General features: G+C 39.4%; 4 protein-coding genes across 16 annotated transcripts; 3 read left to right on the top strand and 1 right to left on the bottom strand.

The window, feature by feature from the left end:
• The first annotated feature begins 28,428 nt into the window (after nucleotides 1–28,428).
• COL4A3 (collagen type IV alpha 3 chain) lies at nucleotides 28,429–169,861 on the top strand. The gene is made up of 52 exons (XM_057746912.1): nucleotides 28,429–28,515; nucleotides 93,203–93,259; nucleotides 94,969–95,058; nucleotides 98,218–98,262; nucleotides 98,874–98,918; nucleotides 99,608–99,670; nucleotides 101,306–101,359; nucleotides 102,549–102,575; nucleotides 103,114–103,191; nucleotides 105,050–105,112; nucleotides 108,101–108,136; nucleotides 109,938–109,979; nucleotides 110,188–110,265; nucleotides 112,433–112,495; nucleotides 112,880–112,939; nucleotides 113,893–113,937; nucleotides 114,187–114,240; nucleotides 115,152–115,193; nucleotides 117,289–117,373; nucleotides 118,813–118,848; nucleotides 120,578–120,742; nucleotides 124,391–124,483; nucleotides 124,971–125,066; nucleotides 130,420–130,490; nucleotides 131,388–131,570; nucleotides 133,528–133,696; nucleotides 135,800–135,892; nucleotides 136,504–136,605; nucleotides 138,479–138,576; nucleotides 139,159–139,309; nucleotides 139,654–139,767; nucleotides 140,762–140,929; nucleotides 142,215–142,304; nucleotides 142,671–142,805; nucleotides 148,201–148,299; nucleotides 149,037–149,126; nucleotides 149,812–149,951; nucleotides 151,951–152,077; nucleotides 153,373–153,453; nucleotides 153,823–153,921; nucleotides 154,280–154,327; nucleotides 156,687–156,872; nucleotides 157,370–157,500; nucleotides 159,960–160,032; nucleotides 162,574–162,645; nucleotides 162,733–162,858; nucleotides 163,717–163,815; nucleotides 165,036–165,248; nucleotides 166,427–166,604; nucleotides 166,732–166,846; nucleotides 168,091–168,263; nucleotides 168,902–169,861. The coding sequence occupies exons 1-52, from the start codon at nucleotides 28,429–28,431 to the stop codon at nucleotides 168,984–168,986; spliced, it is 5,013 nt and encodes a 1,670-aa protein (XP_057602895.1). The 3' UTR covers nucleotides 168,987–169,861.
• Nucleotides 28,670–35,844, top strand: LOC130858360 (coiled-coil domain-containing protein 12-like). Its single transcript, XM_057744679.1, has 2 exons — nucleotides 28,670–28,769; nucleotides 34,979–35,844. Exons 1-2 carry the CDS (start codon nucleotides 28,670–28,672, stop codon nucleotides 35,539–35,541), a joined length of 663 nt encoding a protein of 220 aa, XP_057600662.1. The 3' UTR covers nucleotides 35,542–35,844.
• A 6,909-nt stretch (nucleotides 169,862–176,770) lies between the features above and the next one.
• MFF (mitochondrial fission factor) lies at nucleotides 176,771–212,848 on the top strand. Of its 13 annotated transcripts, none has more exons than XM_057744192.1 (13): nucleotides 176,797–176,971; nucleotides 180,115–180,226; nucleotides 180,990–181,167; nucleotides 182,089–182,309; nucleotides 183,298–183,467; nucleotides 192,556–192,644; nucleotides 195,162–195,236; nucleotides 199,457–199,615; nucleotides 203,263–203,295; nucleotides 204,840–204,899; nucleotides 207,834–207,918; nucleotides 208,724–208,857; nucleotides 212,714–212,848. In XM_057744192.1, the coding sequence occupies exons 3-12, from the start codon at nucleotides 181,130–181,132 to the stop codon at nucleotides 208,853–208,855; spliced, it is 1,062 nt and encodes a 353-aa protein (XP_057600175.1). In that variant the 5' UTR covers nucleotides 176,797–176,971; nucleotides 180,115–180,226; nucleotides 180,990–181,129; the 3' UTR covers nucleotides 208,856–208,857; nucleotides 212,714–212,848. The 13 variants fall into 13 exon arrangements, with proteins under 13 accessions (XP_057600184.1, XP_057600175.1, XP_057600174.1 ...); XM_057744191.1 differs by having other exon boundaries at nucleotides 212,582–212,721; XM_057744197.1 differs by lacking the exon at nucleotides 212,714–212,848 and having other exon boundaries at nucleotides 182,089–182,174; nucleotides 208,724–209,032.
• TM4SF20 (transmembrane 4 L six family member 20) lies at nucleotides 212,339–221,438 on the bottom strand. Its single transcript, XM_057744204.1, has 4 exons — nucleotides 221,208–221,438; nucleotides 216,305–216,370; nucleotides 214,744–214,895; nucleotides 212,339–212,847 (listed from the first exon to the last, which is right to left on the bottom strand). The coding sequence occupies exons 1-4, from the start codon at nucleotides 221,388–221,390 to the stop codon at nucleotides 212,556–212,558; spliced, it is 693 nt and encodes a 230-aa protein (XP_057600187.1). The 5' UTR covers nucleotides 221,391–221,438; the 3' UTR covers nucleotides 212,339–212,555.
• Nucleotides 221,439–270,690: the final 49,252 nt, after the last annotated feature.

Below are 270,690 nucleotides of genomic sequence, written 5' to 3'. Positions count from 1 at the left end.
TATTAGAGAAATGCAAATCAAACTACAATGAGGTATCACCTCACACAGGTTAGAATGGGCATCATCAGAAAATCTACAAACAGTAAATGCTGGCGAGGGTGTGGAGAAAAGGGAACGCTCTGGCATTGCTGGTGGGAATGTAAATTGATACAGCCACTATGGAAAACAGTATGGAGGTTCCTTGCAAAACTAAAAATAGAACTACCATATGACCCAGCAATCCCACTACTGGGAATATACCCAGAGAACACCATATTTCAAAAAGACACATGCACTCCAATGTTCATTGCAGCACTATTTACAATAGCCAGGACGTGGAAGCAACCTAAATGTCCATCAACAGATGAATGGATAAAGAAGATGTGGTACATACATACAATGAAATATTACTCAGCTGTAAAAAGCCATGAAACTGGGACATTTGTAGAGACATGGATGGACCTAGAGACTGTCATACAGAGTGAAGTGAGTCAGAAAGAGAAAAACAAATATTGTATATTAACACATATATGTGGACTATAGGAAAATGGTACAAATCAACCGGTTTGCAAGGCAGAAATAGAGACACAGATGTAGAGAACAAACACATGGACACCAAGTGGGGAAAGCAGGGAGGGTTGGTGGGGGGAATGAATTGGGAGATTGGGATACCAAATTGTACATTCTAAATATATGCAGTTTATTGTAAAAAATAAAAAAATAAAAATAAATTATAAAAAAGATATAGACACATATATACAAACACTTATGTACATCATTATACATGAATATAATGTGTATATATGGAATACATAAATGTATACATACAAATGTATATGTATATGAGATGGGAAGGAAAGGAGTCTATATTAGTAGCATATATTTTTCTTTCCAATTGTACAACTAAGACCTCTTTTTTCTTGAAAAATATGCTCAGACACAATAAAAATCTTTAAGCATTAATAAAAAAAGACATCTTTATAAACATAACACTTATGGATCACTAAAATGTATAAAAATTTGAACATTGACAAGAGCCAAGTGATTAGATAATTTAAGTTAAAAAATATATTTGAAGTTTCAGAAACGTATGCCTCTCAAGTTTTGAGTAACTCTGTTATCTATAAATGCAGAAAAATTAAGTTCAAAACCCTGATAAGGTAAAAAAAAAAAAAAAAATTAAATACTCAGGGCCAGGTCAGGACAGCATGAAAGCACTTAAAATAACTAGTCTGAACACTTGGGTTCATTTTAGGTTGGGATTCATTATTATGTGTTCAGTGAAATATCAAAACAACCTGACAAAAAAGGAGGTCAGTTGATTAGATGGCTTGATAATAAAGGCAAGTTTGTTATTTTTTTAACTTAATTGTGCCAAGCATCTTTGAGAGGTTTGGAGCAAAGTTACATTTCAGAGACGAATCAGTTTAAAGTAGATAAGCAAAATTCTAATAAAGGAACACATATAAAGCTTCGACTTGGACCAATAAAAGAAAAAAGCAAGAGGTGATTTTAGTCCCTAAAAAGTTCTTCTACATCAGACACATCCCAACAAACATCACTTTAAAGGGGGGAGGCTTTTATAGAGGAAGAAGCTGCACCTCAGAAACAGATTGTATAATCCCATTAAAAGAGATAAAGACAATATCTCAGACTCAACATTCAAAATACAAACCACATTCATTGGGAGTACAGTGGCATCAAAAACCAATGTTATTCTTCTTCAAAGAGAAAAAGAGAAAAGTCACTATCTGTTTTATCTCAGATATTTTTAAACAAATATTTGTTGCATTAAAAGTTAAAGAAAATGTTTTCCTAATTTCCAGATTAATAAACTGTCCTGCATTTTTACTTGTATTGGGTTTTTTTTTTTTTTTGACAAAACAACATATGCACACGACAATTCAAACAGTACAAACAGCATAATGGAAAAAGACATTTTCTCTTCCAACTCTGGGCCCCAGTTCCCTCCCCTAAAGGTAATCTCTCTCCTCAAATCTCTATCTGGGCGTTTATGAGGATATCAACACAGAGATCACACACACACACACACTTTTTGTGATTTTGTCCTTGTTTTATTTTTGCCCAAATGGTATATTTCTTTGTACCTTGCTTTTCTCACATAATCACTCTGAATTAATACATATGATTATCCATCAAACAAAGTACTTTAACTTGTTTAATCAGTGCTTGCTGATGGACATTTCATTATCTCCCTTTTCTGCTACCGAACACTACCTTTAAACTAATATTCTTGTGCATACACCTTTATGCATGTCAGAATAAATATGAATGATAAATTCCAAAAAGGGAAATTGCTATGTCAGTAGGCATGTGCATTTAAAATCCTGATAGATAATGTCAAATTGCATTCCATAGAGATTGCATCAATTTATATCTCTACCTTTAAAGCCCACCTACAGTACATCCACTCCCTGTGTGAAATCTCTAGACTCTGCATACCAGAAGCTGGTAGGGAGGTCCAGAATAGAATAATCTTTGGTTCAGGAGTTATATGCACTCATATGTAACACAAGAAAGGAAGTAAAATTTAGTGCTCTGTAGACTTTTATAATAGGAAAAAAGAATATAATACAAAAGAAACAGAAAAGTTAGGTAAGAGAAAAAATAATTCACACAAATATTTCAGTGTGTTTCTGTTCATTATTTGAGGTGATATTCTGAAATGTCTTTGAACTAAGTTGGGCAAGCTTTATCATGCCCACTTCCCATAGGAGAAAACTGAGTCTTGAGGGCATCCTATTCTTTAATGCATGTGTTTTTGTTCCTGACTAAAGGGAAAGGAGAATGGATGGCAACTTTCTATTTTGATTCACTTTGAAAAGATCTATGATAATTTGAAGTTGGATTGGGTGGATCCAAGCTATAGGATGCATAGACAGAGATGTGTTCACTAGCGTGATTTAAACCGGTCTGGCTGTCTCAAGATCAACCTGACTACAGCTGCCTCTATTAGGATTTCCTAGAAATGTCTGAAGTTGGGTTTAATAACTTAGATTCTCTAGTAAGGAAGCAGAAGAAAGAGGGCTTATTATGGAAATTTCTAGGCTTATGCTTCTCCAGAGTTAAAATGTTCAAATATAATCTTATACTTCTTGATTTAATCTTGAAATGGCCCAGCTGCTTCCTGTCCCACTATGAAAAAAGTTCTGAAGAAAAGGTTATGTTATAAAACAAAGAAATCTCTAATACCTACACAATTTGGTAACTAGTCTTGACTGTAGAATCTAAAAGAAACCTTAGAGTTCATCTAATTCAACCCTTCATTTTTACAGATGAGAAAATAGTCCCAGAGAGTGAATTGCTTAAAAATATAACAACAAAAAAAAAAAAAAAATAGAAAAAGAAACAAAACCCAAAGGTAGTAGAAAGAAGGAAATCATAAAGATCAGAGCAGAAATAAATGAAATAGAGACAAGAAAACAATAGAAAAGATCAATAAGACTAAAAGCTCGTACTCTGTAAAGGTAAACAAAATTGATAAACCAGACTCATCAAGAAAAAAAGGGAGAGGACTCAAATCAGTAAAATCAGAAATGAAAAAGAAGTTACAACTGACACTACAGAAATACAAAGGATCGTAAGAGACAACTACAAGCAACTATACACCAATAAAATGGACAACCTATAGAAATGAACAAATTCTTAGAAAGGTACAATCTCCCTAGACTGAACCAGGAAGCAATAGAAAATATCAACAGATCAATTACAAGTACTGAAATTGAATCTATGACTTCAAAACTCCCAACAGACTTCCTAGGTGGCGCAGTGGTTAAGAATCTGCCTGCCAATGTAGGGGACATGGGTTCGATCCCTGACCCAGGAGGATACCACATGCCGCAGTGTGACTAGGCCCATGCACCACAGCTGTTCAGCCTGTGCTCTAGAGCCCGTGAGCCACAACTATTGAGCCTGTGTGCCACAACTACTGAAGCCCATGCACCTAGAGCCCGTTCTCCACAAAAGAGAAGCCACCACAATAAGGAAACTTCGCACCACAATGAAGAGTAGTCCCCACTCACCACAGCTAGAGAAAGCCCGTGTGCAGCAATGAAGACCCAACACAGCCAATAAATAAATAAATAAATAAAGTTTTTACAATAATAATAAAAAAAAAAAAACTCCCAACAAACAAAGGTCCAGGACCAGATGGTCACAGGCAAATTCTACCAAACATTTAGACATGAGTCAACATTTATCCTTCTGAAACTATTTCCAAAAATTGCAGAGGATGGAACACTTCCAAACTCATTCTGTAAGGCCACCATCACCCTGATAGCAAAACTAGACAAAAATATCACAAAAAAAGAAAATTATGTGCCAATATCACTGATGAACATAGATGCAAAATCCTTAACAAAATACCAGCAAACCAACTCCAACCATACATTAAAAGAATCATACACCATGATCAAGTGGGATTTATCCCAGGGATGCAAGGATTTTTCAATATCTGCAAATCAATCAATGTGATACACCACATTTACAAATTGAAGAATAAAAACTGTATGATCATCTCAATAGATGCAGGAAAAGCTTTTGATAAATTCAACATCCATTTATGATAAAAAAAAAAAAACTCTACAGAAAGTGGGAATAGAGGGGACAAACCTCAACATAATAAAGTCCTTAAATGACAAACCCACAGCTAACATCATACTCAATGGTGAAAACCTGAAAGCATTTCCTCTTAAATCAGAAAGAAGACAAGGATGTCCACTTATACTCAACATAGTTTTGAAAGTCCTAATCACAGCAATCAGAGAAGAAAAAGAAATAAAAGGAATCCAAATTGGAAAAGAAGTAAAACTGTCACTATTTGTGGACGACTTGATACTATACATAGAAAATCCTAAAGATGCTACCAGAAAACTACTAGAGCTCATCAATGAGTCTGGTAAAGTTGAAGGATACAAAATTAACACACAGAAATCTCTTGGATTCCTATACACTAACAACGAAATTTCAGAAAGAGAAATTAAAGAAATAACCTCACTTACCATCACATCAAAAAGAATAAGACACCTAGAAATATACCAGCCTAAGGAGGCAAAAGATCTGTACTCTGAAAATTATGACACTGTTGAAAGAAATCAAAGATGACACAAACAAATGGAAAGATATACCGTGTTCTTGGATTAGAAGAATCAATATCATTAAAATGACCATATTAGCCAAGGCTATCTACAGATTCAATGCAATCTCTATCAAATTACCAATGGCATTTGTCACAGAACTAGACCAAAATTTTTTTTAATTTGTATGGAAACAAAAAAGACCCCAAATAGCCAAAACAATCTTGAGAAGAACAGAGCTGGAGGAATCATGCTCCCCAAATTCAGGTTATATGACAAAGTTACAGTAACCAAAACAGTATTTTACTGGCACAAAAACAGACATACAAATCAATGGAACAGGATAGAAAGCCTAGAAATAAAACCATGAACTTATAGTCAATTAATCTATAACAAAGGAGGCAAGAATATACAATAGAGAAAATATAATCTCTTCAATAACTGGTGCTGAGAAAGCTGAACAGTTACATGTAAAAGAATGAAATTAGAACATTCTCTAACACCATATACAAAAATAAACTCAAAGTGGATTAATGACCTAAATGTAAGACAAGATACTATAAAACTCCTAGAGGAAAACACAGGCAGAACTCTCTTTGACATCAATTGCAGCAATATTTTTTTGGATCTGTATCTTAGAGTAATGGAAATAAAAACAAAAATAAACAAATGGGACCTAATTAAACAAAATCTTTTGCATAGCAAAAAAAAAATAAAGAAAAAAAATAAAGAAAAAAAATCTTTTGCACAGCAAAGGAAACCATAAACAAAATGAAAACCTATGGACTGGGAGAAAATATTTGCAAAAGATGCTACTGATAAGGGATTAATTTCCAAAATACACAAACACCTCATCAAATAAACCCAAACAACCAAATAAAAAAATGGGTAGAAGACCTAAACGGACATTTCTCCAAAGAAGACATACAGATGGCCAACAGGCACATGAAAAGATGCTCAATATCACTAATTATTAGAGAAATGCAAATCAAAACTTCAATGAGGTATCACCTCACACCAGTCAGAAATGGTCATCATCAAAATATCTACAAATAATAAATGCTGGAGAGAGTGTGGAGAAAAGGGAACCCTCCTACACTATTGGTGGGAATGTATGGTGAAGGCACTATGAAGAACAGTATAGAGGTCCCTTAAAAAACTAAAAATAGTTACCATGTGATCCTGCAACCCTTCTCCTGGGCATATACCCAGAGAAAATTCTAATTCGAAAAGATACGTGCACCCCAGTGTTCACAGCAGCACTATTTACAACAACCAAGACATAGAAGCAACCTAAATGTCCACCAAAAGATAAATGGATAAAGAATATGTGATGTGTGTGTGTGTGTAATACTACTCAGCCATAAAAAAGAATGAAATAATGCCATTTGCATCAGCATGGATGGTCCTAGAGATTATCATACTAAATGAAGTAAGTCAGACAAAGACAAATACCATATGCTATCATTTACATGTGGAATCTAAAAAAATGACACAAATGAACTTATTTACAAAAAGAAATACACTCATGAACATAAAAAACAGACTTATAGTTACTGAAGGTGGGAGGGAGATAAATTAGGAGTTTGGGATTAACAGATACACACTACTATGTATAAAATAAACAACAAGGTTCTACTGTATAGCACAGGGAACTATAGTCAATCTCTTGTAACAATCTATGATGGAAAAGAATAAAGATTAGATAGATAGATAGATAGATAGATAGATAGATAGATAGATAGATAGATAGATAGATAGGTAGGTAGGTAGATAGATAGGTAGATAGATAGATAGATGATAGATAGATAGATAGATATAGATATATAACTAAATCACTTTTCTGTACACCTGAAACTAACACAACATTGTAAATTAACTATACTTCAATTTTAAAAAATGGTTTAAAAAAGTATAACAAAAGTAATGCATTCAATAAAGTGAATTTTCAACATGCAATCAGAGCTCATTAATGGACTTACCCCGTACACATGTTGTACAGAAAAGAAAATAAGGATGAGTGACCTACGAAAAAGCAAACATGCAGATTAATTTAAACTGTTGGTTTTCATGCAAAACAAACTAAAAAGAAAAAGAACACAGGAATTAACTCCAGAAAGTTTTCTTTCTTTTTCTTTTTCTTTTTTTTGGTTTCTAATAAGCTACTGTCACCAGTTGACTATCATCAATGACAAGATAAATGTTACCGTCTCTGGACGTCATCACTACATTTCCTCTTTTTTTTTTTTCATTTTATTTATTTATTTATTTATTATATTTTTGGGGGGTACACCAAGTTCAATCATCTGTTTTTATACACATATCCCCATATACCCTCGCTCCCTCGACTGCCCCCACCCTCCCCGTCCCAGTCCTCTAAGGCCTCATCCATCTTTTAATCAGCCAGGAAGTACTCACACCCTTTGGTGTGGTCCTCACTGCGCTAGGTACCGTGGGAACACTTGGAAGGTGAGACCTGGATGGAGGGATGAGTGAAGGGAGACTCTCAGAATGAAAACCAGAGGAGAGCGGGGAGGAGGCAGCTTTGTCCAGGGATTACTGCAAAGACTAGTGTATCCCAGAAGGAGGGAGGATGGAGGAAGCCTAACTGCACTGCGGAGATGGTTTGGGAAACAATACAAGCAAGACAGAGGAGAGTTAGGTAGTTCAGGGTCTTATAAGTGAGGCAGAAATCCAACTGGGGTAACGTCATTATTATAGACAAATTTTAACAGGAAAGATGCAACCAAAAAAGACAATGTGTGTGTCCTCCCCCAATTCACATGTTGAAATCCTAACCCCCATGTGATAGTAACAGGAGGTGGGGCCTTTGGGAGAAACTAGGTCATGAGGGGGACTCCTAGCGAATGGGATTATTCCCCTGATAAAAGGGACCGAGAGAGCTCTTTCACCCTCTTTCTATCTCCTTCTGGCCGTCCTTCTACCACGTGAGGATACGATGAGAAGCTGGCAGTCTACAACCCAGAAGAGGGTTCTCACAGAAATATGCCCATGCTGATACCCGGATCTCAGGCTGTCAGCCTCCAGAACTGTTAGAAATAAATTTCCTTGCTCATAAGCCAGCCAGTTGATGGTGTCTGTCACAGTAGCCTACAGTGACTAAGACAACCATTCAATATGGCATACGTTTGCCCTGGGCTTATGATTGTCCAAGAGCTTCCACGTCCATCATCTCATTGAATTGCTGAAACAGAGCTTGGATGGGAGGAGAAATGGGCCCAGACTCAGCTGTGATTTCTCTGCCACCCTTGTCCCTAGTTGCATGTAAAGCCTTCTCCTTTCTGAAACCTCCTGTCTGAAGCAGCCTTCTTTCTCCACTCTCTGCTCCTTCCTCTTGTGCTGAGATGCCGATAAGCGTTACAGAAATCTACAGAGCCGTGCCACTGGGGGAGACCCGGACTAGGAGATGGGAGGCTGGGGTGCGTCCAGCCCACACTAACTGGCCTCCACGATGAAGGGCTCCTTCTCCCCGACCCTTCTGCTGTAATTCATGACAATTCCAGTAAAGGCCAGGTTGGCATTTCAGTGTAGTAATGGAGGATATTAGAAAATAAAAAAGGAAAAGAGGTGTTAAATACAGGGAATAAACTGTTTTAAATCAAAGTATTTACAACTACTGTTGGTTAGTCAGGTCCTTATCACTTTGGACATTTCTAAACAAGGACAAGTTATATTTCATAGCAATTCTGGTCTCCATATACATAGTCTCATTAACATTGTAGGCAGGGTAGGTTTTTCTACATTTTACACCAGAGCAAACTGATTCAGAAATGTTGGATAATGTGCCGAAAAGGCTGCAGACAGCGTGGCTCCGAGGGGGCCGGCTCAGGACAGATCTCAATGCCCATGACTGTTCCTTCTCTGCCTCCCACCCCACTTGTTCCTCCTGCTGCTGAATATATTTAAAAATAAGGCAATTCTTTTTTTATTTTATTTTTTTTAATGAAAGTGTAGCTGATTTACAATGTTGTGCTAGTTTTAGGTGAATATCAAAGTGATTCATATATATATATATATATATATATTCTTTTTCAGGTTCTTTTCCATTATACATTACAAGATACTGAATATAGTTCCCTGTGCTATATAGTAAGTCCTTGCTGACTATCTATTTTGTATACAGTAGTGTGTATCTGTTAATCCCAAACTCCTAATTTATCCTTCCCCTCTCTTCTTTGGTAACCATAAGTTTGTTTTCTATGTCTGTGAGTCTGTCTCTGTTTTGTAAATAGTTCATTTGTATCATTTTTTTAGATTCCACATATGTGATATCACATGATATTTGTCTTTGTCTGACTTCACTTAGTATGATAATTTCTAGTTGCATTCATGTTGCTGCAAAAGGGATTATTTCATTCTTTTTTGTGCATAAGTAAAATTCCATTGTATGTATATACACTGTATCTTCTTTGTATATTCATCTGTCGATGGACACTTAGGTTGCTTCTATGTCTTGGGTATTGTAAATAGTGCTGCTATGAACATAGGGCTGTGTGTATCTTTTCAAATTAGAGTTTTCTTCGTCTTTTCCAGATATACCCTTAGGAGTAGAATTCCTTTTTTTTTTCTTTAAAGGACAATTCAGAATTAAGATTACTTTGCAGTTTCCTTCACATTAGCGCCAAAGAAGAAAGACTTGGCTGCATTTCTATTTTTTTTTTAAATAAATTTATTTATTTATTGCCTGCATTGCGTCTTCATTGCTGTGAGCAGGCTTTCTCTAGTTGCAGTGAGCAAGGGCTACTCTTCCTTGTGGTGCACGGGCTTCCCATTGTGGTGGCTTCTCTTGTTGCGGAGCATAGGCTCTAGGTGCATGGGCTTCAGTAGTAGTGGCACGTGGGCTCAGTAGTTGTGGCTCGCGGGCTCTAGAGCACAGGCTCAGTAGCTGTGGCACATGGGCTTAGCTGCTCCACTGCATGTGGGATCTTCCCAGCCCAGGGATCGAACTCATGTCCCCTACATTGGCAGATGGATTCTTAACCACTGCACCACCAGGGAAGTCTGCATTTCTGAAATACATGTGTTCTCCTTCCCATCAACCTCTCTCCCTTCACTGCCCATCAATAATGTTCATCAACTCCAAACTTCTCATATTTTTCACTCTTTAACATTTCCCTGTCATAACACTCAGTTTTTTGGTCACCTCGAACAATTTCATATGTTTCCTACTGCTGCTGTCACACATGACCACAAACTCAGTGGCTTAAAACTTATTCTGTTATGGTTCTGGAGGTCAGAAGTCTAAAATGGGTCTCGATGGCAAAAAATCAAGATGTTGGCAGGGCTGTGTTCCTTCTGGAGACTCTAAGGGAAACTCAATGTCCTTGCTTTTTCTGGATTCTAGAGGCTGCCTGCGTTCCCTGCCTCCATGGTCCCTTCCACCTTCAGAGCCAGCGGGGACCAGTCGAGTCTCTCTCTTGCTGCATCCTCCTGATCTCTGCTTCCATCATCACATCTCCTTCTTGACTCTCACTCTCCTGCCTCCCTCTTTCATTTCTAGGGGCCCATGCGATTATAGTAGCCCACCCAGATAGTCCACAATAATCTCCCCATTGCAAGGTCAGCTGATTAGCCATCTTAATTTCATCTACAACCATAATTCCCCCTTGCCACGTAACAGAACACATTCAGAGGCTCCAGGGATTAGGTTGTGGACATCGCTGGGGGTCATTATTCTGCCTGCCACACTCATGAAGTGCATTGTCCTAACTCTCCTAGTTATAGGGACCCTGCTGCCCTGGACATATGAGAAGGTTTTTGCTATTCAAACCCAGTGAGTAGGAGAGCAAGAATCTGTGGCCTTGTGCGTCCTCCCATTGGGTGATCATGTGGGCACAACTTGGGGAGAGTAGAGAGGATTGCTGTTTAGCAGTGAAATAGAATCACAGAATGGCAGCAGGCATAATTCATAGATTTCTGGAATAATTTGGCTTTTGTGACACGTGAAGCATTCAGATAATTTACACCTATAGAACCAACACTTAGGAGAAATTATTAAATAAAGGCCAGTGATCATACTTGAGGACACTCACCAGGAATCTGTGGCCAAGGGCTTGATCCACCTGAAAGAACGCCTTACTAATGCCATGTGCACCAATTACTTCATAGTCAAATCTTGGTACTTAAAAAAAATTCCGCCACTCTTCTCTTCCAGAAGACTCTCATCTACAAGTGAGGTTCTATGTCTCAGGTTTAAAGTCTGTATGTGTTAAATATAAATATATGTCTTAAAACACAGAATGCATTATAATGTTGAAAATAATTACTTTCATTATTCAGAGTTAGTGATGGAAATGTTTTCTAAAGGGGAACTTCAACAGTGTTTTGACATAACAATCTTTCCTTAGTGATGGGTAAACTGAATACATACCAATTTTTAATTCTTAGAAGTAAAAATATTCTCAAATTCTTTGTCATAAATATATTTTTGAGAAGTAAAAACATATATGTATGTAATGCTTGTACAGAAATAACTGCTTCATTTTGCTAAGTGGAATTTTCTTCTATTTAATCTTTTTTCTTAAAAATCCAAGCTAAAATTCATTCAAATGCTTTTTTTAAATTTTTTGAAACTAAAAAGGAATCCCCTAATGTAGAAATACACATTTTGTCTACATACAGCAAATACATATAAACATGTTTTTGTGTAAAATGGTACAACATTTTGTCAGTTCCTCAAAAAGTTAAACGTAGAGTTACCATATGACCCAGCAATTTTATTGCTAGGTATATACCCGAGAGAACTGACAACATATGTTCACATATAAACTTGTACATGAGTATTTACAGCAGAATTATTTGTAACAGCCAAAAAACATGAACAACTCACTTCAACTGATGAATAACTAAGCAAAACCTGCTATATCCATACAATGGAATACTATTCGACCTTAAAAAGAAATGAAGTACCAATCCCATGGATGAATCTTGAAAACATTATACCAAGTAAAAAAAAAAATCACATACTGTATAATTCCATGCATATGAAATGTCCAGGATAGGCAAATCCACAGAGACATAAAATAGATTAGTAATTACCAGGAGTTGGAGTAAGGGAGAATTGGAGGTACAGGGTTTCTTTTTGGGGTGATGGAAATGTTCTGGAATTAGATAGTGGTGATGGTTGCACAACATTATAAGTACACTAAAAACCACTGAATTATAAACTTTAAAAGAGTGAAAATGGTGTGTTTTATTTTGTGAACTTTATCTCAATTTTAAAAACTAAAAAATATTTTGACTCAAAGAACCGTATACTTTGATAAAAGATCTCGTCTAAAAGAATTGAAATGTCTCATCTTTAAAACTTTGGCTTCTCTGAAGAGCTGTACCTGTAAGAACTGGGTAGAGAGAAGGAAACTGGGAGTGTGCAATGTTACAAACTATTTTTAAATTTCTGGATAAAATCTGGATAAACTTACTCAATGGTGTATTTATGAGACTAGTTTTCCAAGTAAGTGGTAGAGCAACATTCCATGATAGTTTCAAAACCAAGAAGAAACAGAATCACTTTGAGCACCTAGATCTTTTCTCATCCCTAAATCCATCATTTTAAATATTTTTTACTTGCATTCCAGAAGGAAGTCTCAATAAAAAAAATGATTGTTTTAGTAGGAATATAAAAATTGGTTTGAATCACTCAAAATGTACTCAATATTTTAAACAAATAGGAAACAGTCAAAAATTAAAGAGCCAGTTATTTGAATTGTAACCAAAAAATAGACATATCACGCAATTAGTATCCACACATATTGTGATAAAGTATGCATCAAGGGGATTTTGTTAAAATAGAACATTGCTGTGATCACCTTAAAGAGGAAGAATGTCTGATGGTGGCCCTACCACCAAGAAGTGTCTCGGTACATTTTAATTGAATGGCTGGCTGGCTGGATGAATGCACAGCTAAACCAACCTGCAGAAATTTAACTGGTTTCCCATTAATTGGTGGGACTGTCCAGTGTGAAAGGACACTGTTATGCTGGGGGTAGCCAATGTCTTCCGATTACCATGCACTTAGTTACCCTATAAGCTCTATGACAATAGGGATTTCATCTTTTTTTATTCACAGGTTTATCCCCAGTGCTACAATAGTCCCTGAAATATAATAAGTGCTCAGTATATATTTGTTGTATGAATGGACTTATAGAAGATACTCCGGGACCTTTCAAATGTGAACCAAATGTATTTAATAGGGGATATAAGATGAGGCTAATTTTGAATATACAAGTGGATAGAAGAGGGAGAATGGAGGAGATGGAGAGAAAAATTCTAATGGCATTGGAGGAAGTAATGAGAAACTGATGCTTACTGATTATACGTAGGACCCTCTGCCAAGAGCGTTGCCCACATCACGTCCCCTCTTTTCACCACAGTTTAATAAGGAAAGTATTATTTTCACTGTGTAAGAAAAGCAAACTGGGGAATTCCCTGGCAGTCCAGGTGTTAGGACTCGGTGCTCTCACTGCCAAGGGCCCAGGTTCGGTCCCTGGTCGGGGAACTAAACTCCTACAAGCCCCACTGCGCAACCAAAATAAAAAATATAAAAAAAAAAAAAGCAAACCAGATCAGTCTAAGTAACATGTGCAAAGTTGCAGAGCTAATAAATGGCAGAATCTGGGTTTCTGGACTCCAATGTACGTCCCTTCTCCCAACTGACACCCCAGCTTGGCAGCCTTTAGACTTTCCTGCTCTCAAACGCCCATAAGAATTTTGAAAAATCTATGCAAACCCCTCATTCTTTTTTTTTTTTAGGTTAACATAAAAACTTGATTCTTCTTTTCATTGCAAAGAGTATAACTGGGAACACTGTAAATGGTTACCCATAAAATAAAACTGTTGCAGCACTATTTTAGCTGTAGCCGATACATCACAATGCCAGGCAACCTGATCTTCACCATCATCAGTGTACAATTATGCACACAGTCTTTAACACTCTTCTTCTTCTTGAATTTGTATTTACATTCCACTCCCCCACATAGATCCTGGCACAATATAATTTTATACTTGAAAATCATATTGATCACCCCACTCTACTTCTCTGCAACAAAAATATATACAAACTCGATATTTTTTATTTCTTATGATCACATATCTCTGAGTCTTAAAATGTTTTTCTCCTGGATTGACTTAGCATGATGGTTATCAGCAGTACATAATTCATCAACAACATAAATAAATTTAAATCTTGATAAACAATTACTAAACATTACAAGTGAAATTATATTAGAAACGTCATTGGCAATGAAAGAAGTGGGCTTTTCAATGAGTTTATTTCTCAATTAGTTTGTTTAGCCCTAGGTTAATAATACTTCTTACCGGAATACAACAGTTGCAGCACCAATGCTACTTCCATTTTAATTTTTAAAGCTGTAAAGCCTAATAAACCTTATTCACAAAATTCAGGAGTTGTGAATGGAAGGAATTTGTAACACAAATGTCACTCAATTCTGAGAACTTCTCTTGAGTTGTATATCAAAAGCAATATAGAATTTATCATCAAGTAGCATAGACATATTTACACTACCAACTGTAAAATAAATAGCTAGTGGGAAGTTGCTATATAACAAAAGGAGATCAACTTGATGATGGGAGATGCCTTAGAGGGTCAGGACAGGGAGAGGGGGCAGGGAGTTGCAGGAGGGAGGGGATATGGGGATATATGTATAAATACAGCTGATTCACTTTGGTGTACCTCAAAAACTGGTACAAGAGTGTAAAGCAAATATATTCCAAAAAAGAGTTTTAAAAAAAAAAAAAGAAACATTTTGAAAGATCTACCAGTTGACAGAGTCTTCCTTCAATCATGATAAAAACAGAAAGTGGGAAACCAACTGGCCCAGGAGATGTGAAGCCCAGAAAGTAGAAGCTTTATGTTTTCAACACCTGCACTTACACCCCCCTTCATCTGGCCCCACAAACAGTCTCGACAAAGCAGGCTGGTAACATTTGGGATGGATGGGGCAGAGGGATGGGGTGGAGGTAAGCCTTTCTTTTGAAAAGTAGAAGGACAGTTGTGAAAGGGGTGGTGAGAACCTGGACCAAAGGCCCATTTTCATATGGAACAATCCTAAGAAAGAATATCTATAGCAGTTGAGAATCTAGAAATTAATTCCTTTAGTTATCTTTCCAAGCTGCTTGCATAACTCCTAAGAATCTTTTGGTCTCCCAAGGGTACGTGTACCTTAGTTTGGGTCTCTTGCTTTAGATGAGCAGCCAGAGGTAAGACTGCTGCCTGTTCACAGCCTTACCTGGAGCAAGCCTCAGATGACTACATGCTCATCCCACACATCTGTCTAGCCTGAAAACAAAGGAGTTGCAAGACTGTAGGACTGTTCTGCCTAGGGTGCAGCTCCTAGGTCACAGCTAAGCAAAGGCTCGCAAAGGCTCATCTGGCTGTCAGCTGGACACCGTGAACAACAGTGTGTACAACAGTCTACGAGGATTTCCTTTGCTGCAACTGCCTGTGTTAAGAGCAAAAAACCTTTTGTCTCAACCATGCCTTTGACAGCACCAAATAAAAATACCCCATCACTCAGAACAGCATCCCTCTAACCTATCTTCTCATAAATAAAAGGTTGTCATCGCATGGGAGTGGCCAAGGTAGTGTGTTTCTATTGGAGTCTATCAATAACAACAACAAGCCTAAACAACCCAAATGCTATGCCACTACAACACATGCAAGCAACAGCTTTCTTAGGAAGATTGCCGACCTAGGAAACTTTTGCAAAAGTCCTGTACCTTTCAAAAGGTATGCTTTATGCTGCCAACTGTTATTCTCAAGAAGGGAGTGTTGAGTGCTATGCAGTACTGTATCAAAGCCCCCTAAGACCCCACCTTTGGCACTTAATTGAGGGGATGACCAGGTTTTCATCACCTGATTCCACCTCTCCAGGCACAGGTAAAGTTTGGGAATAACCACCTTTCCCAGCCCAGAGCTTGGCTTAGTACCACAGAATGCTGGGCTGGAGGATGGTACAAAAACATCTTCTGAACCAGCCCTCTTGGAGAGCTGAAATTAGGACACTGAGAGAAGAAAGGGAGATGAGGGCGGAAGGATGCATCCAGTACATCCTGAAGTACAGCTGGGCGTTAGAAAACTGGGACAAGTCAAGGCCAAGTGCAAGCCTGAGTCTAGAGCAAACAGATAAGCTGAATAATCAGAAAAAGCTGTTTCCAAGAGAGAAAAATGCAAAAGGAGAAAGACAGATGGTCTCATGAGAGGATGAAAGACCAGATCATTCCCGAGAGTGCCCACCCCCACCCCCAACTTCTGACGCAGTCTTATAGTCAACTCCCTTTTCTTGAGCAAATTGACCTGGGAAGCTGAGTCTGATAAAAAGCACTGTCCTCATCACAGCTGGTCCCAAGGCTGTGACACACCTCAGAGAGTTCATTCGGAGCCACCCACCCCAACAGGGAAGTTGAACGTGCGTACCCTGGGCCTCTGACATCCATCTCCTTCACTGACCAAGTCCATAGGCTCTTGTCTAGCAGTGTATTTATATCAGTAATGTCTACCATGCATATTCAGCAGATATCATTGTGTTCTCTTCCTCCAAGTCCCTGGGATTATTTTTTTCTTCACTCCTTTATGAAAATTCCTGGACTCCAATTCCCCTGGGACTCCTTATGAGTCTCTGCCCAATGTTTTCCAAAGTCTAGGTCTGGGAACAGGATCTGAGATCTTCCAAATCATTCTCTGTACCATGGGGAATTTGTTTTCTCTGCAACCCAATCTTGAATAGACATACACTCTGCTGGAGTTCTCATCGATTGGGGGATGGGCAGGGGGCAATGGTCAAGAGTGGAGGACCAGATAAACAGGAGACTGAGGAGTGGAATCTTCCAGTCACAAAAGGTAAGAGAAATACAACGTCTTTTCTTTTCCCAAGTAGCATTAAGTCTCTGAGCTCTTTTTAACAATATTTGTTCTTTCAGGGAAATCATTTCCTATTAACTCAATGACTACATGGTCTTTCCTTTGACTTTCTGACACTGAGCTATTTGAAGATTCTCTTCCAAGGCTAAATTTTTGACGGTCTGAACACATATTTGTACACATCTTTATCTTTCCAAAGTAGAATTTCTAAAGTCTCAGCCTTTGCAAAGAAAGAAGCAAGGGGCCTCAGGGGTTAGAAAAATGCTCCCAGAAAAAGAATGGCATGCCTGGTGGCTGGATATCTCCTTTGAGGCTTACACTTTCCCTGTTAAGATATCACCTGATCCTTTCCCAACATCCACGTTGGTTACTTTCTAAAATCCCATGTCTTTGGGTTGACTTTACCTGCAGACTTTCAAAGCCTTCAGGTTGATTTCAGCTTTTTTAGAGAAAACAGTCAATCCCATCAAACATCACAAGGTTTTCAAAGCAAATCATGAATCTGTGTGGTCCATGGACCACTGGAATGTGGCTAGAGCATCACGTTCTCTGAGAAGGAACTGGGAAAATCTTGGCAACTACTCAAGTAAATTCTTGAGAATATCTCTAAGTTCCAACTTGTCCAGAATGCTGCTAAATTGTGGCCAAGCCCGCCTCCACCTTGCCTTCCCTCTAGGTTCAGTTGAATTGTTTGAGAGTGCTGCACTGTCCTCAGTTGACCTTGGAGTTGAGTTTGCTAGTCCAGGGCCAAACGGACCATATCTCAGCTAATCTACCATTGTGCCAATATAGGCTTTTCTTATCATTTTTCTCCATAAGGTCTCCTCCCCAAACCAACAGAACACGTGACAACAATTATAATATTGTCACCATATGGGAAACACATGGAGGTGATATATGTCCCACAAACACACAGTTGATTTTCAAAACTGGATGCACCCTTTACCTCCAAGTTAAGAACGACATTCTTGACTCAGAATGCTGGGTGTCTCTTGCCAAAAACACTACTCCCCCAGGTTTCTTCTGGTCTGTGATTTTCCCTGCAGGGCAGGGATGGAGACACTCTGGATTCCCTAGATCTTTCAGACCTCTGAGAGCTACCTTTGGGGTAAGCTCTGGCAGTAACACCCCCTGATCTCACTGGGAAGTGCCCACCCCCAACCAACATACCGAAAGGCTGGCCTTTGCCTTTGATGATTTATTCCCTCCTCACTAGAGATTGGCTGCCTTCTTCTCCTGGTGCCTTATGGTCTCATGGTAAGGGACTGAAAGCAGAACTCTGGTGTTAGAAAGACTTGTGTTCAGATCCTGATAACTTACCAGTATAACCCTGAGCAAGTCTGTACCCACTCTGAGCTGATTTCTCAGTATGTAAAATGAATGCCTGAGAGAATTATGTGAGTCAAAATCTGTGCCTAGCACAGTCTCTGGCATGTGGCAGCAGTTTAATAAATGTTTATTTCCATTCCTCCTAATTTGCCATGCAGGCAAAACGAGCTCCCAGTCAATTAGAGAAGGGTTAGAAAACTGGGAACTGGGGAAAGCCTGGCAGACCTCAGGATGCAGGGTAACACTTAATCTGGGAAGGAAGGAAGATCTGGGGAAATGAGAAGGAGAAATAAGCTGCGACAGTCTTTCCAAAAGTACCTTTTAAACATCAGGAGAAGTTATTGAGAGGGATGACTCTTCAGTTAATGTAGACGAAGGTATTAGGAGGGTGAGTATAGTCAGAATCAGAGTTAATCGGACTCTGAGAGGACACTTAGGAAAAGGTCAGCCTTTGGTTTTATCCGTCAGAGAGCTGTCTCCCTCTGCTGCCACCACAACCGCTGCTGCTGCTACCCCCTCCCCGTGCCCTTCTCCTCCTCCTCTTCTCCACCGTCACCATCATCTGCCCCACCATAAGAACTTACAGTAAGCAACATTTTCAGCAGGCTACTCAAATGCGAAGCCCTGTGCTAAAGGTTTAACACAGATCTTCAATCTTCACAATAACCCTTATTAGGTAAGTAATATGATTATGTCCTTTCACAACTAATTACAGTTAATGAGAGACATTTCCAGGGTTCAAATGCTAAAGCTTTCCTTATTAACCACCGCACTACATGGCTTCAGAATTCATGAAAATTCATGGGTGAGTTTCAGGGAATTCATCTCCACAAAGAACAACTTCAGCCTTCAATATAGTAGTAGCAGGGGAAGTCACTTATTAATGCAGCAGTGCACTATGATACATAGACATTCTGTTTCCTGTGAATCCCAGAAAACCAGAGTTCTCCTGTGAAGGTCTTTATGTTTGGAATTTCGACTCTAGAAACTGCTATAGGACAGTTGGAGATCTTAAAGGCACCATTTCTAACTAGACTATGGGAAAGTTAAAACATTTCAGGCAGCTGTGTAAGCCAGAGGGGGAGAGAGAGAAAGAAAGAGAGAGAGAGGGAGAGAGATTTCACAAAAGTGTCTAAATAAACTTTTAAAGTTAAACAGAAATAGTGAGGCAGGTGTGCAGTAGGTTCTAAGATAGGAGGAAAGCTTTCTCTTGGTGGGGAAGGAGCACTGTATTCGTGTGAGTCTTGGGCCCTTTCTCAGGAGAGCTTAACCACCTGCTTTTCCTCAAATCCGCATCCTGTCTTCTCCCCATCCCTGTCTGCCTTGCTTCCAGCAGCAGCTGGTTCTAGAGACTGAGTCTCCTAGTAGGTTCTTCCATGTAGGACAAGACCTGAACCAGACTCCTCTAGGAATGCTTCTGCCACTCTGGAACTAATAAAAGATTCAAGGGCATCCCTCAAACCTGGGCTTCCGAGCTATGCCATCCCATAGTCTGCTACAGACCATAAAACACAGTCAATGTCTCAGTGTCAACATCAGAAAATAACTGAGCAAAGCCAAGAGAACGTGCTGTGTATTGGATGCGGATGTCGAGGAGGCAGAATGGCCAAGACAATAAGCGGTTGAAGTTTCACAAAACCATAAAGAATTCCATCATTAAAGTAAGATTACTTCCCCACTAAAATTTGAAAATGAGATTTTCTTTTGAAACTTCGGAAATTAAGGATAAGAAGAGGTCTATATTAAATTTATATGACTAAAATTTTAAGCATATGGGATCAAAATAAAATAATACATAGAACCTTGGCTACCTAAGAAAATTACAGGATGTGTAAATTCAAATCCACTAAATATGTAATAACATTTAAAATTTAAAGTGATTGTCTATTAACTAGCCTGGCATTAATCAAAAAAAGTTTTTTTTACAATCATCTTCATATATCTTTGATACAACATAAAATCACCTATGATTCTTATTCATTCAAGAAATTTCTCTCAATATCTGTCAATCTCCCTTTTTGTACCAAATGCCATGCTAGGCACTGTGGATACAAAAGTGAGTTTAATTTACCTGAACTCGATACTCAGTAAATCGAATTTCCAATTTACCAAATATTGAATTCCATTTGAATTCAACAGAATTCAAAAATTCAATATTGCTTTTAAGTAGGTTGGGGAAAGTTAAAGGTGCATATTATAATCACTACAGTAACCACTAACAGTAATGCAGAGAGATATAACTAGGAGTCAAAAAAATTTAAATGGAATACTAAAAAATATTTGATTAACACAAAAGAATGCTAGGAAGAAGAAAAGGAGCAAAAAACAGATGAGATAGATTAAAAAGTAAATGGAGAGATGGCAGACCTAAAAATAACTACAGCAACTGTGTGAAAATGTACTAAAAACTCCTATTTAAAGGCAAGACATTGAATTTAAAACGAAAAAAAGAAAAATCCAAGTATATGCTGCCTACAAGATACACACTTTAAATAAAAAGACAGATAGATTGAAAGTAAAAGGCTGAAAAAAGATATACTACACAAACAGTAAGCATAAGGAAAGCAGACTGGCTATATGAATAGCACATAAAATAGACTTCAAGATGGAAAGTGACAATAATGATCAAAAAGTTAAAATATCAGACATCTATAAATATTACAAATATATGGGCTTAAGAGCAGAATTTCAAAATGCATGAAGCAAAAACTGAAAAAACTAAAGAGAGAAATAGATAAATTCTCAACCATAGTTGGAGACTAACCTTTTTTTTTTTTTGGTAACTAATATAACAAAGTAGAAAATATCAGTCAAGACACAGAGGATCTGAACAACGCTATCAACTACCTTGCCCTAATTTACTTATATATAGCACTACACCCAACAACCGCAGAATATATATCCTTTTCAAGTGGATATGGTATGTTCACCAAGATAAACTAATTATCTAGTAGAACATAAAACAAGTCTCAATAGATTTCAAAAGACTAAAACCTTGCAGAGAATTAAATAAGAACTCAACAATAAACCATATAGGAAAGTTCCAAATACATGGAAATTAACACATCCCAAATAACCAATGGGTCAAAGAAGAAAATATTTTGAACTAAATAATGAAAACAACATATCAAAATTTATGGGATACAACCTATCCAGTGCAGAGAAAGAAACTATATCTATAAGTGTGTACATTAGGAAAAGAGAAAAGTCTAAAATCAATTATAAGTTCCTATCTTAGGAAACTAAGAGAAGAAGAGCAAATTAAACCTAAATTAAAAGGTAGGAAATAATAAAAATAGAAGAGGAAATCAATAAAAGAGAAAGCACTCAAGGAATAGAGAGAAATCAATAAAACCCAAAGTGGCTCTTGGTTTTTTTTTGAAAAGGTAAATAACTTGACAAACTTACCAATGTCATAAATGACAAAGAGGAAACCACTATGGATATATAGATAAATAAATCTGGCAATGTAAAAGAAATGAACATGGCTCATGAAAGATGCTAATGATAAAAACTGGCACAAGAAGCAATAGAAAATCTGAATATCCCCATAACAATTAAATTCATAATTAATTAAATTTGTAGTTAAAAACCTTCCCCAAGGAAAACTCCAGGGGCAGTTGGCTTCACTGGTGAATTCTTTCAAGTATTTAAGATAGGAATAATACCAATTTGTCTTCAGAAAATGGAAGAGAGAACGTTGGTCAACTTATTTTATGAGCTTAGTATTACTCAGGTACCAAAACAGACAAGGATATTACAAGAAAACTACAGACCAATATCTTTAATGGACATAGATACAACTCTCCTTAACACAATATTAGCAAGTCAAATTCCATATTTATGTAAATACAAATGACCTAGGATAGCATAAGCTATTTTTAAAAAGAGCAGTGAAGTTGGAGGACTTGTTACCGAGTCCAAGATCTGCTATAAAGCTATAGTGATAAGAACAGTGTGGCATTGGTGAAAAAAGAGACGTAGATCAATAGAACAAAAAGACCCAAACATAATGATCAAATGATTTTCCATGAAGGTGCCAAAGTCAATTTAATGGAGAAAGAAAAGTCTTTAACAAATAGTGTTGGAACAACCCGATATCAATACAGAAAAAAATGTTAAAAAATAGATTCTTACCTCACACCATATTCCCAAATTAACTCAAAATGGATCATGGATCTAAACATAAAAATACTACAGAAGAAAACATAGGAGAAATCTTTGCAATGTTAGCATAGGCAAAGATTTCTCAGCTAATAGGAAAAGCACAAACCATAAGGAAAAGGCTGATAAATCCGGCTTCATCAAAATAAAATCATTTGCTCTTCAAAAGACACCAATAAGGAAATGAAAAGAAAAGCCACAGAATGGGAGAAAATACTCAAAATAAATACATCTGGCAAGGATCTTGTATCCCGAATATATAAGTAGCTAATTATAACTCAACAGCAAGAGCAACAATCAATTTTTTAAATAGGGAAAAGATTTGAGTAGACACTTAGCAAAAGTTCTCTGAATGGTTAGTAAGTATGTGAAAAGATGTTCAACATCATTAGTTACTAGAGAAATCAAAAGCACCTTAACTGCCACCATGTAACCATTTGAATAGCTAAAATTTAAAAAGCTGGCAATACCAAAAGAAGGCACACACACAAAAAATGGAAGAACTAGAACTCTTATACATTGCTGATGAGAATGAAGATACAGCTACTTTGGAAAACTCTTTCTTTCATAATTAAATAAATATACATCTACTCTATGGTCCAGCCATTTCACTCCTATGTATTTATTCAAGAGAAACGGAAACACACGTCCACACAAAACCTTGTGCAAAAATAGTCATAGTAGCTGTATTTATAGTAGCCCCAAACTGGAAACAATTCAAATGTCCAACAGGTAAAAGGATCTTTTAAAAAGTAATGTCCATACAATGGCATTTTACTGAGCTATAGAACGGAACAAACTGCTGATACACATAACGTGGATCAATCTCAGTGTTGTTCTGTTGAGTCAAAGAATCCAGACACCAAAGGGTACATACTGTGTGACTCCATTTACATAAAATTATGGAAAATGCCAACCAACCTACAGTGACAGAAAGTAGATCAGTGGTCGCCTAGGAATGGAAGGGGAGAGATAGACTGAAGAGAGACAGGAGGAAACTGGGGAGTGATTGAAAAGCTCTGTATTAGGATCATGCTGTTGATTTCACAGGTTGTAAGCATCTGTGAAACTCTGTGAATTGTGTACTTTAAATAGGTACAGATTTTGGTATATAAATTACATCTCAATAAATTTATTTTTAAATGCCGCAGTTACTATATTAAAAAAAATTAATCTCTGTACCTGTCCTCAAAGGGCTTACAGTGCAAAAAAGTAAAATACATGACACTGTTTCTGTGCTCTATAATAAAGGTCTGGACAAAGGTCTTCACAGAGACCATGACCTTTCACCTTTGACCTAGATCTCAAAATGCAAAGGCTGCACCAGACAAATCCAAGAGGAGATCCCTGAAGGTGGACGGAATGGCAAGTCGTGAGTTAAAGAAGGGCGGGCTTACAGTGAACTTGAGAAGTATGGGGTGACAGAGGAGATTCAAAAGTTGATTTTGGACCACTCTGTTCCATCCTAAGAAGTATGAAATAAGCTGTAAAGAAAAAGAGGAGCTTCTAGAAGCTTTAAAATAAGCAAGTTACATGATGTACGTGATGAACGTTACTAATATTCACCAAATATTTCCAGTGCTCTTTCAGGCATGTGGTAGATTATTTCCCCATCACTTTCAAAGTGAAGTGTGACCACTTTGGTCAATGAGATGTGAAGTAGATTTAGCAAGTATCACATCCAGGTGGCAGCTATTAGAGCAGTGTTTGATTTGCCACACTCTCTTCCCTTTTGGAGGAGATCAGAGAAAATTACCAGGAGTGGGAATTTCCAGCAGGTCTCTGAGTGGCTATGATAAGCAGAGCCCCCTCCCCCCTTTCTCACCTCCCTCCCCTCACCCTGTGATGAATATGTAGTGTGAATGGAGAAGAAAGATCTTGTTCCTGTAAGCCTCTGAAATTTGGGGGTTGTTTGTAACTGCCCTCAAAGTAACCTGTTCTTTCTGATACAATGTGCACTTTTCTTCTGACAATAACACAGAAGGTGGATTTCAGAAGAGAGAATCTGCAGGGGACTGGCTAGAAGGCTATCTTAATCCACAGATGATAAGTGCAGGAGCTGGTTCAGGGGCCATGATCTTAGAAGAACAGGGAAAGAATCTGGAGATATAATGGCGAGACAGACATGAGTGGAAAATGACTCAGATTATAAAAGAACCTGAGTCTAATTATTTTAGAGGTGTTGAAAAGAGAAGGTTCTTGAAAGAAGAGAGATGACTAAATGGGGAGATGAAGTGAAAGAAAGATTAATTTAAAATTTAATTAAGATTAAATTTAATTTTTTAGAAAGATTAAAGGGGGAGCTACAGACAGCCTGGCAAAGCACATCACATCAAAAGCCGAGGCACATCCCTATCCAGGGAAGGCTACAGAAAGACCATAAACTTTGGAAGAAATCAGACCTGGGTGTGAATCCTGAGTGAATTTGTCGTCATCCAACTTCATCCATTCAGCAAATAGTAAACAACTTCATTCATTCATTCAACAACGTTAAAGAACACCAAAAAGGCCACTGTCCTATTAGAGTTGACCTTCAAAAGTAGGGAAGCAAACACTACACATTCAAGCACTGTGCAGAAAACAGACATGATATTGTGATTATGAAAAGGGAGCAAAAACAAGAATACAGGGCTTGTCAAAGGCCATTACCGTTTCACTTTGTTCAAAACCCTCATCTGGCACCAAATCAAAAGCAGAGATCTCTGCGTCCTTTGTACTTACAAAAAGAACCATCCTCACTTTCCTTTTGTTTTCTCACATTTCAAGAACTAACTGGGAAACTTTGACTCCAACACTATGTTTGAAAAATCAAAAATTCTGGCTAATTAACATCTAGTGAGCATACCAACAATGTACTAAAGCAGAGTGTATGTATATGGGGAGGTGAGGAATGGGTTTGGTTAAATCTGGCTCACAGACAAGCCACTTCTCAAAGTTTAACATGTGGATGAATCACCTGGAGACCTTGGTGAACGCAGGCTCTGATTCAGGGGGTCTGGGGTGCTGCCTGAGATTCCTTCCGCATTTCTAACCGGCTCCCCAGGATGCCAAAGCTGCTGCTCCCAGGGACGCCAAGTAGCAAGGTTCCAGATGCCTTAGGAGTCTGTTGACCTCAAGGGAGCTGGCTAGGTATGCTTGACGTTTGCCCCTTTACTGCCGAGCTGAGCAAAAAGTACCTCTACCCTGCACCATTATTTCTCATCAGCTTCCCTTGTTTTCCTTTACAAAGCTGGAGAATCTGATTCCAATATGTGACTGTTTTATGAAGACCCTGGACAAAGGACTTCTAATGGATTATTGAATTAGAATCCCACAGTTCTTTGAGGTGTGTACCCTGATCATGCCCATTTTATAGAAGAGAAGACCCTGAGCCACACTAGTAAGTGTGGAAAGGATTCAAAATCTAGAGTCTGCTCCAGAGACCATACTCCTAAGCACTGCTTCCTCCTTGCTGCAGTTACATCACAAGTTTCTTTCCTGCTCATTTGCAGCGTTAGAAGTGACTTGCAGTTGACTACTGCCTCCCCTTCTGAAGCTGATAAAGCCAAGTCTGGACTTCTGTCAAAATGACTTGGTTTCAGGAAAAGGCAATTGAAATTCAAATTTAAAAATCTGGAATTCAGCAAAAAGAAGGAACATTTAACTCTAGCATTGATGGTTGTTTTTTTTTTTTCCCTCAGGAAGTAATGTCAATTCATGCAAGACTATCATACGCCTCTCAGAATCCTTGGACAGTGTTATTTTATCAACAGAGCACCTGATGTCCTATCTAACAAGGATGGCAGGAGAAGGTTTCATAAAAACCTCCTTATCAATGGAGAAGGCACTACATACCATACAACAACATCTGTGGTCTGGACACTTACAAGTTTTAATAAAGAGTTTATTATAAATATGTCCTTTTTATTATTCTACTCAGAATAAGCCCTGATTCAATGCAACTAACTGAATTATGCATGTGAAACAGTGGCTCTCAAACTTGGTTGCACGTGGGAATCTCCAGAGGGCTTTAAATACAGATACCTGAGTCCCACTGCTGGGGAGTCCCGTGTAACTGGCTTGGGATGTTTCAGGATTTTTAGAGGCTCCTTAGGAGATTCTAATACACAGCTAGAGTTGACAGTCACTGGCACAAAAAAACAGAAGGAAGTTTATAATATTCATTCTACAACCAAATATGGGGGTGTGCATCTCCATTCATTCACTGTCAGGGTTTCACTTGCCTACATAGCTACATAGGTCTAATATACTAAGAGACCTCATTCTAATTGCAAGCAAGTGGTTCTCCACAATCAGTGACCAAACCACATATTTCACACTTGGTGTTTGATGACCAACTACTGCAGAAGTCAGCAACACTGATCCAAAGTAGGGGCTCTTAACCTGGAGATGGAATTCAGGTGGTCTGTGAACTTGGATGGGAACAAATATTACATCTCTATTTTCACTAAACTTTTCTGAAAGTTCAGCATTTCCTTCAGTTATGAATACAACTAACAAACCACAATAGTATTGGTAGTTCTTGAGAGTTTGCACCCACTGGTATTTTCACATCACATGTCAGTTTTGCAGTCATCAGTACTTTAAGATTGCAGTTGTTTAATAGATCTTCTGTTAGATCTAGGTATTTAATGCAATAATTATGATACACTTCTGTTACTATATCATGACTTTAATACTTTGATAATTTATTCCAGTAAAACTGATTCTAATTGCATTATTCTAAGAAGGATCTAAATGCTTCACCAGAGCCAGTATGGTCAGTGACACAAGAAAAGGGCACGCACCCTGCTCTGAGGACGATGCCCTAACAAGCCAGATACTGCACATTTGCATCCAAGGCCACCTCCGAGAAGGGCCCTCTCAGGAGGGAGACACCCCGATAAAGCTGGCTCTTGGCTTTCTCTGCATTTCCGCTGATAAGATTTAACGTGAAAAGCTAGTTCAACGGCACAGAATAGGATGAGCTTTCTGTTTTCCCTCAGCTGCCTCTTGGCTCTTGGCATTTCGGAGTGCCCAGACTGCCAGGCTGGTAACTCGAGCCTCCAAATTAATCAAAACACACAGCACCCAGTTCAAGCCCAGGCAGACAAGCCGGGAGCCAGACAAGCTCTCCTCTGGTGACCCCCGGGCCCAACTCCCCAGCCCCGCCCGCCAGCCCGCGCGCCCCACCCTGGGATGCCACGCTCTCTCCCTCCACCGCCCGCGCTCCCAGGCGAGTGGCGCGAGCCCTGGGACCGTGATCACCCACACTGGGTCGCGGGCGCCTTACCTCATGGGGACGCCCTCCGCCCCGGGAGCCGCCTTGGCACCCGCCCGCTCCGCGCGCGCCTCCCGCCGCGCCTAATTCCACGGGCGACTGCGCTGCCTCTTCACCGCGCTCTCACCGCCGGGGCCGACGGCTGCCGGCTGGAGACGGGCTGAGAAGGGGGAAAGAGGAGAGGTGGCACCGTCCGGGAGCCGGAGAGAGTGGGACCGCCCGAGTGCGACGCCCGGCGCGCCTCCTGCTTAATCTGAGCAGGGCCGCTGGCCACTCCCTCCACGGCGCTCAGCCGCCTCCCCATCGCACACCCCCCCAAATTCCCCACCTCCGACTCGCACCCCCTTACTCCTCCTAGGCCCCTGAACCTTGGGAGCATCGTCTCCTCAACCCCTTACCCTGACCCCGCGCCCACCTGCCCCACAGGCGCGCGGCCCTTCTAGCCTCCTGGGCGCGCTGCGCGGGTCGGAGGGACATGGCCCGGTGAGTTGGCGGGGAGGGGGAACGAGGGCGGGACCGGAGCCACTTCTTCCCTCCCTTGAAGCCTGTGTGGGGAGGCTGAGCCCTACAAAACCCGCCCCGGGCGGGCTGGCCAGGCGAGCCTCACAGCCCGGCTCTCCAACCCGCACCGCGCAGGGGACGCGGTGGCTCGAGGGCCTGCGGGTCCCTGGACACGCCGGGGCTCCCGGCGGACGCTCACTATGAGGCCTGGGACGGCGCCGAGGCCGCCGGCGCTGCTGCTCCTGCTCCTGCTGGTGCTCCTGGTGGCGGCGCGCGCGGCCGGCAAGGTGAGTACGAGGCGGCGTGGCCCCCACCCCGCTTCCCGCGACACGCCGGCCCCGCCCGCCGGGGCGCTGTCCTTGAACCTCTCCAGGTGGGTGCGGTTACTGCGGGCTCCAGGCAGACCCGTGGGTGGGCACGTGGGGACGGGAGCAAGCGGGGATGCCCGGAACAGGTGGAATGCGCGGGGCTGGAGGAAGAAGAGAGGAGGAGGTTTGTATGGGTCCCTTAGGGGTCGGGGATCCGAGAAAGCTCTCCAAAGGTAGATAGATTAGATAAACAGATAGATAGATGATGATAGATAGATAGATAGATAGATAGATAGATAGATAATAGATAGATATAAATAGATATAGATAGATATGCAGGCAGATATATAGAGAGACTTGGATACCTAGATATTTGCCAGGGATGAGCCCTTGAGAACCCCGGATATAGAGACACGCGATGTCACACTGGTGAATCAGAGCAGGCAGCATGGCCTGGCAGAGAGGACAGAGAGCTGGAGTCCCAACCCTGCCACTTCCTAGATGTCAGCTCACACTGAACTCTGACCACTCTGGGGCTCTTTATCCTCCTTGTCAATACTGACCCTCCAGTGTTCATCCGTTTTGGTGAGAAAAGCAAATGCCATCACTGAAACGTTAATAGCACCTTAGAAATAGAACTCATGTTAGGATAAATTAAATTATCTGACTCTGTGATTTCTATTCAAAATTTGAGAGAGCCTAGATTCATTTAAACCTGCCTGTATATTTCTTATGCTTTGCCACAATAAATCGGTGTCCTCAAAGCTATGACTCCTAGAGTTGACCTAGTTGATTTTAACTGGTGAAAGTGCAATTTAACTTTTCAGATGCCTTCTGTGACTTCTATGATTAAAAACTTAATTTAGGATGACATCGCAGTGTGTTTCATTTCCCAGGATGATCAGATGTTTTTCAAATTTCATGACTAAGATTGTGATTGGAAATTAATAGTTACATAACTATGTGTTACTTGAAAAGACTTTTCAAACCCAGTCACAAGTAATCCAAGTATTTTCCATTTAAAGTAAATTTTAAATTATGACATTACAGGGGAAGCTAAAATCCCCTTTGATCACCTCCATACTTTCCCCCATCCCTTTCTAAAGAAATGTATCGACTCACCATTTTGTGTTTCTTGTCAGACATGTTTCTAGGTATTTACATATGCATATATGGACCCACAAACAATATGTGTTTTTGTTTTTTAACATAATCGATACCATATACCTATGCTGTATATATGCTTTTGTATCCTACAGATCTGTCCATGTCAGTATTTAAGATAGATCTACCTCTTTTTCTTTTTGCCTTGTTGCATAGCTTTCCACAATATGAGTATGCCAAAGTTAATTGAGCCATTTCCCTATCAATTTACATTTAGGCTATTTAGTGTTTTATATTCTCAAGGAATTTGTAATCCATGTAATCTCTTCATGTAATTGGTTCTAACAAAAATGTGCTTTTCATAGACTAAGAATGCCCAACCCAGGTAGCTCAGTACTTCTGAGCGTGATGGACAGAACTCATCTAAGTCAGTATAGAATGTCTGTCAGCATTAATCCAGGAACAAATCCAACAGGTAAAAAAAACTAAAGGAAGCGTATGTGTGTTATGGGAAGGGCTGGCGAAGAGTTTGCACATTCTCCTAGAATCCAAAGAAGAGGGGAGATTAGGGACAGGTGGGGAAGGAGGGGAGAATTACACACGGGTAAAGATCAGCCTGAAAAAGTGATGCTCTCTGATCTGCAACCTCTAATCATACCAATTTTCAATTATACTGTCATATTGCCTTATTATTTTTTACATAAGAAATTTTCTGTCTTGAGTTTGGCCAAATCTTGGAGGCTTCCTGCTGATACTACAATTAATCCATTCGTATTATTTTCATTGTTGCTTGAAGCAAGTCTCTGTTAAAAGTTTGCTGAGTTAAACAGACAATGTCATTAGAAATCATGAAATGTGCCCTCATCATGTAGAAAAAAGGAATCACAGCAAATTAACTGATAACTGGTTGGCAGGGTGCCAGCATGGCTTCCTTCACAGGGTAACTGACCTCAGGCAAAGCTCTTGACCTCTCTGAGCCTCAGTCTTCTCATCTGTAAAATAAGGGAGTTGAAACTCCTCATGGGGCCAGCAGGTGACGTTAATTGAGTGAGACTTTGGGGTAGGGGGCAGTCTTCAGGGACAACTAATTGTTAGCATTCTAGAATTCAGACTCAGTAATACCAGAATCCAGCTTTTTCAGAACAGAAGTTGAGAATCTAGTTTCCATGAGAAATCTGTCAAATTCTAAATGTTAGCAAAAAAAAAAAAAAAAAAAAATTAAAACTTTACAGAGGGAACAAACTCTGTATAAGTGAAAGCTAAATGTAGCCTTCAGGCCATCACATTTATCATCTCTGTGCTGCATAGTTAAGGACATATTTTGCTCTAAATTCCTGTGATTTTGTGTTAGCACTTCTCAAAACAAAGAAATAGTAGTGCTGTTCACCCCCTATTCTGAGTTCAGGCAGGGTGGAACTGTCCACCCACACAGTTTGTTCTGAAGAGCCCTGAGTAAAATCCCTCTGCTGCTTGGCTGCAGGCATCCAGTTCCAGGCCTGGCTGTTCAGCACGTCCCCAGGTTTTATAGCTGTTCCCAGGCCCAGCACATCAACTTGAAACTGGGAGGCACTCTGCTATTGCCTCAGGCAACAAGTTTGGGAGAAGAGCAAGAGAGCGAGAGAAAGAGAGCTCCTTCTCTGATATCTAGAGAAGCTGAGGTTCATAGTTTGACATATGGTAATTTATCCTTCCTCTTTTTGCCTTAGAATTTCAGACAGGGCAGAAATATGGCAAACAAATATTAGGAGCTGAATAACAGCTGCATTTAGCAAGGAGGCTTCTCAACTGATTTGGTTTTTAAAATTAAAAAAAATTAAGTTGAATTAAGAAACATTTCGAACAAACAAAAAGTAATGTAACAGACTCGCATTTATCCATCCCTGAGATTAAGCAAGTATTAATAAGTTTTGACCTGTTTCTTCTCACATCTTTCTCTTTAGGAACATAATATGTAATTACAGAAAGTCTTACACACATTCTTTGCCTCCTCTTCCATGCATGGTTTTATATTTATACTCCATGGATGTGTGTGTGTGTGTGTGTGTGTGTGTGTGTGTGTGTGTTAGTCACCATAAAAAAATAAATATTATTGTTTTGTGGTCCTTCAAAAGTAATAAATGGTTTCACATGATACGTACCTATTGGAGCTTGCTTGTATCAGTCAGTATGATGTTTTTGGATTTTATCCATGTTGATACATAGAGATGTGATTTGTTTATATACATGTAGATGTGATAGCTGCCACATAATATCTAGTTACATAAAATAAGCACAGTTTATTTTTGCATCCACCGAAATACAGTGAGTTTCTTTCCATGCTTTCATCTTACAAAGTTGGAATTTATATCTTTGTATATGTATCATTGTGACAACTAGATTTTGAATTCCCAGGTGGAATTCAAAGAGAATTATAAGAGAAAGCATATTTTACATTTTATTAGGAATTGTCAAATGAACTCCAAAAGGATTGTACCAACATCATGCCAGAGTACCTGTTTCCCTTTTCCTCCGCAAAACTTGGTGTGCTTAGATGTTAATGGGTGTGAAATAGAATCTTGTTTTGACTAGCAAGTTTAGGAATCTTAGTGTATTTTGATTGATAGTCTATAATTCTCTCTGAGTGAATTGCATAAACAAGTCTTTGCCTAGTTATCTTTTTTGGTCTTTGACTTTTTGTTGCTAATTAATTAGAAGTTATTTATATATTTGGGTACTGAAATTTTGCTATTTAAATGTGCAGCAGATATTTCATTCCAATCTTCGGTTTATCATTTCATTTAGTTATTGGTGCCTTAATATATACTTTTTTTTTCACTATAATCTCAAACTTATTCATCTTTTCCTTGATTTCTTTGATTTTGTGTTATGCATCTTGTTGAAGAGATCCTTTCCTTCCCTTATAAAGAACATTATAAAAATGTTCTCCTATGTTTAAAAACAATAATCACAGTTTAATAAGACTCTTAATCCTGGAATTGTTTTCTATACCTGGGATTATAATTTTCTTTTTTCATATAGAAAAACATCATTTATTGAATAGTCTGTTCTTTCCCTCACTGTTTTGCAGTGTTACACCTGCAAACATGTGTACCAAGCACTCATTCATATATGCTCTGTTTGTATTCTTACATGAGTGTTTATTTCGGGTTTTAATTTCTCACAATGTTTTAGAGTTTTCTGGTTTTTTTTTTTTATTTCTAAGTGTTTAACATTTTCAGTGCTATTATAAATGGTATATACTTTTAAAATTTTATAGTCTAACTGGTAAAGATATAGCAAAACATAGTTGAATTTTATATTTTGACTTTGATCAAGCAACTTTGAATAGTTCAAATGTATTCAAGGCTAAAAGTTTCCCCCAAAATACTGGATTAGCTGCATCATACAAGTTTTAATATCATTAAGTTCAAAATCTTTTCTAATTTTTTCTTTGTCTTAGCGGTTATTTAAATGTTTATTTAAATAATTTCCAAACATACAGAAGTTTTAAGATTTGGAAGTCTGTCTTGTTTCTTTAGTCTGTTGACTCACCCCTGGGGAGACTATGTAAATGAGAGATTTGGGGAAAATAAGCTTCCCCTGTCATCAGAGCCTGCACCCCCACCCCCCAGCTCCATTTCACCTCATTGCTCCCAGGTTGGAGCGGTCCTGCCTGGGAGAAAAAAAGAGCAGCGTAGTTCTGAGACTTCCGGGGGACTTTCCGCATCAGGATAGACTTATGTAGTAATGGTTTGGGGGGAGGGGTACACCAAACATGTTTCCTTTCTTGTCCTCAGGGTCACCCTCCTCCAGTCCCCTCCTACCGCTCATTTCCTCCAAACATGCTAGATTCATATTTGATGCGGTGGGGCAGGGTCAAGGCCACACAGCAAAGCTGCCGGCTTTGTCTCTCTGACCAAACTAAGGGTCTTCCACCTTGAGTGTTTCTCTGGGGTTTCAGACCTTGATGTGTTTTCAGGCACCGTCCATGGAAAAACTGTGAATTAAATGCAGTTTCTCTTCGTCTTTCCTTTATCACTGTTGCCATGTTACCCAGAACACAGGAATAACTGCCTAGTGTTACCTATGACTAAGGTTAACTATGTGAAATATTGCAATTGATTAAGACCCTCAAACCTATAAGCGTATGAGTCTGACACCAGGGCTGTCTGGTGTGCACAGGCCCTGTGGTCCTTCATCCGTGTGCAGTTAACCACACTCACGCTGTGGCCTTCAGCCAAGAAGCAGCCATCCACCACAGAGGCAAAAATTTTTCAAGATCAGTAAAAACACATGCTGCTCAGAGCATTTTTGTCTACAAAGTTTATATCCGGCCTCAGCCTAAACTTTTTAATCATAACAGACTTACACTGTAGGTCATTTATTTCACCTCTGTTTTCAGTTTGAGAAAATAAGGAAACCAAAGTTATATCAACTTCTTAACAAAATAGACATTCCGTATCAGCCCTACCACCATGGCCTTGAACTTAGCCTCTCTGAGTTGTCTTCATTTCTAAAAATCTGATAAGAAAGCATCTTACTCCAAGTTCTACTCCATCTCACAAGATCTAATCATCTGGCTCTTGCCTTCTCTAAACACCCATGTCAGTCTTCCTAGTCCTCCTGGGGTTCTTCCTGTAACTGCCAATTAAGACCTGTGGCTTCAGGTACATTTTCTAGCCAAGACTGAATTAAATTATATCAGCTTTATAATTTTCCACTTAACTTGCTTTCATAAATTCAGATAAACAAACATCTATGTCCATGTCATCCAACAGAAATATACTGTGAGGCATAATTAGGAGCCACATATGTAATTTTAAGTTTTCCAGTAGCCACATTAAAAAAGGAAAAGCAACAGGTGAAATTAACTTTAATAGATTTTACTTATTCTAATACATCCAAACAGTATCATTGCAATGTGTAATCACTATTAAAAACATTAATAGATTTTTACAATCCTTTTTTCATATTAATTTTTCAAAATCTGGTGTCTGTTTTGCACTTGAACCCTTCAATCCAACTAACCACATTTCAAGTGTCTATAGCCACATGGGGCCGCTGTTCTGGACAGCGAAGATCTAGGTAAATGGCATCCAGATGTGAGAGAGGGTTACAGTCCATAAGGAATATCACTGGATAGAACACATTTTGTTCGTTTGCCATAAGAGATAAACATGTGGCAAAATGATAAACTTTAATTAAAGACAGTAAGTCAACATGGGTTGTGCCTACATAGCCATGCAACTCTTTCTCCGGAAAATTAAAATAGTTGGCCTTGGCTACAATGCTTAAAGCTGTACAAATTACCATCCGTACTAATTTAATTATATTGATCCATTATCAAAATATGAGTCAGGGAGGCGGCCATGGCCCGGCCCGGCTCCGACTCTGCTGCACGCCACCTGCCGCCGCCGCCGCCGCCGCCTCCTCCGCGCCGCCCGCCGGTTGCCCTCGGCCAGGCCCATGGGCGGAGGGCGTCACTCCAGGGCGGAGCGGCGCGGTACTACTGGGGACAAGGAAGACGGGGAGCCAAAGACCAAGCAGCTCAGAGAAGGGGAAGAGGAAGGGGAGAAGCACAGGGAACTCAGGCTGCGGAACTATGTCCCAGAGGATGAGGACCTGAAGAAGAGGAGGGTGCCCCAGGCCAAGCCAGTCGCAGTGGAAGAGAAGGTGAAGGAGCAGCTGGAGGCCGCTAAGCCAGAGCCCGTCATTGAGGAAGTGGACCTGGCCAACCTCGCACCCCGGAAGCCTGATTGGGACCTCAAGAGAGATGTAGCCAAGAAGCTGGAGAAGCTAGAAAAGCGGACCCAGAGGGCCATCGCCGAGCTGATCCGTGAGAGGCTGAAGGGCCAGGAGGACAACCTGGCCTCTGCAGTGGCCAACACCACCCCCGAACAAGAGGCCGATGACTCCGACTGAGGCATGCCCTGTCCCTTCACCTGCCTGTCGGGCCTGTCCTATAGGAGGATGGTCTTGGGCAAGGGTGGGGGCTGGGCTTGCCATCACCTCCCGTTTGGCTTCAGAACAGTGACTCCCTGCTTATTGGTCTGAGCCCCACCCCTCCCCAAGGGGTGAGTCAGCTCCTTGTCTCCTGAGTGGTCCCCTCCATGCTCAGTGGGGGCAGGGCCAGCAACAACTCTGTAGACTTGCTGTATCTGCACGTATATATGTATTTTGAACTTTCTTTTATATCTGGAAATAGAAACAAGCAGACCCGTGGCAGAAAAAAAAAAAAAAAAATATGAGTCAGTTATGTACATAAAGAATTGAAGAAACATCACAAAAATAGCAAACGCTTGGCAAAATAAATAGAGAAAATGAGAAATATATTGAAAATTAACATGCCACACCTTGCCTTTCATCTTAAACTCAATAAGTTATCACTAGAGTTGAGCCAGATAACAGGGTGAGTGTTACCCTGAACAAGTTGCTTCCAAAAGGATCTCTAGTTTACCTGTCTGAAATGATGGTACTATATCTATTACAGGTAAAGTGCTCAATACAGTCCTTGGTACAAAATAAGCACCCAGCTTTTATATTCTAGCTACAGTTAATTTATTATTGTTAATAAAAGCAGGAAGGAGAGAATAAGACAGAGACATAGGCACACGGCGAGGTGCTGGGGATTCATTGATAAACCAAATAGCCTGAATCCCTGGCCATGATGGGATTCTACCAGAGTAGGAGAGAGAAACAAAAGCTCAGTAAACAAGTGTGCAGCTACGGATTTTGGTACCTGCTGGGAGAGAATGGGATGTGGTGATGGAGAAGAAGAGATTCTACCTTAGCTAGTGGTGATCGGGGCCTGCCTTTCTGAGGAAGCAGCATACAGGCTAAAGCCTAAGGAACCAGCATGGAGAGAGCCTTGGAAAACACTGAGGAATATGGTCCAGGACCTCTAGACGGTGGGGGGAGATGAGACACTTCCAATTTGATGTCCTGGGTTGTCAAAGAATAAAACCAAGACCAACAGAACCTTTGGGTTTTTTTGTTTTTTGTCTTTTTTTTCTTAGGGAGGAGAAAAGGCTCAGTTTATTTACTCACCACCAAGGGAACACATGTCCCTGAGGGAATATGCTGAGTAGTATTTTGTTAGACGTGGGACAAGGGATGGGAAGCAGGGAATCAGGGGTCCCAGAGAGGACCGGCTCATGGTGGTCCTGCTAATTAAGGATGGAAAATTGCTCACTGAGTAGGGTGGGATAAGTCCACAGGCCTGTATGTAGCTGATCATGGTAAGATGTTAATGTCTGCACTTAACAAGCTAGTATTTTAACAACAAAGACACAGTGCATGTGTTTACACTATTCACAAGACAGTTGTCACATTCGTAATAGATGAGTAACGAATTCACACCATGGCTTGGTGATGGGCCCACATGTAAAGTGGTGATGAAAAACCTTCTTTTGCTCCTGTCTCTTCATCTTTTCACCCTCCCTGGGAAGGGTCTAAATTTGCCGAATGTGGCTGTGAGGAGATGAAGCTGAGCCAAAGAGCCCTTGTCTCAGCTGACATAGGCCCAAGCCAGGGAAGGCTCTAAGCCAGGGAAGGATGAAACCCAGTTAAGGACCTGGAGGTCTCCTCACTGAAAGGACCAGTAACACCAGCCTCCCCTAGGTGTGGGTTAGGAAGACAGAATGTCATGTTGGGCTCCACCCCAGACCTCACCCGACTGGAATCCGCATTTTAACCAATCCAAAGGATTCCTGGGCATATCATTGTCTGAGAACTGTACGGGCCTTGATAAGGACATTGAAGGGTCCTTCAAACTGTGATGTGATTGGCCCTGGAGTGTTTCAGAAGGATGGTGACATGTTTTGAAGCTCCCAGTTTTGAAGATCTGTATGGCTGACCCCTGGAGAATGTGACTGTTCTCTCCTTGGGAACACAGCCTACGTAAAGGAGAAGTAACCAAGCAGGAAACAAGTCTTGTTGGTGCTTTCTTTTTGGATTCTGGTGCCTTAGAATTAAGAAAGAAAGGAAGGGAGGAGAACCAGTCTAGACCAGTACTGTAGTTGTTCAGTCTGTCCCTGTTAATTGATTCAGTGCAGTTAATTTGATAACTATTTATTTACAAAGACGGGAAGGTTAAAAATCCAGTTCATGAAAAAAATCCAGTCCATGGTGTGATGCTCTGTACATACAAGATCAGACTATTAACAAATATTTCCACATATCATGGCAGGTATTGTATATGTCTGTGTGTGTGTGTACATATAAATATACACACAAATATATTTAAAGAGTAGTTTATATGAATTTTTATGGTAATTGCTGTAGGGAGATAATGTCCTCAAAGTATAATTTCCAGAGCTATTTAAAATGTAACCATATAACACCAAGGGGGGAAAGGAGGGGTGGGGGTTGGGGTGGGATGAATTGGGAGATTGGGATTGACATATATACATCACTAATGAGAAAAAGTATCAGATTGTATACTTTAAATATATGCAGTTTATTGTATGTCAATTATATCTCAATGAAAGTTCTAAAAAGGAGAAAATAAATGTAACCATATAAAAATCCTTTTTTTTCTGACAGTCGTTTTGAGGTAAGTTAGGAATTGTCCATTTTTAATCTTTAAGATTAATGTTTGCTAATTAGATTGCCTCTACAAATTGGTTTCTTAGAGAAGTGATCCCACTGTTTAAAAATAAGTTCGAGTGTATTTAAAAACCTTGGGAAGTTTGTCATTATGCAGACAAAACAGTCAGGTCATTGGATTTTTTTCCCACCAGGATATTTTGTTGTTACATGGACTTTTTAAAGAAAAAGTTCTACAAGTGGAAAGTTGAGAAATCTGCAATATTATCCCTTTGAATCAAATGACAAAGTATGTCTGGGAAGAGACAACAAGGCTAATATTCATTTTCTTTGTTTAACCAGATGATAGGATAATTTTATGCTGTTTATTTATGTATGAAATTGGGAAAGCTGAAGAGTTCACATGCTGGCTTTAAAAACAAAAAGTGTATGTGTTGTACAAAATTTGGAAAATGTTTAAAAGTACAAAGAGAAATATAAAAATAAAAATTATCCATAATCATATTACCCATAGATAACTACTGTTAACATTTTGGTCTATTTCTTTCCAGACTTTTTTTTTCATTCTACTATTTTTCACCTAAGAATAGATTGGAAATATTTTTCTGAGTCATTAATTATTCCAAATATCATTTTTAAATGTCTACAGAGTACTTCATTATAGGTGGTACCATAACTTATTTAAGTAATGCCCTTATGAATATTTTGGTTATTTCCAATTGTTTAGAAATAATGCTACAATGGAACTCCTTGAAGAGAAACATTCACTGAAATTATATTTTAAATAATTTTGTATGTAGATCCTTTCTTATCAAATGTCTGATTTTGTGCCTTTCTGAGAATTTGATAGCAGGATGATATCATTCCTGATTTACAGATGAGGGTCTAAGAAGGGGGAGGGAGTGGATTTAGAATTGGGAATTCTGCTTACTAGGGCTCCTCAGTAGGGCTTTTCCTACCAGAAACATCACAGATAATGGAAAAAGAACATCAGATGCCACTTTATCCATCATTTAAATAACTAAGTACATTTGAGATGATTGATTTTTATTTTTTATTATTTATTTATTAACTATTTTTTTGGCTGCGCTGCACTGCACGCGGGGTTCCCCAACCAGAGATCAAACCTGAGCCCCTGGTATTGGGAGCGCAGAGTCTTAACCACTGGACTGCCAGGGAAGTCCCAAGATGGAATTTTTAAATGCTTCAGATATCAAGAATGAATGATTCCTGACACTGCTTTCCTTTTACAATCAAAACAGTAGCGAAATACCTTTCTTTACTGAAGTATTATTTATCTTGACAACCTAGAAAGGATTTAACCTCTTTCCATGTTGCTTCCCCTACTGGACTCCTTGAAGATGGGTGTTTATGTCTTACTCATCTCTGTGATTCCAGCTCTTGACATCACACTTGATATTACTGGTCCTCAATGAAAGTTTATAGAATTGGACCTACATTTTATTAAACAGTAAAACAAAAACGTCAATAAAAATGAACAGATCCTTTAATCTTTCAGCATAAGAATAAAAATGAAACATTATTTTTCAGATGAAATATTTTTAAAGATTATATTCCATTTATAGATATTATAACATACTGGCTGTATTCCCTTGCTGTACAATATATCCTTGTAGCTTATTTATTTTATACACAGCAGTTTTTACTTCTCAATCCCCTCCCCCTAACATGCCCTTCTCCCCTGCCCTCTCCCCACTGGTAACCACTAGTTTGTTCTCGATATCTGTGAGTCTGCTTCTTTTTTGTTTTATTCTCTAGTTTGTTGTATTTTTTTAGATTCTACATACAAGTGATATCATACCATATTTGTCTTACTCTGGCTTATTTCACTTAGCATAATGGCCTCTAGGTCCATCCATGTTGTTACAAATGGCAAAATTTCATTCTTTTTTATGGCTGAGTAGTATTCCATTGTGTACATATACCACATCTTCTTTATTAATTCATATGTTGATGGACACTCAGGTTGCTTCCATAGCTTGACTATTGTAAATAATGCTTCTATGAACATTGGGATGCATGTATCTTTTCCAATTAATGTTTTCATTTTCTTCGGCTACATACCCAGGAGTGGAATTGCTGGATCATATGGTGGTTCTGTTTTCGTTTTTTGAGGAGCCAGCATACTGTTTTCCACAGTGGCTGCACCAGTTGACATCCCACCAAGACGTACAAGGGTTCCCTTTCTCCACATCCTCGTGAACACTTATTTGTGGTTCAGATGAAATATTGAATGCTTCATTCATCAGTTCAGCTAGATGATGGGAACAAAGATAAAACTAATATGGCCCCTCCTCCCTTTATGAAATATGCTACCAAGTGAGGGGTTTAGATTAGTATACAGACAATAGCAGTAAAATTATACATGCTGTATGTAACAGGGCAAATATGCAAATGTGAAATCTGAGTGGAGTTGGAAAGGAAGAATAAAGACCCGTAAATGCACAGAACATGTAGGCTGTGTATTAAGCAGGTGTGTGATGGCAACAGAGCCAAAAAGTAGGAAGATTTTGGTGGCAAAAACTTAGCTTTCAGATAGCTTATCCTCAAAGTGGAGTACTAAAAAATGGTTGGAATGAGTGCAGAAAGCAGCACATGGAGTTACTGGTGGTATTTTCACCTTCTTCTAGCTTCTGCCTCAGCTGGAGCTCTTGTTAGCGTTCGGCAGCAGTGTCTCCAAGGTTTACACATGTGGACTGGATTCTCTTTATTTTGCTTGCTTAGGCAAAAGCAGATTCCGCAATCCCTTCCAAAAAGTGATAAAAACTAAGAACTAGGACTTCCCTGGTGGCCCAGTGCTTGAGACTTTGCCTTCCAGTGCAGGGGGTGTGGGTTCGATCCCTGGTGGGGGAGCTAAGATCCCACATGCCTTGTGGCCAAAAACAAAACAAAACAAAACATAAAACAAGTAATATTGTAACAAATTCAATAAAGACTTTAAAAATGGTCCACATCAAAGAAAAAATCTAAAAAAATAACTAAGAACAGTACTATATCTGAAATCTCATGAGATAAGGATCCTAGTGATTGGAAGCGAGACCACGTGCCCCTGAAGATACCAATGCTCTCTAATTGCAGCAGATAAGGCTGAAGAAAGCCGAGGGATTGATTTATCCAGTCCTGCATGTTCCTGAGGCTGTACCCAAAGAACTAGTCAGAGTTTCTGCTCACTGAGACCTGCTCAGACCTCTTAGAGATGAAGCAGTCAGAGCCCATGGGACCAGAACCAGCAGCGTTTCCAGACCCTAGAAGGGCAGTCTTGCAGGCAAGGACATCTGAGGCTTCCTGCCAACCAATGAAGCAAAGCTGGGCAGCAGTAAGAGCCCTTCATCCCATGCCAGCAGGAAGACACCGTGGTGACAGTTTGGGGCAAATCACTCGAATTCCAAGACTCTTCATTTCCTCAATCATAAAATGTGGTAAGAAAACCTCTCTCTCCTATCTCTAGAAATAATATGATTGAACATGTTTTTTTTTATTATTATTATTTTTTGGGGGGTACACCAGGTTCAATCATCTGTTTTTTGATTGAACATGTTTTGCACACAGTAAAGCATGTTACAAATGCCAAGTAGTCTTGAGACAGGAATGAGTTTCAATATCAGGAAAGCAGTAGTCCAAATATGTTTCTTATACTCATTTAATTCTCCTATTATTTTGTGACCTAGTATCAACTTCCTGGAATGTATTAAGGAGTTTCTTATTTTCAAAAATATTATTCAGTGCATTCTTTGCTGCTGGTATTTTCTAATAACATTATTTGGAAACATCAGCAGAAATGGTATCCTCCCTTAGCACTGTCCCCATCAAAAAATGAACAGTTTATTGACTTTAAACCATCCCATGTAAATACTGATGCTAAAACTCAGCCAATGATTTCATCGCTTTGATGATGACTTTCCAAATACCTCAACAGAAATACCTGTTAATTATAGAGATGATCCTGGATAGCATTTAATATTAATAATTTGTTCCTTTCTTATCTTTAAAATACAGGCTTTGGGGCCTGTATTTGAAAGAGAAGCCATGTAACCAGCTTTGACACACAGCCTCCCTCCAGTTCTGTTAGTGTGTAATCAGCTGCACCAGGGTAGAAAGTGTAAATTCATTCTGTGCACATTCACTGAGCACCTTAGATGCAATGTATTGTGCTAAGGAAAATCTTAGAATATCTTTCAAACAGAGGATTGATCCTTGAGGAGTTTTAAGATAAAGTTGCTAGAACCAATTATCAGACCTGGCAAAAATATTTTTTCTATGTTGTTTTTTTTTCCTAACAGTAAAAGTAGTGTATGCCCATTTGTGAACATTCAGGATATATAGATAAGTATAAAAACAAAGCAAAACAAAAAGTACTCCTAACATAAAAAGCTAGAGGTGGCCAGTGTTAATGTTTTGATATATTTGTATAAAAATAAGGTCATACAAAATATGGCATTTTATATCCTGCTTTTTTGACATTATATTATATTGCTAGTATTTTCTCCCATCAATAAACACAGTATCTTTTAAAAATGAATGCATACCATTTCATTGTGTTTATATACCATAATTTGGCCTAAATTTTTGATATTATTAACAAAGCTATGAAGAATTCTTACCTGTTTATAATTTTTTATAATAGGCTCATATAGAATTATTAATTAGACCAACTGGCATATATTTTTTCTTTTTTTATACCACAAGTTCTACTTGTCAAATAATGGACATAGTTTAAATACTAAGCAAAAAGAAAACAAAACTATGCCAAATCCTATCATGTAAATATAACTAGAGTTAACATTTTGATATAAATTCTATCTTCTTTTTTAATTCAATCCAAAATGTAAATTGGTGTATGATATGAACAGAAGATATTAATTTTTAAAACTTCCCCAAAGTAGCCAATTTTCCCAGCATCATTTCTACAACAATCTACCCACCCCCACTGACTTCTAGTGATCTCAGTTCTGCCCCCAAATGAATATCTTGATTAGAGTGATGATTTTCTTAGAACACAGACCTGAGAATGAGATACACAGCTAATGGCCACAAATTAAATATGGGGTTTACCAGTTATTCTCCTTATTACAGACCTGGAGTCAGCCTAGCGTTAGGAAGATTTAAAGATTCTCACCTCTGTCACCCCACCATTTCTCAGTGTCCCCCACCCTCACCCTCAGCTGTAAATCTGGAATGAGGTAGACTCAAAGATCTCCATTAGCCCTCACCATAGGACATCCCATATTTTCAGATCATTCCAAACATTTGGAGAGAATGAGCTATTTCCAATCAATGTGCCTAAATTTCAATCAGTGACATTTTTTTACCTCTCAATTTCATTCTGCCTGCCCTAATTCCTCATGCCACTCTCATGCATTTTTATGACCTCCCAGCAGGTGACATTTGGGCCTAGAATCTATTAGATTTTTTTTTAAGTGTCTTGAAGGCCAATCTGGTTTAAACCATGCATCTAAATTAGAACTAAGTTGATTTCCTTATATCAGTTTGAGTAGTAACCTGATAAGCATGGCAGTGCATGAAAATCCCAGGAGTAGATTATATAATGATTGCATTATAATCTCATGTGCAAAGAATAGTGCTGAGAAAAACAAAATTGAAACAAAGAAAACACCTGAAAACTCATGATCTTGTAAAGGAGGAAAATGTTGGAAGTTTTGACCAGCACCTACCGAAACACAGTATCAGTGTCTCCTCTTGAATCATCACACATAGGATTCCAGAACTTTTCTTTAAGCAAGTTAACATGAATGCAGTATGTTTAGCATTTTCTGATGTAAAACTGGAAGACTAATACCAATTACTCTCCACATCTACCCACTAACATACCGTAAATGATTTACTTGGGAGTCTATTTCAATGAAGTTCACCTTCAGAAAGTAGCAGCAGTCAGAAAAACTTCGCTAAAGCCAGACTTGTTTTCACATGTGAAAATGCTGTGCTTTCTCATTTGAATAAATCACTGAATTGGTCTAAATAGAGTGGGTTCTTTGTTGTTGTTATTATAAGCTTTTCTGGGCCTAGAATTTTCCTGTTTATTCACTGTGAAGAAGGACCGTGCTTTTTGTTTCTAAAATTGGAGAGGTAGTTCTAGCTATAAGCAAATTGAAGATGATCAGGTTCATCAAAACCACCGCAGTGAACCACGACCCCAAGAGATGATCTCCAGCAGTCCATCTGTGGGGCTTTGTAGAGAAGTGCAAGTGTCCATAGCTATGCATTTGAATACAATTAAGAGATTGTTAATTCCAATCATAGTTTCTCCCTGAACACTGAATCCATCATTTTCTAATAGGAGGCCCCTTCTCTCATGTAAAGCTTTTTCACAGACCCAAACTTGTTTGAGATGATAGTTAGAAACTCAGTCATTGTATAACTCGGTCCTAGCCTTGGCTAACGTGTTGAGCTTTATTTTCCTTATCTGTAAAATGGGGATGACAATATGAACCTATAGGTTCCTATATTTGACAATGATTAAATACGACAGTGTCTATAAATATTTAGCACTGTGTCTGGCATGTTGGGAGCTCAGTAAGTGTTCATGGCAGTGGGTGGTGGCATTTGGCAGTATTTGACCAAATCAGCATCTGATTTTTCTTACTAGAACCCAGCAGTCAATCTCCTTTCGTTAATTTTACAATTTCTTGTTGCATACTGAGAGAGCCGTTGAGCTGCTCATTTTTAAAAAAGAGATCCTGGTTGTATCACAAGTTTTCATTTTTAAATTTCAATTACCAAGAGGGATAAATGCAAATTAAATGAGAATTGTTCCTAATCACACTGTATTCACAGGCATTGGATTTATGAAAGACTTGACTTTCAAACATATGTGAAGTAATTTCTAAGTAGGTAGATTCTCAAGGGCTATGCATTTCCAAAGGGAGGAGAGTGATTCTGTTTGCTTGCTTGTTTTGCCATTTTTAAAAAATTTTGGAATTGTATAGATAAACATCTTGAATCTTTCTCCTTAAAATAAGCGTTTGGGGCAAAAGAGCCCAGAGTAATGGTGACCAGCATAAGGACAGGGTCAATCTGGGGAATTTCTCAGAAAGCAGAGCCCAGAAACATCTGAATGTTCCAACAAGAGACCAGAGCAAAGAAGCGTGTGGGAACGAGGGAGACAAAAATCAGAGGGCTCTTTAATTGTATTTGACTTCAGACCTTGGGTTAAACCAGGTAGAAGATTGACTCACACTAGGTGGTTATCAAATTTGGCCAGAAGGACCCAAACTAAGAGGAGGCAGCATATCCAAGGCCAACAGACAGACAGATGGAAACCAGGCAACACCCAAAAACAGAGTGCAGTGCACATCTGCTGTTTTTTCCTAACCACTCTCCTTTCGTCCTTCTGGCATTGGCACGTTGCTTTTACTTTAGGGAACTATCCTCCCCTCGTTGCTTGTCAGTCCCCGAGCGCACAGTTGGCACATGACCTAAGCTGAGCCAGTCAAGTGCCCTCTCCCAGGAATTTGAATCTTCAACTGAAAGTGCAAGGAGCTTATTCATCCTGACAGCAGTGCCCCAAAAACCTTTCCGTTCGTTTTTGTACCTTGATCCTCCCCACAGCCCTGAGGCTGGTCTTTTCTGAGGCCTGTTTATTTAACTTTTCTTCAACTTCTGTGTGCTGCCCCATGTCATTCCAGCAAATTCCTCTTTTATCATTGAGTTAGCCTAAATAATTTCTGTTGCTTGCCACCAAAGAACCCTGGCAAGGATTCAGGAATCCAGACAACAGTCTGGCCAGCAGAACTGGTGGGTCAGCAACCTTCTACCCCCGTCAAGGAGCCTCTTAAATTAACATGTGAGGAGAGCGTTACCCTCAGAAGCAACAAATTCAGGCCAGCAAGTGCACATGGGTGAACTTTTGCTAGGAAACTGATCTGGCAGTTACCCAGGATGGACTGGGGAATGTGAGAGTGGAGTTACTGATTAATCATTGCTTATCACCAAATTATGAAGCACAGTCTGTTTTGTAGGCATGTAGTATGAGAGCTGGCCCAGGTAAAATCAAGATTGACTCAATCAATCGATAAAGGAAACGGTAACTATTGAAATATTCTCTCTTCCCCAGAGATATAACTTGGAATAGCTACTTGACTTAGCACTTTCATTGAGGTAACCTTGTTTGCCAGCTTGGTTTCAGCCCTCAAGAAGTTATGGTCCATGGGACTTCCCTGGTGGTGCAGTGGTTAAGACTGTGCCTTCCAATGCAGGGGATTGGTTTCAGTCCCTAGTTGGGGAGCTAAGATTCCACATGCCTCCCGGCCAAAAAAACCCAAAACATAAAACAGAAGCAGTGTTGTAACAATTCAATAAAGACTTTTAAAATGGTCCACATCAAAATAATCTTTTTTTTTTTTTTTTTTTGCTTTGGTGTCATTTATTTTTTAAGTTCTTTATTGGAATATAATTGCCTTACACTGTTGTGCCAATTTTCGAGGTACATCAAAGTGAATCAGCTGTATTTATACATATATCCCCATATCCCCACCCTCCCACGACTCCCTCCCACCCTCCCTATTCTGGCCCTCTGAGTCATCACCCATCATCGAGTTTATCTCCTTGTGTCATGCAGCAGCTTCCTATGAGCTATTTTACATTAGGTGGTGTATAAATGTCAATGCTACTCTCTCACTTTGTCCCAGCCTCCCCTTTGCTGCCCCTACCACCCTGTGTCCTCAAATCCATTCTCTACATCTGCATCTTTACTCTTGCCCTGTCACTGGGTTCATCACATCAAAATAATCTTTAAAAAAAAAAAAAAAAGAGGAAGAAGTTATGGTCTTTGACTTTTGTAGCAAGAAGGACCTGGTCAAAATTTTTGCTGCACTTCTATATTTTGGTATTTATTTCAAAGTCTGTTCTCATTAAATATATTCTTTTCACTTTGTAAGCCCTGCCTTTTCTTCTCCACCAGCAGTAATTTTTTAACTGCTTTAAAAAACTTAATTTGAACGTGTTTAAAGTTCGTACCCAGAACCAAACAAACCGAATAGAGCATTTTAACTATATAAAAGGTCTAATCTTTTTTTTATTATGCACATTTTAGAAAAATTCTCTCTAAACTTGTGTACACATTCTTGACCCTTACTTTGCAGAGCTGACTTGTTTGACTCTTGACATTAGGTTGATTTTTTAAAGAAGTGGATTCAGTCAACCAAGTTGTAAAAAAATAAAAAGCTTCTGGCCAAGTGTAAGATTTAGTTGATGATTGATGAAATGAAGCTTGGGTGGCTTGAGGTGATTTGCCACAAGGCTCTCAGCAACGACCTCAGGTAGATAGTGCAGGGTGCTGCTAGTCAGGACACCAAGAACAGATAAAAATCTCCAGATGGACTGGTTAACTTTTAGCCGTCTGAGAAAAAGAACAACCTGACAGGCTGTTCTTGCTCTTGACTATCAGGCAAAGCTGTCATTACTACTAGAAAAGCAATGCAAAATGTAGGTTTAAGGTTCATCTTCAAATTTTAAAAAAATATGCATTTCAGTTAATTTGTTATACAGTGTACCGATTTTCCTTCTCTCCCATGTTGCTGTTTTAATCTTTTCTAAATATTTGGTCCCATCGAGACCAGAGAGTGAGGGCCCTGTTGAGACCCATGGGTAACTGCGGTCCCTACAGAAAAGGGAGCAGATTCCTTGGGAAGAAGTAAAAAGGGAAAGGTAGTAAAGAAGGAAAGAAGTAAAAAGGAAACTGAAATTCAGAAGGAAAGCCTTAGACCAATAGTTCTCAGACTTCAGTCTGCAGACAAATCCTTGGGGGAGCTTAAAGTATGGATTTCCTGGCAAAATCCTCACGGCTGGTGACCTGGGAACCTGCACTTGTCACATCCCAGTTGAATCTGGTGCACGCGGTCCTTGGAGCTTGCTTGTAGAAACACTGCCACAGGCTGATGGAGGAGAGGGGACATCTGCCTCTCTCTGAGCCTCACCCTCCTGGGCCTGGAATTCTAGACCTGGGGCCAGTGGAAAAGGTCCCGGGTATTAAAGGAGTCAGCCTCTCCTACCGGGCAGGGAGGGCTCCAGCAAAACAGGAGTGGACTATATGTGGTAAACCACAAGTCTGGTTGTACGTCAGTTATTCCTTGTTTCTAACTCTTTAGTAAAGACTTTTTTTGTGTGTGGGGGGGTGGGCAGGAGGGAATTATTTGATATGGTTTTTAGTATATAGCTAAGCCTCTACTGTACCTTCATCATAGTGCTGTTGTGAGAATTGACTGAGATAAGGCACATTACAGAGTAGAAGTCAAACAACATTAGCTCTTTTGATGGTAAGCTTGGTTGATGATGACTGTCCAGAAATGATGATTATGTTGACACTATTGTCTTGGCTGCCCCACTAGAAATTAAGGGGAAAATGTGGTGTCAATCCCTCTCTCCCCAGTGTGTTGTTTTGCTTTATAAATGTATTTATTTATTTATTTATTTATTGGCTGTGTTGGGTCTTCATTGCTACCTGTGGGCTTCCTCTAGTTGCAGAGAGTGGGGGCTACTCTAAGTTGTGGTGCGCGGGCTTCTCATTGCAGTGGCTTCTCTTGCTGTGGAGCACTGGCTCTAGGTGCACGGGCTTCAGTAATTGTGACACATGGGCTCAATAGTTGTGGCTCATGGGCTTAGTTATCTGCGGCATGTGGGATCTTCCCAGACCAGGGATCGAACCCATGTCCCCTGCATTTGTGGGGGATTCTTAACCATGGTGTCACCAGGGAAGTCCCTCTCCCCAGTGTTAATGGTGGCACTAGTGGTTCTGCTGTCCTAAAGTCAGGCTGACACAGGGTAGCAGCTAATAGTAAGAGATCTCTGAAGGGGAATATAAATTTGGTGAACCTCAAATCAAAGCCACAAAGTCCAACCACTTCTCACAAGGAGGTTCTTCCTCTGTGCCAACATGGGAAGATGTTGATTTGGGTTTTATTAAGGTGGCAAGCAGGCTCCCCTATTTTTAACAGGATTGGCATGCAATGGGAGAGAGTGTAGACCATCTATTTTTGAGGGGTATTCTATAAGATGTGTCATTATTTCAGGACACAAGTGAAGAATATGAAAGATTCCCTTCCTAATTCTCCTTCAAAAATCAGCTTGTGAGAATCTTATTAGTACTTACCTTATAGAGTTACTTAGCCACATATTTATGTTATTATTCAGTTTTGTTTTGGACAATGTGAAAATATATGAATCTATGTAACAATAAGTCATGTAATAATAAGACTTCATTGTGTGAGCATTAAAGAAAAATGCAGTTCATTTAGTTGGGCACAAAAACTAGTGTTTGGTCATCAGTATAAACATAATTCATTATATACAAGAGATGCATCGAAGAACAAGCTCCAAAAATCAAACTATATTGTGAAATTAACTTATATCTTTAAAAGAAATTTTGAACCTACCAAGGAATAAGCATTTAAGAAACATCTGTATATTTAAGTATTTACTGTTTTTATAACACACATAGCAGGAAAATTAAATAACACATTAATACTAGCAATACAGAGCCAAAATGTAGAGAAAATAAAGAAAATTTAGTTCATGACAGTGTCATAAACTTAAGTGCTTCTCAAGGGAACAGAAAATTTTACCCGGCACAATTAGTTAGAAACTACTTGGACCAACTCCTCTCATTGGTGGTCCCCTCACTTACTAAGCATTTTTCCAGTTTTTTTCACTACACATGGTGAAATTGCAGGTGCATAACAGTGCATTTCTTCTGTCCTTGTAATCAAGTGACATATTGTCTTTAAAAGTTAGAGCACCTGACTCAGGATAGTAGAGTAATTTTCCATCTTCTTCAGGAAACAAGGATCCCAGCAACCTTCCAGAAATTGACTTACCAAGTTGCTGAATAGGTTCTTCTGCCAACTGAGAAATTAGAAGTAGGGTGCAAATGAGGATGGGGGGAATGATGGTGACCACACTCCTCTAATTGGGATGAGACTCATACATCTGGCAATGCTGTTGCAAAAATGGGCTTTGAATGGTGTGGCCGTTCCAAGAGAAGAGTGTGGCAGAAGAGAAGCACCCTGTACCACCCAAATGAGTCTTCATGCTGCTTTGGATGGATGGATAGATAGATACATAGACAGATAGATTCATAGATAGATTCATAGATAGATAGATGATAGATGATAGATAGATGATAGACAGACAGATAGATAGATAGATAGATAGATAGATAGATAGATAGATAGATGATAGATAAATATAGATATATATGCGTACATATATGTATGGATGATGCTTTTTTGATGGGGAACAGAAATTCTCAGAGTATCTCAAGAAACTGTTTTCTGTAAGTGTATACACTGAACAATAAGAAAAACAGGAATGTAAATCTTTTTTTTTAGGGGGGTAGAACTTTCTTTTTATTTATTTATTTATTTATTTAATCAGAGTGTAGTTGTTTTATAATGCTGTGTTGGTTTCTACCATACAGCAAAGTGAATCAGCTATATGTAGACATATATCCCCTCTTTTTTGGATTTCCTTCCCATTTAGGTCACCACAGAGAGGAATCTAAATCTTGAGGCAGGTCTCATGGATAGTGGAATTTATTTTAGAAATGTGCGTGTTTAGTGACCAAGTCACTGCATTGTCCCTTGAACAGTAGGAATTATAGCAACCCCATAGAAGTATCTGCTTCTGTTGTTCCTGCCCCAGCTAACTAAGCACCTCACCCTCTTCCCTGTGTGTGTTCCAGCTCCTGGTTTCTGCTTACTTAGCTTCTACCTCATGGTTTCTGCTCATTCACATCTTTCCTGCTAGAGTTTTTCCCTTCTGCCTTCTGTGTGTTGGCCTGGGCTTCTATTCCCAACACCGAGCACCTAATTCCCCACTCCAAGGAGAATTGGTACAGCCAATCATTTCATCTTTGCCTTGATATAGCTTTTGGGTCAGGACAGATCACAGGACAATGAATTCACTGACCTTGGACCAACCAGCTGTGTCCAAGGACGTGGTTCATAATAAACTCTCAAACAATAATCCTTATTATTTTGCTTTTATGGGGTCTTATGAGAACAGTATCTCAAAATTACTCCCTTTTAAAAATTAAAGTAAGTGTTAGTAACACAGGATAACACAGGATTTATGTGATTGTTCTGCTCCAATAAGAAGTATTTTAAGCCCAAATCTAGCAACCCTTCTTTATAGGTATCCTGGCTTCTTTCTAACTAAGTTGTTAAAGGACTTCCTTCTTTTAAAGTCACTTTTAGTATTAACATTGGATTTTTTTTTTAAGTATCTGGAGTTAAAAAGTGATAACTATTTGGACATTGTACCCTTTCTCTAGGAGATTTTTAGTCTGATTCTGTTGATAAGCAGATATTTAACACTGAAAAAAGGATCCCAAATAGCCTTTTCAAAGCTCAGCGATCCATTGTGAGACATTGGCTTAACACAAAATACTTTTACATAACCCAAGCCACCAAGAGGGATATCCGGTCAGCTATTTTTAAAGCCTTCTCCCCGACACCATCTCACGTAACAGTTACAGCAGTTTGCTTAGAAAATTGGCACAGGTTCTGTGATTCATGAAATGAAAACCCAAATGAAATGTTTTTCACTTGTTTAAAGCTGGAACCATTTTCATTTCAATGTGCTACAATACCAGAGAAGTAACTTTCTGGATTAGACACAGATATATGTACACAGAATGTAGTTTTTTGTGTTGCTAGATACATATGGTATTATGTACTGGGTTTACCCGATGGATAATTTTCTAATTAATTAACTCATTCAAGAAGTATTTCTAAAGCACTTACACGTGCCAGGTGCTGTGTTACGGCTAGGGGCACAAGAGTGAGAAACGTGGGCCTGCCTTCACAGAGCTTCCGGTCCAGTAAGAGTTAAGCAATCACAGTGTCATATGATAGTTCTGCAATGTAGTGGTAGAGGATGCCCGCACACAGAGGAGCGTCCAAGAAGTCTTCTCAAAGAAAGTGATATCCACACTGAGACCTGAAAGATGAAAAGCCAGCCAGGAAGGATGAGAGGGAAGAAGCTTCCAGGAGAGAGCAGTCCATGCTGGACTAGGGCTTCCTGTTTGAGTGCCAGAGAGAAGATTAAAGTGCCTGGATGTAGAGAGGTAGTGGGGGAAGGAAGGAGGCTGGAGAGGTGGGCAGGGGGTCCATCATACAAGGTCATGTAAAGGAGTTTGAACTTGATGGTAAGAGTATTGGGGAGCACAGAAACCAGAGATATGATCAGATTTATGCTTTGGAAAGAGCACCCTGACCGTGGTGTGGAAAATGAATTGGAGGCATGAGAAACTGAGGCATGGTGGTGATCCAGGTGAGAGATGGAGGTGGTCCGAGGGAGGATAAGATCAAGAGTGTGGAGAGAAGCAGGCAGATTTATGAGTTTTTAAGATCTAATCAATAGAACTTGATGAGGACAGATGGATGGCGCCATATCTACCCCAAGTCATCATTAAAGCACTGTCCTCAACTAAGGACCTGTGCTACATTCATTTTACAAATTAGTGTAGGTGAAGAGTTTGTCTACTATACTTTATCAGTATGTGTTCCTTTTATCAAGTAGAATTAAATAACCCAGAGTTCCAGTTAGCAGCCTTGTAATTGTAAGTAACCTAAGACTCTATTCAAAATGATGTAAACAAGTAAAAGAATTTTTCTTTTGTTCCTGTAACTTAAAAATCCAGCGTCAGGAGGGTTTCAGGTGAGGCCAGATCGGTGTTTCAATGATATCATGAAAGACCTGGTTTCTTGGGCCCCTGCTTTTTGTATGATGTCTGCTTCATCCTAAGGTTGCTTTCCGTCATGGTCTCAACAATGTACTTGATAAGAGATTTTATATACTATCTAGAAATATACATAGTTTTTTATTTCAGCTTCAAACATATTATGGGTGAGGGACTTTGTGTATTCTCTGTATTGAGGCTGAGATGTATAATTATTAATTAAAAACAAAAAGTATTGATTATTTTCTGTTATAAAAGTAATGTATGCTAATGAAAGAAAATGGGCAAAATTCTGAAGATTTAAAAAGAAAAGTCAATCATAATTTTACTACTTAAAAGCAATATCATTAATGTTTTTAGTATTTTCCTCTAGCATTTTTATCACATGTAGAATTTTTTAAATGTAGATATAAAGATATTGTGTAGACAATTCCATGGCCCTTTTTCTCTTACAAAAATAGACTTTATAAATAATATTTACATGGTGTTGAAAACATTTTTTTAACCTTCATGCTTTCTCTACTACTTCTCTTTTAGTGGGCATTTAGACCCTTTCACATTTTTTTGTCCTTTCTATATGCTACTATAATCATACTTGTATATAAAACTCTGCTTCAGATTTTAGATCGTAGTCTCAGTATAAATTCCCAGAAATGGAATTCCTGCCTGAAAGGATGTGAAAGTTTAAGATTCTGGATGTATACAAAAGACCCATTTTTTGATTTTGGACTTTACTCCAAAAAAAGGGGGGGGGATGGGATGAGAAAGCAGGAAATATAATCAGCTTTAGAAAAGCGTTTTGAAAAGCAGTCCACAAAATCACTCTGCATCAGCAGTATAAAGATGTCCAATGGCTCCATCTAAGAAGCATTTACGGAGCACCCCTGGTGGCCAGGCCCCCATCAAGGATGCCAAGGGGCTGCAGTAGACTATTGCAGTGACTCAGCAAAACAGAGCTATCAGATTTCAAAGTCAGCCTAATAACTCATCTTGGAGGCAGATGTGGCTAAAATTTTACACTATTGCCTTCAACTTCAAGAAATTTCAGTGTAATTCTAATTGAAATAGATTGTAAACTTCTAATGGAAACCAGTTTCTTTAGTCATTGAAAAGACCAAAAATAAAGATTCTTTTCATAATTCATTCTGAGACACTAATAATAGTGAGAACTTAGGAGTATTACAAATGCTCTTATAAAGCACAAACTTTTCAAATAAATTTGATAATTTCTTCATATGCAGTGCCCTTATCAAAACAAGCTAACCATAGTCATGAAAAGTAAACAAAAAGAAAAACAAAAAAAAACCCCAATGATTAAAGGAAAAAAGAAATTTATATTCGCTTACATTTACCTAACTGTGAATGTATCACCCGTAATTTCTTCATTCTCTAAAGCACACTTTTTAGAAGAAAGAATTTGTTTGCTCTCAAGTATTCATTTTTGTCATTTTGGTTATAGGCTGAAAAGCAAGACATGCTTTTAGCACAGAGTATTAATGTTAAGTTACATTATACCATTCAGATGCAAAATGTATTAAAAACGGATGGTTAATTTATCCCAAGCACGGGTGACTCCAGATGCTGACATCCTATTTCATCTTGACTGTCTTGTCCAAACCTAGTTATAGGGTCATAAAGAAGGCTAGGTTTGTGTCTGGTTGTTACCTTTCCCCTATCATTTTATTTAATTTCTCTCTGTGTGCAAAATGCTTTGAAACGTTAGATGTCATTTAGCATACACGATCTCATTTGACTTGCTCACTTCATTTTCTCCAGAACCCAGCTAAGGGGTAATAAAGTCAAAAGAGCAAGATACACACCAACACAACCCCTAGGCTTCAGTGTTCTCACCCACTCTTATTACATCTCAGCTCACTGTGGGGGTCAAATGGTGGCCTACGTATCAACATGATCCTCTTGTCCTAGGAGTGGTGATGGGGTGTGGAGGCCCCAAATCCTCATCGCTGAATGTGTCCCTTTTTCTGGAACTCTGCTGTTTGTGTGGTTGTGTGTGTGTGGTGTGTGGTGTGTGTGGTGTGTGTGTGTCTGTGTGTGTCTGTGTGTGGTGTGTGTGTGTCTGTGTGTGTGTGGTGTGTATGTGTCTGTGTGTGGTGTGTGTGGGTGTGTTTGTGGTGTGTGTGTGTGGTGTGTGGTGTGTGTGGGGGTGTGGTGTGTGTGTGGTGTGTGTGTGTCTGTGTGGTGTGTGGGGTGTGTTTGTGGTGTGTGTGTGTGGTGTGTGGTGTGTGTGGGGGTGTGGTGTGTGTGTGTCTGTGTGTGTGTGGTGTGTGTGTGTCTGTGTGTGGTGTGTGTGGGTGTGTTTGTGGTGTGTGTGTGTGTGTGGTGTGTGGTGTGTGTGGGGGTGTGGTGTGTGTGTGTCTGTGTGTGTGTGGTGTGTGTGTGTCTGTGTGTGGTGTGTGGTGTGTGGGTGTGTCTGTGTGTGATGTGTGTGTGTCTGTGTGTGGTGTGTGTCTGTGTCTGTGTGGTGTGTGGTGTGTGTGTGGGGGCGTGTGGTGTGTGTCTGTGTCTGTGTGTGTGGTGTGTGTGGTGTGTGTGTCTGTGTGTGGTGTGTGTGTGTATGTGTGTCTGTGTGTGTGGTGTGTGGTGTGTGTGGGGGTGTGTTTGTGGTGTGTGTGTGGTGTGTGGTGTGTGTGGGGGTGTGGTGTGTGTGTGTCTGTGTGTGGTGTGTGGTGTGTGTGGGGGGGGTGTGGTGTGTGTGGGGGTGTGGTGTGTGTGTCTGTGTGTGTGTGGTGTGTGTGTGTCTGTGTGTGATGTGTGGGGTGTGGGGGGGGTGTGGTGTGTGTGTGTCTGTGTGTGTGTGGTGTGTGTGTCTGTGTGTGGTGTGTGTGTGTCTGTGTGTGGTGTGTGTGGGTGTGTTTGTGGTGTGTGTGTGTGTGTGGTGTGTGGTGTGTGTGGGGGTGTGGTGTGTGTGTGTCTGTGTGTGTGGTGTGTGGTGTGTGTGGGGGTGTGTTTGTGGTGTGTGTGTGGTGTGTGGTGTGTGTGGGGGTGTGGTGTGTGTGTGTCTGTGTGTGGTGTGTGGTGTGTGTGTGGGGGGGGTGTGGTGTGTGTGGGGGTGTGGTGTGTGTGTGTATGTGTGTCTGTGTGTGTGGTGTGTGGTGTGTGTGGGGGTGTGTTTGTGGTGTGTGTGTGGTGTGTGGTGTGTGTGGGGGTGTGGTGTGTGTGTGTCTGTGTGTGGTGTGTGGTGTGTGTGTGGGGGGGTGTGGTGTGTGTGGGGGTGTGGTGTGTGTGTCTGTGTGTGTGTGGTGTGTGTGTGTCTGTGTGTGATGTGTGGGGTGTGGGGGGGTGTGGTGTGTGGTGTGTGTGGGGGTGTGGTGTGTGTGTGTCTGTGTGTGTGTGGTGTGTGTGTCTGTGTGTGGTGTGTGTGTGTCTGTGTGTGGTGTGTGTGGGTGTGTTTGTGGTGTGTGTGTGTGTGTGGTGTGTGGTGTGTGTGGGGGTGTGGTGTGTGTGTGTCTGTGTGTGTGTGCTGTGTGTGTGTCTGTGTGTGGTGTGTGTGGGTGTGTTTGTGGTGTGTGTGGGGGTGTGGTGTGTGTGTGTCTGTGTGTGTGTGCTGTGTGTGTGTCTGTGTGTGGTGTGTGGGGTGTGGGGGGGGTGTGGTGTGTGGGGGGGGGTGTGTGGGGGGAAGGTGTGTGTATGGTGGAGAGCTGAGTGGGCTAGAAGTGGCCTGGAAGGCAGAGAGGTATGATGTATCTTCTGTGTGGTGAGTGAAGAGTGAATAAAGATCCTTGATCAATCAATTTGACCCAAGTAAGTAAAAGTTTAGAGCAATTTTCTCAAACTTTCTGTGGCGAAAGAACAGTTTTGTTTTAGCTTTTATTTTCCATTCTATCATAGACCAATACTCGTGTAAAATTTAATGAATGTGAATTATAATAAAGTAGAATAAAGAAGATATAAAATATAAGCCCAAATATTTTATTTTAGGTTCAGCCAGCATAAAATTGCTCTGTCAGGTTGCCCTAGAGTTTCTAAATGCTTACTCTTAAGGTCTGAAATTATTTTGTCATGTCCAGGTAAGAAACTAGGACCCATGCTTTGAATTGCACTGTATTAAAGAAAATGAATAATGTAATTAGTAATTAACCTGATATGTCAAACTCTATCTCCTGCAGCCAAGTGCTCATAGAATATTTATAAAAATCAAACATAATTTGATCACAAAGAAAAACTGAAAGAATTCCACAAATTTCACAAAGAATCAAAATCTGTTTACAATGCAATAAATTTACACATAAAATTAGAAATAAACAACAATGAAAAGCTTACCTATATAATTTAAATCTTCCTTCCAAATGACTCTTAGCTTAAGGAGGATGTCAAGATCACAACGGCAGGGTATTTAAATAAATGTTGATAATAAGATGAGGACTGAAATTATAAAGGATGTGTCCATAGCATCCTCCAAAGAAAATGCATAGCCTTTGTGTCAGTCAGGGTCCCAACAAGAAACAAGTGACACATTCAAAATCAGATACTTTGAAGAAGAAAAAATTGGGTACTTTGAGCAGAGTTTATTTATGGAGACACTGTTTACAAGGATGAGATCCAGGGAAACTGTCAGAGATAGTACAGCAGGCAAACTGATTCCAGTTCTGTCGGCTTCCTTTCCCAGGACCCTAAAATACGGTGGTACCAAGCTGACCACTGTCTTGAGGGGTTCCAGGGTCATAGGTAGAGAGACCCAGGAGTTCAAGGCAGCCCAGCAGAAACTGGTACGCGTGTAAAGCAATTATATCCCAATAAAGAGCTTAAAAAAATAAAAGACCCCGATTTCATCTGCTCCCTTCCCCCTCCCTCCCCTCTGCTTTCTTCCATCTTTGGCCAGAAGCCTGGCAGCTCAGCAGCCCCTCATTGTGTGAGCCCCTCGTTGTGGACCTCACGGTCAGCCCCCCAGGACAGAGGGCAGGCCTGGAGAAGGACTGGAAATTATCTGCCACCACTGTGAGCCGCATTCTTGACAAAATAAAGAAGATAGATACATACAGGAAGCAAATCAGCTCAAAAAGTTTCTTAATAAATGCAAATAGAGAAAATTATATCAGAAGGAGAAAATTCAGTAAACATTGCAGAAAATAGTTAAGCTTTGGGCTATTAAACAGTGCTATGCATAGAGAAACATAGTGTCCTGATTTTTTGTTTTCATTTTTGTTATTTCACAAATCATCATAAATCAGTTGCAAACTTGAGCAAAATAGCACAGGAAGATAAAATCATAGTATCATGTAAGTGTTCTGATGAAAAAGTCTAGAATAAAACATCAGCAAAACAAAATAAAATGAAAATATAGTATATTATCACCAAGTATCATTCCAGAAATGCAAAGTTGTTTAATACGTTTATGTATAAAATTGACCATGTTTATAAGTAAAAAGAAAAAAACATAACCATGTCCCTTTAGGTACTACAAAGCATTTGAAAATTTTCCAGTCATTTCTCATGATACACACACACACACACACACACACACACACACACACACAACATGGAAAAGAAGCAGTAGTTGGGTAATTATAGCAGCTAATACTTACTGAGCCCACCTACTGTGGGCCAGCATGCCAGCATGGTGGTAAGCTTTTCATAGGTATTAATTAGAATGTCCCAGTACTCCCATGAGATAGGTTACAATTATTACCCCATTTGACTAATGAGGAAATGACAGCATGAGGTATCCCATTTGACTAATGAGGTAAATGTGCAGGGTCACAAGCTTGATGAGCAGTGGAGCTGGGATGTTCGCCCGGCAGCCGGGCTCTCCAATCCTGCGTGTCATCACTCCAGTTTATTGCCTTTCCCACATTCTTTGTGAATTGCAGAAATCATATTTATGCCCAGGTGAAGAAAAGGCAACATGCCAAACCTCTTAGAAGTAGCCCCTCTTTGACTCTTACCTGAGCCACTGGCCCAGCTTGCTGGCTTGTTGTTCTAGGGATTTTGCATTTTTCTCTTGGTCAGAATAGATTTAATTCAGTTCTTAGCTATCTATGTGGATCATCTTCTGTAAGTGATAGCGGGGCAGTTATCTTCATTTCGTAACCACTCATGGCACTGAAACCAAAGTCTGGAAGTGAGATGTCTGTTTCCTGCATCCAGGTCTTATCAAGCAAACTTGGATTTATGAATAACCATCATAGTCTGATTAGAAGTAGGTTCTTAACTTCAAACTTTGATTTTTTAAATTATTGCAATGCTTGTTTAAAATTTCAAATATACTGTATCATATATTAAGAACATAAACTATTATGTCAATCAAGTATTAAACTTATGCTTCAAATGAACTAAGTAAAATTTAAGACATTGTTACAAATATATTATCAGTATTATTACTTCAGATGAAGCACATAAGATGTATACATCATTTTTTGAGATAATTTTTTCATTCATTTATTTTTTAAAATGTATTCATTTAACAAACACTCGAGGCTGTGTGCTCAGAATATGAAAATGAATGAGGAAAAAAAATCCTGACCTCAAGGAATTCCCATCTTTGCCATAAATGGAAAAGTTTACAAACTAATTGTGAAACTATTATAATGACATAAGTATTAAAGACAGGAGAGAAGAGCCTCTACCAGCCTCGGCTGGAGGTCAGAGTTCTTGTACAGAAATGGAGGGAGAGGGTGAAAGAGAAAGAAAGGGGAGAGGAAGAGGGAGAGGGAGAAATACTCTATATTTATAAAAACCCCTCCTCTTTTTTTCCAGTGTAAAAGCATTTCAATTTTATATTGAAGGCAATGTAGGGTTTTAGCAGGGAATCAACATAGATTTACATTTCAAGACAGTGTGAAGGTATGAAGGATGGCTGGAAAGAGAATTGAATGACTTGGAAATAGCAGGAACTAGGGTGGTCTTTCTGAATCCAAGAAATCAAAGCAAGGAGCCGGGGACTTATACCCCATCCCATCCTACCACACCACTGTCATGTGCAGTCTGGCCTACAGAGGGGGTGTAACTTTAGACAAGGGACGCCCCTTTCTAAAAGTTTAGGAATGTCCACAGAAGATCCAAAATAGTGCTCACAAAAATGTTGGGGGAGTGGGAGGTACTTACTATTGGGTGTAAGATAGGCTCAAGGATGTATTATACAACACCGGGGGAGGGAATACGGGGATATGTGTATAAAAACAGATGATTGAACTTGGTGTACCCCCCAAAAAAAAAAAAAAAAAAAAAAAAAAAAAAACACTGGGCATGTAGCCAACATTTTGTAATAACTGTAAGTGGAGTGTAACCTTTAAAAATTGTATAAAAACAAGATAGTGCTCACAATACTTGAAAATAAGAGGATGAAACCGATGGACTACCTTAATATTTTCCACATATCTAAAATTTTTCCTCTGTTTGTTTAACACCGGAGAGTACCAGGTGTAGTCTTAACTAAGGACACCATAGAGAAAAATGAGTAAAGAAATGAAAAATTCTGGAAGGCACAGAGAAGCACATTACCAGTAAGTGAAGACTGGTAAGCATAGCAATGGGGCATCTCAAAATAAACATCTTGAGATGTTTATCACAAGAAAAATTCCATGTGCCTCTGGAGGATTTACCTGGGTAATTGCAAACTCTGTAGTTTTGTAGCAGAGTTACTTACCAATTTCCTTGTCTTCCTCCCCCTCCCCCACCCCCACCCCCTGGGTTGTTTCTGTCATTGATGCTATTTGGACATTTTTGCCTCTGGAAGTTTCTGCCCTGGCACACCATCATTCTAGAAAAGAAGTATTTTAGAGAATTAAATATAACCAGGTAATCAATGCCCCCTTTGTAGTTCATTTTGGCTCAGCCTACAACCATGACTGGATCAAAACAGATCTAAGGGATTTATCTCTAATCTGAAGCATTCCAAAGAGATTGATTTGAAACTTTCCTAAAGTCCCTGAAAGTACTCAGCTGGAGAAATGACTCAGGGTCAGGCTGAATCCTCTGCTTCAGCGTCCCTGGACAACAACTGCGGCATCGGAATCACCTGCGGGAACTTCTTAAACATACAAATTCGCAGACAAGCTGAATCAGAATGAGGACTGGCTATAGGAAACAGAAGTTCAGAAGGGCTTGTGCTTTTACAAAGTGCCCTGGGTAATTCTTGTACACATAGAAATGTTAGAAAACTAGTATGAAGAATCGTCATGCCTTCGATGATTTTTAAGAGAATTGGAAGGTTGAAGAAAGTGCTTATCTTTATATTTTATATTTTGTATGTTAACTCATAAGTTATTCTGCATGTTTACTCACAGCCTTGAAGGTACCACATTCCATAGGTGTGAGCATAGTTTGACCTCATCATAGCATGCTCGAAGTAGAAGGAGCCAGAGAGGTGGCTTTGACCAATCTAAGGAAGCTGAGCATCAGAAAGACTGAAGCCTTTAACGTGTGCACATAGCTACCTGCTGGCAGAGCCAGACTGTGGGCTGGGCCTGGTCTATCACCTTACCATCTTCAGACATTTCTTTTTGTGATCTGGGTAGTCATTGGAAGAAAAAGACCAGAAACAAATTTTGTGTCAGTACATAGTGTATATGTGTATATCTAGTTCTAAGCAAGGGCTTTTTTTTTTTTTTTTTTTTTAATCTAAAGCTACTCTCCATTAGAATATTGGATTCAAATGTTCACAAAGGCCTTCCTGGATACCAGCAGCCCAAGGCACCCTACTTTTCTCCATTATCTCAAATAATACTGGTTACAGACAGGGTTTCAACCCTTGTTTGTTCTCTTACTGGTTCTCATCCTCTTCTCGTCTACATCCTTGACTACTTTAGGGCTGGCCCATCGTGGAGTTTTTTTCATAGTTCCAAACACAGCTACAGCACATAGTTGGTGCTTAAAGGATGCATGTAGATTTAAAAGTTGCCCAAGTTTAGAAAACAAGAAGAATGATGGTGGATGTTTCTAGTATACACTGCAGCCAGGACTCAGAACTGCTCAGACTCACAAAACCACCCATAGCAGACCTTTGGCAGTGTAAGACAGGAAAATCTTTTCCTCTACCCTCTTATGTTCGTACCCGAGGCTCCTGGATTAAACTGACATAAACCAGATTAACAGAAGAAAAGCATACAACATTTATTTGATGTTAATATTTTTACATGCATGAGGGCTTCACAGAAAAGAAGTGAAAAACGGAGAAGTGGTTAGACTTGGGGGCTTATAAGCTATTTTAACAAAGGGCAATAACTTGTGAAGTGACTAAGAAAAAGGGGTTTGGGGTTTCTACAAGTAGTAAATATTTGGGGGAAACTAATGGTAGATAAAGGTTACTTGTTAAGGTTTGTTTATGCAGACTCATCTTGGTGCTTTGTCTCTGGTGATAAGGGCTGTTCTCTTTTTCCTGGAATGGGGGAGGGGAGAACACCTTCTCAAGGGAAATACAGGCCCTGCTTTTAGGCAAATGGAGGAGGGCAGAGGGCACTTCCTATATCTATTCCCATTTGCCTTCAGCTCAAAATAATCCTTACACCAAAGCAGAGCTTTTTGAGGTGACATATTCTGATCCCCTTCAGCAGCACAAACAGAGCTAAAATATTTCGGGTGTAGATTCTAGAAACCTATGTACACATTCCCAAAGCAGGGTTTGCTAAAAGAACATCTTAGTTCCTGTGCTTTGTATTTGTAAACTTGTCTCTTTAATCAGTTACATAATGTTAATTACAATTAAGTTTATGATTTCAATGTTCAACTGCAAAAGTCAAATCTGTTTTTTGTTTGGTTTTTTGTATTTTTTCTAAAATTTTATTATGGAAATTTTTAAGTATTCAGAAAATTTGAAAGACTTTTTCCCTTTAACATACTGAAATTTTAGATTAGAAATTGGGGTTTTTTTTACATTTAATTTTAATGCAAAAATCATAAAATGTCTCAAATGTTTTTAAAAATAGTTTTGTTTGAACAAATATATTTATTTTATTTAGACTGAGTTGTTACCCTGATGAATCTCTGTTCTAGTGGCAATCGGCCCCAAGAAAGAACCAAGAAAGTAAAAGTTGAACAATATTGACTTAGCATCTGTGTAAAGAGCAAGGGAATATTTTCTATATATCAAAAATTCTCCTATTTACAACTTCATGAGTAGTTTTAAGACATGAAACTTTTCCATGGAGGAGGAGAAAAACTTCCCCTGTTGGTAAAATTTTAAAAGTAGTTTAATAGGAGGGACATAGTTAAGCGGGTTCAAAAAGCAAAATCCAAAATAAGAAAATAAAAGAAAGAAAGAAAATCCAACATATTTTTTTGTTGGAAAAGTAAACTTGTCACATTCCAGGCTCATGTTGTATTTGGGGGCTGTCCTCTCAGTCAGTGGTTTTAGTTGAACTCTGAAGGCAAAAAGAAGAATGGAAGCAGAGGATTAGTTCCCAGTTGACCTTGATTTCAACAGACTGTGAAATCCAAGGTGTGGGGTCATCTGTTTAAAGAAACAAATAGTTCATTCTAAATACTGAGAAATACCCGATGTTACTACTGACAGCAGTCAAAAGCAGCTGTGAAATAGAAAGCATTGTGGGGGCTTCCCTGGTAGCATAGTGGTTAAGAATCTGCTTGCCAGGGCAGGGGACAGGGGTTCAATCCCTGGTGCGGAGCAACTAAGCCTGTGGGCCACAACTACTGAGCCCATGTGCCACAACTACTGAAGCCCACGTGCCTAGAGCCTATGCTCTGCAACAAGAGAAGCCACTGCAGTGAGAAGCCTGTGCATCGCATCAAAGAGTAGCCCCTGCTCTCCACAACTACAGAAAGCCCGCGTGCAGCAACGAAGACACAATGCAGCCAATAAAATAAAAAGTTAATTAATTAATTAAAAAAACAAGGATTGTGAATGGAACAAGAGATTTAAAACCATCTATGGGACTCAAGCCTTCCAATTATATGTATTGATATTTCTCCTATTAAAATTAATGACTCCTGTCTATTGGAAGCGGATAACCAGATTCATTTTGTCCTAAGCACCCCCTAATCCCAAATAAGGTATTGGTCTAGTTTGCCATTGCTTGTTTTGACAGATTTTTCAGACACCAAGGGATGATGTATTATTAACTAAAGTACTAAAAGGAAACTATAATATACTCTAAAGACCAACCCTTAACCATTAACCAGAATGCTGGTTAAAAAAAGAAAAAGACTTCAAGATTTGCCAGTACACTAAGCCCTATATAATAGTTTGATTTCAAGGCTGGTTAGCAGCACGAAAATCCATGTGCAAAATTTCTTTCCAGAATTATTGTATTACTCTGTTCTATTACAGGTTCATTGAATTTGATGTTTGAATGCAGCATGTATTCAACATGATGCAGCATTGTAGGGTGTCAATATCAAGGCATCTGAAGTTCTAGCTTGCCTGCAGTATGTAATTCACCTGTGTTCAGACTGCTGTGTAATTTTTACTAGTCTGCATCTGTGACTATTCCCATGTATTTATTTCATGTTCAGTTGTCCTTCCTCTCAGATGTTGCCATTTTTACTATGTGTATTTCTTGAAGCTCTAATTTCTATAACTATGGCTGTCTTTCTTTGGCACCCCAAGTTTTGCTGTCTGTTTTGGACTGATGATACTGGTTTGCTGGTGTTTAAAAAAGCAGCCATACATCACAGGAGCAAAGTCCGTTTTTATCTCCTAGTTCATTTTATTTTCAGCAATAATATTCTACAAAAAAATATTTACAAATATTTTTAAAATGATCAAGCACATTTCCTTAGAACATAAGCCTCTTGAGGGTGGGATGTTCACGGCTGGGTCGCCAGCACCGAGACCGTTGCCAGGCACACAGTGAGGGGTTAATAACTACTCATTGACTCATAGTCTTAAATAGAACCTGGGAATACAGTAGTGAAACGTGGTAAGATCTTGACAGTGTGGGGCTTACATTCTTCATGAGAAGGGCAATTTGCTGCATGAATATCATTGGGTGGCATCTTAATAGCACACAGTGGATCTAGACTGTCTGAATTAAAATCCAGGTTTCATTATTTACTAACTGGGTGACTTTGGGAAAATTACTTCATCTCTTTGTACCTCAGGTTTTTTAATCTGTAATATGTTATAAGCATTAAATGAATTAATAGAAATAGCATACTTAGAATAATTCCCAAGACAGAAATAGACTCACGTGGAAAACAAACTTATGGTTACCAAAAGGGAAAGGATGGGAGGGAGGGAAAAATTAGGAGTTTGGGACTAACATATACACACGACTATGTATAAAACAGATAACCAACAAGGACCTACTGTATAGCACAGGGAACTATAGTCCATATCTTAACCTACAATAGAAAAGAATCTGAAAAAGTATATATATAGGAATCACTTTTCTGTATACCTGATACTAACACAACATTGTAATCAACTATGCTTCAATTAAAAAAAAAAAATGATGCCTGGCACAGTATATCTAAGCTTTTACTTTTAGATATAACTCGATACTATCTTTACTTGGTCTTTTCTTTCTTTGCCCCTATCTCTTTCTCTCTCTCCTTTCCGTCCACCTCGCTTACTTTTTCTTCTCTCCTTACGCTTCCCCCTTCTCCGTCTCCTTTATTATCATCCTGGCAGGGACTCACAAACATTACTAAATCTACCATACATGAAGGGGCCTATGGAAGTGCTGGCTCCGAAATATAGAATTTTTTAGTTTCCAGAGATGAGCTAACAGAATTCCTTGTTGGTCTTTTCTTTATGAAGGCCTCTTTCTTAGCAACAGTTGCCTAGATGAACACAAGTTCAAGAATCCAGGGATTTTCATGTTTTATTCCCAGACTTACCTCAACCGCACTTTGTCTCTTCAGTTGTTTATGTGTGGCTTCCCTATTTAATGAGGGGGCCTAAAAATGTTCCCTCACTGTGTGTCTGGATCCTCGGAACAAGAACTTGTGATGTTTAGCATGTTTGTGAATGTGTGCAGACATAAATGTAAATCTTAAAAATCGAGCCAGTTTTGAATGTTTCTGTGTACTTGACTAATGGCTGGTCGTATGCATGGGTGTGCAGTGCGTGGAGCTGTATATAGACGCAACAGCAGTGATGAAAAACCGGATTCACGTGGCATCTCTGTTCACCTTAAATATGTAAATGAAAATTACAGAAATATTCAATCACACTGCAAATAAGAAACAGAAGTTTCCTTAGAAATAATTGGTTACTTTACAAAAATTATATAACACTTCCTCACGTTATCTTGAAATTTAGAGGTCTGATACATCTTCTATTTCGCAATTTTAAACAATCTTATCTATATGTTAAAGCTAGAACCCAATAATAAATTCTTTTGTTCTAGATCAGCAATCTGCAATAACACAAGTGTTATGATATTCCTTTATAACATGAGAGAATTTGTTTTCAGTGCCTCAGCACATATGATGTTTGTATCATACCCTATAGTTACAGAATTTATATTTCATATTGGAAATCATTGTTATAGTTGTAAATAATCCCAAAGATGTGTACATTTTCTTGTGAATATTAATTTGTAGCTGGACTTATCATAGACTAAAATTTAAAATAACATGGAAGCAGATAAATTACTTTATCAACGATAGTACTATATGCTGTTTCATAATGATTGAAACTCATGCTACTATACAACTCAATACAATAAATATTTTTTTGAAACTTTACCAATTTCAAAATGCTCTCTTAAGAGTTTAATGATTTTTAAATATTATTAAGACACAGTGTCCACTTTCAAGGAACTTTCACTTGATTAGGTTGAATATGACGAGGACCACATAACTAAATCAAACAGCAAGATGTCAAGTGTCATAAGAGAAGTGACTTGGCGAGTCAACTGTACATCTGGGGACATCGGGAGCCACTCAGCTGAGGCTGTGGAGCAGGGGCTCTAGCCTGTGTCTCACCAATGAAAATCATTGGGCAACTTTCAAAAATACCGGTGCCTGAGTTCAGCCTCCGGGGCTCTGATTCACTAGGTCTGGGGTGTAGGCGGGACTCTGGAGGGTTTTAAGAGTTCCCCAGGTGATTCTAATTTGCCACCGATCAGTATGGTTCTGAAGAATGGATAAGATTTTGATAGATTGGGGTGGAAACTAGGGCAAGGGCAGGAAGAAAAGGAGGAGAGCCAGGAGGGCAACAAAAGTGAGTTATTTGGGGAACAACAGAAGGAGTAGAAGGAATAGGCTGAATCCTTCTGCTCAAAGTGTGGCCCATGGACTCACACCCTGGGTTTCACCTGGGAATTTGTGAAGAAATGCAGACCCCCACCCCAGGCTTACTGCATCAGAATCTGCATTTTCTGAAGACCCCTAGGTGATTTATACGAGAATCACAGGTTAGATCACAGGACAACAATGATGACAGTCACTGATATTTATACACTGGTGTGTGCAATGTGACATGCCGTCTCGCTGAGCCTGTCAACCCGTAAGGAAGTATGCTTTATCACTGTCCATTTTTGAAATGACAAAACTGAAACTAGTTTTGGTAGTTTGCTCAGCTAGAAAGTAGTGGAGCAGGGATTTGAACCCAAGACTCCTAACCCCAAAGCTCTCGCCCCGTATTCATGTAACAACTTCCGTTGTCTGAAGGGGGTCTATGGGACACCTTGGAGGATGAGGGCTTTAAGATACCCCCAAGTGGAAGTCTAAGCCCCGCACTAGGAAGAACAGGCTTGAGAAAGGGACAGGACCGCCACCCCCACCCCCTTGCCAGAGCCCCAGGAGGGCAACCTCAGAGGACTTGCTTTCTGCACACCTGAGCCTTTCTACTCTTGTCACCCCTGGCCTTTCACTCCAGGTTACTAAACTAAAAGAACTTCTTGGTGCCTTAGAGGAAAAGTTCTAGGAAAATGACAACAAAAGATAATACCCCCATGCAAACGGAATGCCTAGTCACTCAGACTTAAAATAAAAATCAAACACACACTAAAAGGACATAAAAATAAATATCTCTTCCAAACATTTCTCTCTCTTCACCTCTTATTTACTTTCCTATCTCTTCCCTCCTCTCTCTGACACACAGACTTGCACATATAGAAGTTACCTCGACACAATTCTAGAAAGAGGAGAAAGATGTAAAATAAACAAAAACATAAAAGAATAAAAAAGAAATAGGGGACATGCAGAAAGTAAAAGAACCTGTGCTATATCAAATATTTCTAATATATTAAAATTGTTTTACCTAAAGTGTTCATGAAATCATTTTTACTTAAAACAAAAATGATTCAGAAAGGAAGGAAAGGGAAGAGGATAAAAGTTGAAGAATTCCCAAAGGAAAGCAGAAGGGGAGGAGGGCATTAAAAGCAAACTTAAAAAATAACCTAAGTTTTGGCCTAAGCCAGCTATTTTTGAACAATGCAAAATATGGCTTGAGAAAAAGCAGTTCTGCCAGCCATGGTCATATGTCACCAACGTGGTACAAGTCAGCAGCACAATGCTAGGTCCTGTTACACGCTGGGGTACTTGGGAGGTTATCTGAGGATAATCCTGGGAGGTTCCCCAGGAATGCATGGTCCAGGCTGAATCCAACTGTGTCAGGATGCTTGATCCCGATGTCAGTTGCCTGGAAGTCTAACCTGCTTTTTCAGTGGACCGTCTAGCCCTTTCCTTCCTGCTCTCCTCACTCTAGCCGGTGGAGCCCAATAGCATGAAAGTCCTCAATATACCTTGCACTTTTTCATCTCTAGCCCTTGCCTGCTATTCTTCCTTCCTGATCTATCTTCCCCAATAGATCCCTTCTTTTGAATACTACAGTCTTTATAACCCAGCTCTAGCCCCATCTCTTCTGCAGTGCTTCTGTAACCCCAATCTTGAGTGATCGTCACTTCCTATGAATTAGGACAAGTAGATGAGACTCTTACCTACTCTGGCCCCTTCATCATCCTTTTATTTTTTATTTTTTACTTTTTATTAACGTATAGTTGATTTACAATATTGTGTTTGTTTCAGGTGTACAGCAAAGTGAATCAGTTATATGTATACATATAGCCACTCTTTTTTAGATTCTTTTCCTATATAGGCCATTACAGAGTATCAAGTAGAGTTTCCTGTGCTATACAGTAGGTCCTTATTAGTTATCTAATTTATATATAGTAGTATGTATATGTCAGTCCCAAATCTCCCAGTTTATCTCCCTCCCACCTTACCCTCTGGTAACCATAAGTTTGTTTTCTACTTCTGTAACTCTATTTCTGTTTTGTAGATAAGTTCATTTGTGCCCTTTTTTTAGATTCCACATATAAATGGATATGTCCTGACCAACCCTCAAATGCTTGATGGGTTGAAGCTGGGTAACTGGGATGTTAAGCAAATTATTTAATGTCATCTGCCTCAGTTTTCTTGTCTGTAAATTGGGAATAATAATACTAAATTCTCAAAAGGTTATTATAAGAATCTAATGAGTTACTGTAGGTAAAGTGCTTAATTCATTGCGAGGCATCTAGTAAAAGCTGTGTAAGCGTTATCCATGAGTCTGACTACCTTTGCTGAAACAAACCCAAACTCATGTTAGCTATTGCTGCAGAATTGGAACAAAGGCTCCAAAGTATCCTTGAAATTCTATAACAAGCACTGCATTACCAAGCACAACATATATAAAAGAATGTACATATTGCATATGTACAGTGTAAAAGTACACAATAAACACCTAGGCAAGTGCGTGCACACACACACATGCACCTTAAGATACAGAACATCACCTGTGCATTTGAAAGTCCAATGTGATAGACTATGAGTCTGTTCCCTTCCTAGTCTCCCCATCACCAAATGCAATTCAGAATTTATGTTTATTATTTCCTTATTTTTCTCTATAGCTTTGTTCTACATAGTTATTTCTAAACAAGCAAATGTATGTGTGTATATATAAACATTTATACATATATTAGTTTTGTCTATTTTTGAACTCTGTAAATGGAATCTTACTGTATGCATTTGCTGTGACTTGCTTTTTTTCACTCTACATGAGTTTTTTCAAGTCATCCTTATTCATTGTAAAGCTGTAGTCTCTTCATTTCCATTAATATATAATATCTCATCCTATGAATGTAATAAAATTTATTTTTTCATCCTTCCTTGAAGTATATGTGAGGATTTTCAATTTTTACTATCCGAAACAGTACTGCTGCGAACATGTTTGTACATTTGTCCTGGTGCACGTGTGTCAGGGTCTCTCTAGGGAGTATCCTAGGTGTGGAATTGCCATGGGGTAGGGTGCACACATGTTTATCTTGATAAGGAAATGCTAATATTTCCAAAGTTCATGTTGGAAAACAGTTTACTTTCTATCCAACTAGGTATGAGAGTGGATTTCTCCTCATCTTCACCAACATTTGATGCTGCTGGACTTAATTTTTTGCTGGTCTGGGAACCATTTTTAATGTTGCCAAAATGGTGCATGTGAAGTCATACCTGAATTTGGGTTAAATGTGCAGTGTTTCTGATTACTAATGGTGTTGGGCATGTCTGTGCATGTTTATGGACTGTTTGTATTCTCTCTTCTGTGAAATGACTGGTCATATCTGGTGTCTATTCTTTTGCCTTTGTCTTTTTGATTCTCAGGGTAGTAATTCTCTGTCGGTTTTATGTGTTGCACATATCATATTACAGTTTATGACTTATGTCCTCATTCTCTTTATGGTATCTTTGGGAAAGAGAAATCTTTTCATTTGAATATGGCAGAATTTATCAACTTTTTCATGTATAATCTGTGCTTTTGCATCTTGTTTAAGATAACCTTCCCATTAAGTACACTCTTAAATTTTCTCCTAAAAGTTTAAAAATTTTGTCTTGTCCCTTTGAGTCCTTAGTGTGTTTGGCATTGATCCTTTGTAAGGTATGAGATGGAGAAATTTTGCATTGTTTTCTATAAGGATGACCAATTGACTCAGCACCATTGATTGAATCAGGGATCTGCAATGCTGGCTCTGTCATATACAAGGTGTCCACGAGTACAGGTCTATTCTAGGTTCTCTGTTGTTCCATCAGTCTGTTGTCCATCTCTACAACAACATCACAGTGCTTCATTGCTATAGCTTTATGTAATACATCTTGAAATCTACACCAGCACGTTCCTCCCTGGGGCTTTCATTCAGATCTGTTTTGGCTATTGTGGGCCTGTTACACGTCCATGTACATTTTAAAATGGTACTTCTCACTTGCTGTGGTTCTTAGTCATCCTTAGTGGGTACTGCTCCTGTCTTACTACTGAAAACATATTCTCAGCTCTCCCTCCCAGGCCCCAGATGTCAGACCATAGTGTGGGGTGAACATCCCTGATTTGCAGGGTCCTGATGAAAGTCGTTGAGAGGTTTCAAAGTCAAGACACAGCGTTGCCCCTATTGTCTATTTGAAGACTATAAAACCTGTTTAAAGTAAAACTCAAGACCTGTGCACTAGAGATGGTTCTTGACTCAATCGGTGTAGCCTTCGCCATTTATAAACAAACCTGTTTTGGTCAAACTTTTTGGCTTGACATTTAGAAACTTGTAAACACCATAATTGCTTCCTTTCATCCTGACCCAGCTTGGCTTCCTCCAAAGCAAATACAGGTCACAGTGCTATTCTCTAGGTGCTGTGCAAATTAGATTTGTTAGAATTTCTTAAATAGCTACAGTGTGGCCTGAACCACAAACTAGAGTTAAAAGAGACCCTATGTTATAGGAGTATGGAAACCCAGACAAGGTCCTTAATCAGCCCCAAATCACACAGTCTGAAAAATCACTTGAGTCTTTTTGCTCTCTGTTTAGTTCCAATTCTTTCTACTTTATACCAGGGGCCAACAAACTCTTTTTGGAGAGGCGGAAAGTAAATATTTTAAGCAACTGCTCTCCTGGAAAGACTGATAATGTTTTTACATCTTTAGATTCTTAGCTCAAGGGCCATACAAAAAGAGGTGGCAGACCTGGTTTGCCCTGCAGGCTGTATTTCCACCCCTGCTCTAAACCACACCTATGAGATAATTCTTGTTTTGGTCTTTTCGGTGGTAAGAGGCATATGAAAATAAAGTTAGAGCCCCAGTGGAACAAAGAGTCTGATTGCGTTTTACAAGCAACCACAGATGAAACTATGTTCCTGGAAAGAAACTAACTCTATATTATTTGAGAATCAGTTCTGTAAATTGGATTCTGGTTCACTTTACCTTCCACATATTGAGAAATCTGTATGACCTGGGGACTCTTAGGTACCAAACCACGAAATCAAGAATGGTAATTTTTGTGAAAATTCTTGATCACCTAGTAAAACACAATGTCTTAGTATTATAATCCCTTAAACATGCACACCAGGAAAGCATATCAGACATGCCATTAATATTTCCAATGTTGTGTTAGAGAAGACTTCTTTGATGGGGATTTTGTGGTTCGCATTCTCTCTGGTTTAGATGTGTGTTGTTTGTCTCATACATTTTAAAGGAAGTTGCATTTTCACGACAGCTTAGCATCTAAACCTTTTTTCTCTGTTTCTTACTCTAAATCCAGGTGACTGTAGAGTGTGTTCAGAGTTGTGCCTTTTTTCAGTTTTTATTCTGTAAGTCAGAGCTATGAAAACACGTCACAATCCTAAAGCTATCTCCTGGTGTACAACTGGCTTTCCATCCTGTTCATTATGAACTATAGGCACTGGCTGTGTAAACTGAAAAACATGGCAAAGATCTGTGTGTGGAGAACTTGAGACTCATTGCTGAGTCCTTTGAGATGTGGTCACGGGCATCATTAGCTTCCTTCTTGTGTATGAAGTGCCCCATATTCTGAAGAGCTTTCTTGTAAACTCACAGAGCTCTGCAGTCTGGGCGTCTGCCTTAAGAACCTCTTATCACATCATTAACCAAGGGCACTATTTACCAACTCCACAAAAATGAAAAGCGTGCCCCAAAATATTTGTTTTCAGACTGACTCATTCTCGAATGTATGAAACTTGTATTAGAATTTTGAGGTCTTTTGTTGTTGTTGTTAATTGCCTTAGAATGTAGGACTGAAATGAGAAATTAACATAAACTAAACCTAAAACATGGGCATTTCTCAGCAATGAATTTTTTTTATATTTGTGGATAAGTCAACAGCCTACCATTCCCGCATCATTATCATCATTTTCTTTTTAAAGGCTAACTTTTATTATTGTTTCTTTTCCTGATTTTTAAATCATGTACATGCAAATGTTTTAAAACAATTCAAGAAAGTAAAAAAAACACAAAAGGCTCCTTAATCCAACCCCCAGAGATAATTATTTTTAACCATTTCATGTGTATACTTCCGGAATTCCTGCACATATACATATATGTTTTATACGATAATGTGAAATATGACCATGCTGTTTAGCAATTTATTTTCTTTACTTAATGTCATATCTTCTCTCCAACATAATACATATGGATCTGCCTAGTATTTTTTTCAGTTGTTTTATTTATTTTTTAATTAACTAATTAATTTATTATTTATTTTTGGCTGTGTCGAGTCTTAGTTGCAGCATGCAGGATCTTTCGTTGGGGCGCGCAGGCTTCTCTCTGGTTGTGTCAAGTGGACTCAGTAGTTGGAGGGCACGGGCTTAGTTGCCCTGTGGCATGTGGGATCTTAGTTCTCTGACCAGGGATCGAACCCATGTCCCCTGCATCGGAAGGTGGATTCTTAACCATTGGACCACCAGGAAAGTCCCTGCTTCATCTTTCTATGTGTCTCCATAATACTCCACTATATTGATATGCTGTAATGTATGCAACCAACCCCTTTGGAAATCTTGTTTCTTTTATGGGAAGATTTATACTCTCCCAGTTTTCCTAGCTTCATATAGGCAGGTATGCATTTCATGACCTTGGCTTTCAATGGTAGGTGTTTGCACTACTCTTTTGATATTAAAAATTTAATCATGATAAAACAAATAAGAGAATGTTTACATGTTACAACATGGATCAACCTTGAGAACATTATGCTAAGTGAAATAAGTCAGTCACAAAAAGACAAGTCATTTGTGCATCCGCTTATGTGGGGTTCCTAGAGTTGTCAGATTCATAGTAACAGAAAGAATGATGGCTATCAGGGGGTGGGCGGGGGGGCGGGGAGCTGTCGTATGATGGGTATAGCATTCCAGTCTTGCAAGATGTGAAGAATTCTGGAGGTTGACTGAACTGATGCTTAAAAATGGTTAAAATGGTAAATTTTATGTTATGTATATTGTACCACAACCATTTTTAGAAATGAGGATATGTAAAATATGACTGTATATATAGTATTTTATTTAACAAAAATGTGATATTTACTTATTAGTTATATAAACTCTACCATTTACCTAGAAATTTCAATTATTTAAAAGATAGGAAAAAACCTGGACAAGGCTACAAATCTCCTGAACTTTGTTTACAACTGAGGCCTTCAGACCTTACCCCAAGTCTCTTTACTCTGAATTTATAAGCAATTCTACCAAACTTTAGTTACCTGATTTCTTAATCAATAGCACATATAAAACAATTAGAAATGCGGCAAAAAGTACAGGCACCTACAGGCAGCAAACCAACAGTAGAAAGAAGGAAAGGCAGAATGCCAATACCACAAAAAAAGATCCTTCCTCATTAAAAAAGCATATTTAACAATCTAAACCATATACTATCTTGTAGTCAAATGATATAGATGCAAATCTCTCTATACATGTAATACCATCAGTCGACAAATATTTCTTAATTATCAGTGATGTGCCAAGAATCCATTAGGACGTGAAAGTGTTGAGTCACAGCAATAGTGTCTAGAGAAGGAAGATTATGTCACTTAAAATCTATATACAAAGGCAGAGGAGCGGGTAGTACAATAACAGATGATCAAAATTTGGGCACTTTGAGGCATAAACTCCAGTTATCTAGAAATTAGACTTAGAATATTTCATGTTTCCCAACAACCCTGGGTCCAAATGAGACTGTCTTTAATCATCATGTATGGATTAGTGACTTTACTTTGACTTCAACCACTTTGCTAAGTAATTCGTAAGCATGGTCCACACCAAGCAGCAGGTGTGCAGGTTATGAAGGCATGGTTGCTGGTTTTAAACATCTGCAACAGGGTGTCTTGATTTTAACCACATTGTTTTCTTGGCTATAGCTCTGTTTTATTTGGGTATTTGTGCCAGGAATCACAGTTTATGAATTTGGGCTGTAGAAAAAGCTGATATCAGACAAAAAATAATAATACTTGTACACTACATCACTACATGATGGTGAATTCTGGGGTCTTCCTCCCTCTTTCCCGGGAAGCTATAAATTGCGAAAATTATCAATATGTCGTCTAGCAGTGTATTTACCATGTGAAGATTCAGGAATGAAATTTGTGGTTTCAGCAACTGAATTCAATAGTAGAGATCATTGTTCAAGAAAAATGTGCTCGTAAAGAAGACTTGATCAGTACAGACTCTAATGGGACCTCAATATTTTTCTTTGGAGATGAAATATTAAAACTTGGAGGACTTCAAGTTAAACATTATTTTGGACATTACTGGCTTTGCTTGTTCCGTTGTGCAGTGTGTTTCTGTAAACAAGACTGTGCTTGCTAGAGGACAGGAGATGCTCTCAGCACTGCTGTAATATCCACATTCATCCATTAAAATACACATTCAAATTCCCAGAGTAAATGACTTTTGAAAAACCTGAATGTGACTGAATATCAACATCATATAATGACAATAGCACAGCCCAGGATACTGCTGCTCTCATGAGCCCTGACTGCCAATGTCCTCTTAAAGGTCAGCCCCACCATTTTACTGGTCTGTATGTGTGTGTACATATATATCTATATATATATATATGAAAGAGAGAGAGTATTAAGTTGGCCAAAAAGTTCATTCAGTTTTTCTGTAAAATGTTATGAAAAACCCAAACGAACTATTTTTGGTCAATCCAATATGTATATGTATAGTATGTATATATTTTTATATATACAGTGTGTGTGTATAGAAATAGTATATATATAAACATTGTGTATACATTCTATGTATATATACATACACATTATATATATAATTATTTTGAATTTTCCAGAATAACTAAACCCCTTTTAGGGTTTTCTAAATGCAACCACACACTTGAAAAGATGTCATGTAAAAACACTGCATTTTTCACTAGTATGTGATACTGATTATATCTCTGTCTTAAGAAAACTAATTTAAATACCCTTTTGTTGTTCTTTCTGTAGTCTTCCTTCCAAAACTAACAGTGAGGCAAGCTATCTAGATGCCTGCTCTGAACAATCAAACTCTATTTCAGCAACAACACAAAGATATTTTTAATAGTAAGAGAAAAGCAAAGCAAACATTAGGAATTCCTAGGGTGCACGTAGAATCATCTCAGAGAGCTCCAAAACATATCTCATGCTTAACATTTAGAAATTTAGTGATCCGAATTTCAATTGCTTTGCATTCTAAATTATGTTATTTTTGCCTACTTGCATTTTTGATTCTAAAATACAGAATTAATTAAAAAATCCATTTATCATATCCTTCTGTATTCTGCCAAAACAGATATCAGCATTACGCAGAATTTCTCATCTTGCAATCTAAAATGAAATATCATAGAATAAAATTTCTATCCTTTGACCCAGTCGTTCTCTCATCTGTGCCTTTTCCACTCACTCTGCTTTCCAGCGTATGCATTTATTCTTCTCTTAGTGCTCTTCCTCTTTACTACACTCTGCCAGCTAATGGATTTTTTTCCCCCAGTGCTAATCCCAAGGACTCTGATTAATTCTCCCATGGCTTTCTCATTCATCTGCTCTGAAGATTTTATTTACTTGGCATTAGTCATGTGGATGAGAAGAAAAATTCAGTCAATCATCAAAATGTCTAAAATATCACCATGTTTGTTTTTCCAGAGACATAGCTTACACTTTCGTATTTGTTTTTGTAGGATGTCTCACTCTAGCTGTCATCCTTACATTCACATGCTTCTCTCTGCATGGTCTGTTTTCAGTGCTGTGAAACATTGTATCACTCTTTGCCCAGTTTCATTTTTAAAGTTCGTCACTGTAACTATAGTTATATATTTCATATAGTTATATAGATTACACCTACCACTAATTTTATGTACCATCTCTATGTATTTAGCAGCCTGTAACTTTCATCTAGTCAACATTTATTGAGTACCTACTGTTTGCAATTGTAGCCCCAATGCTATCTAGGAGTACCCTATCCTTTGAGGTTTAAAACTACTTGACATTTTTTGAACGCCATCTCAAATCTATGGGAAGTCCAAGTTCTGCCCAAGACTTCTGCAGATTCCCTGGGGTCTGCATTTTCTTGGTAGCTTCTTCTGATTTCCGGTGCTTGCTAAAGACTGACCCTCCCAAGCATCTCAGTTTCCACTGATCTCCTTCCATTCATGGATCAGAGCAGAACAGAGAGCTGCTTGTTCAATTTCCCAAGAGTAAGACAGCTTTATAGAACAAACTTAAGTGAGGATTCAGAGACAGCAAAGTGGACTCCAACTGTATTTGTAATATGCTATTTCTTACCCTGGGTGGTAGGCGAAGGGGTGTTTGTTACATCACTCTTTTTACCTTTCCATACATATGAACCCCCACTCCCACCATTTTGGTGTGTCTAGAAGGCCTTGTTTTATAAGCAAAGGAGCCCATTATGTCATGTGTCACAGTTAAGGAGACAGTTTCTCCCCAGGAGAACTGCTCCTCCTCCCAGACCTGCCCCGGAAACTGTCTCCACTGCCAGAAACACGGAGGTGAGTGAAGTGTGGCTTCCTATGAGAAGGCTTGTCAGGTGGTGGAGGAGGGCAAGTAGACAAATACTCACAATGCAATTAGACGTGTTTTATAAGAGCGGTTATGCACAATACAGAGGAGAGAGCCGCGAACTACCTAGAGGATGTAGAGAAGTCGTCTTCCAGAAAGAAGTAGCTTTTGAATTGCTCCCAAATGAGCAAAACTTCGCCGAGCAGGGTAAGTAAGGGTGGTGAGGGGTGGGCATGAAGGACCACGTGGGGAAGCACAGGAATGAGAGCGAGAGCCAGGGTGAGCAGTGGCCTCTGAGGCTGGGGAAATGGAGGGACCAGAATGCAAAGAGCCTCCTGCCTCCTGCTGACGACTGTCATGCTGAGAAGCAAACAACTTTAATCAGGGAAGTGATGTAATGCAATCTGGGGCATTTATTGAGTGTTGGTAATTAATCCCGACTATCCTCTCTTTTTTTAAAAAAATAAATGCTGCTTTCATCATTTCATAAATAGCACAACAGTTAGTATAATAGTTTTCCAGGTGCGTCTTAGTTCCTGCTTCCTGCTTGATATACTGAGGAGATTCTCAAAGTGTGGTCTGGGGAAGCCCGACAACCCAATCTTCTGGGCTGCTTGTTTCAAAGGCAGATTCCAGGCCCTCAGATCGACTCTGCGAGGAAGGGATCCCGGAAAAAGCGTGACTACCAAGAGCTCCCGGTAATTTATAGATACGAAAAGTTGAGAGCTCTTATCCTAAATTTTAGCTGTAGTACCATGAAACAAAAGAGAGAGATTTTTCTGAATCACAGTTAGATCTGAACTGGTGGTATCAAAGAAGGATGCTACTCATAGCAAATGCAACAAAACTTCCCAAACGTTTATATTACACATCTTCAAGAGCAACTTCAGGGTATCAGATTCTCTTCTTATGCTTTATAGAGAGTTACAGTCATGATTTATTGGCTTATGGCCAACACTAATCAAAACGTTAATTGGACAGCATCTACTATCCACTGTGAAGGGGGAGATATTTTCATAGGGGTGACCAGCCTAAGCCAGGAATTGTGCCCGAGCCCAATTCAGCCATAAAGAGTTATCCTGCTCTATGGTGAGCTTGCAGGTTTGTGGGCAGGAGAGCTTGTGTGCAGCACCGCCTCTGTTCATGAAGTTTGCAGTCTCTCCAAAATGCAGTCAGCTCCTCTATCCAAGGGAAATTAGAAGTTCCAGGCTGCAGACAAAATCTGGACCATCCTCAGAATCAGTATGAGATGGATGACCCTAAGGCCTCTTGCAGTCTTAATGTTCTGTGATTTACAAGGGAGAACGTAGGTCTCTACTACCAGCAACTGAGTACTTAGGCAACCTCCAGATTTCCCTTTGTCTGCAGAGAATTGTCAGCTTAAGATTTCTTCATCATGTCTGAATCATTTTTCTTTAAAATTTTCCTATGTTTATTCTGACTGTATTTTTTTCCCACCGGGAAGTCACAAATAAATTGGTAGTTTTCCAAACTGGAGGAAAACATCACTTAAGATGAACTTAGAATGCTTCTTCATTTGAGAAGACAATAAATTCTAGAACTTTAAATGTAAAGGAACAGGAAATTTTCTGTTTTTAAGATGAACTTTCTTTTTTATTGCTCTGGGCGAACCTTATTTTTTACTATTATTTTTTAGCAAAGTAAAATATGCATATAGTACAAAAATAATAGTGATAATAAAAATACTTGTAATGTTTAAAGACGGAACAAAAACAAAGTCCCTCTTCTGGTTACCCTCTCCCAAGTTCCCCTCCACAGAGGCAACCACCTCCTCTTTTTTTTTTTTTAATAAATTGATTGGCTTATTGATTGATTGATTGATTGGCTAAATTGGGTCTTCGTTGCTGTACACGGGCTTTCTCTAGCTACAGCAAGCAGGGTGGGGGCTATTCTTCATTGTGGTGCTCAGGCTCCTTATTGAGGTGGTTTCTCTTGTTGCAGAGCATGGGCTCTAGGTGCATGGGCTTCAGTAGTTGTGGCACACAGGCTCAGTAGTTGTGGCACACAGGCTAAGTTGCTCCGTGGTATGTGGGATCTTCCTGGAGCAGGTATAGAACCCTTGTCCTCTGCATTAGAAGGAGGATTCTTAACCACTGCACCACCTAGCAATTCCAAGGCAACCACTTTCAATTCTTGTAGCTATTTCTTCCATTTATTTACCTCCATAGTTCTGAAAAACAGGCTTATAGGGTTATTCCTCAATTTGCCAACTTTGACATTATCTGTTGACTTACAACTTGGTAGGTGAGGACTCTCCCATGACCCACATCCCTGTTTTTCCTCAAATCTCCCCAACATGCTTGTATCATAACTTTTGGTTAAATCAGTAGTGTAAGATTTTGGAAATTCACTGTTGAGCCTCTGCTTTGCATGTTTGTAGACTTTCTGGAACAAACTTACATTTTTCCTGAAGTTTTAAAATTTTCTACTCTCTGACTCATCAGACAATTTTCTTGTTTCCCTGGTGTCCCCTCAGGGCCCCAACCTTCTGGCTCCAATCTGGGTCAGGGGTACCATTGTCATCTGAGACAGTCATTCTGAGTTAGGTCTCTCTTTCCTGGATCCCACATCTTTCCCTTTCCTGACCTAATTCTCTTTTTTTGGTGGAGCACATCTTCCTGAAGTTTACTCTGAAAGTGTGCCTGGAAGGTAATATTTTTTGGTTCATTACACATCTGAAAATATCTGTCTCCTCAAACTTACGTATCATTTGGTATAAAGTGTGGTCGAAAATCAATTTCCCAGGAACTTCCCTGGTGGTGCAGTGATTAAGAATTCTCCTGCCAATGCAGGCGACACAGGTTCAATCCCTGCTCCAGGAAGATCCCACATGCCTTGGAGCAGCTAAGCCTGTGTGCCACAACTGCTCAGCTTGTGCTCTAGAGCCCATGAGCCACAACTATTGAGCCTGTGTGCCACAACTACTGGAGGCTGCACCTAGCGCCTGTGCTCCACAGCAACAGAAGCCACCACAATGAGAAGCCCACGCACCGCAGTGAAGAGTAGCCCCCATTCTCTGCAACTAGAGAAAGCCCATGTGCAGCAACGAAGACCCAATGCAGCCAATAAATAAACAAATAAATGAAATTTTAACAAAGAAAACCAATTTCCCTCAGAATTCTGAAGGCCTCAAGCCAAATCTCCCTCGTGGTCTTGCTGTTGACACATCCAGTATCATTTCGACTCCACAATCTTTGTATGTGCCTCTCTCTTATTGTTGCCTGTTTATGCCTAGGATCTCAGCTCCCAGTGCTCTGGAATGTTATGATGATGTGCCTCAGATGTGTGTTTGTGAAAGTAAGACATCTAGTAGGCCCTATCAATTTGAAAATTTTTTTTCACTTGATAAAATTGTTCCTTGTATTTTTTTATAATTTCCTCCTCTCTAGCTTCTCTTTTTTGTCTTTCTGAAACTCCTATTGGGCAAACACTGGACATCCCAGATTGATCTTCAAACCTTAGCCTTTTTCTTATCATTCACTTCTCTTCCTTTTGTCTTATTTTCTGGGAAGATTTCCTGAATTTCTCCTTCATCATTTCCATCAAACTTTCAATTTTAGTTGGGTCCCTGTATTATTTATTACTGTCTAACAAGTCATCCTACAGTTTTGCACTTGAAAGCAACAAACACTGGTTACCTCATACATTTTCTGAGGGTCAGGGATCTGAAAGCAGCTTAGCTGGTGGTGCTGACTCCAAGTCTCCCATGGAGCTGCCGTCAAGCTATAGACTGGGGCAGTAGTCATCTAAGGCTTGACAGAGTTGGAAGAGAAGCTTGAAAATAGGTCATTCACAGGATTGTTCCTCAATATATGGGCCTCTTTCTAAGGCTCCTTGACTTGACACGGCAGCTGGCTTCCCAAGGCAAGTAATCCGAGAGAAAGCAGATGTCACAATGTCTTTTTATGTTGTATTCTCAGAAGGGATGTAACATCACGTCTGCCTTATTCTACTTGGTTATACAGACCAACCTTGATTCCATGTGGGAGGGGACCACATAAGGGCATAGACACCAGAATAGGTATCACTGGGGCCATCTTGGAGGCTGGCTACCACAGCTCTGTGTTTCAGCTTTTGTTATTTCTTTTCTCTTTCTCCTCTCTGTGTGCCTCTCCTGGGAATCGTCAAGGACCCCAATCCAAACAGTGTTAAAATGGTGTTTCTTGGTTCACGCTCCCTGTTCTGTGCAGGAGCCAATCTCCCAGGTACCACAGTCGGCTTCAGACTCAGTTCAGCCACCTAAGGCATCAGCTCCTCCCACTGCTGTGTTGCCATGGCATTTTGCTCCCTGGAAACATGCATCTTGTTTTTTGAGTTTGTCTGTTTTGTTTCTGTTTTTATACCATCTTTTACTGGAATAGAGACCATGTGCCAGTGTACTCATAAATGTTATCATCCCACTTGACCACTCACCTCCATCTTCTAAAAATTAATTGACACTTTTAATCTGGTTTGTCTTCCCACCTATTTTACTTGTCTTGTGAGTTGATACTTTTTTATTCTTTGTCCATTATCTTATTCTGGTTTTCAAAAGGAGAGGACACATACAAAGTTATTTAATCTTTCTGGATTGACTCTCATATACGTGAGCCTGTTTTTCCCGCTTTTGTTCAGAATAGTACTGCTACTGAAGCAGTGTCCATATTTCCAGATGAGGGAAGAATCTTCCCTAGAGTCCAAAGAAGCCTTCCTTTTTGGAAAAGTGGCCTTGTCTTATGGGTGATGCTCAGCTTCTTCTTTCTTGCATACTTTTAGGTTCACATATGAATTTTTCCTTAAAATGTCTTACTTTTCCATGATTAAGTACCAGGTTTCTAAAAACTCCTAGCAACCCTCCCAGAACCAAAGCTGAAAAATATAAAACTTTTAAATTCACTTTAGACTCACCATTGATGATTGGTGCAGTGAGCCAAGTAACAGCTTGTGGAAGTGGTGAAAGGCATGTGGTCATTCTCCACACACACAAGCCCTAAGAGCAGTCTCTTCGGGGAGATAGTTCCCATCTGCAGCAGCACATTCTGGAGAGATCAACCAGAACCCTGAAGTGCCTGCTTCAATTGTCAGTTAACAGGTTACATCCTATGAAGTGCTTATTCACTGATTATCAAACGAAAAGGGGAGAGCTGAGTTTTGTATACGAGCTACATTTTATTTTTTAAAACAGTATTATCAAAGATATTTTCTGAAAGACCTGGTCCTATGCACAGGCAGATCAGGCATGCAAACTAAGGGGTCCCTTCCCCCAAGATGTGTCACCATTTGTGGGTCTGAAATTGGAATTTTCTACCATTTGTGGCAGTGTGTATATGTATGTGTGTGTGTATCTGTGTGTGTGTGTTAAAAGGCATTGATTCTTGAAAGATGTGTCAGATCTTTAAAAATTAATTCATTAGCATGCCTTATAGTATTCGATTAATTCACTGTCACCTCTCAAACAGAAAACCATGCTGCAATATGTCACTAAGCAAACAGTGGCCAGCCAGAGGGGATGGCGGCAGAGAGGGGGCAGTCATGCCTAGTTTAGCGCTTCACAAAGTCATATCTGTGTAAACTTTCATCAGATTAAGGCAAATGAGAAAAATAAGAACAGCATAGAGCTTTTTTATGAAGAAAACATTGTTTTCATTTTAAAGGAGCATTGTGTCCTCTGTGAGCATTTACTTGCTTTCTCTATAGTTTTTTAAATTAATTCACTTATTTTTACAGAATGATGACAGTGGTAGATGACAGATTGGTGAGTGAGAGGGTAGATTTGTCCATTTGTGGTTGTAGTTGGTCACTGCCCTTACAGAGCAAATTATAAATAGGACAGTCCCAAGTTGGTGTCCATTTAAAATATTGTTTTATTTTACATCTCTGTAAATTCCAAAGCACTAGGAACTTTTGGATTAGATGATCTGCAGGGTTCTTCCAATCCCCAGATTGTATTACCTTGGGATTAAATGTGATGGGGAAGAAAAGAGGCAAATGTGGGAGGGATGGGAGGAAAAGAGAGAAATTCCTGTCTGACATTTGGAGGCAGAAAACCATCTCTCACTGGAGCTCAGAGCTGATAAATTCCTTAGTTTCTCTTTTAACGTTTTTATGTAAATTTTTTACCGCCACAAAAAATATAATCAAGATAATTTACACCAGGGGTTAACAGGCTTTTCCCATAAAGGGTCCAGAGGCAAAATCAAGGGTATTATGTAGATACCTACATAACAAGACAGAAAACAAATACCCACAACTATTTTAGTGATGAAACAGCAAACTTTATTTACAGACACTGAAATTTGAAGTTCACATAATTTTCATGATACAAACTATTATTTTTCTTTTGATTTTTTTTCAGTTATTTGAACATATAAAAACCATTCTTAGCTCACAGGCTGCACAAAAACAGAGGGCAGACTGGATTTGACCTGTATTGACTGTGCCAACCCAGCTGATTTTATAAACAGCCATGTTGTGCTTATTGCTGGGATTTTATTACATCATTGCAGCGCAGTGATGGGGTGAGGGCAGGAGATGTGTATTCTCTCTCCCGCCTGCCCTGATGTCTCAGTAGCCCATAGAGCCTGTCAATAACGAAACAGGGCATAGGGTTGAGAATATGGCATGGGTCCAAAACCCATGGGTTCAGATTCCCCAGCTCTGTTCCTTACCACCTGTGGCTTCTTCATCTCCCAGTTGTCTTTATACAGAAGAAGGGGCTAATAATAGCACCTGCCTCATAGCCTGTTGTCTGATGTCAGTCAGATCGTGCACTAGGCAGAGCGCCCTGAGCAGTTCTTCCAAAATGTTGCCTGCTGGAGTCATTGACGTCCTGATCGAAGTTCATTTCCTCCACAGCATCCTTTACATAGAATCGTATAGAGACTATTAATCTTACCTGAATGGCAAAGGCCTGATAGTCTTACTGAACTCAAAACCTTTTAGGGCAAGAAAAAAAAAAAAAAAAAAAACCTGGAAGTTAATGATTATAGCTATAAATACCACTCACTGCTTTTTTTCTTTTTAAATCTTTTTATTGAATTTTGTTACAATATTGCTTCTGTTTTTATGTTTTGGTTTTTTGGCCACAAGGCATGGGGGATCTTAGTTCCCCAACCAGGGATCAAACCCTCAACCCCTGCACTGGAAAGTGAAGTCTTAACCACTGGACCACCAGGGAAGTCCCCCAGTCACTGCTTTAAGTGAGTTTATTCCCCAGTATACCAGAGACATCTGATTGCCACCTTCTTTGTCAGAGCCAATAATCTGTACCCTTGCTGTGGTCCAGAAAATCAAAAACGGGTGGCTGGTTTAGATGTCTAGACTAGTGATGTCTCTCTGGACGGAAGGATAGGAAGTGACAGTCGCAGTGAGATTCCTGTAACTTCCAAGTGCAGGGACAGTGGCTTCTGGGCGGGGAAGAAGGGGCCACTGCAGAAAGCAACGAATGGATGTCCACCTCGGTCACTGGAGGGCACGCTGCCAAGGCTCACGGTTGGATGCTTAAGGCAGACGCGGATGGAGGAACCCTCCAAAGAACAGCTCGTGGAGTCTGTCTGGCATGGCCATCCCGCACTCTGTCAGCTCTTTTCACACACAGAAACTTTGTCCTCAGGCTATTGGCTAAGCAGTGAGTCAATAATCATAATGCAAAAGCAACAGAGCTGCTCAGTAGAGTGTTAACCAGCTTTGAACGCTGCAATTTCCCCTTCTGCTAAACCAGGCTGGGCTGGGCGTGGGGGAGGGGAGCCAGGAGGGAAGGCTGGGAAGGCCCCTTCTGTTTCACAGGGATGCATGGAAACTGGGCCTGTGGTGCTCTGCGAGTAGAAAGACAAAGCATCCAAGCTCATTTTGAAGTTGTTTCCTGGCCTATTCACGAATAGTTTAAAAAATGTGTGTGCATAATTAGATCCTTTATTAGCTTTAAGAGTAAAAATTAGATAACTTTTTTACTGCCTGCCAACGCTGAAGGGATGTAAAGATTGTGAGACACAGTTCCTACTTGCAGACTAGTAAACATAATGAGCTCTCAACTCATGGGCATTTAAATAGCAAAATTAAGTTAATAAATTAGTAACAGTCCACCTTATTGATAGCCCTCTGGAACAGCTGTAGGGGAGGGAAAAGGTTTCCTAAATGCTCTTAGAGTCTTTAGCTGGGTCTGAAAATTAAACTCACAAAAACAGATTAACAGGGCTTCCCTGGTGGCACAGTGTAAGAATCCGCCTGCCAACGCAGGGGACATGGGTTCAAGCCCTGGTCCGGGAAGATCCCACATGCCGTGGAGCAGATAAGCCCATGCACCACAACTACTGAGCCTGTGCTTTAGAGCCCACAAGCCACAACTATTGAGCCCACGTGCCACAACTACTGAAGCCTGCACACCTAGAGCCTGTGCCCCGCACCAAGAGAACTCACCACAAGGAGAAGCCTGCGCACCACAACACAGAGTAGCCCCTGCTCACCGCAACTAGAGAAAATCCACACACAGCAATGAAGACCCAACACAGCCAATAAAGTAAATAAATAAATAAATAAATAAATTTATTTTTAAAAAAACAGATTAACAGGAGAAAAGCATACAGATTTTTAAAAAATTTTTTGCATGTGCGTGGGAGCCTTTGCAAGGGAATGAAGACGGAAAAAAGTGACCAGAGGAGGAAGCGTTTAGACCATTCAAACAAAGAAACAGTAAATTTGTGAAGAATTATCAGGCAAAGAGGTTTGGACTAGAGGTAGTAAATGGTGAAAAAGTAACTAGAAGATAAGGGCTATTTTAATTAGGTTCATATGCAGATTCCTCTAGTGCAATTTCTGGGCTGATACGATTCTGTCTTTATTAAAAGGAAAATTTATTTCCTGAATTTAGGCACAAAAGGGGGAGCTTTTTCTGCATTTAACACTTCTTAATTGCCTGCAACTCAAAATCATTTGTATATCAAAGGGGCAAATTTTGGGGGTGACACATTCTGGTTTCCTTCACAGCCCTCAGTAGGCATGCTATGCACTCTTGTAAGTGATTTACCAGTGTTAACCCATTTGACCCCATTTTACAGATGTGGAAACTGAGGCACCAGGGATCCCCTAAAGTCACACAGGTGGCTTGGCAGAGCTGGGATTTAGACCCAGGAAGTCTGCCCTGGAGCCGGTGCCCTTCGCCCCTCTGCCACACTGCCCCCAAACAGAAGGCAGTGCACAGGCGATACATGAGCAGTACCTGATCACAGTGGGAGCTGAAACAGAAAAGTGTGAGAGCTCATTGATTAGCATTCCTGCAAGTGCTTGCTAGCTTTTGTAATATATTTGATTTGCCACCTTTCAATTATAAGCATCAACTACCATTCGTGTTTCAAACCCCAATGGTTACATTATTTAAACAAATTGTTTCTGTGCTCGTGCACGAATCATATTTGGTTAATCAACTAATATATTCAGTAAACTCTAAGAGGACTACTAACAAATACTACTTAATTCATTTGCAATTTAACAAAAATGCTTTTTAGTCTTTCTGACAAAATTACTCAGGACGCATTCTTTGGCATTGGACAAACGACTTCAGAAGGAAATGTCTGGGAAGGTGGTGGCTAGTTTGGAAAAAAAAAATCAGACATGGGCATGTATGTCCTTTGGCACAGGAGAGTGCAGCCAAAAAGGAGAGTGGCAGCCCTCGATGACTGAGTCTGCTACTGAATGCAGGGCACTCTGCAGGCACCCCGTTGACAGATAGATCTTAACATTTGGTTGGCCGAAAAGTTCGTTCGGATTTTTCTGTGACATGGTACAGAAAAATCCGTACCAGGTGAGGATAACTTGGAAGGATTAAATAATTTGTCCAGAGCTCCACAAAGCCGTTGGCAAATCTGGAAACAGATGCCATACAGATCTGGCAGAAAGCCTGTGATTTCTGGACTTCTTGTGCTTTTAATATCCTCTATTACTAAAGTTTATTTTGCATCCTAAGTGAGGTCATAAAAAATGAATATGACTATTAAATGAATGGGTCTCACAAGTTTAACTATTTAATATGCAATGGTGTTAAAACATCATATAATCTTGGATCACTTCCTGATGTGTTAATGGTTAGCAGAGAGAGAAAAGGCATAAAATCATTCTTAAGAGCTTTCTGCTCATGAGAAATGATTTCTTACTTTATTAAGGTACATGGAAACTAAGAGGTACTTTATTGTTGGAAGAGGGAAAACCATTAAAATGTTGCTGAAGAAATACTCGTCGTTATGCTTTCTTAATAGTTCATAGCATTTGGCCATACTGGTGTTTAAGTGATTTAACATTTGAATAGTAATTAATGGGTTATATTCCATTAATATAATTGTAGTGTTTCAAAAGTGAGTCCAAAAAAAGTGGATCAAACTCAACAAAAATGAAAATATGGCCACTGCTATCTTCTAGTCAAATAATCTATCTGAATTATTGAATTATTAAAACACATTTGCAAAGTTAAAAATTTATTTCAAGAAAAGCAGCACAAGTGAGAGAAATGGCTCTCTTGAGTCTGGGACTACTGTCACCACCAACCAGACATAGTGCAGTGCCTTGTTTCACACGGGCCTGTGCTCAGCTCTCTGCAGCTCTTGCTTCTAGACAAGCCGCTGAGCATCTGCCCGCGAGCTGCCCGGACTGTAATTTGGAGTGTATTCAATCAGGTGCAGCATCCACATGTCAGCAAGATTGTCACCTCCTGTGAAGTCCTAGTCAGTTCTATTGTGCAAATATATCGGCAGGCCACACCTTGCCAGTTTCACTAAAAATTCAAGCCGGAACCATTTTGGAGCAGTTCTGCTTACCTGGGCACAGAAACACAGCCCTAGACCTGGCACTGGAGGCTTGCCAACAGGCCAGAACATCTATACCTGACACGTTAGATGAATAGATAGTACAGTAGACCCTCTCTCAATGACTCTCCCCCTAACTGTCAGCAGCTGACCAGAGCTCTCCGTAACTTCTCTACAACAGGCCAATTGATGCCCACGGCCTGCTGCCCCCTGGACCCCCGTGGGCTTCCCTAGCACACGGACATACGCCTGCTCCACGGTGGAGCTCTGTGATTGCCAAGAGTTAGCTGCTTCTGCCAGTTGTACTTATTATTATGACAAAGTCGTCTAACTAAACAAGAAATAACAACTTTGTTACGTACAAATGCATAAAAAGACGTTTCTCTCGAACTTATGGTTACCAGTGGGGAAGGGTGGGAGGGAGGGACAGACTGGGAGTTTGGGATTGACATGTACACGCTGTTATATTTTTTAAATAAATTAATAAATATTAATAATTTTTTAAAAAGACGTTTCTGTGAAAACTAGCTTGTAAGATTTGATAAGATATAATTGATAGAAAACTGCTATTCAATTAAGTGTGGCTGAGAAAACATTTAAAAAGTTAGAGGGAAACATGGATGCATATCTAGAAGGACTCTGTACTCAGATTGCTCTGCAAGCATCTTTAAGCAATTGGCCTACTTCAGAGAAACCCAAACTGGAATTGTCGGTGATGCATTATGGGTGTGACTTAGCAAGAATGATGCTGTACACCTCTAAACAGCAGACCCATTCCCAAAGAAAAGACCTGGGCTCTATTTCACAAGATTGAAGAATTGGTGTGCATTTATATGTTTTAGGTTAAAAGGAAATGCCTAAAGTGTTCACATATCTTTAGTTTGTTTGGTTTTGATTCCTCGCTTTCACTAACTTTTTCAACTAACCAACCAGCTGACTCTAAACCATCACATATGGCTTCTACCCTTGTGTGAAAACAATGAAACCAAACACAAACAAAAGCTAAATATGTCACCCCTAAAAGCTCAAGACCCAAACTCAAGAACAATAACGTAAAAAATCAGGTACCATGGTTTTGATGACAAAGAAACAGGAATCAAAGTTGCTGTGGGTGGTGATGGGAGACCAGTCCCCAAGCAGGTGAGAATTCAAGGGAAAAGTGCTCACTTGCAGAGTCTCACATCCAATCTCCGGGTGCAGCTGTTTGAACTCTAAAGCTCCTTGGGTCTGAAAGACAGTCACTTGTTAAGATCAAACCTCATGTATTGATTACAGGTGAAATCATTGACTGAGACCAAATCTCTGGTATGAAATAAAAGATTTGTTAAAAATTAAACAGCTTTTCATTTTCTAATAGTCATCAAGGGCCTTATAAAGCTGAAGATCTTGTTTAAAACTAGTCACTCAAAGTTATGTCATCAATGTTGCTTTCTTAAGTTTGGAAAAAATGTTGTAATTGGATAAGAACATACTCTTGTTTTGAGGAGATGCACGCAGAATTATTAGGGGTGAGGTGTCATGGTGTCTACAGGCTACTTTTTTTCAAAATTATTTATTTATTTATTTTTAATTTATTGGCTGCATTGGGTCTTCGTTGCTGCGCCCTGGCTTTCTCTAGTTGTGGTGAGCGGGGGCTACTCTTCATTGCAGTGCTTGGGCTTCTCATTGCGATGGCTTCTCTTGTTGCAGAGCACTGGCTCTAGGTGCATGAGTTTCAGTAGTTATGGTGTGTGGGCTCAGTAGTTGTGGCTCGCAGGCTTAGTTGCTCTGCAGCATGTGGAATCTTCCCAGACCAGGGCTCAAACCCATGTCCCCTGCATTGGCAGGCGGATTCTTAACCACTGTGCCACCAGGGAAGCCCGACAGGCTAGCTTTCAATTGTCTGGCAAGAAAATGTGTGTGTTGGGGTGGGGGGCCGGGGCGGGGGAGAGACAGAGAAAGTGAGAGCTAGAATGGCTAAGAAAGCATACTAACAGTTAGGAAACCTAGATGAGAAGGTATACAGATGTTCATTGTACAAATTTTTCAGTCTTCTGAGGGTTTAAAATGTTTCCCCCTCAAAATTTTTATATCCAAGCAACTAACAACTAATTAGTCTTGTGTTAATTTTAACATGTGTTAAAATAGCCAAAGCTTCTAGTTTCATTCTCTTCCACTTCAACCATAGTTGTTCAGAATTCCTGTATATAGAATCTATTCCACTTATATAGAAAATGTCTTAGTCATGGCAGCCCGACAATAGCCATATAGACGTCACATGCATTGAAATTCCAGGACCAAACTGGATATAAACAAATTACCAGCTCTCCATCCACTCATTGATCCATTCAGTCAATCCACAAGAATTTGTTCAGGACATAGTATATGCCAAGGTTGCCAGTGTGAACAAGACTGGACAATTCCTTCTCTCCTGGGGCTTAGGGTCATCAAGGAAAAGATACATTAAACATATAACTGTGAGTGGTTCATGGGAGCATATAAGAAGGGGGACCTGACCTAGTTTGGGGGAGTTCAGCAAACATTTATTTGCTTGAGCTGAGATTGAACAATTCCCAATAGTATATGGTGACTATGACTTACCCCAAGAAATAAAATTAAGATGGCCGCTATGCATCTTCTTAGCAGTTAGAGAACTGCCAATTTGCCTCTTCCTACATGTGATCCAGAGATGCTCAGAATCCAGGTGTTGTGTGGTGTCTGGGAGGCAGAGAAGTCAGAGATGCTCATGGTCTATGTAAAACAGTGGCCACCACTGCTATGTAAGCTTGGGCCCCAGGTCCTTGCCCAGGTTGAACTTCCTTGCCCCAGTATCTGGTCCCCTTGGATGTAGTACTCAGCCTTTCCTTTCTGAGGCCCTGCTGCCTCCTCCAGACACTGTGTGGGAGCATCGTGCTGGCCCTTCCACTCTTGGGGCCAACTGCCAATAGATTCCTACACTCCAGAAACAGAAGCCAGAAGAAATCTAATCTTCAAATACTTCTGCCCCTAAAATGAGGGGCATACAAGCCTGGATACTTTCTTGGAATGAGAGGAAAAATGGCATCACAAACAAAAAGCAGATGTGCAAACTAGTGTCTCAAATGGCCTAGTGTTCAGAAATCTTTAGAGAATTAGCTCTACCCTACAGACTGGGATTTTAGATATTGGTTTAGATTGGCAGTATCAGAGTCACCCAGGGGGCCTATTATAGATTACTGAGACCAACACTAGGGTTATTGATTCAGTGCATCTGGGGTGGGGCCAAGAATTTGCATTTCTGAAAAGTGTCCAGATAATTCTGATGCTGCTGGTCTGAAGATCCACACTTTGAGAACTACTGCTTTAGTAGATATTAGCATGCTAGTATACTAAATTAGTATACTAGATTTAGTATATATTTAGTATACTTAAATATGTAATTGAAATGAACACTTAAGTGTAAAAACCTAGAAAGACAAGATTAAAATAATTAAGCTAGATATGACTTAATGACCCTAAGCATCTGGGAAGAAAAGTGGAAAAATTTAGTCTTCTAAAAAAATACCAAATAGCCAACCCCTGGGGAAAATATAGACTTTCCTTTTCAATTAATTACTTTCCATTCATAAAAATTGTGATGCATGTCAATATGGTGAGGATTAATGATGAGTGTATGAAAATTACTATGGACTCCCCTTTCTTGAATAATAGCATAGCCTACTGCCCTCAGCTCAGAAAATAGATTCAATTAAAGATATTTTTGTTCGTGTATTTTTTAAAAATATTTATTTATTTATTTGGCTGCGCCAGGTCTTAGTTGTGGCATGTGGGGGCTTTAGTTGTGTCATGTGGGGTCTTTAGTTGTGGCATGAGATCTCTTAGTTGTAGCATGCAGGATCTAGTTCCCTGACCAGGGATCGTACCCAGCCCCCCTGCATTGGGAGCTTGGAGTCCCAGCCACTGGAACACCAGGGAAGTCCCCTGTATTTTCATTCTGATTGCACAAACAGGGTCCTCACTTTGGGAATATTTGAGGCAATCTCTTTTTATTTTTCCTACCAGCCAGCACATCTCCTAGCTTTGCCCTGCCTCTGCTGTCAATTAATATTTTTTCCTGGGGAAAATAAACTAATTTTCAGTTAATATTAACACCCCCCTCAAAAGATACATATGTAACCATAGAATGTGTGTCAAAAATTTTTTTCTAATCCACTATTTAAAACTATTTCTCTCTTTGTTCCTCTGCTGGCAGAGAGGAATTTAAAAATTGACCTTCATTAGAGTTGGTGTGTGCAGAGGTGTGAAAGCTGGGGCTGTGTGTCAAAGTGACTAGTTAGATAGGTAAGATTTCCCAAGTTCACAGCTAATTTTTTGGTTTTGTTTTTTAAATAAGAAAGAGCATTTTGATATTAGCATCAGTGATTTAATTTGCTCTTTAAAATACGTGATGGGTACTGATCATCTTTTCCCAGTATTGAACATTATTTCAGGAAAAGAAAATCTTAGAATTACCTATAGAACATATCAGCAATTAATATACACAAACATATATGTTCATTTTGTTGAAACTAAGACATTTGCAAACAGTAGACCACTGTCTACCTACAAAATGGCAAATTTCATAACGGTTCAACTATATATTGTTCTGAAAAAAAGGAAAGCTGACTTGATCTTTTCCATAAATAAATTACTTGAAATTCCTAAATAAGATAAAAAAATGATGTACACTCATCTGACAGTTCTATATACATCTCACTTTTCTACTCTATTTCTATTGAAGTAAATTGCTAGAGTATCACAGGGCTCCTGCTAAATAGTGTTTGATGCTCAAAGAACAGAAAAACGTTTGCTTTTGTTCTGTCGGTTGGGCTTTATTAAACCGTTTTTAAACAAAACCCTTTCTCTTTCCCCCTTCCTAGGGCTGTGTCTGTAAAGACAAAGGCCAGTGCTTCTGTGATGGGGCCAAAGGGAAGAAGGTAAACACACAAACTTCATTCTGCTTCTTTTCTCCATAGAGCTCATTAAGGAATTCACACTCTTCGTTCATTCTCAGCAGAAAGATCAGCTGTCTGATATTCCATTCCCAATCCCACTTTAGAATAACTGTATATAAACATTAACTTGGGATGATGCAAAAAGGCCTTGGAGGGAAGCTTCAGATAACTTGTATAAATACTGGCAGTTACTGTAACTCTCTTGATCTGTAAAGAAAAAGTAGTAAGTTAAAGAACAAGAAAGTTTGTGGGTGCCTCTATATGTATACCCTACTTACATTGTTGCTAAACACGAGAGAACAATTGAAAACAACTTGATTCCCCCACTTTTGACATAAACATTGAAACCCGCAGATTTTGTCCTGTAGCACTGGTGTGAGCGCGCCCCCTGGTGGAAGAATCTTGTAGCAGCACTCTAGCGGAGACAAATCAGTGAAGGAAAGTAGCTCCATTGCAGAATGGGAGTAAAAAATGAGTGCCGTGAAATCTCATTAATTCGCTCCATTAACTTTCAATTTGTGATAATTAAGACACAGGCAGAACTAAAGTTTTTCCTTTGTTTACAAAACCCTTTTCTCAGATACACTAATGAATTGCTTAACAATATTGAAAAATGACAGCTTAAAAATATTTTTAAAGGAACATATTTTAAGCTTTAGACAAAATAATTTACATGCTAATTACAATAAAAATTATCATATTTATTTTAAAGTATCCTATAATTCATGTGTAGTTTGATTTAGGGTTTTCCCTGAAGCTATGAAAGTAGTATATAAAGATCCATGTTGGAAAGCTATGATTCATTCCCACATTCCAGAGGCATTTATTGAATCCCTACACTGGGTGAGATGCTGTTCAAGGTGTGTGAAGGTAATGGAGTATGGAGAGGGGTCTAGCAAATTCCTTTATTGCTCTTTTTATTAGGAGTGTGTGTGCACACACAGTGTGAAATCACTGACTTGATCGCTTGGTTTACAAAATCTAAGTTGCCAATTATGTAACTAGATTAACTGAATCAACCAGTGGCTTTTACTGTTAAAGCATAATCCCAGGATCCAGGTCCAAGGGGAGATTATTTGTTGGCAGAACCACATCCCTCATTGGACCTAAATTGCTAAATTACTCACTTATCCCATAATACAGTCTCTTAACTATTTAGCTCACACTTTTCGTTTTGCCACTCTTGACATCTCTCCTGCACCTCCTCCTCAAATAGCAGATTGAATTACTAATTCCTGTGTCATCAAGAAAGGACTAAAACTCATAGACCGCGTGTTGTTCTTTCAAGCCACATAGCGATTATTCATACTCCCAAGACATTCTTGTGCCTGATTTTCATTCTCTCTCCATCCACCCAAAAAACACACTCTACCAACCTCCATCTTTCTAACTGGGCTTTCCCCTCAATTCCCGGTCCCTTAATCTCTGCTCTATGTAGCTCTACCATTTGGGTAAAAGAGTTTCCAGGAGACCAAAGACAAATGCCTTCACGCCTACAGACAAATACTAACAGCTGAAACTTTAGAGTTACTGTTGTACTTAGTTCTGAGTGCTATTTTTTTCAATTCAAGGAAAAAAATATGCAAAATATTATCATTACATCATAAAGAAAAGAAAATGATGGTTATGGGTGTGTTTATTCCTGGGCATTGCTATTCTGTGTGTTTATTGTCTTGTTTTGGTTTTAACAGGGGGAGAAAGGCTTTCCAGGACCTCCTGGGCCTCCCGGCCAGAAGGGATTCCCAGGTCCTGAAGGCCTGCCTGGACCACAGGGACCAAAGGTAGGTCAGCCTGTGAGTTCAAAAAATCCCCAGTCCATGTAACCTTCTTTATGCTGCCCCCAGGGCTGCTGTAGAGAACTCCACATTGCAGCCAGCTGATGTACGTCATGGCAAATTCCTGCTCCAGCCTTAGCTGGGCGCTCTGAACTGCATCTTATTCCAAGTTGACTCAAATGGTTATCATAACCTTCAAGCTCCCTGCCCCACCTCCTCCCCCTCCCTGATCTACACAGTCTCCACACCTGCATCTGCCCCTGCCTTCTTTCGTCCCATATGAAAGGATGAGTTCTTTTTGCCTTCCATGCAGGACCTATCCCTCTACTGGTATCCTAGTCACTGGGATTCCTATTAGCACTGTGTTCCAATGGTGTGTCCTCTTTCTCAGACATTTCAACTTTCCTTTTGATGTTGGCTTTTCTCTTTCCACCCTTTAAGCATACAAATATAAAACCGATACCAATATAAAACTTCCTCTAGATCTTTCAGGTCCTGTGCCTGAAGGATTGCCATTCTTTCCCTGTCTTTCCTATCTCAGTCAAGCTTCTTTTAAAAAAAAAAATAACCAACTACACTGGCTGTGGTTCATCTCCTATTCACTCCTCAGCCAGCGGCAATTTGCCTTCCGCCCCCCTCCCCTGAAAACCCATGACCTCCAGATCACACATGACTTCCAAAGGGCCAATGCAGAAGAATACGCTGTGTCTTTATCTGACCTAGACCCCTCTGCTTTGTTTCCAGTTGTGTGGATCCCTCTCTTCTCCTTGAAACACATCTTTGTTTCTGGAATCCTCCGCTCCTTGTTTCCCTTCTTTGCCTCCCACCCTCCCTTTCTTTCACGGGTTTCTCTTTCTCCGCTGGTCCCTTAAACATCAGGCATCCTGAGGTTCCTACCAGAGCCTACTGCCCTTCACACCCATCACACATTTTTATCCTAAAGTCTGTGATACAACAAAGGGCTTTGTTGAAATCAATGCCCTAGAGGATTTGCTAAATAACTGCATAACCACTAGATTTGCTGACGGCTCTTTCCTGCTGTGAACCTAAGCCTGGGCTCTCACGCACCCACTGGGTCACTCCCCAGCTGCTGGCTTCCAGGAAGCTGTGAACTAACTAATAAGGTATGAAAGGTGATTGTAATTGATCCCCACAAAGTCTTTTTAAATTTCATATGTATAGAATATTTAGGCAACATTTATTCCGAGTCATTTATTCTTTTTTTAAAAAAAATATTTATTTTTATTTATTTTCTGGCTGTGTCCGGTCTTAGTTGTGGCATTCGGGTTTTCTCTTCTCTAGTTGTGGCACACAGGCTTCAGGGCTTGTGGGCTCTATAGTTGTGGCGCCCTGGCTTAGTTGCCCCACAGCATATGGGATCTTAGTTCCCTGATCAGGGATCGAATCCACATCCCCTGCACTGGAAGGCGGATACTTTACCATTGTGGACCACCAGGGAAGTCCTGGGACATTTATTCTTCACTATATCTCATTTACTTCTCACATTGATCCCATCAGTCATGACTGCATCTTAGGGATGAGGAAACTGACACTCAGAGTCCTTGACTAATTTGCCCTGGGTTACATAGCTAATAGGTGGCAAAACCACAGTTCAAATCCAGTATTATATGATGCTAGAATCAAACTCCTACAGCCAGAGAAAGTAAACCCACACCTACGGTTTCCAAGTAAGACTGCAAAGCTTATTGTTTTCCAGAATTCTACTTTATTGTATTCGTGTAAGACTTCTGTTTCTTCATTTCTCCTTTCTCTGATCCTAATTTTGAAAAAGTCATTCAGATTCTGGACATTTAGTGTCTGATTACAGGCATGCCTAATGTCTGAACATTCTGCTGCATTTTTACAGGGCATGGCCTGAGATTTCCCTCCATTTCCCTGGTAGAATGAGTTTGTCACTTCAACCCTAGACTTAAGATCAGCCTAATACCAACCCCTTCCTTTTTGTTTTGTTCCCTACTCTCCACTCAGCTGGCTTCTTAGCATTTCTTTAGAGAAGCCAGCAATTACTTAAAATTATAATTGTAAATACATGGTGCTTGGTATGGGTTACATGATGTGCAGGTACTTCATAAAGTTCATCCAGAAAATCTGTGCCATGTTGTCATGAGTTCATATATTAAAGTACAGCTTAGAGCTGTAGCCACAAATGATAATTTGATCAAAGGCAGACGATCAGAGAATATTAAAACCTGACCAAAAATGTTTTCCAGGTTTATAAATGTCTTAATTATAAATATTTTCTATATGGAAAATTTGTAATGGGAAGTGAAACCTGCAAGTCACACTTCTGCCTTCTGCAAATTACAAACAGCATCCTGCAGAGAGGAGGGGCATGGTCACACACCCAGGAGTTCCACCTCCAGCAGGAAAGACTGACTTTGACCTTGACAGTCCAGTCTCAGAAGGCTCTGTAACAGCCCTTTCCTCAAATAATCAGAAATACCAAAACATACTGAAACTCTCAGGAATGATGAAAAACTTTTGGACAATGGAACTTTCACACCAAGTGGCCTCGTTAAAACAGTTTTGTTTGAGGTTATTCTCTAAGAAACAGGACCTCCAAATGTATTCATTGTGTGCTCAAAGCAAGTTTATCTCTGGTTCAGGCAGTCCTTCGTTTGCTATTTATTTATTTGTGCCTGCCAGGCACATTTTGTTAGTAAAGTATTTCTCATGCACAGAAATATCGGCGGCCACTCTTGTCCATCGTTGTATTTGTGTCATGCATCCCTATCAGCCCTCCGCGGCTGTCTGGCTAATGTGGGGCTTTTCCAGCAGCACTTCTCAGACACTAATGTGAACAAGAATCATCATCAAATCTTGTTGAAATGCAAATTCTGAATCAATAGGTCTGGGAGGTAGGGGAGACCCGCGATGCTGCATTTCTAACAAGCTCCCAGATGATGCTACTGTTGGACCCCCCACCTTGAGTAGCAAGGGTATGAATGGATTTTTGTTTGTCCTTTTGGATAAATACCATAGCGCCAATGAAACAAGCAAGCAATTGAACCGTGTTAACAATGAAATAATCGCAAGAGCAAAACTGCTTGGCATGTGAATAAAACTGGGACCTTTCATTTATGGGCTTATTAGTGCCCAATAATTGTTACAGTGCTTACCTTTTGTTTTTTCATTTGGATCTAGGGCTCTCCAGGACCTCCAGGACTCACTGGTCCCAAAGGCATGAGGGTTAGTAGTCCAACCAGTCTAGCCTGATTGTTTGATGATTTTTTTTTTTTTAAAAAAAGAACCCTGAAATGTAAAAGTTATACAGATGTCACAAAGAAGTGCGTTGTGTGTGATACACTTCTATAGATGAAGTTCAAGAACAGGTAAAACCAGTCTATAAAGGTGGAAGTCAGAACAGTGGTTACTCTGCTGAAGGTAGGTATTAACTGACTGGGAAAAGGCGTGAGGGAACCATCTGGGGTGGTGGAGAGGTTCTGTGTCTGGATGGGGTGGCAGTACCACCAATACGTGCATATGCACATGTGTAAACATTCCTCAATCTGCTTTTGGAAGATTGGAGCACTTTACTGTATTCAAACTACACCTTAAATATCTACCCCCAAAAAGCCAAAAAATGATATTGATCATCTCTTCTTAAAATTTACTTAAGTGTAAGATGTACAAAAGTTTGTCAAGCCTTTTTTTCTGTTTGTTTTTCAAATAATTTTTAGCCATTCTCAACAACAGTTGCAGGATGGGGTTATGGGAATGGTAAATCATTTTTTCTTTATAGGTTGAACACTTTTAAAGAGTTTTTTTCTTGCCACCCTTCCCCTTTTCTGTGTCCTTAGGGAATAACTGGATTACCAGGATTTTCAGGTCCTCCTGGACTTCCAGTAAGTAATGAGAAAAATGTGTAAATGAAATAAGAAATAAGCCCATTTTAATAAAGATGTTAAAGCAGTAGCACAAGAGGAAGAGTACTGATACATTTGCTACATGATGAAAATGTCCAAATTACATAGTGTATTAAAGTGTGGATTTATAGAACATACAAGGCAAATTGTATTTCCTGAGATATAAGCAGAAAAGAATGGAATAGATTGGGATGGGACAGGGATGGGAAGGGATGGGAAGGGACGGGAAGGGATAGAATAGAATAGAATAGAACAGAAGACTAGACTAGACTAGACTAGACTAGACTAGACTAGAACTCTGCTTAATAATAGCACACGGTAAAAAATAACAAAATAGGTGCCTCTGTGCACACTTCCCTCTTCTTTCCTTTGCTTTCCCCCAGCTTAACACAGGATCTTAACGTACTCATTTATAGAGAAAAACCTTTTATTTTATCTAAAATATCTATATCTCACTTGATAATTTTTGGTTTTATCCATTTTGTTTACTATGATTTTTATTTAAATTATTATCTAACATAACCAATTTACTAATTAACTATTTAGATAACCGTTTATACTTAAATAACTAAATTAGCTCATCTTTTCCCACCGTGGGTTCCGCACTGGTTCCACCTGGACCTGGGGCCTGATTATCTCTCCTTTTTGAGACTTGCTCTATTGTTTAGGGCATCCCAGGCCATCCTGGACCTTATGGACCTGCCGGTTTGCCAGGATGCAATGGTTCTAAGGTATGTACATCTCACATGGGAGATGGTTAGTTAATGTTTTGCTAAATGAATAAATCAAGGTAAAGTAGTAATGAGACAGGCTAGGCTTTCCTTGAAACATTCTTTTAGCCAGAACCAATGGTATGTGTCTTCCAGACAGAAGTATGATGCTTTTCTTTCTTCTTATGCCTTTTTCTTTACTTTCTTCCAGTTTTATTGAGATATAATTGACACACAGAGATACCCAAGTTCAAGGTGTACAGCATAATGATTTGACTTACATATGCCATGAAATGATTATCACAAGTTTAGTGAACCCACCATCTCTTATAGATACATAATTAAAGAAGGAAAAAGTTTTCTGTGTGTGATGAGAGTTCTTAGGATTTACGCTCTTGACAACTTTTATATATGAGGGTGAGTCAAATATTAGCCACGCTCTGGTTATATTAAAACTTCTTTTGGCCACACTGTCTTATCAGTGCTTTCCATTTAAGGCTACTGTCTGCCCAGTCACTACTGTGCAGGTGTGAACATGTTACATTAGTTCATTTGTAACTGCAGTGCAAGCAAAAATGGATGCTCCACTTGTGATTTGCACAGAAGAAGAGCAGCGTGTAGTGATTTGTTTTTTGTGGTCTGAGGGTGTACCTGGTGCCATTATTTATCAAAGACTTTGTGCGCAGTATGGAGAAAATGTTTTGTCGTGAAGAAGTGTGTATGAACGGATAGAGAACTACTCCATAGGACTTTTGCCTGTTGGTTCCCTGAAAGCAGCCCTACGAGGGCGAAGATTCACTTCTAATGAAGAACTGAAGACAGTGGTGCATTCGTGGCTCACAGCTCAGCCTAAAATATTTTTTAATGAGGGAATACGAAAGCTTGTTGACAGATGGACAAAGTGTATTGGAAAGCAAGGAGGTTATGTTGAAAAATGATATATTTGTCTTATCTAAAAGTTAATTAAACCATATTCTACAGCCAGAGTGCGGATGATTCTTGACTCACCCTTGTGTAACATACCGCAGCGTTGATCATATTTACCATGTTGTGCATTCCCTGGCTAGTACTTATTTATCTTATAACCGGGAGTGCAGAGTACCATTTGACTGCCTGCATCCAATTCCCCCTCTCCCCACCCATCTCCCTTTCTGATTGTGTTTTAAGGTAGTTCTCTCATGTCCTCCCACGGAAAGATGACTGAGGGCTCAAATGGTTATTTGCATCTGAGGTTGTGACTGAATATAAATCAGAAATGAAAGCTTGGAATGCAAAACTGGTCTTTGGAAAAGAACGACTGAACTTTTCCATGTTCACTCATCCCCGTTGTTTCCCGACTACATTCTCCTTTTCCCCAGAATGGTGGCTGTGAAAGGACTAATTACTAAAGTTTCAAGGAAGCAGCAATTAAGAAGTTCTTGGCACAATTAGCCTTTTGCCATTTATGCACAATTTGAGAAACAGTAGATTCTAATCCTGTTTTCAATTAAGATAATGATTTCCTAGCCTTCATCTTCATGACCCAGTAGCCGTAAGGAATTTGGGTGACTTTGTCTAGATTTATCACTGCAGGGTTGGAAGCAAGAAACAGGGAAGTATCTCAATAGGCTGTTCTAGAACAACTAAGGAGACGGACAAGCTCTGTATGTCTTCCAGGGTGAGCAAGGGTTTCCAGGACTTCGGGGGACACCAGGCTACCCAGGCATCCCGGTAGGTTTATGTTTCTAACTCCCCATCCAAGACATAAAGTACAATTACACAGAGTTTCTTTTGGAATGACCCTATACAGAAATCTGTCATGACCTTGGAGAAGTCTCGGGCAGCCAACAGTAGACATTCAACTAATAGTTGGGAAATGAATGAATAAATGTACTCAGGTGTGCACTTTGAGACTTTGTTTTGTTTTGAGATACTGAAGTGGAGATGTGGACTAGCCAGTGGCAGAGACCTGGATGGTGGTGACTTAGGGATGGAAGAGAGGAGAAAAGGGCCTTGGAACTGGGGCTTAGAGAGCTTCAGCATGTGATGTGAGGTCAAGGACAATGAGCCTATAAAGGAGGAAGGGCCCTTGGGGCAGAAGAAAACCAGGAGGAGTGTATTCTGGAGGCCCAAGAAAGATATTGGTAAATAACAAAAATTCATTTGTGTAAATCTGACCATCTAATTGGCCTTATTGGATAACTAATGAATGCAGCAGTATCCCATCTAGCAAGGAGAGAGTTGCTGCATCCAACCATAGACAGGAAAGGTTTGTAAAGCCAGAGAGGGAATGGAAATAATGACATTATTAGCAAAGAATGTATCATTTTATTAACAAAGAAACCATTGTCTTAGGCAAGGTTGCCTTCGAAGGGGAACGGAAGGAGCTGGAGTATCTTATTAGTGCTGACCAGGAAGTTCCAGGTTGGCTGGTCAAAGATCACATTCCTGGGGAAGGTTAAAACTGTAGTCAGGGTAGGTATGAAGTCCTGGTTTACTGCTGAGGGCCTAACAGGAGTGACTCCATTTTGGACTCATCTCCTTTTTAACAATTTCCAGTAAAGGGGATTGACAGGCAGCTGCCTAGAGCTGTTGAGAAGTCCACTTAGATGAGAACTAATGTTTTGTCGTTGGTTTCAGTAACATCAAAGTCATTGCAGACTTTAGCGAGGGATACTTCCGTGACGGAGGTAGGCAGATGTGAGCCTGAGGAATATGTGACAGAGGAACAGAGTGGGAAGTTCGCAGGTGACAAGGCATTAATGGTGGGAGTGGACTTAGAGGGGAGACTTTGTTTAAATGAGAAAGACTTGAACATGTGTAGAAGCCAGCAGGAGGTATACAGCAGGGAGAGAAACAAAGCAGGGATGTTGTGTATTTGATTTGCCTCTGGTTGTTAATATGCCACTCCTTTTCCCAGGGTGCTGTTGGTTTGAAAGGAGAAAAGGTAAGTTATCTGTGGCTAATATTGTTGGAAAATCTCTAATTGTACATATGAAAGGGATGTCTATTAAATCATAAGGTATAAGTAATTCCAAATCAGATCTCATGACTAATTCAGAAATTATAATAATTAGGACATGATATTTATTCCTGTTGAACAACTTCTACTTCGCGTCATAAATATGTCTTCAGAAATACAAGTTTTGTGTTATTCTTTAGGAAACTAGGGTCTGGGAAAAAAGAACTGACCTTATGCTCAGGGCCCCAGATTCTAGGTCAGGAATTGCCACTCACTTTGGTATCTTGGGAAAAGGTTTGTTATTCTTGTGTCTTTCTTCCCTCCAAAGTAAGTAGTCAATTTTAGAAAATATGAAAATGCTTTGAATTCTTCAAAATGGAATAACTCATTAATCTTAAGGCATTTCTCTAAGCATATATCCTAGAAAGCACTTTTATCCTTAAAGCAGTATGACCTTGAATAACCATTTAAAGGAGTTTTGAAGATATAACATTCCTTATGTTTGATGAACTTCATTTTCAAGGGCGCTCCTGCTGAAGGAATAGGTGTAGACCTTGATGGGAAAGGTGACCCTGGGTTACCAGGAGCTCCAGGATTCCAGGTACGCACTTCAGAGAAGGTCCCTATCATTCTCCATCTCTCCCTCCGTCTCTCTCTCCATCTCTTTTTCTTCTTCTATCTCCTCTTCTCCCTATATCTCTCTTAAAGATATTTTTCGTAAACATTCATATTTCTTCAGTTTACATATTTACCTCATTTTCTTCTAAAACATTCACTCATTCTAAGAAACTGCATTAAGCTCATATAAAAAGATGATTTTGTACATATGTCTTTTAGTCTCCTCTTAAGTTTAAATCAGCCAAGCTTTGCTAAATCTAAGGAGTCTTCAAGGAATGGTTATGTTCCACTTACTTTGGGTTTGTTGAAATCCAGGGTAGGTTTATATGCCACACTGAATACAGTTTAAAACTGTAATATTAAATAAGTCTTATTGTAAAGTTTGCATGGTGGTAATATTTTACTTAAATGCATCTTTCTCCTGTTGAATAGTGTGCTTTCTCAGCTCTATGTATGTAGCCAGAGGGTGATCCAGAAGAGATACAAAGAAACAGCTGTTTGGGGGTTATGTGTGCTTTACTTTGTGATTCAAAAGGACCTTTTGATAATAAATTATTTGATTGGTATATGTTTTGGAAGCCCCTTAAAAAGCTTTATTGGTGTAAAGAAGTAGGAAAAAATAAATACATCTTAGACAGACCAAAAAAAGAAAAAAAGGAGGGGGGATCTTTGGATACTAACTTTCAGGTTAATCTATCAGAAATATTTTAACTTCATTCAGAAGTATATGTGGAAATTCCTGGGCAGAGATTGGTATTTGCCAGAGTAAGTCGAAGAGTTAAGGCTGTTGAACATCTGTATAGTGAGCCGTGCCAGCTGATGAGGGGCTGCAAACCTGAACAATGATGCCATTAGGAACCATGATAGGCTTCTGAGAAAAGATACAGGATTTGGTGGCTCTTGGTTTTTTGTCTTAGGAAGCCTTTAAGGGGCCAGGTGCTGAGGGCAGGGCATCTAGTAAAAGGAGATGGTAACAATCTGGGACACAGATGTATCCCTTCAATATGTATTGAGTGTTGACCATGTACCACATTGTGCTTCTGCTGAAGGTATAGCAGTGGGACCTTCAGTCATACAAGCAACCTTTATTATATGCCAACTAGGGGCTGTTTAGGCTCTGGGGATACCATAGTGCACAAGTGCACAAAATAGTTTAACAAAAATTCTTGCCCTCATGGTGCTTACATTCTACAAGGAGAAAATATTTTAAAATGTAAATTACTAAGTATATGTTGTATTAGATAGTAATAAATGCCAAGGAGAAAAATAATGCAGGGTCGGGGGATAAGAAGTGTCTAGGTTAGAAAGAGGGTTGTGGCTTTAGATGGGATGGGCAGGAAGGCCCTATGGAAAGGATAACGTTTGAGTAAAGATAGGAAAAGGGAGAGGAAGTGAGTCATAGAGATATCTGGGGAAAGAGGATTCTAGGCAGATGGAGAGCTGGTGGAAGCGCCCAGGGGTGGGAGCACGCTTGGCAAGAGAGAGAGAGGAAGAGAGAGAGAGAGGCAGAGTGAGAGAGAGAGAGAGAGAGGCAGAGTGAGAGAGAGAGAGGAAGAGAGAGCGAGAGAGAAGAAACGTTTCTAAAAATTGTAAATCTCTTCTAAAGTAAAGCAATTTCTGTGGTCATTTTCATGGAAATGGTACTGTCAGCATGGTCCTGGTAGCCTGTTATACATGGCAACACCTGTTACCCATGGCCTTTACTGAAATTAATTGCAGCCATAAGAGGGAAACATTATGCTCTGATTTTACTAAAATAGTTTAACGCTTTTAACTAAAGGACATTGTTCTTCAGTGAGAGGTAAATTTAAACTTACTCTAATTCGTCTCTTAATTTAAAGGGTTTGCCAGGCCTTCCAGGTTTTCCTGGACCTCTTGGCCCACCAGGCCCTCCAGGATTCTTTGTGAGTATGAAGCCACCATTGCTCTAGACATCGTAACTAATAAAAAAAATTATAGCTACAAATTTTAAGTAGAGTTTTAGACTTGGTGCATTACCTGCTGTAATTTTTTTTTAATTTAATTTATTTATTTATTATTTTTTGGGGGGGTACACCAAGTTCAATCATCTGTTTTTATACACATATCCCCGTATTCACTCCCTCCCTCGACTCCCCCCCCACCCTCCCTCGAGTCCCCCCCACCCTCCCCGTCCCAGTCCTCTAAGGCATCTTCCATCCTCGAGTTGGACTCCCTTTGTTATACAACAACTTCCCACTGGCTATCTATTTTACAGTTGGTAGTATATATATGTCTGTGCTACTCTCTCGCTTTGTCTCAGCTTCCCCTTCACCCCCCACCCCCTCCCAAACCTCGAGTTCTCCAGTCCATTCTCTGCATCTGCGTCCTTGTTCTTGTCACTGAGTTCATCAGTACCATTTTTAGATTCCGTATATGTGAGTTAGCATACAATATTTGTCTTTCTCTTTCTGACTTACTTCACTCTGTATGACAGACTCTAGGTCTATCCACCTCATTACATATAGCTCCATCTCATCCCTTTTTATAGCTGAGTAATATTCCATTGTATATATATGCCACATCTTCTTTATCCATTCATTTGTTGATGGGCATTTCAGTTGCTTCCATGTCCTGGCTATTGTAAATAGTGCTGCAATAAACATTATGGTACATGTTTCTTTTGGGATTATGGTTTTCTTTGGGTATATGCCCAGGAGTGGGATTACTGGATTATATGGTAGTTCTATTTGCAGTTTTTTAAGGAACCTCCAAATTGTTTTCCATAGTGGCTATACCAACTTACATTCCCACCAACAGTGCAGGAGAGTTCCCTTTTCTCCACACCCTCTCCAACATTTGTTGTTTCCAGATTTTGTGATGATGGCCATTCTGATTGGTGTGAGGTGATACCTCATTGTGGCTTTGACTTGCATTTCTCTGATGATGAGTGATGTTGAGCATCTTTTCATGTGTTTGTTGGCCATCTGTATGTCTTCTTTGGAGAAGTGTCTATTTAGGTCTTCCGCCCATTTGTGGATTGGGTTATTTGCTTTTTTGGTATTAAGCTGCATGAGCTGCTTGTATATTTTGGAGGTTAATCCTTTGTCCGTTGTTTCATAGGCAACTATTTTTTCCCATTCTGAGGATTGTCTTTTAGTCTTGTTTATGGTTTCTTTCGCTGTGCAAAAGCTTTTAAGTTTCATGAGGTCCCATTTGTTTATTCTTGATTTTATTTCCATGATTCTAGGAGGTGGGTCAAAGAGGATCTTGCTTTGATGGATGTCATAGAGTGTTCTGCCTATGTTTTCCTCTAGGGGTTTTATAGTGTCTGGCCTTACATGTAGGTCTTTAATCCATTTGGAGTTTATTTTTGTGTATGGTGTTAGGAAGTGTTCGAATTTCATTCTTTTACATGTAGCTGTCCAATTTTCCCAGCACCACTTATTGAAGAGGCTGTCTTTTTTCCATTGTATATTCGTGCCTCCTTTGTCAAAGATAAGGTGCCCATATGTGTTTGGGCTTACTTCTGAGTTCTCTATTCTATTCCATTGATCTTCCTTTCTCTTTTTGTGCCAGTACCATACTGTCTTGATCACTATGGCCTTGTAGTATAGTTTGAAGTCAGGAAGCCGGATTCCACCAACTCCATTTTTCCTTCTCAAGATTGCTTTGGCTATTTGGGGTCCTTTGCGTTTCCATACAAATCGTAAGATTTCTTGCTCTAGTTCTGTGAAAAATGCCATTGGTAATTTGATCGGGATTGCATTGAATCTGTAAATTGCTTTGGGTAGTACAGTCATTTTCATGATGTTGATTCTTCCAGTCCAGGAACATGGTATGTCCCTCCATCTGTTTGTGTCATCTTTGATTTCTTTCATCAATGTCTTAAAGTTTTCTGCATACAGATCTTTTGCCTCCTTAGGCAGGTTTATTCCTAGGTATTTTATTCTTTTTGTTGCAATGGTGAATGGGAGAGTTTCCTTAATTTCTCTTTCTGCTCTTCCGTTGTTAGTGTATAGGAATGCGAGAGATTTCTGTGCATTAATTTTGTATCCTGCTACTTTACTAAACTCATCAATGAGTGCTAGCAGTTTTCTGGTAGAGTCTATAGGGTTTTCTATATATAATATCATGTCATCTGCAAAGAGTGACAGTTTTACTTCTTCTTTTCCAATTTGGATTCCTTTGATTTCTTTTTCTTCTCTGATTGCTGTGGCTAAAACTTCCAAAACTATGTTGAATAATAATGGTGAGAGTGGGCACCCTTATCTTGTTCCTGTTCTTAGAGGGAATTCTTGCAGTTTTTCCCCATTTAGAATGATGTTGGCTTCTGGTTTCTCATATATGGCTTTCATTATGTTGAGGTAATTTCCTTCTATGCCCATTTTCTGGAGAGTTTTTATCATAAATGGATGTTGAACTTTGTCAAAAGCTTTTCCTGCATCTGTTGAGATGATCATATGGTTTTTATCCTTCAATTTGTTGATATGATGTATCATGTTGATTGATTTGCGTATATTGAAGAATCCTTGCATCCCAGGGATAAACCCCACTTGATCATGGTGTATGATTTTTTTAATGTGCTGTTGGATTCTGTTAGCTAGTATTTTGTTGAGGATTTTTGCATCTATATTCATCAGTGATATTGGTCTGTAATTTTCTTTTTTTGTGACATCTTTGCCCGGTTTTGATATCAGGGTGATGGTGGCCTCGTAGAATGAATTTGGGAGTGTTCCGCCTTCTGCAATATTTTGGAAGAGTTTGAGAAGTATAGGTGCTAGCTCTTCTCTAAATGTTTGATAGAATTTGCCCGTGAATCCATCTCGCCCTGGGATTTTGTGTGTTGGGAGATTTTTAATCACTGCCTCAATTTCCGTACTTGTGATTGGTCTGTTCTACCTGCTGTAATTTTAACGGATGGATTTTTCTAGGGCTTTCCAGGAACCATGGGACCTCTCGGACCTAAGGTAAATTACAGTTTATGTGTTGTATCAGCCAGAACATCCTAACCAATTTAAAAGCCAAACTCAGTCTGATCCCACATGTGGGTCACAAGAATGCCCAGCAGGGAAGTGAGCATGGCTGGTAGCTCTGCACCTCTTACCTCTTTCCCCTGCACTTCAGTAACTTGATCTCTGATACAGAGTTTTAATTCAGTTATAAAGAGCTCCTTATCTGGAAAAGGGTGAGGATTCCTAGTCCATAGTTTTCCCATTTCTATAATCCTACTGATTGCCCAGTACTTTATCTTATACATTTTTGTAGAGGACTGCTTCCCCAAACCAACCTGTTTTTATATTAATAAATAAAATATGACTATTCATGTACTCATTAAGCAGAGTCCTGTATGTCTTTCTAGTACAAAGGCCAACTGTTAGTACTCAGGAGGAAAAAACTTTTTCTTCTATCTTCTTAGGTTTAGTGACTGGGTTAACAGCGGGGGAAAAAAGGTTTATTCTCTATCCATGTGGAGGCCTCACAGAAGTGAAATGAAAATCCCAAAGAAGCAATCAGACCCAGAGGCTTGTATACCATTTTAACAAAGGGTGATAAATTTGCTGAGGAGTATCAAGACATAGGAAAACGGTTTTGAGCTTTTAGGGGCAGTGAATTGTGGGAAGGTCAAAATATGGGGGAAACTAACGGGAAATAAAGGTTATGTCAGTAAAGTTTGCTTATGCAGATTTAAGTTGGTGTTGTCTCCAGTGATCAGTTGTCTTCTCTTCCTGGTGCAGGAGATGGGAGGGGTGACACCTTCATGGAGGGAAATTTATTCCCTGTCTTGAGGCAGATGGGCGAGAGGAGAGAACGTTTTCTGCATTTGCTGTTTCTCAGTTGCCTTCAGCTCAAAATAATTCTTCTGCCAAAGTGGTATATGTGGGGGTGGCATATTCTGATTGCTGTCATTAGCTTAAGTAAGGAAATGTTGAGCAAGGCTGAGCCCCACCAGGAAATTAGTACTAAACACAATATCTCTTACTTACTATCAGGTAGCCTTTGTGTGCAAGGTACTTCCCAAGGTGTTTTCACATTTATTGCTCCATTGATGTGTCTGTACACACACATACACACACACATGCATACACACCCTATGAAATGAGTAGGTTCAGGTTAAGTGAATCATTAAATAGTAATTGACAGAGCTGAAGTTCAAAGCCTTTTGACTCCTCATCTTGAGCTTTTCTCTACAGCTTGTCCTAATGGGGGGAAAATTCTGCAAACTCAAGAGCAAAAAAGCAAAGAGACATTGGTGGAAATGATAGATTAGTGAAGAGAGATGATTCACATTAGACTTAGCTCATGTCACTAACTTGCTCGAGAAGTCAGGTTGCTTGAATCCTATTCTTAGTTCTCTATTAAGTTTTGAATTTCAGAATCCTGAAGTTCAGCTCCGCATCCCTCTTATTTTTAAGACGGGATAGCTAGGGCATCAGGAAGTTATGCAACAAACCAGCGGAATCAAACCTAGCTGGTGACTAAGCCAGAAAACCATCCTCCCAGCTGGGTTCCTTCCCCCAGCCCACACCGTCTCATGCCATCACTTGCCATATTAGGTAAATCCCTTCAGCTTTCTGCACTTCACAATCTCTACTTTTAAAAGAAACATGTTGCCACTCCACTCCAAGAAATAGCTAAAATAACTTTTATAATAGTAACATCACAACTAAAATATAATTGTTCAGTTACAAGCATTTGAACCTTAAGGGGTTTAGACTATACATTCATGTTCATTTAAAAAAAATAATTTGATTTTGTCTTTTCTTACAGGGTCACATGGGCGACAACATGATAGGACAAAAAGGAGAGCAGGTAATTTAAATACTATGGTTTATTTGTGGGCAAGATATTTTAAGTTCCTTAGCAATCAACTTACATATTTTATTCACTAAGTCACACTGAAACCAAAGTATTTGCTGTGTCTCAAGTTTCATTTGCTTTATCTTCTTAGGTAAGAACTAAAGAGGAAACGTAGATCTCTCAAGCTTAGTTTTTTATTCCTGAGTGTGTTTGTCTTTAGGGTGTGAAAGGATTAACAGGACCACCTGGGCCACCAGGAACAGTTATCGTGACACTAACCAGCCCGGATAACAGAACGGTAACTCTCCAATTTTATTCCTAGTGTTGCGCCTTCCCTTTTCAGGGGGGAGGTCCTTGTGAAGATCCCTTCCCTCTTGTGTAAGCTCTGTCACCCAAGCCCAGCTCAGCCAACCTGAGTCTCTGGATTTTATTCCTTCCCCATCTTTTACTCGAGAACTAGAAGACATGATAATGGGAAGATCCGAGGCAAGCCACTTCCAAGATTCTTGGAGGAAGAGCCTAGTTCTAGTTTTGCTCACCCCTTATCCCCCTCCCTCTCTTTGCTCCTAACATAGGGTGGGTATTCAGTGAGTATTTTTGAATAAATGGTAATAAAATGAGTGTGTGACTCGGATCCACTTGGATCCTAAAGATAAGGGTAGAGTGTTGTCATAATCAAATGAGACATTTTTTACCTTGCCATCATAACCCCAAGACAATGTGGCCCCCATTCCTCTCCAAGGACACCATGTCTCGTATTTTGACGTTATCATGTGCTTTTTGCTCCCACATTGAGGTAGCTAGAAGGACCAGGGGATGGAATTGAATTGAATGCTCAGAAAAAGTGCATAACGACATAATACACCAATATTAGGTTGATCCTGGAATGTCTGGGAGTGGGGATGGGGAGTGAGGGTCAGCTAACAATTTTCTTATGCATTAACTAAGAAATAAACATAAATCATCTTTCTCTTTTTTTTTTTTTTTTTTATTTTTTTATTTTTTGGCACACGGGCTTAGTTGCTCCGTGGCATGTGGGATCTTCCTGGAGCTGGGATCGAACCCATGACCTCTGCATTGGCAGGCGGATTCTTAACCACTGCGCCACCTAGGAAGCCCTCATCTTTCTCTTTTAAACTTATGATTAATTGTTTTTAATAATAGCTTGATTGCAATATAATTTACATACCATAATTCTCACCACTTTAAAGAAATAAACTCATGGGTTTTAGTTATAATTTTTAACTGCATTATAGAGGTATAATTCACATGCCATAAAATTCACGTATTTAGTGTACAATTCAATGGCTTTTAGTATATTCATAGAGTTATGCATCTATTACCACATGCACTTTTAGAATGTTTTTACCACCAACCCCCCCAAAAAACCCTTAGCCATCACTCTCCAATATAATTAATTCAAATGGTAGAAATTATCAAAACAAAACTAACAAGAATTAAAACAAAACATGATGAAATTTGACATGACCAGAATATTAACTCTCATTGAAGACTGGGGAAAAAATTGATCTGAGGAAAGTAACTGAACTTTTCAGAATTAATCAATAAAAGTAAATTTAATAAAATCTAAAGCTTTATTGGCTGAGAATTGACTGAAAAAAAAAAAAAAAAAGAACCATGCCCTCAAGAGAATACTCACATTGGGAAAAAATTGTTTTTGAAAATTATATTTTCATAATATATGAATAAGATATGATAAGGGTAAAACAAACCCGATTAATGAATCAAATCCTCACTGTAACCTTTATTCAGAAAATAATTTATCTCAGTGAAAATAATTTCAGCATATTAAAAATGAAAGTAAAATACATTAGAAATGATCTAATTGTGCTTAGAGAAAACTGATTCAAGAATTAAATTAGATGGAAGATGCCTTAGAGGACTGGGATGGGGAAGGTGGGGGGGACTCAAGGGAGGGTGGGGGGGGAGTCGAGGGAGGGGGGAATACGGAGATATGTGTATAAAAACAGATGATTGAACTTGGTGTACCCCCCAAAAATAATAAATAAATAAATAAAATTTTAAAAAAAGAATTAAATTAGTACAATGTAGTTTGATATAAAAGATACTTTCTTTTTCAAAAAAAGGTGGTAAAAAGGATATATTGTACAGGGAATATAGCCATTATTTTATAATAACTATAAAAGGAGTATAATCTATAAAAATCTTGAATCACTACATTGTACACCCGAAACTAATATAATACTGTAAATCAACTATAACTCAATTTAAAAAACAAAGTATAGCACACAAAAATTTGTGTATTGTTTCTGGGGGTTCACAGGTATAAAATCCAAAATGTGAAAAATGATAATGTATTGTGTTAACAGGAGGTATATAAGTAGCTTGAAAATACAATTCATTGAGTAGAGAACTTTTCCAAGTATAGTCAATAATACCTTGTCTGATCTGTTTATAATGACCTTAACTTGTTTTTGTGACAGGACCTCAAGGGGGAGAAGGGAGACTGGGGAGCCATGGGCCAGTCGGGACCCCCTGGACCCTCAGTAGGTCACTTAAAATTATGTCGTTCCCTTGAAACAAAAAGTAGAAACTTAGAGCATATTTTGACATATGATCTACCCTTAAATGTTAATACTGGCTAAAGTACAGTAGTATTTTACTGCAGAGGTCATAAATACCAGAATTATTTTATGGCCACTTCTAGCTAAAATCCCTACACTGTCTTACATGCACCCAATGGCATCTTACGATTTACCTTCAGTGTCTGGTTTTTAGCATTTGTTTTTAAATTAATATTTATAAATAAGATGTCCCTCTTAGATAACTCATCATTTCAAAAATTTTAACAGAAGGGAAAAGTTAATAAAAATCAATGTAAGTCAAAAATCAATAATTTACAAAACTTGACCTAACTCTCATTAATACAGGGGCTGCCTGGAGAATCTTATGGATCAGAAAAAGGTGCTCCGGGAGAACCAGGCCCACTGGTGAGTTTGGAAATTCAGTGTCATGTGCAGCCTAAATTAGTGAGTACTCAGGACTCTTTAGGTGTGAATATAAGATGCTTAACTCAAACTAGCTTAGATTTTTTTTTAATTTTTAAAAAAAATTTCGGAGGTAGAATTTATTTGTTCAAGTATCTTAGAAGTTCAAGGCTAAAACAAGCTTCAAGGACTTCAGAGCCTGAAATGAAACGAGCAGGACTCTGTCCAATTCATTTCTGCTCCTCTCTGTGTATCAGCCTCATCCTCTTCTTTGACAAACAGTCTTCATCCATGTAGTGGGCGATGGGGTAAAAACAGAGGAGGATGTAGAAGCAACAGAGGCTCACTCGCCCACCCAGCTCTATTTTGCAAAGACTTAAACACCTATATTGCTTAAAAACTCGAAAAATTATACACTGGGAAAAGTATATTTCTAAGAAAAAATATCCAACTAATATGATTTTTAATTTTCTCATGGAGGGTAAGTATAATAGCTAATCTCAAAAGCCCTGTCTGTTTTATACATATATTTAAATATAGGCACATCTGGAGTTCAGGAAATTATCAACATTGCAAATAAATAAATAAACTGTGAACTCCTCCCTCTTTCTGGATTTTCCTATTCACTTCTCTGCTCAGTGCTTCCTTGATTTTCCTTCCAAGCTTGGGTGGGCAGTGTTAGCTCCAGTTTAAGCTTAGCTCTTAATTTCCTCTCGTTTTTTCCAGTGCCCCTCCCTAATTTCCCATCCTGACTGCCTTCTGCCTTCCCTGCCAAGAGAAGTCATCACCTGTTCTGTGATTAATAGTTTTTCCTTCTAATAACTGGGGGAAACCTCAGTCAGGCTTTCCTGCCTGAGATCAAGAGATGATCATATCGTTTAAGTTTTTCATGTTTATTGAAATTATCCGTATTTACTAAGTTTTGTGTTTTTGTTTTGCTTTTGTTTTTGTTTTAGGGAAAGCCTGGAAAAGATGGTGCCCCCGGTTTCCCTGGCACTGAGGTAAGGATGTGACTTGGCCCATTGATGTAGTGAAAGTGTCAGTCCTAATAGACAAAGAAGGGTTTTTGAGAGCTGCTAAGCAGTTTTAAGCTAACAAAAATCACATAGCTTTTAAAAATTGCATTTGAGAATCGTAGTTAGAGAGGTCACCTGAGAACATTTTCCAAAAAGGTGTTTAAAGCGTTTTGCTTCCTACAGAAGAAATTATCAGTGTGTCTTCTGACCTATGCACTTTGCTCTTTTCTTTAGGGAGCCAAAGGCAATAAGGGTTTCCCTGGGTTAAGGGGTGAAGATGGCATTAAGGTAATTCCCTTCCTAACATCTATCTTCAGCTTTTTTAATTGGTTGGGTTTGGTCACCCTTTTCCCCCCACACCCTGAAACTTGGTGCAAGGAATTGCAATCAGAGTTCACTAAAATACCTTAACATATTTGCTAAGAAGAAACAAGAGATATGGCAGCTTTATTTAAACACTTGAAGGGGAAAGATGTTAAACCTGTTCTGTGTAGCAGAAGCTGGCTGACTTAGGGCCAGTGAGAGTTCAGCTCCCATGAGGAAGGAGCTGGAAAGCGCCTGTGATTAGAGGAAGTTTCAGGTCATCAGAGGTCAAGGGCAGGCTTGTCCTGGTGAGTCTCAACCTGGGTCATGAGGTCCTGAAAGGTCATCATCAGGTAACTATGGACTGCATTCCACATTGTTTGTTTCTGACAACACGTTACAGACATTTTCAAATAATTTTCATGTGTAGAAATATGTACAGATTCAAGATTTTTATCCTATAAGAATATCACTTCCAGTAGAATTCTGGAAGACCCTCTTGAGTAGGTAAGAAAGAAGGTTGATTATAGTTGGGGCACTAGGAATTGCCTACAACCCATGGCCTGGTTTCCCTATGCCTCTAGTCTGGGTGGGAACAGGGGAGCATGCAGTGACGTGAACATCCTTTGAAGGGAGTGATGTGGAAGAAACTTGGAGAACAACAGCCACTTCTTCCGTACCCTATAGATAAGATTCTTGACTCAGATATGGCCCTCCAGGAAAACATAATCGAAAGTCAATATCCCTTTCATGTTAACTTGGTTTGTACATTTCATAGAAATAACACCAATTTTAGCATAGATTTGTTTAACTGTGCATTTTTATTTCTAAGTATACCTAACATGTAAATACTTTTGATTAATGTGCTCATAATTTGTAACTGTCTTTCAACATAGGGGTGGAAAGGAGACATGGGCCCTCCAGGATTTCGTGGTCCAGTAAGTGTAATTGAAGACCATATTAATGTCATGTTTGATCAAGTCTTTCAAAGTGTCAAGGAAATTTTAAATCAGTGTCTCTTATTAACTGCTATGATAGAGATTATAGTATTCACCTTTTTATCTAACCAGGGCAAAAAAAAAAAATAGCTGTTGTCATTATTTGTCCATTTGATAGTGGACAAATATTTTTGTGTGGTCCTATTTGGTCCCTGAAATGCCATCCTGGGCTGTAGAGAAGAAAACCTTTATCTAATCAGGCCTGGCCCAAGGTACTCCTGCACCCTTAAGTAGAGTAGGAGGGCAGCAGTGGAGGACAGCTCAGGCACCAGGGTGGCCTTCTCCAGCTGGGGCCTGTTTAGACAGCCCTGTACCATGAGGCAGTAGAAGCTCAGCCATGGGTTTAACACAAGACCAGCAAAAACCAGTGACCCCAGCCCAAGCTCCTTAGTGGCAGGCAGTTTCCCCTCCCTGGTGTGGACATGGATTTTATGTCGGTCGGCTCCAGACTGCAGGGTGGCCACATTCTCTATAGTGACTCTGTAGCTTAAGGACATGAGTGAAAAGGACCCAGGCTCTGAGTTCTGGTACCTTCCTCTCCTGCCTCAAAAGACAGTGGTTCTTGGGCTTCCCTTGTGCAGTTGTTAAGAATCCACCTGCTAATGCAGGGGACACAGGTTCGAGCCCTGGTCCGGGAAGATCCCACATGCTGCAGAGCAACTAAGCCCGTGCGCCACAACTACTGACCCTTAGTGCCACAACTACTGAAGCCCGCACACCTAGAGCCTGGGCTCCGCAACAAGGCAAGCCACTGCAATAAGAAGTCTGTGCACCGCAATAAAGAGTAGCCCCAACTCTTCGCAACTACAGGAAGCCGGCGCATAGCAACAAAGACCCAATGCAGCCAAGACCCAATAAAAAGACTGGTTCTCACATTCAGTGTGCTGAGCAGAGCTGCCATTTATGACTGTGCAGGTGTGACAGAAAGGTCCATGGTGGCAAAGGAGTTGTAGGGGGAGTGTGTGTGTGTCCTATTACAAATGCAGTTCTCAGACCCTTCAGGCTAAGTTAACTCAGTAACTGGAGGAGGGTCTCAGAAGTCAGCTTCTTTACACTATAAGCAAATGATTCACATGACAACTAATCCCAAGATACTTTTAAGGGGTTGCTGGGAAGATGAAAAAGGCTATTTTGTGAAAGTGCTTAGCCAGCACTTGGCAGGTACACACATGTCTTTATGGATGTTTTGGAGGAGATTATTACATTATTATTACTATTATTATTATTAATTCTTTTTTTTTGTGATTTTACACATACTGTTTAACCACAAAGCTCTTGTTACCTATTCTTCAAACAAGTCGATGAACTAATTGGCCCTATGCAACATCTGAAAAACTAAGTTTTTAAAAAACTTTTATATTTCCATCTTCTTTTCTTATACTCAAATTCCACATATCTCTGCAGCTTCTGCTAACTTCAGAGGAAGTTCTGCTTTGGAAGTAGATGGTTAAGGAGACCAGCAGTAGGTCCACTGATCACTTCAGAAATACATAATAGTCCTTAGTCCTTGGACGGAGGAAACCTTTGTTTGAAGGTCAATGGTGTCCTGAAATTTAAAGAAAGAATCAGTAAAATATTTTTTGATGTATAAGTCCCAACATATTTTGAAGTAAATCTAGTCCACAGGACAAGCATTTTTAAAAAGTGAAATAGAATAGAATAAAAAATATGAGAGTTGATCACATATTCTAAGAAATCACTATTTTATGGAACTTTAATTTCTGTATGCATATTCACACATATATAGAAATGTATATGCTTAAATGTGTGTATGTGATTTGGGCCCCATCATAAAATGTATTTCTAATTGAAAGCCCATGAAATATGTGATATCATGATACCAGACTAACTTTTATTTAAAGTTACCCATCCCACACACCTAACTGCCATATCCTTCTAACACATAAACCTATGAATTCAGGAAAATAAGGAAAGTATCATTTTAGCCAAAAAAGAAGAAATTGAAGTAATTGCATTTGGCAAGCTGTCCATAGATAGCTATCTTTTTTCTTTATTAATTTCTTCTTCCTTTAAGACAGAATATTATGATGTATACCAGGAAAAAGGAGATGAAGGAATTCCAGGCCCACCAGGGCCCAAGGGAGCTCGTGGCCTACAGGGTGAGAGTACATTTCTTCCTAAAGCGTTTGCTAATCATTCCATGTCTTTCTTTCAAGGCAAAATGTACAGCACGTGTTTATAGACCTGGAATTTGCAAGAGGAGAGGGGAGGTCTTCTCGTGTTCATAGGTGGAGATATTTTTTGAGGTTTCCTAATTTTCATATTTTCATAAGAAAATTGCATAGGTCGTATATAGAAGGTACCTGAATTATCTTTATGTAGGAAAGTGTACTTTTCAAATCTGGTAGGAAGACACTAACATGGCTGGAGGGCAGGAGGAGGGAGTGTCCGAAACCAGCAATCTCAGTGGGATGCAAAAGAGAAAAAGGAGCCCCTGAAGAGTTCTAATTTGAGCAAATCCACATAAACAGTGGCAAGAGGAACAGAAGCCCTGGTCTCCTGACCCTCGGCACCATGAATTACAGTCACATTTACTTATATTCTATCCCTTTTGATAGATTGCAAAGATCTTCACTAATAGCTCTTATCTCTCACTACACATTAAAATCCCCAGGAACTGCTAAATAAGAACTATGTCCAGGTCCCATCCCTGTGATTCTGACTGACTTGCCTGAAGGAGGGCCCTGGATACTGGCAGATTGTAAAAGCTGGCCAGATTAATCCCAGTGTGCAGCAGGATTAAGGACTACTGATCTAGGAAAATTACTGATATAGGTAAGATTTCAAAGGAGAACTTTACTGAGAAGACTAAAAATTCCCAAGGTATTTAAACAAGTGGACAGAGAAGTATCAGACATAGATTTTTAAAAATCAGATATGCTTGCTATAAATCACTCGTATATGTCAAAGAATAGAACCTTACACAGGGTTAACGGCTATAAGCAGTCTGAGGTGGATCCAGGCCAAACTTCAGATTCTTTACAATTCCAGCTATTTCATTTTCTGGCATCTGAATCATCCCAGCAAAGTGCCAAACACAGAGCAGGCTCTTAGGGGGTGTCTTGTTGAATTATTTGAAGATGATAAAGTAGCATGATTTACGTTTTTAAAAACATTGAAGTATAGTTGATTTACAATATTATATTGCTTTCAGGTGCACAGCATAGCGATTCAATATTTTTGTAGATTACACTCCATGTAAAGTATTACAAAATAATGGCTGTATTTCTCTGTGTTGTGCAATATATTCTTGTTGCTTATTTATTTTATACATAGTAGTTCATGTCTCTTAATCTCCTACCCCTGTCTCTCTCCCTTCCCCCCTTTGGAGTGTTAGACATCTATGATGAACTTAGTTTCTCCCTTGCAGTTTGTCTAAATGAGTGACGTTTTCTCACATTTACCTGTGTGAGAGTGGAGAAAAAATGTGAAAAATGTATTATTGTATTATTATTATATTGTCATCCAAGATTTCAATAATGGGAGGAGGGGATATTTATATCTTTGTAAACAATTAATTACTGTTATGTATTCACAGGTCCCAGTGGTCCCCCCGGAGCCCCTGGAAGTCCTGGTATGTACATGTTTCTCAGGATACCAATACCAATGCTATTAAAAGGAAAATACCCTTGGGTAATACTATTAAATGCTAGTTAATTTCCTAGTTTTGAAAATTGTACTTTGGTGATATTTGGGGACAGTAATAAAAGGTATATGGAAATTTTTTTTAAAAAAAGGGAAATAAGCTGCTCTCTAATGAGTTTGCATTATTTACATAAGACAAATGTTTCATTAATTGATACACAAGTGTTTCCAACTTCCAAATGGTTACCTCTGTGACCTGCAGGGGAAAAGGGAGTGGAAACTGACACAAAGTGATAGAGAAATGCTGTTTTTTACTTCTCAGTAGTTTTAACTAACTATAAGACAGCAACTTCAGTGTAGGAGCAGAAGGCTTGAAACTCAGAAGGGGTTCAGAGATAGGAAAACAATAATTTTATGGCAATTGGTTTGGTTAAAATGATAGTTTTCATAATGTATCACAAGTTACCTATGGACACACAGATTACAGTTTTAATGTAAAGTTTTGAATTTTAAAATATATTGTTTGTGGCACATAGACAATTCTGTGAAGTAGAAAAATATCCATGAGTCATGAGAGTGGCTGCCTCTCAAAAGAGGAAGAAGAATAGGATCAAGGATGGTTAATTAAGGATTAACCACAGTAGCCTTAGTTATACCCGTCATACTGTAATGCATCACTTTGTAAAGGAAACAAAACCAAGAACAAAATAGTAAAGATGTGATAAGCCCTGCCATTGATTATGTTTTTCTCTATACTGTGCTGTATATTTAAACTACATATTTCATAATTTTGAAAATGAGTTAAAATTAAACAGATTGAAGAACTATATGTATATTATAACCCTATTGTAAAAGAAAAAGATAAATGAATAAATATTATGTGTACTTGCATATGCGTGGAAAAATATATACCAGACTCTTAACAGCACGTATTTCTTGAAGTTGAAATGATGCAAAAGGAGATTTTAAAGGTTGGACAAAATATTAAGGAAGACATCCTTCCAAGTGATGAATAGGATGGTTTAAAAAGCCAGCAAGTGAAAGTTACAAAGCTCTAAAATAGACATCGGTCAGAAGGATTATTAGCCTTTAAGCCGAAATCTTTATGCTCAATCATCAGAAATAATCAGATATTACCCCCACTGGTTTCTCAGCAGAGATTCTTAACTGTGAGGCAGAGATTTGAATCTGCCCTTCTCGCGTCTGCATCATGTTAGGAGGGATAGAGGAAGTGGGTTTTGTACCACCTGGGATGGCTTCCTCCCAGGAGATGCCTGCCTACCCAGCACACCCTTTGATATAAGACAGATGGCAGGAATAAAGTCCAATTACAATTTTCTCTCTTTCTCATTTGAGACACTGAAAGATGGGCGTCTTCTAGTCTCTAAAAAAAAGTTACAAAATAGCATGTATTGAAAAATTTCTCCTGAAGTCCTTTTGAATCAAGAGACTACAGTGTATCCCAACCTCTGTTTCAGCCCCTTGTAATCAGTCACAGATTACCTTGTGGGAATGGAATGTTCTGAGCTCTGCTATACTGTGATCATTTAACAAGATCACAGATAAAGGACAGTAGATTATTCACTTTTGTTTTATATGCTCTATATACTTTCAATTGTACAACTTTTATAAGAATGTATCACTTTTTGCAATTGAAAAACAAGCATATACTAATCAGGGAAACATTTTAAATATAATAAATGATTATTTTCTCCAAGGGTCATCAAGGCCTGGCCTCCAAGGAGCCCCTGGAGTACCAGGCTTAAAAGGAAGTAAAGGGGAGCGAGGACCCCTGGGAAAGAATGCAACGGGGCCTCCCGGAGCCCCTGGCTATCCTGGTTCGCCAGGCCCTACAGGGTTGCCGGGACCTCCAGGACCACCAGGTAAAGATGCCCTTTTGCGTACATTGCCCAATGACGGAATTGTGCCCATCAGGGGCAATGAACCTTACGTGCAGCTTGGCCAGCAGTGTGGAAAGTAGGAGAAATCTTTTCACTTGACATTTCATTTTCTGAGCTCTCTGTGAAAGCAGCTATGGTGGCAGGACTACTTTGCAAGTGCAGCCCAGCATGAGCCTGAGTTCCCATGGAGGGCAGAGCAGGAGGCAGGGACGAGGGGAGGGAAGCAGGAAAGGAGTGGCTGCTATCAGGTGACTGCTAGGACAAGTGCAACTGCTTGTTCAGTCCCTGAAGATTATCTTCCAAGAAGCTGTGTAACTTTGTCGCAGGATAATCTGTCCCAGGGGACAAAGAGGCAAGAATTTCCCCACCAGCCCCTATTTCTCATGGGTCAAAGTTGTGCCCCACAGGACAGGACTAACCCCCCACCCCCACATACACACACACACACACACACACACACACGCACACTTCCAGGCTGTGTTTGCATGGCTCCTGCGGCATCCCGGACCTTGTCATCAGCAGGGAAACCCCAGGGCAGGAGGCTAGAGGTGAGCAGCATGGACTGAGGCAAGATACTGCCAGGAAAAGTGGGTCAGAAACCACAGAGCTGCAGCCCAGAGGATATGAAGTGGTACCCGGAGGTTCTGATGAAGTTACCCTTTTCTCTCCATCCCCTGACAGAACCACTTAGCACTGTGTCAGCTGATAGGCATATAGAACCTCATGAACATACAGGTCACTCTATGTATTTTAATATGCCTTTCCTGGCAGGTGCATGGGAGGTCTTGTGTTTTATACCCAGCCCTCCTACTAGCCTTAAAAATCCTATGCATTAGAAATCTTTTTAAGAAAGGAACAAACATTATTAATATAGACAATATGATTATAAACATAGAAAATTAAAAAGAATAATCTGGAAAAGTTTAGTATTAACAGAATAATTCAGTTAAGCATCTAGTTATATGAGCAATAATAAAAAAATAAATAAAGGGAGTTCCCTGGTGGTCTAGTGGTTAGGATTTGGCACTTTCACTGCTGTGGCCCAGGTTCAATCCCTGGTCGGGGAACTAAGATCCCACAAGCAGCATGTCACGGCCTAAATAAATATAAAGTAAATAAATAAAAGTCTTTAGGCTAACAACAATCTAAGAAATTATCCTATTAATAGAAGACAATGTCTAAGAACAAGCTGTTAAGCTATGGAGTGGATCTACGTGGAAAACTAAGTAAAACGAACCTCAACAAAAATACTTTACTATATATCAGGGATTTTAACAACTTCTAGCCCCCCAAGTCTATTTCCAGATGTAGGTGTTGTGTCCTCATTTTATCGAGGACAAGCCTGATGTGCACAGCCCGCGAAGCTCAGGAATGTTCAGGTCTGGATCTGGCCCTCAGGGCACCCGCGATAGAACAGCTCTGTCCCCAAAGACACCATGCTCCCTCCCACTCAGAGACTGTTCTTGTTTCCTACCTTTTCTTCTCTAAGCAACACCTATCTGTCCTTCCTGTTGGAGTTTCAAAGTCAAGTCCTGCAGAAAGTTTTCACTGAGTCTGCCTACCTCCTATAACACTCAAGTTTACCCTGATCATGGAAGTTTCCACATTGCCCTGTCTTTGTCAATTCCTCCTACAAGACTCAAAGCTCTTGGAGGTCAGGGAGTGTCTCATTTACTCATTGAAACCCAGCATATAGCATGGGGGCTAGAACATTGTAGGTCCTCAAATATTTGTTGAATTAAGTATGAAATGAATGTAAAAATGTGTAAGTATCCACAAATGTATAAATGTAAAAGTATAGATGAGTCTACATTAAGTATAAAAGTGCCATAATATTTTACTGTTTTTTTCGATTTTTTTAATTCAGTTTGTTTTATGGAAGTATAATTGATGTACAACATTATATTAGTTTCAGGTGTACGACACATTGATTCAATATTTATACGTATTGTGAAATGATCAGCACGATATCTAGTTGATGTCTGTCACCATGCATAGCTAAAAATTTTTTTCTTGTGTTGAGAACTTCTGAGATCTATTCTCTTAGCAACTTTCAAATACTCAATACAGTATTATTAACTATAGTTACCACGCTGTGCATTTTATCCCTATGACTTATTTGCTTTATAACTGGGAGTATTCTTCTGTTCAGACATAACTACCCATTCAACTTAAAGAGGCAGAGACCTGAATCACAAAATAAGTGTTCTTTTCATAATGGAGCAGACATAACACACACACATTCCACCTAAATTAAATGTTTCCACTGTTACCTGTTGCTCTGAAATTTGAGGAAGCTGTTAAGTACTGTTTGTAAATATTTAGTTTCATAAGCATTGCCTTCAACCCATATAGGAAATGGCAAGATCAAAAATTAGATCATAGAACACAACAGTTTGAGAGAATTAGCTATTCGCAGTAACATTATAATAGTAGATGTATGTGGAAGCCTGGGAACAGCTTTCTTGAAAAGCCGCTTTAAGAATGACAAACCCTGCCATATGATTCAGTAATCCCACTCCTGGGCATACATCCAGAAAAGATGAAAACTCTAATTTGAAAAGATACCTGCCCCTCAGTGTTCATAGCAGCCCTATTGACAATAGCCAAGACATGGAAGCAGCCTAAGTGTCCGTCGACAGATGAATGGATAGAGAAGATGTGGTGTGTGTATTTTATACACACACACACACACACACACACACACACAATGGAATATTACTCAGTCATAAAAAAGAATTAAGTAATGCCATTGCAGTAATACAAAATTATCACATAAGTGAAGTAAGTCAGACAGAGAAAGACAAGTATCTTCTGATATCCCTTATATGTGGAATCTAAAAAATGATACAAATGAACTTCTTTGCAAAACAGAAATAGACTCACAGACGTAAAAAACAAATTTACCGTTACCAAAGGGGAAAGGAGGGAGGTGAAGGATGAATTGGGAATTTGGAATTAACAGATACACATATATAAAACAGATAAACAACAAGGACCTACTGTATAGCACAGGGAACTGTATTTGGTATCTTGTAATAACTTATAATGAAAAAGAATTTAAAAAAGAATATATATATATGTGTATAACTGAATCACTTTGCTGTACACCTGAAATGTAAATTACCTACACTTCAATAAAAATTTTTTTTAAGAATGACAAACTCTATTGATATGAACAAGCAATGAAGAGAAAACAGATGACACCCAAGTCAGAATCCATTTTTGCACTCAGTATGGATTAAACATCTACAATCTGTCAGGAAAATACAATGTATCTGAGAAACACAGAATAATGAGATCTGACCTTTTGCCTAAAGATGCTAAAAGGATGGTCTTGGAATAATTGAAAACAACTGAATAAGATGACATGGGGTGACCATGTGCCAATAAATACCATCTAATGAACTTTCAAAGAACCACTGCTTCCTTATTAAAAAAACATCATATGTGTAAGGTGGAAGGAAAAGCTGGTCAGTCTTTTCAGTTGCAGACAAGCTTCACAAGACTCAGCTTCCAAAGCAGAGATGGGGAAACTCATATAAAAGAAAAGACATTACTAAAACACTTGCTAATTGAAAACAATACTTAAAGAAATAAAAAACTAGCTTTGGTGTTGTCTCTTTGTAGGTGGTATTGTTTTTCGCAAAGGTCTACCTGGAGACAGTGGACTTCCAGGCCACATAGGGTCTCCAGGAATCCCAGGAGCCGACGGGCCCAAAGGTTGGTTCAGTCATTGATGTTGTTTATTAGAATAAGTCATTCTCATCATCTTAATCATCACTTATTTTATACTTCTTGGAGACAAACAGCAGACAGTCAGAGATGGATTTTTTTCCAAACGGATTACATAAAAGTATTCATTCATCTGGAAATCAGTTATTTATTTAGTACCTGTGCAATAAATCATTGGCTATCCCTAGAATGTGAGTTTTATCCTGCGCTCAAGGAGAGAAACTCTGAAATAGTAGATGTTTTATACTAGGCACGTGGGATTTCCTCTCTCAGAATGCCAAGAAGCTCAAATAGATAAACTAAGCAGATATAATAGATGAATGATTTTTTTATTAATATGTACAATGTCCTAGGTGATTTTCACTACATGAAAAAAATTTTAGATGTAATAAATAATTGTGTGGTTGGAAGATATCTGTCCTTTCTGAGAACTTGGCGTGGATTTGTGAGTGATGCAAGTGTGTTCTCATTGCAGGGGAGCCAGGCCTCTTGTGCACAGAGTGTCCTTATGTCCCGGGGCTTTCGGGCACGCCAGGATTGCCGGGGTTAGATGGCATAAAAGGATTCCCAGGTACAGACAATTTGCCCACAAGTGTCTTTTCAAGTACCAAAAGGGTTGACTCATTGGACAGGGAAAAAAAGGCATCAGACTGCTCGATGTCAGGATGTGGTTTATATGAATTTTAAGGTAGACTTTCAAAAACACACTCTGTTAACATAAAGTAAGCCAAAATCCCATAAAGGTTGACATTTCCCCCATTCCATTCTAGTTGCTGAACTCTAGCAAACCACTGTGTCATTCAGGAATTGTAAACTCAGATTTCTACAGGGGACCAGAAGGTAACTCAGAGAAGTGAAGCAGCCATACCAAACACACACCATTTTTTTCTTCCATAAAGAAATAAACTCTCGGGACTTCCCCTGTGGTCCAAGACTGGTTAAGACCCAGCACTTCCACTGCAGGGGGCACAGGTTCGATCCCTGGTCAGGGAACTAAGATCCCACATGCTGTGTGATGCAGCCAGAAATTTTAAAAAAAGAAGAAGAAAAGAAATAAACTCTCTGCCACTCTTTTTTGCAAGAGACACGACCCTTCTCAGTCTACTTTTTCATGAACCCCCTTTCGATATCATCATGGGCATATGCACTAATTGACACTCTTCTTAACCATACAAGTGCAATAACCAAGTCCACCGGTGGCCCCAATGCTGGAGACGATAGGGAGTGGTGAGGACTGCAGTAAACTCGAGGGGCCATGTGATAAATGGGAAGGGGCCATCAGGCACTCAAATCCAGCCTGGTGTTACCTGGCAGCCTTTTAGGCTCTGTGCCGATAAGTCTTCCAATTTTTCATGAGAAGAGTAAAATTGGGATTTTTTTATCTGAAATCTCACATTTAAAAAAAACATTAGCCATCAACTTTTGAAGGAAAAAACATTTTATAGGCCAATATCCTGAGGGCTAAATAAAGCATATGTTGCTTCCCTTGTCGACCTCTGTGCCAGACCAGGACTCTCCACCCCAGCACTGTTGCTCCAGGCTGTCTCTACCTCTGCTGTCCTACCTTCCCATTCCCCGGTCACAGAACTGACCATGGACAAAACCTTGAAATAGAAAAAGTCTCTATTTTATTAGTTGGGTTCCTCTGCCCCTTGTGCCACTCTGCTGACTACCCAGGGCCTTCACGTGGTATCACACACCATCTAGGTTCTGCCATTAGCACCTTGGTCTATAGACACCATCATCAAATGATTTCTCATTAACCAATAAGAGCTCAAGTTACAGAGCCCTAGCTGAGCGTGCTAGGCACGGATCTAGATGTCTTCTGTGCCTCCACCCCTTATTGCTCATGTCAGCCCTACGGCTAAGTGTTGTCATTAACCCCATTCAACAGATGAGGAAGCTGAGGCATCAGTGATGTATCTCATAAGTGGTAGAACCTGGACTCCAGTCCAGACACTCTCCTCTGGAGACATGCTCCCGCCTTCCACACTGGCATCCCTTAATTGCTGCACCAGGGGCTGATCTTTGAGCCAAGTTAATCCAAAGCTCTACCTGGCAACATAGATAAAGGCATATTTGCATGTTACCACCATCCAGTAGACATTTGCATTGGCACAGGGTCTTCAGGTAAGCTGGGTCTCAGTCTAAAGAAGAAAGGCTCGTGGTGGCAGCTGCAGGGACTGTATAGAGGACATGTATTAGGGCAGGGATCCTTTGTCACCCTCAGATCCTACCCACTTCTTCATAAAGGCCTTAGTTACTATGCAATCGCTGTCCCCTGACTCCCTGAGACAGGCTTGAGAAGGTAAAATAAGGCATAGAACGGGGGGTGGGGGGGGGGTACTGTTTTTCATGAAGCTCCTATTCAGTCCCCAAGTCTCTGGGGGAAATGTTAAAAACTAAAAGTAAAAGAGCCAAAGAACAAAAGGAAAGCCATCATAATTTCCTACATTCCCAGAATGACCTCTGGCCCAAGGCTAAGGATGTAGGTGGGCAGCTCACTGCTGCTGACCAACTAGTCACATTGTTGTATTTTCCTTGGTTTCCCTACATTTGAGGTACTACAGATATAGCTCAAAGAAGATACATAAGAAGTAAAACTGTTTGGACTACTATAAAAAAATTTTCCTGGCTCAAATCTTGCAAAAGTTAAAATATGAATAAACATTTGTTAATAAACTGACCTGAGCTCCATCCAAAAGATCCTCTAAAGGGATCCTCTTTACAAAGATATTTAATTACCTAGAAGAAATATAAAAGTCCACAGTAAAGAGCAATTTGGTAACAGATATCCAAAGCCTCAGAAAGGTTTGTACCTGTTTAGACATACAGTTGCACTTTAGGAATTTACTGTAAAGGATATAATCTGGATAAATTTACAGAACTAAATATCCAGAGATATTTATCATAGCATTGTTTACAATAGCTAAAGTTGAATAAAACAATCTAAATGTCTAAAAATAGCTGTTATAAAAATAGCTGAATAAATGATGGTTTACCCATACAATAGGCTACCATGCAGCCATTTAAAGTGAAGCTATAAACCCATATTTATTGACATATGTATAGTATGATTCCAAAGAAGTGTATTATGAGTCCCATGCATTTATGGTTATAAAATTTTGTGAGTAGTACACATGAAAATTTTAGCAAATATTGTCTTCTGGTGGTAGATTTATGCATGATTTTTATTCTCTTCCTTCTGTATATATATATATTTTTTACAATGAACCTCCATTACTTTTATCATTAGAATAAATAAATGTATCTCCTTAAAATTATAAAGACAAGAATTTTAGGAAGCTAAAATTTAAGAGTTCTTGTTTTTCTCAATAGATGCAGAAAAAGCTTTTGACAAAATTCAACATCCATTTATGATAAAAAAAACTCTCCAGAAAATGGGCATAGAAGGAAATAACGTCAACATGATAAAAGCCATGTATGACAAACCAACAGCCAACATCGTTCTAAATGGGGAAAAACTGAAAGCATTCCCTCTAAGAACAGGAACAAGACAAGGGTGCCCACTCTCACCACTATTATTCAACATAGTTTTGGAATTTTTACCCATAGCAATCAGAGAAGAAAATTAAATAAAAGGAATCCAAATTGGAAAAGAAGAAATAAAATTGTCACTCTTCGCAGATGACATGATATTATACATGGAAAACCCTAAAGATTCTACCAGAAAACTGCTAGCACTAATTGATGAATTTAGTAAAGTAGCAGGATACAAAATTAATGCACAGAAGTCTCTTGTAATCTTATACACTAACAATGAAAGAGTGGAAAGAGAAATTAAGGAAACAATCCCATTCACCATTGCAACAAAAAGAATAGAATACCTAGGAATAAACCTGCCTAAGGAGGCAAAAGACCTGTATGCAGAAAACTATAAGACACTGATGAAAGAAATCAAAGACGATACAAACAGATGGAGGGACATACCATGTTCTTGGATTGGAATAATCAATGTTGTGAAAATGACTGTACTACCCAAAGCAATTTACAGATTCAACACAATCCCTATCAAATTACCAAAGGCATTTTTCACAGAACTAGAACAAGAAATTTTACGATTTGTATGGAAACACAAGAGACCCTGAATAGCCAAAGCAATCTTGAGAAGGAAAGACAGAGCTGGTGGAATCAGGCTCCCTGACTTCAAACTATACTACAAGGGTACAGTGATCAAGACAGTATGGTATTGGCACAAAAACAGAAATATAGGTCAATGGAACAGAATAGAGAGTCCAGAGATAAACCCATGCACATATGGGCACCTTATCTTTGACAAAGGAGGCAAGAATTATACAATAGAGAAAAGACACCCTCTTCAGTAAGTGGTGCTGGGAAGATTGGACAGCTACATTTGAAAGAATGAAATTAGAACACTGCTTAACACCATGCACAAAAGTAAGCTCAAAATGGATTAAAGATCTAAATGTTAGGCCAGACACTATAAAACTCTTAGAGAAAAACATAGGCAGAACCCTCTATGACATACATCAAAGCAAGATCCTCTATGACCCACCTCCTAGAATAATGGAAATAAAAACAAAAGTAAAAAATGGGACCTAATGCAACTTAAAAGGTTTTGCACAGCAAAAGAAACCATAAACAAGACAAGAAGAAAACTTTCATAATGGGAGAAAATATTTGCCAACAAAGCAACTGGCAAAGGATTAATCTCCAAAATATACAAACAGCTCATGCAGTTTAATACCAAAAAAACAAATAATCCAATCCAAAAATGGGCGGAAGACCTAAATAGACATTTCTGCAAAGAAGACATGCAGATGGCTAACAAACACATGAAAAGATATTCAACATCACTAGTCATTAGAGAAATGCAAGTCAAAGCCAAAATGAGGTATCACCTCACTCCGGTCAGAATGGCCATCATCAAAAAATCTAGAAACAATAAATGCTGGAGAGGGTGTGGAGAAAGGGGAACCCTCATGCACTGTTGATGGGAATGTAAATTGGTACAGCCTCTATGGAGAACAGTCTGGAGGTTCCTTAAAAAGCTAAAAATGGGACTACCATATGATCCAGTAATCCCACTCCTGGGCATATACCCAGAGAAAACCATAACCCAAAAAGAAACATGTACCATAACGTTCATTGCAGCACTGTTTACAATAGCCGGGACATGGAAGCAACCTAAATGCCCATCAACAGATGAATGGATAAAGACGATGTGGCACATGTATACAATGGACTATTATTCAGCCATAAAAAGGAATGAAATTGAGTTATTTGTTGTGAGGTGGATGGACCTAGAGGCTGTCATACAGAGTGAAGTAAGCCAGAAAGAGGAAAAGAAATACTGTATACTAACTCATGTATATGGAATCTAAAAAAAATGGTACTGATGAACCCAGTGGCAGGGCAAGAATAAAGATGCAGATGTAGAGAATGGACTGGAGGACACAGGGGCGGGGAGGGGGGTGGCAAAGGGGAAGCTGGGACGAAGTGAGAGAGTAGCATAGACATATATACACTACCAAATGTAAAATAGATAGCTGGGGGAAGCTGCTGCATAACATAGGGAGGTAAACTCGATGATGAGTGATGACTTAGAGGGCCAGGACAGGGAGGGAGGGCTGGAGTCGCAGGGGGAGGGGATATGGGGATATATGTATAAATACAGCTGATTCACTTTGGTGTACAGCAAAAACTGGCACAACAATGTAAAGCAATTATATTCCGATAAAGAGCTTTAAAAAAAAAAAGAGTTCTTGTTTTGAACATTATCTCTTATTCCTGTTATTTACTCCCATGCTTACCCTGTACTGTGTGTTTTAATATAGAAATTTTCTTTCTTCAGAAGAAAACATCCTATTCTCTTCACACACAGCATTACTCTGGCTACTAGTTTGTGTTCAATGAATACTGAATAATTTACTGCTTTGCAGGAGAACAAGGGGCAGCTGGCATTAAAGGAAGCCCAGGGTCCCCAGGAAGTGCTGGTCTTCCAGGATTTCCGGTAAGATTTCATGCTTTTAAAGCTTTATTTAGTTTCAGTTTGGAAAATGGAGCACAATGAAAGTATGGTTGCGCTCCATACAGGTTGTCAGTTTGGCGCCTGGCAAAGAGCACTTAATAGTAAAGCATTTAGTTGATAAGAGGGTGAGTCAAAAATTATCCACACTCCAGTTATATTAAAACTTCTATAAATTCTACAGCTGGAGTGTGGATAATTTTTGACTCAGCACATAATTGTTGATTGAATGAATAAATGAATGAGGTGTGAATGAATAAGGGAATGAATTAATGAATTTATAATCATTTCAAATGGTAGCAGAGACAGAAAGCAGATCAGTGGTTGCCTAGGGCTGAGGTGGGGAACAGGGATGAACTGTGAATAGATTTGAGGGAATTTGGAGGAGTAGCAGGAAACGTTTTAACACTGGATTATGGTGATTGTGGCATGAATGTGTAAATTTACTAAAAATCATTGAATTGTATTCTTATGAAGGATTCACTTTATGATATGTAAATTATACCTCAATAAAGTTGTTAAAAATTAAAATCAGAAAGTTATATTTGGATAAATATATTTAAATCAAATTATCCATAGATGCATATTGAAATTTACCAATATTCTAACATAATCTGAATTATATGATGAAGGCTGTATCATATTGAATTATATTATTGTATATATTGCACTGAATTATACTAACTGAATTTTTTTATAGTTTTGGAAGAAAAAATAAAGCCAAAAAGCCAAAAGCCTTGAAATTATGTTTGTGGGCCAAAGAAAGTGTCTGGAAAAAAATTCATGTTCATTAAAATTGCAAAGTTCTTGTTGCCACTTTTTAAATATTGACAAGAGAACTGTACCCAAATGCAATGCAGACTCATTTCTGTACCACCCCAGGGATTCCCAGGTGCTCAGGGTCTCCCAGGACTTAAAGGAGAAAAAGGTGAAGCCTCTCAGCCAGAGGGCCAAGTGGGTGCCCCGGGGGATCCAGGGCTCCGAGGACAGCCTGGAAGAAAGGGCTTGGATGGAATTCCTGGAACTCCGGGAGTAAAAGGATTATCAGGACCTAAAGGAGAACCGGTCGGTATCTAGCAACTTTTTTCAAATTACCCTCCCTCTGAATGAAGGGCTCTAAAGTTAAGATATCAGATGATTTCCTTTCAAAAAATTGTTGGTCATTCAGCACAGTTCATCCCTCTAACTGCAGAATGAAGCATCTTCAAATGAGCTGTAATAACCCGAACAAATATTTATAGTATTTTGACAAAATAAACAGGTAGTACTCCATGGTTTTTTTAGCCCATAGGAAATTCTACATTGATAATGACCTTGTCTCATACACAAATTACAGTTCCACATTTGTATCAAATGAGTTTATCAGGAAATTCAGAAAATGATTAATAATGGGAAGTTTTGGTCAATATTTTGGGGACAATGTGCATTCTTTTAGGTAAAAAATAAATGCATAAGAGGACAGGATATTTAGAGTAGTCAAATAAGGAAATCAAATGTTTTGTCATTTACCATATTTAAGTTTATATAATTCTGTCTCTTTTCATGGAATGGAATCTCTCACATGTTCAAATGAGAGGCTCCTACCAGAATCTATTTTTAAATGTCATAGAGGCAGAAGCTGAGAACCTATCACATGTATCTGAGAAGTTTGCAAGGCATGCTACCCAGCCTGTTTTATGAAATACCAATTTCTCCCAGGGTTAATCAGTGTCACCCAATAAAAAGGGTTCCACCTCAAACAGGGAAATTTGGCAGAAAATTTAAAGATTTATTCACAGGCCCTTTAGTATGAGAATATGACCTGACTGCCCAAATGTAAATATGATCTGCAGTCTTTCCTAAACCTTTTTGCCTAGAAAACACTTTTCGGCTGGGAGCAGCTATCAGGGCCAATGTTTCAGACACTGCTTTGGCAAACTGCCAGCTGCCCCTGGGTGGTAGTTATTCTTAAAGAGGGCTAAAGCCTGGAATTATTTTGGTCTAGTGTCAGTAAGGTTCATATGATGCTCCCATTTGCATCTCCCTAATTTTTTTTTATTAGTTCTGGTGAAAAGTTCCCAGAAAGTGAGAGAAAAATCAAGGAGCTGATTTGAGCCTTGAACCCTGCTGTTATAAAAAAAGGACTACTTAGCCACCTGTTGACATTGAACAATGAAAGTCCAATTAAATTTATTACTGGGGCCAAGTTGGAGAGGAAGGGAAACTTCGATTATTTTGTCGAATTCAACTTTAAAATATACAACTCATTTTCAAAGCTACAGACAATAAAATTAACAAAAAAAGATAAAAGAAAAAATTAATATGGATAGAATACTTTTTGTAATGAAGATGCCTGATGAAAACCAAACAAATAAAGGTTTACTGTACTGGGTTTATTTTAGAAATGTGGCCTTAACATGAATGTCACCTCCAATGCCATTTGAATTGTCGGCCTATTTGAGCTAAATTTTCAGGGCTATTATCATATGCGTGGCATCCCACTGTAGGACATCTCAAGTGGGAGAGTTAAGGAAATGTAGCTGGATTCCTTTAACATTTGTTGCAAAGCTGGTCTGGTGGTGCTGAATTCTCAGAGCTTTTGCTTGTCTGTAAAGCTTTTGATTTCTCCATCGAATCTAAATGAGAGCCTTGCTGGGTAGAATATTCTTGGTTGTAACTTCTTCCCTTTCATCACTTTAAATATATTGTGCTACTCCCTTCTGGCCTGTAGAGCTTCTGCTGAAAAATCAGCTGATAACCTTTTGGGAGTTCCCTTGTATGTTATTTGTTGCTTTTCCCTTGTGGCTTTTGGTATTTTCTCTGTCTTTAATTTTTGTCAGTTTGATTACTATGTGTCTCAGTGTTGCTGGATTCCAAGGGCAGAAACCATACAGTGTTCTTATTTTAGTAACAATGCCATTCAAATAACAACTTCTTTTTATTTCAAGATCTTCTCCAACTGGTATTTATATTCACGGTGAGATTAACCTGTGTAAGGAGATACTGGATGAATCACTATCCAAACATATTCCTATTGATACAGGCCCTGAGTGGTGAGAAGGGAGACCAGGGTCTTCCAGGGGATCCTGGCACCCCTGGGTACCCAGGACCCACAGGACCAGCTGGACCATCAGACTATGGACCACGGGGAGAGCCTGGTCCAAAGGGCACCCAAGGACTTCCTGGAGCCCCTGGACTGCCTGGAGAAGCCGGTTGGTTAGTTTTCTTTCCAGTCCTGTTTTCCTGTGGAGTGGGTTGATGGTTCCATTAGTGAAACTCCTTTGAGACTAAAGAATGTATGGAAACTTGCTTCTAGTAAGTAGACTATGTCAACTGGTAGACACTGGGAAATAACATATAGGATATGGTAGAGAAAATCCTTTTTTTCCCTGTTGCTGAGCAGTGCAGCTGAAATTTCCTAGGAATAGTCTACATCCATTACTGATATAAATACATGGAATGAATAGATCCTAAGAGATGAGTGGAAGTCAGTTATGATATACAAAGGAGAGGCAAAGGCCTATAGGATTGATCTTGAGAAGCCCAGGGCCCACTCGTGTTATTGCAAACTTGGGGGTTTTTTGATCCATAGCCTCATAAACGGTTTATAAATAAAACTTCAAAATATCTAAGACAAATTAAGAAAAATTGTCTTGATGATAGTCTTAAAATCCCATTAAATTTGGGGATCCACGTGTGCTGAACATAGTTGTGGGATTCAGGCGGGATCTGATCCTCAATGTTTATCAGTGGTGGAGAAAATAGCTCAAGATGAGAATTTCATGTTACGGACAGTGTTAAACAAATAATGCTTTTTTTTTTTTTAACTTCTAAAATCACTTTCGAGACCCAAGAAACCACTGGTCTCCAAATCTTTTTATAGTATCCCTCACCAGGAATAAAATTTTGAATGCAGTATCCCCAGTAGTATTCACATACAGCTGACCCTCAAATAACACGGGAGTTAGGGTCACAACCCTCTATGTGTATAACAGAGTCAGCCCTCCTATGTGTGGTTCCTCCACATCTGTAGTTCAACCTACGCCATCGTGTAGTACTCTAGCATTTACTATTGAAAAAGTCTGTGAGTGAGTGGACCCTCGTGATTCAAACCCGTGTTGTTTAATGGTCAACTGTATATTATAAACTGTATGCATGCATTTCTGTCCACACACATATGTAGAGCTTATTTTATGGTTATACACATATGTATTTTTTCTGCACCTTACCTTTGAGGCTGCTGTTCTAATCCAGAGATTGGCAAACTATGGCAGACCACAGTCTATATCCAGCCCACCACGTATTTACATACAGTCCCCAAGCTAAGAGTGGTTTTTATATTTTTAAATGTTTAAAAGAAAAAACTTTTGAATAATATTTTGTAACATGTGAAAATTATATAAAATTCAAGTTTCAGTGTCTCTAGTTTTACTGGCACACAGCTATGCTCATTTATTTACAGATTGTTCCTGGCTACTGTCACACTAGGATAGCAGAGCTGAGTAATGGCAAAAGAGACCCATCTGGACCATAAAGTCTAAATTATTTACCATCTGGCCCTTTACTGAAAAAGTTTACTCAACCCTCTTCTCATCCGTCTTCGAAACCTCTCCTGTTCTTTCTAAATGTGGATTTTTAGTGAAGGACTCCACTGTCATAAAATATATTATTATCAAATTTTTCCCATTCCGTTACTGTAAACTTATTTTTTCTATAAATATATGAATATATGGACAATACTAATCACTAACATATTTTTAATATTGGCCACTGTGGTCAGGACAGTATCTCAAATCTTTACCAGTGAGGCAGGCATTATTTCCTCGACACATGAGGAACTTGGGTTAAAAAGCATGTCCAAGCTCACTGACCTTACGAAGAGCAGAGCCAGGATTCAAGCCCAGATCAACTTGTCAGGCCTCACTTCGTGTTTTACTCAATAAACCATACTGCCTTCCTGTGAAAACTAGTCACCCAATAAATACATATCCCACTAGTATTCACCAACAGTTAGGCTGAATTCCATATTATCAATATTTTTTTAGAATAGGCTCTCTTTCAATAGACCAGCATGTTGGGCTATTAATTAAAACACGGCTTAGACAATACTAGATGATTATATATATTTGACAATTGAATAAGGAAGTTTCTATGAGCTGGTCATCTCTAAGCCAGTTTTGAAGCCTACAGAAGCAGAGATTATTTTTTATATTTCTTAAGGTATGTCTGTGAACCCCTTATAATTATGTTTTTCCCTTCTGAAGAAAGAAAATCTTCAATATGCACACCAGTCTTACGATGCAAATTTTCTTAAGGTCCTAAGGGAGACATCGGTGTTTTGACACCAGTTCCAGGGCCCCCAGGACCTCCTGGGCCCCCAGGCCATGCTGGCCCCCAAGGTCCACCCGGTGAGTATCCTCTTTGCCACATGAGATACGTGGCATCAGATGGCACCCTGACTCTCCCAGTTATAACTCTCCCATATAAGGAAAACATATATTCATTGTCTCCGAAAAAAGAGTGCAGGCCAGAAGGGACAAGCCTACAGACAGCTGACTTGCTGTTGTCCTTTAAGTTTATCCAGATTATTCTTGTTAGTACTTTGGATTCCAAAACAGAATCGATACAGTTACTTAAGAGGAATTGGAATGCGGAACAATCTTCATAGATTTTTGGTGGAGGAGCAAGGCATGTGGGCTGGTGGTTAATCAGGACAGTTCCCACAGCTTCTTCATTTGAAAACCTAATTTCTTTGCCAACATCATCTAAAACTTAACTTTGCATTAATGGAGGGAGACATATACTTTAAGATATTTAAGAATATTTCTTTTCAGGAGTTAACTTATATTTTCAAAATTATTTGCACCTCCTAATGATTAGCCCATTGAATAGAAATGGGGAGGAAGATGGGGTTATTATTTCTTAATTTCCAAAAAGATCTGGGATGACAGAAACAAAGAATTTGTTTTAAGGCAAGATAAAGGGAAAGTGCTGATGTGGATGGATGTGTGTTTTTAAGGCATCCCTGGATCCACAGGAAAATGTGATCTGGGTTTTCCTGGGCCTGATGGTGAACCAGGAATTTCAGGAATCGGATTCCCTGGGCCTCCTGGACCTAAGGGTAAATTTTAAAAACTTTTTAAGCATGTGGTTCATTGTGGATATTTATAAAATATAAATACATAAATAAACATAGGAAATATTCATTAAATCCTTTAAAATGATGTTTTCCACCAGTCTTAAACCTGGAAAAAAATCTTATAATAATTTTAGGCAAAAAGGAAGAATTCACATTGATTTATGCAATGTCATCTCAGCCATATTTTTTAAAGTACACAGAAAAACCTGGAAGGAAATTCAGAAAAATGATAATAGTGATTCTTCCTGATTGTGGGATTATGAGGAATTTTTTCTTCTTAATAGTTACCTGTACTTGGTACATTTACACATTTCTTCACTTTATACATTTCTTTTATAATAAAAAAAACTATTAAATCACATATAGCTGATTTCCCTATATACTCCAAAATAAATTATGGAAGTTGTTTTCCTTTAGGGAGAAATGCCTTTTCTCATCAAAGGGGGAAAACACTCCAAAGAAACCCAGATGCTGAGAACTCAAACAATAACCAGAGGCTCCCTGCTGACAAATACATCAAAGTCCTGTCCAGGATAACATACGAGTAATCTCAGTCCCTGGGATGTCCCGTAGAACTTCAGATTTTATAATAATTTCATGTTTGTTTCAATATTACTTTAAGTGTTTATCCAAATATAATCGATTTTTTTGGCGCTTCAACTCATATTAATATGTCATCAATGTTTATCACACATCGGTTCTGCCCAAATATAGGAATATTGACCTCAATTTATGAGTATTTGAAATAGAAAACATAATCACATTTCTCACATGGTCCCAAGAATGGCTCTGACTCCAATTTCTTAGACTTCTTCCCAGTGATCCTGAAGTAATGCAACCTGGCCCATGTTTTAGCCTAGTGCTTCTTGGACCCTGTATTGAGAAATTGCATCCTAGCTTGTAACCCTATGGATTTGTCTACTTGAAGGAGACTGTAAACTATGGGAACCAGAGATGGCATAAGGGCTTCTTGAAAGTGGAGATTCAGAATTTCCCAATTGAACCTAATGAATCCCATGAAATAACTGAATTTAAAGTTGGTCAAATTAGGGGCTTCCCAGGTGGTCCAGTGGTGTGTGCTCCCAACTCAGGGGACCCAGGTTCGACCACTGGTCAGGGAACTAGATCCTGCATGCATGCCACATCCAAGAGTTTGCATGCCGCAACTAAGAAGCCCACATGCCGCAACTATGAGCCCGAATGCCACAATGAAGATCCCACGTGCTGCAACCAAGATCCAGCGCAGCCAAAATAAATAAATAAATAAATAAATAAAGTTGGTCAAATTAGGAGCATGAAGGAACTCTCTGAACGCAGCCTTGCTCCACCAGGCTTTCCTCTTTTGACCACAGACCAGAGAAAACTTTGTGTTACTCCTTTCTCAATTCTCATGTTATAAATGCACAAGAGAGACGTTAATATTCAGTGGCTGTTATAGGGCATTAGGAAGTAATTCTCTTGAGCAACCCATATTAAAAAAGGCTACCTGGATGCTGGAAATGCTTTACATCTTGATCTGGGTCATGCTTGCATAGATATATAGACACATGTAAAAATTGATTTGGCTGTACATGGTATGTAAAATATACATTTTAAAAAAGGCAGCCAAATGATCAATCAGTATCAGTGGTTTAAAGAATTGCTTAATCAAACTTTACTGGTGCTAAACAACAAAAATGGAGAAGGTAATTTTTTAAACTTGGAACCAATGTAATCTGATTTGGAATTGACTTTTTTAAAGTACTAACTTAGCAGTTGGCATTCTCATCATTCAAACTTTCATCAAAACATTTAAGAGCTGTAGCTCAGAATCTTTTAAGACCCATCTTACAACCCTTATATTTTTTCTCTGTAGGAGACCAAGGTTTTCCAGGAACAAAAGGATCACCAGGCTGTCCTGGAGAAATGGGGAAGTCAGGGTTACCTGGAAAGCCAGGCCTCCCAGGAGTCAAGGTCTTCAAGAATTAAAATTCAGACTGATGCGGGGGAGGGGAAGCGGGGAGGGGCAATTACAGTCAGCCAGTTAGGATGCTCCTGCCAATCAGGATGCCGTGTGTGTAGAAATTGTCAATATATTTGTAGATGATGATGTCGATTTTTTTTTAAGTTTCTCTGAACCATCCCTCCCTTTTAGAAAAGAGAATAGAAGGTGTAAGGAGATCAACTTGCCTCTCTATTTCTTCCTTAATCTAAAGAAACATTCAGAGTACTAGAGTGTACTAGTACTAGAAACAAACGGGCATAGCTATGAGAAAAACTATCAAAAGGAGAGACATCTAGACTGTTTACAGAAAATTCCACAGTCTTCTTAAAAATGGAGGCTATGAAGAATTACTAAGCACAGTTTTGTTTAAAAATTCAACAACTACATTTGAAAAAGGAAAGTGGATGGAATGGTGGTGACTGTGCAAAAGGGACATAGAACCTCCATCACGGAGGCAACATTTTCAAGTAAATAGCCCTAAAGACCAGTCAATAGTCAATAAGGATTTGAAAGCATGATACAGTAAAACTAACATAATTTCTGTGCTGTAGGGAGAACCAGGACTAGCCATGCCTGGAGAACCAGGAGCACCGGGTTTTCCAGGAGAAAGAGGCAACTCTGGGGAAAATGGAGAAATTGGACTCCCTGGACTTCCGGGTCTCCCTGGAATTCCAGGAACTGGAGGGCTTGATGGATCACAAGGTACAATAGCAAGTGTGATTACTTTTCTTGGCTGTGAACTCTGCTAAAATGCTGCACGTTGAATTTGTGGGTTCTCTAGGGGTGAAGAATTCTCAAACTTCTAGCTCAATAAATTGAATGTGCGAGGCTTAATTATTTTTCCATTCAACTTTCCATTCCATTGCTGCCCTACCTTTGTTCCTTCTTTCTTCTTTCCTTTTTAATGTGTGTCCTCTATATAAGACATAGCAATGGTATTAAATATAGGTTCGATTCAGGGGGAAAGTTATAGGAGAATGACTGGGATAGCAATACTAAGACCTTGGGTTTTGGCACCTGATGTATTCTTGGACTCTATTTTGCAGGGGATCCAGGGCAGCCTGGACCACCTGGAGAAAGAGGTCCCCCAGGAAGGTGCACAGAAGGCCCCAGGGGAGTTCAAGGACTTCCAGGCTTAAATGGATTGAAAGGGCAACAAGGTAGGAGGAGGCCCTTGAAACCTGTCACCAGGAGGACAGGAGACATGGGACTCCTGCTCTGAGCTTTGATGCTTAACATGACAACTGTCCAGTAACAAGTCCTGACCACTGTTGAATGGGAAAAGTGATTTCAGAAAGAAAAACCTGTTGTCATGGGTTTGTTGCAATGAGTACCACCTATAGAGTAAGACACCTGAAGTTACTACAGTAAAATTAGTTTGTGTCTTGTATGCAAGAAAATATGAACAATGAAGATATATACATATGCATGTTTACATATACACATATAAACTCTCAAAAAAGTTTTATCTGTAATACTTTCATAGGTATATTAAAGTGGTAAATGTATTCTTATTATTGAAACAGAGTGAATGTATGCAAATATATATGTTTACAAGTTACAAACCAGAATACATAGTTGGTTGCTTTACAAGCAACATAATAGAAAGGGTATGAAAGTAAACCTAAATTATGAAGCCTAGGCATTCAGCAGAAACTTATTATCTTTTTGTTTCCTCTCAACCAGATCTGTGAACTATCTCTGGGAAAAAAATCCCTTAGAACTCAGCTATCATACTTCTAATATGTTCACTAACAAAACTTTGGCCAGGATGTTAATTGTTGTAGTGAAGCTATTATTTTTTCCAGAAGCATCTGGTGGCTTGCCAGAGGAGTGGCTTGGTATGAATTCTGCAGGTTAAAGACTGAGCCATGATCAGAAAGTGCATTCCCAAGATGTGCCTGCAGGACTAGAAAATAAATCTATATTCTACACTATCATTACTTCATGAATCACTGAAACACAAAATGTTAAAAAGAGGGATCTTAGAACTTTACAAAAGGGGACCTAAATCAACCAATTAGAAAAGTGTGTGGTTTGCCCCAAATCACAGAGTTAAATATTTGCAGCCATGAAATATATTTGGAGTTGGTGCGGAAAGCAATTGTGTGTTCACTCATTCATTCATTCATTCATTCATTCATTCATATATAGGCAGAAGAGGCGAAACAGGGCCAAAGGGAGATCCGGGCATTCCAGGCTTGGATAGGTCAGGATTTCCCGGAGAACCTGGACCACAAGGAATACCAGGTCATCAAGGGGAGATGGGACCACCTGGTCCAAAAGGATACCCAGGAAATCCAGGATTTTTAGGGCCACCAGGTACCCTTTTTTGGTGCTTTTATTTTCCTTCTTGCCTCTTCTTCCACATTTTCCTTTTAAGGTGGCTATGTAAACTAGAGATAGGCATAGACTTTTGACTCTAGACTTCTCTTTCATTTAGGACAAGTTTTTCTTCTGAATTGCTTGCAAGGGGCCAGAGGGTGGGGAACTGGTAGTGGTGGGATGATCACATTTCACAAGTACCCACAATATGACTATTTTTTGCTACATAATCTTTTTCATATATTACTACTAAAGTATATTTGCTAGTATTTTGTTGAGAGTTTTTGCATCCATATTTATAAGGGATACTTACTGGTCTGTTTTCTTATGAAACAGACGAAACTTCCTTTGTCTGGTTTTGGGATCAGGGTAATGCTGGCCTTATAGAACAAGATGGGAAGTGTTTCTTCCTCTTATATTTTCTAGAAGAGTTTGTGAAGAATTGATATTCTTTAATCATTTGGAGTTCACCAGTGAAGTCATCTGGGTCTGGGCTTTTCTTTGAGGGAAGTTTTTAAATTACTAATTCAATCTCTTCACTTCTTATAGATCTATTCAGATTTTCTATTTCTTCCTGAGTCAATTTTGGTAATCTGTGCCTCTCTAAGATTATGTCCATTTTGTCTAAGTTGTCTAATTTTCTGGTATATCATTATCCATAGTATTCCCTTATAATTCTTTTTATTTCATCACTTTTTATGGTTTATATGTTTGGGGGAGAATATTTCAATAGTCTTCTCATGGTATAAGGACTTCACAGATCTCTTCTCCAGAGAAGAGCCCAGAATAAGAACTTAATCTGGTAATTAACCTTTCATTTATATTACTGAGCTGCTATCATATGCCATCACTGTTCCAGGCCCTAGAGACCCATTGGTGGTAAGACTCCAACCTCTGACAACGGGGAACACAATAGCAAATACAGTGTAGAACTAAGTGTATCTAGAGACAGATGGTATGAAGAAAGTAAAATAAGGGAATATAACAGAAAGTTATTGATCAAGGGTTGCGAGGAGAGAATGCTCCAAAACTTCAACATATTCTCTCCTCATCCACAAACGTGATTTGCTACCAACGACTTCCACATCCATGATGTAAAAAAAAAGACCATTTACTGACCCATCTCCTAGACAAATACGATTATCTTCCTATTTACAGAAACCATTTTTTCAACTCTCCTTCTCTCTTTCTAATACAGAAATAAATATAATTTGTTTTATTTTATGGAGTGTTTCTCTTTTCTCATTCTTTACAACATGCTGCTGTGTGTTTGTTTTTGTAGGTGAAAAAGGAATGATTGGGATGATGGGGACTCCCGGAAACATTGGCCCTCCGGGGCCTCCTGGGAACCCAGGCACCCCGGGACAGAGGGGTAAGTGATAGAGTATCTTTCCAGCTACCAGGAGGTATGAACAATGTTCATTGAATTATCAGCAAAATAAATTGTATTTTATTCTTTGAGGAGAAAGTTGTTCTGAGAAAATCTTATTTTTGATTTTGCAATTTTCTGTATACCTTTTTCCCGTTTGAATAGATTCATTTTTTTCTCCCTACAGGCTTAGACTACTGCCCTCCTGTGGCTGCCTGTTTTGGGGCAACTATTTATCAAGTTCTTAGCTCTGTTACTTTTTTTTGGTTTATGTGTCTTGTTTTGTTTTATGGTAAGCACTGTTAACTTCTGAACTCTCATGAACTATTAAAGAATTAAAGAACTGATGTTGTTACTCCTCTCTTTTAGGGAGCTTTGGAATTCCAGGAGTAAAGGGCGAGAAAGGACCCCCAGGAGCCAAAGGGGCCCAAGGAGATAAAGGAACTCCTGGGTCTCCTGGACTATTCTGCTCAGTAGGGGACAAAGGGGAACCAGGAACCAAAGGTACTGTCATCCTTACATTTAGAACTAGAACATCAGAGCTGATTCTGGGACTAAGAAATTATCCAAGAAAATCCCTTTAGTTGACATATGAGGACAGTGAGGACCAGGGTTCAATCTTCCGCCCAAGCTCACAAAGCCAGTTGGTGGCTGAGCTGGACTAGAACTGGGTTGTGTGTGCCTTGAACAGTAATATGTTGCCTCTTTAAAGCGTAACTTTTTATTTCTAAGTTAATTCTGCGTTTTGGCCTATCGTCTTTAAATTGTCATTAGTCAATTTTTAAATTCTAAGCCTCAAAGTCCTCTTTTTGCCAAATACAATGAAAATTAAACCTTTAGAAAATTCCGCATAAAAAACTTCCCTGGCTGGAACAGAAACCTCCACCCCAGCTTCTACTCTATTCTGTGAACTGCCAGGATGCATTTTTTTGACTGCATCTAAAAACTGCTTCTTGTTCTCAGAATCCTTTGAAGAATAATTACTAAAGAGAAAATATGTTTTGATTAAAAATCAATCCCTTCAAAATGCTGTTAATTTTTGGCTATAGCTGTTAAGTTTAAATTCAAACCCATTCTAATTATTTCAAATTATTTAAGCACTTTGTATGACAGGTTTTGTTATATGATCAAAGACAACCAATATTAAATAAAATTTTAAGAAAGTCTGCCTTGTAGTCTTCCTGATCAAATTTAACCCTGAGTAACTTTAGTAAAACAGAGAATTGCTGAGTAAAATTAAATGTTTTCAGATCAAACTTATATAGCAGGGAAGAATAAAAGAAAAATGTGTTTGTGGTTGCAAAACTGTATTAAGTTTTGAGTAATTTGTAGTTAATTTTGAGAAGTTAGATTATATTCAACAAATATTTATGTTTGGCACATGAGGATTTACAGTCCAAGTAAAGATTTGATTTAAAAATTCTGTATAGGAACTTCCCTAGTGGTCCAGTGATAAAGAATCTGCCCTGCAATGCAGGGGACGCGGGTTCAATTCCTGGTCGGGGAACTAAGATCCCTTATTCAGTGGGGCTACTGAGTACAATTTCCTCAACTAGAAAGCCTCAGCTAAAGAGACCATGTGCTGCAAACTACTGAGCCCGTGTGCCCTGGAGCCTGAGTGCCACAACTAGAAAGAGAAAACCCACATGCCACAGCTTAGAGAGAAGTCCACGCCCTGCAACGAAAGATCCTGCATGCCGTAGTGAAGATCCCGAGTGCTGCAACTAAGACCCAAAATTTTAAATTTTAAAATTTTTTTTAATTAAATTTTTTAATTTAAAAAGCCAAAATTTTTTTTTAATTAAAAAAAAAAATATGTATAGAATTCTGTCGACCAAGCTGGCAAGACTGAATAGCTGTCTCTCCTAGAGTTAGGAAGGACTCCTCAGAAGTGACTTGTGACCAGGGTTCTGGAGAGTGACCTAATCCAACTAATTTGCCAACTTAAAAACTGGGTAGTCATTGGGGAAAAAAAAATTCAGATTTTTTTCTGTTAAAGAAAATTAGCAAGTAAAGGCCTTTTGTGCAGTGCCCCTTAAATCTGCTATCAAGGAGATAGTTTAGTTCTAGGTGAAAACAGAAGACTGCATTACTTTTTTAGCAATGAAATAGAAACTAATATGAATTTTACAAAGCTCTCTAGAACTGGTCTAAGCCAAGATGTAAAAAAAAAAAAAAAAACTTATAAACTGTCAGACAGCACTTCGTTGGCTTATTCTAGATAACTTCGGCAGTGTTGCAAACATTTTGAAAAACATATGAATAGCATATCTGTGCCCACATAAGCTAAAATTTGGCTCTAACATCATGAATGCGCAATGGCTACTAATGTACAATTAAAGGATTGTTTTCTGTAAAGTATAGAAGGACACATACTATTTCTATGCATCTAGCAAAGTACAATATACATGGACGCCGTCCTCTGTGTTTCCTTTTGGCTTTTCAAACACATAACCAAGGGGCAGAGGCTGAACAGCAACAACCTAAGGTCATACTATATAGGCCTCTCTAATTTCAATACGATCCATTTTTTTAATCTGAATTTCTGACTTAAAGACATCCACTGCAAATGTGGAAGAGATGTTTAGGGTACAGAAAGCACAGTCATCCTCTCCTCAAGGAGTCTGCATGGGACATTTAGGCATAGGTACAAAAAGATAATGTATAATACTAAAGAACTGTTATGCAATTTTATCAAAGACCTATGAAGCCCTTCACATATGCAGGTACTGTTCTAAGTTTTACAAATATTGACTCAAATGTTTAATCCTCCAAACAAACCTAGGACTAGGTTATTGCTATCATCCCATTTTACAGTTGGGGGATGGAAAGTTCAAATTACTCAGTGTCACCCTGATAGGAGGTGCAGAGATGGACCTCACACTAATGTGGTTGGTTCCAAAGTCCATCCTCACCCTCGTCACTGTGCTGCCAGCTGGGTACCCCTGACAACGAGCCTTGTGGGAGATGAGCAGAGCAGAAAACACCTCGACCAACGCAGTCAAAATCTACACTGTGAGTAGGTTTCAGATGAGCAAGGAATACTCTTTGCTGTAAGCTTTCCAAGTCTCCCCTTTTTATAAGAATTCAAATTTCTTTGACTGGCATCCAATTTTATTTATCAATTGCCCTTTGCCTACCTCTCCAGGTTTACTTACTCAACAATTATTTTTTAGTACCTATTGACTAGGCATTTTACTATGTCCTGAAGACACAGAGGTAAACAAAGCAGAGGTAGTATCCTGGTCATGAGGAACGTTACAGCTAGTGGGGGAAAGAGACGCTAATGGCTTTGTAAATAATTTATATCTGGGGCCAGGTAGTAAATATCTTATGCTTTGTGGACCACATATGACCCCTGTTGCATATACTTGCTTACAACCCATTAAAAATAGGAAAAGCATCCTTAGCTCTCCAGCCATATAACATCAAGCCAAATTTGGCCTACAGGCAATTCTTTGACACCCCTTGAAAAACAAAGCGAGGGCTTCCCTGGTGACCTGCCAATGCGGGGGACATGGGTTCGATCCCTGGGCAGGGAAGATCCCACATGCCGTGGAGCAACTAAGCCTGTGTGCCACAACTACTGAGCCTGCATTCTAGAGCCCATGAGCTCAGCCTGTGTGCTGCAACTACTGAAGCCCGTGCGCCTAGAGCCCGTGCTCCACAACAAGAGAAGCCACTGCAATAAGAAGCCCACGCACTGCAACAAAGAGTAGCCCCTGATCTCTACAACTGGAGAAAGCCCATGTACAGCAATGAAGACCCAACGCAGCCAATAAATAAATAAATATTAAAAACAAAGCAAAACAACAACAACAACAACAAAAGCAAATGAATAAACTAAATAATATATATTTTTAGGTTATGGTAAAGGACATAAATGAAAAAAACAAAGGTTACAGAAGAAAAGATTCTAACTCCCTGCTACTCACCACTCCTTTGCACTTGTTATTTTCTTGCCTAGGAATTCTGTCCCATTCCAAGCTTTCTCCATTCAACTAGCTCCCACTTGGTCTTCACGGCTGAGCTTAAAAATATCCCGTCTTTTTAAGGAACCTCCAGACTGTTCTCCACAGTAGCTGTATCAATTTACATTCCCACAGACAGAACAAAAGAGTTCCCTTTTCTCCTCACCCTCTCCAGAATTTATTGTTTGTAGATTTTTTTGGTGATGGCCCTTCTGACTGGTGTGAGGTGGTACCTCATTGGAGTTTTGATTTGCATTTCTCTAACAGTTAGGCATGGAGGAATAGAAATGCAGATATAGAGGACAGACGTGTAGACACAAGGTGGGAAGGGGAGGGTGGGATGGATTGGGAGATTAGGTTTGACATAAATACACTGCCATGTGTAAAATAGATAGCTAGTGGGAAGCTGCTATATAGCACAGGGAGCTCATCTTGGTGCTCTGTGAGGACCTAGATGTGTGGGATGGGGGGAAGGGAGGTCTGAGAGGGAGGGGATATGTGTATATGTATAGCTGATTCACCTCACTGTACAGCAGAAACTAACACAACATTGTAATACTTTAAAAAGTATCCCCTCTTCCCAAAATTATTCCCTGCAGCATATTGTACCCAACTCTGTTACAGAAAGTATCACACTGGGTGGTAATGTTTTACTTGGCTCTCTTCCCAATTAAACACTAAAAACTTGGAGAAAGGGAACATGGTTTATTTATGTCTCCAGCACTCAGAACAAGACTTGTCTATTAATTAGTACACAATCCATATGTGAATGAATGAATATGTAAGCAGGGAAACAGCCAAGGGAAGTGAATCTGCTTGAGAAAAGGCACAAGCCAGGCCATGGACACATTGTAGAATGCTTCAAGAGCCAGTGAAAGGAGTTTGTCATTTATTCTGCATGCAATAGAGATTCAATGAATATTTATGAGCAGGAGAATACTGTGATCAAAGCCATGTTTTAGGGAAGGTAGTATGGTGTTGTGGGAGAGTTATTAGACTTCTAGCCTGAAGAACTGGGTTCAAATCCCAGCATTACCACTCATTGATGGTGTGACTCTAGATCAGTCCACTGACTTCTTAAAGAATGTCGGTTTTCTCATCTCTACACTCAGTCTGGAAAGGCTCAAGAATACACTGAGTTTGCCTGAAGATTAAACAAGACAAATAAAAGAAAATAATGTCTTCCATAAACCAGTTACTTAATAAATGATACCTGTAATAAATGGATTAATAATGAAATAATCCAGATAAGAATAGTGTAGTGGAGGATCTTCTGTCATTAATTAAAAAAAAAAAGAATGAGCTGTATTTAGGCCACTAATTTTTTTTTATAAATTTATTTATTTATTTTATTGGCTGTGTTGGGTCTTTTTTGCTGTGCATGGGCTTTCTTTTTAGTTGTGGTGAGTGGGGGCTATTTTTGTTGTGGTGCACAGGCTCCTCATTGCCATGGCTTCTCTTGTTGCGGAGCATGGGCTCTAGGCGCGTGGGCTTCAATAGTTGTGGCTCACGGGCTCTAAAGCGCAGGCTCAATAGTTGTGGTACATGGGCTTAGTTGCTCCGTGGCATGTGGGATCTTCCTGGAGCAGGAATCGAACCCGTGTCCCCTGCACTGGCAGGCGAATTCTCAACCACTGGGCCACCTAGGAAGCCCAGACCACTAATTCTTAACACGTCGGTTCAAAGTGTAAATGTTATGATAATTTCTAGTGTTCTTTAAGAACTAACTCATGCCGGGCACTGTGCTAATGCTTTTCACGTATTATGTCATCTAATCTTCTTTTTAAATAAAATATGAGCCTAAATTTGCCCATGCTCTTAACAAATATGCTATGTTGTATTTCAATAATAGCTCATAAATTTTAATCAGGATATGGATAAATCTGGTAAACTGCTAACCTGTATTTTAATATGTGTTTTAACTTTAGGACTTGCAGGGAAGCCTGGTGAGAAAGGAAACAGAGGCATTCCAGGGTTACCAGGTTTCAAAGGACTCCAAGGGCTACTTGGACCACCAGGACCACCAGGTATAGATGATTCTGTAATAGAAATATCAGATGTTAAATTTTCCTAGATCTAAATGTAACAAAAATGTATTTCTAGAATATGAATTCTGCCCCAACAGTGTTCCAACAGAAATTTGCTTCTTATAATTTAACCAAATTATAGTCAGCCTGTTTTAACTAAAAAATATTAACCTACATGAAGTTCTATTTTGCACTCAAAATTTTATTTTGAAATTCTGATATGTATTATAAACTACAATTTATTACAACATTACAAATCCTGAAGAAAGTAAGGTAATGTTTAGAGGTTTTCAAATTTGCCTCTTTCTATTTTAAACAAGCTATTGAGTTTGCAAAGTAATTTTTTAAACAAATAAAGTATTCCCCTATCTGCCTCCCCACTGTGACCACATCAGTGATGAAATTTATTGCATGGTAATAAAATCTCCATATTGCATTTGGAAATTTATTACTATATGGTCACAGGACCCCCCTCTTTCCTACTGGCTTTAGTCCTAGGATGATTTTGATGTTTGAAATCCAGGCCTGCCGACAAGAATCTAACTTTCTCTAATTTTACATTTTCTGACTCGCCAGTCCCTTCCTTATTAGAAGGCATGAAGGCAGCTAAACAAGTACCTAAAGCAGCGGGTCTGGCTGCTCTGGATTCATTCATTTGTGCAAGCAACAAGTGTTTATTGAGCGTCTACTATGTCTAGGAACCACTCAGAGCGTATGACCATTTATTTGTTCTCAAGGCCCCAGAGGAGATCCGGGCAGCATTGGGAACCCTGGTGAGCCAGGATCACATGGTGTACCGGGAAGCATGGGAAACTTAGGGGTGCCAGGTAATGCATAAGGTCCTGTTATGAGCTTATAAGCTCATGATGGGTCATAATTCTAGATTATCTGTGTTATCATTTTGGTTTTCCACTTGGTAGAAAGTTGATGTAAAACAGCTAGATTTGCTTTGAGACAAATGTACTGTATACAACCAGAACATAAGTGAGAATGAAATAAATATTTATATTGTGTAAAAATCATCCATTAAGACTACCTGTTTTTAGTTTTTTAAGGAACCTCTATACTGTTCTCCAAAGTGGCTGTTTCAATTTACATTCCCACCAACAGTGCAAGAAGGTTCCCTTTTCTCCTCACCCACTCCAGCATTTATTGTTTGTAGATTTCTTTGATGATGGCTATTCTGACCAGTGTGAAGTGATACCTCATTGTAGTTTTGATTTGCATTTCTCTAATAAGTGGGTTGGGGGGGAGGGGGGTAGGAGGGAGGTCCAAGAGGGAGGAGACATATGTATACATATAGCTGATTCATTTTGTTGTACAACAGAAACTGACACAACATTGTAAAGCAACTATATTCCAATTTAAAAAAATAAAAAAGACTACCTGATGCATTAGTGCTTCTGAAAAACCAGCTTCTTGGGAGAAAGGTGGTTTGTGCAAAGGTGATAAGAAGAATGCTTCAAGATCTCTGCATTTACCTATTTAACCTCATTTCTTTCCTAATTTCAGGTACTAAAGGAATGGAGGGAACTATGGGATTCCCAGGTCTAGCTGGAAGACCAGGCCTCCCAGGTATTCATGGTCTGCAAGGAGATAAGGGAGAGCCAGGTTATTCAGAAGGTACAAGGCCAGGACCACCGGGAACAAAGGTACATAAGCCACTGAAGTATTTATGTTTTGGTGGTGGAATGAGTCCCTCTAAATATCAACAAGTATCTGGATTCATTGTGGGCAAAGAAAATTGAAAATATTACTGTATTTTCAGGCAGTTATTTGTGTTTTTTTCTTCTCTCAGTAACTAAGGATGCCTATCACACAGCTTCAATTTCTGAGTTTATTACCTCCAGTTTCAACTCCCAAGGAATTTCTCATAACTGACACTGCAATTTAAGTGTGCTACCAGAAGGAGGCAGTGATCACAAACCGATACAAGCTGCCAGGGCAGTGTTTGTTTTTCTTATGATACAAACTAGCCAGTCTCTGCTATGGACTCATCTCACACAGACTTACAGAAACAAATTTCTCAACTTTGTAATAAAAACACTTGTCTTATTAAACATAATAAAAGATGTAAAATAAAATAAATTTAGAGCATTATTAAAAAAGCAAAAACAAAAAAATTCCTAAGATACATACATTTATCTTTCCTAATTGTTTTAGAACTTTATTTTCATTTCATTACACAGATTTTTTTTTTTTAAATCTTGTCACAGTGTTCTCAGTGTTTGTGCTCTGTCAGCTAGAGATTGGATGTTAAAGCCCTCCCTTGTATGTTGTATCAAGCAGCCACCAAATGTGTCAGTGGGACTCGGTTGTTCTTTTAGGTTTATCTTCTTTCAACCTTTCTACATATAGCAGTTACACTAAGAGCCAGAGCTAGATTGATAGAGGATAATTAATAGAAATTCCCACAAGCAAGGGACTTTAACATGGGATTCTATAGACCCCCTGGGGAAGCCTATTGGATCCAAAGAATCCTGCTAATCTCCCAAAATCAAATACAAACTGTTTGGATACAGGTTTTTGTTGTTGTTGTTTGTTTTTTATTTTAGGAGAAGTCTGTTATTTTTCATCAGACTTTCGAGAGTACATAACTACAAAAAATATAAAAATCGTTACTTAGGAGACTTTCTCCCTGACTCTCTTTTGAGCCAATAAAATACCACCTTTCCTAAGGATTTCCTCCAGCTGTAAAACAACAAGAAAGAAAATTGTTAGAAACCACAAAGACCCGAGAAAGTAACCCTTTACTACTTGGAGTTCAAACAAATTTCCTTTGTGCTTTATTTTAAACTAGGTCCTCAGAAAACCGGAAAGGGATTCTTTCCACTGAGATATTTCCTCAGTGAGGAATTGTATTTGACTTAATTCACATTCAATTAATTGTTTCATTTAGATTTAAAGTTTTCATAGGTCACCACAGAAGAAATTTTTTAAACTATGCATTGAACACAAAATGTGCTGGTTTTATCGTGCTGGCAAATCTTAGTAACAGAGTAGTGAATTTTAGTCAGCTACCATCGAGATTTTGTAAGTCACTATCAAATCCATATGTTCTAGCTTACCATAAAAGTGAAGAACAGACTTAATAAATATTAAACCATGGAAAGTTTGTTTTTTTACATGTGGTTGACATACATTTATCTGCATGCAGGGTATTTGAAGAACACGCATTCGTTTGTTCTGTTTCTTTCTTACCCCTGAGTTAATCATCACGATTTGAAATTATACATGTGTGTGATTATTTAATATCTATCTCCCACCGGTCTCTAAAGCTTCATGAAGGCAGGGACTGTATCACCTATTTGTACACGGTTACCATTATATTCCTGGCTTCCTGGGCATAGGACTTGTGTAGCCATAGAGGTCCGGTGCAGATGAGGACTCCATGCTTGGTGTGATGCTGTGCCATTTCTGTCTTCAATTACTTTTTTAAAGTTCTTTTAAAAAGAGCTGCATTTTCATTTTGCAGTACACCCCACAGATTACGTAGCCATCGTTTCCCAGCAGCTATCAGGGTGCTAGCACAGAGCAGACACTTATCATGAATTGCTATATAAATAAACACAGACAAACATAGTTTATACTTAATTCTGATCACATATCCTGCTTATATGAGAATTTTAAAGGTGTCTGACTGAATTTAAGGGCGATCCAGGATTGCCAGGTGACATGGGAAAGAAAGGAGAAAGAGGGCCACCTGGTGCACCTGGACGTTTGGGGCCCGCTGGACTGGAGGGAGTTCCTGGGAGTCCTGGAAGCCCTGGCCACCCAGGTGAGCCCTGGCTTTGCAACCTGAAAGCTGGAAGCCTGATGCGTGGTATGGCCTTTGCCTCCTAGAATAGTAAATAGAAATCTGTTTAGGCTTCTGTACTACAATTGATTTTGTTCAACTTTGATCTTCAAATTCTAAGACATTAAGAAACAGCAAATGAATCGCAAGGAGCCCATTTCGGTTCAGTTTGGTAACCTGAAATCTAAAAACCTCCTCCTGTAAACAAAACTTCAGGAGTGCGACCTCAACAAATTCAGCCTAAAGACATGAAATGTTAGCTTGTTGTCCAGTCTTATATTTGGATTAGTTTTCTAGGGCTTCCAAAGCAAATACCACAGACTGGGTGACTTAAACAGAAATTAATTTTCTCACAGTTCTGGAGGCTGGGGGTCTGAGACCCAGATGTCGACAGGGTTGATTTCTTCTGAGGCCTCTCTCCTTGGCTTGTAGGTGGCCACCTGCTCCAGGTGTCTTTCCTGTGTGCGTCTTTGTCCCAATCTCCTTTTCTTATAAGGACATCAGTCATATTGGGTTAGGGGCTGCCTTAGTGACCTCATTTTAACTTAATTGCTTCTTCAAAGACCCTATCTGGGAATTCCCTGGTAGTCCAGCGATTAAGACTCCTCCGGGAGCCCGGGTTCAATCCCTGGTCTGGGAACTAAGATCCCACAAGCCATGAGGCAGGGCCAAAAAAAAAAAAAAAAATAGACCATAAAGACCTACCTCCAAATACAGTGATATTCTGAAGTACTAGGGGGTTAGGACTTCTGCAAATGCATTTGGGAGCAGCACAATTTAACCCATGACACTGTTGTTCTGAGGGGGTTTTGTTGTTGTTGTTGTTGTTTTTCTGACATGTTTCCAGTTTGAACATTGGCTTGCTTTCTTATTTGCTTGTTATTTGAGTTGAAGTTTTCACTTTGTTTGATCAAAAACAGTTGCTAAGTCACTGGGTTGCAGCTTCAGGTCTTACCTAAAGATAGTATTGAAACTATCTTTTCAAACACAGAAAGATTTAGTGGATTTGCTGCAAACTCCCAATTAAAGTAATCAATCAGATATTGAGCGGTCTCTGTGGCTGGGGTATGCACCGTTGAAAATGATTGGACACATCTCTGCTGTGCTTCTCTGGGGAAATAACATCCAGGACAAAAGCCTGGGGTGACTGGTAGCAGGAGCGCCCCCTGAAGGGCAGCTTGAGCATGGTTGACTGTAAGAAATGACCGTTTCAGCCATGGTTGGAATCATTTATCTTTAGGTTTTCTTTTTTCCTTCCCCTCTCTCTTCATTTATAGGAAAGACCGGTCCTGATGGTGATTTGGGGTCTAAAGGAGTCAAAGGTTTCCCTGGCTCTCCAGGAATAAGAGGCCTTCCAGGTTCCATTTTTGTACTTTTTCTAGTTCTCTTTTCTGAGGGAAGCGTTTTTTTCTCCTGAGGTTGGAATCTCTACCTGTACCTCTGACCCACGACTGCTTCTTAGAAAGTAGTTGCCAGTTACCCAGTCCCCAGACAACAATGCAGAAAAGCAGGGTTCGGTGTTTATACCAAACTAATTCAAAGGTCAGCTGACCCACATGTTCCAAAGTAAAATCCTCATGATAGCGCTAACCTGTCCATGGTTTTCACTGTGAATTTAGCTCCACATAACTACAGTTCTGAAAAATGAACGCCTTTCACACATTTGGGGTTCACACCAGGCCACTGATAGAAAGTAAGTCCTCTCTTTGAATAACCTTTTTTTTCAGGCCCTCCAGGATTCCCAGGAAATCCTGGACCAGTGGGTGAGAGAGGTAATCAAGGACGTGATGGAATTCCTGGTCCCCTGGGAGAAAAAGGAGAAACAGGTACAGCTTGCCCATCATCTTGGATACACTAGTTTTACTTTTCATAGAATAATTAGTGACACTATAATCCTTCACAGCTCTAGAAAGTCTTCCCTGACAGAACTAATGACCTTTAAGGTGTTCTGGGTATGTGATAATTCTTTATGTTACCAAAGTGAAATTGACCAAGTGGAATAAATTTTATATATATATATATTGGTCAATTTCACTTTATATATATATATATATATATATACACACACACACACACACACAGTTTCATAATTTATATATATAAATGCATATAAATTAATTTATAATATATAGAAAAACCAACTCTGTATGTAAAATATTAAAATGCCAAAATTTTCTCTTTCAGGTTTGCTGGGGGCACTTCCAGGCCCAAGAGGGAAACCTGGTCCTCATGGTGAGTGGTTCTTCCTTCCTAAACCTGGTGATATACATTTTCAAGGATGGAATCTAGTTTAATATGCCTGATAGATAAAATTAACTCAGCATATTGAACTAAAGAAGTCCCGGTGGTAATATAAAATATTTATATTCTTAGTGTTCAAGTAAAAATGTTTCATTTTGACCATCATAACAAAATGAACTAACTAGACACTGTGATCCACTTTTGGAATGTCCTTCTATAAAAGTCTTTAAACATAAAAAAGACCTCTTACGTATTTACTTCGATGTTGTTGTTAGCATGGTTTAAATGTATCACCTCCTAAAAAGTTGGAGGTGGAATTGATAGCTTCTCAAGGAGCGTCTTCTCCCTACTGTCCTGAGATGCAGTAGTAACACTAATCCTTTCCCACTTTGTTGTCTTCATAGGTCTGATTTCCACCCCCCAGAGCCAGCCTGTGGCTCAGGCTACTGTTTATGAAGGGCTTCCCCGTAACTCTCTCGCCATCTCACACATGGCCGTTTACTGAACATGTCCATTTAAAGCACATACCGTTTTTTTTTTGACAGACTGCCAGTCTGGATTTCTCATGCCAGTGTTCTATAAGATAAGCAGCTTCTTTTAACTTTTTCCATTTTTGTATGCAAATTTGCCAGAAGAAATACTAGATCATTTGTACCTTTTATTGTCCCTTCTCAGCTGTGGGTCCTGTGGGTAGGAGTATTTTATTAGTAAAGAGGCCTAAACCCAATGATGGCCTCTGGTTATTGATTCTCAAAAGAACCAGCAAAGAGTAGCCTGATGCTACTGGGAAACTCCATAGGGCAGGAGCTGCGCTGACCTACCAGCTTGACTGTGAAAGTAGACAAGAGCCCTTCTTTCCTGTTTCTGGATGATGTGATAGTCCTTTTGGTTGAGCTCAACATTCTTATGTCTCCCAGACCCCTCCCTCCCTTCGTCAGCATAAAGGCTTTTGACAGCCTAGTTTTAGAATTATGGTCCAAGGGGGAGTTTCTGTTCATTTTCCTAGACTAACCTTATGGTTTAACCATTTGGAATGAGAACACTTTAGCATTTACTTGGAAATAAAATTTCATACAAAATGATAAAATCTTAAAAAACCTTAAAAATAGCAAAGTTTAATTATGTGAGTAAAAGATTATGCACCTCAGTCTCTCTAGGGCAACTAAATATGGAGACAAGTTTATTGAGACTTGAGAGGTATGAATTCTTTTAATTAGTTTTAATTCTCCCAAATCCTAAAAAGAAATCATATTGTAAACAAGGGAGCATCTTCGTGGACATGGAATGTACAACCCAAGATAGCATCTTGGTGCCTCAGACCATTGCCAGACCCTGTCGTACAAATACAGCATTTCAGAGCTTGAAGAGGGCTGAAATCATCCAAATACTTTCTCTCAAAAGCATAAATTAGAGACATGAAGAAGCTAAAAAACATGATAAAGGGCTAGATATTCAATAGTCATCAATTTTACTTTCATCACCCTAAGCCTTCCCTGCATAAGAACTTCCCAAGCCCTTTCCTGTGCCATCAGCCTCATCTTCATTTTTCTTTTTTCCTTCCATCTGTCTCCCATTTTCATGCCATTTACTATTTCTAAAATAACACAAGAGAAGAGAAGAGAAGAGAGAAAGAGAAGGGGAGAGAGCAGGGAGAGATTGTTTTCAATTCATATAACATCTTCCATTCATGAATATCAAAGCACAATTTCTTGAAGAGTCTCTGAGATGAAAAATACTAGTATTAAGTTGTGACCTTCTGGGGGGTGGTTTGCTTTGGTAAATCCAAACCTCCTACCGCATTTATCCCTTCCAGAGGGGTGTTTGTATTATGGATGAGAAGTAACAAGAGGACAGAACAGGGATTGCAACTTTGTTGTTCCTTTGCCTGGGTTTGGCTGGGCAGCACTTTAAATGCACAAACCAGAAGTGAAGTTTACCTTTTTAATGCTCTATTGAAATATCACTGATTTAATAATGTCATCGCAATTAAAGTTCACCAGCTAATAATGATTATAGCTTTCACAAACAGAACACTTTAGAGCTTACACCATGCTTTTCCATCTATATATTCTCTCACTTGATATTTAAAGAACTGAGTTGTCAGGTATTACCTTCATTTTAAAATAAGAAAACTGAGACTTGTAACAGTGAAGTGACTTTACCAAACAGTTAATTGGAAGCAGAACTGAGTCTAGACACAGTCCTTGTGGACCTATATTTCTTTTGCCAGCCTCTTTAAAAAATATATTACATTGTGAATCTTAACGCCTTTAAGCAGTTGTCTACATTATTAGGGATGACACCAAATATAGGGGCATTACAGAAACTCATCAGACTGTTTTCTTTTCAGGAGCCAAAGGAGACAGGGGAGCCCCAGGCTTGCCCGGCCTCCCTGGCAGGGAAGGGCCAGTGGGAGATGCTGGGCCCCAAGGGCCCATTGGCATGACAGGACCTCAAGGGCCACCAGGCTTTCCTGGTTCACTCATCCCCGGCCGAAAAGGAGATCGAGGTCCACCTGGCTCAAGAGGAAACCCAGGTAGAGGGTCTACTTCTATATAAGATGAAAGAATGAAAATAAAATTTGATGTCAGAAGCTTTCAATCTTCTCATGTAACCATCTTGCATCTTTTTCCCTCTGGTCATCTCTGTCTTCCCACACCCACCCGTCCTCACATGGGGTGCAGTAAGTCTGTTGGTGTTGAGGAAGAGGGACCTGTTTGAAAAATTAGTAAATACCAAATGAACGAGCCTGGAAAACAGGGATGTAGCCATTCACCAATATTTATTGAGCGCCTACTCTGTGTACGGTACTGGGTTGGGCACAGATCCTGCTCTAACAGACCGTCATCAGGGAGAAACAGTTCCTGCCTTGTGCCAGGTGCTTATCTCACTTACAATCCCGTCACACTCCACAAGGTAAAGGATGTTTGGTGTGACGATAGGTGCAGAGTTTGCTCTTCATTTAGGAGGGTCACTGACAGAACCTGTGAAGCCCCCTGAGTGGCGATACTGACAGGCTTTTTGTGAATTCAGGTGAGCCTGGCCCCCCCGGACCTCCAGGGAGTCCCGTAGAAGGCATAAAAGGAGACAAGGGATTTATGGGCCAGCCTGGCCCAGGAGGTCCACCTGGAACTGTAGGAGACATGGGGCCACTGGGTCATCCGGTAAGTGTGGAAAATTATCTTGACGTCTTAGATTCTTCTAAATCGATTGCCAGGATCAGATGTAACTGGAGGCAACAAAACTTTCCCACGTGTAATGCTTCTGTGCAATGCACCCAAAGAAAGACGGGGTCCGGAAGATTCAAAGAACCGAAGAATCTTAAGAGGTGGACAGATTTGGTCTCTAAGAGGCCTCTGAGAGTTTGGTCTATATGGGACCCTTCTCTATGTCATTCCCGACCTCTTCTTGTTCAGACTCTGAACAGTTCCACCTAGAAGCTTGGGATGACTCTAGATGACAACATAATTTTTCTCTATTAATATGTTTTCAAAATTATCTTCACCATCCCCTAAATGCCTATTTATTTTCTCCCCACGAAATACTTTCCAGTATTTGTGAATAGCTGCCGTTTCCTTCTGACTACTTTCTCTCCCAATAAATACCTGTTTGTTTGTTTTTTTCCCCTCAAATTCAGTGTAACATTTCATCAGCTCTGCCTCTATTCTGAATACATCCTAGTTTGTCAATACCTTAAAAATGCAGTCCCTGGGACGAACACCTTCCAGGAGTAAGAACTCAGCACCCCATGGATTTACTAGAGGATTTAAGAGTCTCACTATCCTGAACATCTCTTTTATAATCCAACCTAGAATTCCACTTGGGCCATTTGGCCTCCTCGTCTCCACATTATCATCACACAGTGAGCTTATGATCAACGAAAGCCCTTGTGCCTTTTTCTCATGAACTGCTACTAAGTTTTCTCCATTACTTTTTGTCTTGTCTATTTGTGTACTTGTGATTTAAGCGCAGAACTTCCACATCTCTTTCTTAGATAGCATCTTGTTCCTTTAAGCTCATTCTCCCAGCCTATTAAGATCTCTCAGTTCACAGCATCTCATTCAGCACCACAGCCACCTTCTCTAGCTTTCTCTTACCTGTATATTTGAAAAGCTTGATCCCTCTGTTTACATCAAATTCTTGGAAACTAATGAGGAAATCAGAGTTATGTCATAGATGTTCTGTGTTCTCTTGTGATAGGTAACGAGATTCTTTGTCATCGCTTATTGTCAGGAAACGTGTTAAAGTCTCTTAATCTCTCTTGGTATTTGGTTTCCAGAATCTACCCTTTTACAACTTTTCTTTTTTTTAATGAGCTATTTGCCCATCTCCAGTCTTAGGTATTTCTCATGTTCTTCATGATTCTTTGAAAGTGGCAAACACTGATCCTATGATCACATTGAAAGTCTTTCCAAGGACACTGGGATGTGGAAAGTCTGGTTTGGAAATTTGATCTCTGTTAAATCCTCTGTGCTTCCAAGGTCAGTCTAGGTTTCTGCATTTGCACTTGAAAGATAATTCTTCTTAATGGATGTCTAGACTGACTCCTTGCCCTTAACAGCTCTTTCCTGCAGGAAACAGCTTCCTCTCCACCCTAGGGCTGGGCCTGGTACCAGAGCTTCCTCCCTGGTTACCTTGAGCTCTGGAGAACAGGCCAGACTTCAGAAGCCTGAGAATCCTTGATCACATGGTTCTGTTTCCTCTCTCTCTCCTTTTTTAATCTCACACCACCTTATCTAAGAAACAGGACTGTTCCTTCTTTGGTCTTCTAGCTCCAAAGACAGATGGCTCAAAGACCAGTTTTGTTATTCTTGGCATTTTTCATGACCTTCAGTTCATTGTTTTCAAGTAATAGCATTCTGTCTCATTTCATATGAACATAGATTATTCTAACTCATAAGAGTAGATGCAACATACATTCGGACATACAGCTCTTTTCAGAAGCCTTGTTCCCTCCCCCCTCCTGCTATGGCTTTGCTTGAGTATCTCATGGCCACAAGAGCAATGAGTATGAGCATCATAAGAAGAGAGCATCTCTGCCTGGTCAAGATCACTGCATCCTTGCCGAAATGTCAAAACTCCCCTGACCATCCCTTCATGCTCCCAGGCCTGGAACCTTTACTTCTACCACTCTGACCAGAGTAATTTCTAACTCTGATGGCTTAGTTAGAATGATGGTGGGTGCTGCAATTCAACAGCAACTCTGTTGTCTTTGCAGGAATTACAAATACGAATTATAATTTTCATTCTGGCAGTCTGGTGCCTGTTCTTCCTGAAAGATCTCCAAATACTGGGCAGGTCAGTTTAGAATACAGAATATCCAATTGTATCTAATACTCATACCAACATACATTAACGTCAGAAGTTATGTTGGCTCTTGGGCTTAAGGGTAGTTTTTACTTCCTTTGTATTGAAAATGATAGTCCTAAGGTGAGGTCTACATGACACAGGAATTATAGAGGTGAAATACTGGATTGGAATGTAAAAATGATATCTATCAACTTTAGCTCATTCTGACCCAACATAATAATGTATCCTATATGCTTTAAAAAAAAAAATTGTAGTGAGTATAGTGATTTTAAAAATTTGTCTGTGGTTCTGCTCTTTCTTATTTGAAATACAGGGAGCACCAGGTGCCCAAGGTCTGCCAGGGGTCAGAGGTGATCCTGGATTCTATGGATTTCCAGGCATGAAAGGTACTGTTTTGGTGCACTACTCTTTGTATAAATTTATTTACTTATTGGCTTCATTGGCTCTTCGTTACTGCACATGGGCTTTCTCTAGCTGCATCGAGTGGGGGCTGCTCTTCATTGAGGTGCACAGGCTTCTCATTGCGGTGGCTTCTCTTGTTGTGGAGCACAGGCTTCTAGGTGTGAGGGCTTCAGTAGTTGTGGCACATGGGCTCAGTAGTTGTGGTGCACAGGCTTAGTTGCTCCTCAGCATGTGGCATCCTCCCAGACCAAGGCTCAAACCCATGCCCCCTGCATTGGCAGGTGGATTCTTAACCATTGTGCCATCAGGGAGGTCCCTGTGCACTACTCTTTGGATGCAAAGACCATGACCATCATTCATATTTTAGGGCACACAAATGTTTACTGAGTCCCTACAGTCACCACAGTCGGGTTACAAATAGGACCTCAGTATGAATGAAGAAGGAAGACTCCACCAGCATCCAACCCCAGGGGCCTTAAAAATTAAACCATACCTTAAGGATGGAAACTATAGAGAAACTCAAAACAGAAGCAGTTTAAAGTGGTGACCTTTGAGAGCACTGATCTGTGTTGGGCTGGGGGATGGGGAACTACATCAGTAGCAACAGTATTGCTTTGAATGGTTTATTTTACTTTGTGCATGTGTGATAATTTAAAAAAGCTGCAGATCTAAAAGAATATTCACCAAACTGATAGTGGGTGAGGGTAAGTAACTTTTTATATGCAGAGTTAAGCATTTTTTTTTTTACAGGGCACATGCATTATGTTTTTAATTAGAGAAGACATATAATTTGGAGATTTTAAGTTTAAAATGTTCATACACATAAGCTTAAATTTCATGTTTCAGATGATAATTCTTAAATCTTCCATAAGGGTGCTATGACCTCAAATGACATTTTGAATATTGGATGTGTTGTCTTAGCTGCTTAAATCCACTGGTATGGTTTTGTGTATGCAGGGAATCTATTACCATAGACTAAATAGATGCTAAACAAGAAGTATAACCAAAGTGAACAAAACCACATTTCTGTGACAGACAAACTTTTCCAAGTACAAGGGAGGACAAGGTGGAGTTCAAAGAGAGCCTTTTCAATGCTTTCAGTCACTGACTCTTGGGACCTCCCTATCGGTCCAGTGGTTAAAACTTCACGCTTCCACTGCAGGAGGCATGGGTTTGATCCCTGGTCTGGGAACTAAGATCCCACACACGGCCAAGGAAAAAACAAAACAAAACACTGGCCCATCAAGGAACAAAATAGCAAAGAAGAAATCAAAGCAAGTGATTCTGAGGAGCTCACTAAACATTGGGTGGATGAATACTGGCAGGCAGCCTGGGGAAAACGTGGACCATCTGTCACTCCCCCATGTCTTAGAACAGAAATAGCTAAGACTTGAAAAATTATAGAAAGGCCCTACTAAAGAGAGAATATTCTGGCGAAATATTTAGATGTATATAGAGGGAAGATTTGTAAAATCAGTTATTTTGAAATATGTTCCATGAAACACATTCATTTACTCTCTTAGATTTCAGAATAAGACTCTCCATCATCTGGCACTACCGATGAGTTTGCACTTCTTTATTTGGAAAATTTTAATCCCCAAAGGGAAAAATACTTAGGCCTCTTCTGCTAGATATAAGCAAATGTTAACAGCACCCTCAAGTTCTGATATCTAGTGGATAATTTATAGTGTAGTTACCATTTAACTTTTGGTAATGTGATTGTTTTATTTCTGCTATGAATATCGTATTTAGTATTTTCTTTCTAAGTAATCAGATATAATGTCTACATTATGTCAAGATTTTTTAAAAGAGACTATTTCTCCAAATCGATGGTTCTTGGTAAACTTTTATTCATGTCAAAGACCGTTTGAGAGAGAAATCTTACCATTTTGATAGTTTACATCAAGGCAGATAGTCTATATGAGCTCATGAGAGTTCCTAACATAACTAACTTTGGGCTACTAGTAAAGCTAGAGTAGTAAGCTGAGAAAGTAAATAACTATGTGACAAATGAAATAATTCACTAGGAAGTGATAAAATAGGTTTTAAGGTCACTTCATATTTTACCTTAAGTATTAAATTGAATTGGTTTCTGAACTTAAAAAGTGAACTCTTAGGTTTCTGAACTTCCTTGGAGGACCAGTGGTTAGGACTCCACAGTTTCACTGCCGAGGGTCTGGATTTGATCCCTGGTCGCGGAACTAAGATCCCACAAGCTGTGTGGTGGAGCCAAAAAAAAAAAAGTGAACTCTTAGCAACTCTTCCTCTTCAATGCTAAAATACTAGTTCTTATTGCCTATTTCTAGAATATATTTTTAATAGACATTAAGCATGACCAATTGGGTCCAAATGAAATGCCAAAATCCACATGAATATAATTAAGTTGCAGCCATTGTCACAGAGCTCATAACCTCTATTCATAACTCCCAGTATCTCCCCTTAGAGTCAATCATCAACCTGAAGAGCTAGGAAATCCATTGTTCTATGTGGAATGACACTGCCTTTTTTTTCTTTTTTTTTTTAAGGGGAGAAGGGTAATTCAGGATTTCTGGGACCAAGTGGACCTCCAGGGCAAACTGGACCAAAAGGACCACCTGGTAAATATTATTTCCTTAGTATGGCTCTCCATGAAGAAAGAGTAACTGATCAGGAAAGCCATCATCTTTTTATGTTCATGTCAATAGGTGTACGTGGAGACCCTGGCACAGTGAAGATCATCTCCCTTCCAGGAAGCCCAGGCCCACCTGGCCCAGCTGGAGAACCAGGGATGCAAGGAGAACCTGGGCCCCTGGGGCCACCGGGAAACCCAGGTATCAGATCACTAGGAAGTAGCTAAACCAAACTTCCTGTAAAGAGGTTTGGAAACAAACAATACAACTTCACAGAAAAGGTTACACATTATAGTGTTTTGAATAATCAGCTTTGGGGATTGAGCTCATTTTACTCTTGACCAGCAAATAAAAGACCTTTTGACTTTATTTACTCTATCAAAAACTGTTGTGTGTAGTATAAACTTGAGCACATACACTTTGGGGCACTCAGGATTTTTTTTTTATTAAGGTAAAAGTATTAAGTCTATCATCTCTTACAACTGTCAGACCTAGGGCTCTATTTCTAAATGATTGCCTGAATAAACCTGAGTTCCATGTATTTATACTTTTCTAACACTTTGTACAGCACTTGGAAGAGTAGCAAATGCAAATGTGCACTTAATATTATGAAATCTTTTCAAAATATTGGTGCATGGAAATTGAACTAACCCCTTTATATAGGCTTAGTATATTGCAATAGACCTCTGAATAGAATTGTTGTGTTCTAGGTTTGCCTGAATCACCTAGGAAATAAGAGAGATATTATGTATTACATTGATCAATACAAGGGCATAGTGAATTCTGGAGCAACATAAATCAAAATAGTAGCACAGCTTTAAACTGCTGTATTTCGTATACTCTTAGTTCATTTTTTAGGGTGGTTTTTTTTTCCCCTGGGAAGTAGGGTGTGACATGTTGGATGACCAGCTGTCCCACTTTGCCACGGGGTGAGGGTCTCTTTTGTTTGCAGGACTTTCATTGCTGAAACTGGGGAAGTCTTGGGTAAACTGGGATGGTTGGCCTCCCTGCCTTTTATTGTATATAAACCATTCAATACAATGTTGGTTTTTTGCCTAGGACCCTGTGGGCCAAGAGGTAAACCAGGCAAGGATGGACTACCAGGAACTCCTGGACCAGTTGGAGAAAAAGGCAACAAAGGTTGTAAAGGAGAGCAAGGTAAACAAACAGCTGGCTGTGCTCCTTCACTGAAGGAGAGCTATTATCTGCATATATACAGAGACAGGAGCCTTGTTTGAATTTGTGACTACAAGAGTCCTCTGGATCTTTCAGTTTGTGTTGTGCAGATAAGACTAAGCTAGGGGCAAAACGTTCTTTTGGAGGAAAATAAAAACTCGAGTTACTGGAATACACCATTCTTCCTGTCTCTTAACTGGGCAAATGTGCTCCAGATTTTTAACGTGAGGGCAAATAGACCTAATGAAACACCAATTCTATTTTCAGAAAATCTGATACTGTGTACTTAGTTAATAATATCTACCTATAAGAGTGGCACCTAAGTACATAGTTGGAAAAATATTACCTTGATATGACTAGAAGAGCAACTTAGTATCCTTTTTTAGGAAAGCCATCTTTTAACCCTGCCATTCTTGACTATAACTCAAGGACTCACTTGTGTGTCCCCAAAAGGGGCCTCTTTAAGTACTTTAGTCTGAACAGAAGCTTATATGTGTCAACTTGATATGCCTGAATCAAAATCCATCTTCTGCAGAAGTTTCAAAAGCACCCTTCTAGAAAACACTTAGATGTCCAAATCTTATTTTTCAGGATTGCTGACTTTGTTAAAGTAAGAAAAAATTCTAAACATGATTTCCCAATTCACTGACATATGCCTAGATCTACTGTAATACAACTGTAAAGACTAGATGTGTCTTTAAATATAATGTTAATTATAATACTAATCACATATCACTCGTGATTTAGTATTGTCCTGAGTGCACTTTAAAACACTGTTAATCATTCAACTTTCCTCGAAATGGTAAAAAACAAAACCTTTATTAAAATTATATAAATATAAAACCTTTACTAACCAAGCCTGAGTTACAGAATGGGGCCACAGCAAGAGCAAGGGTACTACAACACAAACTGTGTTGAGATTTATTCACAAGTAGATGGGATTCATCTGGATGCCAGGCACCACAGGGCAATACAAAGATGAAAACCTGATCTCAAAAATCTCATCATCGGATATACACAAATATCTGTAATAAGGCATTTGCAAGAAAATAGTCAACATCTGGCCATTTTATAAACCATTATTCTTTAGGACTCCTTTCTGTATTTGAGGCTTAATAAATATATACACATATTTAAATTAGTATTTTGGAAAAACAAGTGTGAGGTTTTGTGTTGCAACATGTCTAGTGTGTTTGTTAAAGGACCACCTGGATCTGACGGCCTGCCAGGCCTGAAGGGGAAACCTGGAGACACGGGACCACCGGCAAGGGGAGCAATGATGAGGGGCTTTGTCTTCACTCGGCACAGCCAGACCACGGCAATTCCCTCCTGTCCAGAAGGGACAGAGCCCCTCTACAGCGGGTTCTCTCTTCTCTTTGTGCAAGGAAACGAACAATCCCATGGACAGGACCTGGGTAATGGCCGCATTCTTGTCTCTAGCCACTGTGTTCCACATACAGACTATACATTTATATGGCCTGGGGTACTTCCCTCTGAAGTTAAGTGTAAACAACCTGAGTATCTTACAGCACTTTTTAAAGACAGACATCGGCCTGTCTAATATGCATCCTGGAAGGTAAGCTGTAGAACAGCGGTCCCCAACTTTTTTGGCACCAGGGACTGGTTTTGTGGAAGACAGTTTTTCCATGGGGGTGGGGGGATGGTTTCCGGATGACTCAAGTATATTATGTTTATTGTGTACTTTATTTCTATTAGTATTACATTGTGATATATAATGTAAATAATTACACAACTCACCATAATGCAGAATCAGTGGGAGCCCTGAGCTTGTTTTCCTGCAACTAGATGGTCCCATCTGGGTGTGATGGGACCCTGTCAGCTCCACCTCAGATCATCAGGCATTAGATTCTCATAAGGAAAACGCAACCTAGATCCCTTGCACGCGCAGCTCACAGTAGGGTTCTCACTCCTAGGAGAATCTAATGCCACTGCTGATCTGACAGGAGGCAGAACTCAGGCAGTAATAGGAGCAATGGGGAGTGATGTGGAGCGGCTGTAAATACAGATGAAGCTTTGCTCACTCAACCAACACTCACCTCCTGCTGTGTGGCCTGGTTCCTAGCAGGCCATGGACAGGTACCTGTCCGTGGCCTGGGGGTTGGGGGCCCCTGCTGTAGAAGGAGCCTGGCTCGTGAATGCCAATCTAGTTTGTCCTATGCAATGCAAACAGTTTTAACTTAAGTAATCTGTCTGCTGTTTAATCTTCAAAGTAACATCTCTTCTAAAGCTTTGTCTGGTTATGGGCTATCATATACATATGAAGAGCTGGGAATACGTTGAAGCAAAGACATTTTTCGAACTGACCTCCACTAGTCCTCAAGTTCTAGACTGATTAGAAAGGGCCACAGGAACTGTTGAGGGTGGAAGGAGGAAGGAGGATTTGTTTCCCTTTTGGATCTTTGATTTCTATCAGTATTAAAACTTTTCAATCACACATTTTGCAAATAACTCATTTGCATTGTCTTGCTCCAGTTTTTGCCATAGGTCATGTTTTAATTAGCCTCTATTGAGTAATGATAATCAAAATAATTTGAACTTATTGAAAGTGACACCCAGTCTGATGCTTTATTAGGAACTCTCGGCAGCTGCCTGCAGAGATTTACCACAATGCCATTCTTGTTCTGCAATATCAACAATGTATGTAATTTTGCATCTCGAAATGATTATTCATACTGGCTGTCAACACCAGCTCTGATGCCAATGGACATGGCTCCAATTACTGGCAGGGCCCTGGAGCCTTACATTAGCAGGTAAAATCCCAATCCCGTAGTTTCACGATGGGAGCAGGTGAATCACTTCGTTTGTAATGGAATGTAAGGGAGCACATTGTGGTGCAGAAAGTGGCGACGCCACCATATTCTTTGTTTCCTGTTACAGATGCATGGTCTGTGAAGGTCCTGCGATGGCCATAGCTGTGCATAGCCAAACCACGGATATTCCCTCTTGTCCCCCAAGCTGGATTTCTCTCTGGAAAGGATTTTCTTTCATCATGGTAAGGAGGAAAGGGACAGTAAATTCGTAGTGAAGATCCTCCGTGGAATCTTACATTGGGCTGGAGGAGATGTGGCCCCCAGGAATGATATTGCTTGACCTCAGTATGCACAGTCTGCTGTGGATATTTGCTTGAAAATCTGCAAATGTGCTTTTTTTTTTTTTTTTTTTTTTTACTTCAAGTAAGTTGTTTTTTGGTAAATAATGGAGTGTTTTCAAAAATAGACTTCTCAGGAAGAGATGACCCACAAATTCTAAGTAAGACATTTAGGTGAATAGTAGCTACCATATTGGTAACAGAATGCCTTTTTTTTTTTTAATGTGGCTGTTGTTTTATATATCCTCCAAAATCCTTCTAAAAACTGGGCATGGTAGTTTCTATCATCTATAGTTTTACAAATAAGAATGAATTCCCCAGGGTCTCACAACTAGTAAGTGGTAAACCTGGGATTCGAATCTGGGTCTGCCTACTCCAAAATCTTTGTGCCTTCTACTGTGACCCTTTGAAGCGCCTGTGAAGATGGGAACTAAGAGAAACAGCCTTTTAAAGAAAAATTCCCCAGATATAAGTACTAACTGTGCTAAGGATTGACATTTGTGATTCTGATACCTGCGCAAAGATGGTGAGTGGTTATTCATATTCTGTGTAGCATTGTTTATGAAATACATTATTCCCCCTTCTTTACTCACAGACGTCCATTCATTCAATCATTAACTCACCAAATATTTATGGAACACCTACTATGTGCCATGACCATTCTAGGTACTAAGGATACGAGCAGTGAACCAAAGGTGCTGCTCTCATGGAGCATATATCCTAGTGACAGACATATAAGCAAGAAGATAAAATAAGAGTAGCAGGAATGAGTTCAGATGGTGAGCAGTCCTATGAAGGAAATAAGGCAAGATAACGGGAGAGACTGATAGGGGCGAAGTCAAGGAAAGCTTTTTGGCGGTTATATTTAAGCAGATCCCTGAATGACAAGAAAGAACTGGCCAGACCTGGGGCAAAGCAGCATTCCAGGCAAAATAAACAGCCTTTACTTTATTTTTGACGTCTGTCCTTCAACTTGGAAGGTAGCTGGAGTGTTAGGAAATGTGGGTAAAGAAGCACAAGAGGCTTAATTCATCCTTTCCGGATTTTTTTTTTCTCACTGTCTTCCATTACAAAAAAGAAAATTTAAGAGCACTGGAAATGTGAGCACCATGCAGAGAATTCTTATTTGGAATCTTTTACTATGACAGTTCACAAGCGCAGGTTCGGAGGGCACGGGGCAAGCACTGGCATCCCCCGGCTCCTGCTTAGAAGAATTCCGGGCCAGCCCATTTATAGAATGCCATGGAAGAGGGACGTGCAACTACTATTCAAATTCCTACAGTTTCTGGCTGGCTTCATTAGACCCCCAAAGAATGTTCAGGTAACTCTTCAAAGTCAAGTTTAATCCAATGACTCAACTGCATAACTAGTCAAAGGTTGTTGCCTATGGTAGATTTTCATTCCCTGTGTGCTGATGTCCTCACATCTGAAAAACTCTCTCCATGCCAATAAAACCCTGTTTGGCCTGTGTAGCCAATAAAATCCAGTTCACAAGTGGTCTGGAGTCAACAAGCAGTCATGGTTTGTGCTACTGTACCAGTGAAGTCCAAAACAATGTGATTTTTGTCATCGCTAAATATATTTAATATTTATAGGTGAATTTATAGACTACTGAATAAAACTATCAATACTAAATGATCTGCCAATCTTAATTTACTGTATTGGAAGACTTGTGAGTAATACAGAGTATTAAAAGGATAGGAGTAGTTTTTATTTCAGAAAAAATGATCTATAAGTTTCCACCTGCAAGTGGTGGCTAAATACAGCTAACATGATAAAATGTTGACATATATACCTTTTCAGAAATAACCCTCCCTATAATAAAGTTTAGATGAGCTACAATATTCATGAATAAAACTCAAACCCAGGAAGTATTTCCCTTTTATCTGTAAATTGATGAGACTTTTTTGTGCGTTTTTTTTTTTTTAAATATAGTTTTGTTTTTGTTTTTTATTTCAGAAAACCTATTCCATCAACTGTGAAAGCTGGGGAGTTAGAAAGGATAATAAGTCGCTGTCAGGTGTGCATGAAGAGGAGACAATGAAGAAATAAAGAGAAAATAGAACTGTGACTTTTCATCCTAAATAATCAAGCAATGATGAAGAACAAGCATTTATTTAAATATTTTTCTCTAACTGAATAATATCGCCCTATGATGGCTTAGTACAAAGTTTCTATTTGTTTCCCCACACAACAAAGAATTCTTTTAAGTTAGTTCTGTGATACTGGTCTCTAAATCTGTACTGTGTCAAAGTTTGCCTTATACTAAGACTTTTTTTGCTCTAAAAATACCCTGCTCTCTTAAATGTACTATAATGGCATAGAGCTAGCTGCTCTCCACAAACCCTGTGTAGGTCAGCAATTCTCAAAATGTGGTCCCTGGACCAGCAGCATCAGCAGCATCTGGGTACTTGTCATAAATGCAAATTCTAGCGCTCACCCTAGACTTTTAGAATCAGAAACTCTGGGGGTAAGGCCCAGAAATCTGTATTTTAACAAGTCCTCCAGATGATTTCTGATTGAGAAGAACTGCTCTAGGCACCCAAGAAACAATTCTACAGACAGTTACTGGGTACAATGGCTACTACTGCTCCCTCCATACCTCTCTTTAAAAGTCCAAAATCACAGACGACCTTAAGGTCATCTAATTTTGCTAATAAGTAAAAGTCCTATATTGGTGCTAATGCCAAATGACTGGCCTGTGCTTGTCCCCAAGCCTCCATCTTTTCTTGCCCTCTTATCAGTGTTTAACTTCTGAGGAAGACAAGTGATGCTAAAGCCTTAAATTCCAATGAAGCCATATTAACAGTTGCTCAGTTCCGCTTCTAAAACTGAACATTAAAACGTAGTTCATATGCATTACTTTCCAGATACCTATCAGTAGTTTATAAGGTTGTGAAGATTTAACTTTGTAGATAAAATATAAACAACTTGTTTCTCTTAAATCTGGGGCTTCAATTTTGGAATTTCACAGTGTGCTGAAAAAATGAATTTCTCAAGGTCTTTTTGCAAGATAAACATTATTAAGTAACTTATTTATAAAAGTATTACAATAATTCTAAATTTGAATTTATTGCTAATTTAACTTACAAAGATTTTTCTATGCACCCAATGTAACTTACTGCTACTAAACTTAATTTAATATTTACTCTATAACCAGATGAAATATATTTAAAATATATTGAATATTTTATATTATTATATCTTGACAAAATTACAATGTTGTAATGTACTAATATTTCTGTAATTACAGCTTAAATATTATTTTATTGTATTGTCTAAGAATAAAATTGAAAAATTATATCTGGTCTTATTTCTTTCAAAATGTAAACAAATTTATTTTTTTGTACTGTAAAAATAGTATTGGTTCACTGTAAAAACAACAGCAATTATGAAGACGAATATAAAAATTGCCATCATCTATCTAACCCCTCACCCCGACCCAAGAAAATTAAGGTAATATCCTTTCAGACTTTTTTCTTGTAAATATATTTTTAAACAAAAATGGAATAAAAAGCATGCTGTTTTGAAACTAAATTTTTTTTATTAAACTTAATACACTGTGGACATATTTTCACATCAATAGATAAGAACTAATCATTATTTATGTGGGTTTCCTACATAAATCAATGAATTGATGGACATTTAGTTTAGTTTTATTGTGGACAAATTATACACATTTTATTTTACATTTGTCCAATTATTTCCTCAGGATAAACTTCTAGGAGGAAAACTGCAGAATCAAAGGACTTGCAATCTTAGGCCTTTGAGATAGATGTATATCATATCTTTACTAATTTCCCATTAAGGTATTTAAGGAGTTTTTACAAATCAATAGGAAAACATATAGATTACAGAAGTTATGGGTCATATATTTTGATAAATGTTTCCCATTTATAATGCAAATACTCCTTATTCAAGGAAAAACATTCATAAAATTTCAAAGAGAGAACTGGTAAAGATGAATGCCTTTAACATACAAACTCTGAATTCTAATATGTAAGGAATTTTGGGACTGTGTTAAATGACAATAAAAATATAATCAAAGGAAAACACAGAATGAATGGATAGTGTGCTGGGTAATAATTCTAAGAAAACCATGAAAATTGTTGCCTAAATAAATATTTAGAAACAGTCTCATAACTGGGCAAAAAAATTCTAATTTGAAAACATTTTGAGTAGAGATTGACTAATCCATTTTAATGAACTTATTTTTACTGCTGACAAGTAGAAGAATGAATGCTGTGTTTAAGTTCATTCTCTCTACTTATAAGTCTGTTTAGAAAGAAAAATCTTGATCAGTTTCTAAGGGATTCTTTGCAAGGTATTAACAGGGCACTTTTGAAGCAGGAAGAGTGCCTAATTCACCTCACCCTAATCCCAGCTCTGTTTACTGGAAACTAAGAGACAACCAAACACGAGAGGAAGAGTAACTGAATTTGAATAATCAGGCTCAACTTAAACACTCAGATAAATATGACCCTCTCTAGGTTTTTGGAGGCTCTATGGTGTTTCTAAAAATGCTAACACTGCTCAAAAGCTTTTTGGAAGTATTGCTTTGGAATTATCTTTAATTCCAATTTATCAGTCAAATAAGGAAATAGATCTCATTACTTTATACCCAAGACCTATAACATGCTCAATATGGTTGCTCTATGAAGATAGAGGAATGAGATGAAGACCTTGGTTTCAAACATGGAACTTATCATCTGGTAGGGAAAATAAGGCAAATACATAGATAATTATAATACTGAACAGAATGTTACAAGTATTGTAAGAGTCAACAAAAAGTGGTTCAAAAGTTGGAACTCTCAGCAAATCATAAGACAGGGGACATTTTAGGTGGTCCTTTACGGGCAGTTAGGATTTCAAGAAACAGAAGGTGATCAGAGGCAGGATGGCATTCTAGGTGGCAGAAATAGCATAGATAAAGGTAGGTAGGTAGTTAGGGAAGCATGAAGAAATCTCAGAGAACAATTAATGGTCAAGAATATATGGAATATCTCTCTCTCTCTCTCTCTCTCTCTCTCACACACACACACACACACACACACACAGAGTGGTAACTAAAGTGGCATAGCAGGAGGTGAGGGCCATGTTAGGGTTTAGAACACCAAGGTGAACTGGTACATCATTGGTTGGTATTAGAAACCCACTGAAGATTTTAGGCAAAGAGTAGAATGATCATACAAATGGTAACATGAAAGAGCCAATATTTAATATACTGCCCTTCCAGGCTATTCCAGTTTTAAGCGTTTTTAAAAGTTATTGTATTGCTGTATGGACATCTGAATTTGTGGGGAACTATAAGTCATCAATTTCTTTTTGTATTTGGGGCTTCAAATTTGGGATGTCTTTGTCACAAACTGTAAAAATAGATTCTTTGTGAATCCAATATCTAGGAATAATTAGAGAAAGAAAAATATTGGAAATGGGGAGGCCAGTTAAAAGGGTAACAGTCCAGGGACTTCCCTGGTGGATCAGTGGTTAAGAATCCACCTACCAATACAGGGGACACAGGTTCGAGCCCTGGTCCAGGAAGATCCCACATGCCGCGGAGCAACTAAGCCCATGTGCCAGAATTACTGAAACCCACGTGCCTAGACCCTGTGCTCCTCAACAAGAGAAGCCACCACACTGAGAAGCCCACACACCACAATGAAGAACAGCCCCTGTTCACTGCAACTAGAGAAAGCCCACATGCAGCAACAAAGACCTAATGCAGCCAATAAATAAATTATTTAATTAATTTAAAAAAGAGGGTATGCTGATGAAAGAAATCAAAGATGATACAAACAGATGGAGAGATATACCATGTTCTTGGATTGGAAGAATCAACATTGTGGAAATGACTATACTACCCAAAGCAATCTACAGATTCAATGCAATCCCTATTAAATTACCAATGGCATTTTTCACAGTATTAGAACAAGATATTTTACAATTTGTATGGAAATACAAAAGACCCTGTGTGGGAAAACATTCAGGAGCCTTTCTGAAACCTTGAAAATGTTACTAAAAGTAATTAAAGTATGTGGGCCGAGCAACTGGATGCAGGATGTCCTGCTTGAGCAGCGGAGGAACTAACGGTGCTGGGCGTGGAGACCATGGGGGCATAGGCTACCATGGAAACAGAAAATTGACCCTCTCTGGGGGCACAGCCCCTTTCTCACTTGCACACCTCATATCACCCTGTTTGGCCCTGGAGGATGGCTGGTTAGCCAGAGACGGGTAAGATTTCTCAAGGGAGGAACAACCTAAGACAGGCACAGTCACAGAGGGGTGGAGCACAGATCCTTAATCCCTTTGAGAGAGCTCTCCTGCCCCCAGAGCTGCTTTGCTCTCCACGCCCAGCTCAAATCCATGCCCAGCTCAAATCGGACCCAGGAGGCAAACAAAGATCACTGCCCCCAGTCATGTGAGGCCTTTGTTTGTTTACTTCAAAGATAACCTTGTTTGTGGGACTAAACTGGGAGTGTTAGACCCTTAGGCTATGCCAAGAACTCAATAAAAGCAACCTGGGATCAATCAGCAAGGCTCTTGATCCTAGAGGTCTTGAGTCCCCAGGTCCCATCTTTCTCTTAAATCTGTGTCTGTGTTTTCTTTAAGCTTGTGGCACCCATCACTCGCCTTGAGTCGCCAAGCTGGTCTTGGCAACCCTGAATAGCCAAAGCAATGTTGAGAAGGAAAGACAGAGTTGGAGGAATCAGACTCCCTGACTTAAGACTATATTACAAGGGTACAGAGATCAAGACAGTATGGTACTGGCACAAAAACAGAAATATAGGTCAATGGAACAGGATAGAGAGCCCAGAGATAAACCCACCCACATATGGTCACCTTATCTTTGACAAAGGAGGCAAGAAGATACAATGGAGAAAAGACAACCTCTTTAATAAGTGGTGCTGGGAAAACTGGACAGCTACATGTAAAAGAATGAAATTAGAACACTTCCTAACAACATACACAAAAATAAACTCAAAATGGATTAAAGACCTAAATGTAAGGACGGACACTATAAAACTCTTAGAGGAAATCATAGGCAGAACACTCTTTGACATAAATCACAGCAAGATCCTCTATGACCCACCTCCTAGAATAATGGAAATAAAAACAAAAATAAAAAATGGGACCTAATGCAACTTAAAGGTTTTGCACAGCAAAAGAAACCATAAACAAGACAAGAAGAAAACCCTCAGAATGGGAGAAAATATTCACCAATGAAGCAATTTACAAAAGGATTAATCTTCAAAATATACAAACAGTTCATGCAGCTCAATATCAAAAAAAACAAATAATCCAATCCAAAAATGGGCGGAAGACCTAAATGGACATTTCTCCAAAGAAGACATATAGATGGTCAACAAACACATGAAAAGATGCTCAACATCACTAATCATTAGAGAAATTCAAATCAAAGTCACGAGGTATCACCTCACACCAGTCAGAATGGCCATCACTAAAAAATATATAAACAATAAATGCTGGAGAGGGTGTGGAGAAAAGGGAACCCTCCTGCACTGTTGATGGGAATGTAAGTTGGTACAGCCACTATGGAAAACAGTATGGAGGTTCCTTAAAAAACTAAAAATGGTACTACCATATGACCCAGCAATCCCACTCCTGGGCATATACCCTGAGAAAACCATAATCCAAAAACATACATGTACCACAATGTTAATTGCAGCACTATGCACAATAGCCAGGACATGGAAGCAACCTAAATGTCCATCAACAGATGAATGGATAAAGAAGATGTGGCACATATACATAATGGAATATTACTCAGCCATAAAAAGGAAAGAAGTTGAGTTATTTGTAGTGAGGTGGATGGACCTAGAGACTGTCATACAGAGTGAAGTAATCCAGAAAAAGAAAAACAAATACCATATGCTAACACATATATAGGGAATCTAAAAAAATGGTACTGATGAACCCAGTGGCAGGGCAAGAATGAAGATGCAGATGTAGAGAACAGACTTGAGGACATGGCGGGGGGGGGGGGGGGGGGGCGGGGGTGGTGCTGGGACCAAGTGAGAGAGTAGCATTGACATATATACACTACCAAATGTAAAATAGCTAGTAGGAAGCTGCTGTATAACACAGGGAGAGCAAGTTGATGATTAGCGATGACATAATGGGGTGGGATAGGGAGGGAGGGAGGCTTAAGAGGGAGGGGATAAGCGGATATATGTATCAATACAGCTGATTCAGTTTGTTGTACAGCAGAAACAGTGTAAGGCAATTATACTCCAATAAAGATATGAAAAAAAAACTATACTTCAATTCTTAAAGAAATCTAAATAAACACTTAAATTATGTATCAAAAAAAAGAAGGGTAACAGTCCAGATGATGGCTAATGGTCTTGCAGTGGGAACAGGACCAACAAAGTGGACAGTTAGCCTTGAGATGGGAGAATATAAAGTCTGGGGGACTTGGGAAGCAGTGAAAGGTGATTTCAGAATTTTGAACCTTGTGGTTGGAAAGAAAGATCTTGCCATCAACTGAATGAGGAAATTCAGAAGTTATCTGGCTTGGGAAGAGGGAGAAAATTTGAGTTGGAAACTCTGTTGGGAACAAATCTCTGGTGGGACACTTAGGAAGAAATGGCTAGAAGTAGTCTAACAGGATGAGACAAAATGAGTGTGTTAATCTATTTAGATTTAAATACCACCTTTCCCCACAAAAGACTTGAAGCAACTATGGGTGAAAAGACAGTCAGTGATGGATTGAATCATCAACAGGAATGTCCACATTAATGATGGAAGAGACAGAAGACCCAGATTGAAGCATTATTACAAAAAAACAAGGGAGCCGAGTTTCCAAGTAAGGGAGAGAAAGTGACTTTTCTTTTTCTTTCTGAGAACCAGACTGTCAGGTGCTTTCATGTACCACACTCTTGTCTCGTTTAATATAACAGAATCAAATGATGCAAGAAAATTAAGGGTGATCAGGATTAAGGGAGAAGACTTTGGATTTGGTAACTGGATCACAATCTTCATTTGAAAGTTATTTCAATTTCCCTGTTGGGGAAGGGACAGGAGTAAAAACCACAATGAAAGTAATTAAGAAGTGGAAAGATACTAGTGGAGCAGGAAGACCCTCACTTCTAAAGGTTTTGGTCGTAGACGGCTTATCCAGCTCAGTCTCTAAATTACCCTAAAAGGTTGGCTTGGAATGGCTGATCATTCCTAAAATCGAGAAGAACCAAATTCTCAGAGGACTTCCTAAAGTGTGTTAAAGAATGGTAACATCTCTGGAATAGCTTTAGGCTAGATATGTACACACGCAGGCGTATGTGTTAACACTGGCTGTTGGTTAACATCGAAGCATATAAAGTATTCCGTGAATTGGCTTCAGTCCCTCCCAATGCTGATGAGCAAGGTATTGACTTTCCCCCGGAAAGTTAGTCCTTAGATGGTTAGAGGCAGACAGTTCTTAAAGCTAAACAAGGCTGCTAACTCCTGTGAAACCTAACTTCTTTTCTGCGAGTCTCACCTTGAAGGATTAGCGGAGCTAGTAGTCAGGGCAGAGGTCACTGTTAGGGAAGTCACTGAAAAGTCGTCAAAATTGGAGTACAGTGTTTAAGAATCACTTGCAGAACTGGCGAAATATGCAGACTCCTAGGCCTCATCCCAGTCCTGATTTTAATGCAGACAGTCCTGAACACTAGTTATTTAACTAGCTACTGAAGGTTTACTTTGTAGACAGGAGATGTGGTTGCCGCAACTTGCCCACAACAAAGATGTCGCCATATAGACGTCGTACTGCCCCCGCTCTTATGCATGGGCCTTACGTCCGCCCTTCCCCGTGTCACATGACCACGAACCTGCCTCAACTACGGCTCCTGGAAGGGGCCAGTCCCGGACGTTCTCGCGTCTCTCCCCGCCCGCTGCGGGCCTCTACGGCCGGTGATTTGCCCGTGCGCCTCGGTGCGCTCCGCCAACGGCCTCTGAGAGCGCTCACCCGAGCGCCCCGGGAGACGGCGGGCGGCGGCCCTCGCCGGGGACCCTCCAGCGGGCCCAGGGGTGAGTGCTGACGTCTGCCTGAGCCGGCCCGAGCCGGCCGCCGGGCCTAGCGATTACGGCCCTGATCCTCCAGCGATGGAGGGACTCCCGGGTCTCTCGCCTTAAACCCTGGCCTTTCCTCCTTCTCAGGGCGTTGCACCCCCTTCAGATTCTGTGGAAAGCAAGGGAGAGCAGCGCACTCTGCTGCAAATGTTTTTGGGGGTAACCTTTTCACCCTGCCTGGGCTCGTTTTGTTGATAAATTTATAGAGTTTTCCAGGTAGAAAATGGTTTCTGGGTTGGGAAACACTAAGGGCGTCCCGAGAGCTTCAAGCGAGGTTTGACCGGTAGTAGTCTTCTCTCATCTTTCCCAGCCAAGGTCCTGGTACCTTTCAGTAAGACCTTGAATCCGACTCACGCCTTCTTTAAAAGTAGCTTTTGGTTTGTTTTTGTTTTTATCTTGTGGAAGAGAACGTGTTCGAAGAGAAAGGCCTCGTTGGAAGCCCAGGCACCCATGAGAGGCCCCTGGTCGGGCCTGTGTGTAAGCATCCTTGCTCTCAGGTGTGGATGCCGGGAGATGCTCCTAGATTTACTTCTAGGAGCTGGGAGGTTGAGGCAAGCTCGGATTCCCGTTCCGCCGAGCCTCTGACCTTCGTCTGCAGGATGGGTTCCCCTTATATGGTATTTAGAAGAAAACCCCAGGCTGCAACGTCCTACAACGTTAGAACCCGGGGCATTCTCGAGGGAGGAGAACCCTTTCAAAAGTGGTGGCGTCTTTTAGTTGCAGAAGATAAAAGCCTTAGGGCCCTTGTTCCCAAATATAGAACCAGTTGTATACCGGCCTCTCACCCCACTGAGAGACTTCAACAGAAGGATCTTAAATGTTTTCTCTCCCTAGATGAAAAACATTTGTTTCAGTGTCAATTTCACTGGCTAATGAGATCCCAAAGGAAAAACCCTTAGGAAAGTAGATTCACAAAGAATTAGAACGATTTAGTTGTGCCCAGTAGTCTCTTCTCCTGTAATTAAATTGTGTGTGGGACCTGCTGTCTGTTTGGTTTCAAGCACTTGTGAGTTGGTTTTGCTGTTTTTTTTTCCCAGAAGGAAATTGTGTTTTCTGTCCCTTCCTGCCAGATAGGGCTGCCTCATTTTAAGATTACAAAGTTCAGCTGTTACTGTCCTCCCTTGTTGTGTTGTTTCTGTGGATTGATAACCTTATTTTAAAATTTGTTAATTTTATATTTTTCCAAGCTTTCAGTGACTTTTCTTTAAAAATTAAAATTAATTCTGGATTACTACACCATGATTTTCTGATACACCCTATTCTTCAACTATAGTTGCTTGAAGAGAGAACTGAAACAGGGTGACCCGTATAAAAGCCTTGAACTAGATCCACACAATAAGTGACAAACAACCCAACATTTTTTTGGTAATTGGCAAATTATAGAAATCTTTGCAACCGCAATCAATTTGACCAAAGTTGTTTCTGTGACTTCCCGGGCTATTTCTTTGGATTCTAGTGTTCTAATATAGAACATGAGAAAGTCAAGCTTGAATCTTTGTGTCCCCAAATTGAGACACTTTCCACGAGTGGAATGTGACTTGACTCTAGGTGGTTTGCGGATAAGAGTTTTTTGTAAGAGTTACGTCTTTGTTACATGTCTTTATATATGTACATTAAGTCCATGGTTTAAAATAGTAATGTAAGGGAATTCCCCAGGGTCCAAAAGCCTGGAGCCTGGATTCAATCCCTGGTGGGGGAATTAAGATCCCGTAAGCCACAGGCCAAGACCAAAAAATAAATAAAATAAAATAGTAATGTAAATTTTTCTTTTAAACACACTTAAGATTTTTAAAAGTTGAGTTAAAGACTAAGTGTAGCTAAGAGTAAATGTACTGTGTGAATACGGAAAAAAACGTGAAGCTGGTAAGTTACTGATGGTTGTGAACCAGTGGGCTTAGGAAGTAGAGATACAAGAGCATCTATGATTCTGGGAGGCATCCTGGCTCCTTAGTTATATCACAGAGACTCATATACTGGTTGTAAGGGACAAAACTGAAATTAGCACCTTAACTCCAAATGAGAAGTTTATTTTCTTTATTGCCAAAAATATTACCAAAAATGTCATAGTCTAATGAGGGAGAAAAAAAGTTAGATTTTAATCTGTTTTACTTAAGCAGAAAAGCCAGTAATTGGAACAGTACAGTGTTAAATCTCAGTAGAAAAGTTCCATTTACTTTGTAAGTAGCTCAGATTGGCTACAGGAGAATTTGGCTTTTTCCAGAAGTTGTCTCTTCAGTATCCACCTTTGTGATTTAAGTCTTATAAGAGAAGCTGTTGCTGTAGAATTAAATGGTATGTACTAGTGGAAAGTTAATAAAGCTGAAATGTAGTAAATGGAGTGTGGAGAATAGCACATTTCAGGTAGATAATGTTCTAGCAATTTGAGTCCCTTGTTTATAATGATAAAATTTCAATTTATAATGTCCCAAGGCTATACTCCTTTGAGGTATTTCTTTTCAGTGTTATTTCTAAATATAAGCTTTTACTGTGCTTCAGATACATGCACACAAATATAAGAAAAGTATCTCATTTAGAGTGAAGCACAGAAATTGATGAGAGGTTGCCTGTGGGGATCTCGGTGGTTACAGGATAGAATCTGGTGGGACGCTTCATTTTCTCTGTGTGTACTTTGTACCTTGTGCATGTGTTACTGGTTCAAATTAAAAACTGAATTAAAGTTATGAATGAAATTAAATAAATATGAAATTAAATACTGAATGAAAATAGCTCGATGAAAATTGAGCCAATGCATTTGTTCTTCCTTAATATGTGTGTGTGTGTATACACTTATATATACACAGAAGTCTTAAGATTCTTTTAAACACATATTTTTCATCAGCTACGTTTTTCTAAATTCAAGTCAGAAACGATGATAGTCTTTTATCTTGCATTAACTAGTGAATAGTTATAGGGCTTTGTCTAGGACTAAAATTGGTGGTAAGCTTTTTCATTTTTTATTTATTTTACTTTTTTTTTTTTTTTTTTTGAATGTAAGGTTGTACATCTTTAGTGACTTTCATCATTTGGAGGATTTCCAGCAATGAATCCCTAATGTTAGTATCATCTAGTTTTTCAGTTAGCTCCTGTCTTTTCTCCCCCAGGGACAAAAGTGGCTCTAAATCCAGCACATGCATATTGAAGCAAGTTAAAGGATTTAATATGAAGCACAGAAGCAGATAATGCCAAAAAGCAAGCAGTAGTTGGTACACATTTGTAAGTAAAAATTTTCTATTTTGGTTCTATTTTCTTAGTCTTTAAACTGCCAAGACCTTAAAATTCACATATTTTGGTAAAGAGTAAAAGGTGCAAGTTAGCAGTCATAATTAACCAGTTGTCGGGGCTTAGCCCCTTAAGCAACCTCTAAGAACTCTCCAAAGCATGTCAGTGAGGTGGAGTTTAGGGTGTGTGATATATCTCTGACATGGGGTTTAAGAAATGTCCCAGCTATGGCTTACATTTATACTGTCTTTAATTTTTTATTGACCTGGGTTTATATATAATATCTTTCTCTGAAAACTTAGTATACTTTGGTTTTTGAAGTTATTTCCTTTTAAAGAAACCATTACTTATACATCAAATATTAAGCTACCTCAAATACATTTTTCTACCCTTTACATTATCTTTATGATTTCTACATTTGTACTTAGTCTAAAAAACAAAAAGTTTTTTTTTTCATTCTTCGGAATATAATAATTAGAGGAGTTTTATGGCAAAATGTTTTCTTCTAATCTGACTTCACATTTGTATATACATTTGATTAGCTTTTCTTTGTCCTGTTTGCAGAATCATAATGCAGTGACTGTGCTTAAAACGGTCTTTATGTTTTTTGAGGTATCGAATAACTTTTTAAGAGAGATTTGAAAATTGGTTTTGGTTGAAATCCAAAAATAATTTTAAGTAGATATTTACTTTTATTCATAGTTTTCTTATGAAATGAATTGTTGAAATACTGATTTTTATTCTTTCTTTTTTACAGCTGGAAAAGCAGTGTCCGTGTTGTTATGTACACCTCCAAAAAAGTTCAGATCTGTAGGGGAATTGTTGTGTAAAGTAAACTGAACTACAGGGTAGCAGTATTTTAATAGCTATTATAGACGTGTATTTACGGTATTACAAATGAGTAAAAGAACAAGCAATGACACATCACTAGGAAGGTCAGTGACATTTTATTCAGTTGAGCTGGTGTTATAGGCTTGAGACAAAGTGGCTTAAAGCTGATTGCCCGTAGGCTAATTATGTTCTTTTACGCTTTTATCAGCATTTTGTATCTTGGGGCAACTTCCTTTCTACTGCATTTCTCTGGAGTATGGATCTTCTCTAATTTAGAAAGTTTCTCATTGCCTTTGTTCTGTCTTTCCCTTTAAAGGCATGTCATGTTTTTTTTTAAATATGCGTGTAAATATGATATTAAGTGCAAATTAATAGTGTGAAACTTTCACACTATAGTCCCTCAACGTGAATGCATACATTAAAGATTTATTAATATATATTCTATATTTGGTATTCATTTCATCTCAGTCATCAGATATACATTCAGTAAGAGAAGTTTTCATTTGTATTTGTGAAATTCCGGGGGTTGCTTCTTTTTTAATAGATTTAGAATTAACATTATTTACCTTATGAATCTGATTTTCATCAGTAAAAGGTTTTGTTTTTGCAATGCATGACAGCAATTTCTAATTTCAAAGTCCTAGCAGCTTCCCCTGAAATAATTCATTAGGAAATTTCTATTGAAGTTTTATTTTAGACATTTTTGTGTTATAAGCAGCATGCATATTTGTTTATGCAGAGAGGAAGAGAGCATACGTGTGTGCACATTTTGTTATGGTTATACAATTTAAAAAATTTGCTCCTAAGCAGTATCCTCAAGGTGCAGTTTCAACTAAGTGAGAAGGTAATTGTGTTGAAGAAAACATTTTCTTCAGTCTTTTATTTTTCCTTTGTATGTATTCAGTACTCACAAATGAGAAGTCTCCTTTTGCTCTTTCTGAAAGGTATTGTCTTCTAACTTCACTACATAGAAAAGATTGACATTGGAACACTCAGTCACCCATCTTTAAATTTTTTGCCCACAGAGTGAGTGGGGCAGCATTTCCTTCTCCCACTGCTGCTGAGATGGCGGAAATTAGTCGAATTCAGTATGAAATGGAGTACACCGAAGGTATTAGTCAGCGAATGAGGGTCCCAGAAAAATTAAAGGTAGCACCACAAAATGCTGACCTGGAACAAGGATTCCAAGAAGGAGTTTCAAATGCTAGTGTGATTATGCAGGTTCCAGAAAGAATTGTTGTAGCAGGTATTTTACATTTGTTTATAAAGTTGCCTGATAAACCTTTATTTTATATATTTTTATGAGAACTTTTGGGATTTTTCAAAATATTAATTAGAAAAGGGGTTGGGAAATGCAACTTTACATTTTCTTGACGGCTTTCTTGAGGGCAAAGCATGAGCGGGCCTGTGCTCTCCTGTGCTCAGGGCTAATTACAATAGTGTGAAATTTCAAATAGTATTTTTTAATAATTCAGCTAATTATTGAGGTATAATTTACATACATAAAATGTGTGTAATTTTAAAGTGTACAGCCTGATGAGTTTTGACAAATGTACACGCCTATAGAACCTCTGCCACAGTCCAGATGTAGAACATTTTCATTACCCCCCAAAAGGTTTTTTCATTTAGTTCCTACCCCTCGATTCCAGGCAAGCATAATCTTTTCATAACCAGAGATCAGATTTGTCTTTCCAGAGTTTTGTGTGAATGGACTGATACACTGTCTACTCTTGGGTCTGGCTTCTTTTGCTTAGTGTAATGTTTTTGAGATTCTTCCATATTGTTGCTTATATCAATTGTTCATTCCATTTTATTTCTAATATTCCACTATGTGGATACACCACAGTTTGTTTATACATTCACCTGTTGGTAGACATTTGGGTCATTTCCTTTCTGGTACTATTAGGAATAAAGCTGCTATGAAGACATGTGTTTTCATATCTCTTAGGAGTAGAATTGCTAGATCATATTATAAGTTATGGCGTTTAACTTTATGAAAAGTTGTGAAGCTATTTTTGAAATTATACCATGTTACGTTGCCTTCAGTGACATATGAGAGTTTGATTTGTTCTGCATCCTTGCCAATACTTCATATTATTAGTCTTTTTAATTTTAGCTATTCCTGTGGGTGTGTAGTGGCAAATACTTTTTAATAAAACCAATATCTTTTAAAAACTTACCTACTTTCCTTCTTTCAAAAATTTTTTTAATTTAATTTTTTTTTTCACTCTTAGGAAATAATGAAGACATTCCATTTTCGAGACCAGCAGATCTTGACCTTATACAGTCAACTCCCTTTAAACCTCTGGCACTAAAAACACCACCTCGTGTGCTTACGTTAAGTGAAAGACCACTAGATTTCCTGGATTTGGAAAGACCTCCTCCAACTCCTCAAAATGAAGAAGTAAGTAAAAGAGTTTTAACATCACCTGAATTTGAAATAACATAAACAAAAGTAAAAGTTAAAGAGTTAAGAGGCCATAAATCATATCATTAGCAATACATAATGAAATCCTTTTGCATGGACCACTGATTACTATAGATTCTGGTTTATATATACCCCAAATAAGATACTATGCTATTGGCTTTTTTTACTTTAAATATTATATTTCAGGAAAATGACGATTTTGTGGAAATTACTAATATTTATGCGGTCCTGAAGGAAGAGCTTTTATGGCTAGGAGTTACACTTTGAGCAATACAGAAAAATTTGGCAAGTTTAGCATGGGAAGAAATTAATGCATCACTTTGTTAAAGCTGTTTTTACCTCTTAACACTGCCTGTTCTCCCTGATTGCTGAAAAGTTTCTACTGAATTAATTATCATATCATGTAACATTAATAGCCCTGTTGACCTAAATATGGCAGCATGTGGAATAAGAAGGTGTTAGTAGCAAAGTTCAGATCTTGCCTATACTATTAATTTAGGACCAATTTTATAAAAATCCTTTACTGTGATTTCTGTAGTTGCAACTTTTTCATTATAACTTCTGAATTCCTGTGTTGTCTTGATGCTAGTATAAGACAGTGTGCAAAGATATGTTTTTACTGATAGTGGAACTACCTTTGTCTTTCATTTTTCGTATAGTCCTTTCCTAAGAGGGTAGATCACCAATATAACCTACGGGAGTGCAGTTTCCTAGTACTAGATGTGGCCTTTTCTTAGGTTGGAAGTTTCTGTTGAGGTGACGCAGATAATACACTCATAGGTGCCAGTTTAGACATTCTTAGATATTTAATTGGTGAAAAGTATTAAATTTGAGTATTAACATGATGAAAAAGCACTAAGGTACTTGTGAATTGTATTAATTTTTTTTTAATTTTTTCATCTTTATTGGAGTATAATTGCTTTACAGTATTGTATTAGTTTCTGCTATACAACAAAGTGAATCAGCTATATATATACATATATCTGCACATCCCTTCCCTCCCACCCTCCCTATCCCACCCCTTTAGGTCTTCACAAAGTATGGAGCTGATCTCCCTCTGCTCTGTAGCAGCTTCCCACTAGCTATCTATGTTACATTTGGTAGTGTATATATGTTAATACTACCCTCTCACTACATTCCAGCTTCCCCTCCCCACCCCAATGTCCTCAAGTCCGTTCTCTACGTCTGCCTCTCTGTTCCTGCCCTGACACTAGGTTCATCAGTACCATTTTTCTTCCTCCCAGAATAATGAGAATTGTATTTATTTAACAGGCATTTTTTCTTGAGCTTTTGTTGTAAGACTCTGTGTATTGAGACATGGTTCCTTCATAGTGGTCTGAGTGAGGGTAAGACCGTTATGACTGTGAATAGTATTGTCTTGGAATGCAGATTCTGCCAGGAGAGAAACCCTGCCTTTGATAGTCTTCAAGTTTTGTTTGTCTTCTAATCTTTATGTTCCCATTATTTTAGACACTTGTGCCTACTCGGTATGAATAACCAACTGAAAGCAAGCGAAGTACAGTCCCTCAGGAGACTTAGGTTTTAAGCCTATTTGGAGTTTACCCCTGCAGTAATTGTGATATTTAGTTAAACGTGATAAATGTCCAAAGTGTATAATACTGGAGTGAAAAGCTGAGGCTGAGAATCAGTCCAGTTTTGAAGGCTTACTTTGCTACTTACTAACCACATAATTTTGGGCAAGTTATTTAACAATTCCAAGGCTCATCTCTAAAAAAGGTAAGAATAATGCCAAATGCATAAGATTATTGAGAGAATTAAGTATAATAATACGTGTATGTAATATGTTTGGCACACATTCTAATTGATGTTAAAATCTCAATAGGTACAAATATCATTTTTATGAAAGTTAACATCCTGTGGCAGAAGATATGGAAACAACTTAAGTGTCTATCAGCAGATGAATGGACAAAGATGTCTCTCTCTTTCTCTCTCTCTCTCTCAACACACACACACACACACACACACACACACACACACAATGGAATACTACTCAGCCATAAAAAAGAATGAAATTTTGCCATTTGCAACAACATGGATGAACTTAGAGGTTATTATGCTAAGTGAAATAAGTCACAGAAAGACAAATACTGTATGATATCACTTATATGTAGAATCTAAAAAATACAGCACACTAGTGAGTGTAACAAAAAAGAAACAGACTCACAGATATAAAGAACAAATTAGTGGTTACCAGTGGAGAGAGGGAAGCAGGGAGGGGCAATAATAGGGGTAGGGAATTAAGAGGTACAAATTACTATGTATAAAATAAGCTACAAGGATGTAGTGTACAACATAGGGATTATAGCCAGTATTTTATAATGGAGTATAACCTTAAAAAATTGTGAATCATGATGTTTTACACCTTTAACTTATATAATATTGTATATCAACTATACTTCAATTAAAAAAAATCCTGTGGCAGAAGCCAAATCCTGAGATATAAGAGAGGAGTTTCCGAAATTAGTACTAGCTGCCTATTAAAAGGAAAGCAGGACTTCCTTGGCGGTGCAGTGGTTAAGAATCCACCTGCCAATCCAGGGGACACAGGTTTGATCCCTGCTCCAGGAAGATCCCACATGCCATGGAGCAGCTAAGCCCATGCGCCACAACTGTTGAGCCTGTGCTGTAGAGCCTGTGAGCCACAACTGTTGAGCTCATGTGCCCCAACTACTGAAGCCCACACACCATACCTACTGAAGACCGCGTGCCTAGAGCCCATGCTCTGCAACAAGAGAAGCCACCACAATGAGGAACCCACACACCACAATGAAGAATAGTCCCCACTCACTGCAGCAATGAAGACCCAATGCAACCAATAAATAAATGAATGCAAAGGTGATGATCTGTGCTTTAGTCCATAGAAGGGTCAGGTGGCCCTTAAGAGGCAATCAACTAATGAGCAGAAGAGAAAAGGGAAGGAACCAGAGTTCTGGTAGCTTCTAGAAAATGGATTGAAATGGAGGGGTAATAAGGCCCTGAGTGCTAATAACATTGATGATTCATTCGGATGCTACTTAGAATATATCAAGTGAGATCCCCTAAATCATTTATTCTGTAATAATCATTTTACAGCAATATGGCAAAGTTTCCCAACCTCAGTACTGTGACATTTTAGACAGATAATTCTTTTTTGAGGTGAGGGCTGTCCTTTTGCACTATAAAACATTTAACAGCATTCTTTTTTTTTATCTTTTATTTTTAATAATGTTCATTTTCTTAAATAGTAATATTCATATAATTCAAAAATAAAGGTAATTAAGAAAATATACTTTGAGATTTATTCCTCCCACCCCATCTTTGTCCATTCCATTTCCACCTATTTCTTTTTTTTTAAATCAATTTATTTATTTATTTAATTTGTTTATTGGCTATGTTGGGTCTTTGTTGCTACACATGGGCTTTCTCTAGTTGTGGTAAGTGGGGGCCACTCTTCATTGTGGTGCACGGCTCGTCATTGCAGTGGCCTCTCCTGTTGTGGCCCACGGGCTTAGTTGCTCCGTGGCATGTGGGATCTTCCCAGAGCAGGGCTCAAACCCATGTCCCCTGCATTGGCAGGCGGATTCTTAACCACTGCGCCACCTAGGAAGTCCCCTTATCTCTCTTTTTTAATTAATTTTTATTGGAGTATAGTTGCTTTACAAAGTTGTGTTAGTTTCTGCTGTACAGCAAAGTGAATCAGCTATACATATGAATCAGTATGCATATATCCCTTTTTTTCCCCGATTTTTTTCCCATTTAGGTCACCATACAGCATTGAGTAGAGTTCCCTGTGCTATACAGTAGGTTCTCATTAGTTATCTGTTTTACACGTAGTAGTGTATATATGTCAATCCCAGTCTCCCAGTTTATCCCATCCCTCTTCCCCCCTTGGTATCCATATGTTTGTTATCTATGTCTGTGTCTCTATTTCTGCTTTGCAAATAAGTTCATCTGTTTCATTTTTCTAGATTCCACATATAAGCAATATTATATGATGTTTGTTTTTCTCTTTCTGACTTCACTCTGCATGACAGTCTCTAGGTCTATCCATATCTCTGCAAATGGCACAATTTCGTTCCTTTTTATGGCTGAGTAATATTCCATTGTATATATGTACCATATCTTCTTTATGCATTCCTCTGTTGATGGGCGTTTAGGTTGCTTCCATGTCCTGGCTATTGTAAATAGTGCTGCAGTGAACACTGGGATGCATGTATCTTTTTGCATGATAGTTTTCTCTGGGTATATGCCCAGGAATAGAATTGCTGGGTCATATGGTAATTCTGTTTTTAGTTTTTTAAGGAACCTCCATACTGGTCTCCATAGTGGCTGTATCAATTTACGTTCCCACCAACAGTTTAAGAGGGTTCCTTTTCTCCACACCCTCTCCAGCATTTATTGTTTGTAGGTTTTTTTGATGATGGCCATTCTGACCAGTGTGAGGTGATACCTCATTGAGATTTTTTTTTGTTTCTTTTATTTATTTATTTTATTGGCTGTGTCGAGTCTTTTTTTTGCTGTGCGCGGGCTTTCTTTAGTTGCGGTGAGTGGGGGCTACTCTTCGTTGTGGTGCACGGGCTCCTCATTGCCGTGGCTTCACTTGTTGTGGAGCACAGGCTCTATGTGCGTGGGCTTCAGTAGTTGCAGCACATGGCCTCAATAGTTGTGGCTCATAGGCTCTAAAGCGCAGGCTCAATAGTTGTGTCGCACGGGCTTAGTTGCTCCATGGCATGTGGTATCTTCCTGGAGCAGGGATCGAACTTGTGTCCCCTGCATTGGCAGGCAGATTCTTAACCACTGCACCACCTAGGAAGCCCCCTCATTGAGTTTTGATTTGCATTTCTCTAATAGTTAATGATGTTGAGCAGCTTTTCATTTGCCTTTTGGCCATCTGTATGTCTTCTTTGGAGAAATGTCTATTTAGGTCTTTGGCCATTTTGGGATTGGGTTGGTTGTTTTTTTGATATTGAGCTGCATGAGCTGTTTGTATATTTTGGAGATTAATGCCTGTCAGTTGCTTCATTTGCAAATATTTTTTCCCATTCTGAGGCTTGTCTTTTCATCTTGTTTATAGTTTCCTTTGCTGTGTTAAAAGCTTTTAGGTTTAATTAGGTCCCATTCATTTATTTTTGTTTTTATTTTTATTACTCTAGGAGGTTGGTCAAAAAAATCTTGCTGTGATTTATGTCAAAGAGTGTTCTTCCTATGTTTTTCTCTAAGAGTTTTGTAGTGTCTGGCCTTACAGTTAGGTCTTTAATCCATTTTGAGTTTACTTTTGTGTATGATGTTACAGTGTTCTAATTTCATTCTTTTACTTGTAGCTGTCCAGTTTTCCCAGCACACTTATTGAAGAGACTGTCTTTTCTCTGTTAATTCTTGCCTCCTTTGTCATAGATTAGGTGACCATAGATGCATGGGTTTATCTCTGGGCTAACAGCATTCTTGAGCTCTATCTAAAAGATGCCAGTAGCATCCTTCAAGTCATGAAAATCAAAAATGTCTCAAATAGCCAAGAGGTGCTATATTCACACAGTGGAGTATTATTCAGCTGTAATAAGGAATAAAGTGTTTATACATGCTACAGCATGGATCAACCTTGAAAACATGCTAAGTCAAAGAAGCCAGACAGAAAAGGCCATATATTATATGATTGCCTTTACATGAAGTATCCAAAATAGTGGTTGCCAGGGGTTTGGGGGAGAGGGTGATTGGGAGTGACTGCTTAATCATGGGGTTTCCTTTAGGGGTGATGAAAATGTTCTGAAACTAGATAGTGGTAATGGTTGCACAACACTGTGAATATTCTGAATACCACTGAATTATGTATGTACTTTAAAATGGTTAAAATGGTAAATTTTATGTTATGTTTATTTTATCACAATAAAAAGACAGAAAAGATTATTTGCATACATTGCCAAATGTCCCCTGGAGGGCAAAGATCATACCCGTTGAGAACCACTGCCCTATGGCAGGAAAGGGGGATACCTGAAGGCAACTCATGAGGAACGGTATACAATTTTTGTTTAAAAGCATTGATATATATACATTACCATGTGTAAAATAGATAGCTAATGGGAAACTGCTGTATAACACAGGGAGCTCAGCTCTGTAATCCGTGATGACCTAGATTGGGGAGAGGGGGGAGGCTCAACCGGGAGGGGATATATGTATACATATAGCTGATTCACTTTGTTGTACAGCAAAAACTAACACAACATTGTAAAGCAATTATACTCCAATTTAAAAAAAAAAAAAAACCTGACTGATGCAAGGAATAAATTTGCAGAAAAGAACGTACTTGAATTCTTAAATTGGCTTGAAGAATCCAAGTGAACCTATGAAGAAGGCTTAAAACATGAAGCAGATAATCCCCCTAGCTTGGAGAACGTTTATGAAATCTGGAGGTAGAAGAAATTGATGAACATTTCAATATGCCTAATCTCTACTAATGTTTGGAAAGCAACTCTAGGACGAGACCATTGCTTGGTGATTCTACCTCTAGGGAACTAATAAAGCAGCTATGCAGTAAACCATTTGATCTGGGCATGAACTGCAAAATAACCAAATCATGACTGCTTTCAGTGTTCTTAAGAGTAGTAACTAGGTAAGGCCATGTGAATGAGGAGGAAGAGGCTGTGACCATGACACTACCTCCAGGTGGCAGCAGTGAGAGAAGATCTTCCAGAGAACGAAAAGGAAGAACTGTAAAGAAAAACAGTTGGAAAATAAGACTTGACACAGCCTTGACGCAGCGTGACCCAGTCAAAGATTTGGACTCCATCAATATATCCTATCACTCAAACAGCAGTTTTCTTTGAAAAAATCAATTATGGTAAATGGCCAAGAGCTTTGTGAGAAGACCACTGAAGTGGGAAAAGAAAACAAATGGACTGAAAAGAGATTATAAGAGCTTCTGCCTGAATTGGCAACTCCTACTTCAAAGAAGAGAAGAATGAGAATGCCATCCATTTTCGCAATAAATCTGGAAGAGCACAGAACCCCAAATGTACCCAAGAATTGGGAAGATTGGGAAGGAGCAAATCAGTTGGTGTATATTCACCCTGACCTGGTTTTGGAAGAGAACAAAGACAATGAATGTTTTCAGAAAAGGAAATGTATCCAGGCCGTGCAAGCTTTACACAGAGGCATCCATAGGATGCCAGATCCTATAGCAGCCATGCACAGAGTGTCCAGCTCAAGGGCTACAAGTATATCCAGCTAGAACTGACTGTATGTTGTTTTTTTCTCCAATATGGCAGTAATATCGAGCTTAATGTTCCTGTTAAGATATCATTTAAATCAGGTCTCAAATGGCGATAACAGTAGATCCTCTACTTTCTCAGGCTGTGTTGGAGTTATAGATTTATTCGTGTTCTCCTGTCCCTTCCTATGTGCTTAATCTTAATTCTTACCACATAGCAGCAGGAACAGTTCTAATATAGTAGAAAATTCATCTGATCCCTACAATGTGGAAAAATCATTCTCTAAGGAAAGCAAGCACAACTGTGCAGTAGGTAGGAAGGCAATCAGTGGGATTCTCACAGACCAACCCAGTACTGCTCGCAATGAGTAAAGTGTACTTGATTGTGGAGGTGTTAGTTTTTATATATAAATGTCTTCAAGTAATTTTGATTTTTGGTTTAAGTGTAAAGAACTCTTGCAGTAGGCTCCAAACCGACTCCTTTTCTGTTATTAGGTTATTTTTTCTTTTATTTGGATAGGTAAATGGTTTATAACCATAACCAAATCTTAACCAGGCTCTGAAATTATGTGCTGCATGGTAGTTTTAAGTTTTGTTGGCATGAAATACAGGATTTATTCTGCTTTGGTGGTGCTTATAACCTGATGATCTATTCCCAGGTCTTTTAAAGAGCATTAATAGATACTGGGTTTGCATTTTTGAAAATCTTAATTTTCAAGTCCATTGGTTCACACACCAGTTGTCCTTTACAGTAAAGTTCCAATTATTCTTTAACCATTAAGTTGCCGTGGGTGTTTCTAGTAAAAAAAAAAAAAAAAAACACAAAAATCTAAAAAAGCAGCAAAGTTAATGATTACCATTGTTCTAGTTGTCTGTTGCCAGCAAATAAACTGCCCTTAATTTATTGGCTTGAAACAAGAACATAATTTTGCTGATGGATCCCGTGGATGGGGTATTTACATCAGGCATGATGGGGAAAGCTTGTTTCTGTTGTATATTGTCTGGGCCTAGGCTAGGAAGTCTGAAAGGCTTGGGTTGGCTCACATGTCAGTTGATACTAGCTGCTATGTGGACCTCAGCCAGGATTATTGGCTGGTGCACGTGGCCTTTCGTGTGGCTGCTTGGGCTTCCTCATGTCATGGTGTCATTGTTCAAAACTTGAACAGCCTCCTGGGGAAGGAGAAAAAGGCAGAAGCTTTATTGTTGTTTATGACCTAATCTCAGAAGTCACATTATATCATCTCTGCTGTAGTCACTAGCCCACTCAATTTCAAGAGAAGGGAACATAGATTCCGTTCCTTAATGGAAAGAGGTCAAGGATAACATTTTGTAAGAAGAGCATGTGAGGTGGAAGATTGTGGCTGTTTCTAGAATGCTAAAATCTTTAAGCTAGTAAAACTTTGTCTAGTTTTCAAATATCCAACCAAATCTGAATTTGTTTTAACCCCAGAAGCCAGGAATACTTATTTGAATACAAATATATCTCATTTCTTATAGTGTATGTGCCTTTAAAAACTGTTGTAAATTGTTCTTAAATCATGTGAGTACATTGTATAAATTATAATAAATAAAAATATTAATAATTGTACCAAGTAAGATTGATACTTAAAAAGAAACTAGAAGTAACTTTTTTGTATAGAAGATAAGCATTGCTAAGTTTATCTGCATTATAATAAGTAGGGTGTTTTTGTATGTGTGTGTTTTTAACATGCCTACATATAATACACATATCTGCTAGCAGTTCTTGGTTATGTTCTTTGTAAATTTTGCGGCTAACCTTTGATTAAGGTCCTTTTGATGCTAAGCAGGTACTAGGCTACTAAGAATATTTTCTATTTATTTCCCTTTCTTTGTGTCTAAAAGATCCGTGCAGTTGGCAGGCTAAAAAGAGAGCGCTCTATGAGTGAAAATGCTGTTCGCCAAAATGGACAGCTGGTCAGGACTGACTCCATGTGAGTAGAACCACTAAGCATTGTATCTCCTTCATTAAGTTTTCTCCATATACTGTCTGTCCCATCCTTTTCTAAATGATTTATTTCCTTTTTTAAGCTCTCAAATATTAAAAAAGAGGAGGAAGTGTATGTTTTATGCCTAAGAACCTGGAGAAAAAAATAATTCGAATAGTGTTTGAAATCTGTTATACATTTACATCAATTTTATATTTTTGCAATGCTCTTTATAGCCTTAAAATCTGACCATTTTGTTAGCTGTGAGTATTTTTCAATATTGTTTTCTTCTTCTGTGTGTATGAAAGTCTCCTGTAAGTATGATTTTCTTATTTTGGGAATCTCCTATAAAGTATACTTAAGAAAAATTGATAAATGTTAAGTGCTCAGTTCTATGTAGCCTTCGAAAATGCTTATCTAGCATGTAGGTTGGGGGAAAAAACACAAAGTAAAAGGAAAACACTTTATTAAGGAAGTATCTTTATTTTCAAGTTTGTCATAAGTTGGTCAAAGGACTAGTCCTTTCCAGCTGTGCTTCAGGTGAGCCATGGTAAACAATGTAGCATAAGCAAGTCAAATTTTTTTTACTTTTCAGGATTATTTTTTAGCTCTCTTCCTATTGAGTCATTGAATTCTTGGGTCCCTTTCATTTTCCAAAGATTTAAATACATTGTTTAAAAGATTATTTCTGTAAACCTTTCTTTCTCATTTGGTTATATTGTACCCTGGTCTTAAAGCTACCCCACTATAAACTTTTAAATTGGGCAGGTGCTTGTTGTTTTATTAAAATTAATGGGTTTTAAAAAATAAAATATCCCTTTAAAAACTGGTCAAAATTTTAAGTCTCAAAGCCATTGATGATTTAGATTGTTTATGTAAATTAATGTTTCTTCCTCATTAAATTTTTAGTGAGTTTTCATAAGCTCATTCATCATGAACTGTATTTGATATGAAGCATCATATTAGCTTCTCTGGGAACTGCCAGAGAATCAGGAGATGACATGTCTCTCACAGATCTTGCAAATCTAGCTAAAAGCAAAACATTTAAATTTACATACAAAATAACTAGAGCACAATGCAATTATACTATTTCTGTTAAACCACATCAGGTTCTAATTTGGACTTGACTAAAGAGTATAGGGATGCAGAAGGGATTTTGATGGGGGTAGGGTCTCTCTTTTTTTGTGTTAGGTGCAAAGGAGAGCTATAACTGTTCTCATTTCTTGGGGAATCTTGAAATGTCTGCTAAGTAGTTATAGTTATTCTGAATGGTTATATAGGAAGATAGTAAATTTAAAAGAATATGTGTCTCTTTCAGGGAAGGCTTATCTGAAAGGTTCAACCATTATTAATATGAAATTTTTATAATAATTGTATGTTTCCCTGAAGGTACCTAACTGACAGTGATGTCAACCAGTCCATGACTGACTATACATTTTTCTAGAATATATTCGATTGTTACACAGATGGTGAAGATAGCTTCTTGATGAATAGTACCCTCTCAGAATGATTAAACATACACCTGAGGGCTTTTGTTATTTTTTATTTGTAATATTTTTAAGGCACCAAAAGTTTCTAATAAACTTCCCTATTATGTAAAGATATGGCTCATTCTTTTGGTCCATAATTACTTTGAAACTTCCCATTAGTGAAATAAAATCAGGACTATTTTATGATAGCATTACTTTTGGTTTTTTCCCTCACAAGTATATATTATTGATAGCTGAGTTCAGTTGAAGAGAAAGGAAACAGCTCTATTATGTATAAAAACCAGCCTAGTGAAGTATGATTTAGAGTAAATGATTAGTTCATAGATACTTTTGCAGTTGCCAATCATGTAAGTTCCTCATAACAGAAAGGGTTAACAAAGTTAACTAATATTTGAATTCTTTGTTTCTTTAAGTTGCCTTAATGGCATTTTTTAGATATTTAATAAAGCAGAATCTCATGCTTTAGTTTTTGGTAGTAAAAATAACATGAATATTTAACTATAATTTTCACAACGAAATGCCTACATTACTCCACCATCTTTTTGTTAATGTAACCTTGCCCTTCTACCATTATTAATTTTATAATTTATAATTGTCTTCATCTTTAAGAATCTACATTTAATGAACTTTAAAGTTTTTATATAATGAGAAAATTATGTACTTAATGTTGGTAATGTGGTAAAGAAGAAACTATTAATATAATACAACTGTATTTTACCTCTACCGAAGTAAATATTAGACTCTTCGTGTCTTTACCTACTTCAGTCTTTTCTTTGTAACGTGAGATTATTTATATGTTATTGTGCATGAACCTTTGCCTGCCTCCACTTTATTTTATTCCTTGGCTTTAAGAATAGAAGTCCATATGGGTATAAGCAGAAGCACTGGCCTTTGTTTTCTTACTTACCTTCATGAGACAATAGGATTGATTATTGTCAGCTATTGACACAAAAATGACCAATAGAATCGTATTTAGCTTTTTCTTTGTGTTATAAAAGCTGAATATGTAAAAGAAGCATAATTATTATTTAAGGTGGCACAGATCAGATTCTGCCCCAAGAAATAAAATTTCAAGGTTCCAGGCACCGATTTCTGCACCGGAGTACACGTAAGATTTTATCTGCTCTGCTTTTCACAGATAGGAGTTGTTTTAATTTTGCAGGCTTTTTGTTATACTAATATTTCACCAGGTAATTGGCATGTAATGCCCTAATTCTCTTACTGTTTGGCTTTTAGTACCTCTGTTTCAGGATTTCTCAAGCTGTCATCATATACCATTGAGAAAAAAATAACTAGACCAAGGAAGTTATGTATGATTTGGGGTATAAGGTGAAAGTAAAATGGAATAATTTACATCAAGCGTCCTTTTACATTTTCTTTATTTTGCTTTGGTTGGCATATTAGTCCTCTATAGATTCAATTGAACCAGGTTCAGTGATCCCAATCTTTTTAAAAATTTTAGCATACTATCTTTTCTTATTCCCAGAAGAACAAAGAGTCTAAGTGTAATTTGTTATTTATTTTTTTAATTCCATAGCTTAAAATTATGCTTTTGAAGAATATTTTGAGATCTTTAAACCCACTCTTTCTGTACGTGTGATAAAACGAGGTGTGGGAGTGACTGGCCTCTCAAGGGAAGGGGCACCTTGGCATGCAGTATAAGATTTAACAGCTGATGTAGTTCTTAAGTAGCAGAAGCCGCTCTTGGCAACCAATGATTTTTTCTCCTGTTCTGATTCTCTTCTTATGCTTCTAAGAACTAGTCAGTTACCTTAGTGGCAACAAAGTAAAGGTTTCTCTCTATTTAAAATTTCAAAAGAAATTGTACAGAATTTTGTTTCAGTGAAAATTTTTTCTCCCCTTTTTTACTGTTTTACCTTTACTGTATTTTTGAAAGAGGCTGGACCCTCACCAAAGAGATTGTCTTCACAGTTTGAGAAACACTATTCCTGTGACAACCCACAGGGAAAGAGGTGTTTGACGTTGGACTTACCTTATAATAATGAGGTAGTTATGCCAAGTAAATTTTCTTTTAACTTTGAATTCTGACATTGGCTGGTGTTGTTCACTCAACACTGATGTAGTAAGATTTCATGTAAGCATGAGAGAGAGCTATTACTAATGAAATAACATGGTAAACATAAGTGCTTTCTTCAAAATTGCCTTATCTTTTATAAAAGAAAGAGATAAAACAGATTCTGCTGTTTTGTAACATTACTGGGATCAATTTATCATCGATATGTATTTTTATTAAATTACTAATATTATAACATCTGCTTAAATAATCTCAGTGCCTTTGCAAGGTTACTTTTTAATTTTTCACAATACTTCATGTATCAAAACAAACAAAAAAACCAAAAGTCACTCCACTTTGGTTGGGTGGATGAGTGGACAGAGATCAAAGTCAACTCTGAAAGCACTGTTTCCTGCCACAGTTAATGCCAGTGCTGGACATCCCAGCTAGCAGCAGACCAGTTGCTAAAATGGGGCTTATTCTTTTTTGTTCTTAAATTTTTTTATTTGTAAAGAGACTTGCAAGACTGCTTAAAGCTTTCAAAAAGGAAGACTTGCTAGACTATTTCTTCTAATTAGGGTATCTTTGGTTATCTTATGGTTACTTACGATTTAATGGTTATCTTATGGTTTATCTTATGATTTAATCATTCAGTTCATCTGTAGATAGAAATAAATATTAACAATTGAAGGTATTTAATCTATACGTACACTGTCCAAAGTGCTGTATAAAGTACTTCCTACTCTGTTTTTGCTGTTTATGAAAGATTGCCATATAAATTAATGAAAAGTTAAATTTCTTACTAATCTTTGAAACATTAGTTTCTTTTGAGAAACAACCTGAAATCCAAATATGTTTTTTTATGTTAGTCTTTGATGAAATATCTTTACTAGTATTGATGAAGACTAAATTTAACTTTTATCTTGCTTCATAACCATGTTTCCTTATTAAGTTACAATTAAGGGCCATGTAGGAATTTTTTTTTTCCATTTAATACCATATTCCAATTTTATATGATCATAGTGTCTTAGAATTGAAAGTGATCTTATAGACTGTTTTTAAAACCCAGTCTTCTTTGCATTCCATGTTAAGAATTCTTTGCAATTAATCTGAAAATCATTTATGCTTGACAACCTGATTTCCTGTGTATGGACAGGAAAAACTTGTACTTTTAGAACTTAAATTAATAATTCCTATTGCTTATTTCTGACAAAACGAGTTCTATCAAAGGAAGCCTTGTTTCCTTTTAAATTTTAATGAGCAGAAATCCATCAAACTTTTTTCATGGATTTGGATTCAGTTGTTGACATTTTTGCTCTAAGATTGTAATTTGAAATAATGATCATTATAGACTTTAATATGTATGTAGCTAATTTATTTATTAGTATAAAATGATATTTGAAATGTCCAATTTAGCCCCAAAATATGAAGACAAAAGCTTTAATTATATCAATAGATATTGTACTGATTAGTCTTTTAAAACTTGCTTAAGTATAAATTTATCCAGGTATGTTGGTACCGCTATCAAGAAGAGTGTAAGATGAATTGCTTGTTTATGTTGACACAGAACTGGCCACTTTATTCCTGTGTCTGGTGACATTGTTCTAACATGAATTCAGTCTGGTTTCTCACAAAGAGCAGGAGTTTCAGGTTTTCACCATGCTGCTTAAAGAGAATTCTAAGTGCAAGTCTAGTACCTAGACTTTGAGTCCCAGATATACTGATTCTTTTACTCTTATTGGATACCCAGTGTGGGTTTTACCAAGTACCATCGGTCAGTTGATAAGCTATATATATATATATAGTTGTAGGTTATATATATTTCAAAAGATTCCTAGTCTGTGGACAGACATTTAAGGTAACCATCATGAGCCTGAATCTGAAAATTTGCATTTATCTTGACACCATTAGGCCTAATTCCTATGGTGAATCAGCCCTGACAAATTAATTTCTCAGTATGCCAAGATTTGGCTTAAATCTTTCTCTTTTAAGTAGTCTTTGGAAAACATGGTTTTCATGTTTAATATACTTCTCGCTTTGAATCATCAAGACATTGAAAATTTTTCACAAAATTGTGGAGAAGACTGTTTTTAATTTAATGGGACTCTGGGGATAATATTAGATGACAGTTATCCTTTCAGAAATTACCCCACTTATTTTGTGGTTCCCAAACAAATACATGTTAAGTTAGAAAAGATTTACACAAATCAAAGTAAAATCTTTTATCTTTTCAATGGTTCACACTGTCTGCTCCACTTTCACCCTTTCGTTCGTAATACACAAGGATGAGGTTTAGTATAAGGCATTCTTGCCCTGTCATTGAGAAAAAATATTGAGCCCACATCCGGTAGTCTTTTTATTGTAACAAAACCTCGTACTGTAACAAACCAGATGCCAAGTCCATGTATCAGTTAAATACTTCATGTGGCTGATCATGCTCTAACAGTAGACAGGCCTCTGAAAAATAAGAGTTCAGGTTAGAATTGTAAAATTCTTTCATTCAAATGTGCTCAGCTTTTGGGAGGTGCTGTCAGTGGAGCATCTCAACTCACATGTGAAAGAATGATTAAGATTGCTGTCAGTGAGAAACCCAAACTGTTTTAACATCCACCTGAATAATTTAAGTATTCTTGCTTTTTCATTGAATTCACAGAATTGTGAGTAGTTTTATGTTTTAGTCATTTAGCTAGGGAACATATGCCTTCATGTAATTAAGTAATCAAGACGCTTTTGTTAGCTTTCTGAAACTTTAATTCATCCTTAAATTTACTCGTCATAAACTCAGATTGCTTCGTTGTCTTTGTGAAGTATTTGAAATGGCATTTTCATGGAATCACTTTTGATTCATGCGTGTAAACTCTGTCTGACACCCATAGACCAGAATTCTCTATCTTACTCTTCTGCTCATCCATAAGTTGCAGTGCGGTGTTGTTTGTTAGAGGTTTGGTTTACTGAATTGGAATATACACACTAAGTAAAGAAAGCGCTTCTCCAAAGCTGGGCGTTGAATATACTCTTTGCCGTAGTTCTCTTCCCTCTTAAAGTTGTTTTTTCATATTCAATTTGTTTAATTTGATATTTGAAGCTACACAGTTACAGATGCTGCATGGTAGCTGGTTTTTTTAAACAGTTTAATATGTTTATTAACTTCTTTGGCTTGACTCTTTTGGGGGAAAATGAAGGGTGGGAAAAATGGGCAAGAAAACTAAGATAATTCTTAAAATAATGAGTGTTTGGGGAAACTGCTGAGCTGGAGTTTTATAAAAAGTTGACTTGAGTGTTTTTCTCTTCATTTGCTGTGCTTGTGTAAACAGTGTGACACCGTCGCCACAACAGGTTCGGGTTTGTCCTCCCCGTATGTTACCTGAAGATGGAGCTAATCTGTCCTCTGCTCGTGGCATTTTGTCGCTTATCCAGTCTTCCACTCGTAGGGCTTACCAGCAGATCTTGGATGTGCTGGATGAAAATCGCAGGTGATTGGCCATCAGTGACTCTTGCCAACTTTACTCTATATTTTTTGGCTCCTTATTAGTGGACTGTGATGTCTTCCTTTTATGTTTGCACCTTTGTCTCTTTCTCAGATGCAGTGGTTTAAAACAGCTTGCTTTACTTTCTTTTAATTTGAAATTATTGTCCAAAATTCACATTTCACAAGATTCTGTTAGTTTCTCTTGAGTCAGGGAGGAAATTAAGTTAACAACTGACTATACATGGGAAGTATAATGATTTTTTTCCCAAGACTTTGTTGGCCTGTTTGAAGTACTTGATTCCATTTTGGGATATGCTGAGGGATACTTTTGGATTGAGTGTGGGACATTGGATTGAATTGTACTCATTTTCTTTAGTAAGTTTTTTGATTTAATCATTTTATGTGGTTGGATTAGTAAGCAAATCTGAAATGATGTCAGTGTAGCTACCAGGACATTTTTTTTTTTCTTTCTTCTTAGCTAGGGATTTCCAGGCCTGTACTGAAAATCCCAGGTGCTGTTGTCTTTTTAATGCTGATTTTTTTCAGTATGGATAGCATTTCTCACTTTTGAACATCTCCAGGTAAAATCATTAGTGTGTATTTAGACTTGTTCACTCAAGAAATTTTATTTGCCATTATTTCAAATACTGTTTTCTCCTTCATTACTAGTAGTGTTTTAAAAAGATGAAACTTGGGGGCTTTTTTGGCCTAGTGTGAGGAAGGTACAGTTAGTTGCACTTCAGCTCTAAACATTTTATGTAGTAACTCTGTGAATCAGTTTGAATTTTCATGATCATTTTATTAAACTGTTAATTTTGCATTTTGAAGAATTCCCAATAAATTAAGCTGGCCCTTCCAGCAAACTTTGTTTCTTACCTTAGGAACTCATATGTCTTATTACTTGCTCTGAACAAACTTTTTCTTGTTAAGTGCTTTTGATCCTCACCCAAGCCCCAGCTGTTTCACCTCCTGCTGCTCGACTCGTGTTTCTGACCCTTCCTGGAGTTTCCATACATGTGGGCCCAAGGACTTAAAGCTGTACCAGGAAGAGTATAAAAGAGAAAGCTCATGGCAGGGGGAAAATTATATATACATCTATGTATACATGTATTCATATATGGGGGGGGTGTGTGTGTGTGTATCCCCCTCCCCAAGGGTTTAGAGTCCGTCCTGTGCTCTTTGAAGGTTCAAGGACTGTCTTAGAATATTTGGAGCTTGTAAGAAGCACCATGATTCAGAACAAAAAACATGTATTGAAGGGGTCAGATTTAATCTTGATCCACCCCACTGAATGGCTAGCTACATGATGGCCTTGGATAAATTGTATAGCTTCTCTGGGCCTCATTTTGTTCATCTATTTAAAAAAAAAGGGTAATACTAATATTAACCTAGTTTGCTGGATTCTTATGAGGAATCTTCCCTCCTCTGCTGTCTTTAAGATATAGGGCGAATGGCCTCAAATTCTTCATTTAGTTCATGGGAAATCCTTAAAAAGATGTTAAATACAAAGTACCTGGCACTTGACTAGTACTTCCAAAGGCCTGTTTTCTCCTCCCTCCTTAACATAGATTTATTCTTCACCAGGTATCCTCTTTAACTTTTTAATTATAATAGGTCCTTAGAAGAGACTGGATTGTTAGGTCAAATTATATCATATCAAATGCTATTACTGTGAAAATATCTGAATGAGAAAGATGTTTATAAATCCTATATAGAACAAATAATAGCTAGATAACGAAGCCCCAATACGTTAAAATGATTTGTCCCATCCCCCCTACATATACACAGTTCAATGCAGTATATGAAAAAATAGTTGGATTTTTTTTTTACTCCATAATTGAAAAATTTTGTCTCAAGCTCAAAAGTACAAAATGAGAAGTCTTAACAAATTATAAAGTTTATTTTGTCTTCTTTTATTTATGAAAAACTATTTTGAGCTTTAAATGATTTTTTTTTAATTGTATTAAATTGGTAACTTTAAAATTCCCTTTTCTGGGAAGGAAGTATCTTTTCTTATTCACTTAAATGAGATTTCTAAAATTCATAAAGTAGTTGTATTAATAATTCTTTGCTCCTGGATACATACCTTGAACCCTGGAGGATTAGATTCTCATTAGTATTATTGGGTGCTTTCAATTTTGAAAGTTTTTTTTTCCCCTTTGCATTTAAATCTCTTATGATCAGATGTTCAGCAAGATTTAACCAGAGTTGTGCCAAATCAAATTTTATTTCTACTACAAGAACTGTCTAGCATGACTTATCAGACATAAGAAATAGGAATGTGAAATTTGGATAATGTTCTATTTGCATGACTATAAAATAATACTGCTTATAAAGTTTTAAGTGCTTTAATGTTCCTTGCTCTGTACGTCATTTTTTTCCTTTCTGTTTTTTATTCCTGGCTGTTATGGTAATGCAATATCTTATCTTTGGTCTTAAGCCATCACATTAGGTATAGTTAAGTTAGAACTATTCAGCAGAAAGAAGGAAAAATTTTTTCTGCCTGTTTTATTATCATCAAATAAAGCATTTTCACAGTTGCTTGGCATAAGAACTATTTTTAGTTTATACTTTGAGGGACACTGTTGAACGGTTTGTGTATTATATTTTTATTTTCTCATCTTGAGAACTTATGTGATCTAAAACCAAGTTCAACATGAAAACAAAGTTAAATCTTAGGTATACATTAGAAAAGTTTATTTACATAGGTGCATTTTGAAAACTGAGGTGTCAAAAATTTACCAAAACACCTGGGACAAGCACCAGGTTTGTTTTTTGAATTTAAAATGCTGTTTAGTCCTTGCTAGCTATGAAATGCTCATGTCTTCTGACACCTACTAGAGCTCTGTATCTCACTTGCCAATGCAAAATACTAACATTTTGAAAAAGAAGCTTAGTTCCTATGAAAGAGCATTATTTATTTAAGTATTGACAGATTAGTCATGTTCAGCATGCTTAAGTTTTACTTTTAGAAGGAGTTTGAGGGACTTCCCTGGTGGTCCAGTGGTTAAGACTCAGTGCTTCCATTGCAGGGAACGTGGGTTCAGTCCCTGGTTGGGGAACTATGATCCCGCATGTCGCGTGGCGTGGCCCAAAAAAAAAAAGGGAGGGGGTGCTTGATTATGTCTTTAACAGATTATACTAGCTTTGAATGAATAGAATAAGAAACCAGTGTGTAAATAATTTATATTTTTTGCAAGTATCCATATAAATAAATTACTTGGAAAACCTAGAAATGCAAAGTTGCAGTTAAAACAGTGTTTGTTATTTATAAATTTCTCTTTTTAAAAAATACATATAATTCCTAGTACATCCAAACTGTTTATTTACTGTAGTGGTTTCCATTTTTATAGCAAAGAAACATATTCTACTAAGTCAGACCATTTATTTACTCAAAAATGTCAATATGCAAGTTAGCGCTGGAACTTGTAGAGCCTTGGATCTCATTCCCTTTTGCCACTTTAATTACAAAACATATTTTCAAACTTAAAAAAAGATTTTTTAATGTATTAAATCATACTTATTTTCAAACTTCAAAAGATTTTTTAATGTATTGTCATATTTACAGTAGAAAGTGGTACTTGAATGAAGTTTCTAACTTTGCCAAATACCTGTCTAATTTACTTTTATATTATATGTGTCAATTGCCAGTGTGAGAAGACAAAATGAAATACGTTGTGAAAGGTAACTGTATTATTTTCTGGCTCTGCATTGTAAAAGGGAAATCTCTGTGGTGGAATATGTTGGATATGGCAGGTCCTTTTGAACATATGTATGAATTTTTTTTAAAAAAAGCTTTAGGTAGCACACAGTGGTGGCTTCATTTTTAACCTTTCTCATGTTAGTATGATGTAGGGTTGTAGTTAAGTAAGTTTTCCTTAATGTCACAGAATAAATTAATTAGTAGGTTGGGATGAGTTCAAAACCTGTCTCAAGCATATGTAATTTCTCACTGTTCTTTAGCCAACAAAATAGAAGTCTAACATCTGACCCCAAAGTCTCTTATCCTCTAGGCTCTGGAAATTTCTTTAAGCACCAGTAGTGCCTTTAGGAAACATACAAGCTAAACGTTAAAATTTTCTTGTATAAATTGATTTGACATAAAACAGTGATTTGTATTGTAACCAAAGTTCTGTAGCTGTGTCAACTTACAGAAAAAACATAGTGCATTTGGTATTAAATGTTTAGTAAGAATTCTCTCAGTACTTAAATTCAGGCAAAAGCTGATCAGTCTGTAGAGAAGGAGACAAAGTAGAATGTAATAATTCTTCAAATCCTTATATGGGTTCTATACCCCAAGCTCCTTTCTCTGGTTGTAAATATTGCGGATTACTTTTTGGGGAATTGACCAGGGACCACACAGAGCTTTTGTTTTCTGATTTAAAAAATAAAGTAAAACTTACTGGAAAGGTTCCTTCTTACCTAGGTAGAGAACTAATTGTCCTCTAGAACCAAAGTATGTACTCAGTGAAAAATCCCCACAAAGTTTTCCGGCACACCTTAGTCTTCATTTCCAGCAGCCCTGTCTGTCGCTCCTGGTTGTCTCTCAGGGTCAGGCTCACATACTTGATTGCACTTCCTGTAACGTGCTGCAGTACACCGCTCAGAGCATGTCCCCGAGCTCCTTAGCTCCAGAACTGAGCCTTGAAGTTGAGAGCTGAGGGTTTGAATGAGACGCAGCGATATCAAGGTTATCAGGTGCTAAGCAGAATTCATGTGGTGGGAGGCAAGGAGTTGTGGGAAACGGGAGTTACTTGAAATCTGTAGTTTTTGAGACAGAGTTATTGATATCAGATGAGCAACCACGATGATGCAGGTGCTACTAACCAGTTCTTTACATGCTTTTAAAGTTGCTGGTGATTTTTTTTCCAACTAGAAGAGAAAAATTACAATTTTGAACAGTTGTTCTCTGTCTTGAATTTCATAAATTAAGATAGTAAAATATTAAATTAAAATATAAGCACCAAAAAAATTACATGTTGGTGCTATTTTGTTATGAAAATACAGGTTCCCTTTGTTTTTTAACTCGTAAAATATTACATTTATGAAAATCATAAAATGGAGGACAGGGAGACAAAGATATTTGAAGTATTTGAAATATATTATATTGTATTGAAACATACAATATAATCCTATTTGACATTTATTTGTCTTATTTTTGCTTTTATTTTATTACTCTCTGTTTCCTGATTCTGTCTTGTGCCTTCTCCCGCAAAAACCTGCCTTAGACCTGTGTTGCGTGGTGGGTCTGCTGCCGCCACTTCTAATCCTCATCATGACAACGTCAGGTAAACTTTGACACTTTGTAATTACCAGGGTAAATAGTTGACTGAATATGTATTTTGAAGGACGTAATGCATGTAGTAGCCATGCCTTTATAGTATAGCTTCAGTTTCTACAGCTTTTCTCTGTGAGTACATCCTGCTTTTCTCTGAGAACAGTGAGTCTGATCATTCATGACATTTGGCCAAAAGAGTTTGAGGAAAAATAGTTATGATACACTATCATGGGAACATCTGAGGCAGTGTATTTAAAGGCAGTTTTAATAGCTTATGAGCTATCATGCTAAAACACAGAAAAAAATAATCTTAAACCTTGTTTTATGTGCATCATTTTAATTATTGCCTGAGGTTCTGTCCAGCATTTCCTTTTTAGTTGTTGTCTATAATGTCACTTTCACTGTGTAGATAAACGTCTGTAAAGCATCATCTTAAATTGGAGGAAATCAGCATTGACAACCTGAGAAGTTAAATGTTTAGAAAGAGAATTTAGTTTTAAGAATTTTTGTCATCTGTTGATTAAGCTTTTCTCTCTTATTTTTGTCCCTTTCACACTTTCAGATATGCTTAACCTAAATAGTTATTTCTTCCTGTCATGCACAAGGACAGATGGAATGGCACATACAAATACTTAAGGCTCTCAAGTGCCGAAATCCTCATTTCTCAACCTCTAGAGTAAAAAAAAAAAAGATTGGTTCTTATTTACAGATACCATTACTGTAATTTTTTCAGAGCCAGTTTTATAATTTTATTTATTTTAAGCAGAAATGGATTATCTGTAGCAGTAGATTTAGAACTGGGAGCATTATTTCTATGATGAGAGGAAGCAAGCTAGCACGTTCATTTTTAGGCAAGAGAATAACCGATGTAAACATCGGTTTCTCGTTAATACTGAATTCAGGTTAGAGAATTGAGAAGTGTGTCCTTAGGAGTCCCTTTCCATTCTGCTGACTTGTTGCTTCTTACACTATTAACTCAGTCCATTTTAAGTTTTTCCTTGTGTATTTCTCATAAGTTTGTGATGCTTTTATTTTTCTGTGAAAGTATTTTCAGGCAGTGATTTGACTTAGAATTTCTTATAAGGGTTTTTAGCTCTGTAAACCAATACAGGTTTTACTTTAAAACACATCTGTTTTAAGTTGAATTATATGGGTAAAGTCTTTTGTGATATCCTTAGATTTCTTAGCAAATGAAGATTTCCTTAAAACCTTAGTTAGTTCAGGATCTAAACTGTGGGGAGCCCCCTTCAGTTATACTCATTCTCAGTATTCAGTCCGGGTCCCTTTACCTTTGAAGCAATTGCTTCTATTGTTTTGATTTTTCCTCCAATTATTTATTTCATATATGACCTCACAGAAATAGGAAAGTTTTATTTTGAGGATAAAGTGTAGAGAAGAGGAATCTTCAACCCTTTTTTCCCCACTAATTGTTTAATAATTCTGCTTAACGTTTAAAGGAATATTTAGCTCAGATGTTTGTAAAGCCATAGTTCTAGCACCTACTAACTTAGTAGCTTACTTCTCTATCTGATGCAGTTACTCTCAGTATTCCAGTTTATTTGCTCTATTCCCATAAAGGAAGGGGCAGATTAGGAGAAAGCAAGTTAATTTAGCCATAAAAGGAACATTTAGAGAGTGTTCTAGATTATCTAAAGTCAGTACACACAATCTGTCATTGAAACTGAAACCTATATAATTATAATCAGTGTTCAGAATGGTGACACTGCAGGATTATACAATTTAAAATTGTTTCACATTATTTATTAAAGTATTTTTGAATTATTTTCAGTGGTGTTTGTAACAAAAGGATTTTCTGAATAGACTTGTCTTTAACATGTCTGGATGAAAAATATAATTCTCTTCATACACCTTTGTGTGGTAATGTGCTTTTGGTAATAGGGACTTGCTTGAAATATTAAAAATATCAATATTATGCTGTATCTGCCAACTCTGTAGATTACATAGAAGTGACTTTTAAATTCAAATTATTTATAATCTCATTTGGAAAAGTTAATGTGCCATTTTACTGAAATAAACTTACAGGATTAAAATAGTGAGGATATAAACATGTGAGGTGAATTATATGGTATGTAAATTGTATCTTAATTAAAGTATATTTTAAAAGTGGAAATCTGGGCAAAGAGGAATAGTAGCATTTGTGTGCATTTGTTTCTCAGAAGTTGATTGTTTTTCATTTAAAAATCAGTGCCCCTTTAGAAGTAACTGCATTTGAACAAGAAGTACTTTTTAATGTTTTCTCTAGAGTGTGTCTTAGTGGCTTTCCAGTATTTTATACACAGCTTCTTAATTACAGTATTTAAATTCTGGATCTGAATGTAGTGGCAAGATGTATTGAGGTGATTTTATAATTGCTTCTGTGGGGGCGCTTCTGTGGAGACGCAGTTATTTCAAAAAGTAACTGGAAAGATGGAGTGAAGAGTAGAAATGGCAAGAGAAGAGGAGGAGAAATAAAAAATGATCAGTCATACTTTTTTTAGCTGGAGTTTGTTTACTTAGTGTTCCCTGCCAGTGAGTCTCAGAAGGGACTTGAGAGGAACCACATATGGACATTGGTTGGTGGAGGAATTGTATTTCATTATATCCTAGAATAGCAGCTCTTAAATCTTTTCAGCCAGGTATCCTTTCTAACACTGCCAGTCCCTCTGAGTTGAAAAGTGTCTCCTTATTATATCTTTAAGTCAGGGTTTCTTCTCCTTCTCAAACTTTCAGGACACTTTCCCAGTATTATAGGTAGTTGTTACCTGTGCTCTTTCCTTTCCTTTATTAGTACCTGTTCAGATTGGTAAATATTTTAGTAATTTGTACTGTTAAATACAAGTCTTTTTAGCAATTCTCTGAGCATTGCACAATACATTACATGACTTGCCAGGTAGTTTTAGTTCTATTCTAATACTGAATTGTATTTTTATTTCTTATCTGCTAGGTATGGCATTTCAAATATAGATACAACAGTCGAAGGAACTTCAGATGACATGACTGTTGTAGATGCAGCTTCATTAAGACGACAGGTATTTAATGTACCAAATATCATGTAATCCTAAATTATATTCATATAGTATTTAAAGCGGTAGTTCCTAACATTTTATCATTTTCTTTCCTGTGGAACCCATGAATTAAAATATTTTATCAAATTATTTATTAAACCATAATTGATTTTCCCATTTTGATTAAAGGTATATTAAACCACTGTTTACATGTTTTGATCAGCATAAAACAGTATTACCAAAGTGGATTGTTGTGATTCTAGCCAATAGCAAAAAATCTTAACATTTTAAGTAAACCAGTACATCCATAAATTGGGATGACCGTTCGGAGTTGGAACAAGGGGCCTGAGCCTTTAATTCCATCACAAACCAGTCGTCGGATGCATGCTGCCTTCATAAGGGAGTGTGAACTCAGGCAAGGCAGTTGTTCAGCCCAGGGCTATTCATAGTAAGGACAACAGCTGAGGACAGTGCTGTCAACCAGTAACACTCCGAGCAGGTAGAGAGCTAGCCTGTTATTCCTGAAGGGCCTGGGTGGCATATCACAGGGCCCAGTACGGTCGGTAATTATTGGGATCTTTTCAGTAACTCAGAGAAGGCATAAACAGTTAAAGATGAAACACTGAAGCTGAGTGACAGAAGCTCTTGAGAGGAGAGAATTTAAGCTATTGTGGGTAACATTTTTTCTATATATAGCTTTGTTTATTTTGCTTCAAATGAAACTTCATATTTGTAATAATTCTTTTGACAAATTAAACTACTTTGTAAGAATCTGATTGCATCATGCATTAACGCTTCTATTCGTTTTTCTGTGTGGTTTTTCACTTAGATAATCAAACTAAATAGACGTCTACAGCTTCTGGAAGAAGAGAACAAAGAACGTGCTAAAAGAGAAATGGTCATGTATTCAATTACTGTAGCATTCTGGCTGCTTAATAGCTGGCTCTGGTTTCGCCGCTAGAGGTAACCTCAACTCTCAAAAATATTGTCTCAACAGCTGGAAATATAAAGAATTTGCAAACTTCTTTGTTTCTGTCTTTGCATTGTATGCCGTTTTACAGTCCACGCCCTGAAAATGTATTTCTCCCAGAAAGGAGGGGGAAAGACATATTTGCAGAAGTAAAGGTATATTCTGTCACTGAGCTGTGTTTACTTTTAACTGGTTCTGCCATAACACCTACTTAAAATACTCCCTTTGCATGTTTTGTAAATAGGATCTAGGTTTTTTTGTTTGTTTGTTTTAAGGAATTTTTTTTTGCCTCAGCTAATTTTATGAATGGGAGAGAAAGTGTATAGAAAATGGATTTAGAGAAGTGTCTGTAAAGGAAAAATAATACTTTATGTTGTCCTGTTTCTCAAACACTGTTAGATTAAACAGTTTAGTTAATAGACATTTTTGCATCTACATTTGAACATTAATACTACTGACGTCATGGTCTGGTGTCAGATTTAATACAATCAAGCCACCTCATGTTTCACAATCACCTTCAATAAAATAATTCCTAACATTTTCAGCAGTTTATCTATGATGTGGGTGAAATGTGCATTTTTATTTTTACTTTAGTTTTGCAGTTGGTTTTCTATAAAGTACATTTTTACTAAGTCCATGTGTGAATGATTTAAAAAACTACAGAATAAGGTACAAATGTAGTGTATTTAATAAACTGTCAACCAAAGCTATATCTGTGTATCGAAAGATTTTATTTCATCATATTGTGCTGAGCTGTATTCCATATCATGTTTCTTTTTTTTAAAGAAACACCTTAGCTTTCTTTATGTTCTTTAAAGACTTATTTATTTATTCATCATTCATTCTTTCATTCATTTTGGCTGCATTGTGTCTTCATTGCTCTGCGCAGGCTTTCTCTGGTTGCTGCAAGCGGGGCCACTCCTCCTTACAGTGCGCGGGATTCTGATTACCATGGCTTCTCTTGTTGCAGAGCAACAGGCTTCAGTAGTTGCAGCATGTGGGCTCAGTGATTGTGGCGCATGGGCTTAGTTGCTCTGTGCCCTGTGGGATCTTTCCAGACCAGGGCTCTAATCCGTGTCCCCTGCATTGGCAGGTGGATTCTTAACCACTGCACCACCAGGGAAGCCCATATCATATTTCTTTATATGCACCTAAGTCTTCCCATCTCTGGAGCAAGTAATGCAGTTAATGACTTGGCAGATAGCAAGAATCTACTTGCTTCCTTTCAGATCTTCGTCCTGGTAGTGGTAGGTGCTGGTTTTGTTACAGGTGTTTTTCTAATATGTAGTGTCTATAAAGAGGCTCAGATAAAAATACCTTCAGTTGTGTTGGTTTTTTCGTTGTATTTAGCTGATATACTGAATCTCATGAGGTTGAATGCATTAATGAAACCAAGTTCCAAAATTTTTTTTTCCTTTTTTTGGTTCAGAAATGGATAGAATTTTCCTTAGGTGCAGTATCTTCCATACATCTTCAGTATCTTTCTATCAGGGCAGTGAGTTTTGAGAAAGGCAGGAGAAATTCCTTAGATGTAGGTATATTGAACTGCTCTATTCTTGCTTCTCCCCTGTCCTTCCAAAAGAAAAAAAAACAAAAAACCTTGGAGGAAGGATTCTTTTCTTTAATTCCTAGGGTTTATCACAATTTTTTTTACCCATGAAAGTCTTCCGACTTTTATAATATCCTAATGATGTCATTAATTATATTAATTCTATCTTTATACATATATCTCAAAGTAATTTCAGTGAATAATTGAAACTACAAAAATAATTTAAAAAACAATGGATAAAATTATCATCTCTTTTGTTGGGCAGGCATGAAAAGGATTGATTCCATGAAAGTCAAAAATGAAACATGAGCAGAAATTCCAGGAGATAAACACAAAAGCTATTTTTCTCCCTGTTGACTTTTCCCAGACACTGGAGACCTAGAACTTTCTCTCTTAATGGCTGTACGGGGGCAGGAGATACAATTCCATGTCTTCTTAGGCAGGCACTAGCTGTAACAGGAGACTCCTGCATGAAGCTGGGACCCCAAAAAACTACACCCTCAGGTGAAAGGATAAATGAGAAATCAACTTACCCTCTGAAAGGAGACAACAAAGAAACATGTTTTCACCCTGTCACAGATCTAAAAACAAGAGAGCTAGACCTTACAGATAAATAGGTATTTGTAGGAGCATAGGGAGAAGGTCTTTATACAGTAAATGAGTTCAGAAAAAAATGCCTGTAAGTTCTTGACGTTACTGATTGGGGGGAGGGGAATAGCTATAATATAGGTATTGTAAATTTTTTCTAGAACCTTAAGCCCAGTGAATATAAACAATTGAAATAAAATGCAGGAATGATCATATTCAGAAAATTGTAGATTTTGAATTTTGTCTATATAACATTTTAATATGATAAATACACTGTTTTGTTATTCTGTCTTTTAAAGCTTGGCATATATATAAGCCAGATTTTGAAAGACTGATTTTTTTTCTCTAGGTCTTTATTATTTTTTAATTACTGTGAAAAATGCAAACAGGAAAATTGAGGAGTGTAATGAATTGCCATATAGCTATCACCTAAATATAACATTTTGCATTCCTTCATTTTTTAGCTGAAAAAACTTAAAAACATGACATTTTCCCCCAAACACATAAATATGCATTTCTGAAAAATAAGGACATTTTCCTACATAATCATAAAATTATCATCAGGCATAAAAAATAAACAAGTCCTTAATATTACCTAAACCAGTCCTTGTACAGGTTACCCTAGTTATCCCCGACAAGGTCCACATAATCCATTTGGCCGAATCAGGTCTGTCTCTTTGTGCTCTTAATCTAGAATAGTTCCCTCACCCCATCCAACCTTTTATTTTTCTTATACTACATTTTGTTGTTGAAAACGGGACTATTGTCTGTTTACTGTCCCACCTTTTGAATTTGTCTGAATATGTCCTCTTTCCCTGAATTTTCTGTAAGCTGAATTAGGTCTAAAAACTTGATTACGTTCAGATTACTGTTCACACTTGAATAACTCGGCGTTGGGGCACCAACTTTCCACCAGTCATAAATCCACATGTAACTTATAGTTGGCCCTCCATATGCAGGGTTCCTTCATATCCTCAGTTCCTCTGTACCCAGGGCTCTGCCCACAAGATCCAACCAGCCGCAGATGGTGTAGTACTCTAGTATTTACTGTTGGAAAAAATCTGCGTTATAAGTGGACCTGCACAGTTCAAACCTGTGTTGTTCAAGGGTCAGCTGTATATATTTACCCTTTTTAAGTATAAAGAATTACAATGAAAAGGTCCCATACCTTGACTTGCAGTATTACTTCTGTTCCTGCTTACCCTCCCTCCCTTCTTTTCTCCACATATAAGAATATAATTAGAAAATCCAAATAGTGCAGAAGTACAGAAAGACACAAGACAAATTGAAAGCTTCTCTCCACTTTCCCCCAAAGTCAACTGCTGATGATATTTTTCTTTCCGTATGAAAATGTGCATTTACCAACATGCTTAAATGTGAAAGGTTGATTTGGTTTTTAATTACCAAGGGTGACTTTTAAAAATGACCTTTGGACTAAAGTGACTAGTCCACAGCTTTCTAGATAATTTTCCATTATCGACCTTCTTAAAGAGTGTCTTTTCAATGTCGTTTACAAATGATTCAAACTAGTATTTCCACTTTATTGTTATTAAACTACACAATTTGGCTTCTTCGCTTAGAGACTCCACCACACAGACAGCCAAGGAAGCCGATGACCATCTGACTGAGCCCAAACAGGGTCTCAAGAATGCCCACAAGCAGTAGACCTAAAAATACTGAGAAATGGATGATCCTATGTCTGTTTTCTATAGAATTGACGTGCAAGCTGTATGTTCTCCAGTTACTGGCTGTTGCGTTGTTGATGGAGGGATTATTGGAATCCATAGGAGCAACACAAGAGTCCTCGAAGAACCACTGCAGGTCAAAGGATTCAGGATAGAAGTCACTGAACAAAATGAAAGAAATGATAAAAATAAGATATTCAGGAATACCACCGACCAGCTAAAGAATGCAGCATTGTGCCCAGAAAAGGACATGTATAGTAAAACAAAGTGCTCCTAAAACACCGTGCCCAGAAACCTAAGATTGGGGTTTCTTAGCACGTACCCTTGTGCTTTTAACAACTGTCAAATGTCAATTCGTTATATATCCCATCATTCAACAAGCATTTCTAGAGGATCTACTCTTAGGTTGAACTGTATGAAATTTTCTATGTCAGGAAGAGCCGAATATTAATTGTTTCCTGTGGTGGCACCTCTTCACGCAGGCACTCTTCTGCTGGCTCAAGAAACGAAAATAAACAAGCTCCCCCTTTCAAGGAGCTCAATTCTTCGTGCAAAACTGCCGTGTTGAGTCTGTTCTTAAACCAGATGTACAATTTTTACTCACAAAAGACATTTTAAATATGTCTGGTTAAAGTGATTTGTGCCCATTGTAGCAAGGTATGGGGAATGAGAAACTTAGCCCTGACACGTCTATCCTGACATGATTTTTCTTTGGTTTTCTGCAGTAGGACTAAGTGTTCTTAGAGAGTTTGCATTTCTGGATACCGGCAGCTGACGTTCAGCCTGGGAATGTACAACAGTATTTCAGCACGTGGAATATGAGTATGTGTTTCGTGATCTGCAGCAAGCATAGGGTCACTCTTTTGTAACTGTTTACTCTCCATAACTGTCTCCCCACCTAGGGTGGGGATACCTTGATGCTGTGACCTCCAGCTTTGCCTGGTACCTGGTGAGTTGCATGCACTGAGGACTGAATGCACATAGCAGCTGTGGTTGAAGTCTCTACTCTTCCACTCCAGCTCTGTTAGTGAAGGGAGTTGCTTTGGATTTTAATTCACAACTGTGGTGTGCAAATTTTGAGAGATTTTTCTTTCTTGAATGCAGCAAGATAAGGGAGAAAGGAAAAAAACTTTTTTCATGTAACTACAAAAGTGAGTTCTAGTTATTTTCCATACTGAGCAATAATATAGATAACGAATGAATTAGAGTGTTCTTTTCTTCCAGTTTTACAAATTGAGTCTAGATTCAGGCACAGAACTGTCTTACAAGACTGAAATGAAGCATTTCCATGTAACTCTTCAGCAGTGTTTGTTCCTCTATGACAAACTTTTGATTCGTTCCCTTGTGGACAGTGTATTTAGATTATATTCACATGATTCCACTGGCTGCTGCTTTGTTTCTTTTTTAGGGCTTGTAGGTAAACCTCTAGATTTTATTTACTTGTGTTTTTATTCAGTTTTTCAAATTATAAAGGTAATATATGCTTAGGGCTTACAAATTTTTTAAAATATTTATTTTGGCAGCACCAGGTCTTAGTTGTGGCATACAGGACCTTTAGTTGTGGCTTGCAAACTTAGTTGCAGCATGCATGAGGGATCTAGTTACCCAACCAGGGATCGAACCGCGGCCCCCTACATTGGGATTGCCGAGTCTTACCCACTGGACCACCAGGGAAGTTCCAGGGCTTACAGATTTAATTAGATCAGAAGTGGAGACAGTCAGTACTCCCTTCACTCCCCCAGGGCAGCCTCCATTACCATTGTCCAAGGATGAAAGTTAAGTTTCTGGTGTATATTTCCAGAAATTTTTTACATACATGCACATACACAGCCATAGGTTTTTAAAAGACAAGGTAAGCCAGCTAAGTCAACTTTTAGACAAAACCATACCCAAAGCATTCTGAATACAGTGATTCCTCCATTTCTCTGGGCTTGGGGCAATTGGGTTTAATGTGCTAAATCCCTAAGAATCTGTCCCAGGAGAGAAAACATGGCCCTGGGTCAACACTATTCTAACCTAACTAGCTGCAGCTGTGTAAGACAGCAAACGCTACTCACGTTAAGTTTTTAAATGAAAATTCACAACTGGAAGTTCTGTTGCTTTGAGAGTTACAAATGAGAGGGCCCTCAGCAAGAGCCTGGAGGGACACCGTCAGGCAGTACGCAGCTCCAATGACTGTGATCACATTCAGAAGTGATGAAAGAAACATCTGAAAAATAAAGTAGGCACAATTGCGCACGTTATTATGTGTCCCTAGTCTGTTTCAAGTTTCAGCAGCATAGGCAGTCTTTATCATCCGCTGCTGCCATTCTCCAGCCACCCTGCAGTCCAAGAGCTTAGGATCACAGTTTGATTAGGTGTGACTTATAGAAGAAGGCAGAGGGCAAAGTCCCTGCCATTTGATCAGACTCACTAAAAAATCATCAGTCTTGCCACTGTTTCTGAAAAACTTGAACTCTTAAGCTATACCTGAACCTTGTCCATTTCATTGGACCACTACAATGTGTCAGGGACAAAGATAGACGGTAAATAACTAGCAAAGTCACTATAATCCTAGATAAACACCAAATATCAGGAAAAGGTAATTTTTTTAAAAAATAATTTTTCTAACTTATGGCTATAAATATATACCTTTTTAAACAGTGGCTTGCACCCTGGGAGCACATTAGAATCACTTAAGGAGCTTTTGAAGAATACTAATGCAGAAATCTCAGGGGGCCACCAGGCAGTGGTATTTTTATGATTTTCCCTAGGTGATTCTAATGTTCCCATCAGGTTGAGAATCATTGCTTTAAAACCCCAAGCTCAGCCAGAAATATTTACTGTGATTTCTTGTTTATTGATCTACCTGGTTCCTTAAAGAATTATGAGAACCCTCAGTGTTACTTAGAATGTTCATAGCATAAATAGTATAAAGACTGGGAATTTTGGAGTCTGATGGATTTGGATACAAATCTACTGACTGCTACACTGGCAAGTTATTTGCATTCTGTGAGGATCAATTTCTCAGTCAATAAAACAGATCATAAAACGTATGGGTTTCAGAAAAATAAGATAGCATATCTGAAAATATTCTGAGTATAGTGAGAGAAGGTTAATATTAATTTCCTTATACTTTTAACTTAGTTACAATTTTATACATACCAAATGTCTGAAAAAAATAAGTGGTGTCTCCTTTAACCTAACTGGATAAGAACAATTAACATTCTGATCCTACTAAACCAGTCTTTCACCTGCATAAGAGAACTGAGGATACTTTTCTCTAAGTATTTTATACACACCACGAAAGTAACAGTTTTTGAGTATTTTGAAATTGATTACAGCTCCGAGTGTGGACTTAGAAGTCTCCTTGCTTTGCAAACCTTTAGACTGAAACTGAAGATTGAGGAAAAGTCTGAAAGCTGACTCCAAAACTAAATATTTATGGGAAAACAAAAAGACAAACTTCACACTTTCAGTATTATCATATAAATCATTCTCAATAGCAGGTTTCTAAGGTCTAGCCCTGCCACTAGAGCCCCATGGTGATTCAAGAGATGTTGAGGCCTCAGTGGCTTTGCTGAGATGCCAGTAACTGTGTGTGCACTTCTGCTCCCAGACCAGCCGTGCTGTGCTCACCCCGGTTTTGTTGTTGCAGCATGCTCTCTTCCTCGCTGCCAAGGACATTGTCGTTGCTGGAATGGCCTGGAAATTACATCAACAGGAATGATGAATATTATTACTTCTCATCAGATAATAACGCAATAATCTTCACCTTCTACTTACCAGCAGTTTTGGGAAGCCAAGGCTTAAGAGAATAAAAAGGAAATGTGGCAATGTCCTTAATCTTGTGACCCTGTGATCCCCATTTGAACCATAAAGATTAAAAACGGGGAAAGGATGGGGGATTTCAGGATAACAGTTTCAAACTCTTCTGTCTACGTTTTTACTTTGAGTCATCATTAGAGAGACTTGGATTTTAAAGAGTGAGTTATTTATTCATTATTTTGGAAGGAATGTTTCTGAAAGAATTGGTTGCATCATCCAAAATTCACTTTTTTTTTTGCTATAATCTGCAACCACTTACCCAATTTCCTCAAAATGGTGTGAATTAATCCAGCAAGCATTCAGAAAGGAAATTGATGGTTTTGTCTGCCTGGCAGTTGGGAACTATCTCCACCCTTCTCGCACTTCCCTAACTTTCCTCTCACTCCCAGGGTCACCACCATCTCACTAGTTTCCCAAACCTATGATCTGATAATTATTTTTAGTTCCACATTCTCCTTTCTACTCCTGTATCCATGATACAGAATGATCTCACTTCACATTGAGGTTTAGAAATCTTGTATTACATTCTGTGTTAAGGGAACACATTGCTGGGGAAAGCTGTAAGAAATAATGCCATGTTCTCAGGACTTAAGTTAAAATTTTTACTAATAACTAGTCAGTAGCTATAACTAATTTCCAAAGTTCTGAATGGGCAAAATGGTTGAAATAGAGTGAGTTATCAAGTTACCCAAAATGATGTAACAAAGATGTGTCAGCATCTTTCCTTCTACTTAAGAAATTTTAGCTATAAGTTTTTTTTTGCCATCTCAGCACAGCTGCCCTTGAGTAGTTCTCTCTCTCTCTCCTCCCACTCTTGTTTTCTACCATTTTATTATGTTTTAACAACATGCCAGGCACTGTTATAGGTGCTGTACGTGTTTTAGTTCATTCTCAGCCTCATAAAAATCCTATGAGTTAGGTGCTAATTATCCCTATTTTCCTGGAGTGGAAAACTGAGGCACAGAAAGCTTGAGTAACTTGCCTAGGAAAGCGGAAGAGTTGGGAGTCAAAGCTGGGCATTAGGGTTCCAGAGCCCAGACTCTTAACCACTATTCCAACCACACTGGCCAATTCTTACAATTCTCTATTCCTTCATAAAGCTTATTCATTCTAATCCCCACCACCACCATCATCCACCTCACTCATCTCATTGTCTTCCTTCTAATTGCTCCCTCCCCAATCTGTTTTTTCCAAGACCGTGTCTACTTTTGTCCTTTCAGAGCAGGTCTGGGATTGAACAGCCTTACGAGGCAGCGTTCCCGACAAACTTCACCCCACTCTGACCGTGTGCTGACTCCATGTCATTTACAGAAAACACTTTGTATTGTTATCAAGCTTTACTTACATACTGCCTTGAACACCAACACCCTTCTAATTCAGAGGGCAGGTGTATGTGTGGCAGCCTAGCCACTCAAGGCATAGCTGAGAGCCCAGAAGAAAAGGGAAAAGAAATTTATGTACCCAAATAGGTGTCAGGGTTCATGGGCTAAACTTCTTTTGTTATAGTGAGCGATACTGCCTTCTGAGCTTAAGGAACAAATCGTTTAGAACAGGAACTGGCAAACTATGGCCCACTGCCTCTTTTTTATAAAGTTTTGTGAAAACACAGACATGTCCATTCACTTACTTATTATCATAAGTAATAAGAGACTGTCTGGCTCTCAGAGCCTAAACTATTCACTACCTGGCTCTTCACAGAAAAAAAGCGTGTTAACCCCTGATCTAGAAAATTAATCTGTTGAAAGAGAGTTGGAGAAACATTAAATTATAATTTAAATATATAAATCATTCCATTTTCATTGTTGGTATAAATTAAATTCTGCCAACTTTCTTGAAGGTTAATTTATTTCAGAGTGCTGAAAGATATGTTTTCATAGTTCCCATCTCTTGCAAAGGGGTTTATAAAGTAGTAACAGCTTATCATATATGAATCCTCACCTGGTTGACTTCATGGCATGTTGACACATCTTTGTTACATCATTATGGGTAACTTGATAACTCACTGTATTTCAACCATTTTGCCCATTCAGAGCTCTGGAAATTAGAGGATGAATGTTAAAATGTGAAAGTGTGTGTGTGTGTGTGTGTGTGTGTGACTGAATTATAAATCTTCCAGAGAATCACCTGCAAAAATAAAGAATCTTGAGAATACTCTTTCTCTTCAATTCCTAAGCACATTTGAATGCATGAGTTTTTGTGAAACTTTTTTTCTTGATAGTCTTTTGTTTTTATAAAGAAAAGAAGTAGCATTTTCCTTACAGAAACCCATACTTTCATCCAGTTTTAGAAGTAAGGCTTATGATTTCATAAGTGAAGTACAGAAGAGCTTTAGACCATTACAACTCTGATAGAATTCAAACTTTGGGGATTCCTCTAAGTACTTGAACATGAAAATAACACACGAAACCATAGCTCATTATAAATATAAAAACTATTTTGAATACTCTTGTTAAACGTATTTTCTAATTTGTTTAACGTTCAACAATTTCTTCTCTGTTAAGACTTTAATAATTGAATTATTACACAATAAGTGAACTCAATAAATATGCATGGTTAAGATTAGGCTTACAATTAATCTATGAAATAAAATGGCCTTTTTATTTTTTTAGAGGAAACATTTCAAGTCATTTTTTCAGTACTTGGAAAAAGAATGTATTGCTTTTTCCATTTAGCAGATAAGAAGTGAAGATAATTACATAACATTTTCACTCTTAGTCATGGTTTCAAAGACTAAAAGGTTCACCTCTGTTTCGGGTAAATCATAAAACCATAAGATGACTGTATTTTATGAAGTAATCAATAGTGAATTCCACAGTTTTTTTTATTATTAACTACTTCCTGCAAAATTCCCTGTTTTTGGAACTAGTTTAAAATGCTACAGATTAGAAATATTTCAAGAGCTATGACAAAAGTGCTTATCAGGGCAGTGATTTCTTCTTTATTAACTTTTCTGTGTATTTACAGGTATATTAAGAGTTCAATATTTTGAACTAAGTCAGTATTTTGATAGATGTAAAGGACACAGTTCCTTTGAAAAAGATACTCTTCCACATTCTATATATAGCCAAGGATCAAGAAAATAGCCTTTCTATCACCTACCTATTTGCTTGTGAGCCTAGTCTAGAGTTTGAGGCTCTATCTATAAAATGCCCATTGAACTTTTCAGAGTTGTTTGATGCTTTGAAGATATTTCATAATACTGAGTAATAGCAAGAGCCTGGTATGATACCAGTATATTGTTAATATTTATTAAGAGTAGTAAAGCAAACTTAATCCTGGAACAAGAAAGTCCAGATTCTCTGAAAGGGTTTCATACAAGGGTTTTATATAATCTTTCTATGCTTCAGTTTCCTGGTCACTTAAGTTTATGGGTTAAGTTATAGATTCTCTTTCCCCTTTGTCAGCCTGAGACAGGTGATGAGGCTTATGGTGCTAATATTGGTGGAAAACAGTGCTTGGGAGTCAGATAAATCTGGAATTGGGTTTCACACCTGCTATGTGACCTTGTTAACATTCTGAACCTTCTGTTTGCTGGTCTGTTAAAATATAAATGTTAATAACTACTCAGCCAGATTATTACAGAGTTTAAATAAGATAGTGTAATATATGAACCCAGTGGTTAGCACTTAACAGTGGTCTCTCTCTCTCTCTCTCTGTTTCATATATAATGACCCAAGAGTGTTTTCATGGAAGTCTGGGGATAAGACTAGAAGCAGTAACTGATCATCATTGTAACACACACACACACATACAAAGGCGCATGTCTCTGGCATTAATGAGACCATGTTAAGTAGCACCTAAGTGGTATGACGAAAACAAGCCTCTTGAATTTTCAAATTCAATTATATCCCGATTTGGCTGATATGGAAACAAAATCACAGGATAAATGATTTGCTAACAGTAATATATTGGAGACACAACCAGAATATCTCAATATTCTGCCAGGTCTGAAAACAGGATTTGTTGCTTTATACAATGGGTCCCACCTACTGCATCAGAATTCCCAGCATAAGGTCTATAAATCTCATGTATTATAAGTGCCTCAAGTGATTTATGATCAGGTACATTGGGGAGTTCTAACTTATACTACTCTGCTTCAGATTTCAACAAAGACCTATTAATAATTATCAAACATTAAACAAGCACCATGATGTTTGGGTTGTAAGTAAGATCTGAGTCAAAAAGTCCTAGATGTCAGAAAGCCAGGGTTTCAAGTCCCAGATCTCTTGGGCCAACTCCCCTCAGTGTAGACAATGCCATAATCACGCCTCACGATCATCCAGGAGATTTGTCGTGCATGAAATGTTTCTTCCCCTTCCTGCTGAGCGCTTCCTGCTCCTGCCATATTCCCTGTGAATACTTAGAGACTGATATTGGCAAAGGAAAGCTGAGGGAATGAGTTCAAAAAGTCCCTAACACTAACTATGAAGCTTGGAAGAGCAGCCTTATATGCGAAGAAGTATGATACGTAATAACCCAACAAAATTTTATCAATTTATTATTACTTTTTGCCCAAGCTCCCTAGCCTGTACCACAGTTCATTTAAATTGTCATTCTTCATTCATGCCAGTATACATTAATACCATACCCACTGCTCCTCACTATATCCTAAGCCAAGACATAGCTCATTGCGAGGCTGCAAGATGGTCTTTAGATCATCTTTGGTAAAACAGGCAGCCCTTTCTCCAAATCGAGTCACATAAATTTCACTCACCATCAGACCTGCTCCAATAATTCCAGGCAACCACCATTCAAAGCAGGAGATGGGGTTGTTAAAAACTTGGTCTTCCTCCACTAAGTTGATAATTAAAGGTATTGCGTTGAGAGTTACTCCTAACAGAAGTAGAACCAGGAGGCTGAATCCATTGCAGGCTGTCCATCCTTCACAGCAGGTCATGGTCACCCCCGGTTCAAGAAGAAACCCTGTTAAGGTGGCTGTCCGTGTGGCACTGTCCTGCCTTTTATCCTGAGCCTTCTAGTTAAAGCTCAGCACTTACTTATTAAAAAAAAAAAATTGTGGAAAGCAGTTCAGAGTCCAATAGGGCAGGACATTATTATGAGAAATATTACAGGAAGTAAGGATGATTTTATGTTACGATGGGGTGGGGGAAGGTAGGTGGAAAACTATGGTTGCTACTAGATAAATTTATGCATGAAAACAGGCAGATAAAAACTAAAAAACAAAAACAAAAACGGGTTTAAGATACACTCTTCTAACATATTTTACATTTTACTAGTATGCTATATAAAAAGTAAAACCAAGAATATCCAGTTAAGATAACCTATTTTTTCTTGTTATATTGATATTATTGCCAGCTATGGAAGTTCCTTATTTTGAAATTGTTCAACAAGAAAATGAACATATATGAGATTGGGAGAAAAAATATTTTCTCTGCTGCACATGTTCTTCTTGATTAGACAAAATGTTAGGGTTCAGTTTCAGGCTGTATGCTCACACACACAAATAGGCTTTCTACTTCTTTATCTCCACCTGTGATGACTGACTGCAGATCCTGTCTTTGTTTTCTGTGAGGTGCCTCTATATTCTTATAATTGAATTATTGCCTTGTTAGTACTTTAAGCGGGGTTTTTTTTTTTCAAACAAAAATTGAAAGTTACTAAAACCAAGGATAGAAAAGTATACAAATAACTTATCCCATACTATACTACAACAGCAAAAGGAGTCAAAAAAACAGAAGGATTCTATCGAGATGGGCAAAGAACTAGGATTCCTCTTGACTTTGGACGATGGACAGAATTTGTCACAAAAAGATGGTCAGAAGGGTATTTTGTGTACCAGTATCAGTTGCAGAAAACCCAAACTCGTCTAGCTACGTTAAGCTGGAAGCAGTGTAATTGGGGAATCATGTGTACAAAATTGTTGGGTGGGCTAGAGGGGCAAGCTCTGGGCTGGCTTCCAGGAGCACCTCCCAGGACATGACTGCAGAATGGCCCCAGGGGAGCTTCTGCCTCTGCAGTCCTCAGAAAGGCAGGGAAATCAAGAAGTCAAGCGCAACCATACACCACAACAGCTACAGTCCAGGAGGCCACCGCCACTGTTGCTACCACTGCTTCTCCACACCCTCAAGGGTAGAAAGGACACTGAAACACTGAATTTGACTTCTGCTGCCACTGCAACTGCTTCTTAACTTTCGTGAAAGTAATATCTGGACCTAGGAACACTGTGGCAGTGCAGAAAGCTCATAATCCCTGTCCCCCATCTTCCTTCACAGCCACAGACAGAAGTAGCAGAAAGAGGGCCTCCACCTCCTTGCTGTCTTCCATATTGTTACTAAAAGTGGGGTCCAGCTCTTTACTCCTCAAAGGCCAATACAGAGGCAAGTTGGTGAAAAGGAAAGTTTGCTGAGGGGAGGGCAGACTCCTGTCCCAAAGCCGACTCCCCCCCAGCTGATAATCAGTGGGCAAGAGCTTTTATAGAGGAGGGAGGGGGCTACATGCAGAAACAGCACAGTCAGCTCTGAGAGTCATCTTGAAACTGGTCATGCAGTGGTCTGACCAGTGCCATCTTGATTGTTTTAAGTACAGTTAATCTTCAGTTCCAGGGCTGGTTTGTTCCCATTTCCTTGAGGTCAATTCTCAGAGTTGTGGCAGCTTATGTCATGGCTACAGCCTGGTCATCAGGTAGTTCACTTCTCCCACCTGGTGGGGGTTTCAGTATCTATAAGACAGCTCACAGGACATGGCTCAGAATATCATCTAGAGCCCTTGAGGAGGAACTAAAATTCCTTGACTTTGCTTAATGACCAAACTATTATTATTTGGTCTCCTTTGACTCTTTTCCTTTGTTTCTGTGTTTTCTCACTTCTGATTAAAATTATTCTTTGGCTACAATTTTTCTACAGACAAAAGAAAGACTGAGGACTTGGGCGATCAAGGACCACAGGGTCTTGCTCCGTTTCAATACCGCTCAAGGATTGATCTAATTATTGCAATACCCAGACCTTAGATGTAGTTTTGCTGCACCATGGGGGATCTTAGTTTCCCAACCATGGATGGATCCCATGCCCCCTGCACTGGGAGCACAGAGTCTTAACTGCTGGACCACCAGGGAAGTCCCTGGAAAATGTAGTTTTTAATCATTCTAGTCTCTACTGTACAGAAGGCTACACTGGGATGATGTTGAAATGAACATTGAACAAGACAATTCACCAGGGTGGTCTCATTTAAATTATATGGGTGAAACTTTCTCTGGAGTACCTAGGATTACCATTACTATGTACCATTTTAAGTGATTGCCGAGACCAGCTCGGCGACTCGAGGTGAGTGACGGGTGCCGCAAGCTTGAAGAAGACACAGACACAGACTGAAGAGAAAAGTGGGACCCCGGGGGCTCAAGACCTCTCGGATCAAGAGCCCTGCTGACTCATCCCAGGTTGCTTTTATTGAGTTCCTGGGCTAACATTCTCAGGTTACACTCATAAACAATCAAAGGCCTCACATGACTGAGGCAATTATCTTTGTTTACTTCCTGGGTCTGAGTTGAGCAGGTATGGATCTGAGCTGGGGGTGGAGAGCAAAACAGCCCTGGGGGCAGGAGACCTCTCTCAGATATTAGGGGTCTGTGCCCCACCCGTGTTGGCCCCTCTGCGACTGTGCCTGTCTTAGGTTGTTCCTCCCTTGAGGAATCTTACCCGTCTCTGGCTAACCAGCCATCCTTCAGGGCCAAACAGGGTGATATTAGTCTCCACGCCCCGCACCCTCAGTTCCTCCACTGCTCAAGCAGGACATTCTGAATCCCATCGCTCGGCCCACATACTTTAACATTTTCAAGGTTTCAGAAAGGTTCCCGAATGTCTTCCCACAAGTGATTTCAATCGTTTGTGTTTTTCCCATGTCTTAGATTTCTAGATATATGTCTAGGATGACATGTAACATTTAAAAAATTCGTTAAAACTATGCATTTAATTCAGATGAGAACACAGCTCAAGAAAACATATTCGAAAAATATGTTTCTTCGAGGGATAGGCGTTAACATGTGAGAGAGAATGGAGTCACAGCCAAGTCATAATCATGCCATTGGTGAAAACAAGAGGTAATGCGAAAGCACTTTGTTTTTTTGTCCTCTCCTCCTACCCAGTGCTTCCTCTCCTAGCCCCTTGCACACCACAGACCTAGGAGCAGTAAGGATTGTAGTCAAACACCAGGGACCACATTTCCTAAAATTCTCTAGCTTTTACCAACTTCTGGCCACCCCATGAAAGGTTCATGTGATCTTAAGTAGCTCCAGCCATGCACTGAGTATGCCTCACCGTACCCTGGATGACTACCCCAGGAGGAATTCATGTGATATGAATGGGTATTAAACACTCACCCATGTTATGTCAGGCATCCTCTTCTAAACACATTTCAGTCAAATCAGTTGAGGGTTTTATTAGAACTTGGGCTTTATACACAGATACAGCTAACTGTCCATTAACATTCGTGCTTTTACATTTCATGTAGAGTGGTTGAGGCGTGTCCGTCCAGCCACGGACTACATATCCCGGTTCCCCATGCGTCTAGGTTGGGCCACGTGACTATTTCTAACCAATGGGAAGCTCTTTTAATCTAAGGCGCTTACAAAGGAATGGACGTTATCTACTTCTTTTTTTAAAGTAAATTTATTTTTATTTGTTTATTTATTTATTTTTGGCTGCCTTGGGTCTTCGTTGCTGCGTGTGGGCTTTCTCTAGTTGCAGCAAGTGGGGGCTACTCTTCATCGTGGTGCACAGATTCTTAACCACTGTGCCACCAGGGAAGTCCTATTTTCTTCTTTTCCATCTATAGTTTGGAGACAACCAAGCTATACTGGAAGTCATGTGCTGAAAATATCAGCTTCCGTGGACCTAAATCTCTACCAACTAGAGCCCCCCCCCCTTCCCCTTCTGCCCATCTAGGACTGCTCAGGATACTTGGCATCAACAAGCAGTAAATGTCTATTGTGTGGTCATTGTGTGTTCTTGTGTCAGTGCTAGAGTAGTTAGCATTACCCCAATAAATTGTGTACCCCTTGTCTTTCACCTTATAACCTTCCTGACCCTTGCAACTTTCGCTGAAAGTCAACTCTATCATCCCCACCCCTCCTCAAAAACAACGTCAAAAACAAATCAAAACAAGACAATGAGATACCATATTTTCCTGGAGTTTTATTCAGAAATTGTATTCAGGAAGATTAGAGAACATTAGAAACTTTAAGAAATGTACAGTATATAACCAATATAAGTAGGAATAGAGTGCAGGAGTTCCACAAACAGAAAAGTAAATGTTTCAAAAGAATGAAATGTCTTTAAAAGTATTATTTCATTCTGCTGAACCCATTAGTGGGAATTTTTGCACCCTCAGAACCAAGCTGTAGCTTATTTGTGTTGCAGGGCAGATTTTGACTGACAGATAATACTGGATTGGAGTTGTTTATAGATATATACAGAATCAAATTTCAGTGCACACTGTAGCCAGCGTATATATAGGAGTCTGTGGGCTAGAGAACCTGTGAATGTAATTTTGAGACCTCAATAGATTCATGTGCTGCTAAAGCTGTAAACGTTCATAGAGATTCTCAACTCAACGTTCCTGTCTTATAGATGAGTAAGACAGTAAGATTCAGGGAAGCTAAGGTGACTCACTCATGGTTAGGCTGCCCTGGCGGAGCATGGACTTGAATGTGGGACTTCTGACTTCCAATCAGGCGTCTTTCTATTCAGGTATAAGCTTGATATTTAGATGAACTGAAAGAGATGAAAGCTCAGGGTGTCTAAAAATCTAAGCACCTGCCAAGAGGCCGCTGGCCCGCCTAGGAGCAGCTCTTCTGCTGGCAACTGCCCTTCCCACAGCCACAGCCACACGAGTTGCAGCTACAAGTGCAGCAGCAACACAGCAGCCCCCACAGCAGCCGTAGCAACAGGGGCAGCAGCTGGTACAGCCGCCGACCCAGTAGCATCTGCATGTGGTGCAGCTGCCACAGCCGCCACCAGAGCCGCCACCAGAGCCACCACCACAGCCACCACAACTTCTACAACCACAGCAGCCCATGGTGTCTGTAGAGAGGACTCAGGAGAGGTGAGCAGGGAGACTCGGGAGAGGAGGGAGGTCTGAAGCTGACTTCTGCTGCAGGAGGCCTTCTGTACTCTGTTTGGCTTGGCCTTGACCCAAGTACATGACTAGTTCTCTACTATTAATCTCACTTTCCCTGGGAGAATATTACAGTGCCTCTGGTTTACTTCCTTAAGGACTTATGGCCTAATAAAATAGCTTATTTCAGTTCTGAATGTATTTGTTTTAAGGACATATTTACAACAGGGTTATGAGGGGCTGAAATATTTCACTGTCACCTTTATTTTCTGCACAATCCATGCAAGTCTGACGCTGAAGTCTTACATGAATTGTAAACATGAGTAGAATTGTGACATCTAATCTTTCCCATTTTTTGTTCAACGTCTGATCCTTAAAGAGATAATGCAAAGAAATACCTTCCGAGGCTGATGAGGCCTCAAACTTAACATTTTCAAAACCCCCCATGTCCCACATTCAAGGAAAAGGAGCGTGTGTGGAGTTTCCCTTTCCTTTTCCAGGCTTGCTGATGTCCCTAGTTAGTGTTCAGATGCTACAAAGAGATTCACTCGAAAATGGGCAAAGGGACTTTCCTGGTGGCACAGTAGTTAAGAATCCACCTGCCAATGCAGAGGGCACGGGTTCAATTCCTGGTCTGGAAAGATCCCACATGCCGCAGAGCAACTAAGCCCACGCGCCACAACTACGGAGACTGAGCTCTAGAGCCTGAGAGCCACAACTACTGAATCCACATGCCACAACTACAGAAGCCCGCACACCTCGAGCCCATACTCTGCAACAAGAGAATCCACTGCAATGAGAAGCCCACACACTGCAATGAAGAGTAGCCCCCACTCAATGCAACTAGAGAAAGCCCGAGTGCAATAACAAAGACCCAACACAGCCAATGAATAAATAAATTTATTTTTTTTTTAAGTGGGCAAAAAGAAGACTCTTTCAGAACTGCAGGACTTTGGGTTAGAGTCAGGCTTTGGAGCAGCTGGTGCGCTGAAACCATGTGCAATCCCACAGCATGAATGAAATCCCGTAGAGGAACCCACCATTGGCCTGTCAGCCCAGAAATGCAAAACACCGTCTTTCCAAGAGCCTGGTGGCTTTCCACATGGGCACTTAAACCGGATGGAAGAAGGAGCTGGAAAAATAGATTCGAGATAATTTTGTATTTGCAAATAAATGTGTTACCTTTGAAACACAACAAAGTGCCAGTAAATTTTGGTTTTAAGCTATAGGCCCTCAAGGAGACTGCACTGGAGTGGGAGCTTATGTACAAAACCAAGCCATTTCAGTGCCACATGCTGAGTCCTATTTTAGAGTCAAGTCCCAGTGGTCATCCCTTCTTCCCAGAGGAGGTCTCCACGGGGGTGATTCGTCAATAGTCACAGGAGTTTTCCATGCACCCAGCAGCACCCTTAGATCTGGGCAAGAGGCCCAGGGCCCTGCACGTTAGGGTCCCATATACCAAAAGCACATGAAAACAAATCTATCAAAAAATGCAAGGGCCCCTCTGCCACGTAGGATCCAGAGCTTGGCCTGTAAACCTCAACACTCACAGCTGTGAGATGACACACCGCTGGGGCCCTGGGGAAGTGGTGTCCACAGCCCTTGCCCTGTGTCCTGGAAACAGGGCTCACAACTGCCGTGGAGGTTTGTGAGCTGATTGCTTCAGAAAGCCTGCAGGAGGATTGGTGTGATGGAGACACTTAGGCAAGAGAAGAAAACTGACGTCAAATCCTTCCTCAAAATATTCTCGTATAATAAAGTATCATTTCCATAAGGCCTGGTGGACATCCATTTCTCCCTTCCCCTTGTGTTCTAGTTCCTTGCTCCATGTTCCTGTGGCGTCCATGACATTTGCATGTGCTGGCTGAGCAGTGTTTACAATATTAAACAGTACGTATTTTCCTACACTTGTTTACACGTAGGTCTAGACATAACATGCATTAAATGGGTTATTGATTTTTTAAAATATTTATTTATTTATTTATTTTATTGGCTGTGTTGGGTCTTTTTTGCTGTGTGCAGGCTCTCTTTAGTTGCGTTGAGTGGGGGCTAGTCTTCATTGTGGTGCGCGGGCTCCTCGTTGCCGTGGCTTCTCTTGTTTCAGAGCTCGGGCTCTAGGTGCACGGGCTTCAGTAGTTGCAGCACGTGGGCTCAATAGTTGTGGCTCACGGGCTCTAAAGCTCAGGCTCAATAGTTGTGGCACACGGGCTTAGTTGCTCCGCGGCATGTGGGATCTTCCTGGAGCAGGGATCGAACCCGTGTTCTCTGCATTGGCAGGCGGATTCTTAGCCACTGCGCCACCTCGGAAGCCCCTATTGATTCTTTTTTTTTTTTTTAATTTAATTTATTTATTGGCTGTGTTGGGTCTTCATTGCTGCACACGGGCTTTCTCTAGTTGCTGCGAGCGGAGGCTACTCTTCATTGTGGTGCATAGGCTCCTTATTGTAGTGGCTTCTCTTGTTGTGGAACACGGGCCCTAGGTGCATGGGCTTCAATAGTTGCAGCACATGGGCTCAGTAGTAGTGGCTCACGGGCTCTAGAGCACAGGCTCAATAGTTGTGGCACACGGGCTTAGTTGCTCCATGGCATGTGGAATCTTCCCAGGGCAGGGCTCGAACCCGTGTCCCCTGCATTGGCAGGCGGATTCTTTACCACTGCACCACCTAGGAAGTCCGCCCCTATTGATTCTTTACTGTGGCACTAACGGACATTAAACACTAGACTTGGTGAATGCTTTTACTCTCATAATGTATCTGCTCAACTTTAATTACACATTTTTAAAAGTAAATAAATATTTTAGCTTTATTTAAATAATGTTAATTTAAAATATTCGTTAATTATAATTTGATGTTGTCTTTTAATTTTGTAGGTAATTTTGAAGATTTTTTTCCAAGAAAGTTGTGTTAAGCATGTGAAAAAATTCTTTTAATTTTTTAATTTTTTTAATTTTTTAAAAATTTAATTAGAAAAAAAAATTTAGTTAGTTATTGGCTGCATTGGGTCTTTGTTGCTGCACACAGGCTTTCTCTAGTTGCGGCAAGCAGGGGCTGCTCTTCATTGTGGTGCATGGGCTCCTCATTGAGGTGGCTTCTCTTGTTGCAGAGCCTGGGTTCTAGGCGAGGGAGCTTCAGTAGTTGCAGCATGTGGGCTCAGTAATTGTGGCTCACAGGCTCTAGAGCGCAGGCTCAATAGTTGTGGCGCACGGGCTTAGTTGCTCTGCAGCATGTGGAATCTTCCCAAAGCAGAAAGATTCCCATGTCCCCTGCACTGGCAGGTGGATTCTTAACCACTGCGCCAGCTAGGAAGTCCCTTAATTTTTTTATTTTTACACTTTCTATTTTTTTGATGAAAATATATTTAAATTTTGTACAGTTTGAATGTTTTTACTTCTCACTCTTCATCCTTTAGCTCATCACTGTCAATAGAAAACAAATTATTTTTTAATCTTTACTATTACAAATATTAAATAATTTGCTGAAATGAAGGTAAGGAAAAACGTTCTGTAATAAACATATAATAATTTATGAATTATGTGTATCTCTATTTTACTACTCATCCAACATCCTGACCTATCAACAAAACACCCAGACACAATGCAATAGTGATTAAATTCTGTTGTCTTTGATATTTTGCCAAAACTCACGGATGTATACATATTTTTTCATATGGTTTTTATGATGATATATTCGACCAGGCAAAAGGATAGAGCACATTGTAACAGTCTGTTAGCATGATTTATTGCTTTATAGTATTGAGACTGTACAGCTTGCAATTCCATTTGTACTCAAGTCTCAGCCTTACAAACGTTAGGGCTCCACTGCATGCAAACAAAAGCGAAGGGCATGTGAGCTGAAGTACAAAATAGGTACATGGAGAGCAGAGCAGGCTCAGGACAGTCAGGGTGTGTGTGACTGGAATGTAAGGAGCAGGGAGGAACTGGGGTGGCAGGGGCCACAGTCCAAAGACGTCTGAAAGCCACTCAACTGTCTGTGCTCATCCCATGGGGACTGGCAGCCCTGAAAGTTTGGGCGTGGGAGGAGGAAGTCCCAATAGTCCAGGGAACCGGTGTGCTGTTCTTCCTGCAGGGCAGTCAACCAGGATGCTCAAAACCACATCTTCTGGGAGGGAAACCCGAAGACGCTATTCCCTTCAGTCAAAGGATGGCAGGTAGGGTTTGGATAGGTCCATTGCAGATCTTGCTTTCATATGGAGTTGCCCCCCTTTTAGAGAAGTGGGGGCTGGTTACTGTTCTTCCCTAAATCACCCGAGGCAAAAAAATATTAAGAGAAAAGAGGGTGTGTTCTTTCAAATGGAACATCTGGGCATTCCTTGTTTGCTCATGGGATGCTATCCGATAGAAAACACTTCAGGGAAATGTTGTGGAAGGTGAAATTGGAAGGAAGTCATGACACAGTAGGAAAATGCACTGGGGGGTGTAAGGCTTGTGCAGGTCCCTCGGCTTTACCTGTCTTTCTCACAGTTTCTTCTTCACATCCTATGTTGCTATGATGTGGTTTATTTTCTCACAGAAAATAAACATTGTTTTTTTCTTTTAATTTTTATTGGAGTGTAGCTGATTTACAATGTTGTGTTAGTTTCTACTGTACAGTAAGGTGAATCAGTTTCCACTCTTTTTTAGATTCTTTTCCCATATAGGTCATTACAGAGTATTGAATAGAGTTCCCTGTGCTCTACAGTAGATCCTTATTAGTGATCTATTTTAAACACTACTATATATAAAATAGGTAACTAACACATTGTTAATTTAATGGGATCCTGGTTTTGGTCCACAGTCACCATGAACCTTAGCATTCAACTTCCTAAAATGCTCCACTCTGCCCATAGGCTCAACTTGGAGCAATAAAAAGGAAGCAGACAAGGGCTTGCTTTCTCCACCTTCTTATCCCAGGGGAAAGAGGAACATACATCTGGATTAGAGTGAAGGGGAAAACAGGTATAAACACATAGCTCATTTAGAGTCGTGAGCCTTCACTGTGGCACAGCAAAATGTAAAACCTCCAGGAAAAGATCTGAATAGCAATTCTAATACATTTGTTTATTATGTATCTGCGATAAATAATCACAAGTGAAATAATAGTCCTTTGTCTTGCCTGTAGAGGTAGTTTTCCATACAGTTTCTAATCTAGTGTAGATTAAATGTAGAGGATTTGACTGCAGCTTTGTGTATGTAGAAGCACATATGGTAATGTTTGTAGTATTCTTTAGAGTCATGAAAGCGTGTAAGTCATTGGGGAATTGGTTGAAGTATAACTCATTGCTTAATTCAATTCTTTCAGCAAGTATTTACATGAGAATCTACTATGTATTTGGCTCTGCTTTAAGCACATGGGGCTATATCAGTGAATAAACCCAGTGCAAATCCTTGCACCCCTGACATTTCCATGCTCATAGGAGGAAACAGAAATAAATATTAATGGATAAATATTGAGTATGTTAGAATGTGCTAAGTTCAATGGAAAAGTAAAGGAAAATTAGAAATGTGGGGTGGTTTTATAATTTCAAATTAAATCACAGCCATACTATGTGCTATTATGCAGCTTTTAGAAAATGAGATAAATGCATGTAGTACACATTGAAAGATCTCTAAAACTAAGAGGAAAAAAGCAAATTATGGAACAATGGAAACTCACATGGACATGTATGTGTGCATGTGTCTGAAAAGATCTGAGGAGATACACACCAACACATGCTTCTGCAAATCTCTCAACTATCCACCCCCCAAACTGCAGCAGACACTAGATAGCTTGCTCTGTCCTGGGTGACTTTTTTCCCAAGCCCTCCTTTCACTGAGGCTGAGGGTCCACACTTCCCACAGGGGTCTCTGCTTCAGTTCCCCTCTGGCTAGCCCAAGGCTGCCGCATGTCAAATGTGTAGCCCTCTTTCGTTTCTTCCCTTGGGGGCTACCTTTACTCTCCTGAGCCACCTCTACACTTAAGGGGGAGCTTGTTCTATTTTGTGCAGAAGCTCTAAATATTTTGCAGAGACAGAAGGCTTTTCGGGGTATCTAGCCTACCATATTGCCAGAAATGGAAATGATTGATAGAATTTTTGAAGATATAAAATGTTAAAATTAGAGTTAAAAACACTTTACTCATTCTTTATCTGTTCTTGAAAGGAATATGTTGACAACAGGATGCCACATCGGGGCGGGAGAGGTATTCTTTGTCTATCTATTAGGAGAGATGCTGAGAGGAAATGATGGAGCCTTCCAGCTTGTCATCAGGAAAAATATGCCAAAACCCTGCAATCAAATCTGAGTTACTCGTCGTTCTAGAAATGAGCACATAGCGGTAATTATAACCTGTATTTTATTAACTATAAAACAAAATAATTTAGATGCATCATGTTAAGCTTCATTTTTAAATATAGGGTTGCAATAAAACTTGTTACTAAATTATTTGCTGTGAACCTTTAGTTCCTATTTAAATAGATTCAAGTATTTCCCCCTGTACCAATTATTCCTGGATAATGAAGACCTCCAGTATTCCCATTTTTAAAAGGAGGGTATTGAGACTCATAGAGGTCAAGTACTTTGTCCCACATCACCCAAGTGGTGACTTAGAGCTGGGGTTCTAGGCCAGATCTCGGTGACAGCAGGTTCAGGTTCTGTTCATTCTGTGCGTGAAGCCAGGGAGGGGCGGCCGGCACCTGTGGCATCGCTCCAGCCCACCTCCCCTCTGACTTGTTCCCCTTCCTGTTTCTCGTCCTCTCTCCCAGACCTGGGCCTCCTGCTGCATTTGGCCTCAGGATCCGGGTCCAGTTTTAGGTCTGCTTTCCTGGCTTCCGCCTTCAGGGCAGAAACGCTCTGTGTCTCCCTCAGCCCCACCCCTCCCAACGTCAGGTGACAGACCACTAGTCCGACGGGTCCTGATTCGAATGGGCCAGTCTCCCTCTAGGCCCAGAGCTGACAGATGAGGGGTGTGTGAAGTGTGGACGTCATCTCCCATTTCCGTTCCCGTGACATCGTCGTGATTAGCTGAAGACTGAAACCTTGACCTCAGCCGAGCGCCTGCGTCAGTGGGAGAGCTGACTGCTTATTGCCGACTGGTTATTGCCCTCTTCCCTTGTTCTTCACCTGCCTGTGGGTCCCATTACCCCATTACCTGGGTTCCTGCCACAGACCTATCACATGCTCAAGATGCCGTGACTGGTGATTTCTTATCACTGTTAATGTAGTTTATAACATACGACAATGTTATAAGGTAATTTCCAGACTTTGTTTCCCTAACATAAAGATAGTCTATTATGGAAGATTGAGGAACTAGCCTTTCTGAGCACACGGAGGGTAAACCAACATATAGTGTTAGAATCAAGGCCAAATTTTCCAAGAGTAAATATAAACATGAGGCCAAATTATCCATAATCGTGTGGAATAGATTGCTAGGGACACGCAGCAACTGTCTTCAAATTAGATTTCATCCAGCTGAATATCACTAGTTGCCTATCTTACTTATAGATAGTCAGAAGAAGAGGGTATTCAACCTGCTTCTGCAGTCGGGGATTTTTTCCCATGTCACTAACTTAAATGCTTCTATAGTTTGAGGCTGGTCTTCCTCTGTCTTTGGAATAGGTGGAACACACCTGGCAAATGTAAAAAACCAAAAAGAGCCCTTCAAATGTTGACAAATAGTTACTAAAGCACATTTTAGTCATTTTTTTTCTTTTCCAGAACATGTTATTCTGTCATTATTTTATTAATTAATTAATGTATTTATTTATTTATATTTCCTTAGTTCTGTTTCCTCAATCCTGTTCCTCAATCTGTCTCCCCTTTCCTGTTTAATTCCCTCCCTCACCTTAATCCCCCAGTGCCTTTCCAGAGCTTCCAGAATAAAATCCAGACTTCTTAGGATGCTGCAGGAGGCGCTTCTCTGAGTGGGTGTGAATTACCCCCGGCTTCAATCTCCCCACTCCTGCACCATTTTCTCCCCCTCCCGCCCCGCCAGCCTCTCTCTCTCTCTCCAATACATGTGTTCCCACCTTAGGGCTTTTGCACTCACTGTGTGTATCAGCTGGAATTGAGTCAGGAAAAGAGAAGCCACTCTAGCCGTTGTTTTTGAAGGAGAGAAAGCTGTCATTCAGGGGATGGGAGGATGTGCCGAATGAAAGGATCGTGAGGGGATGGTTGCTCTTGGCTTTGCAGCCACCGCTGGGCATCGTGGTACGGGGGGGATGGTGGGGCAGTGCCAGGGAACCGCTGCTGTTGGACACAACTGCCACAAGGGGCGACCGGTAGGGAAACGGAGCCGCAGCACGTGCCAGGCCAAGCCCCGCATTTGCCAAAGCCCCTGTGTTCCCCCTGCCCTGTGGAGGAAGCATCCGAGCCTGTCTGCCTCCTCCCACACCGCGGTGGGTAGGTGGGTGGTCCGGGAAACACAGTTCCTAGGCCTCCAGCCCCAGTGTGCAGGGTGGGGTGGGAGAGGGTGGTTGGGGGGGATTGGGGGTGGAGCTGAAAGAGACCAACCAGCAGAGCTGTTCCTTCTGTTTGAACCCCCCAGCCCCACGTCCTCCAGAGGCTCTCTCTCCCCATCCAGATCAGCTCTTTCTAGAGGCTTTAATCCCTCCCAACCTGGCCACTCTTGCTCAGATGATCCGACTTCTCTCACAACTTCGTAGTAGCCAAAATGACCGTATTTCTTTCCTCGCGCATTTTCTGTCTTCCACTACTATGTACATAAACTGCAGTGATAGAAAACACCTCACAGCTGTAGACTGCACGCACATTAGATCCTGCACACAGTGTAGACCCTGGGCTCACTGTGTAGACCAGGTGCTCACAACCGTGCCTGACTTAGAGCAGAAATAGGATAAACACTGTGTCCCTCCCCTACCCCGTCCTCACAGCCACATCCGGAAGGATTCTATAAGGCAGTCCAAGTAGTCAGAACTGACTTTTCCAAGATGAGCAAGCACGGTAGACCCACCATGAGAAGAGTGTGGATTTTGCATGCCTCACACCCCTTCTCAGCAGTCCTTTGTTTGGATGGTTGCTCACATGTGAGACTTTTGCCTGTGCTTGTGGTGGCTGAAAGTCCCACCGGATCATCGTTTATGGTCTGCCACTCACAGCCTCATGGAGAAGGGAGCCTTGTAAGGTATTGGCGGGCACAGAGATTAAGTTTGAATCTGGGGTCTGCCTTTTCTGGTTATGGAACTTGGGGGAGTTGTTTCACATCTCTGAGCCTCAGCCTCTCCATCTGACACCTCCTCCCAGGGCAATCAAAAAGTGTGATCTGATACTATTGTCACCATTTCTCCTTACTCTAAAGCACGGGACAGCAAACTATGGCCCCAGGCCCCAAATCTGTCCTTGGCCTGGTTTTGTAATGTCCCCAAGCTCAGAATAGTTTTTACATTGTTTAAGTGTTATAAAAATAAGAAAAAATAAAAATTTGCAGCAGAGATGGTAGGTAGTCACAAAGCCTAGCTAACTGACTACCTGCTCCTTGGCAGGAAACATTGGTGACACTACTCTAAAGGTCTAACTTCCCTTAGACCGTTGCGTGGTTTACTTGACTGATAAGAATGAAACCTTTTTCTTAATTAAGAAAACATGATTATTGTTCTGGGAGAATTGCCAAAAACTGATAAAACAGGGACACGTAAGCCCGTGGAGCAGGTCTTGAGGAACCGATGCAGGATGGATGCCGTATTCACCTCCGTCATCGTCTGGGTGTGCCTGGGATTACGTAGATTAGCTCTAAGTATGCCTTAATAGCACCTCTTCCAGAACATTGCATAGATTATCAGCTAACGATTGACCTTGAGTGAGTTCCAAGGTAATATTTACAACTTTTGCTGCCAGCCCTGGGGGCCAGCTCATTCTGAGGAAAGAGGAGGAGCCAGCGACAGTGTGGAGTCTGCCCTGCCCGCCCCGCTCTCTACCCTGGCCACTTCTGTGTCCCCCCACCCCGTCCTCTCACTTCTGGCTTTGCCCTCCACTCCCCAGCCCCAGTCTGCAGGGGGCGGGGGTGGGGTGGGCTTGGTCAGGTAGAATAGACATCCATCCCCCAGAGTCTGTCTTGATCATATCAGCTCCTACAGACATTTCTTCTGCCACAGCTGACCTTGTTACTTGGAAAAAACATTCTGGCTTCAAGTTTAATAGGAGTTGAGTTACCCAGGGAGTAATCTTTTACATAGACAGGTGGATCTGATGATGGGTAAATAGAATGTTTTAATAATATGCTAACTCTGTTCTTCAGTCATTCCACTTGGGCCTTCTCTGTCGCCTTTGTCCCATCACACAACCCCCCCCCCCCCAACCTCCCCTTTGGTCCTGTTTCTAGGATTGCTCCAAGAAATCCAGCGTTGTCATTGTTACTTTCTACCACTGTATTAGGTAGCATGTTTTAGCTTTCCCGGACACTTTCACAGTCAGACTACGTAAGATGTCCAGCAGCCAAAGGTCCTTCAGGGTCATAGGTTCTGCCCTCCTTGGAAGGCAATTGTGGTTACAAAGAACAAAAGCTATATCTTGGTTCCAATGGTGAGGGATACTAGGAAGGAGAGGCTTATAGCAGAGGAATCTTAACCACGTTTGTGGGTCAGGGAAGATGCCCCTGAAGGAGACAGCTGCCGGCTGAAGTCTGTTGAACAGGAGCTGGTCACCGACCTGTGTGAGTAAGAGCATTCCAGGCAAAAGCAAGAGACTGAGGTAGGAATGTTCCGGAATTAGAAGACTTGAAAGAAAGCTGGAGGATGTGGATTGTGGAGAAAGACAGGCAATGGTTGCAATGAGACCGCAGGGGTGGTAGGGAGCAGGTCTGGCCCAGTATTGCAGGACCGGTGAGAATCCTGGTCTTTCTCCTGGCACAGCAAGTATGCTCTTAGACGGGCAGTGAGCAGTCCCTTTGCTGCCATGTGGAGAACGGGTTGGAAAGAGGTGGACACGGGGAGACAGGAAGCCATTGCGATAGGCAGGCAGGCAGGTGGGATGGATTGGATCTAGGGGCAGAAACGGCATAGAAAGGAGTGAATGGGTTTAGCACATGTTTAGGAGGACACGTAAAGGAGGGAGGGACAGGGTCGAGATTGCTCTAGCTTCTGAGTGACCAGGTGTGGGAGCACAGTTAAGTTGCTGGGGTTGTTTGGGGTGAGGGCAAGATTGTGACGGGGCCAGTTGTGCAGGACTGGAAATACCTGTGCATCGTCTACCTGGCAATATCAAGCAGGATGTGGGAAGGTCAGGCCTGGGACCAGAAAAGGACCAAGAAGGGAGAGCCCCCATAGGAGCCACAGAAGGAGAGGCAGAGGCGTGGCAGGAAAACCAGGCAGCTGGGCTACAGGTGCCAAAGAAAAAGGATGTTTCAGGAGATGGTGAGCAACGCTGAGAGCTCAGGGCTGAGGGCGGCCAGACATGGCGCGCAGCATCTCGCAACGTGGGGAGCAGGAAAGAGCCACTGGATGGTGTGAGGGGCTCGACAAGAGGCGGCTAAAGAATGGAGGCAAGTGTCACATTGAGACGTCTCAGGGTCTCCACCCAGAAAAGGGAAATGTCTTCAGGAGTCGCTCTGACATGCCAAGCAACCAATCTGATTGGCATCCTACACCTTAAGACCCAGCCTGGAGGCTGAGTGGTTGTTGTGTTTTCAATCTAATCTCTTTTACAGAAGAAAACTATGAACCCAAGAGCCCTGCCCTTTACCATTAGCGTCCATTTACGCTAAAGAGAAATCAGAAAAAATAATTACTGGAGTAATTTAACTCAGAGCAAACAGCATCCTGCCTGTGCTAGGTACACTGGTGTGGTTACTACTGCCTGCTGCAGCCCCTGGACGCAGAGGTCAGATTTATTCCCACAACTGGGCCAATGGTCCTTGGATCAGCGAGACTGGGATAAGAGAATAAAGAGAAAGAGAGAGGCCTCCTTTCACAGAGATGTCAAAGACAGGTAAAGAAAGCCTGCTTAAAGGGCTATCAGAAATGTTGTGCTACCCCAAATACCTCCCTTACCTGCTGGTCACTAACGTGGTCTGTAATTTTTCCAGCTGAGCTTTGATCCTCTGAGGCAAGGGATTGTGCTCCATTAGAAACAGGGTGCACCTTGAAGGACAAAGGATGGCGGAGGCATAATGATCGACAGGGAGAGACACAGCACCGGTGGAAAGAGAATGCAAGAGGGGAGGCAGGAAAGCCCAAGCCTGACTTTCTTCTCCAATTTGCTGAGTGGGAGCAAAATGGGGTTTTAAAGGCATAATCTAAACACTCGTGCTCTTTTGTTGGAGGGAGTATTTTATCAGGGCTGCTTTGTAAGGATGTTCAGGTTGTGCACTGTGCACCTTCTGGGGCACTGTTTATTTTACAACCAGGACCTCCTGCAGAGGCCCTAACTGCAATTTTCTAAATGTGAGGTGCACCTGTGTGAAAGGATGGAACCATAGAATGTACATGCCTACAATGCAAAGTGTGACTATTTTACTCTTTATTTGCAGTATGTAACCGGGACAACACATTGAGTGTTCAGAAGATGATTTTTATGATGTCAATGATGGAAGGGTCTTTCATTCTAGTCTCTACTTTAAAAACAAATAGAATAGAGGCTCAGGTCACCAGTCTCATCCAGGCCATGCTTGGGCAGTGGACATAGGCGTTTCAGATCCAGGTGCTTGTTGGGCTGTGCCAGAAGCCCATCTTGCATCTGCCGAGAGGGTTAGAGAGAAGAGGACTGGCCGAGGTACAGATCCGAGGTCCTCTCTCTTGGAGACAAGGTGTGTGAGCAAGATGAACAGTCTTACACTGTGGTTGAGAGTACAGACCCAGCGAATGGGTATGTTTGTATGCACACACAGCTTACATATGTGTGTGAGTGTGTGTGTGTGGTGTGAATGGACAACACACACACAGAAAAGATATGGAAGGTAGTTCAAAGGGCAATACACTGGGACTTCCTAGGTGGCACAGTGGTTAAGAATCCACCTGTCAATGCAGGGGACACGGGTTCGATCCCTGCTCCAGGAAGATCCCATATGCCAAGAAGCAACTAAGCCCGTGAGCCACAACTATTGAGCATGTGTGCCGCAACTACTGAAGCCCTCACGCCTAGAGCCCATGAACTGCAACAAGAGAAGCACCACAATGAAGAGTAGCTCCTTCTTGCCACAACTAGAGAAAGCCCATATGCAGCAGCCAATAAAGAAAAAAATTAATTTTTAAAAAAGGGCAATACACTGGAATATGAAGCTGCCAGGAGTACAGCTACATGCTTCTACTTCATAGACCAAGTTTCAGTTTATGGAAATGTCCAGCTGCATTGGAAGGTAGAATTTTCTATGAGTTCTTGAATTTGGATTTTATCATGCGATTTTTGTTTTCATCTTCAAAGTTCTGAGTTGGCTAGTTAGTACCATCTTCAAAACATTCTGGACTATTCTTATTCTGGACCTTCAGGGCAATTTGGCATGTTCATTCTCTCTCCCCCTTAATACTGAGGTCTTTTTTTTTTTTTTAATTTTTATTGGGGTATAGTTGACGTACAATGTTGTGTTAGTTTCAGGTATACAGCAAAGTGAATCAGTTATACATTCACAGGTATCCACTCTTTTTTAGATTCTTTTCCCATATAGGCCATTACAGAGTACTGAGTTCCCTAAAGGGTTCCACTGGGCTGCACTTTAGTGGCCATTGGAAGCTATGTTGTCAAATGCATCGTAGACACAAGAGGGCGGTGTGTGCTCAGGAGTCAACCTGGGCGAGGGCGAGACAGCCATCTCTTGCAGGAATGTCTGACTTCACTCCGGGACCTAGAAGGGATTCATAAAATAGGTTTGCGAGGGGCGAGATTGGCCCCAAACCTCATCAAAGAGGCCCAACCATTAAGTCAGCATGAGGAGGCAGCCCGGCAGGAGCTGGGAGGAATTCTCATCCCGTGTTTGAAATCGTGGCGCCATCTGTGTTGCAATCCAGGCCTATGATGGTTGTAATCAAGACGCAGTCTCTGTGGGGATATCCAGAAAAGACAGACTTCAAGACTGCAGAGTCTCTGCCGCTGTCTTGATCCCAGATCACAGAAACCTTTTTTCTGAGAAAGCCCCTCATACATTGGAGGAAAGCTTACCACGCACGTGCTATGTGCCAGGAATTGAGTCGAGGCGCTCAAATGCAGCCCTGAGTCAGACAGCCCCGGTCCTGGCCTTCTGAAGCTTACTTTCCGGAAAGAGGGAGGGGTGAGCAGATGAGGACACAAATTAATAACCCCAGGCACATAGAGCTCTCATCTCCATAGTTTCTTTTCTCTCTGAGCCAGTCCCAACCGGCACTATCTGCATTATCTATTCTTTTCTTTTTTAATTGAGATACTGTTGATTTGCAATATTATGTAAGTTTCAGGTGTACGACATAGTGTTATTGTAAGTCAATGATGCTTCTGTGAACATTGGGGTGCATGTATTTTTTTGATTAGTGTTTTGGTTGTCTTTGGAGATATACCCAGGAGTAGAATTGCTGTGTCATATGGTAGTTCTATTTTTAGTTTTTTGAGGAACCTTCATACTGTTTTCCACAGTGGCTGCACCAACTTACATTCTCATCAACAGTGCACAAGGGTTCCCTTTTCTCCATACCCTTGCCAACATTTGTTATTGTGGTCTCTTTGGACATTCTGACAGGTGTGAGGTGATATCTCATTGTGGTTTTAATTTGCATTTCTCTGATAATTAGTGATGTTGAGCATCTTTTTGTGTGCCTATTTGGCCATCTGTAAGTTTTCTTAGGAAAAATGTCTCTTCAGGTCTTCTGCCCATTTTTTAATCAGGTTGTGTTTTTGATGTTGAATTGTATACAAGCTGTTTACATATTTTGGTTATTGATCCCTTATCGGTCATATCATTTGCACATATTTTCTCCCATTCAGCAGTTGTCTTTTCATCTTGTCGATGGTTTCCTTTGCTGTGCAAAAGCTTTTAATTAGGTTACATTATGTATTCTTACTCTGAGAGGGAATGCAAGTCACACATTCAACTCCCAAGCATGGCTGCAGGCCACATTTTCAGAGATACCATCTGGCTGCAGTTGATCTGACTGTTTAGTGGGGATTGCAACAACTTTCTACCAAATGAAAGGGGATGATGGAAGCCTTTGGTCTTTGCCATAGAGATGGTCTCTGGCCTGGCCTGTTTGCGTTCAAATGATTTGGCGGTTTACTCAACAAAGTGAACAATGTTTGCTCCCTCTTCCATGGACCATCCCTAACCTATTTAACCAGGAGCGAACTCTGTCTCTTCTACATCCATACAACATGGCACTTTTGGGGGAGATTGTGGCTACTTCAGATCCCTGCCCATAGCATCCTGTTTTATATCATTGCCAGTTCCTCATGCCCTAGAGTCTATTTGGCCAATATCTATCTGAAAAATTGGGATCTGAGAAAATAAGAAACAGGCTACATCTGTTACATAAACTATCCCCCCTCCCTTACACAGATATCACCCATTACATGGTAGCACCACGAATCTTCCCCATGAGAACCCTGTCATCGTACTGTGAATGGTGCAAGCACGAAGTCCGTAGGGCCCTGTGATGCCCAGCACCTTGCTGTCTCTTCTGAGTTCAGGTTCACAGTGTGCATGTTCAAGTTCGGGGTGTGTCGTTGGTAGCATGTGGCTCGCCTTCCAAAAAGGATTAAAGGGCACAGCAAAAACAGCCCATTGGCTGTGACCTAATACACAAACCTTGCACATTTCTGCCAAAGAGTCTGAGGAAAGTGCACTTCTCTCCTCCCGCCGCGTGTTGCAATGGGCAGTTCTGTTGCAAATCCTTTACCTTCTGTCGCATCTCTCAGTCTTCTGATTTTCTGGGACAGTGGCATTCACAGCTCACGCTGGGGCTGGGAACCACTGTGCAATGAAAAATTCAGCCCGGCAGCACTGTGTTTCCAGCCAAAAGTGGGACTCTTGACTTCTGTGTCCATCAGTTTGGAAGAAACGAAAAGAGGCTCCACAGTTAGTTGGATGAGGATGGAGACTGGGTGCCATGACTCAAAAGTGGGTTGATTAGCTGAGTAAATTGACAATAATAAGAAGAAAGACATCATTTTAAACATGTTTAGCTTTCTGGTTCTAGCTCAGCTTTGGTAAATAGTCCAAACTCTGTCAGACGTGCTTTTCTTCATCTGTCAGCACCATGTCTGTTGCCAGGATTCTTCCTTCTCTCCATCAGGCATAATTTTCAGACTTTGCCTTTCCTGTCAGGAAAAGTCTAATTCATCCTTTTCCTCAGGACTTGACAGAATTTCTTTAGAGGAAAAGTGGTGGGGAAGTGACTTCATGACAAAAATAAATATTACACCTCTTTCTTCATGTGTAATGAAAAGTTACTTATTTTTGGATAGGAATACGTATATATGCTACAAAATTCAAAAAGTTCAAATGTGAGTGCAGTGGGGAAAGCTCTGCATTCCCACCCCCTGTTTCGTAGGCACCTGGTTCCTCTCAATAGAAGCAGTCTTAAGTCTTCCCAGAGATGACCTCTGTACAAATTAGCAGAGATATTCTTTGTATGGCTTTTGAAAGTACCTTTTTCTAAGTTCTAAATGCAGAGGAATTCTGTAAGCAATGTGTGAAAGATATTGTAAAATACAATGAATGTACCCAAATGGTTTTTCCAGTGAAAGCCCTGAGGCTAGACCACATAATTTGTTTGGGTTTTGTTTTAATTGCTTTAACAGAAATGTGACTGAACTTGTAATCAGTCTGGAAATCTTTTAGGTACTCTGGAGTCTGATATGGCATATTTGTTCTTTTTTTATTTAAGTGTAGTTGGTTTACAATATTGTGTTAGTTTCAGGTGTACGGCAAAGTGATTCAGTTATATAATTGTATATATTATATTCTTTTTCAGATTCTTTTCTTTTACAGGTTATTACAAACTATTGAGTACTGCTCCCTGTGCTACACAGTAGGTCCTTGTTAATTACCTATTTTATATACAGTAGTGTGTATCTGTTAATCCCAGACGCCTAATTTACCCTCCCCATTCCCTTCTCCTTGATACAGCATGTTTCTTATTCCTCAGTGTCCAATTCATCACTTCTTAGTTATGGCTTTCCCTTTGAAATGGAGGGAAGAGCCTCAATTCTTGAAAATAAGGGAATAGAGGTTTTTAAGATGAGTTCTTTTGTTATTGAAACCTAGGGAAAAAGCTAGCTGGAGATCCACCTGACCATAGTCCAAGAGGGGACCCTTGGTCACTGGGGGCATATTAAGAGGTCCAGGGAATTGGTTGGGTCTGGGAGGACACACCTGTTATGCTGCTGAAGCTTAAAGTTGAATGGAATCACAGCCGTTGACCAGGAATCAGAGTGGCCCGATTTCAAATTAACAGGCCTGGCCCAGCCCGACCTACACACAGCTGGTCTGGTCAGCTCCTAGCCAGAGGTCAGCACTTAGGCCCAAGGCATGTCACCTATCTCTTTTTCTATGCCCTACTCTACCCCTTACCACCCCTAAGGGAAAGCTCTCGAGGCCTAAGAGTGGGTCATAGTTGCCTTTTTATTGTGCTATAGCATCTAGGAGAATAACCTATACAAAGTAGGACCTCCTTCAATGTTGACTGTAATAAGGAGAAAAATAAACCAAAAAAATACAAAAATTTTTCTACAGCATATACCCTTATTTTATCATTTTTAAATTAAAATGATTCACTTTGATCTAGATTGAACGATACCTGGACACTGAATTGGTTTTGTTGGATACTCTCAGATGTCTGAAAGAAGAGTCTGGTTTCCTTGCTAAGGGATTTGCCTCAGATGCAGACCAGCTTTCAAAGTGCCCTCCACAGCCTGTGGAGTGGAGGGGATTCTTGTGTGTATGCCCCCACCCTCTCACCCCCTACCCCCAACTGTGCTGGGGCAGGAAAGCGCTCAGTAATTCTGGCTTGATGGCCAAACAAATGCTTCTGAAAACGTCTCAGCTTCCAAAATCTTCTTTTTTTATATATATATTCTTTTCCATTATGGTTTATCACAGGATATTGAATTTATCGATAGTTCCCTGTGCTATACAGCAGGACCTTGTTGTTTATCCATCCTATATATAATCGTTTACATCTGCTAATCCCAAACTCCCAATCCTTCCCTCCCCCTTGGCAACCACAAGTCTGTTTATTCTCTATGTCTGAGTCTGTTTCTGTTTTGTAGATAGACTCATTTGTGCCATATTTTAGGTACCACATATAAGTGATATCACCTGGTATTTGTCTTTCTCTGTCTGACTTACTTCACTTAGTATGATAATCTCTAGGTCCATCCATGTGGCTGCAAATGACATTATTTCATTCTATTTTACGGCTAATAGTCCCTTGTATACATGTACCATGTCTTCTTTATCCATTCATCGGTCAGTGGACATTTAGGTTGCCTCCGTGTTTTGGCTACTGTAAATAGTGCTGCTAGGAACATAGGGGATTAGCTTCCAAAATCTTAGCATATCAACACCCTCACTATTTTCTCTGCCGCTCCTATGGTTCAGCCATTTATCTGACTGAAATGCTTCATTTACAGGTTGCCCTCAGGCAGCCAAATGTGTCTCTCACGTCACAGGGCCCCACCTCCTTGTTGCTGCAAGCCATGCAGCTGGAGAGGGATCCTGGAGACTGGAGGGGCATCCTGTCCTTTGAGTTCCTTAATGCTACAAGATGTATCTGGGTTCTTCATGGGAGATGTGGTTCTTCCTTCCTCCTTCCCTTTGGTTGACCATACAGGAGAAAGTGTATGGGCCCTACTGGGGAGAAATTATGGAGGGCAAATGTTGAGTCTTTCCAATATTATCCAAGTTGAACATTCCAGGGCAATAACTCAACCCAGCCAGTCCTAGTCTAGAAGGCACAAGTGTGGAATGACAAGCATCTCTGCCCTGGGCACAGCCAAACTAACTGCACTGCCTCCTTAGATCCCTGGGGCCTGAGTAATCCTTGAGATGTTCCCGTGTAGACCTAACATTCTGGTTATTCTATTCTGACTGCATTTTGACTCATCTGGTTCCCAGGCAAGCCAAGGCCAAACAAACCTACCAATTCCTACCTCAAACCCACTAAACGAGACATGAGATTTCTTGGAGCTTTCCTTCTACCTGTTGTTCTCCAAGCAGAAATTCCATCACACAGGAGCATTTCTCAGTACCTGATCTCGTTTGCATACCACTTCTTATGGAATATAGATACTGATCCCAAGACCTTGACATTGAACCCTCAACTGGGTGAAACATCTATGCCCATAACAGCCCACAGCCCCCTGAATCCCACTTCTTATTTCTGTTGGTGCTGCTCCCACTCAGACAGATCAAGTTGGAGAGAGGCATTCTCCCCAGAAACCAGGTAGAGTAGGAGTCCTCCCTGCAAGAGAGCAGAAAGGGAGAAGAACGGTCCTTTGTGGATCTTCATTTCATTCCTGTGTCTACTTTGATTCACCTCACCATGGAGGCTTGGGGAGGCTTCCCCCGACTTCTGCTTCTCACCATCAATCTCTATACCCTCACCTTGCTTTGTCTTAACTGCCTGTTTCCCCAACCAGAATGCGAGCCCCTCCAAGCATAGGATTGGTCTGATTCACTTACTGCTGTACCCCCAGTGCCTGAAATAGCCATTTGTGGGCACCTAAAAATATTTGTGAAACAAATAAGGAATCTCTACTAATGCCAGGCACTATGTCAGCTTCTGTCCATACACTATACATTTAACACAAGTAAGTGTCAGCATCATCTTTCTACGGGTGAAGAAACTGAGGAGTAATGAGGTTAAGCCACTTGCTCAAGGTCATGCAGTTAGTAAATAGTTGACTTGGAACTTGAACCGGGATTATCTGCCTCCAGAGCTCTATCCCTTCTCTTATACACAAAAACTCAAGCTATACGTAGACTGCGAGTGTGTTCACTCTTCAAATGACCTCGATTTTCTACACAAGCAGCATTTAGGAAGATAGGGAAATGGCAGAATACATGTTGAAACTAAGTTAGGAAACTAGAAGAATCTTCCTGAGGGTCAGATTTAAACTAAACTAACACAGCCTAACCCAAAATATTCTGAATCAAAATCAAACAACAATTCTTAATAACTCAGAGAGGTGCAGTGGTTAAAAATAATCCTGGTGGTGCAGTGGTTAAAAATCCACCCACCAATGCAGGGCACACAGGTTCCATCCCTGGTCCAGGAAGGTCCCCCATGCCGCAGAGCAACTAAGCCTGTGCACCACTACTACTGAGCCTGCGTGCTGCAACTCCTGAAACTGCTCGTGCCTAGAGCCCGTACTATGCAACAAGAGAAGCCACCGCAATGAGAAACCTGCACAACACAACAAAGAGTAGCTCGCACTCACCACAACTACAGAAAGCCTGCACGCAGCAACGAAGACCCAACGCAGCCAAAAATGTGTGTGTGTGTGTGTGTGTGTGTATATCAGAGAGTTTAATTAATTTACTTAAAGTTCTTCAATCATCCCACATGTGTTGATCGAGTATATGTTGATCTAGTATATGTACTTTGCTCTGTGCTAAGTGCTCAGAGAACAACAGACAGGATCCTTGGGTTTACTGTCCTCCAGAGAGGACAAACACATAAATTTCTGATTACAAACTGAAGACTGAGGAAGGAATATACAGCGTGCTTGGAGAGCAAGTAAAAGAGGGTTTGGACCTAGACTGTGGGGCAGGGAGACAAGTCAGGGAAGACTAGCCCATGGAAATGGTTTTAGAAGAGAACTAAATTCACCCTGGAGATGATGGTCGTGAAAGAAAAACAAATGGTAAATACGCGGGACACACAACACAAACATGACAGAAACACTGACAAGAAAATGTGGTGGTTAGATTCACTGGCAGGAGCTCAGAGAAGGGGTGTGGGCTGGAGCTATGTCGTTGGAAGCCTTCAGCTTATAGAGGGTAATTGAAATTGGGGGTGTTGATGAGATCACCTTGGAAGAAATGATACAGCAAGAAGGGAAGGAGGCCAGCACTAAGCTTTGAGACGGTGTAACGCTGAGAGGCTGGAAAGAGGAGGAGGCGCCAGCAAAGCAGAGAAGGGGCGGAGCCAGAGAAGTAGGCGGGAGCCCGGGGGTGTGGCCTCACTAGAGTCCGGGGAGGAAAGGGTCACCAGGAAGTCATCTGCCTGAACTGATGCTGCTGGGGGACAAGAGAGCTGAGGCCATGGGTGACCTTACGGAGAGGCCTTACGTGGAATGATGTGAGTAAGAGTCCAGGAAGAGCTGTTAAGAGGGGGTGGGAAGGGAGGGAATGAAGCCAGTGGAGCCCAGCCACCTGCAAACCTGGGCCCGTAGGCCAAGTCTGGCTGCAGGCCTGGTTCTGGAAGGTTTCACTGGAACACAGCCACGTGCTCATTCACACACTACCGTCTGCTACGGGCTGAACGTGTGTGTCTCCCCCACCCCATCCCCAAATCATATGTTCAAGTCTGAACCCCCAGTATCTCAGAATGGGACTGAATTGGGGAATAGGCGCCTTAAAGAGGAAATTAAGTTAACATGAGCTGATTAGTGTAGGCCCTGATCCAGTATGACTGGTGTCCTTATAAAAAGAGGAGGTTAGGACACAGACAACACAGACAGGGGGACGGACGACCATGTGAAGACACAGTGAGACGATGGCCATCTACAAGCCACAGAGGGTGGCCTCAGAAGAAACCAACCCTGCCAACATCTTGATCTTGGACTTCTCGTCTCCAGAACTATGAGAACCGGCCTGTGATACTTCATTATGGCAGCCGTAGCAGATTAATATAGTATGTTTGGCTGTTTGGGGGCTACGATAGTTGCTAAGAGTTGAGAAGTTACGACGGTGGGCAAAGTGGAAAACATTTACTAGCTGGCTCTTTACAGAAAATGTTTCTCGACCCCTGTTGTTGACAACAGTTTCAAGATCACTGAGTTGGTCCATTCCCAAGTCAGGGTTTGAACCCACGTGGCTCCCGTGAAGCCTGTGCCTTATCCCCTGGAGGGTGGTCTCGTCTCAGCTGAGAGAGTGGAGTCAGCTTTTTCCTTCCTTTCCCTCAGTTCCTGCTCTGTCCCATAGGCAGCTGCTGTGGGGAAATGCTGAGTCATAAATAATTCTTACATTAATGCCAAGGCAGCCAGAGGGGAAACGCCAGTAGGAAATGATATTTCAAATAAGTGCAAATTTCGTAATTCAGCCAATTTCTTAGACTATTTTTTCATAGCAATTTTGCCTTAATTTGACTGAGGGTGGAATGATCAATGTGGAAGAAACTTACCTTCATTTGGACCTTTGGCCCAGGTATAGATGTGATATAAAAATGAAGGCACTCTTCCTGCCATTTAGAACGGGCAAAATGCACCCAGAGCGCAGAGAGGCACCATTGGTCTTCTCTACAAAATTTGATCTTTGTATCTTTAAATCACCCAATACAATTACAATCCTGTGATATCCTCTATTTGAGCTTATAATTGAAAGGCTCAAGGAAGCTTCCATTCCTACTAAACAGAAAGGCTCATCAGTGAAATATTATCCTTTGAGGACTATATCACCCAAGTCTGCCCTCACCATCAGCTTCATTCCCTGGAAGACCCCTTCTGGGTAGAGCCCAGAGAGGTGGGGGACGGGGGTGGTGCTGCAAACGCCAGTGTCCACAAGGCCAGGCCGCTGGGGTCAAGAGCAAAGCCAGTCAGGTGAAAGCTGCCTCCCGCACCAGCATGTGAAGCCCTGAGGAAACTCAGGCCAGCTGTTCCCAGATCTGCTTTTTCACGACAAGCCAGAAATCCAGATTTGATCTGAAATTTCCCAACGTCTGAATCTTAGCAATGGATTACAAGTTTTTCAAAAAACCACCCAAGCCAGACCTTTTTTTGTTTATGGGCTGGATCCGGTCATGGGCTCCCAGTTTCTGACTCCTGCCCCAGCCAGACTGTATTGCTAAGTTGAAGGTCACAATTGCTCTGAACTCATATGTGCACATCATTACCCATTTCAAAACCTTGCCTCAGTGTGGGGTCTGCACATGTATCTGCATCTGACCCACCCAGTCTCATCCCCAATTTCTCTCTCCCCTTTATTTCTGGAGACTGAAATTCTTGGGGTTCTCTAAGCTGCCGTTGCAGGAGATATCAGCTTCTGAACTGTGTGTTCCCAAGCCAGGAATCAGGCTGAGCTAGGCCAGCAGGAAGGATGGGACTAGATTTTTTTCTGTCACCCTGACAATGTTTTCTAAACCTGGAGTGAAGTTTCCTGACTCAATCTCTGTCGCCCTTCACATCGGAGTTGCCAAGGAACAGAAGAAAGGATACTAAAAATATAAGCTTTGTCATCTCTCTGTTCTTTTTTCCTCAAAGCTTTTCTCCGCTAAATGCCTCTCTTTGACTCTTGAATCTCCATTTGTTTTTCTCATTTGTTCATTTATTCGGTCACTCAATAAACATTTATTAAGCAAGTGATTTGTACTGGTCACTATGTTAGGTGCTGGGAAAGCCAAGATAAATCAGATCTGGACCCTGCCGTGGAAAGACCTATGGTGACGTGGGTCCCTGGATGTCCAAAGCTAACGTTGTCTGGTGACCACAACTCCTATATACGGAACCCTTCTCCCTCGCCACTTCCTCCTAGGTCTGGTGAATGTGACTTGGAAGGGTGGAGGGGAACAACAGACCCTAAATTAAAAAAGAAACCTTAGAGTTCCTTAGGAGAAAAATTCATCATGGCGGATACCTGTAAACTAAGAAATGATTCCAGCAAAGGTATTATTTTACTTTATTTTTTAGTTTTCTTAATAGACTTTATTTTTTAAATTAATTTTTATTGGAGTATAGTTGATTTACAATGTTGTATTAGCTTCTGCTACACAGCAAAGTGAATCAGCCATACATATACTTTTATCCACTCTTTTTTAGATTCTCTTCCAATATAGGTCATTACAGAGTACTGAGTAGTGTTCCCTGTGCTATTCAGTAGGTTCCTTTTAGTTATCTATCCTACATATAGTCGTGTGCATATGTCAATCCCAATCTCCCAGTTTATCCCTCCCTCGACTTTATTTTTTAAGGCAGCCTTCTATTCACAGCAAAACTGAGCAGAAGGTACAGAGATTTCTCATATACCCCTGCCCCTGAATACACACAGCCTCCCCCGTGATCAAATCCCACACCACTGTGCTCATTTGTTATAATCAATGAGCCTGCACTAACACAGCATCATCACCAAAAGTCCACAGTTTACATTAGGTTCATTCTCGGTGTTGTTCATTCGGTGGTTTTTGGCAAATGTATAATGACACTCATCCACCATGATGGCATCACACAGAATAGTGTCACTGCCCTAAAAATCCTCTGTGCTCTGCCTATTTTTTTTTTAATTAATTAATTAATTTATTTATTTATTTATTTTATTGGCTGTGTTGGGTCTTTTTTGCTGTGAGTAGGCTTTCTTTTAGTTGCGACGAGTGGGGGCTACTCTTCGTTGTGGTGCGCGGGCTCCTCATTGCCATGGCTTCTCTTGTTGTGGAGCACAGGCTCTAGGCACGTGGGCTTCAGTAGTTGCAGCACAAGGGCTCCATAGTTGTGGCTCAAGGGCTCTAAAGCACAGGCTCAGTAGTTGTGGCTCACGGGCTTAGTTGCTCCGCGGCATGTGGGATCTTCCTGGAGCAGGGCTCGAACCCGTGTCCCCTGCATTGGCAGGCAGATTCTTAACCACTGCGCCACCTAGGAAGCCCCCTATTTTTTTTTAAGCTCTTTAGTGGAGTATAATTGCTTTACATTGTTGTGCCAGTTTCTGCTGTACAACAAAGTGAATCAGCTGTGTTTATACACATATCCCCTCCCTCCCACGACTCCTTCCCACCTTCCCTATCCCACCCCTCTAAGTTATCACCAGTCATTGAGTTGATCTCCCTGTGTAATGCAGCAGCTTCCCACTAGATATGTATTTTACAGTTGGTAGTGTATATATGTCAATGCTACTGTCTCACTTAGTCCCAGTTTCCCCTTTGCACACCACCCCACCCCCTCCCTCGCCTTGTCCTGAAGTCTGCTCTCTACAGCTGCATCTTTATTCTTGCCCTGCCACTGAGTTCATCAGTACCATTTTTTTTAGATTCCATATATATGCATTAACTTATGGTATTTGTTTTTCTCTTTCTGGCTTACTTCACTCTGCATGACAGACTCTAGGTCCATCCACCTCACTACAAATAACTCAATTTCATTCCTTTTTATGGCTGAGTGATATTCCATTTGTATATATGTGCCACATCTTCTTTATCCATTCATCTGTTGATGGGCATTTAGGTTGCTTCCATGTCCTGGCTATTGTACATAGTGCTGCAATGAACATTGTGGTACCTGTATCTTTTTGGATTATGGTTTTCTCAGGGTATATGTCCAGTAGTGAGATTGCTGGGTCATATGGTAGTTCTATTTTTAGTTTTTTGGGAACCACCATACTATAGTGCTCTGCCTATTTGCATTATTGTTTTAACTTTGAAATGGTTAAGAAGAGGCTCAGTAAAATGTTTGTAGCCCGAGTAAAGAATGATTTGATCATTTTAGGAAGTGAACCAGTTAGCATCACATCAGAGTTCGGGGGAAACTGCAGAGTCTGATATAATAACATAGAAGATTTCCTCCAAAAGTTATTAAGATTATCAAATAGATTTAGGTAGTTAACCTTGATGAAAGAGCTTGCAAGAGGTGAGTGAAGCCATGGAACTTCATGGAATTAATACTACGCCTTCCAATTCCTTCTCACAGCATTTACCATTCAAAATACTTGGAAGCCTTAGTGCTCAACACATTGACAATCCAATTTTTTTTTCGATAAAGATAATCCTAATTTTTAATTCAATTTGAAAGTCCTCATTGCAATGAATAACAGCTATATTTGCTGAGCAGGTTTACCAGGAAAGAAAGGGAACTTCAGTCCAAATTCTACTGGATTTATATTTTAGGAGATCTCAGTTAAGAAAAATCTCCAAAAAAACATTTGCTTTTATATTAAATGTGTGGGTTCACATTCTTAACTGTTTACAAATGCATCAACTTGGATTTTATTTTATTGTCAAAATAAATGTCTACAGATTCATGGTTTGAATGGGCTTCCAGAAGTGGGATAGATAGAAAAGGTTTGGCTTCGGTCTGCTCCACTTGTAACTATTATCCAGAAACCAAGTAGGTCCTAAATCTGGAATCAGCTGTCCTTGAGCCTACACCTGACCCAGCCAGAAAATGGAGGTGTGTCAGTGGCCTGGGAAGGAAAGGACCTTATGTAAAATTGAAAGAATAGTGTAGTTAACCATGTTACATCTTGGGTCCAAGTAACTCATTTAAGGCAGCAGAACCCAGTAGAGGAGGAACTGTTCCATAATGGGAGGAATGAGATGAGACTGGCCAGGATCATCAAAACCCTGGTCATTGCCCTGGAGACAAGGGCAGGTTGAAATCTCCCTCCTGTAGCTGAGACACATTTAGAGACCCCGCAAGATACCAGAAGGGAAAGGAATCAAGAAATAGGGGCTGACGCCCTGCAGTGGTACGGATAGGAAGGGGAAACGGGTAATCAAATGCTGTATTAACAATTACTGTGAGAATTCCCTGGCAGTCCAGTGGTTAAGACAATGCACTTTCACTGCGGAGGGCCCAGGTTCGATCTCTGGCCAGGGAACTTCCTGCAAGCTGCATGGCATGGCCAAAATAAAAAAAAAATTTTTTTTTAATTTAAAAAACTAAAAACATTTTTTTAATTTAAAAAATTAAAGAAAAAATTTTTAATTAAAAAAATTTTAAAGTTAAAAAATTAAAAAAATTTTTAATTAAAAAAATAAATTAAAAAAAAATTACAAGAAAAAATAACTGCAACCTAATTTGTACCCCGGTGATCACTAAGCTATCTTCTCTCAGCTCCAAACCCAACCTTCTCAATTCTGCTTTGTGATTCTGGGGCTGCTGCTCAGCAAACCACATTTTTGTTTTGCAGTTGGCTCCCTGTGAGGCTGTGCCTATAGGGCAGATGCTGGGGGAGACTGCATGGAGGTTGGAGAAGGTCATGTTCCCTCCTGACCACTTCCTGCTCCTGGGAGCAGCACCCTGGCAACGCTTCTTCACCTTGGCAGCAGCAATTCCTGCCCATGGCAACTGCTGAATCCAGTTTGCAATATTTTCAACACCTATAGAGCCGGTCCCATCACAGGCCCTCAGAGACATCAGCACCAGCTAGCTGGCATCCTTCTTGGATGATCTGGTTTGCAGTTCTGTGGGGCTTTTCCTTCAAGCATCTAAGTTGCAATCATTTCAGCGTCTTCTCTTTGTTCTCCAAGCCCTAGGGATCATAACTGTTTCCTACCGTTGCTACTTCCCTGATAATTTGGTGCTGTCTTTTTGCCGTTTCTGGTTTCTAGTCCACAAATTTGTACTTCATTAAATAAGTAAGCCCTCTCAATTCAAATATTTCTTAACTGGAACCTGACTGACTCACCCAAGTTCGCTCCGTTCGTGTATTCATTCAACAAACATGTACTGAGTTTCCACTGGGCGCCAGGCACTGCGTTAAGTCCTGGAGATGCTGTGATGAATAAGCCAGACAAGCTCCTTGCCTTCAGTGGAGGAGGGGGATGGAGGGGAGATAAATGCAATTAACAAGCATATGGAATCTCAACCCACTTCCACTTACCACAGGGAGAGATTTAAACTCTCCATTTCTAATGTAAACGGTTAGTGCTCATTTAGCTTCTCAATGAATTTATAAAATTGAAGTAACCATTGCTTCGCACATCATCATAAACCTCACTGATTGACACCCTTGTCAGGCTGACAGCCGTGCTGCCAAACGTTCTGCTCCCACTAGTGGAAGCCACACCGATCCAGAGGCACTTGTGTTGGCTCCCAATCCTGTGTCTGCCATTTGTGTTTATATTTCTGATTACATTATTCAATGAAATCATATGTAAACCAATAAAATATAAGTGCTCAAAGGATGAGCATTATTCTATAAAAACTAAATTACATGAAGATTACAAGCAATAGCGATGCAAGATGGTATTATGTGTCTGAGAAGAGCATTTCATTTCTGTGTGTTCTTTCTAAAAAGCCATAACTCCAGTGTACTCGTGAGAAAAACATCAGATATTGGGAGACATTCTAGTCTTTATTTTAAAGTCTATTTTGTCTGATATGAGTATTGCTACTCTAGCTTGCTTTTGATTTCCATTTGCATGGGATATCTTTTTCCATCCCCTCACTTTCAGTTTGTATGTGTCCCTAGGTCTGAAGTGGGTGTCTTGTGAGACAGCATATATACAGGTCTTGTTTTTGTATCCATTTAGTCAGTCTATGTGAAGTGGAGCAGAACCCTATGGTCCTTGCACCAACACACCCCTCCAACCCCACAATGTCCTCAGCTTGCATTCTGTCTGTGGATAAACTGTAGCCAGAGAAGAATTTTAATTGGAGAAGTGAGAAAATGCAGAAACAAAGGAAAACAGTCAAAGGAAGCCGAATAATAATAGCTTAGTCAGTAAGCATGGTCAAGGACCTTTATTTCCTTCTCAAGGGCTATAGATAATATTCTGAGCTGTGTCCTATGAGCTGTCTTATAGATACTGAAACCCCCACCAGGTGGAAGAAGTGAACTACATGATGAGCAGGCTGTAGCCATGACAAAAGCTGCCACAATTCTGAGAATTGGCCTCAAAGAAATGGGAACAGAAAAAAAAAGAAAGAAAGAAATGGGAACAAATCGACCCTGGAACTCAAGATTAACTGTACCTAAAACAATCAAGATGACACTGGTCAGACCTCCAATGACCAATTTCAAGATGACTGTCAGAGCTGACTGTCTTGTTTCTGCATGTAGCCCCCTCCCGCTGTCTATAAAAGCTCTTGCCCCCTGATTGTTGGGGAGGGGAGTGGTGTCAGGTGGACTCCTTTGGACAGGTGTCCGCCCTTCCCCCTGGCTGCCAGCATCCAAAATAAAGCAAACTTTCCTTTCCACCAACCTGGCCTCCGTGTTGGCTTTTGAGTGGCAAGCAACCAGACCCCACTTTTGGTAACATGTGTCTTTTGGTTGGAGCATTTAATCCATTTATAGTTAAGGTAGTTATCGATATATATGTTCTTCTTGCCATTTTATTAATTGTTTTGGCTTTGTTTTTGTAGGTCTTTCTTCTTGCTTTTCTCCTTTGTTCTCTTTTCTTGGGAACTGATGACTCTTTAGTGTTGTGTTTGGATTCCTTTTTCTTTTTTGCATGTGTATCTATTATAGATTTTTGGTTTGAGGTTACCATGAGGTTCTGGTATAGCAGTCTATATATATACACGATTATTTTAAGTTGCTGATCTCTTAATTTCAAATGCATTTCAAATATCCTGCATTTGCACACTCCTCCTGTCACAACTACTGATTTAGATATCATATTTGTGTGGGAGATATTCCACAAATACCTGGCCAGTACTTCTCAAGACTGTCAGGGTCATGAAAAATAAGAAAAGACTTAGAAACTGTCATAGACCAGAGAAGACTGGGAAGACATGACAACGGAATGCGATGTGGCACTCTGGATTGGATCCTGGAACAGAAAGAGACAATAGAGAAAGCGGTAAATCCCAAAGAAAGCCTGGAGTTCAGTTAATAATAATGTAGCGATGCTGGTTCCTTAGTTTTGACAAGTGGAGATGATAAAGACCAGGAGAACTGGGCGAGGGGTATTTAGGAACTCTCTGTGCTATCTTTGCAACTTATCCGTAAATCTAAAATTACCCCAAAATAAAATGTTTGTTTAAAAAAAACAACTAAATTACATGCTTTGGAAGATTAGATAATGAGGGGTTGCTTTTAAACAATGCTGTTAAATTAGGCGTGGGCAAGACCTAATTGTAAAAGATATGGAAATTCGTTCTCTCAATCTTGCTTTATAAGTTTCCTTATGCTCATGCTCCACTTTAAAGAAACTGAAACTGGAAACTGTACATGATGCTTTATGGCTTTAGTTTATGCAAGAAAGATGATGCTGAACTTGAATTAACAAACTCACATCCAGGATGACGGTCTTGTCTCTAAGTTAAAACTGAGGCAAATGAATGTGCCTTTATTTATATTTTCACAAAAATATTTAACATACACATATATCACTTTTTATGATTCCTCAATTTTAGTGTCTAATTTTTAAGCAGTTTATGAACTGCTGGTGTTAACTGAGTCAAATAAGGCTGCTTCTACTAAAAACTAAACCAAGATAATCACAGGATCTGAATGGCGCTCTGAAAGATATAGGCAGGGTGTAAAGAGTGACGAGGTGGGGTGGAGGGCTTCTTGGGGACGTCAGAGACACTCTCTGAGAAATTGACATTTGAGCTGAGGTCAGAATATGGCTTAGGGAATTTTGGTTGACAGAGTTTAATGAGGGAGAAAGTCATGCAAACAAATAAATGCAACAGTCGGGAGATGGATGTGCTCACTGGGAACGGGGCTGGGGTGGGTACAGAGGGGAGGGTGCTCATTTCTAATGGGGGCTGTCAGAAGAGGCATCATAGAAGAGGCTGCCACACAGCTGAGCTTTGGGAGAGAAGACGTTTCCCAGGCAGATGCGGGAGGGAGAAGAGCGATTTCGGGCAGTGTGGGAGCAGTATTAATAAAGCACAGAGGTGTGAAACAGCCTGTTATGTTTGGGGAACCATAAATAGTTTTATCCAGGGGAGTAACACGGTCGGATTCACATTATTGCAGGAGTGTTTAGCAGCCTTGCTCCTTAAAGTGTGATCTGAGAACCATGGGCATCAGCATTGCCTGGGAGCTTGTTAGAAAGGTAGAATCCCGGGCCCCTCCCAGACTTGAATCAGAATCTGCATTTTAATAAGACTCCCAGTGACTCAGATGCACATTGTAGTTTAAGAAGCATTGTCTAGAAGATGGATTGGAGGCGTGTATTCTCAAGGCAAGAGAGGATTTCAGAAACTCTGAGCAAGAGAAGACGTCCAGAGGCAAAAAGCATTAGCACTGAGGAAGGAGAACAGATGTTACAGATGTTTCAGGGATGGAATTATAGGACTTGGGGACTCATGTGATGGGCTGGCATGAGGGAGGTGGAAAGCTCACAGGATCTTTCAGCAGTGAGCTGCCAGAAGCAGCAGGATATCCGACTGTAAGTTTACACTGTCGTCACTAAAAATTAAATTATATATATTTACAATAAAATACATTTTATTAAAAGCAATGGTAACACATTCTCAGAAGTCTCACTTCCTAATTATTTTACTACACTTTACTGTCCTCCAAGCTCTGGAGGTCATCTGCATCTACTGCCTCTGTTTGATGGACATGCAATTTAATGGTGCACGTCTGCGCCTCTCTTCCTGACTCCATCACAGATGTCACCCCAGTAGCTTGAAATCTGCCATGGTGGGAATATATAAACACAGAAATTGGTCAAAGCTACAAATTAGGGCGGCATTTGTTGTTTTGTTGATTTTCTAGCTCAGGCGTCAGCAAAATTTTACTATGAAGGGCCAGACAGGAAATATTTTTGGCTTTCTGGGCCCCACAGTCTCTGTCACAACCATTCAACTATGCTGTTGTTGTGTGGAAGCAGCCGTAGACAATCATAAAGGATGAGTGCTGCTGTGTTCCAATCACATTTTGTTGATAAAAAGTGGCAGCAGCCAGTTTTTTGGTTTGGTTTTTTGCCCGCAAACTATAGTTTGCCATCTCCTGCTGTAGACTAGAAAGTGATGGAGAGGGTGTTAATAATGTAAGTTAAATTTTAAAGGGTTTTATGTCTGTGGCCATGACATAATAGTGTAAAAACTTGAAGAATGGATTGGATATTTAAATCTTCCAATATTTAAATCTGTTATCTGATTCAGCTAAGAAGTGACTTGCATCAGTGATGAACAAATGAAGTTCAGTGTATGTCTTCTGCCTCCTATTCACTGTTATAAACAAAAATATTAGCCAACATTTGTTTGGGGCTGGTTCCAAATTAGACTGAAGGCCCCCAGCTCCAACAGGAAGTTCTTTCCCACTCAGATTTGCAATACCAATGATGAAACTGAGTTTGGTGCAAGTGAGACAGGCTTTCATTCAATGGCCAGAGAATGGATAAGGCAAGCTCATGCTCTAGAAGTACCTTCTCCCCGAGGGGAGAGGAGTAAGGGAATTTTTAGGGTTAGGAGGCAGACGGGTCATCAGGGCTCCAGGAAAGGGGCATGCACAGTCTTCCATGCTCCGTCGCGCATGGCACAAATTGTGCCTAGCAGAGTGCAAATCCATGCTTTGGGCAGAGATCTTAGCATGGTAATCAAGCAAAGATAACTGTCGTACACCTCCAGGTTTCATCTGCACAGGTGTATTCCTGTGGTCAAGTGAGAGCCGGTTTGAGGTGGTTGACCATCCCCTATCTCTCAAAGCACGTACCTCTCAAATACAGGAGCTGCAAAGCATCTCTGCCAAACACCACATACTTTTGAAGACAAACATAGAAATAAATCAGGGCAAGTGTCCTTCAGCTCTCAGGGGTTGCTATAGAAACACAGAGGTAAGTCAAGGCAAGGGAGGTGGTGACCTTTAGCCTACTTTGCCTGTCGCCATCTTGGATCTAGATGGTTCAGCCTGGTTTTGTCACAAGACTTTGTGGCATCCTGTTGATAAAACACAATTAGACTGTATGGTTAAAAAAAAAGAAAAGGTTTTGCACCCTGGGCCTGGGCTTCATAGCATGGGTGACAGGACTACACTCCTTCAACAGTTGTACCTACCATAGGATGGCTGTGGTTACAAGAAGCCAGTAAAAGTCAATGAAAGCATTTGGTAAGAATCGATAGGACACATGGATCTACAATAAAGACTGTTGTGTATTTTATTATATTTGTAAATTGTGTGCCACACATTCTATCAGTAAAACTTCTAATAAATGTATATGCATATAGGGACCCTTTTTGTTTTCTGGAGAGCTGCATTGCACACCAGTGCTCAGGTTTCTGGTTTAGGTGAGAATGGGGACGTGGCAGGGAGGGAGAGGGAGAAATAGAAGGGGCGATATTGCAAAGAAAATTGAGTTCCGTTTTTAACATATTCCCTGATTGTAATACATGACTTTCAAAAGGGTGAAAAAGCAGAGCCCACTCAGCACCCAAACTCAAATTCCACGAGCAACCCTATTTTCTTACCAAATCTTGAGTGGACTCTTCATCAGTAAAATGAATCCCAGTGCTGGGTTTCCCAAAGTGTGTTCTGCAAAACAAGAAAGGTTTGTGTGGATAAAGGGTTCTGAGGTCACTTAGGTTTGAAATGCTCCAAGTTAATGATAAAGTTAATTGTATTTTAACGAATACAGAACATCTCAGAACCTTGCATTAGCAATGCAGAGTGTGACTCTCCCGTAGTGGGTAGAGCATGCAGTATTTCTCTAATTCCTTGATCTCAGAATCTTTTTCTCTGCCCATCTGTCTTTCATGACTGTTGTTCTCGGGAAGGCACTTTGACAAAACAGTGCCCCAGTGCAATCACAAAAGGAATAAAAAGTGGCTTCTTCCATCAGTCTGGGCACATTTCTCTTCTATAAGGTAAAAATGTTTATTCTAATATTTTAGTCTAATATTCTAGCACTGTAGAGGAAGGAAAAAAACCTTTTCCTCTACCCATTTTAGGTGGTCCTGCAGGGGCCCTGGAAATTAGACTGGCCAAAGACAGATTAACAGGAGACAACAAACAGAATTGTATTAACAGGTACGTCACACATACACATGGCAGCACCCAGTGATGAGTAACCCAAAGGGGTGTTAGGAACTTGGGCTTAGGGACTTCTCCGGTGGCACAGTGGTTAAGAATCTGCCTGCCAATGCAGGGGACACGGGTTCAATCCCTGGTCTGGGAAGATCCCACATGCCGCAGAGTAACTAAACCCTTGCACCACAGCGACTAAGCCTGCGCTCTAGAGCCCGCGAGCCACAAGTATTGAGCCCATGTGCTGCAACTACTGAAGCCCACGCGCCTAGAGCCTGTACTCCTCAACAAGAGAAGCCACCGCAATGAGAAGCCCACACACCACAATGAAGAGTAGACTTTGCTCACAGCAACTAGAGAAAGCCCTAGCACAGCAACGAAGACCCAACACAGCAAATAAATAACTAAACAAACAAACAAACTTGGGCTTATAAACCACTGTAGGCCAAACAAAGGAAAAGGGGTCTTGGGCTTCCGGGTGGGGGAGGCAAGTTATGGAGAGGCAAAAACAAAGAAAAGTATGGTAAACCAGAGCTGTTTAGTAACACTATGGTGCCTACTGCACTAATAAAACTTGAGTCCTCTTCTTCCTGGTGCAAGAGAGGGAAACATCCCTACAAATGGAAGTTTCCTTTGTAAATGTAAATTTCCTTTACAAAAGGAAGTTGTGTGCCCTGTTTTTCCTGCCTTTGTGGTTCTTAAAACAATGCACATGCCAAAGAGGCATATTTTGGGGTGGCAGATTTCGGTATCCTTCAGCACTTCACAGCTTCAAAATCTGGTCCATGTTTAAAGCAGCCATTTTCACCATTAGGTAGAGCTGTGTGAATTCCAAGCTGGAGCTGCAATGGTTTTTTCCTAGGTGTTGCTTGATTATGTTTTAAGAAAAGAATATTCCCACAATAAGCAACTCATTTTCAAATCCAGAATCTGTTAATTTGTAAACGATGATAAGAGGACGTACAGGCTCCTTCACGTAGATATTATTGTTACCTGATGGTTAAGGTAATTCAATTACTTAGAAATTCCTGGACATGTAAGTTAAGCAAACATAAAGTATTTCTATTTCTTAGCTGGTCTGTACCTGCATGCTGGGGAGGGTTTTATGCATAATCCCAGGAATTAGTGGGGGAAAAAAAGAGAGAGAGAGAAACATCTTCTATCTCCCGGTAAGCAAAAACCACAATGGAAACAACTTAAATGTTGTCTTTTATCCCAAGAATGTCCCAAGCAGCACTGTAGACAATGAATATACAATGTTGTCAGATGTGGTAAGCAAGGGGGAGAGAAAAGGCAGGAGTTAGGAAGCAGAAAAAAACCTGTGTTCCACACCAAAGATGCTGGGATTCAGAATCATAGGATGTTCACTGTAAAGAACCTTCTTTGCAGCCTTTCATCTTGTAGGTGAGGTAGCTGAGCCTCAGAGAATGAACATGTACAAAGACACTCGGTTAATCTGGTAGAGCCGGGAAGAAGGAAAGCCTTCACCTTTCCAGCTCAGTTCTCTGTTAAGCTCTGGCCCCTGGAGGCAGTCTGCAGCTTCCTCCTGCCTTGTGAATGTGGGTCAGGTCCAAATCCATGTGTCGGTCAGAAGTGCTTCTACTTGTACTAACAGTCTTTCACTCCTGAGGTTTGAGAGCAAATTTCTATGGTATTTGCTGACCCTGGCTGTTCACCTTTCTTCAAGCCCTTTGGTAATGCGATGTATAGGCATCAGAATCTCTTCACAACAGGAAACAGTCCATTTTGCAATCCTTTTCCTAAGTTGAGTTAATAGCTAAGCTCCTGTGGGACACAGAACAAGTGAAATCCTATTATTTAATGATCAGAAATGGCCCCAGTCCTAGTTTTCATTTCCTTTGAAGCAGCCAACATGCTTTTCTCCTTTTCCTTTTTTCACTCTTATATAATACAAAATATAGGAATTGTTCTATGCTGGAGATATCTTTGATTGACAAGAAGACATGTTTTTAGATGGAAAATATTTGCAGCTCTTTAAAAAGCAAACGAGATTTAAATGAGAACTTGCATGCGTAGTTGCAAACTACTTAAAATAGATCAGATAAAATGACATAATGGAGAGAGTGAGCTCTTAAAAGTTAAGTGACAATCTTACTGAATTTCATGCATCAGATTAGGCAATCAATCACTCATTATGAAGCCACACATAAAAAAGCAGAAACTTAGCTCATATCACTTATTACCTACGTAACTACTTCACAAGCAATATTATACAATATCAAAATGAACAGCAGTTTAAAATTTCAGCTTTACTTATTGAGATATGGTTACAAACAATAGAATTCATGCATTTAAGTTTGATGACCTTTGACAAATAAATACATTCATGGAACCATTGTAACCACCACTGTCAAGATATGGAAATTTTTGTCAGAAAGTTTTCTTGTGCCCATCTAAGAGTAACTTTAGATACGATGACCTTTCACTCCCTATTTTTACAAAATATTTGTTGGTAGTTCCTAAAAACGTGAGTTCTGTTGCATGGCTACAGAAAGATGACCAAAAATCAGTGAAACAACGCTATTATCTAATCTGCAGACCTTGTTAAGTTTTTGTCAATTGTCCCCACAGTGTTTTTTAATAGCAAAAACAATCCAACATTTGAATTCAGTCATCTTGTCTCTTTGGTCTCCTGTGATCAGGAATGGTTTCCTGAGTCTTTGTTTCTTACAGCAGTGGCATTTTTGAAGAGTAGAGTCCAGTTGTTTTGTAGACCATCCCTCCACTCGGGTTTGTTGGTTGTTTCCTCATGACTAGATTCAGGTGATGCACTTCAGGCAAGAGTCCTGCAGGAGTGATGCTGAGTTCTTCTTAGAGCATCCTATCAGGAGACACATGCTGTAATTTGTCCCACTGCTGCAAAGTTATCTTCAGTCCTTTGGTTAAGGTGGTTGCCCCACTAGAAAGTTACTATCTCAGTCTTTGTAACTAAAATGTATTTGGAGGGAATAGTCTTTGAGATCCAGAACATTATTCAGCATCTCAACTCATGAGCTTTCTTCTCTGAAGACAGTAAAATCTCAGTTGGCCAGTGTCGATGAAGTGGAAGTTATCCTTCACTAAACTTTTGATTTTGGCTCCTTACAGCCTGGTGAAAGGAGAGAACTTAATGCTTTACAACTGGACCAGGAATTTCATCTCTCCAAAAGGATTCTCTAGGGTTCACCTGAGGTTCCGAGGCCTGGTCTTCAAATCCTGGCATCTACTGTCCTCAGCCATCAGCACAGATGTTTCCATACCTCAGTCCTCAAGGGTTAACGCAACTGTGATGACTTTTCTGTGCTTAGAAAGTGAGGAAAGTATATATATCTTGGTAAGAGTTTCAGCAATAGATTAAAAGTATTGAAAAAATTTTTTTCCCATTTCCTATTTAATCTTGAATGGAAGCTTTCTGATTAATGGAGGTTCTCTAGCATACATGGAAACCCTGTTTCATCTTTGATAAATATATTCCTAGCATTAATGTAACACATATTCCATATATAATTTTTTAATGCTTTTCCACATATCTGTGAAACTGTATTAATGGACTGTTAGGTTTTTACCACAATAATGTTCCTTGTCATTTAAGCTTCTGAGTTAACTGTTTTTAAATGAACATTCCTGGCATCAAATCATGTGGCAATTAATGGGCAGGAATTATGTTCATTCTCTAAAATCATCTTCTGGAATATTTATTTATTTTGTTGTTTCTTTAGGAGAAGTGTGGGAAAATGTGCTACACATATTTCTCAAAGCTAGGCTGTTACCACTTACAAAAAAAAAAACAAAAAACCAACGAAACAACCAGCTTCTAAATGCTTACTCATCACTGAGAAAGCTGTTAGAGCTTTACATTTACCGAAGCACTAGGCCCTCCAGTTTCAGATGCTTTCATTTCATGTTTAGTTAAATAAGAAATGAAGATTTGAGAGGATATACATCTGAGCATTAAGCATGTCTGGGAGTCTGTACCTTCTTTATCCTTTACATCCATGGACAGACAATTGGAAGCAGAGGAAAGGCCTCCTCCTTTCTTTCTCAAATGAAATCAGATGTGGAGAGCAGAGAAGGAGCAGTGAATCTGGCGGTGTCTGGATGCTTGTTTGGCATACTTGCCCTTCACTCTCAAAATGGCAGTGAACTGCTCTCTTGGTGGTTCTCCCCCAAGGCATTGACCAACCAACCCATGGTACCATGGCTCTGCTGTTGTCCACACTCTAATGGGGATTCTTTCCTATTCTTATTTGTATCTAGGGCACCTAGATAAGTTTCTGAGACACATCAGGCAGTTGGATGGACAATTGAATGCTTCAGAGGTTTGATTAATATCCTATAGTATTTTATAGGTGGACGAGACTTAAAATAATCTAGAACAATGCAACTTTATGAGGAAGAGGAAAGCGACTAAGTGATGATGACTTGCAAATGTCACCACTTATTTAGCTGATGAAACAGGACTAGAACTTGTAGGGTACTTTTTCCAATACAGTATGGATATATAAATTTGATTTTTATAGAGCTGGACAAAAACAAATTAGAGAGAATGTAAAGACTAGATCCCCCATGTTTTTTACTTAATATTAAAATGGCTGAGGTCCCTGGAAGAATTCACCTTTTGAGAATAACAGCCTTTAAGGTCAGAGCCAATGGCTTGTGATGGATAACCTCTGTCAACCTCCACGTCAAAGTGATGTTCCCCAGGGGATCATTTGGAACCTGCTTCATTTAATGACATTTTTCATTTTAGAATCAAGTGCATAGATGGCTCCAAGGTCATATCAATTCTGAATCTTTGTTCTTAATAGTCCTACCACTTGGAACGCATTCTTATACATACTGGAATTTTTCCAAGACATAGGTAGATCTGGTTGTAAAACAACGTTGGGTGAATAAGAAAGTTGCAGAAGGACAACAACATTCATGTAAATTTTTTTCTTTACTTTTTAGTAACATATAGAAAAATTCACTCTTTTTAGTATACAGTTCTGAGTGGTTTTTTTGTTTTGTTTTTTGCACCTTGAGGCATGCATGATGTGAAATGTGGGATCCTAATTCCCCAGCCAGGGATCAAACCCATGCCCTCTGTCTTGGAAGTGCAGAGTCTTATCCAACGGACCGCCAGGGAAATCCCTGTGAGTTCTGAGATTTGACAAATGCATACAGTTATATTACTACCACCACAATCAAGATACAAAACAGTTTCTTCACACACACACACATTCTCTTATGCTACCTCCTGATAGTCAGACCTCACTCTGTTCCCGCAGACTCCTCTAACTCTCTGGTAGCCACTGATTTGTAAACTGTCACTATAGCCTTCTCCAGTATGTCATACAAATGGAATCATAGGGAATGTAACCTTTTGAGACTGGCTTTTTTTTTTTTAAAGCTCTTTATTGGAATATAATTGCTTTACACTCTTGTGCCAGTTTTTGAGGTACACCAAAGTGAATCAGCTGTATTTATACATATATCTCCATATCCCTTCCCTTCTGCAACTCCCTCCCACCCTCCCTATCCTGGCCCTCTAAGTTATCACCCATCATCGAGTTTATCTCCCTATGTTCTGCGACAACTTCCCACTAGCTACCTATTTTACATTTGGTAGTGTATAAATGTCAATGCTACTCTCTCACTTCGTCCCAGCTTCCCCTTCGCTGCCCCCCCAACCCCATATCCTCAAGTCTGTTCTCTACATCTGCATCTTTATTCTTGCCCTGTCACTGGGTTCATCAGTACCATTTTTTTAGATTCCATATATGTGAGTTAGCATACTGTATTTGCTTCTCTCTTTCTGGCTTACTTCGCTCTGCTGGCTTTTTTTTTCCACTCAACATAATGCCCTTGCAATCCATCCAAGTCACTGAGTGTATCAATAGTTTTTATTTTTCCATTGTTGAGCAGTATTCCATTGGGTGGACAGACCTTGGTTTATTTATCCAATCCCAAGTTGAGAGACTTTAAGGTTATTTTCAGTTTTTGACAATGATAGATAAGCTGCTATAAACATTCGCATACAAGTTTTTGTGTGAATATAGGTTTTCATTTCACTTGGGTAAAAACATAGAAGTGGGATTGCTGGGTCTTGTAGTAAACATGTTTCACTTTATGAGAAACTGCCAAGTTTTCCATAAAGACTCTGTGAGAGTTCTAGTTGTTTCATATCCTTGACAGTACATGGTATGGTCAAGTTTTTATTTTATTATAGTCATTTTAATAGGTATAGTAGTATTTCATTGTAATTAGAATTTTTCTAACTACTAACATTTTGAACAACTTTCCATGTAACTATTTGCCATCCGTATATCTTCTTTGGTGAAGTATTTGTTCAAATCTTTTGCCCATTTTTAAAAACTGGATTATTTGTTTTCTTGTTGAATTTTGAGAGCTCTTTATATAGTCTATGTAGAAATCCTTTGTTGGATATATGATTTGCAAATACTTTTTCCTTTTTTTTTCCTTGTCCTTTTAATTCTCTTAAAGGTGTCTTTCACAGGACAAAACCTTTTAATGTTGATGAAGTCCAACTTAGTAATTTTTTCTTACATGGATCATTGCTATTTGCATCATATCTAAGAACACTATGGCTAATGTGTATTGTCTTCAAAAAACTTTATAAATTTATGTTTTACATTTAGGTCTGTGATCCATTTGGATTCATTTTTGTGTAAGATATGACGTAAATTTTTAAACCATAAAAAATGCCACTATATGAAAATAAAAACAAATCTGATAGATACACAAAATAGGAGAAAGGACCATAAGATTAAGTAAAATTTACAAATAAGTGTCAACAGGAACTATAACATTTTATTTCCTGAAAAATATCTTGGGGTTTGGGGAACATGTAATTTCCTCTATTCTCCTTCCTGAGTATAACTAGAAACCCTAGAAACTGTATATAAAACAAGCAAAAGAAGACTCTGACAGGTAGCGAGAAGGCAGAACTGTTAGGAATCTCAGGGCCCAAGGAATAATACCGTAGTAAGTTCTCTGGGTTTTCTTTCTAACACATACATATGGCCGACTTGGAATTGAAATAGCAGGTAACCCAGAAATGCCAACAGGCACATACAAAAAAAAATTCCCAACAAAAGCCTCTCACTCTAGCCAAAGGATCTGGAAAGGGGCAGCCTAGCAAGACAGAAAACTTTCAGATGATACTCTTCTACTCCAGCCAAGCTCCATATAGAAAACTGTGGTCCCGTCTCCACCAGGCAGCACAGGTTGAGTAAGGAGCTTAGACTTCCACCCTTGTGAGCCTGTAATGACATGCCCAGCACCCCACTGGGATGGTGTCAGAGAAGGCCGAGTAGGGAGTTGGGATTTACATACCAGCCAAGCAGTAGTGCACCACCTCCTTTCCCTGCTCCAATCTCAAAAAGTGTCAGTGGAGACAGCTAGGGGAGCCAGAACTCCCTCTAACCAGCAGTAATATGGACCCCTTGCTCAGGTGTCAATGGAAACCAAATGGACAACCTGGACTGCTGTCTCCACCTGGCACAATGAGGTGGCATCTCTCCATCCCTTGCCATAGCAGTGTGACAGCAAGCCTGCTAAAACGGAAGGTTTATATGAGATCAGAGCCTCATAACATACTACAAACTGTCTGATGAGAAACTTCATCATACCAAGCAACAGCAAACAATTACTAACACACTTGAAACAAATGAGAAAATAGAAAGCCTTAGGAAAGAAACAGACATTCTCAGAGTTAGAAAAGATAAATGAGAATCAAATAAAGTTTTAGAAGTTATTTAAACAATAACTGAAAGTTTAAAAAACCCAACGCATGGATTCAAGCACAGAATGGAGGGCTCAGAGGGAAAAAAATCAGTGAACTGGAAGATTGAACAGAGAAAATCTGAACACAGACAAAACAGATTAAAATGAATGAACGGAGCCTAAGGACCATTTGGAACTATAACAAAATATTCTACGTTCATGTCATGGGAGTCCTGGAAGGAGAGGAGAAAGAAGGCAGAGCTGAAAAAAAACTTGAAGAAATAGTGGCTGAAAACTCCCCAAATTTGGCAAGAAACATAAACGTATTGATTCAAGAAGCTGACTGAATCCCAGATAGGATAGACCCAAAGAAATCCACGATGCATTATAATTAAGATTTTGAAAGTTAAAGATGAGGACAAAAATCTTGAAAGCAGCCAGAGAAAAATGACACATTTCCTGTAGGGGATAAATAATTTGAAAGGCAGAAACAATGGGGGACAGAAGGAAGAGGCACAATGTTTTTCAAGTGCTGAAAAAAAAGAAATGCCAACCCCAAGTTCCATATCCACCAAAAATATCCTTCAGAAATGAAGGGGAAAGCAAGATGTTCTCAGACGAAAGAAAACTAAGAGACATGACTGCCAGCACACCTACTCTAAAGGAATGACTAAAGGGAGGAAATGATAAAAGTAGGGATCTTGGAACTTAAGGAAAAAAGAACATGTTTAACAAAACTATGGATGAACACAACAGGTTTACTTATCCTGTGGAGTTTTCTGCATAATGTTTTTCAAATGAAGCAAAAATGATAACACTGTCTAATGTGGTTCTCAGTGTATGTAGAGGAAATATTTAAGATAATAATGTAAACAAGGAGTAAAATGGATGTAAAAGGAGGTTAGGGTTCTCCATCTTGTTCAGATGGATAAGGTGGCAACACCAGTAGACTGTGATAAGTTGTTATGTATAATGCAACACCTAGAGAAACTTTTAAAATGACTAAACAGAGACATATACTCAAACACATATGGACAACTCAAAATGGAATTCTAAAAAATGTTCAGGTAACTCACAGGAAGACAGGAAAAAGAAGAAACAAACAAAAAAAGTGGAGAGAACAAAGAGAAAAGGACAACAAAATGCCGTGTTTAAACCCTAACATATCAATAAATGGCCTAAATACAACAAGTTAAAGGCAGATATTGGTAGATTGTACCAAGAAACATGGCCCAACTACATGCTCTTACAAGAAACTTACTTCAAATGTAATGATAAGTATATATTGAAAGTAAGAGGATGGGAAAATATATCATGCAAACATTAGTCAAAGAAAAGCAGGACTGGCTATAGCAATACCAGATAAGGCAGACTTCAGAGCAAAGAAAATCACCAGAGATAAAGAGGGCATTATATAATTAAAAGAAAAGGGGGAGGCCAATTCACCAAGAAGACGTAACAATCCTAACTATATACATACCGAGCAAAAGAGCTGCAAAATACATGAAGCAGACAGCATTAGAACTAGAAGAAGGAATGGACAAATCCATGATTACAGTTGGAGACTTCAACACTCTTCTCTCAACAATTGATAGAACTAAACAGAAAATCAGCAACCATGTAGAACTCAACACCAGTACTCAGCAGGACCTGACAAATATTTACAGAACACTCCACCTAAAAACATCAGAATATACCTTCTTTCCAAGTACCAATGGAACACATACCAAGACACTTCATGTCCTGGGCCACAAAATAGACCTCAAAAAATTTAACAGAATCAAAATTATACAAAGTGTGTTTTCCAACCACAATGGAATCAAACTAGCAATAAAAAAAAAAGAGATATAATATGAAAATCTTGAAACTTTTGGAAATTAAACACTGCTAGATAATCTATGGGTTAAAGAAGTCTCTAAGGAAATAAAAAAAATTGATGTGAATGAAAATGGAAAAACAACGTATCAAAATTTGTCCCCATGAAGATCATACAATTGTCTGTGTAGAAAATCGCAGGGAAAAAACAAACAAAAAAATACCTCCTAGAAGTGATAAGTGAATTTAGAAAGGTCATGGGATACAAGATAAACTTACAACAATCAATTGTATTTCCATATACTAGCAATGAACACATGGATGCTGAGATTAAGAATACAATACTTTTCACAATAGCTGAAAGAAATGAAACACTTAAATGTAAATTTAACAACACATGTACAGGACCTGCATGTTGAAAAACTATACAATGCTAATGAAAGAAATTTTTTAAAAAATCTAAAAAAATTGAGAGGCACACTGTGTACATGGATTGGAATACTTAAGGGAATAATGGGGAATTCCCTGGTCGTCCAGCGGCCAGGACTGTGCACTTTCATTGCAGAGGGCCCCAAACTAAGATCCCATAAGCCACAAGATGCAGCCAAGAAAAAAAGTTAATGATGATATCAATTCTCCCCAAATTTATATACTGTTTTAAGATAATTCCTATCAAAATCCGAGCAAGATTTTTTTTATAGATACAGGCAAGATATTTTTAAAATTTATACGGAAAGGAAAAGGAACCGGAATAGCTAAAACCAGAATACCAAAAGGAGAATAAAGTAGGAGGAAGAAGTCTAACTGATATTAAAGCTGATTATACAGCTATAGTAATCAAGACTGTTGGTACTGGTGGAAAGATATACATATAGACCAAGACAACACAATAAAACACCCAGAAATAGA

This window comes from Hippopotamus amphibius, chromosome 8 (genome assembly GCF_030028045.1).
Source record: "Hippopotamus amphibius kiboko isolate mHipAmp2 chromosome 8, mHipAmp2.hap2, whole genome shotgun sequence".
Lineage (NCBI taxonomy): Eukaryota > Metazoa > Chordata > Mammalia > Artiodactyla > Hippopotamidae > Hippopotamus > Hippopotamus amphibius.
Note: the sequence above shows the minus strand (reverse complement) of the source record. Positions and strands in the feature narration are given on the sequence as shown.

What these genes read in the sequence shown, in the direction of transcription:
- COL4A3 (XM_057746912.1), top strand. Translation starts at nt 28,429, where the DNA reads ATGAGGCCTGGGACGGCGCCGAGGCCGCCGGCGCTGCTGCTCCTGCTC. An exon ending in CAGGCCCTCCAGGATTCTTT is followed by an intron (nt 105,113 to 108,100) that starts GTGAGTATGAAG and finishes GGATTTTTCTAG; the next exon opens with GGCTTTCCAGGAACCATGGG. An exon ending in GGGAGAAAAAGGAGAAACAG is followed by an intron (nt 153,922 to 154,279) that starts GTACAGCTTGCC and finishes TTTCTCTTTCAG; the next exon opens with GTTTGCTGGGGGCACTTCCA.
- LOC130858360 (XM_057744679.1), top strand. Translation starts at nt 28,670, where the DNA reads ATGCCCGGAACAGGTGGAATGCGCGGGGCTGGAGGAAGAAGAGAGGAG. An exon ending in TCCGAGAAAGCTCTCCAAAG is followed by an intron (nt 28,770 to 34,978) that starts GTAGATAGATTA and finishes AATATGAGTCAG; the next exon opens with GGAGGCGGCCATGGCCCGGC.
- MFF (XM_057744192.1), top strand. Translation starts at nt 181,130, where the DNA reads ATGAGTAAAAGAACAAGCAATGACACATCACTAGGAAG. An exon ending in AATGACACATCACTAGGAAG is followed by an intron (nt 181,168 to 182,088) that starts GTCAGTGACATT and finishes TTTTGCCCACAG; the next exon opens with AGTGAGTGGGGCAGCATTTC. An exon ending in GTGCTGGATGAAAATCGCAG is followed by an intron (nt 199,616 to 203,262) that starts GTGATTGGCCAT and finishes GTCAATTGCCAG; the next exon opens with TGTGAGAAGACAAAATGAAA.
- TM4SF20 (XM_057744204.1), bottom strand. Translation starts at nt 221,390, where the DNA reads ATGACCTGCTGTGAAGGATGGACAGCCTGCAATGGATTCAGCCTCCTG. An exon ending in TTATTGGAGCAGGTCTGATG is followed by an intron (nt 216,371 to 221,207) that starts GTGAGTGAAATT and finishes TGTAATTTCCAG; the next exon opens with GCCATTCCAGCAACGACAAT. An exon ending in GCTGCAACAACAAAACCGGG is followed by an intron (nt 214,896 to 216,304) that starts GTGAGCACAGCA and finishes TTTATTTTTCAG; the next exon opens with ATGTTTCTTTCATCACTTCT.